The sequence below is a fragment of the Taudactylus pleione genome, unplaced genomic scaffold, assembly GCF_031769625.1.
Source record: "Taudactylus pleione unplaced genomic scaffold, aTauple2 ptg000305l, whole genome shotgun sequence".
NCBI lineage: Eukaryota > Metazoa > Chordata > Amphibia > Anura > Myobatrachidae > Taudactylus > Taudactylus pleione.
This window is the reverse complement of record NW_028284706.1, coordinates 10,838,133-11,120,719: the sequence shown is the minus strand read 5'-3', so window position 1 is coordinate 11,120,719 and position 282,587 is coordinate 10,838,133. Positions and strand designations below refer to the sequence as shown.

General features: G+C 43.9%; 1 protein-coding gene and 1 pseudogene across 1 annotated transcript; one reads left to right on the top strand and one right to left on the bottom strand.

Moving 5' to 3' along the window:
* Positions 1-46,559: 46,559 nt before the first annotated feature.
* Positions 46,560-172,451, bottom strand: GUCA1C (guanylate cyclase activator 1C). Its single transcript, XM_088442158.1, has 4 exons — positions 172,197-172,451; positions 101,034-101,183; positions 69,338-69,425; positions 46,560-46,693 (listed from the first exon to the last, which is right to left on the bottom strand). The coding sequence occupies exons 1-4, from the start codon at positions 172,449-172,451 to the stop codon at positions 46,560-46,562; spliced, it is 627 nt and encodes a 208-aa protein (XP_088298284.1).
* LOC148511579 (uncharacterized) lies at positions 108,461-122,772 on the top strand (annotated as a pseudogene).
* Positions 172,452-282,587: the final 110,136 nt, after the last annotated feature.

Genomic DNA, 282,587 nt, shown 5'->3' with positions numbered 1-282,587 from the left:
AGCACAGTTTGTCACTATAAAAACAAGAATTAAATGCAGTTTCATAGACTAGCATAAAACGTTACCCCAGTTTTTCTTCCTAGGCTGTTTGCAGGAAACATATTATACATCAATATTGGTCTTGGCCAAACAAAATATAGAAATTCCAGGGACATACCACCAGGGCCGTAACTCTGGTGGTGCGACATGTGCCACCACAGGGCAGGGGGCGCTGTTCGGGCATATCAATTTTCTCTTTATAATAATTCTCACTTGTAGCTTCCTCTTCTTTTATCCTTGGTGTCACCGCCTGTGACTTTTTCAAGTTGACTCGGCATGCATGGTTAAATACCTGCTACCTGCAAGCTGCCACCAGCAAAAGTAACTTTAATGCTTCAGCATAAGGTGAGCTTTAGCTCTCACCTGCATACACATTTAGAGAAATAGATAACGTGGGCCAAGTTTAGGCCTTGGGTCATAAAAACACAGTTCCAGAACTAGAATTAATGTTTTCATTCAAGAATACCTTCAAAGCTTAGTTACAAAAAGTTACAAGATTATAATAAATTAAATAAAAGGTTGCACACATGTTACTTACAATTTCAGAAATAAAAGGGAAGAAGCAAACCACACTTTTTGTCTTAGGTGAGTTGGTGGACTGGGCAGCCCTAGTGACGAACTCCGATTCAATCTGTACCACACGATAGCACCTCAGAAATGAACACTGACCCAGAAGTCTGTTACAGTTTTATGCCTGTTTCTCCAGGCAGCTCTGGGTCACTCCCCTCCCTTGGGGTAGTTTAACTTCAGTTGCTTAGGTGACTGAAACACAGGGTTTCTTGGTCATTTGAGCAGGGGTTAGTTCATTTAATTAATCATTGCTCACTCCATCCTGTTTTGAGCTCAGAGATTAGGCCTGTGTCCACAGAACTAGACACTTCTTACAGATGGCTAGGGGAAAGATTTTATACCTCGCTGGTTGGTCTGTCTCTCCTTGGCCTGTAAGCCTGACCCCCTGTGGGGTTATAACCAAACTTCACTAATTGATCCCTGCTTCAAGTGAGGAAACCACAGACATTAACAACTTATTTTATTAGAGCCTGGTCAAATGGATGGTAATTTCCAGAGTCATCTATCTTATGTGAAATGTACACGTTGACACAATTATCACTGAAGCAGGAATGCAGAACTTCATAACCTCTCTTCACTCTAGGTTCAAAGGCTTGTCACCCTTCACACATGAGTAACATTACGACCAAGTCAACAAAAGGGCAAGTTACATGCTTATACCAATTACGTATCCTGCGCAGTTATGCCCATGCGGATGCAAAAATCCATCTTTTCACGACACCCGGTGTCTCCTGGCCACCCATTTCTTCTCCCTGGCCAACTCCCCCTCCAAATGGCTATTTCTCCAAGCACCTTCAGTCACATCCTTTTTTATTTACCACACACATTTCAAAATCCTGTTAGAGCCGGGACATGAACTTATCACCTCTCACATGGCAGTCGGACACCTTGCACGTGGAGCTATCTGCCCCACAATTTCTAATGGCAGCCCTGAACACAGCCACCGATTCCTGACCTACAGTATGTGCTACCAGCACACCTCGAGTACCCTTGCCGGTGAGTTTAGCTGCTGGAGCAGGGTACATACAAGGAGCTCCCCGCCACTGGTATTTGTTGCATATACACTCCAAGCAGCACTCTTTCTATACCTTCAGTCTGTGATCTTCACTGCTGGCTCCAGGCTTGTGCACCGCTGTTCTGCTGGACAAATCCTGCTGCAGGTTCAGCCACACCAGTGCCCTCCTACAGATATATATAGAGCTGGTGGATTATACTGCTTAGTAATTGTGTATGATCAATGGATAACAGTTGTACAAAGGGATCGGTACCCCTTCATTATTGGATGAAACAATGAGATTTGTCATGACCCTTCCCATGAGGACTTGCCCCATTTTCGGGTGTGCTTCTTATGTGAAATATAGAGGGGAGGGGGGGGGCAATGCTCTTTCTGGCCCAGGGCACCAAATAGTCTAATTGCAGCTCTGTGTACCACAGCAACTTGTATTATCACTGTCATAGTTGTGTATCTTATAATATCTGTAATCTTCTCTTTAAAATGATAGACTTGATATTCATACATTTTACACAAGCTGTATAGTTTTATAAGGATACATTTTAAAGTCTAACATTTTGCAATTTTTCAGTTAGAATAATGTAATTCCTGTAAGCTTCCCCCTCACTCTCAAGGTATTGTCACTTTTCAGTATGCTGCAAACAGTGGGTAGCTGTATTATCACTAATTAACTCAGTGTTATTTATAGTCTAGGTAGTTTGAAAAATACTAATGCTGTGCAATTCTCTTATACAAACACAGAACCCACACACAAGAGGCAACTCAAAAATACTCAGAGAATAATACTAATAGTTTTCATTTTACTTGTGTATTAGGATATTGCTCTATATATAAATATTTTTCAAAGTATTTATATCTGAAGTCATATACCGAAATTATTGTATAAATAATTAGTGTGAAAATTAATTTGCTACTTTATGGATTGTTTTAGAGTAGTACTTACTAAACTTTATTGGTGCGTACACACTGGGCGATTAAAGTGGACGACTGAACGATAACGATATCGTTATCGTTCAGTCGTCCACTTTATCGTCCATTTTTAACACAAAAAAGATGAACGATGACGACGACGCGCGTTCCCGCGGGTCGTTCGTCATCATCGTTCATCGCGCTGACATGCAGGCCAACCTGACGACCTCGTCAGGTTGCTGCATGTCAGGGAATGGGTGAGAGAGCTCGGCGCTGAACGATATCGCTAATGATATCGTTCAGCGGCTGTGCTCAATGTCATGAACGACATTGAGCACAGCCTGCCAAGGACAACACTACACGATATCGCTCAGGGAGCATATCGTCTAGTGTGTATGCACCTTATGACAATGCCCCAAATTATTGTCCTAGATAGTAAACAGCAGGTGATTCTACAGAAATCCTACAGTACATGCCACTTAGCAGGCAACGCGTTTCAAGAAACAGCGATTAAATAAGTAGAAGTAATAGAAAAGTTCTAGATAAACTCTGTAATGATCACTTAAGGGCCCATTTACAAAGCAACCAGCCGGTGCTTCTGATTGTGTTTATGCCCAATATTTAAAAGGGCAATGCTTTTACTAGCAAGACACAGTTCCTAAAAGCATTGCCCTTAAATATCAGGCATAAATGTGATCAGAAGCTCCGTAAATAAACTCTGCAGATGGATTTCTGGACATAGAGGAATCTCAGGTAGGTAAACATCAAAAATCTAAAAAATTGCTTTTTTTAAAGTAAAATAACGCTCCTAAAATGTTAAATTGTTTCTCAAGCTAACAAATGTTTATAATTATCTGAATGTGTCCGTTTTTATTTTACATTTTTGTGAGATTGCCATATGAAAATGTTGTTAAAAATTAGATTTTAAAACAATGATTTTAAACACCATTTTAGAGCTCATTTTTAAACAATAGATTTTCTCAAATACCCACATACTGTAATCTTTATTTGTGCAGAGTTGTCAAGTTCATCATAGCGGTAAAGTATAAGAACAGTGGTTAATTTCTTGTGAAGAACAATTAACTTAGGTCTCACCTTAAGTACCAGGCATGACTGGATAAACTATTTATTTACAGTCCAATGGCATCTGTGAGGGTGGATGAACCCAAAAGATAATTAGTCTGTTTCCCATTTTCAGAACATTACTTTTTATTACTTGCGACCTTTTAAATCCTTTGACTCCTATTTTGTTAACGCTTGTATCCCCAAAAGCCCATGCAATAGGTCAACCACAAATTATACCTACACAGAAGGACAGATGAAGCACACAGCAAATGTTTATATAACTGGGTAATGCAAAGAATATTTTAAGGAGTCAATCCAGGGCCGGCACTACCACTAGGCAGCTTTAGGCAGCCTAGAGCGCTGGCTCCTGAAGGGCGCTACTGCTGAGTCAAAAGTATTAAAAGAAGAATGTCTCTTGGACATTCCTATTCTGCACAGTCATCAGCAACGGTCGCAGCCTCCACTATGTGCCCCACTCCCCACAGTCTGACCCTTCACTGGCAGTGTTGCCAACTCTGAAATGGAGAACAAGCAACATATAAGTAAAAAAACAAGCCCAAAACAAGCCTAAACCAATCCTAAAAAGCCCAATTTATGGGGGTATCTCTTTGGGCCTGATTCAGACCCGCTCGCAAGTGCACAGTGCTCGTAAGCGGGTTGATGGTCCACCACTGCGCATGTGCCACGTCCGGCGTGCACATGCGCGAGACCCGTCCAGCGATGGCTGCTCCATCGCTATGGGTCTCGCTACAAGACGGGGCGGCTGTCGATGTTGATTGACAGCTCGCCCCGTGTTGTAGGCGGGGAAGGGGGGTGGCTGCACAAACACAGGCGTTCCCTTAGGAACGCCTGGCGTTTGTGGGTGGCCTGACTGACATCACTAGTGATGTCAGTAGTGGACTTCCTGCTCTATTAGAGCAGGGAGTCCACTCAAACTTGTGAGAGCTGAGACCCTACCACAGGGTCTCCTCGCAAGCCCGATGGTCACGACAATCGCTACGGGCTCCAGGCCACTCGTAAAAGCTGTGGGTGGTCACCCACAGCTTAGCGAGCGGCCTGAAGAAATTTGTTTTTTAAAATGCCCTGATTCAGAGCGAGCGCTCGCCAGCAGCAAGCGGCTCTGAATCAGGCCCTTTGTCCTCACTCTCTACCTGCCTAACTTCCCTTATTCCCCCTCTTCTCTAACCTAAATAAATTAGTGTATGCACAGCCTTATTATCTGCCTGTATTGCTTTTCTCCCTCTACACCAGCCTCTGTATTTTTACCTCCTCCCTCTTTTCATACCTCATTCCCTTGCCAGTCTTCAGCTGGGTACACACTTGCCGATGTGTTTGTCCAGTGATGCGACACCGACCACGCAATATATATCAGGCGGTTAATACATATTGCACGATGTGGTGACCAAACACCCGATATGTCGGGCACCGCTTCCATCCACTATGCCGGCGTCTGCATCTGGGTCGGTCCATCGGCCCTACTTGCTGGCCGACGGAACGTCCCCTATGGACGACCCGCGGGAGTGTGCAGGGTCATACATAGCGGTTACACACTGGCCGATGTGGGCGGTATGTCGGCCCAATCCACAGGATCAGGCAAGAAATCGTCTAGTGTGTACCCACCTTTACTTTACCTGAACCTTTATCTGACTCTTCTTCTAATTTTTCTCACCCCTCTTCTTTACCTCCTTCATTCCTGTCACCTGTCTAATTCCATTATCCCCTCACTATAACAGCCTCAGTCATTTTAACTCACCCCCATGTACCTGCCTCATTTCAATAATCTAGTTTACCTCTCCCTCTTGCCTGCCCCCTCCAACTTCACTCTGTCCACTGGCTACTGCCCTCTATTCCCCAGACACAACCTTCCCCCCCCTCCCACACACGCACATTTACTTCTAGGGGTGCCTCAGCAATGCACACAACAAAAACAAGCTCAAAAACTAGCAATCTTAAAAAAAATAAGCCCAAAAACAAGCAACAAGCAACTTGCAAAAAAAACAAGCAACTTGCAAAAATAACAAGCCCAATTCCGTTTGTTATAAGCAGACTTGGCAACTATGCTCACTGGTGGTCTCTGCTGGAGCCGGTGACTCATCTGTCCGGGTTGGCACTGGCAGTCACATGACACATCATGTGGTGCTGTGTGGTGCGTGTGATGCGCCCCCCTTCCTTTGGAGACAGAGACAGTCACGGAGCTGGGAACTGCATTAGTGACTGTCCGCCCCCAGCGTGTCCCTTATATTATTATTAACGGACTTTTGCCAGGTAATTTTTAAGTTATTTAGAACAAATTCATGAGAACAAATGTGATAACAGGGATTTTTTTTTCTTAGTAGTGTGGCCACTGACTTATTGAGTGCTTGCAGATACAGGTCATGGTTGTTGGCTTGCCTACTGTATACTCTTGATTGGCAAAATGAGATCCAGTTGTACAGTATGGTATTCTGTTCCTTTTGGTTGTGTTAAGATCTAAGTGTATTGCTCAGCTGTGTGGTTTATTTTATGATGTATTGTCTCATAATCGTTCACATTTATTACAAATAATGGTGCATACACACGGTCAGATTTTTCCTTCAGATCTGAACGATAACGATTTAAAAATCGTTCAGTCGTTCATATCTGAAGGAAAATCTGACAGATCTGACATACCTGAATCATGGACGATGAACGATGCGGGTTCCCGTTTGTCAGATAACGATATCTGACATTTGATGTGTTTGCAGTCAGACTTGGACGATTCTATTCATTTTAATGCAGTCAAAAATCGTTCAAATCGTTCAAAATTTTGGTAAAATCGTTCATCTGACAAATCTAACCGTGTGTATGCTCCATAAGGTAAAATTATTATTGTTGTTAATTTATCTAAATATAAATCTAAAAATATTTTACAAAGTCAAGGGTGTGTGGGGCTGGGCGAAGGATATTGGGGGGAGCAGGGGTGGCATTATGTAGCTTTGCCCTCCAATTGATTGCAAAGGGTGTGAGTTGCCGTTGCCATGGCGTTAAAACGCTGGCAACAGCACGGCATCTCGAACCCCTTGCGGCCTGCTCCTACCCTGAATTTGCATCATTTTGCTCTGAGCCCTATGGGCGGTGTACATCCCCGCCAGTCACCGCATCCTTACTGATTCGCATATGCACTAACATATGCAATCCGTACCGCAAAGGACAGCTCTTCCGATGAGAGCTGTCCTTTGCGATCAGTGCTGCTCCCTGGACTTCTGGGTTTATGACCTGGGAGTCCATATGCGCATGCGCAGAGTGACGCGACAGCCACGGGGCATGCTGGGAGGGATCCAATCGGATAGGCATCTATATGGTAACGCCAGCAAAAGCTGGTGTTACCCTCTATGTCAGAGCCACAGCAGCCACCCAATAGTGTATATGGAAAATGCTGTAAAACCCCGGAAACAGGGTTTTTCTTGCATTTTACATTTAGTACATCTCGCCCAGTGACACTAAACACTAATACAAAAGTGAAAAGCATAAAAGAGAATATTTACATTCAGGTGCTGGACCCACAATTTCCTGTATACAAAATACTTGATCCATGTTCAAAGTCTTACAAAAGAGGAAAACATATAGAAACCAATAAAATACACCATTGTGTTCCAATGTAATAAAAAAGGTGCTTCTTCCACCATTTAAATTAAGTAGCAATAGAATTGCACTTCCACTGATCACTCTGATCATTCACTACATACTCTTACTGGTATAACAAGTTTGCAGGCATATCATGAAATTCTGTAGTTATTCAGTCTTCAAACTCCTTATCCCAGTGGTTCCCAAACTGGGTACCGCAGGGCACTTGCCTCGGGTTGGTGGTCCAGAACCAAATCAAATTTATGGTCATTATAGTGCTGTAAAGGCAAATGTAAAGATTGTTAAAGAGTCCTTTAGGAGAAAAGCGCTATGTAAATAACATAATTATTATTATTATTATTATTATTATGACAGGCATCCACCAGCTCTGGTTTTGCCTATCATAAAATATATGGACAAGCTAAAGCACAACCCCAGTCCACCACCACATAACTGTATAAGCTCAATTTACTTTGAATTTAAATTTTTCAATATGAAACTTTTCCAGATACTCGAGGGCATCGTGGTTTAAGAAAGTTTGGGCACCACTGCTTTATCCTTCTAAATTAATATTTTAAAAGCAGAAGTGAGTTACTTTATAGTTATCCATTCAAATTGGACATAAACTGTCCCGTAATCAAACAGCTGGTTTAAATCTTTCATTATATGTCCCTGGCAATAGCTGCACATTTCTTATACCAGTAAGAGCAGGGGTGGATTGGGAATTTAAAGTGGCCCTGGAAAAATTTTAGAAAGTAGCCCAATGTAGGCTAACTGAAAGCATAACTCACTGACTTTTGCGTGCCTGGAAAAAGGGGTGTGTACTTATGAGATGGGGTGTGTACTTATGAGATGGGGTGTGTACTTATGAGATGGGGTGCATCCTGTGAAATACCGTGGCCGTGAGCCACTCCCCTTGTTTTCGTCACACTTGGGGCATGCCCAGCACTCTAGGAGCTACTGGGCATGTCCCCAATCTCTCCAGTGAATAGACACCCTGCCCATGTACACAGTATCTTCTCAGTGGGTGAAAGGGGCTTCCCAACCTCCTCCCCCACCACCACAAGGGGAGCTCTGTCTCACAAGACAAGGACGGTCTCATATTAAGATATCCTCCGCAGGCTACTCTGCTTACTATGACAGATGTCAGTACGCTGCCTGTTATGCAAGTGTGTCACTACTTGCAGGGACGGGCCTAGATCAAGTAGAGCCGAGGGTGAAATGTCCCATTGGCACTCCACATAAAAAAAAAAAAAATCTGAACTCTTTTTTTTTTTTTTTGCGTGTGTGTACTAAATAAAAATACACCTTACCTATATTGTGGTTTCTCAGCAACGGGGAACCTCTGAAGAAATTGATCCTTCCTGGACAGGCAATGTCTTGAGTCGGTATTCACTATTCATGCAGGAAATCACATGGTCAGGAAGCCATCTGATTGCCTAGGAATAAAGCCAATGTCATCATCATGCAATAGGGATTAAACCAGATAATATATAGTGAGCTTTAAAATGTAGGTGGAGAAAGCGCTGCATACACAAAAGTCACTATAGAAATGGTTTCTGCCTCAACCGATGTTTGTAGGCAATTAACAATGTAACAGGTGTTAATCGTGCTGACGTAGGTTGCCGCCTGTGACCGACTCTGAATTAGGCCGTAGAAATAGGAGGTGTGCTTTCATTGTTGTGGCCGTTTCCGCGCTTACGATGTGCGTTGCGACTGAGCGCTCGTTTTGCATATTCTCGATCACTTTGGGTGCGACCTATCGCTCCCGTGCGACCGCCTCTGAATGAGGTCCATTGTTCCATTTAGTGGAACCGTTATAATTCTTGTTCACCTGCACAATATGTGGATGTTCAGTATGTACTTTTTATGAAATTGCCAATGCCCTATATATTGGGTAATATTTTATTACATACATTAAACTATATCTCATTACTATTTCTATAGTGACTTATGTGTATGCAGTGCTTTCTCTACCTACTTTTCTAGCTCACTTTAGCACTGTGTGTATTTTTTTGGGAGTGGTGGCATTAATCCCAGATGGTGGGTAGCAGCCTACACAATTGGATACTTGTTTATTGGAAAATACATCCTTCTGGCACTTGGTTTCTTTTCTCTTTTGTCCTAGATAGTACATAGTAACAGAAGTATTGGGGCAGGGCAAAATGCGAGTTTCTCTGATCTAACAACTTTATATTAATAACAAATATTTGATAATTTGGTACCAATTGTGTCAATAATATGATATCTAGAATTGGTGTTTTACTGAAAATTACCAGCCTTTTGTTCTAATCCTACCAGCGGTCTGGGATGAGGTCATAATACCAACACTGGGATTTCAGCAGTCAGAATGCTGGTGCTAGAATCCCGTCATTTGTCAGAATCCCACTGCTGGCATCCCAACAGACAGAATCCCGAAGGGAAGTAGTGGGGTTAGGGGGAGGGTTAGGTTTAGGCACTAGGGGGATGGTTAGGGTTAGGCACTAAGGGGGAGTGCTAGGTTTAGGGTGTGAGGAGGGGGAGGTTAGGTTTCCATTTCCTAACCCTGTCGGAAAGCTGGCATCTGAATTTTGACAGCCGGGATCCCGAGAACCAGTGTCCTGAACCCAACCTAGTGGTCCTACCTGTGTGTCTCTACAGCACTTCCCATTAGAAGGTAAGACCTAAGAAATGGTACAAGAGAAGGGGGTGGAGAGCAGAGAACTGATGAATATGGAGGATCCTGAGGTGTGTCAGAGGAGTGTGCTGCCCTAATGATGGGATAAAGTGGTGGCTGCATTCACAGGGAGGGAGGACACTGGGCTGGATGGGAGGGGAGCTGGGGGAGGGAGAAAGTGATATATGAGAGGGACACTGAACTAGATGAAGGGACAGTGAGATGGGGATGCACTGGACTGGATGGGAAGGGAGGGAAGTGAGATTGGGGGTGGGAAGGGGATAAACTGGGCTGAATGGGGTGGGCACTGTTACTGGGCTGGCTGGGTGGTTTTAAGAGGTGGGGCAGTGAGAAGGAGGCAATGGGCTGGTTGAGGAGGGAAGGGGGAAACACTGGGATGGGGGAGGGAGTCAGTGAGATGGTGGAGGTTTGGGGGACACTGGGCTGAAGAAGGGGAAGACACAAGGATGGGAGCACTTACCTGGGGTTGTTCATGTACCATGCCTGGCCCCCGCACACTCACTGCAGCAGCGTGCAAAGCCACAGCACCTCGGCTCTGGCTGCTGGGATCTTGGAGGCAGAATTTAAAGTCCAGGAGCTGAGTGGAGTTTGAGAGTGGCGTGGTGCGGTGGGTGGGAGGAGCAGAGACTGTTGTTCCCTGCTCAGTTGCCAGTCTCAGGCAGCCGCTACCACTGCACACGAGTGCAGTAGAACACTTCTCCCAGCGCATGGAGATGACAAGCGCCAAGAGACCCAAAAGTCCCCATGCTGTTTATGGGACAAAGGTCAGATGTCCCGGGTTACCCGTTTACACTGCAGGGTTTCACGAGCCGTACCCATGTTAAATCCTGCAAGTTACCTGGGTTGGATTGCCAGGTTACTCAACCCGTGACTCCAACCCTTGTCCCTTTTACACCTAGAAGCAACCCGGGTTAACCCTGCAATAACCCGGATTTTAGCTGTGGTGTAAAAGGTGTATAAAACGCTGGAGTTGGCTGTCACCTAAATCATTAGCATATTTCCACAGCAACTCTGTGTATGAATTCACAGTTGTGACAGGATTTGCATATACCTCTGAATCAAACCCTAAGTTTGAATAGTCACATTGTGGCTAAGTTGTCAACAAAATAGTTTATTAACGCTTTACAAGTACAGACATTGCTGCATTGGAGGTTAAGGGGGAGATTTAATAAAGTTTGGAGAGAGATAAAAAGGTGAGAGATAAAGGACCAATCAATCAGCTCGAAACTGCCACTGCTACAGACTGTGATTGAAAAATGACAGGAGCTGATTGGTTGTTGCTTTATCTCTCACAATTTTTTCTCCCTCCAAACTTTATTAAATCTCCCCCTAAATGTTAGTTGGTCTTAATCAAAGAGTTTTTTTATTGTTAGATATGTGTTTTAGTCAGTATGTGAGATGATATCCAGCATCAGATCCTCTGCTTCAGCTGTTCTAGTTCCTGCAAATCCAAGCTGTCTCATTCTCAATAAATCCATTACCTTGGTGTACATTATAGAGGAAGTAGTCTGTTATACACAGAGTACTGTATCTCTAATACAGCCATGTTTCTCTCTGTCTGGTGCCATCTCTTTGGAATAGGTTTTATGATACTCCTGACAGACAAGGACTCTCCTCTCCTCTTCCTTTGTTACCTTGAAAATCAATTTCTCAGTGCCAGATCAAAGGTAGACTCCATGTGTAGCTCAATGTATTATTTTTTATCTTAATGGTAAACGAAAGGATGAACTTGGTACTTTGTTACAAACCTTGCTGCTATGACAAAGGTCATGCATTGAATAAAATGTGGACACCCTCTCCAGGGCAGGATTTACATTCTAGTGAAGGTGTGATTTTAGATCTCTGTGAAAAGAAATGACTGGTGAACTTGTTTTATAGCAATTCGTATAGTCAAAGATTCATGCAGCTAAAACCTAACTGGTTTTTAATCTAAAAAAAAAAAGACTCTCACAATGTACAGTGTTATATATAGATATATCAATGGGGTAACTCAGTCTAAAATAAGGATTAAATAGTGTCTAGCCAAGGACACTGCAAAGGAAATCCTTTTAAGGTCCCTACACACTAGACCATAGGTTCTCAAACTCGGTCCTCAGGACCCCAAACAGTGCATGTTTTCCATGTCTCCACACTGACCTTTTAAAATGTATCAGTGAGTAATGATTACACCTGTGCACCTGCTGGGTGACCTGCAAAATGTGACCTGTGTGGGGTCCTGAGGACCAAGTTTGAGAACCCCTGCACTAGACGATCTCTTGAGCCATTTTGGCCAATTCCGATGCATCGGAGCAAAAATCGTTCATAGCGTCCAGTGTGTACGCCCGATGCCAAGTACAAATCAAAGTAAACAAAGTTTTAGCTGCATGAATCAGTCAACAAAGTGGCCAGTGTAAAGCATGTATCATAAATCCAAGGGCATCCTATATTATTTAAATAACTGGAATGCAGTAAATATCATCTGGTAATCCCAGTGTAGACAGTGACCAATAGTGTCATATCATCATACATTTTTGTAAGATGCCTCCACCTGCCTGCCGATGCAGCTGCCCAGTGGCTTCTCTTTGCCTCTATCTCCATCACAGCCTTCTGCACCAGGTTAAGTTTTAAATTAATTTCGTACAGATAGTGATCAATACAAATAAACCATCCTACTTACCTATAAGCTTGGTAGTCATATTGGTCTTGGCAGTTGCCACCAAATATATGAACCTAGCACTCTTGTTACTTCCCCTACTCTCGCCTGCTGTATTCTTGGTGCGGTAGCAGTCAGTGAGTAAGTTTGTGACAAAACTACTCAGTGACTTATGTGTGATATAGTGCCTGATTCAATGATAGACACTTTTGAAACAGCCGCTGCCTCTTTGTACGCAGCGGATGTGTGAAATTATGCTAATTCCACAGGAGGCATCTAGTGTAAAAGACGTTTCCTGCCAGCATCGCTAATCCGGGGCAGTGTCCGAAGACGTAACATCGGATCTAGATTGCAATCATCTGTCACAACATTGGCCATCAGAGTGAGCCTAAAGCTGGCCACACACGTAAAGATTATCTGTCCAACCAGCCAACTAGTTGATTGGTTGGAATGAAAATCTGGTAAGGTATGAAAGCAAATGACAATCAGCAATTTGCTCCCAAACACCAGAAAATGGACAAAAACTGATGTTTGAACAAATTGTTTAGACTAAACATTAACAAACTTGTCTGAACGACCATTTTCATCTGTTTTCTGGCATTTAGGAGCAAATTGCTGATCATCATTTACTCCCATATGTTACCAGATTTTCATCCCAACCAATCAACTAGATAGCTGGTTGGACAGAATCCTTAGGTTTGTGGCTAGTTTAAGGATACTCCGAATGGCCGCAGGAAGAGATCTGCACATGTGCACATCTCAGACCTTTGAAGAAGTACGTGGACATCATAGTTTCAAACATCTCTGAATTAGGTAGTTTGATCATTGTTTTAAGTTTAAACTGTGTTTGGTAGTAGACATCTAAAATTCCTGTGCTAAGAAGTAAAAAAGTAGTCTCTGGGCCTGATTCAGACCCACTCACGAGCACTGAGCGCGCGCAAGCGGGTCGATGTTGCCCAAGTGCGCATGTGCATGACGGAGGCCGCTCCGTCGTGCGCATGCGCGAGACCCGAATAACGACGGCCAAGCCGTCGTTATGGGTCTCGCACCAAAGGGGGCGTGCTGTCGGTGGTGATTGACAGCACGCCCCCTTTGGTGGGCATGCCGGGGGCGTGGCTGCCCAGACGGAGGCGTTGCCATGGCAATGCCTACCATCTGGGGCCGGCCCCACTGACATCACTAGTGATGTCAGTGGGAGTGCTTTTGGCTCTGATAGAGCCAAAAGCACTCCAGGGCTTGCGGCAGCGAGACCCTACCGCAAGGGTCTCGTCACAAGCCCGATGGTCTTGACCATCGCGACCATCATTTTGGCCGCTTGCTATAGCTGTGGGTGGTAACCCACAGCTATGCGAGCGGCCAGAAGGCCGCTCCAAAAAGTAGGAGGGACGGCCCTGATTCAGAGCGAGCGATCTGTCAGAGCGTCCATCTCTGAATCAGGGCCTCTGTGCCTTCCAAAACTTTTACATTGATGAATACACATTTATTTACCAAAAAGATCAAGCTGTTTTTGCGCTCGGTTGTAAAGCAATGTGTGTCATACAGTACATCAAGAGTCAAAAGACATTCACAAACAAAACACAAGACTACGTATACACAAATTTCTTTATGCAATAAAGAGCCAGCACATCCTATTGTATTTTAAATATGCAATGTTTATCAAAAGTTTAAAAAAAGCATTGTGTGGTGCAAAAATCCACTGCTAAACAGGAATGACGGCATAGATGTAAATATAGTAGCTCAAATACTTATCAATCACATAACTCAGGGTCACATAAAGGCTAATCATCCTAATAAAGAGCAGGAGAAACTACGTCCGTTTCGGTGCAAAAAGTGTTCCTTTGTCAGGGGCTAAAGATGCACTGAACAGAATGGTACCAAAATACACTCACCAATTAGAATAAGTAAGACAATCCTCATCATACAGTGCCCTCTTCTGTCTGCAGACTTCCTAGCTGAACAAATTTTATTTACTTATTTATTTTTTTATTAAAGTTCTGAATGTTTTTTTTAAATATATTTAACTATAAATAAATATAGAGTTTTTGCACCTACACGTGTCCACATATATATATATTTTCCAATGACAAAAAACCTTATGGTTTCACATGTCCCATTAAGGCTTCTTAGACATTATTTGAAATTTCACAAATCCTTCTGGCACCCCCCAAGAGACTTAGGTTTAGACAGCGGGGATGGGGGGGTTTGGTTTAGGCACTTAGAGGGGGGTTAGGGTTTGGCACTTGGGGGGGGGGAGGCACCCCTATGGGAGAGTTAGGGTTAGGGCAGGGATAGGTTAGTTTCTACTTACCTTTAGCGCAGTCGGGATCTTCACCTCTGCTGGGCTTCTGCTGTCGGGATTTGAACCGTGCCATGTGGCCAGTGGTAAATCATACCAATCCTGGATGTATGGAGTGAGGAGGATGTTGGAACCCAGTGAGATTGTTGTCGCGATCCAATGGGAAGATTGTGGGCACTGTGTGGGATATGGGAGCCACATAACTGCTCAGACCACAGTTGAATAGACTGCATGTGTGTATTCTAATGAGCACACAATTCTGTGAATTAGCAGCTTCACCATTTTGTAGCATATGGGTCCCCTGTATTTAACACAACCAGCACTAGCAGGGGTCCCCTGTATTCTGCACAACCAGCACTGGGCTCTGAGATGGTCCTGGTTCTGGAAATACAGAGGGAAAAATGCGTAGAGTCCCCATGTATTGTCCAGAACCAGCACTGGACTTTTTCTAGTGGGGGCTAATGCCACAGCCAGAAAAGCTCTTTCACTGTGCCCCCCAGCTGAAGCATTAACCCTGGCCACTAGTCAGCCCAGGCCGGGGATCCCTGGGGAGCTGGGGACCCCCCTAATAAAGTGGTCCTCATCTCCAGGGCACCCTAGGCCTGGGCCGATAGCCCTGGGCTATCCCCTGCACGCCTGGGCAGTGAGTGCCAGGTTAATTATGGAAAGTGACCCCCTCCCCCTAAAGCACAACCAGCCTCGCGCTCTTCGCTGCTGGTCCTGGTTGTGAAAATACAGGGGAATGAAAACATAGGTGTCCCTTGTATTTAACACAACCAGCATCGGGCTAATCAGATCCAGTCCTTTGTCAAAATACAGGGGACAAACAGCCGAAGCATTAACCCTGGCTGCTTGTCAGCCCAGGCTGGGGACCACCCACCCAATAAAGGGGTCCCCCTCTCCAGGGCACCCCAGGCCTGGGCTGATAGCCCAGTGCTATCCCTGGGCGGTGGGTGCCGGGTTGATTGTGTAATGTGGTGCATTTTAAACAATATTGTCTTTTGCAGATAAAGTATAGGTCCCAGCAAGCCTCCCCCGCATGCTGGTACTTGGAAAACCACAAGTACCAGCAAGCGGAGCATTTAGGGCCCACTAGTACCTGTAGTACACCTGTAAAATAAATATTAAAATTAACAGACTACACCAATTTATTAAATATAATTTATTTTGTCTGCACCTGCACCTGGGGGGTGGCAGCCTTTAAGCTCTTTTTCGCCTTGTGGGCACCAACCCGCCGGGGCTTTGGCCTTTTTGCCTGGTGGGCACCAACCTGCCAGGGCTTTGGCATCTTCACCTAGTGGGCGGCAGCCTGTGTCAGCTCTTTTGCATGACTGCTGCCCACTAGGACTTCCAGCATCTTCATTCTTCGGGAGATCTTCACATCTCCCTCTCCTCCATTGGACTGCCATGCCGCCACCTTGCGTTGGCTTATATAAGCCAGCCATGGGTGAGGCGATGATTTTGCGAGCCGTGATTTTTTAAATGGGCTCCACTCCCAAATTTGGTAGAATGGCTATCATGGACAACACCTGCACAGATGCTGGGTCCCTCTGCTGCCACTGCCGGGTCCCACAGCCCACACTGCCACCGCAACTGCTATAGTCCGCACCGATGCCGCCGCCACCCGCTCCAGACACTCGCTCGACCGCCACAGTGTCCCTGCTTCCGTCTGCTGCCATTGCTAGGTCGCTCCACTGCTAATGCCTACAAAAGGCAGCCATCTTGGTGCACCCAGGTGAAGCCTCAGTGAGTACACCTTCTGGAGGCTCCTACTGAGGCTGCCAATGAATTGAATCTTTCTATCTCTATAATGGTGCAATTGTGAGGTAATAGTTTAAAACCTGTAACTTTCTCAGTTACCTGAACCCCAAAATGCCCTACCCTGGAACAATAGCTACCTCATAAAACAAACCCCAAGTCTAAATTTACCCCCTACCCTGAGTTATGCCTTCCCAAAAATCCCCCAGAGAGAACAGCAGAAAAGTGGTCCTAACTGAAAGTGTGAGAAAAAACTGACTGTTGGTCCTTTAGATTACTCCCAATTCCTAATTGTTTATGGTTTTGCCCTGAAATTTTGCATGTAGAACCAAGAGACAGTTCTACCGATCCATGCCACATTTCAGCTCGGTACTGCCTATAGCTTTTGAGGTGTAGCCCCTTAAACACCATGCACCCTTCTCCGGAATTCTCTGGAGATTTCCATTTTTTTTTTCGATTCAGCCTTAATATAACGACTGTGCCCTTATATATATATATATATATATATATATATATATATTATATTACTTTTTGTGGGACAAAACCCTCCCCTCAGTACTAAAGGATACCGTCCGTTAACCCCCCTTCTCCTTCTCCTGTGCTTTAGCCCTGCTGCCCCACCTTGCAACGTGCAGTGTGGGGCAGGGTGGACTGATCATCAGTCCCCACTGCTGCTGCTGATCTCTGCACATGCAGAAATCAGCAAACTAGTGCTCGGAGGGACACTATGTTCCCCTCGTTGCAACTTAGTTTCTGGTGCATAAGCTCCAGCTCCAGAGAGCCATTTGCGTGGCATTCTGGGCGCAATTTCAGGAGTGATGACGGCACTCCCGGGGGACTGGAGCAGGAGAAGGAAACATGTTCTGAACATGTGCAGATCGGATTTCCTCCATTACAGATGGGAACACAGTGGACAGAAAGGAAGCATGGGATGTGGCCGCATCGCATGCATTAGTGCCAGGTTAGTAGTTAAATATAACACAAAACTTATGTGTGAGGCAAATATCAAAACACATGCCACATACCCCTAACAACTAGATACAGCGGAGGATGCTGACACAGTAATACACAAGTATAAGAAAACCAAAAGCAGAATTAAACAAAAAAGGGATAGGTTTAAGGTTTAGAGAACTGGAAACAAAAACTATTTATATAGGCAAATATTATACATTCATACTCAACAAGGCAATACACACACAAAATCATAATCATGAGTACCCTCGACACATACTGCTTTTAGGAATCTGTTCTGTTATATATGATACTGTCACCTGCCAGGCAGCACAGACTCCTGTTCTATCCAGGTGACAGTATCAAATATAAATCTTATGAGGCGCTTGAAGCAATCAATAAGCAATTTAACAAATAAGGGAAGTACTACACCTTTATTGTGTATATATTATATAAATATTTAAGAGTGGGATTGAATATCATTGATGTGGAGCGCCAGTATAGGAACCGCATTTTATATATATTATTCCATACTCGGTTTTTGAGTGTAACTGAGGTTGGTGGATTAGGCTGCTTACCATCAAACTATTGAGTGCCATATTGTGTTTCCATATACCACATATAAACTGTCAGGTTATTGCCTATTCATCACCAACATGAATTACACCTGACACCTGGCTATGTAAGTCTGCATGATCCCAGCACTTATCAATATTTCTGGACTTTGTTCTTGCTGTGAGCTTCTGTGTATTTGTGCCTGCCAGATACCTGAGGAACTCTGGAGCATTTACCATGTTATCATCCTTTGTTTTGGTACACATTCTGGACTTGTAGTGTGTCTGCATTACTGTGTGTATTACAAGATTTCTGTACAAACCTGAATTACCTGGAGCAGTCTGCCATTGTTATACGAATAAATACCATCTTATGAATATATTACCATACTCAGTGACTTCTTGTTCAACTGCACCCAAGGGGTTCAAAATAGTATGTCCCTACCTAACAAATCAGAGAACTCTAGAACAACTCTCCCAGACAGCCTTGCATTGCAGAACTTGAATCCTGGGGTGCTCGGTAATGTCACTTCTCCCTGTGAATCCATTACACTGCACTCCCTGCATATGGCCATTATGCTTCTGCGTGCTTAGACTGACTCTGCCTGTTTTTCCTGAACTCCTTCTGAAGATGTCTGCACTCCTCTGGGTTGGTTCCCGAACTGCCAACAGAAAACTGCACCTCTGCACTCCAGAAGGGGCTTTCTAGTGACATCCAGAGTTGCCACCTGTAAAAGGACTTGCATTTGACCCAATTTGCAGTTCCATTCCAGTGATGGGTCTGTCCTTCCAGCTAAGGTCACCTGGGGTTTTGTGCCTATTCACGCTTTTCTCCACTCCAGGAAGGAGTCCCAAGTTATCCACCCCAGGAGGTGTCTCAGAGTTATTTGCACCAGGAAGGGGCTCCAAGTTCTCTGCCCCAGGAGGGGGATCCCATATTTCAGCCCCAAGAGGGATATGTAGTGCCACATCCCCAGGAGGGGTTTAGTGTCACAGCCCAAGTAGGGGACTCCTGTTTGCCAGTCCCAGTGGGGGGGAGGGGATTCCTTTGAATGCTTTTTAAACTTTTGATAAACATAATGCACAATAGGATGTGCTGGCTCTTTGGTATGTATATGTAAGATCAGGGTAATAATGCAGTCTCTTAAATGGTTGCACTTGTCATGCAGCAGCCAAGTAGTACAATAGTCCAGAGCCTTGGTAAAAGTAACTGCAGATAGTTTTATAACCAGCACAGAATTAAACAAAACCTAAAAGCAAATCCCGGCCTGTCCGGCTCTAACTGAACAAAATGAGTATGGAGATCCAATGTCCCTTTCAAAAAACACTAGTCTTAAGCACAGCACTTACAGTAATCACAGTGTCTCTGAACAGGCCCCTGACATGTTCCCCAGGTAGTGAGAGACTAACTACAGAGACCGAAACACCCTTTATCAGCCTCTCACAGGTAGTCTGGCAATCAAGGCTGCTATTCATCTTCTGTCGACTAGACAGAAGCTAAAAACCTGTGGCATATATGCCTTCCCTTGACATCCTTTCCAATGTTTTTATGACATATAAATCCCAAACCCACATGTATAAATGCAGCATACCAAAGGTGGCATTCCACCGATTTTATGCAGCAAATGAAGGACCACAGTTGCAGTGTCTATTCTAATGTTTCAGTCATTTTAATGCCTTTTCGCAAATCTTTGCATTTTCATCAGGAAGTGTTGAAACGTTGATTGTCCAAAGCAACCTGTGTCCATTTATTATAGTCTGAGTGCTGCCGCCATGCACCTGTGATTAACTCCTGTATGCATTGGAGGGCAACGGGGAAGCTGTATGTGTCGCCTCCATGCAGTGAGTGGAAAAACAAAAGGTGATTATATATATATATATATATATATATATATATATATATATACACAGTCAGGTCCATAAATATTGGGACATTGACAGAATTTTCAGATTTTGGCCTCTATTCACCACCACAATGGCTTTGAAATGAAACAAACACGATGTGATTTAACTGCAGACTTTCAGATTTAATTTGAGGGTAATTACATCCAAATCAGGTGAACGGTGTAGGAATTACAATGGTTTCTATATGTGCCTCCCACTTTCTAAGGGGCCAAAAGTAATGGGACAAACTAAACAATCCTAAATCTCACATTCACTTTTGAATACTTTGTTGCAATCCTTTGCAGGCAATTACAGCCTGAAGTCTGGAACGCATAGACATCACCAGACGCTGGGTTTCATCCCTGGTGATGCTCTGCCAGGCCTCTACTGCAAATGTCTTCAGTTCCAGCTTGTTCTTGGGGCATTTTCCCTTCAGTTTTGTCTTCATCAAGTGAAATGCATGCTCAATCGGATTCAGGTCAGGGGATTGACTTGGCCATTGCATAACATTCCACTTAAAAAACTCTTTGGTTGCTTTTGCAGTATGCTTCGGGGCATTGTCCATCTGCACTGTGAAGTGCCGTCCAATGAGTTCTGAAGCATTTGACTGAATATGAGCTTATAATATTGCCCGAAACATTTCAGAATTCATTCTGCTGCTTTTGTCAGCAGTCACATCATCAATAAATACAAGGGAACCAGTTCCATTGGCAGCCATACATGCCCACGCCATGACACTACCACCAACATGCTTCACTGATGAGGTGGTATGTTTTGGATCATGAGCAGTTCCTTTCCTTCTCTTCCCATCACTCTGGTACAAGTTGATCTTTGTCTCATCTGTCCATAGGATGTTGTTCCAGAACTGTAATGGCTTTTTTAGATGTTGTTTGGCAAACTCTAATCTGGTCTTCCTGTTTTTGTGGCTCACCAATGGTTTGCATCTTGTGGTGAACCCTCTATATTCACTCTTGTGAACTCTTCTCTTCATTGTTGACTTTGACACATAGACATCTACCTCCTGGAGAGTGTTCTTGATTTGGCCAACTGTCGTGAAGGGGTTTTTCTTCACCAGTGAAATAATTCTTTTGTCATCCACCACAGTTGTTTTCCATGGTCTTCTGGGTCTTTTGGTGTTGCTGAGCTCTCCGGTGCGTTCTTTCTTTTTAAGAATGTTCCAAACAGTTGATTTGGCCACACCTAATGTTTTTGCTATCTCTCTGATGGGTTTGTTTTGATTTTTCAGCCTAATGATGGCTTGCTTCACTGATAGTGACAGCTCTTTGGATCTCATATTGTGAGTCGACAGCAACTGATTCCAAATGCAAATGTTACACCTAGAATTAACTCCAGACCTTTTACCTGCTTAATTGATAATGAAATAACGAGGAAATGGCCCACACCTGTCCATGAAATAGCTTTTGAGTTGATAGTCCCATTACTTTTGGCCCCTTAAAAAGTGGGAGGCACATATTGAAACTGTTGTAATTCCTACACCGTTCAACCGATTTGGATGTAATTACCCTCAAATTAAATCTGAAAGTCTGCAGTTAAAGCACATCTTGTTTGTTTCATTTCAAAACCATTGTGGTGGTGAATAGAGGCCAAAATCTGAAAATTCTGTCAATGTCCCAATATTTATGGACCTGACTGTGTGTATATATATATATATATATATAATTAGCTTGGATACCTGGCATTGCCCGAGATGAAGTCTGCACCCTGGAGTACACCTGCAGCCTTTATTTGTTTATATTGTCCTTGCATATAACACCATTCCATTAATCCTGAAATAGACCCCACTGTTTGCTAACATGCTTGCAAACAGTGGGTGCGGCTGCTTGAGCTGCTTCTGTGGCCCACCGCTCCCCGTGCACCCAGTTATGCACACAAGGCAGGCCGGTCCAGTCAGGGCTGTCGAGGTGGGTCCGGGTGTCAGCTATGTTGATTTGGTGCCAGCCTGCCAGCTGATTACAGCAAGTGCACAGGCAGGCAGTCATGGAGAGACAGCACCACCGGTTGCAAGGCAATCAGAGCTCGCGGATTTGCAGCCAATCAGCAGTGGCTGAGCTCCAATTGGCTCGCAACCGGCACCAGATTCAAATTGTGCCTGTGCTGCCTGTCCATATCTGCTTCAGCCTGCCTAATTACAGCTGGCGGTCTGGCTCCAAATCCACACCTGCTGGCTGCTGATGGCACAAATGGGGAGGCGAGAGGCAGCTGGAGGGACATAGGGAGGCGAGTTGCTTGGGGAGGCATAATGTGTAAGGGGCACTACTATTGTGAGGATTAATGTGTTATATGGGGTACTACTACTATGTGGCATAATCTGCGTGGTATAATGTTGAAGGGGCATTGCTGTGTGGTGTTATCTAAAAGGAGCACTACTACTGTGTGGCATAATGTGTTTAAGTGGTACTACTGTGTGGCATAACTTGAATTAGTTCTGCAAGGCTTAACATGAATTAGCTCTGTGTGGGGACAAATGTATGTGGTTTTTTTTTTACCTCTGGGAGGCCCTTTTAAGATCTTGCTAGGTGGCCTGCAAACACATAGATTCAATATGAACTTGCATCAAGTTTGCTCGGACTGAGGTTAAAATTATAGATTTGTAGCTTTCGCACAGGTTTTTGGCAGACTGACAGTTTCGACTGGAGCCAGCCCTGGAACCTGTGTAATTTAAGAGTGACCCAATTTTCAACGATTGTGTTATAGTGTGTAGCTCTGACGAAGTTCAAACCTAGACAAAAACCTAATCCTGGTCAAACTACAGCGCCCTACCAAATTTGGTGGAGCTAGATCCAAAACTCTGGCTGTGCATAAAGGACAAAAAGAACGACAGACAGACACGCTTTCTCGCTCTTTTCTGCCATTATTGTTACCCTTGTGAGTTCTAATTAGGGAGACTCACAGTCACATTTAGGCTTGCTCTGACCCTAGAAGCGCCCACACAAGCACACCGTAAAACCTTTTATCATTATGCTTTCTCTCTTATTATATAGATATACATACAGTCAGGTCCATAAATATTGGGAGATTGACAGAATTTTCATATTTTGGCCTCTATTCACCACCACAATGGCTTTGAAATGAAACAAACAAGATGTGCTTTAACTGCAGACTTTCAGATTTAATTTGAGGGTAATTACATCCAAATCAGGTGAATGGTGTAGGAATTACAACGGTTTCTATATGTGCCTCCCACTTTTTAAGGGGCCAAAAGTAATGGGACAAACTAAACAATCCTAAATCTAACTTTCACTTTTTAATACTTTGTTGCAAATCCTTTGCAGGCAATTACAGCCTGAAGTCTGGAACGCATAGACATCACCAGACGCTGGGTTTCATCCCTGGTGATGCTCTGCCAGGCCTCTACTGCAAATGTCTTCAGTTCCTGCTTGTTCTTGGGGCATTTTCCCTTCAGTTTTGCCTTCATCAAGTGAAATGCATGCTCAATCAGATTCAGGTCAGGGGATTGACTTGGCCATTGCATAACATTCCACTTTTTAGCCTTAAAAAACTCTTTGGTTGCTTTTGCAGTATGCTTCGGGTCATTGTCCATCTGCACTGTGAAGCGCCGTCCAATGAGTTCTGAAGCATTTGACTGAATATGAGCATATAATATTGCCCGAAACACTTCAGAATTCATTCTGCTGCTTTTGTCAGCAGTCACATCATCAATAAATACAAGGGAACCAGTTCCATTGACAGCCATACATGCCCACGCCATGACACTACCACCACCATGCTTCAATGATGAGGTGGTATGTTTTGGATCATGAGCAGTTCCTTTCCTTCTCCATACTCTTCTCTTCCCCTCACTCTGGTACAAGTTGATCTTTGTCTCATTTGTCCATAGGATGTTGTTCCAGAACTGTAATGGCTTTTTTAGATGTTGTTTGGCAAACTCTAATCTGGTCTTCCTGTTTTTGTGGCTCACCAATGGTTTGCATCTTGTGGTGAACCCTCTATATTCACTCTTGTGAAGTCTTCTCTTGATTGTTGACTTTGACACATATACATCTACCTCCTGGAGAGTGTTCTTGATTTGGCCAACTGTTGTGAATGGTTTTTCTTCACCAGGGAAATTATTCTTTTGTCATCCACCGTGGTCTTCCTGGTCTTTTGGTGTTGCTGAGCTCTCCGGTGCATTCTTTCTTTTTAAGAATGTTCCAAACAGTTCATTTGGCCACACCTAATGTTTTTGCTATCTCTCTGATGGGTTTGTTTTGATTTTTCAGCCTAATGATGGCTGGCTTCACTGATAGTGACAGCTCTTTGGATCTCATATTAAGAGTTGACAACAACTGATTCCAAATGCAAATGTCACACCTAGAATCAACTCCAGACCTTTTACCTGCTTAATTGATAATGAAATAACAAGGGAATAGCCCACACCTGTCCATGAAATAGCTTTTGAGTTGATAGTCCCATTACTTTTGGCCCCTTAAAATGTGGGAGGCACATATTGAAACTGTTGTAATTCCTACACCGTTCACCCGATTTGGATGGAATTACCCTCAAATTAAATCTGAAAGTCTGCAGTTAAAGCACATCTTGTTTGTTTCATTTCAAAACCATTGTGGTGGTGAATAGAGGCCAAAATCAGAAAATTCTGTCAATGTCCCAATATTTATGGACCTGACTGTATATAGAATAGAGAACACTCCAGTGAAATAGTATACCTTTGTCCCATGCCTCCACAGTAGATAACGCAGCATAAACAACAAGTGTGGCACTCAAGGACCATCAAATAACTACACAGAAGTCACCAATATTTCAGCGTTTCAATCTATTCAAGATTGTCATCAGGATACAAAAGACATTAAAATGGCTTACTTTACACCCTTACACCCATGCACGTGTCTGTCAGTTGGGCCAGAGTAAAAAACGCTGGGACCAGAGCATGGGCTTAGAAAAATGATGTCACCATGCATAAGCATGATGCACGCCCACCCAACTAGTGCACCATCACAGTTACCAGGTAAACAGCAAAGGATAGAGGGCCTGATTCATTACCGATCACAACTGCGATTACACACGCAATCGGCTGATTGTTGCATACTGCATGCATATGCATTGCAGTGTGCAACTGGGCTACTGAGATCGGGACTGCTATCGCAGTGACCCCGCAGACCCATCGCAGAGTGTTTGACAGGAAGTACTATTTGTGGGAGGTGACGGGGGGTGGTTGGCAAAACGCAGGAATGCCAGTGCATTTGATCGCCGTTGCATGGACGTGTATAAATTATCCACTGCGATGCCATAAACAGCTTGAGTACTCATAGCATGTGATGAAGTTAGCAATTCCTGAGAAAGGTCAGAGCTTGTGCAAGTGTGTGTGAGGCTGCGATGGTTCTCTATTGTACGGATAGTTTTGCAGTCTTGCTAAACATTACGGATGTGTGTAAGGTAAAATGGGCGTCCTGATGTTGTGCTGCGATGACATAGCGATTGCAGTGGATTAGCATACTATTGCAGTGAGACTGCATGCATAATCGCTATAGCAATCATAGTTGCAATCCATAATTAATCAGGCCCAGAGACAGCAATCGGTAAAGTGCATACAAAATGACAGCTAAAGCTGGCCATACACTAGACCAACTTTAATCCAATCATCCAACTAGTTCCTCCCAAACGCTGGAAAAAATGTCAGGAAGGAGAAAAACAAGACATGTTGATCAAGTCCTATATCACGCTGCACACTGTGTCATCTCCATTTCCCTGACAGGAACTCTGGGCCTAATTCAGACCCGCTCGCGAGAGCTGAGCGCTCGTAAGCGTGTCGATGTTAGGTCAGTGCGCATACACATGATGGAGGTGGCTCCGTCGTGCGCATGCGCGAAACCCGGATAGCGACGGGCAAGCCGTCGATATGGGTCTTGCTACAAAGGGGACATGCTGTCGATGGTGACAGCACGCCCCTTTGGTGGGCATGCCGGGGGCGTGGCTGGCCAGATGGAGGCGTTCCCATGGGAACGCCTACCGTCTGGGGCCGGCCCCACTGACATCACAAGTGATGTCAGTGGGAGTGCTTTCGGCTCTGATAGAGCCGAAAGCACTCCAGGGCTTGCGGCAACGAAACCCTACCACAAGGGTCTCGTCGCAAGCCCGATGGTCTTGACCATCGCGACCATCTTTTTGGCTGCTCACTAAAGCTGTGGGTGGTCACCCACAGCTACGCGGCCCATGTGCTATGAACTTCAGAATTAATTTCTGTGAGATAGAAAACCTGACAGAATGGGTGTATTGACCCAGGAAACTGGACAGCAAGTGTTCATTCTATTAAGGGAGCCCACACGGCTGGGAAACACCAACTTCTTACAGGACCTTACTCCAGGCATTGTTCAATTCCGAAGGGGATATCTGAAATTAAAATTTTCTTTTAAATTGTCTGTAATCTATGTACTTTTCATGATCATAATAACCTTTGTAATTCTTTTTTGTACCTATAAGCTTTGAAGTACTCTTGAAATTAAAACTTAATTTCTAGTTCTGATATTCTATGTTCTTAGACCTACGGTCTTGTGAGGCACATGCTAATGATTTTTAATGCGTATATACTGTGAGCAGTACCGAAGGACCGATGTGGGAGGAGTTTATCGCTACACAAATTCCTTGGTGGTGGCAGATGAGTTATATTTTGTTGTTAGGGTAATTTGCAAAAAAACTTCCTGACCACCTGACTAAAGTGCAGGCCTGATAGTGACAACTAGTGCGCAGCGTTGGGATAAATGATTGACTTTTTAAAAGTACTTAAGTGAATGTGGGAATAATTTCTTGAGAGGAACACCCAATTCACCAGAAATCAGAACTCAAAGATTTACAGTAATTTAGTAACTCTATGGAGTTTGGAATTCATTCTGTGTGCCTTCAGTACACTGTTAATACATATTTTGTCAACATAATGTTGTTTTCTACATCTGTGTATTTGTTTGTATCTATATGCATTCTAGCTACGTATGCATTTTATAGACTGCTGTCTCTATCCTTTATTGTTTATCTAGTAACTATGGTGATGGTGCAATAGTTGGGTGGGTGTGCTTCATGCTTATGCATGATGACATCATTTTTCTGTACCCATGCTCTGATCCCAGGGGCCCGCTCCCGGCGCAACAGACTGAAGTGTAAGGGTATAAGATAAGCCATTTTTACTTCTTTTGTATTCTGATGACAATCTTCACCAGATTGAAATATTGGTGACTTCGGTGTAGTTGTTTAATGGTCCTTGAGTGCTGCCCCTGTTGTTTAATATATATATATATATATATATATATATATATTAATCTATATCCCGATTTGTCATGATTGACTTTTGGCCACTGTTCCGCTGCTGAGATTCTTGGTGTCCATGCTTCTTCCAGTGTAGATAGATACTGCTCACTGTCTTCGAGGGCACACCAACAAACGCTGCCACCTCCTTCAGGCTATGGCCATGCTCTTGTCCAAAAACAATGGCTCCCTTTTGCCACTCAGTCTCGTGTATGACCTGTGGTTCCACCTGAAAAAGAAACTATCTCAACAAATTCGCATTGTATCAATACCTCAGATATTCACAATGATCATCCAATAGATTTAGTGTCACCATCCACACACATGTACATGTCCCGCTTCTTTGAACTTATACCACCTTGTCTTTCCGCATTTCATATATATATATAATATATATATATATATATATATATATATATATGTCATGTATACAAACTGGCACACTGCTCTTATCTGGACTTTAGCTTGCTCACTGATAGCAGGGTAGTAAAAAGTTGCCAACACATGGGATATGCTACTCGAGCAATTGGCTGGCCATAAATTGACACCCCATATATACAGTTGGAAAAATATTGCAAAATGAATATTCACGGATGGCATGAGAAGTGATCAGTGCCAATTCTGCCTTCATGTGGAAGATATCTGGTGCAGGCCAGCAGTTGGCCATGTCTATGGTACATTTGTATATACAAGTAGCCGCCATAAATGTATGGACCAACCTTCTCAGATAGACCTGTTTTTGTTGTAGAGCTATATAAAAATAAATGAATAATAAGTATAACTGGCAATAAAAAGGTGCCATTTGTACACTAAGGAGGCTTAATGACACATTAATGTAATAGTTTTCCGCTCCCAAAGATTAGAGATTTAAACATTTTTATAAAGATTTATATATGCAACAATATATGTACATTGTATGAAGATCCCAGAAATGGGTGCTACAAATAAACTTAATTCCTACAACAAATAGTTAGAAACTTATAAGGTCTATTTTAATTTATTTAACATTTTTATGGGCCCATTTCTTTTATTCTGCACTATATTTTTTAAAGAACAGTTCCCAAGTACAGTAAATTGAAATGCAGTAGCTATTTGCATGTTACTTCACATGTTCACTTCAGTACTGTTATTTAAGTTATCTGGTCATAATATCGACAATCTCTTCTTAAGGTATCGACATAGTGACAATTGACAATATGACTGTCTTAGTGATGCAAAATATGACAGTCATTAACAACTCCACTCCTCAAAGCAGGTCATGTTTTGAGGATTTCTGTTTGTGGAAGCAGTTGGGATAATTACTGACCCAGTAAAACAGATGATCTCATATGTGCATGATTAAAGAAATCCAGAAAACATGACCTATTGAGATACTTGAGGATTGGAGTTAAGAACCGCTGTTGTAGGACAGTTCACCCCATTATTATTTGCGATGCTGCAAGAAAACAAATTGTCTATCTAATAAGAAATTCTTCTAATGACTAAATATCAGTTTGTTCATTCATCACCTAAGCTAGGTACCAGGGTCTGACTGGCATCTTTTAGCCTGGGGGGCAAATTAATGCAAGTGGCCCTAACTTTTCTACCTGTGCACGGCAATAGAAAAAAAAAGTGGTCACTGCGATGTTCTCTGCGTTTTTTGTCAGTCACTGCGATAATTATTGTATTATATGGTGGTTACTGTAATGCTCTCTACATTATATGGTAATCACTACGACACTCAGTGTATTATATGGCACTACTGTTACAATGTGTGCTGTGAGGCCACGCTCCTTCAACATGAAATTTGGGCAGGCTGTGCTGCATCCCTGATGGATGAAAGTGTAATGTGTGTGTGCAGACTGGTCGTTGCACATGCCCATGATGCGATAGGCTGCCAGCAACAGAATGGAGGATGCCCCTGAGGAGGGGGACGTCACTGGACCTCACCAGAGGGTTAAGTAATGTCCTTTGTTAGTATCACTGTGATGCTAAACTAAATATGTTGCTGGTAATAAAGATCATTGTTAAATGGTCCCTTATAAAGAATTTGGCGTATTGAAGAGTGCGTGCTCTCTCTCTCTCTATATATATATCTATCTATATATATATATATATATATATATATATATTCATGAACAAAGAAATAAAAAAGACACTATTGGGATGCAAAGCTTGATGAGTTTATAATCCCATTTTCACTCTTCAACACACCAAATTCTATCTATGTTATAAATAATTTACTGTCAAACATTATTAATAAACATTTTATTGTCAACAAGTTATAGATAAAAGATAGGACCCCAAATTTTTTTTTAAAGATCCCACCCCTACCCCTTATGTATATTTAATGGCTGAGCTTCGCCTCCCTTGTTTTTCTTATCTGTTTTCCTGCTGCTTCTTCCTATCCTTTTCTTTTGCATCTGCTGAAATTCTGCTCTCTCTATGATTTATTTTCTCTAGGGCTGGTATCTGGCTGGCAGGGGAGAACCTCCTGTTTGAAACGCCTCATCTTCTCGGGTTGGGATGAGAGACGTCATACAGTGACTGACTACCCATGTCTGACACTTTGTACTGTAGCAGCGCCACAGCTGAACATAGGTAGAGGGTAGCAATTGACAGACAGAGCAGGGTGCACTGGTCATGGACACCCAGCCAGGGGCGTATCTATAATGGGTGCAGGGTGTGTGGGGAATACGGGCCCCTGGGTCCAGGGGGGCCCCGCACCAGACACACTCCATCCATAATATTACTTACCTCTCCGGAGTCTCACGTCAGCGTGGGGTCCGGCGCTGTAAAACGACTGGAAAATGGCCGCTGCGCCCATTTTCCCATCATTTACTATTTGCGCAGTACAGGGAAAATGGCCACCGTGGCCATTTACCCAGTGACCTGTGCATACACTATAGACTCTGGGCACACTCTAGTGCCCAGAGTCTATAACTCCGGCGCTGGCCATGCACAGCTCAGTGTGGAGAGGAGAGGGGGCCCATGTCAGTTACTGCACACGGGCCCCCTCCTCTCTAGAAATGCCCCGGCACCCAGCACAATATGATGGGCTGAGAGCTTCAGGATGAAAAACCTTTATGGACTGGGGATGAGCCTAGGAATCTTCTCGTGCTCTGCCGCCGCCCGCCAAACTGCTCATCTCTTTCCCAAGCCCTACAGCCAATGCTAGTGATTGAGCCTGTGCAGGTATTCCTATAGACACCCCGGCAATATCGGGCTGTATTGGTGGTAGTTGGAAGCAGTGTGTATATAAAGGTTAGTCCACACTGCAGATGATTTAACAAGGTGAAGGTTTATTAACCAGGTAGAAAGACAAACAGAATAACACAAGGTTAAGAGCAGGTACCAATTACAAGGATTGTCCAGTTGCAGCCAATAAGCAGGACTGACCCACTCAAATCGGAATGGTTGGGAGGTATGATTTGAATGCTGCAGTGGTGATGAAGTATCTGTGGGACCATTAAGGTGCTCCCACTTTGGGAGTTACTCAGGGTCACGTCCGGAGGAGATAGAAGACACAGTACTGACCAGGTGCCAAGTCTGCACAGGAGGCGCAGGTTGGAGCACATCCCCTCCTCCAAACCAATTCTTACCAAACTTTGATCCCTGTAATGTCCCTGTCATGGCTACCAGTGGCCACTGACCTGCAGTACAAATAATACAAATAATACATTTCCCCATATGATACACATCACAGTGCCGGTTAGGGTTGCTGGGTCACACTCAATGTCTCCCTTCATCCTGGAAGGTGATGTAAATGAGCATGCAGAGGTGCAGTGCAGCCGCCTAGTGCAGGTGCTCAGGTCTCGGTGTGGGCGGGTCAAGACAATAGTGGCTGGCTGCTGCTGTGCCAGACCCCCACCCGCATGTCACGCCTTCGGCAAGCCACTGGGTCCTAGTACCCAGCGGCTTCTATACAAGCCAGGTTGTGGATCGCTCTGATGATCCTATCGGCAACATGGGGTCCCATCACATGTGAACAAGAGAGGACTGGGGCACCTCCAAGCTGGCTGTCCCAGCGGGAACTGTCCAGAGTTCCTGGTGGGCCAATCCATGACCCTGTGTGAGCGCACCTGACTGCAGTTTTCTCTGATTGGTGGATGGCTGATGCTTTCCACCAATCAGTGTTTAGGAACTCCCCGGCAGTGGACAGTGGAGTATGGTCCAGACATCAGTAGAGACGGCCACTCCGATTGTGCCTGAGAAGCTTCCTCTGCCTGCCTCCTGGCTGTAGCAGCCCTAAATGCCTAAAAGTATACTGGCCCAGGGGGCAGATGGCACCCTGCCCCCCGGCTCAGCCCGCCCCTGCTAGGTACACACTATATGATCTATCATCCAATACATCATTCCAACACAGATCAGAACACTATATCGTGCAGTCGTATGATGGGCCTGATTCAGGGATGTACGCAATACCAATTTTTATGCAGATTTTGTGATTGATTGTCATTGCGCATGCATGTCAGTCGCACTACACATGCGCAGTGTTGTTTTGTGATTACGCCCGCACAGAGGATCCATTTGCAAAGTGCGTGACAGGAAGTCACCATTTGGGGGTGTTAACGGGGGGTGGCTAGTCAAACGCAGGTGTATCTGACCATTTAAATGCAGTCTCATGGGCGTGCATAAATTAGACATTGTGATCGCATCATGAGAGCTCTCTGCATTTCATGAGAGCTGAGTGTTTGCAGCTTGTGAGACTTCCCAGATATGCTGCATGGCTGCCCGATCTGCATCAATGTTACAGATGTTTACACTGTTGTAGGTCGTCAGACGGACATAAGAAGGCAGCAGTGAGCGTCCCTGTGCTAGGCTGTGCTTTGGAAGGCATTAGCATATTTTAGCAACTGCCATCCATGAGAGAATGAGGTTGCGATGGCATTAGCATAAATCTCTGAATCAGGCCCAGTGTGTACACTCGATCTGTCATTCCCAGGTGTCATTCATCGTATAGTCCCACATGCTGAGATGCACGTCAGATGCAATGAATGACACGGTGCTGTTACATGCAGCATGTAACAATACTTCTGTTGAAGTCAGAATTATTAAATACAAAAATAATGCCTTATATCCCAAATCTTATGCATTAACTGGCATAGTCTCACAGATTCCAATGTAATAGGTAATTATAGGTTAACCAGTAAATCACAGAAGGAGTTGTAAATCGTGTTTGCTGGCCCAGGTTGAAACAAACAACCATGGTGTCATAAAATGTGGAATTTCTATTCCCTGTGTTTGATGTACAAATAAGCATGTGATGTCTGAGGTCCTTGGCACCAATATATATATGACTTCTTATCTGCTGTTATTATGGCCCCTCTTCTGACCCATACTGGACAATGGATGAACTGGTTTATGAACACCCCAGGTCTGCTACACTATGACTTTGATCTTAATTATACATATCACCTTCACACACCTGTGATGTGAGTGCCCAGTCCATTGTTTTGTGACATAGACAGGAAAACCTGTTTCTTACATAAATTACTAACCATGGTCAAACAGTAAGACATATGCATCTACAAAAATTCTATCTAAACATTTAATATATATATCTAAACCTATTTGATGTATTTCTTTCTTTGAAATGTGTGTATATATATATATATATATATATATATATATATATATGTGTAGTGTTGCAGTGTTTCTAGGGTGATAATTAGTGATGTGTTGTTGCTGGCGATGTCTTTCATCCTCATATTACTAGAGATATGTTTAATTTTGCAAGTAATTACCAGCTGACTGAGGTGGCAGTGCCCCCCCTTGTCGCCGTGAGAGATTGGTTTAATTGGACACACATTAATCTAACGTAGGTATATCCCAATGCATTTTTAGGCATTTCTTCAAACTAAACTTTCCTTTATTTTACTCTTTTGTAATTTCAGTATATATATATATATATATATATATATATATATAGAATTAGACATTTATATTATATGTCCAATGTAATATATAAATCCCAGCTTTCGTGGCTCACACAATACATATAGTCCAGGGATGGAACCACATATTAACATCATGTTTAGGATCATACTGTGCAGAATTGTGTTAGCAGTAATCCGATGGTTGCGAATAGATTGTTGCACATTGCGGCAAGCAGATATTAGCAATGTCAGATTTATGTTTAATAATAGCATATAACAATGGTAGATTTGAGCTCGTTTTTTGGAGAAACCCCAGAGGAAAACTCCTGTAACAGCAACTTGAGCCTAGGCATCACCCACTGTTTGAACCAGCCAATGGCCCCCAGTGAACTGGGGCCATCCCGCCCCCTGGACCAATGGAAGGAGAAACAACTTGCCATTATACACACCCATAATTTTACTGTATAAGAATGGGCTCCCCTGATCCAGAGACCAGTAGCTGTATTCTACCAGTCATCTGGTAACGATTGTACTCTGGATCCAGGGAGCGCATGCGAACATATGTATACTGGTTTGTAAACTCTGATCTCTGTTCTTGAACTATATTGTACCACTGTGATAATAATGTTATATATATTTATATATACTTTCAATATAATATTTACTTTTGTGTGTTGGACCACAGAAACTGTGTGTGTGTTCACTTGCTTTCACAGTAAGGTTATTATACTAAGAAATATATATATTGCACTGTAATTCGCATTGTATTGTGATATGAAGATAGCGACTATTATGCATACTGTTGGTGTTACAATAAGGGAAGGTATTGCATATGCATCACACATTGCATACACTGTGCATTCACATTTGCGTATCGCCATACGCAAGGTGCGTCCACATGGCGTCAACAGCCATAGGGAGATTTAAACTGGATTTCACACCTCGCTTTGTCGTATGGTGGATCGTGCAGTGTGTATGAGCACGCGAAGTATAGTTACATTGCTAGCCGCATTGCTGGGTCACACCATCATATGGTGTGTACCCAGTTTAAAAGAAGCACCATAGCAGAAGCTTGCTCAAATTGAGCACATCTGAAGCTATAATCCATTAGTAAAGGCTCCATATCTATGTTCAATCACACAATTCTGGAACTACAAACACCAGAAAAAGACTTTCACAAACCAGCATGGAAATCAGATATAGGGATTTCACTTACATAGAATCAATGTTGTAGACAATGCGGCTATTTCTGCAGTTTAGTCCATATTTAGTGGAACTGAATAATTTTACTCATTGCCAATATTACTATAATAATAATATGACCTGCTCCTGTGCACCCCTTTCACATCTTAAAGTCACCTGACAAACTCATATGGCAGTACATGCTGTATATTCTGTTCTGCAAAATATAAAATTGCTCATACTTTAAAAAAAATTAACACCCCAACGCAGCAAGATGATCTCAATCATATCTTTAAAATGCAGCAAAAAGCAATGAAAGTGACAAGGTGAAACATTTTCACACATTGCATTTCTTTCTAAAATATCCCACTACCAGGTGCCTCATGAGATATAGGTTTCTTCTGCAGCCTTTACCCATCTATGCTCCCCCCTCATCTACCTCCATCATTTCTGTTATGTATTCAATGTATATATGTATATATGCAGAACAAAAAGTACTACAGTGACAAGGAATTGCTCACACACAAATGTGTTTATTGAACGTACATTACATTATTGTCACTACAGTTATCTCATTTAAGTACAGTATATTTCATATTGGGCATATAATTTTCATCTCATATTTAATGCTTTCCTTTGATCAATCTGCACTTTATCTTAATCAAATATTTGTAAAACAAACTAAACAAGAATATTAGAAAAAACACCTGTACAATATAAATTATTGAATGTTTTTAGAAGTTAGATTACTATTCCTACGGTAACATATACTGACAGATACGATGTTTGAAACAACTTCCCTACTGTAGAAAAAGTACTTTGATGAATAAGCCTTATCCTAATTTATCATTATAAACTTTATTATACTGCCAAATCCATAGGTACAGTATATCCTTCTTTCTTTTACTTTTCCATCTTCTTGCTTTTTTGTTGGTAATTCAAAGGTAAAAAAAGAAACAGCCCAGTTAGTTGACAAGAGTTTGCAGAGCCGTGCCCCATAGGACACATGTGCTCTATAACAGCTGTGGTTAGCTCATGAACAAAAGAGGTGAGTACGTGAATGAGTGGTGAGAAAATGGATGCCACACACACAGACTGGAAGCAGACTGTCATTCATTGACAGCAGGGCTAGCTCCAGGGGTTGGGCGCACCCTGTGCAGGTCCGGTGACTGTCGACCCTGTAGTCGGTGCGCGGGACCAAAAATGGGGGCATGGCATAATTACCATAGGCCATGCCCCCTAAATTATGATGTTGGCGGCGTGCCCTTATGGCACGCCTTCCATTAACATCAGGCTGGGGCCGAGCCCAGCACTACATTAGTAGCTGCCCCCAACTCTCTCCCTGCACTGAATGGATGCCGCATCCATTCTTCTTCTCCGGGGCTGGCACCACCGCACAGCTGTGGCAGTGGAGCTACCCAACATCCCGACCGCCCATAGGACACTTCGTCTCATGGGTGAAACAGTGGGGCAGTGCCCGAAAAACAGGACTGTCCCACTGAAATCGGGAATTGCTGGGAGGGGTGCGCCCTCTATGGGGTGGTGCCCCTGTTCGACCACACTGTTCGAACATGCCTCGAGCCGGCCTTGATTGACAGTCTGCTGCCGTTTGTGGGCAGGGAGGGGTGGCGACGGCCTTCGTTTCCCGAAACAGAGGCATGTCGCCGCCGTTAAGGGGGAGGGAAGAGGCCAGGCTCTCCATCGGCTTACTGAGATTTCCTGGCCTCTTCCTCTCATCTGCAGCAGCCGACTTGTGCGACCCCATGGCTCATCTTAGCTGGCCAATGTTGCCGCAGAGTATCCGAAGCTGCGTTGGACAATGCAACTCGGATAAGTAATTCAGCAGGAGGCGTGATGCCTCCTGCTGCAGTACCATATATGCAAGGATCGCAACTGCAAAGCTGCCTGTGTGCATACATGATATCTATAGCCTGCATGCAGCTTTGCAATTCCGATTCTTGCTGAATCAGACCCTATGTGCGTAGGGACCCAATGTTTCTACTCAATGAATTTAATCAGATTAATGAGGTTTTCTCATAAAATATGTCAATAAATCTTTTATTTGTTCATTATCAAGTTGATGATGATGACTTGCATCTAGTATGCAGCCACATGAAAGTATGCTCAAAGCGTATCTCATTGCACTTTACATGTATTTTGATGTGGCTACACTCAGTATGCACAAATCTTAAATTATTATGTGCGACATTTTGGTGACCTCTTTTACATGTACATTTTAGAACACATTGGGTCCAACTCTACATGAGGCCCTATGTGTAAACACTAAATGAACACAATAATAAATAATAAATAACAACTGCAGTATTTGGAACTTAAACCTCTACTGTATGTAAAAAAAATTTGTCTCTAGGGCTCAGCAAAGTCACCTTGATGATATGTGATATATATGATATAACTAGGGCCACAGGAATCATAACTAGGGCCACAGCTCACTCAGGGGGAGATTTAATAAAGCTTGGAGAGAGATAAAATTGGAGATAAATAGCACCAATCAATCAGCTCCTAACTGTCATTTTTCAAACACAGTCTGTAAAGTGACAGTTAGGAGCTGATTGGTTGGTGCTATGTATCTCCAATTTTATCTCTCTCCAAGCTTTATTAAATCTCCCCCTCAATCCTTCCTTCATTTTTTTGCTTTTAGAAACTGGAATCTAATATCTGGCACAGGTTTGCTGTAAATCAATGTGTTATAGCACTGTACCGAATTAACAACTCAGGTGACAACTACAATTTAGAAATACAGAAACTGAAGATGATTTCTATAGCAAATACTGTAACTTATGGAAAGGACATTATTACAGAAACCACAAGCCGGAAAACACTTCAGCTGGATTAGCAGATGCAGAGATACATGAAGTGGACAAATGCCAAAAGCTGATTCCTGGGACTGATCCACCTTTTATTACTAGTTAATGTCAACTAAGATATCATGTGTCTGACATAATGGGGACCTAGCCCTATTCTTAGTGCTCGAGCAAACCTTATTGAACAGAGGCTGCCCAGACTGAACACTTAGAAATAGCAACATGTGTAACCCAGGCTGTTGTGCCCACTAATTGGTGTGTCCTTCAGCATAGAGTCACTTAGTGCTGTTTGTGCAGTTGCTAATGAAATGGGGAGAAGATGCCAAACATCAGTGTTGTACAACTATTTTTTTATGAAATAATTTCACTTTCTATTTCCTGATGCCACAGCACCAAGCAGTTACTACAATAGGTGGTGCATTTTCTGGTAAATAATCTGTATTCTACACCTTTGTACCAGGGACAGAACTATGATAGACAATGGAGGCGCTTACCGCCAGGCGCCAGCACTGAAGGGGCACCTCCTCCATTGCCCACAATATATTCACCCCACTTAGGGCTGTAAATATGTTCCACCACAGTAGCAGTCTTACAGTATCTTGACTTAAACTAAGTCCTCAAAGCCCCCACATCAAGTGATTTTCCCCTCTATCTGGGGTATCAGGAGGGCTCCCCACCCTACATCAGGTGGTTTTCCCCTCTATCTGGGGTATCAGGAGGGCTCCCCACCCCACATCAGGTGGTTTTCCCCTCTATCTGGGGTATCAGGTGGGCTCCCCACCCCACATCAGGTGTTTTTCCTCTCTATCTGGGGTATCAGGAGGGCTCCCCACCCCACATCAGGTGTTTTTCCCCTCTATCTGGGGTATCAGGAGGGCTCCCCACCCCACATCAGGTGTTTTTCCCCTCTATCTGGGGTATCAGGAGGGCTCTCCACCCCACATCAGGTGTTTTTCCCCTCTATCTGGGGTATCAGGAGGGCTCCCCACGCCACATCAGGTGTTTTTCCCCTCTATCTGGGGTATCAGGAGGGCTCCCCACCCCACATCAGATGATTTTCCACTCTATCTGGGGTATCAGGAGGGCTCCCCACCCCACATCAGGTGGTTTTCCCCTCTATCTGGGGTATCAGGAGGGCTCCCCACCCCACATCAGGTGGTTTTCCCCTCTATCTGGAGGACTCTGAGCCTCATGCTAGTTGCATTATACAGGTCACTATCTTATCAGTGACTAGCGCTAGCTGTATATACCCGAAAAAGGGTGTTTTGGGGGCATATCCTGCAAATTTACTTTAGTAAATAGAACTAATAGAGACAAATTCACATATTCTATACTAGTGTTTTTTGTGCATAGATATGCACCATATTTAATTCGGGCATCTGGGAAGAACTTATGCCACTGCTTTGTACATTTTTCAAGCACCAATATGGTGACAGAATCGTCAGAAGAATCTTGGTAACAGTTTGGTCCCTTTGAGGACAGACCTACTCCAGGGGAAGCTGAGGTTGAAGATGAACTTGATAACAAAAGTTAATAAACACCGTATAATAAATAATTATGTCACCAACAGTGCTATGCACAGTGAGAATCCTACTGTAATTTAAAAATTTGTATGAAGCTTCTTTTACTGTTGAAAACACTTGTTCCCCATTATCTAACAACAAACATACCACAGATCCATTTATGCACCTTAACTACAATGCTAGCTAATGTGCCCAGCATTATTTTGGCTTTTTATTTTGTCCCCAAAAACCACCCTAATATTGTGTATTCTCTCTCTCTCTCCTTTAGTGTCACTCTCTCTTTGTCTCTCTTACTCACCGTTAAAGTACTTTCTCCTTTAGTATCTCTATTTTTTAGTCTCTCTTTTAGTTTCTCTTTCCTTTAGAGTCTCTTTTTCCCCCCGTAGTAACAGTCTCTTTTACCCCCCTATGTATCAAAGCTGAGTGATAAAAAGGTAAAAAATAAATTACCAACCAATCAGCTCCTAACTATCATTTTATAAACACAACTGCAAAATATAAATTGGAAGCTGATTGGTTAGTACTTTATCTCTCACAATTTTATCTCGCCCCCAGATTTGATACATAGGCCCCTTATACCCCTTTTACACCAGAGCAAAAACCTGGGTTGTTCCTGGGTCTAACCGGGTCGCAGCTCAGTGTAAAAGGGTCCCTGAAAAATAACCTGACTCAAGTAACCCAGCAATCCAACCCAGGTAGCTACCAGGGAGGGACCCAGGATGGACCTGGGTAATGGTGCAGTGTAAACGGCACAACCCGGGTTATCCGACCTGGGTCATGCCTAAAATGACCTGATTGTTGTTTGTGGAGCAGTCACCTCTAACTTTTTATGTCTTCACAAGTTTAACAGGGCAGACCCAGGTTTAGTGTGAACGGGGCTGACCTGCAGGGGCGCCGAGAGGGGGGAGCGGGTACAGATTACCTGGGCCAGGGCTTCGTGAGGGACCCGGCGTGAGGGACCCGGCGGCGTGTGCTGAGCTGCAGTGGGAGACTGCTCTTGGCAGCTGAGCAGCAGCCACAGCAGTCTCCAATGCCTGTGGGGGGAAGCGATCACACTGATCGCGCACCCTTGACTTTGAGCCGGGCTGAGGGGGCTCAGAGCCCCCCCCCCTCCCCACCGGAAGCGGCGCTGCAAAACCTTTTCCGGGAAGGGGGCATGGCCACGCCTCCCACGATTAGGCCACACCCCCTGTTACTCGGGCCTGCCACGGCTCTTGATGGGCCTGCTGACCTGAGAATAACTAGATCGATGGTGCTGTGTAAATGGTGTCTGACCTGGGTTGGAACCATGTCTGAAAACCTAGGTCGGACCTGGGTTTTTGGTGGAAAAGAGGTATTGGTCTTTTTATCTCTCTCCATCAGTATCTCTCAAAATGATTGTGTGAGGGAAAGAACAGATCAGGCAGAGATCTGGTAGACTATCAGACCCTCCAACATGACCCCTTCCATCCAGTAAAAAATGCTCTGCTCCTGAACTTCCTTCTTAATAATTACAGACACCTGTGGTGAAACACCTTTCTCATCTATTAACTAGTTCAACACACGTGTCTGCAATCATTAATTTGTGTCATGTTGGAGGGTAGGGACTATGGGGAAATTTGAAGTGAGTTGATGTGTTTGTATCAGTTGTAGCAATTACAATAACATAACACAAACTTTTGACACTTTGAAACTTCTGACAGTTGGCACACTATGTTCAGTTCACTATATCTCATTTACTATTAATCTGAGATATAGGAATATGGCTCAGGAAATAAAGTGCTACAATCCCAGATTATTAAACAACATACACATATTGTTTATTCTTGAGACTAGTTGCAATATTTGTTGCAATAATAGCAACTCACTGGTGACAGAAGGATACAGAGGCTTTTTGAGACCAATTTATTTGTAATAGGACTATTTATCCCAGTGTATATAATTCATTATCAGCGTATTGTTGTAATAATCCTGCCACACATTTTAAGAATATTTTCTCACCCTACTTGCTTGAACATTATGCAATATATGTAGGGTTATATTGGTGTTATGATTTTATAAACTATATTCATGTTTAAACAAGATAATAAAAGTTATATTTTAATTTGTTGTGACCTAGTGCACTATCAAACTATGGGCCTGATTCAGAGCCGCTCGCTACATGCAATTGCTCGCATCCAGCGTATGCAAATTTGTCAAAGTGACGACATGGGAAGCGATCGCTTGGCAGGCATAAGCACACCCACTTTGGCTGTGCGAGCGATCGCTCTGTGTATGAAGACACCCATTAGCGTATGTTGAGACGCCCACAAGCGCACGTCATCTCCAGGAAGTGTATTAAAACATTGGTACATCGAGCACCATGGGTAGTGATCGTAGCGCTTGTGGTTGCCTTACCCTGCCACAAGCACTGCGAGGACTTCAGTGTAAAAAACAGGCAGGTGACGTGTACTATGACGCTGCCTGTTAATTATGCATGCCTTAAAAACGGCGTTGAAACACTGAGGCACACCTGCGTTCGCACCTCCACTCCCCCGTTATTAGTGTCCTGCCCCTGTTACCACCCACAAACGGCTTCTCCTGTCACTCATTTTACTGGGCTGTCTTTGCTGTGCTAGCAAGCGGGCTGCAATCACACAGAGTAGTTCGCGCACGCGCAGAACGATGCGTGCATATGCACGTTCACAAACCATTGGGCCGCTTGCGAGCGCACAGCGCTAGCGAGTGGGTCTGAATGAGGTCCAATATCTTTTGTTGTTGCTAAAGTTTGTACACCATGATGGTAAATGACCACTGCCTCCCCACGGTTCTTTACATAGCATCAGAGTACTAGTTCTGTCCTATTTCAATTATCTTTAATAAATTGTACATAAAATATAACAGTACAAGAGTAGTGTTATTTTTTTCACGATTGTAAGCAATTGTAATAACAAAATGTTTGTCTTTAAGTTGGCCTTACTCATTGCAGTCTGTTTATCTGGTCCACTGGATGAATGATCAGATTTGGGATTAATATGGATGCTCACAAAACTTACCTAGCTCCTTATTGATCGCTTTAAGATAAACCATGATCTCCCATCAGACTTGGACACACCAAACATTATCAGGTCCAGAAATTGGGACACCCCATGAAAAGTTTAATGTTTTTGAGGTATCACAAGTCATAATTATATTTTGGACACATATCCAAACATATATTGGCATTTATGCAAAGTCATTAAATAACCAGCATTTCATTGGAAGAGGTTGGATTTTGATTGTATATAATAAATGAGGGCGCACACCTCTTGCTATGACCCTAAAATTTGGTGTAGATGCGCATCTACAAAGAGAAGGTCATACAAACATATTTAGGGTACAAGCCTGGTAAGACAATCAAATGTCTGCAATTACATATCTACCAGTCAAAAGTGCCACTGACAGCATGACAGACGGACATTACATACCCCAGCAAATATTCTGTTAATGCCTCATCTTAAAATGTGAAGAAACTGTAGCTAAATTCTTACAGTAAGCATGCGTGTGCATCATAGTGCAAATGTCTGGTCATCTGCTGCTCTCAGGCATGTACAGTAATGGGGGGCATCCACTAGACGATAAAGTTGAACGATAATGATAAAATCGTTCGATAATCGTTCAAACATCATTTGAACATCGTTTGCAAATCGTGCAGTAATTGATTCTAACGATGTACGATGCGCGCTCCCGCTGGTCGTTTGATCGTCTCCTCCATCGACTGAACATGCAGGTCAATTTCACTTGATTGCTTACAAATTGTTTACACATCGTTCACGCTGAACGATCAAACGATGAACCACTATCTGCCCACTATAGCTGAAAGCTCTCAATCACAGATTCAAACAACATAGTTTATCGCTAGATCTTTTGCAAATCGTTTGCAAATCTTTTGCAAATCCAGGGCTGCCATCAGAAAATATGGGGCCCGGGACGGACAAAATAGACAGGGCCCCTCCAGCTGTGGCCCCACCACAACACTCTGGTTGCTCCTCAGTCCTCCTCATACGCAGTGGCTCGGTGTGACATCATAGTGATATCAGTCAGAGGCATAACTAGGGTAAATGGCGCCCAGGGCAAATGGTACCCTAACAAAAATGGTGCCCCTTGAAAACTGCACCCAGTCGGCATGTAGTAGACCTACTACATACACACTGTGACCACTAACTGTCTGTAGTTAGTCCTGTGGGACCCAGACTTTTTACATGGCCTTGCTACCATTAGGGGGTAAAAATACATGTTATAGTATGTAAGTGCAACACTGACTGCCTTACTATACACAGAATAAGAGCTCTGCAGCTCACGCTATGCAATGAACGATGGTGTGGCAGCAAACCAAAATGCAGCTGTCTCATTTTGATTTGCTCCTATGTTGCCAGTTGAATGCCCACTGGCAGCAGGGATAAATGTAGAATTCCTTGCCAGGGAATTTTTAAATGTTAGCTTTCGCTATAATGGAGAAAAATAATAAAAAAAATTCAGACAATATCAGTATATGTAATTATATATATTTACAAAAATTGTATTATAATGCCCCCCTGTCCGTATTATTCTTCTTGTGTACCCTGTCTGTATTTTGATTATAATGCTCCCCTGTCTGCATTATTCTTCTAGTGCCCTCCTACTGTATTTTTCTTGTAGTGCACCCCTGCCTGTATTTTTATTATGCCCCTCCCCATTATTATTTTCTTTACATACAGTAGCTTCTCATCCCATGTTGTTTATTTCATTAATGTCCGCTCTTACCCTTTTCTCCACACACATTCACGCTCCCCCCCGCCTGTAACTTCCACAATATGTACTCTGCTCCCCCTCCACCTGAATGTTCCTGATAGGGGTCTCCTTCCACCACCCGCGATTCGTATCATGCTCCCCCAGGACTGTAGCCTGCCTACCTGCCAAAACGTCTTGTTCCCTCCGTTTTCTCCCGTGCGGCTCCTCTGAGGCATAGTCGTTGCTTCATGATTACATCATGAGCTGCTGCTGCCTGGTCTGCAGTGCTCTTCGGCGACGGCTGTTTTTTGGAAGGAGCACCAGGCTCCTTTGCAGCTTTCATCCCGCCCTTGCAATGCTACTGATAGTAGTAGCGGACGGCTAATACTAGGAGTGGACAGGGCCCCCCCTGAGTGTCCGGCGGCCGAGTGTCCAGCGGCGGCTTTGGTATGAGGCGGAGCGGGAGGGTGTCTCTTGTCCTCAGTCACTTACTGCGCAGCTATTGTGCGGCGGCTGCGTGGTAGGAGCGGGCGGGCCCCCAGAGTGTCCGGGCCCGGGACTGCAGTCCCAGCAGTCCCCCCCTGATGGCGGCCCTGTGCAAATCTTTTGTACATTGTTCAGAGTGGAAGATCAAATTTCAGGGGAAACTTCAAGGGAAAATCGTTAAGAGGTTGGACAGGGATAAAATCGTCTAGTGGATGCCCCCCATAACACTGACCTTTTCATGATGACATACTTGGCCTTATTCAGAGATGGATGAGGTGCACCCGCAGCTTCATCTTTTGGTGTCCGCCTGTCTGTGACTTTATGCAAATGCCGCTGCAAAGTCCATGCCTGGTGTATATCTGTGCATGCAAATGTGCAAGGACTGAGGTGGTCTATGTACTAAGCCAGCGGTTCCGACAGTGTGCACCGCGGCACACAGGGGTGCAGCAGTGCTTATGCAGGGGTGCTGCGGATGGATGGTTCGACTGCAATTTAGAATGTCGGGCCGGGCGCTGCCTATGTAAGTAGCCACGGCCATTTACACAGTACAGCCAGCCCCATGCTGTGCTGCTGACACTCAGTGATTGTGAGAGCCCTGGGGCCCCGCCCCCTCCTCCTCTTCTACACCTCTCGGTGTGACGGGACTCCTGTGATGTCTCCAGATAATATCAGTGACAGTCTGTGGCACAATGTCCGAAGCACTGAGGTAGTGTAACTGTTAATATCAATTAAAATTGAATATATGTCATTTTTTTTAATTATATTATTACATTTTACCCAGTGCTAAATATACAGCTTATTTGTTGCTGTATCTCCTCTTGATTCAGAGATGGGCGCTATAGCACAGCCAGATGCAGCGGCTGTTCTAAAATATGCAAAAGCTGCAGGAGGCGCCCTGTGTAAATAGATATAAAGTAATATGCCTAAGCATGTAATGTGCTTTTCTGTGCTTCATATAGCAGATTGTATACTGTACCTATAATCCCAGCCTTGGATAGGCACAGTGTAGTGAGACACGTAACTGGGTGGACTCAGGCAGGGAAATCAGCTTCTATTAGCTGTAAGGCATTAGTCTCCATAAATGTTGCTAATCCAGAGCTCAGGAATTACACAACAACAACAATGGTGTTTGAGAGAGACATATAATACTAGCTACATTTTTGGCATTACTGAACTCAACTTTAATATAAAATGTAGACTTTATTCTGAATTTATTCAGTATTACATTTCTGTTTTTCATATTTTTGTATATTTGTAGTAATGTACTTTATTTGTATTTGTGACATCAAAACAATACTAACAAGTTCTGTACAAACATTGTTACATTGTGAAGAATCTAAAAACTTTCTTCATGTAACAGGCATGCAAAATTTGATTCACTGAAATTGTCTGCAATTCTCTGGCTGATTCCAATGGTATTTGATGTGCTGATTTAAGAAATAACTATGATTTTTCTCTAAGACATAAGGATTTTTTATACAATAGATGTGAAGAAGTGTGAAAATAGCGTATTCACGTTTATTACAGTGAAATGTAAATTTTATTACCAAAAGTGCAAAAATAGTCTGAAGTACAAAAAATAACAAAGACCCTTTTTACAATGTTACTTATATGTACAATCCCTTATGCTGCCTTTTTCTTTCTCTTCAAGATTTTTTTTAATATTAGATTTGTCAAATGATACAAAATTCTGTAAACAAAAGGTCTAAAATCAAAACAACAGCTTTTTCCTTAAGAATAGACAAATCAAATTAAGATAAATTAAGATAGCAAATAAATTTTCACTTTGTGGTATAATGGTACAATATTGATTTTTTTTTGTATTTTTTCACTTTGTGGTATAATGGTACAATATTGATTTTTTTATTGTATTTTTTCACTTTGTGGTATAATGGTACAATATTGATTTTTTTTTTTGGTATTTTTCCAGCACCAAAAACTCTATGGAAAAGTGTAAAAAATTTCCATAGCAGACCTGTGTAATTGTTGAAACTATTTCTCCTCATTTATTCTAAAACTATAGTACAGCTAAGCAAATGTGTTGGCAACCATTTTCATTTTGTGTTAGTATGCCTTATGCTTCATATTTCATTTTTCAAATAGTCAATCCAACTATTTCTTGCAAATCTTGTCAGACATTTAAATAAGCACCAACAATTACTAGATAATGTACATAATGCTTCTATTAAAATATATATACAAGTAGCAGTTATATATACAAGTACAACAGTTATTCACATATGTGAATATTGAAGAACTATATTATGTTACGTGACATTAATTAACATTGAGAGCTTTGTTTATTACAAATAATGTTCAAATATGAATTAAATATTCACAATATTTTTATATACCACATTAAGGCTATGTTAGAATCATCCTGACCTTATCAAATAACATTGTTTGGGTCTGGTAGCTGAGCATTGCAGTGTTATTGCTAATTTAAGTAGTGATTAGTTACATTAAAAGGTCAGACAGTATCTTCTCTCTTCTTATGTAATCCAGATAGAAGTTAATCCTTTTTTAATTCATTAAACTGGATTTCAATCTGTTAATAGCTGAAAGATTACTTTTCCCTGGCCTGATGAAGTCTGTTATAGTCATGTCATATTACATAAAATAGAACATTCCTTCAAATCAATGCAAATTGCAAAAAGCTTGTCCTACTATTGCTGTACTCCTCCCTAACCATCATTTTTAAAATAATCACTGAACGATCAAGAGAAAATTCCTCATAAAGTAAAACATCTTTATAAACAGCAATAATACACCTTCTTTCATGGGATACTTCTCCGTCTTCCATTCTGTATTGTTTTCAGTACATTAGAAAGATCAAAACTTTTTGAAATTAATTCGAAAAGAGCAGGATCTTTTTGTATTCCATTGATAAATTCATCCAATGTCAATTCTCCTAAAAAAACAAAAAATAAAACCCATTCAGAATTCATATTTATATACATGTATTGCAATATAAAGAGCAACAAAACAGACTATTCGTCAGATGCAAGACAATTTCTTAATTTGAGTTGTCAAATAATCTTTGGGCAGTTGTATCTAATTCAAATGTACACGCCAGTATATATTAAACGCAGAATAAATGTAACATTCCCTGATTCAATTATAAATATTTGTGAGTATGCGTATGTGTATTATAAGGGCACAGTTGTGCCCTTATAGTAAGGGTGCATCTAAAAAAACGGATTTCTCCATAGAGAATTCTGAAGGGGGGGCAGGGTGTTCAAGGTGCTACACCTCAAATGCTATAGGAGGTACGGACCTGAAATTTGGCATGGCCGGGTAGAACTGTCACTGGGTGCTGCATGCCAAATTTCAGGGCAAAAACATAAAAAATGAGGATTTGGGAGTAATCTAAATGCTCCAACTGTGAGTTTTTCTGACATTGTGAATTAGGAACCCTTTTGTGCAGTAGTCAATGGGGGATTTTTGGGAAGGCAAAACTCAAGTTCGGGGTGGAATTTAGACTTGGGGTTTGTTTTATTAGGTAGCTATTGTGCCAGGGTACGTGCTTTTGGGGTTCAGGTAAATTAGAAAGTGACAATTTTTAAACTATTACCTCAAGAACGCGCCATTATAAAGATAGGACTTTTCAACTTGTTGCGCAGCCGCAGTAGGACCTTCCAGCAGGTGTAGTCATAGTGGCTTCACTTGGGTGCAGCAAGACGGCCGTCGTTTTTGGGGGAAGTAGCGGGCAAAGCAGCGGCGGGGACATGGATGCGGCAGTGGGGATCTCAGTGGCGGCGGGTCACAGTTGTTGGCGGGGGATGTGGGTGTCAGCGGGGGCGTGGGTGTTGTCGGCGGAGGGTCCAGCAGCAGCGCAGGGTCCAGCGGCGGTGAGGGCGTTGATGACGGGCCTGAACCGAAGAGGATTCAGACCCCTACAGCCATAATGCCGAATACGGCAGCGGCGCCCATTTCAAAAATGGCGCCTCAGCGCCATTTTTGAAATTCAAAGATGGCCGCCGCTAGCCAATCACGGCTCGTGGCGGCCATCTTTGAATTTTAAAATGCCGTACTCGGCAGAATGGCTGGTGGGGACAAGATCTTCTCATATCCAGGCCCGCCGACGACACCCGAACAGGCGCCGGTCCCGCAGCTGCCGCCGCCGATGACGTCGCGATCAGTGATTGGCTTGCTGTGGCCATATTTAATTTTCAAAGATGGCCACCACGAGCCAATCACGACTCGTGACGTCATTGGAGGCGGCGGCACCTGCAGAGGACCATAGAAGCCCTGGGGAGGTGGCAGCCACCCCCCCAAGTGAAGACTGCAGAAGTCCTAGTGGGTGGGCGGCCATGCAAAAGAGCTGACAGAGGCTGCCGCCCACTAGTTGAAGATGCCAGATGCCCTGGCAGGTGGACGCCCGCCAGGCGAAGATGCTAAAGCCCTGGCGGGTTGCCGCCCACCGGGCGAGGGCACCGGAAGTCTGACACAGGCTGCCGCCCACTAGGTGAAGAGGCCAAAGCCCTGACAGGTTAGCGCCCACCAGGCGAAAAAGCCAAAGCCTTGGCGGGTTGCCGCCCGCCGGGCGAAGACACCGGAAGTCCTAGTGGGCGGCGGCCATGCAAAAGAGCTGACACAGGCTGTCACCCACTAGGTGAAGACGTGGAAGCCCTGGCGGGTTGGTGCCTGCCAGGTGAAGACGCCGAAGCCCTGGAGGGTTTTTGCCCGCCAGGCAAAAACACCAGAAGTCCTAGTGGGAGGCAGCCATGAAAAAGAGCTATCACAGGCTGCCACCCACTAGACAAAGATGCCGGAAGTCCTAGTGGGTGGCAGCCACAAAAAAGAGCTATCACAGGCTGCCGCCCACTAGGTGAAGTCGTCGAAGCCCTGGCGGGTTGGCACCTGCCAGGCGAAAACACTGAAGCCCTGGCGGGTTGGCGCCCACCAGGCGAAGATGCCTAAGTCCTGGGGTGGCGGCGGCCATGCAAAGAGCTTAAAGGCCGCCGTCCCCCAGGTGAAGACCTGTAAAATAAAATATTACAATATTAAAGTGTGTTGTGTTATTTTAATATTTTTTTTTACGGGTGGACTACTGGTGGCAGTTAGCCCTGCTGCCCTTGTGGTTTTCCAAGTACCAGCATGTAGGGAGATGTGCTGGGACCTATAGTTTACCTGCAAAAGAAAATATTCTTTAAAATGCACCACACAACATAATCAACCCAGCACCCACCGCCCAGGGTTGCTAGGGATAGCCCTGGGCTATCTGCCTGGGCCTGGGGTGCCCTGAGAAGGGGGACTCCTTTATTGGGAGGGTCCCCAGCTCCTCGGGGATCCCTGGCCTGGACTGACTAGCGGTCAGGGTTGATGCTGCGGCTGGGGGGCCTGGTGAAAGAGCTCACCTGGCTGTGGCATCAGCCCCCCGTTAGAAATAGTCCGGTGCTGGTCCTGGAGAATACAGGGGGACCCTACTAATTTCCCCCCCCTGTATCAGAGGCCAGTGCTGGTTGCATAACCTACAGGGGACCCCTACGTCAATTGTCCCCCGTATTTTGGCAACCATGGCTGGTTCTGACTAGCCCGGTGCTGATTGTGCCTAAATATGAGGAAACTCTATGTCCTTTGTTCCCTGCATTTAAGCACAACCATGACTGGCTGCCTGTGTTTAAAAAAAAAAATGGTGTGGCCCCACCCCCCAGAAAACAACTAGCCCCGGGCTTTGGAGCCCCAGTATTGGTTGTGCTAAATACAGGGGACAAATGATGTAGGGGTCCCCTGTATTAAGCACAACCAGCACCAGGATTTTGAGAACCTGTCCTGGTTGCCAAAATACGGGGGACAAATGACGTAGTGGTCTCCCATGTCGAAGCTGGATAATTGGCTGAGACAAGATCAGTTTAAAATTGAATTGCGGCGACGCCATTTTGCGACTGGCTGCAAGACGCCATCTTGGAAATGAAATCGCAAGACACCATTTTGCGAATGGCAGCCCCAGCACCATTTTTAGATAAACCCCTTAATATTAGGGACGCCAGTATAGAGGAGCCTTGACGATTGGCCTGGCGCTTATTCATATATTTGCAAATATGTGTAACCATAACCTCTAAATCTCTATTATTATGTAGGATTTAAGTATTGTTTTTGCTGCAGTGTGCTGTAGGGCAAATCTCTTTTTCTCTGTGTTCAGTGTAAACCCCGCCCTTTACAAGCACCTGTGTTATGCAATTAAGCTGATCTGAGCAACTACCATTTTTCTGGTTGCATAACCTACAGGGGACCCCTACGTCAATTGTCCCCCATATTTTGGCAACCATGGCTGGTTCTGACTAGCCCGGAGCTGGTTGTGCCTAAATATGGGGAAACTCTATGTCATTTGTTCCCTGCATTTAAGCACAACCATGACTGGCTGCCTGTGTTTAAAAAAAAAATGGTGTGGCCCCACCCCCCAGAAAACAACCAGCCCCGGGCTTTGGAGCCCCAGTATTGGTTGTGCTAAATACAGGGGACAAATGATGTAGGGGTCCCCTGTATTAAGCACAACCAGCACCAGGCTTTTGAGAACCTGTCCTGGTTGCCAAAATACAGGGGACAAATGACGTAGTGGTCTCCCATGTCGAAGCTGGATAATTGGCTGAGACAAGATCAGTTTAAAATTGAATTGCGGCGACGCCATTTTGCGACTGGCCGCAAGACACCATCTTGGAAATGAAATCGCAAGACACCATTTTGCGAATGGCCGCCCCAGCGCCATTTTTAGATAAACTCACAATTAAGTACATATGGCGAGATTACTATTAGCACCATGCGATTGCATCTTTCATCATTTCTCATATACACAGTAATACGCACAATTGCGCTGTTAACTAGTCGCATATTAGCGAATGCATAAGATCCTATATGAAAACACCATTTAGTAGCTAAATGCGCAAGCATCTGTCCCCAGTTAACTAGCGTCTTTATATCAAACCCCACATACTCACACATTACATATTCACATACAAGGTTTCATAAGCTTTAAGGTATAAGATTTAAGTTTGTTCATTTAGTATAAATGCTGTGAAATAAAGATTGTTTGGTAACTAAGGTTTTATACGTGATAAGTAAGCCGTGTTTGGTTTTGTACTGATGCGAACTCTTTCCACAGTATTCTGGTATTATCGGTGGGGAGATCGCATCATGCATTCTCAACTTATGGACCGCAGAGACTTCAAGCAACAAACTGTATATGATATGAATAACTGTTAGGATGTTGCATGTGGCAGGAATCTAGGGACCCTCAGTTGTTGGAGGCTGGGTTGTGTCTATTTGAATCAGCCTGTTAAATGCTCTGTAACAGATGTATCCCCCTTGGGAACCAATAGCATCAGCAACAAACTTCCCTATTGTGTTGTCTATTCCTGGGGGGTATAAATATGTGTGCTCCAACACTGGGTTTTTAGTCTTCGTGTTTCTTGCTGATGCCTAACATCTGGTCCGGAAGCGCTGCGTATGTATACTGTACTTGGGTCTGTATAATTCCTTTGTGCCAAATTGTGTCTGGATCAATAGCATGTAACTGACTGTACTTTTACTGGAATAATACGTGTGCTTTGGAACCACAGATTCCAGGTCTTAAGTCTTTATTTACTGTATGACTGCGTACGCAAATTAGCGTCATCCTTAGAAGGTATAGGCAGGATATTAGAAGGTTTAGGAAGGAGTGTATAGAGGTTCTGATCCAGTATCGTTAGTTGGGGGCTCGTAGTGAAGTCACTTACCTGCTCACACGGTACATATGGTTATCGATATTTCAGCAAAGGGTGGAGTGGCCACATGCAGGGTTTACCTGCAACCGCTTTGTGCTGAAAGATTGCTATCCGTTTCCGTGTGAATCAAGGAAGCTGACTAGAATCCAGGGAGAAGAGAGGAAAAAGTTTGTTTTCCTCTGTTGATTGAACCTAACGTTTAAAGGGGTGCCGCAGTATTGAGCACGCGGCTGAGTCACAGGTTTGCGCACAGCAAAGATGCACTTTTGCGTAGTTGTCATACGGTTGTGTGGTAGACGCATTATTGTGTATGCGACTGGTCGCACAATAGCGTATACGTACTTCCGGTTGTGCTGCCACGTGTTTAAATAAAGCCGTTGAGGTTTAAATTTTTTCAATTGTTATCAATATCTGGGTTAACGTGTATTTTTCTGCGCAGGAAAAAGTGTGTAACAGTGAGTATTTGTTGGTAGGGGTAACTTGTTCCCTACAGTTAGAGGTACCGTATGACCTTTAAGGGCTAAGTGCTAGTTGCTCAGTAAGCAGCTTTACCGTTCTATACACAGTAGCAGGTGTACATGTTGTCTTTGTTGTAGAGAGGTGCATGGAAGTAGCCGACATACAAACTTCCATAGGTGTGGAAGTTGCCTTACTAAATCTTATCTGGGTGTGGAAGTTGCCTTTTTCAAATCTAATCCAGGTGTGTGGGCACCGCCGACTTAAATCGTCCACAGGTAAGTGAAAGTATCTTGATTGTCTTTCACCAGTTTAAATCTTTATTGAAAAGCGTAGGATTTTGTCTCAGAATGGGAGCCGCACAAACAGTAGAGATGTTAGACAATGATGTGCTGCTAATGGAGGCGCCGATCGGATCAGCTCGTCATATTATGCATTAGGGATGTGCAGGCTCGGATAGGTTCGAGTTTGCACGTGGAGTTCGGATTTTTCCCTCCAAAAAAACGGAACTCAGAAAGAGGCAAAACGTCATCTTACATGGACGAACATCATCATTCCTGGACAAAAGTCCAGGAATGATGATGTTCGTCCATGTAAGATGACGTTTTGCCTCTTTCTGAGTTCCGTTTTTTTGGAGGGAAAAATCCGAACTCCACGTGCAAACTCGAACCTATCCGAGCCTGCACATCCCTATTATGCATACTAAGTACGGTACTTATGCGATAAGGTATTGTGATGCATGGTATAAAATGACGATGAAGAGTGTTAGACCGTTTCCCAGAATTGGTAGTTTTGATAAAAATGTATTAGACAATGTCCGGGATCACATAGGTCTGATGCGCTCCCAAGAGAAAAAGGTTAAATATTATGAATGTTTAAAACTGTGGCAGTATGAAGGGGATGCGTGGCTTAAAAATGTGCAAGCGACGCAAACTAGCGTTGCGAGCACATTGCCAGAGAATACATCCGCGATGCTAAATTGCAATACGGGCGAGCCGCAAGATAGCGTTGTGGAGAGTATTGTCAGCAGTTCACGCTCACCTCCCCCACCTTATGTGGATGGAGGTGCAAGTACAGTTACCAAAAATAATCATAAAAATGTAACAAACAATTTGTACCCTCTATTAAGCAATCATAAAGACAATGTTTATGATGTGGATGATGAGCCTATTGTGATGTCTGCCATTTCATATGCTGTGCAAATGATAGATGCTGCATCACCACAATCACGAGTGGTGCCGCCATCTCCATCGGTAACAGCAAGGGAAGTGTTAACACCCTCTGCACCCGTAGAGGAAGTTGTTCGTACCATACGTAGCAGCAGCAGATTAAACCCTCAGCCAGGTAACCAGGTCAAAGATAGCAGCGCTACTGGTCTGCATCCCATTCGGACAATAACTATTCCAAATGGAAATGCAGATGCGAATGGTGTAGTGCCCACAAGGGAAGTAGTAATGCATTGTCCTTGGACAAGAGCAGAACTAAATTCCATCATAAATGATTTCCCCGATCCCAAAAAGGAACTAGCCAAATGTGAAAGATTTTTGAGAAATTTGGGTAGTTCACATGAGCCCACTAATAAAGATTGGCGTGTGGTGTTAAGGGCCTGTCTAACATGCAATACCGTGACAAAATTTTTCACGGATTGTGTATTGGATGGTGGTGTTCCCTTAACAGACCAAGTAAACCAAGGTAACATTTCCCGCATTGTGACTCAATTGGGTGTATATTTTCCAGCAGTAGTTAACTGGAACAAAATTTTCACCATTAAGCAAAAGGAGAGTGAAACTGCAGAAGATTATTGCGACTGGGCACTGCAGGCTATCACCCAGTACACTGGGATAGAGGATATTAAAGATAGCACTCACCACAGGAGAATGATAGTCACGGTACTCGTGGACGGTCTGAAAGAGAGTTTAAAAACCCGGGTTCGGACCTCACAGCCTGTCTGGCGGGGACTCACAATAGATACCCTCATAGAAACCGCCATCGAACATGATAAAAACATCTCAAAGAAGAGAGAAGCCCAGAGTGAAAAACTAATGGCTGTCAGTATCCAAGCTCTGGAGGGAATGACGGTAACATCACAGCCAACAGACACACTTGCACCTGCACACACACTTACATCTGAACAAGTATATGCCCTCACTAACCCTACGCAACAATCACAGCTCTATCCCACTAACCCGATACAACCACAGGTCCCATACTACTCACAAACTTCATATCCCCCACAATACCCTTACCCTCCCTATCCTTACCCATATCCACCACCTTTACCCTCTGCTCAAACCTCACAACAACACATGTCTTCACCCGATCCACGAACATGTTTTAACTGTAAACAAACAGGACACTTATGTAGAAACTGTACAGTAAAAAGAGTAGGAACCCCAAGTCAAGGAAGACCTGGATATCCCCATAAGGGATATGCACAGAGACTAGCAAATGTCCAGCAGGCACCAGCCCCAATTGTGGCCGTAAATGCTTTATTGGAGAATGGTAGCCAACACTAGGGGTCAGGACATACCTGTAGTCTACAGATAGTCAGGTTAACGGGAAGTACTAGGGAAGAACCGGTCATGATGGTTGATGTAGCTGGTACTAAATATCCTTTTCTTGTAGACACAGGGGCAACCAGGTCAGTGATAAAATCTCCCGTTAATTTACAGGTGACCACTGAGACAGTACCAACAATGGGTGTAACAGGTAAAGTGGAACATTATCCTTTAACAAAGTCTACAGAGGTTACTATTGGGCCATTGCATACCAGGCATTCTTTCCTTCTGGCTGCTACAGCTCCTACTAACCTGCTGGGTAGAGACTTGTTATGTAAGATGGGATGTGTTATATATTGCACGCCTGATGGTGTATTTTTAGATATCCCAGAGAGAGTTGCACACGAGGTGCGGGATATATTGAACACTCCCCAAAGGATAATTTATCACTCTACAAGTTTAAATGAAAATCCATCTCAGGTAGATGAAATGTTGTCCCAAATTCCAGATTCCCTTTGGACTAAGGATGGACAGGACACTGAATTAATGGCAAACGTAAGCCCTGTAATGGTAAATTTAAAAAGCGGTAGGCAAGCTCCAAAAATTCCCCAGTACCCACTAAAACAGGAGGTAGAATTAGGGGTTTTTCCAATAATTGAGCAATTATTGCAACAGGGAATTTTAGTTCGTACAGCTAGTATAGCCAACAGTCCCATTTTTCCAGTGAAAAAGATTTGTGGAAGGGGTTATAGGCTGGTACAAGACCTTAGAGATGTTAATAAGGTGGTAGAGAGCCAATTCCCTGTAGTGTCAAATCCAGCTGTCATTCTGATGCAGATCCCACCAAATGCAACCCATTTCACTGTCATTGACCTCTGTTCTGCTTTCTTCTCTGTGCCTCTCCACCCTGACTGTCAGTATCTATTCGCATTTACATACAGAGGTTTACAATACACATGGACACAGTTACCCCAAGGTTTCATAGACAGCCCCAGTATCTTCTCCTAGGCATTGCACAACTGTTTACAATCTTTTCAACCTGCCAACGGATCTGTTCTAATTCAATATGTGGACGATTTATTGCTATGTTCTGACTCATTTATGTCATGTTTAAATGATACTAAACTTTTGTTATTTCATCTCTCGCAAACAGGACACAAGGTGGCTAAGGACAAACTACAGCCGTGCCAATCCAGAGTAAAATATTTGGGACACTGCCTAACCCAGGGTTTACAACAACTTACAATGGATAGAATCCAGGCCATACAAAATATGACACTGCAGCAGATTCAACAGCAAATTCGTACCTTCTTGAGAATGTGTGGATACTGTAGAATGTGGATCCCAGGTTTTTCTATTTTGGCCTTGCCTTTACAGGAATTAGTCTCTTCCCTAAAGCCCGATCATGTCATACACACAGAGGAATCAGAGCAGGCTTTCCTTAATCTTAAGGATAGTCTGACAAAAGCTCCTGCATTGGGAATACCTGATTAGGAAAAACCTTTTGATTTGTATTGTATGGAAGCCGATGGTTGTGCTGCAGGTGTCCTTACACAAAAACATGGTGATGCCAATAGGCCTGTAGCATACTACAGTGCCCAATTGGACACTGTGGCGAGATCACTCCCCACCTGTTTGAGAAGTGTAGCAGCTACCGCTCTATTGGTGAGTAAAAGTAAGGACGTAGTATTGGGTCATGATATGATTGTCTACACTGCCCATGCTGTATCTGCTCTCTTGAACTCAGCTCAAACCAGACATGTCTCTTCAGCTAGGTTTACCAAATGGGAACTAGCACTAATCGCACCCGCAAACATTACTGTTAAACGTTGCAGCACGCTGAATCCAGCAACGTATTTACAATATGTACAACATGATGTACAAAGGGTGGAAGTTGCTGGCGGGAGGTGAGTTTAGCAGACATAATGATACGCACGATTGTATGACATATCTGAATCAGACCTTTACTGCTAGACCTGACATACATGACACACCTTTATAGAATATGGATATGACTTTTTATACGGATGGGAGTTGTCATAGACAAACAGACACAGGTGAATTATGTACAGGTTATGCTGTTGTAAATGACACAGACATCATAGAAGCTAAGCCTCTTGGTCCTCCTCACTCAGCCCAGGTGGCAGAGTTAGTAGCACTAACTAGAGCGTGTGAACTGGCGGCAGGCAAATCTGCTAACATTTACACTGACTCAAGGTATGCGTTCGGGGTGGTGCACGATTTTGGGGCTCTATGGCATCTGAGAAATTTTATGACAGCAGCAGGCACACCAGTTGCACATTCCCGACACATAAAACATCTTTTAGAAGCAATCCAACTGCCCAAAGCAGTGGCAGTAATTAAATGTAAACCCCATACATGTGAGGATGATCCGGTGTCACTGGGCAACAACAGAGCCGATGAAGCTGCAAAATGGGCAGCAGGGTTAAAAATGTTTTCTCCAACTGAAAAAATTATCTTTCCAAACAATTGATATGCTGAAATTAATTGAGATGCAAAATTTGTGTTCAATTCAGGAAAGATCCATTTGGAAGTCCAAGGGATGTGGGCAAGAGTCCTCCGGGCTCTGGAGGGACGGACAAGGTAAGCCGGTAGCCCCCAAGGCATATTACCCCAGCCTGGCTGAGGCAGCACACGGTCTGACTCATCTAGGCAAACAAGGTATGTGCAAGTTGGTGAGAGCATACTGGTGCGCACCAGGTTTTTCTTCACAAGCAGAAAAGATAGCAATGTCCTGTCTGACCTGCTTGAGGAAGAACATAGGGAAAGCGATCCCTATCGAACCGTCCCACATTCCACCGAATGATGGACCTTTCCAGGTGATACAAATTGATTTCATCCAATTACCACCCTGCAGGAACCTTAAGTATGTATTAGTGTGCACTGACGTATTTTCTAACTGGGTGGAGGCCTACCCAGCGGCCACTAATACTGCTGCGTTTACTGCAAAGAAAAGAGTTCAGGAATTTGTATGCAGGTACGGTATCCCTAAAATCATTGAGAGTGACAGGGGTACTCATTTCACAGGTGATGTTTTTCAAAATATGTGTAAGCTGATGGGTATTAAAAGCCGACTTCATACCCCTACCGACCGCAAGCCAGTGCCAAGGTAGAGAGGATGAATGGGACTATTAAAAATAAGTTAAGTAAAATCATGGCAGAGACTGGACTAGGATGGCCAGAAGCGTTGCCTTTGATCCTACATAGCATAAGGACCATTCCTAGACCCCCTCTAAATTTGTCCCCATTTGAAATACTGTTCGGTAGACAACCTCATTTGATTATAAGTCCACAGGAAGACCTGAAGGGTAACAACGAGGTAACTGTAAAGTATCTTATATCAATGAGTAAGCAGTTAAAGCAACAGCAGCAGAAACTGAAATTGTTGTCTAATGATATGCCTGAAACTAACTGTCATGATGTTGAACCAGGAGAATATGTAATGATCAGAAATTTCTTGCATTCAGGTTGTTTGACGGATCGGTGGGAAGGTCCGTACCAGGTGCTGCTGACAAGTACTACATTTTTGAAGGTGGCAGAGAGAGATACCTGGGTCCATTCTACTCATTGCAAAAAGGTCAATCAACCGGTGGTGAAACAAGTCGGAGACAAGGCTAATAGTGAGGACCTGTCGCTCGCAAGCTTGTTCCGGGAGGATTGAAAAGGTTGTAGTGAGATACCTGAACTAAAAGAAACTTGCAGGTCTTGTTGTGACAATGGACGGGCCTGCTGTGTTCATTTTCATATTCTCTTTTAGAGTGTTCACCATCTTGGTCGGTTCGGGAATATCCAGTTTCTGTGATGGGAGACCGATCGAGGAAATGGGAGCTGATGATAGTGCTGATGGAGTGGAGTCAGGAGGAGTGCAATGCCAATCAGGGGAGTGTCTGACCAATCTTAGTACTGTTATTGTTAAGAGAGTTGTCATTCCAGATACTCGGGGACGGTGTGGAGGTTTATCGTCTGAAGATTCCTGTATTTGTGAGCTATGTTGGTCCCTATTGATGAGAACTGTATCCAATGGTGTCAACCTAAATACAACCCATACTGGGGTGGGTATCCTTTAGAGGATTATCATAGCATGGTAGGCAAAGTGTTAAATCAAACTGATTGCTGGGTGTGTTCACATGTGCCACAGGGACAGCATAATGTAGGGTGCCATTTCCACTGAATATCACGGAAATTTTAGAATTACAGAAAGGGAAAACATTGGATGGAAAGTTCCTCTCATCCAAACCACCTCATTTCAAACTCTATCAATTCCAAGCAGATAGATCGCTTTTGTGTTTGAACATATCCAACCCCAATAAACCCGGGAGTTGGGAAGTGACGGGGAATAATCAGACGATGACCTTCTCACAAAGAGCTGATAATGAGCCCATAAACCATGATCTGTTGCGCTCAATTAAATCTGGTGGGAAATATTTTAGGTATCGGTATACATTGACTTCCACCAAAGAAATTATTGGTAAGGTGCCAAATGGTTATTGTGCTAAAATAATACAGCCAGAAACTTGCATGTACCAGATGGAAGATCCAGATATAGGATTGTTTGCAAGGGAAATGTGTTCTCCCTGATAATGTATATTTCACATGTGGAAGAAAAGCGTATAAATGGCTCTCCCCGAGTTCCGAAGGTTTGTGTTACCTGGGAAGAGTAGTCCCAGAAGTTATGACCCTGCTTGGTATACATAAAAACACGCCGTCACCATATCTTCACACACAATATGAACACAGAGGCAAAAGAAATATGATACCTAGTGATGTGCATAAAGCCACTCAGTTAATCAGTGAGACAACTGGCTTTCAAGTTTTAGTCGCACTGGATCCCACCAGGATTGCTCGGTGTACATTAAATTTTAGGTATATTCAGGAACTTGCTAAATTGATAGATAATATCACCGAGATGTACGATGACACATTCAGGTATACAGGGAAAGAATTGCAAGCGTTCAAGAAAGAACTGGTGCAACACAGGCTAGTGTTGAATTATTTAACTGCTGTTACTGGAGGGTATTGCGTAACATTAGCCACCCAGTTCGGAGTAAAATGTTGCACCTATGTCACCAATGATACCAGCGACCCCAAGGAGGTGATAGACCGAAAGATGGGTGAAATTCTGCAGCTAAAATGGGAGTTTTGCAAGAACCATAATGCTTCAGTGGCTGAAGTAGGGGAAAAGATAGAAGGATGGGTTTTATGGCTGAACCCAGTAAAATGGTCCTCAGGTCTAGGGGAATGGGTCCAGGAAGTGATTGTTAGCATAGGCAAATTCTTGATCCTTATACTAATTGTCGTCATAATAATTGGCATATGCGTCCATTGTGTTTCTATTGTGTTGAAGTGTGGAAAATGTAAAAATAGAGTAAAACGCAAGAATGAAACTATGATGGTGGTCAGTAATGACAATATGAATACCAAGGTAAATATAGAGCTGCATTATAACCCTGAACTAGGAAATACCATAATTTAATATTTAGACGTGCATAGAATGTATTATTGAAATATTATTTTTAGAACACCTCAGGTAATGTAAAGTCTCAATTCCCCTTCAAGACTGCTTTTATAAGACTGGTGCATTCCCACACCTTTCACATGATCTTCCAAGATCCGCGGTGTGCGTATAATAGTAGTTTTATGTCCCCACTCAGAGACACATTATTGATGGATTAAGAACCACCTTGTGCCACCCACAATAACACTAAATAATATGTAAATGTAAGCCTAAATTAAATTCAAATAGTAGATTGTGATAGCATGTTGTTTGCTATCAAAGGGTGGACTGTCGAAGCTGGATAATTGGCTGAGACAAGATCAGTTTAAAATTGAATTGAGGCGATGCCATCTTGCGACTGGCTGCAAGACGCCATCTTGGAAATGAAATCGCAAGATGCCATTTTGCGAATGGCCGCCCCAGCGCCATTTTTAGATAAACTCACAATTAAGTACATATGGCGAGATTACTATTAGCACCATGCGATTGCATCTTTCATCATTTCTCATATACACAGTAATACGCACAATTGCGCTGTTAACTAGTCGCATATTAGCGAATGCATAAGATCCTATATGAAAACACTGTTTAGTAGATAAATGCGCACGCATCTGTCCCCAGTTAACTAGCGTCTTTATATCAAACCCCACATACTCACACATTACATATTCACATACAAGGTTTCATAATCTTTAAGGTATAAGATTTAAGTTTGTTCATTTAGTATAAATGCTATGAAATAAAGATTGTTTGGTAACTAAGGTTTTATACGTGATAAGTAAGCCGTGTTTGGTTTTGTACTGATGCGAACTCTTTCCACAGTATTCCGGTATTATCAGTGGGGAGATCGCATCATGCATTCTCAACTTATGGACCGCAGATGCTTCAAGCAACAAAATGTATATGATATGAATAACTGTTAGGATGTTGCATGTGGCAGGAATCTAGGGACCCTCAGTTGTTGGAGGCTGGGTTGTGTCTATTTGAATCAGCCTGTTAAATGCTCTGTAACAGATGTATCCCCCTTGGGAACCAATAGCATCAGCAACAAACTTCCCTATTGTGTTGTCTATTCCTGGGGGGTATAAATATGTGTGCTTCAACACTGGGTTTTTAGTCTTCGTGCTGAATGCTGATAGATGAGGGGTTTCTTGCTGATGCCTAACATCTGGTCTGGAAGTGCTGCGTTTGTATACTGTACTTGGGTCTGTATAATTCCTTTGCGCCGAATTGTGTCTGGATCAATAGTGTGTAACTGACTGTACTTTTACTTGAATAATACTTGTGCTTTGGAACCACAGATTCCAGGTCTTAAGTCTTTATTCACTGTATGACTGCGTATGCAAATTAGCATCATCCTTAGAAGGTATAGGCAGGATATTAGAAGGTATAGGCAGGATATTAGAAGGTATAGGAAGGAGTGTATAGAGGTTCTGATCCAGTATCGTTACCCGTATTTAGCGCAACTAGCACAGGGCTCTGAGCCAGTCCTGGTTCTGGAAATACAGGGGGAAATATGCATAGGGCTCCCCCTGTATTTCCCAGAACCAGCACCGGACTCCGTCTAGCGGGGGGGTGATGCCACAGCCAGGGGAGCCCTTTCACCGGGTCCCCCAGCCACAACATCACCCCTGACCGCTAGTCAGCCCAGGCCGGGGATCCCTGGGGAATTGGGGACCCCCCACTAAAGGGGTCCCCCTCCTCAGGGCACCCCAGGCCCAGGCTGATAGCCCGGGGCTATCCCCGGCACCCCTGGGCGGTGGGTGTCGGATTGATTATGTATAGTGTGGTGCATAAGAAAATATAAATATTGTCTTTTGCAATAGTACTACAGGTCCCAGCAGGTATCCCCCGCATGCTGGTACTTGGAGAACCACAAGTACCAGCATGCAGGGTATTAAGGGCCTGCTGGCACCTATAGTACCCCTTCAAAAGAAATATTCAAATAAAACACACAGACACAGTCTTATAAATCTTTTATTTACCGGGACCTTCACCTGGAGCGCAGCAGCCAGGAAGCTCTTTTGCGCGGCCGCCGCACATCCAGGGCTTCTGCGGCGTCTTCACCCGGAGCGTGGCAGCCAGTAAGCTCTTTTGCGCGGCCGTCTGACATCCAGGGCTTCTGCGGCACCTTCACCTTGAGCGCGGCGGCCAGTAAGCTCTTTTGCGTGGCAGCCGCACATCCAGGGCTTCTGCGGCGTCTTCACCCGGAGCGTGGCAGCCAGTAAGCTCTTTTGTGCGGCCGCCTGACATCCAGGGCTTCTGCGGCATCTTCACCTGGAGCGCGGCGCACAGTAAGCTCTTTTGCATGGCCACCGCACATCCAGGGCTTCCCAACGTCTTCTTTCTTCAGCTGGTCTCTCCAGCTCCCCGGTAAAGTGTGGTGATTGGAAAATATAAATAATGGCTTTTGCTGTGGAACTACAGCTCCCAGCAAGCCTTCCCTGCATGCCGGTACTTGGAGAACCACAAGTATCAGCATGCGGGGCATGACGGGCTTGCTGGTACCTTCCACAGCAAAAGCAATATTGAAAAAAACACACACCATAGAAAAGTATAATTTTATTACACATGTACTCACACATGCATACACACTATCTCACATACTCACCTATGTATCCCAGAAGCCAATCTGTCCTCTTCTCCAGTAGACAAATCAATGGATTACCTGTGAAAAAAAAATCCATACTCACCTCCACCTATGCATGGACCAGGTCCTTTTCACACAATCCAGGTCTTGGCAAAAAAAAAGAATCGGCGATAACCGGAGCTGACCGATTGACAGCTCCACCCGGGATTTCAGTACAGAAATCCCGATGTTGAGCGCTCATTGGCTGAGAGAGGCTAGCCTTCCGCCTCAGCCAATGAACGGTTCTCACCATTGAATTCAATAGTGAGAGCTGAGCGTACTCTTTTCACAAATGGCGCCAATCACGGCTCGCGATGTCTTCGCCCCGCCCCCTCTGCTGGCTTAAATACAGCCAGCAGTGCGAGCCCCGTCCATTCAGTCGTCAGCCGGGGAGCTGGAGAGACCAGCTGAAGAATGAAGATGACGGGAAGCGCTGGATGTGCGGTGGCCGCACAAAAGAGCTCACTGGCCGCCGCGCTCCAGGTGAAGACGCCGTAGAAGACCTGGATGGGCGACGGCCATGTAAAAGAGCTTAAAGGCCGTCGCCCTCCAGGTGAAGGTGCGGCATAATAAAATACATTTAAAAACGGTGATTGTTTGTTTTATTTTAATATTTCTTTTGCAGGGATACTATAGGTGCCAGCAGGCCCTTAATACCCCGCCTACTGGTACTTATGGTTCTCCAAGTACCAGCATGCGGAAATGCCTGCTGGGGCCTGTAGTACTATTGCAAAAGACAATATTTATATTTTCTTATGCACCACACTATACATAATCAACCCGGCACCCACCGCCCAGGGGTGCCGGGGATAGCCCTGGGCTATCATCCTGGGCCTGGGGTGCCCTGAGGAGGGGGACCCCTTTAGTGGGGGGGTCCCCAACTCCCCAGGGATCCCCGGCCTGGGCTGACCAGCGATCAGGGGTGATGCTGCGGCTGGAGGACCCGGTGGAAGGGCTCCCCTGGCTGTGGTATCACCCCCCTGCTAGACGGAGTCCGGTGCTGGTTTTGGGAAATACAGGGGGAGCCCTATGCATTTTTCCCCCCTGTATTTCCAGAACCAGGACCGGCTCAGAGCCCTGTGCTGGTTGCACTAAATACGGGGGACCCCGTATGTCATTTGTCCCACGTATTTTGGCAACCAGGACAGGATCTCAAAAGCCTGGTGCTGGTTGTGCTTAATACAGGGGACCCCTACGTCGTTTGTCCCCTGTATTTAACACAACCAGTACTTGGGCTCCAAAGCCCGCGGCTGGTTGTTTTCTGTGGGGTGTAACTACGCTTTTTGTTTTTTTACATAAATGCGTAGATCTCACTGCTGCATTCGTGACTTATTGATTTGATTTTCTCAGGTGTATACTCACTACCAGTGAGCCCTCTGTCGCCCACTGATGCCCCCTTTGCACTGCACCACTGCCACTGCTCTGCACCACTGCTGCTGCCGCTACCCCACACGCCTACAGCCATCTCGCACTCTGCACCTCCCAAACCCGTATATCCCAACATTTAAAGATGTTGAGGAGGTACAGGTCACGCACCCGAACAGTGAGCGTGGCTTGCTGTAAAAGGGGCGGATCCTTGCGGCTTCCCCCATTTTCGTCACTTTGGGGGCTCTCCCTACACAAGAGCACAGATGCGCACGGCATGTACTCCTCCTGCACACCCGCTGCTCTGCTATGAGCACACAATTCTGTGAATTAGCAGCGCCACCATTTTGTGAGTGACAGCAATCTCATTCTGTGAGAGTGCTGAATCTGCCGTTAACCACAGGGTGTGATGGCATACCATATCTGTATTGCGCAAGGAACACGTCCATTAAGGCGTCACCCTTATTGATCGTAATTTCATTGCTTTTTGGAGTTTGAGTGGCAGAAAATCAATAGGTTTTGTGAATTTTCAGATCATGTCTAAGCAGCCTTAATGGGACATATGAAACCATAAGGTTTTTTGTCTATGGAATATTCATGTGTATATAAATATAAATGTGTATATGTATGTAAATATATGTATATGTACAGTATATGTATGTAAAAAAAAATATAATAATAATATATATTGATTGATTCCAGTGATTGATATGGAAATTATGAAGTAGGGGTATGAAAATTTAGAAGTGCCGATATGTCATACCATCCCACTTCAAGCACTGTAGTGGGATATATAGTGTACCCCATGTTCTGAACTTTATCTTGGTCTGTAATCGCCAATTTCTGCCCTTAACTAAGAGATTGCCAAACACTACATAAGACTACATTAATAAAACAGACACACTTATTTAATGCTAAATTAATAAAAAATACACACCTATCTATGTTGTGACTATATACACATGTAGAAGAAGGGCACATTGTGCTATTTTGTTCCTGCACTCCTGGGATAATGACCTCATACAGTGTTAGCCTTTATATCAGGAAGCAGATTTACAAGGTTACAGAGGAAACAAATTGACAATGGCTTGTTGTTGGGAGAACTCAGGATCCCTTGCAGGTCTGTCCAGCAGTAAGAGAGTTGCAGATTCCCATTATTCAGATTAAACCAATTATACAGGCAAGGTGAGGGCTGGCAGGGCAATTTCTAGACGCGCTCTTCTGAAAAAGGAGGCATGGCCTCACACCAAGGGGCGTGGCCTTAAAAAAAAACACACACACTGGCCCATACAATAAAAGAAAATAAAATACAATCGCCCCCACAGTAGAAAAAGAGATGCTCCGGGGTTCCTAGATTCAAGTTTACCGGAGGCTGCATCCACTCCTGGGGCTCCACTGCCGCATCCTCTCCTGGGGCCCCGCTGCTGCATCCTCTCGGTCTTAGGAGCCAGCAGGCGGCTGAGTGACCTATGATGTTACGCCACCACGTCACCATAGGTTATGGCCTGGGCAGCGTCCAAGTCGATTGGCAGAGCTCAGCCCTGCACCGACCTGTAGGTAGGACTGGCAGCGCTGCTGTTACTGCCAGTTGCACTGCGCCCCCGTTCCCCCATGCTGATGGCCAGTGTCGGCTGGTGTCGGAGCGCCCCGTGCGATTGCACGGCTTGCCCACCCCTAGAAAGGCCCTGAGGGCAGGTATCCCAAAAATACACTCAAAGCAAATGTGTCTTTGTTTACAGATCATTCATCACATTTCACAAGGCCAATGTGGTGTGCATCCCATGACAGAAGCAGGCTGATATCTGAGCTGTGGGTACTGACTGTGGCACTGTACTGACTATGAAGTAGGTTACTAATATACAGACTGACAAATGCTGAGATTCTACCCCCTATTAATGCAGGCAAAGTCTTCCCATAAGACAAACAGGTATAAAGTTGTCCCCAGTGTTGCTATAAGATGGTGCCAGGTAACTTCCCACAGAGACAGCACACACAGCCCCCCTGTGCATCATACAGGAGGGCTCCTGTCAGCCGGGGGCTTCATTACAGCCTGTCTGAAACTATTATCCACATAGTACTCGGTTGGGTCTAGAATGATGTGCTGTACAGGACCTCTGATGTTACAACCACATGACCTGCGACAAAAGGGGGAGGGGCAATGTACAGAACGGGGGGGCCAAAAGTGTCCCCTCGTGAGCTCTCTTCGCTCGCCAAGCTTTGGGCAGGTTTGTATTCCCCCTCTATGCCCACATGGATAGTAACACTGGTAGCTGACCGGTCCTGCTGTAGCGGTTACGTGGTTGTAATGTCAGAGGTCCTTTCTTCATCTTTGATCTAGCAACAACCCATGCTGCTCTGTGCTGGGCTGCATGGTCTCCGGGAAGTGTGGAGGGTCCACTGGCTCATGCACTGTAAGGTACAGGAGGGAGTCCACCTGCGAGAAGTAGACGGAAGACGTGCGCATGGGCAGAAAGGAAGGAGCATTTGCTGTCACTCACACAGCTGACTAAGCACATGCCCTGCACGGGCATACACAGGGGCATCAGCACAAGTGGATCACAGCGGGGCAGCGCCATCACATACACAGGCAGCAGGAAGAGGATGTGGATGATGGAAGTAGTAAGAGATGCATCCTCCTCTTCCAATCCTACTTGCCAGGCACCTTATTGTCCGCTCTCTGCTGTGTCTCAGCAGTGCAGACCCCCCCTCCTGGAGCCTAGGTGGTGCAGCCCAAGACTGGCGGTGGATGGGGAGGGTACAGAAGGGAGGTTGCTCATTTGTGATGGGCTTATCACAGCCCCTGTCCTTCACATTGGTGCTAGCTGCTAATGACTAGGTATATACTGCAGCACGTGTGCAGGGGAGGGACAATGCAAATTAAGAAGTGCTGGTATGTCATACCATCTCATAGTGGCACACTTCGAGCACTATATATATATATATATATATATATAGTGACAATTTGGGGTAGTTATCTTGGTAGACTGGTGTCAGTGGTGCAGTGATTAGGTGCAGAATCAGTATATACCTGACAAAAATCATAATAAGATTGAAACGTTGTAAGCAGCCTGCTGTGTTGTAGTTTCTTTATTCTTCTGTCTTCATTACTACCCCTGTCTGTGAGGGCACCGGGCGCAGCTAATGTTAAGCATGAGTGCCGGGCCATTGCGTTTCTATATATATAATATATATATATATATATATATATATATATAAATTCAATGGTTTGTTTGTTATACATTCGGATACTCCTGCACTAACTGGGATGAAACCAGGTGGTGTGAGGTGGTCCAGTTGGATCCTGGCTAGGATTTAGGGGGTTAGGGTCCCAGTTGGACCTCCCATTGGTGTACAATGGGCAGAACTTTGACCAAGGGAGCCTGTTCTGATCCTTCCACTAGATGCATTTGGATGAAAATTTCACAGAGGGGTAACATTGGATCCCAAAAAACACACTTGGGGGTTCAGGCCCCGGAAGGACCTCCCATTGGTGTTCACTGGGCAGAACATTGACCTAGTAAGACTGTTATGGGCCTTCCAATGGATGGATTTGGATAAAATCTTCACAGAGGGGTGGGAATTGTCTGGGATGCCTAAATGAGTGGTTGGGGTCCCAGTCGGACCTCACAGTTGAGTGCGCTGAGCAGAACTTTGACCCAGGGAGCCTGTTCTGAGCCTTCCACTCCGTGCGTGCCCCCTCCCGTCTGTGGTTCAGTAGACTCTCGCATGGTGCCAGAGTCTACTGCACATGTGCAGTTCCACAGTAACATTTCACCCGTGCCATGGTACCGGGGTCACCTCTACTGTGAATGTACAGATCTCCAGTAACATGGCACCCAGTCTGGGGACACTTCTACTGCGCCTGTGTAGATCTCCAGGAAAATGGGCGCTGCACCATTTTCCCAATGCTGATCTCCAGAGAAGTATGTATTAAACATGAGGGCAGGGTGTGCAGTGTGGGCTCCCCTGGACCCAGGGGCCCGTTTGTACCACACACCCAGCGTACCTTATAAATACGCCAATGTTTTCATACTGTTTCAATTCCTACTTTTCCACTGATTTTCTGTTGCTATCTCTGGCTCGTCCTCCCCTCCTCTCCCTCTACCCATTCTGGTCGCACAAAGGCCTGTCCTTGGCCCTCTACTCTTCTCATTGAAAGCGGTGTCTCTTCCTCCTTTGGTGATCTAACCAGCTCTTTCGGCCTCTATGGCGATGACATCCAAATTTACCTGTCATCCCCTCCTCTCATATCTTTCCTTCCATCCTCTCTCCCATATTCAGATGTCACTCTGCCATCTCTTCATGGATGTTTCAGTACTTTCTGAAACTCAACATATCCAAAACAGAACTCTCCATCATCCCTCCCTAGAAAGTCCCTACCTGGCCCCACCTCTCCCTCACAATTGATACCACTATGCTCTCCTCTCTCAAGTCCACTGTCTGTGAGTCATTCCTGACTCCTCTATTCCTTTCACTCCCTACATTCAGTCTTTTTTTCAAACATTCCACTTCTGCAATATGGCAGATTCTTCCTCAGCCTTGACACCATCAAAATGCTTATGCACTATCTTCTTATCTCTTGCTGAATGAATGCAATCTCCTTCTGTCTGTCCATGCTCCCTCCTACCTGTCAGTATTTTAAGCCATCCTCAGTGCTGCTGCTAGACTGTTTCACCTCTACTTCTGCCTCCTATTTCTGCCACATGCTACTCTTGCTCCCTATTCCATATAGAATCAAATTCAAACTAATCACACTCCCTACCCCCTACACCATCTCTCTCCACAACCCCTCCTGCCCTCTCTGCTTTGACAAAGGCAGCCAACTCACCTCCTAATAAGCAGTTCACACTTCCACCTCCAAGACTTCTCCCAAGGTGCCTCTTACCTATGGAACTCACTATCCACCAGCCCACCATTATTTAAACAGTCCTTTAAAAACAAATGTATTTGCAGTCTACTAGTCATCCTCTTAATCTATCTTCCACTTGCCCTCATGTCCTATACGTGGATACTCATTTCAGGTCCCCCTTTCTTGTGACTACTCCTCACATTTAGCTTGTTAGCTCTCTCAAGTATGGCGCTCCTCCCTCTTGTACGTTTGCCTGCCACATCTTGTCCACCTGTACGTCCTTTTTCCTCACCTCCTGCATGTTCTCTATGTCACTTATTATTACTTTTTATGCACTGTTTGTTGTATGTGTGCCCCGGCTTTTAGGTTATGTTATGCTACATCTGCTCTTCTCCCCGTTATGGCATTGTAGAATTATGAGCTGAATTTCCATCTGTTATATGGTGACAGTATTGCACATCTCTGCCATACAACCTGCTCCCCCACACAATTCAGTTAACATGAAATTCCACTGTAATTTTGCTCATTTCTTATATTTACCATCTCCATTCACGTCAATTTTTTGGAACAACAGTTGTGTGAATTCTTCTGGGCTCAATCCTTGGTGGCCATTTATAGCTTGGACTGCCTAAAAACAAAAAGCCAAATAAATAAATAAAAGCCATGGAATATAATTACTAAAAGTTCTAAAAGGGAAAAGTGGAGGTGTTGCCAAAAGTAGTTAATCACACTATTATTTATGGAGTCTTTGATAACGCTTCCATACAGACGTGAAACCAGTCAGACTGGGGTATACGTGACATTTCTGTCCATCTGCATCTCCGTGGTCGTCCTGGCAACAGATGATCCTATCCTTACAACAGCAATATGGGACTGGACAATCAGCTTTTGGGCATTGCTACAGCCGTATTAGTACAGTATCTGCTGTTTATCCTCTGGTCAGTTAGTTGTACAATAACCTAGACTCCAGAGGAACAGTAAACAGGGCTGCACACTTAGGAAATACATGATCTTCAGTATAGGAGCACCTGAGTGAGGAATGGGTATGAAATACCGCCAGCCGCATGGCCGGCGGTTCGATTCCCATCAGCGGCAGCCCGACATGAGCAGAGTTCGAAGCAGCGGAAGCCCGACAGTGCTGGAAATCCCGATCGTGGATAGGTGAGTATCTACTAACCTAACCCCCCTAACCCTAACCCTCCTTAGGGGTGCCTAACCCTAACTTCCCCCCCAAGTGCCTAACCCTAATCCCCTCTCTAAGTGCCTAACCCTAACCACGCCCTTCCCCACTGCCTAATCCTAAATCCCCCGGGGGGGTGCCTAACCCTAAGTCCCCCCCAGGGGTGCCTAACCCTAACCCTCCCTCCCCCTAGCCTAACCATAACCCTCACGGGGGGGTGCCTAACCCTAAGTCCCCCCCAGGAGCCCTAAACCTAACCCCCCCCCCGCGGCTGTCCGCTCGCGGCGCCCGGCATCACTACGATCGGGATGCCGGGCGCCGGTCTCCCGGCGTTGGGGAAATGCGGGCGTCTACATCTAGACGCCCGGCATTTCACCCTTGCCGGGATATGACAGTCGGGAACCTGGCTGCCGGTATTTAGGCTTCCCGATTGCATACCCTGAGTGATGCTGGAATTGACTGGTAATTAGTATCCTTATAATATGGGATTGCTGCTATTGATCAACATTATACCTATATGCTGCTTTAACACATCTCCATTCTCTACAGCCAGCATACCAGATTTAACAGTGGAAACATATATACATTTATATTTATTTGACAGAACTCAGGATTTTAATATGCACACTGAATAATATACACATACTATTGGGTTTTATATCATCATTGCTTTGTATGTCATTTTTTACTTCTTTTTATGATGTTAGACCATACACCTGCACGACCAGCATAAGATTAGATTCACATACGATTCCCTGGAGCTCCCTAGCAGTCCCGGCAGCATGTTTGTTGTTTTTCTTAGCACATGATCTATCATACAATCGATTGTGTCCTCCCTCACATACTCATCAAGAAAAAAAGTAATTGAAATGACATGAATGGACGCACGATGCATCACATGCACAAAATAAATGGTACGATCTGCACACGATAGGATGGACCATATGCGCTGCACATATGATCATAAGATCCGATTACAGGAGCTGCGGGAGCGTGCATCAGATCGTATCCTACTCTAAAAATACACGATTTCTACACGATTCATCGTAAGACTCGTCGAAAATCGGACATTCGGCCCGAAATCGTGCAGGTGTATGGCCAGCATTAGTCTTCAATTAAATACTCATTAATTTTTATAAGTGTCTTGATTGTTTGATTCTGCCACGTCAAGTTTTTTTTTTTATTATAAAGAGAGCAGTACCATCCTCAGCTATATTATTTATTGAGTCTAGTCTAGATCCTGATTGGTGGATATGAGAGGCACCTGTCATTATCCTTATTAGAACTTTTAGTAAATCTATCTCAAGACGTAAACCAGAAAACATTCAACTAGCTCTATTTTGATTTGATCCTTCAGTAATCTCAGGGACAATGCTAGGCCCTGGCAAATGTACAATAAGTGTGTTTCATTTGTAGAATCCTTTATATTTCTAACATTTAAATTGAATGAATTACTGTTGTGCATGGCCTCTCGCCCCTCAATTGTTGTGTATTATTGTATTTAATTACCTAAATGTTACCCACTGTGACTAATATTTATCAACAGTGTGGAAGACACCACTGACACTGAAATATTGGAAAATAAATTATTATATATTTTTACATAAAATCTAATGCTTATGCTGTTTGATTTTGGGAATCTTGCCTACTATAGCCAGGAGTATTACAGAATCATTTGAATAAGTATGCCCATAAGCTATCATCATATCTTCCTTATAGAAGCTCGTCAAGTATGTCTAAATAAAATCATGATTATCCAGACAGTCCGGTTTTTGGATACTGTACCAGTGTCTCACCTGCAGGCCGCAGTGTCCTGTGGTGGGGGGATACCCCAAAAAATGATGATAACGGGTGCGTGGCTTGCTGGGGATGGCTTTTCATTTGAAGCCACGCCCCTTGACATGAGGTCACGCCCACTTTTTGGTGCACGTCTGGGTCTCTATTATAATTTCTAAGAAGTTGGGAAGTATGACATACTTTCTTGTTTTGAGCATATCTTACTAGTCAAAAATAATTTTAAAAAGAGCAGTGTTGTCCCAGAAAGTGGAAAGTAGGAAATGTACAAGGAAAGTCTTCCCACTGCTTAAGTGGTATATTAAAGGAATGTGCAAATATTTGCACAGTATATGTACTATTTTATGTATGACTTATTTATTTTCCTCAGTGCAGTCAAAACAGACCTTGGTGCTCATTTCTCATCACGGCACGGCTACTCAACATGGTTATTATGTCATTTTTATATATTGTATGTAACATTAAGGAATTATTTGAGCAAAGTGAATAAGTAAAACTGTATCTTACATACAGGCTAAGAACAATTGTACTCTAGATAAGTTTTGACGTCCCACCTCACAACTTACAGGACTTAAAGGATCTGCTGCTAATGTTATGGTGCCAGATAACCACAGAACACCTTCAGAGGTTTTGTGGAGGCTATGCCTTGAGGAGTCAGAGCTGTTTTAGCAGCATCACATCAGCCCCTGTCCCAGTGGAGTTTACAATCTATATTCCCTACCATATACTCACATACACAGGGTTAATTTTTGTTGGGAGCTAATTAACCTACCAGTATATTTTTGGAGTACGGGAGGAAACCCATGCAGGCATGGGGAGAATATACAAACTCCACACAGTAGGGCCGTAGCGGGAATCTAACCCACAACCTTAGGGCCTGATTCAGAGCCGCTCGTAAGCGGCCGCTCGTTCGTTCCGAGTGATGTTTGCCCAACTGCGCATGCGTACGGATCGTAATAAGCATGCGCGAACCAGTTAGTGCGGCCGAAAATCGTTTGTTCGCTAAATAGCGAATGCCTGCTATTTTGAGTGACAGGAGGCGTATGTGGTTGGTAACAGGGGAAGGTGCTTGAAAATGGGGAGTGGAGATCCGAACGCAGGCGTGCTTAAAGGTCAAAACGGGCGTTTTATGGGTGTGCATAATTAATACAGCAGCGTCATTGACCACGTCCCTGGGTTATTTTATAGTCAGAACTGCTCGCATGATTGCGGTAGGAAAAACCAACCACAAGAATAGCGAGCAGTTCATACGCTGGTCGATGTACTCGATTAATCTAATAAATAGCGGACATGACGTAGGATGCGAGCGGCCAGGGGGCGTAGTTTCCAAAAAAACGACCGCAAGTTTTGTTCGCTCGTTCAGACCTAGAGGCATGACCAGACCGCAAAGAGCGAACGGTTCATTTGAATAGCCAACCCTTTTTTCAGAACGAACGACCGCAAATAGCGTCCGACTCTGAATCAGGCCCTTAGTGCTGTGAGGCAGTAATACTTACCATTACACCATCTGTGCTGCCCCTTCTCTTTTCTTGTGTAAATAAATCTAGCTCAGACAATCTTTCCACATAACTAACATTGCCATACACCTATTCATTTAGTTACCTTTGTCTACACTCTTTTCAGCTTGCGAGGCCACACCAGTGTTTTACAAAGGGGCTGTATTATACTTTTGTCACTCAATTATCTTTTTAATACAGGATAGTAAGCTACTAGCTCTGGATATATCAGATCCTACTATCTCTGGGTACATCAGATTTCACGCTATTGCTAATTTTATTATTTGCTTTTAAAACTGGATTCACAGTGCTCCACCTAAGGTATAATAATTTGCATGCAACTGTTGGACCTGCTCAGGTTCACCACATTTCCTCTGGGGCTACAGTTCCACCAACAAGTAGCATCTGCTCATGGAATCATTTTATTCAACTTGTCTGGTGTATATTACCTTCAAAAGGACACATTGTAATACACATTGCAATAAGTTTCCTTAATAAGTGTGAAAATTGAAGTGTAGCATATTTATTCCGAAATCTCCTTCTAGGAATCTTTTTTAGTAGAGGTGGCCAAACTGGCTTACCATTCAAGCTCATGCCTGTAGCGAAGATCTTTAACAGTGCTTATCAGTATACTGTAGATCTATGAAATCATATAACGTCCAAGAGGATTTTGTAGACTGAGGGCCTGATTCAGAGATGGACATTAATGTGATCACAGCTGAGATATCGTATGTAACACAGCTGCAAAAATATACTAATGGTTGCAAAGATTACCCGAGCATAGGGACGCCCACTGCTGTCTTCTCATCTGTGTATGACGTTGCATATGTGCGTACATATTGGTAATGTCTACGCACATCAAGCAGCCATCTTGCCCTTGCAGCAGGTCTGACCAGCCGCAAACGCTGCAGCTCTCCTCGTACGCAGAGAGCTATCATGCTGCGAATGCAATCGCAATGTCTAATTTATGCACGCCAATGAAATGGCGTTCAAAGGGTTAAACACGTCTGTGTGTTTCTGACCACCCCCAAACGCTGACTACCTGTCACTCAGTTTGCGAATGCATCCTCTGTGCGCATGTGATTGCAAAGCAATCGCTGCGTGTGTGCGCATTGCGGCTTATACGCATGTGCAATGGAGTTAGCGAGTGGAAGATTAATATGAAAGGAAGCGAATAAATAAAATTTCCTGTTTTTTCATATATTTTTGTGTACCCATTCAGTGCGATGCATGCGATACCTTTATTGGTCTAGCATTCAGTATAATCCGGGAGAAAGCAGGGGTTGTCGGATATGGGTGTAATAGGTAAGAAAGCAGTTAAGAGGTTGAATTTAGTCGCAAAAGTGTCCCACGCTTTCAGTACACCTCAGAGAAGGCAGGAGGGTGAGGTTATTATGTGTACCGCATATGGGATAAATGCCATATGGATGTGTGCCACCAGAGTCTGCTAATCTAATCAATCAAAGAAAAGACTTAAAAGACAAGTAAAACCCAGACAGTTCCTGTCTTTATATACACCGCTTTTTGTTTTATGAATCTGGAAAAAGTAAATCCATAAAAACTTTTGATACACCACTGTATTGGAATTTTAATACTGTAAGAATTCAATTTGTTTATTAAGGAAAATGTATTTTTAAGGCCAGAGCCGTGACTAGACTTTTTGGTGCCCTGTGCCAGAAAGAGCAATGGCGCCCCCCACCCTCCTATTTTTCAAATAGGGACATAAGATGTGCACCCAAAAAAGGGTCATGGCTTCATGTGGAAAGGCCAGGGAAGAGATAGGGGAGGCCAGGAGATGCTGGGGACATAAAAAAGGGGAAGCTACAAGTGAGAATGATAATAAACAGAAAACTGACAGGCCCAAACAGCGCCCCCTGCTCTGCGGTGCCCTGTGCCATGGTACAGGTCGTGCCACCCTAGTTACGGCCCTGTTTAAGGCTAAGGGCCTTATTTACTACAACACAAATTTAAAATGCAATTGTAGTTATATATTTTCGACTAAATTCACATTGCAAATTTAGGAAATATCATAGGAATTTATCAAAAATCCCTTGCAGTGACAGCGCGCGCGATAAATCTCTGTCCCTGCTAATCCCCTCTGCAGTCTTCTCCTTGTATTTATTGGAAAAAATACAAGGAGAATGTGTCTAGGCATGAGCCGCCGTCAGCAACCGCAACCCCCTGCGCACAATCCCCGCCCCCATGCCAGCTCCCTCACTCCCCCTCTATGTAGCAGCTGACCAGGGTCACAGTGCAGGATCCGGGAGACCAGCTGACCGGAGCCCCAGAATACATCACCGGCGCACCGATCACCGTTCCTGGATGCAGGTAAGTGTTTTCTTTTTTTAACAATTTTTTTTTTCGCAGTGATCAGCTATTTAGACCACAAAGCTGATCACTGGGGACTGCTCTGCCTGGTAGAGCAGGAATCGAGGAACTGGGGGAATCCCTTGATAACGCCATCTCCAGGTGGTGTTATTATCACAGGGCTTCCCCCCGGTATTTTTTCACATTTTATTTTTAGTAAATCTGGGCAGATCACATTTCCCATTACAATTATGGGAAATGCGATCTGCTTACTAAATATATGTGATAATTAGGGTTTGGTGTAGAATTTTAACAATTCTACTCCAATTTCCATTTAGTAAATTCATGTGATACTAAAATAATTTGAAAAGGGTGTGAAAACACCATTTTTCACTTTATTGTAGTAAAAATAATGTTAATAAATAGGCCCCTAAGACTCTACAGTATGCCCATATATTTATTTACCTCCTTATAACATCCATTGGAGGTGATGTATCATACTGTCAACAGAGATAAAGTGAAGATGTTGCATATAGCGTATGTTATTTTATAGACTGTGCTAGATAAATGATAGCTAGAAGCTGATTAGTTGCTATGGGAAACTTCCCCACTATTCTCTTTTGAAGGTCTGATACATCTGCTTTCTGAGAGGTCCTAAGAATGTGTTGATACAGAAGGAGGGGCCAAAGAGGTGCCTTATAAAAGCTGATTACCATGGGCAGTGCTTGTGGTGGTGGTGGAAGGAACTATCTGGGGGAATTAAACAAGTGTAGCAGAAATAAATAACTTTATTCTCACTGTTGCATAGTTTGTACTTTATTACTAAGAGGGACATTGTTGTAGACAATTTATACCATGAATGTTTTTCTTTCTTGTTTCTCATAATTTTACATTATAAGGAAATCAAATGTAAAATTGGTATTAATATACACTATCTGTATTGATATACACAATCTATTCTGATTCTGTGTGTGATGGACTGTGTAAAATGGTTGTATGATTTTTGTTTTACCCTTCAAAGGTTGTCAGTTCTACCACTTCAGATTAACATCATCTCCCTTTTGCATTGTCTGCACAATAACAGGACCTGCACTCTACCGATGGTCACTACTGGGACAGAGGAATATTTTCAGGGACACATTTAAACCTTAGTTGGAATATCAGGAACAGTTGGCAGCTCTGCTCCATACATTTTCTATGTGTTAATATATACATACTTCTATGAATTATTTATCAAGTGTTTTTAACTGTCTTTGCCATCTGTTACTATGAATCTGCATTAATTGTACAAGAGTAGGTGATGTTATGATCATTTGGCCTCATTTCCCTGTTTTATCTGAGAATACAGAATGAGGATTGAGAAAGTAGCTTCTTACAAGTTTATTGAGGCATTACAACCTCACAAAAGTACTTTTCCATCCTAACCTTGACAAAGGTTTTCATATGGCGTTAGCCCACAGAGCCATCCTCCTGATAGGAAGGAAATCTAAATAGTAAATGGAGATCTATTTGAAGCCTTCCACCTCCTCTGGCCCTCGTAGTGCTTACATAGTCATCAATTAATGTTATAACTACAGTGGCTATAAAAGGTACAGTATTCACTCCCTTTGGACATTTCCACATTTTGCTTGTTACAACATAGAAGCATGATGGATTTAATTGATATTTAGTCCAACTAATAGACACAAAGTTTCTTGATAATGTGCCAAAAAAGAGTTAATCCAACCATTTGTCAAAATTAATTAGGAACAAAAAACTGAAATAAGTGATTGCACTAGTATTATTCACACATCAGATTTAATATTTGATAGAAACATATTTGGCAGCATAGCTGAGTCTATTATGTACGTGTCAGATTTAAACATATAGGGGTATATGTTTACCCACTGCTCTGCTATACAGAGCAGTGGTGTGTGCTCCCCCCACCCCACCGTGGGACACTGCGGCCAGCGGGTGGGACAGCGGGAAAGTCCCAGAAAAATGGGATTGTCCCGCTGAATGTGGGAAGTTGGGAGGTATGCTTCTATATAATCAGGATCAAACACTTGCAGCCATCTTTCAACATGGAAGTGGGCAGGATGCGGAGAATCCGGATACTCTTCTGGGGGTGCGGAGGCTCCCGAAAATTCGGGAGCCTCGTGTAACTTCCCGGAGAGTAGGTAAGCATGACATGCATACAGACATAGAGGGCCATACACATATATAAAGAGCAACATACATAAAGGGACAATTGCTTCACGTGTGTGTGATCTTTATTGCTGTTGTTTTCATGTTTTCCTTGTTCTCACTTTTATCTAATTTTGTGTTCCCAGTGTGTGAATATATGAATACCAATAAAAGAACAGACTTTAAAGAACAGTTTTCAAGGGGTGCCAAGCTTACTTCTCAATGACCTTGTCGCACAACTGCTTGGAAAGCTTTGCTTAAAAATGCATTAACTACCTGTAGGAGCTGGCAGATATAGGTGCCTTTATTAATCTGATACTCCTTGTCTGCACACCGGTGAATTCCAATAAACTATTAATGTGGCTTGTGAAGAAAGTTGGTTACTTCAGAAGACATCTAGGGGTAAATTTACTAAAGTGAGAGTTTTTAGAAGCCCATAGCAACCAATCGATGTTCAGCGATCCGTCGCAGGATTGCTGAAATTTTACATGTTAAATTTCACCGATTTGACGATCACGATCATTTTTTGATCGCGATCATCATATCGGGGAAATCCAACATGTTGGATTTCTGCGATCCTGCGATGCCGGGTTGTAGTATCGCAGGATCTCGGCAATCTGTCGCAGATGTTTGGGGCCCTTTACTTTGGTTCTTAATTTTAGCCATTATTCTGTCGCTTTACTGATAATATAGCCACTAAGGCAATGGCATATCCATAATGTGTGTAGGGCAAAGAGTTCATTGGGTCAAGGGGCTGCCCACAAACCGCCTGTACCGATTGCATCTATTTACCTTCTGCCCATCCCGCTGGCCACCCAAGCCGTATTTCTGAATTAAACACTGGAGCTATGGTACTGATACCATGTTCTATGGTGCATACGTAAGAGTCTCTGGCATGTGCCATTTTCTTTTATGATGGTGTGGCCTACAGACATCTGCACACAATACCTTAAAAAGTCCCTGCATTAAGGAACACATATTTATTTAAAATGTAAGGCTATGTACTATATCAGTTTACCTTCTATTAAGTTAGCAGTATGGCATCTTCTATATACATTTATATCTATAAATAAACACTCCAGTAATTGGGTCTGATTATACAGATTGTCAGGGTGTACAATATAAACATGATTGTAGATTAATGTGAGGTCAATAACTTTACTAGTATAAATAACTTTACTAGGATTTGTACACTCTGTGGAAGCTGAGCGGTCATTTCTCAGGGAAACGCGTTGAGACCTATATTCACCTCCATTTGAATAACCTTGTTGGATATATTACATTCTTGATTTGAACTCTCCCTGTCCAAGTCTGTTTAAAAACCTGAAAGGATTCCTTGAGGATTGTGCTCCAACATACTCACTCTGCCTGCTGGATGCCAGAGGATATCTATCAGCAAGATACCATTACATGGTCCCTGGATGATTCCTTGTGACAATGCTTCAGCACCAACATCCATTGCCGGATGCCAGAGAACTCCTTGCCAGGCACGCACAGCCGCCTGGTAACGTTATACTGCTTATCATCAATTGCTATATTATTACATCATCATCTCTATAGTATTAGAGGATCCTGGAGGATTGTGCTTTGGCCCACTTGATTTGTTTGCTAAATGCCAGAGGATCATTTATCAGTTAGTAACCATTGTAGGCAATTTGGATATATCCTTGTCATCACACTCCAGCCCAATCATCTATTACTGGATGTTAGAGGATTCCCTGCCTGGCTTGCATAGCCCATTGGTAAACAATACATTGCCTATTACTCAAATTTCTTGGAATATAGAGGAGAGAGCCCTATTTCCAACATTTGTTTTGGTGGATTTCTAATGTTTTTATTTTTGTGTCAATTTTTTATGATGTTTTCTAATTAGAGATCTCTAATATTGTGCACGTGTATGTGTTTTAATCTGAATAAATGTATTTATTCAACTCAGAGTTACTTGTCCATCATCATATAGTTTAATTATGCAATTAGCAGCGCTGGTTCTATTTATATTTGTAGTAGGTTTAAGAAGGTGGACGTACACTTGGGTATACAAATGAGAAAAACAATGTATGGTATATAGAGTATAAAAGTGAATGCTGGGTAGTTCAACCCAGACTGAAACACAAAGCTCTGTAATGGACTGCATAGCAGATCAATGCATGCTGTTCTTACATCTAGTATTGGATAGTTTCAGACTTATGGCATATAGCAAGTTAAGTGCATACAGAGTGCAACGTCCTCTGCTACATACCATCTTACTGATGTGAATCCAGCTTGTCAGGCGTGTGAGCCATACCCTGGTGTCAGATACCCTGGTAAAGTGATGGAAGTAGTAGTTCACTTGCAGCAAAGCTACCCCAACTGGTTGCTATATTGACTCCACTGGCGCTTCTATGTCAGGTATGGGTTCTCAGATCTTGCGGGGTTTCAGGTCTCGCTATGTAATGGTCATGATCCTATTCTCTGGACAGAGAGGGATTTGAATGGACTCCTAGTCAGAGATGAGTAATGCTGTGTATGTCATCAATGTGTTTCAGCTTTATTAAGCCTTCCTCTGGGAGTGGATGCTGGTATTTACAGCATCTGGTAATCTCTTTATGTGATTATGCTGGTCCTAGGGTTGGCCATTGACCATTGATGGTTAGAAACCATCAATGGTCACCTGCTAATGGCTGATGGTTTTACAATTGATGGCGGAGATTCAGATGGTTTACCACCATCGAAGGTAGCCGTGGGCCTGATGTTTTTTTTGCCCATGCTTGCATGGCAAACAAAGTGCTCTGCTGCAGTTGCTATCAGCCAGCAGCCCTGGCCCAGCCAATCCCTCGGCTCCAAGTCAGTCAGTCACAGTGTGTGTGCTGGGATGGGGTATGGGCTGGACCACTTTGCTGCCTTGACAGGCAGAGCTTAACTGCCAGTCAGCACAGTCCACACTCGACTCCGGCTCTCAGGGTGCTAGGAAGGATGGCCCACCCTCTACTCTCTCTAACTGGCTGAATCGAGGAGCTCAACTGTCAGTTTGTAACCCCGGCCACTCTATCTTTATAGGCCTGGCCAGTCGTCACCGCACATGTGCAGAGGATACTTTGCCTCACTGATTCTGTTTCTGACGTCAGCACAGGCCAAGTCTCTTCTGCACATACGTGAATCTTCGATGGCAAGAACAAATCAATGGTTTGGCATTGCATAGTTCCATACCATCGATTATTCCTGCCATTTTTTCCATTGATGGCATCCATAGATGGAGGGCACACTGATGGCCATCCATAGATGAACCCGGCCACCTGATTGATTGGGTGTGTCAGGCTGGGTCTCAACTGGTGACAACCAGTCAATCACTCAGGGGGAGTGGTGAGGCTGCCACTGGGTGTATTAGTCTCTTTGTTTACATCAGGAGATTAGGCACACAGAACTACAGATATCTAGTAATTTATATCAGGACATTGGGGACAGATAGTAGTGCTGATACATTGTGCTAACCTGATGCCAATTTGTATTCATGTTTGTATCACATTGCTCAGATGTAATGCAAAAAGATACACAATTAGGGTGTGTGCATGCATAGATGTACAGAGTTTGGAATTACTTGATGTGATGCCCTAATGGTCCACAAGGATATGTACATATGTACCTGGGTAAGGAAACCTGGTGATGTGATTATGGGATAATCCTCTCCTCTTAGATGTCATATGCATAAAATGGACTTAATCTCATTGTCAATATTGAGACCCTATGTATGGGGTAAGTGTTTGTAGGAGGACCATCCATTTTGGTTCTTCTTTTCTTATTTGTTGCAGATAGTCTTACCCTCTCTAGTTTGGGTCAACATCTTTTTTTGCTGACAATTTGAGAAGTGTAGGTGCTGTGTGATGTGTTCTTTGAAATTAATTGATAGATTGTGTTCCTCCATGCCTTTCTTGATGATCCTCAAGTGTTCCTTAATCCTCACTTTCAGTGGTCTCACTATTCTCTCTACATACTGCATAGGACAGGGACATTCTAGAAGGTAAATTACCCCCTTATTGCTGATTGCAAGTCTCTGATTTTGTGTGTTCTACCCATAACATTAGAAACAATGCGATCCCCGTCAGAGCCCACAGCGTATCAGCCTAGTGCTAATGTGCTGTGTCTCACCTTCTGGCTGGCTCCACTGGGCATGCACGAGATCTCGCAAGCATCACAAGATCTCATGTGCAGCCGGAGCCCGGCAGCTGTGCAGTCAGGGACAGTGCTGTCGATAGCTGCAGCTGTCAGAATGGTCAGTGCCACACATCTTGTAGATAGAGCATAGTACCACTGTCATTTACCACCCAATCCTCATCAATACATGGAGGAGATGCGATATTAGTGCACATTAAGTGCGCTGATACTGCTAAACCCCCATATCACCGGGTGATACATCTCCCCCAATGTGCTCCTACTTCCTGTGATCTTGCAGACTGGGCAGAAGCCAGTGATAGAAACCCCCTTCTCTTGTGTTGGGTCCTAGGGTGCACTTGCTTTCTTGTTTGATGTGATTTTGAACTAATTTTGCTTTCAGGTCAGGGGCCTTAAGTAAACTATCATTGTTGTGGTAGGCAATCGGCTAAAATGTCATCTTGAAGCAAGTGTTTTTGATAAAACTGCAAACTTGGTTAACTTGTTGCGTATACTGGGCTTGATTCAGACCCAGTTGCAAGCGCTACTCCGTCGCTCCAGGTCTCACACCAAAGGGGGCAAGCTGTCGATGGTGATTGACAGCTCGCCCCATTTGGTAGGCGTGGCCGGGGGGTGGCTTCACAAATGGAGGCATTCCAAAGCGAATACCTGCCTTTTGTTGGCGGCCCCACTGACATCACCAGTGATGTCAGTGGGAGAGCTTCCGGTTCTATTAGAGCCAGAAGCTCTCTGGGGCTTGCGGCCATGAGACTCTACCACAAGGGTCTCATTGCAAGCCCGATGGTTGCGATGGTCTTGACCATCGCGACCATCAACCTGGCCGCTGGCTATAGCTGTGGGTGGTCACCCACAGCTATGCGAGTGGCCAGGAGGCCACTCCAAAAAAAAAAAACGCCCTGGTTCAGAGCGAGCGCTCTTTCAGAGAGTCCGTCTCTGAATCAGGCCCTCTGTGTGATGAAGTATATATCATCTGACATGTTGGTGGTGGGTTTGGTCTTGTACTCCAGTAAGGGAGATCTGTTTTAGTATCTTACTTGTTCAAAGGTTTACTGAACTAAAGGCCTGAATCAGAAATGTACATAAATCCGATGTTTTACATACACATGCCTGCACATGCTCAGGAGCCATTCTGCTTATGTGCAGAATCAGTCCTGCGTGATTGCACACAGTGCCTCCAAGCCACAGCATGACATGCTGCTGCCATTTGGGGACAGGTAGGGGGTAGAGATGGTCTGGATTCCAGGAAACAAGGTGTGTAGCCCCCATTTCCTGAGAGTGCTGAAACCAGGATCTGGTTGGGCCACACAAGCGGGCAGGAGAAAGCCAGTCTGAGTAAGCTTCAGCCTACTCAGATGGCGGAAACATCATGACTGATGGTTGCTATGTTGATCTGATGCTGTGTCTTCGGATGCAGAACTTGGATCTGTGATGCAGGCTGGAGTGTCTTTTTCCATCAGTACCTCCTGCAAGCATTAGCATATTAGTTGTGGGGTATCGCACAGCTGCTTCCTTGCTGATGTGCAATACCATACATATCTGAAGCAGGCCCTAAGTTAGTTATTCCTTGTCTAAATACAGTATTGTTGCTGTGTTTGTCATGCTCTTGGAAATTACTTAGTTTGAAGCTGTTATGTCTCAGGAGCTTGAACTGCCCTATCAGAATTTTACTGAGCCAGTTGGAATGATGTCCACTGGATGCTAGAAAGTAACTATTAACATAAACCTTTTTGTGGAAAGTGTCGGTATGAATCTTGTTACATGAACATGTTCAGATCTAGAAATTCTAAATTGATTTTACTGCAGTTAGTAGTGAATCTCAAGTTATTGCTGTTCCTGTTCATGTGGGTGATGAACATCTTATGTGAATTATCACTACCATTCCAAATTAAGAAAACATCTTTTAAGTATCTGATCCAGAGAACAAGGCTTGCCCCAAACTGATGCTGGGGCCAAACTCCTCATAAAGAGATCAGCATAGCTTGAGCCAGACCTTGTCCCCATTGCTGTGCCAATTTTCTGTGGATAGAAACTGTTTTGTAACTAGACTTAGTTGTGCGTATGAATGATTTTGATGCTGCAGAAGATGAAGTTGCAGTGTTCGTAGTATCATGTTGATGTTGCTACAATTGATGCTTGCTGAACCCTGTTCATGATTGATGACAATAAGGGCCATAGCTATTCAAATATATGCGATTCACGGGATTACCCACACAAGATAACTGTGGTGCACTGAGTGACAAGCATAGTGAGCGATTCCACCAAGACATTTCAGCAATGGAACAAAGATATCAGGGTAGGTGAATCACTACTTTTGGACAGTGACAAGAGATGCCCAAGAAGAGGAGTACAAGCCACAAGCAAAGAGAAAGCACCCCCATGAATAGGCCATTATATTAGATAATACTTTCGTATGCTGTATGTTTGTTTCATTTGCTGTATGTTTGTTTCGTTTTGTGTTCTTATTTGTGATTGATTGAATTAAAACAACTGTTATTTATTTTCTATCAAGAAAATATCAGATTATTTAAAAATAGCTTTTCACTATGACTATATTACTAATGTACATACAGTATAGTGCAAGTAGTGTAGCTCAAATAATAGAGCTAGTAAAAACATTCTGAAATCATTTTAGTTTTTCTTGACCTCAAATTAGTAATGTATGACTATTTTTACAAAGGAAACAAATTAAAAGTTTTAATTTGTTGTACAGTGTTATTGATGTCTCAAATCATCACAGGGAAGTCCCATTCACCGCTCTGCCCCGTTACCTGCCTGTTCTGCAGTTCCCATACTGCATACAAGTCAGCTTAACCATTGCACCCCAGCCTGCAATTTACATTTACCTGTGAACTGTTACCTGCCTATACTGAGTCAATGTGCACACCTGTGGTACTATTCCATCATGCCACTGGGATATTGCATGTTAGATTTTTATGATGTTCTACTCTGTGCTCAGCGGTTTTCCAGGTATATAGTTATACTAAGTGGTATTGGTTTCCCTGCACTGTGTGCTGTTATATTGGGCCGGTTCAAAGAAGGATCCTGGTTCCAGGGCTGGAGTTCAATGTGAGATATACAGTCTGTGCACTGAGGTGCTCAGTAGCTGTGTTACCTATTCTGGTTCCAGTTCCAGGTCCTGCGTTAGAGCTGTACCAGGGTTGCAACTTTCCTAAATTGTATTTTGTAAACTTTGATTCTTGGCCTGAGTTCTGAGTTCTTATCTACCAGTACTATGCTATTCTGAGTTCCGGGGTCACCCTTGTCACTGGAGCATATCCCTGGTCTGGTTGGCCTTCTGAGGTCACTAGGCAAGGGGTGCCCAGTGGCCTGGGTAATCGCCTCAGTTTATTTTCTAGATGGAGAGATTATGATAGCAGCGGATTATTATATACTGCTAATCTCCCAATTTTCTGTATCTCTCTCCTAGGGGTAAATTTACTAAAGGTTGATTTTGATTGAATCTTTTTTTGTTTTATCAATTTTCTGTCGATTTTGCAAGTTTGAAAATAGTCAAAACAACAAAAAATGTACCCCAAAAAAACAACTTTTGACAAAAAACGATCAGTCTAACATCAATACTTTTATACAGACAACTATAGAATCCCCAGATTTACTAATGGTCAGTTTTAAAATCAAACAAAAATCGACCACAATACGGACAGACTTTGCCATCCTGTTCTAGGTTATATTTGCCAACTGTTTTAAATTGAAAGATCTAAACCGACAGAATTTACACCTGCAAAATCCGATTGACAACAACATCTATTTTCAAATCGAATTCAAAACCGGCTGTTAGTAAATCTGCAAATTAGACACTGAAACATGATGCTGTCTGTTGATTTCAAGTGACTTTCCTATTTCATGCCTCCTGTCAGGTAACAAAAACTGTATCCTCCTGACTGGTACTACATAGGCCAGAAATGAGGTCACACAGATCCCCAAGTTCTGACATAGCGAGAGTGGGGCTTAAAATTCCTACAGTTAATATTTTATCACTCCTTTCTATAACCTAGTAATCTGCCACGGGTTGGGTACTATATCCCGGTGGTCAAAATCCTGACAAGGGCATCCTGACCTGTCTGTAGGTATCCTAACCCTTCCCCTACCCATCCTTCCCCGGTGCCTTAACCTAACCTCCCCCTCTAGTGCCTAAACCTAACCTTCCCCTAACTGCACCCTAAACCTAACCCCCTCCCCATAGTGCCTTAATACCACTACTTACCTTCAGGATCCGGCAGTCAGGGTTCCAGTGCCAAGATACTGACAGGTGTCGGGATTCCAGCACCGGTATGCTAAGCGTCGGCATCCCCTATGCAGGGATATTGACAAGATCCCATCTGCAACAACCAACTGTAAAAGGTCACTGGTCCCTATATCTCATAGTAACAATTGCACAATCTCTGCGACACAACTAGCTCTCATGTAATTACTCTCACAATACTTCTAGCAGGAAGGGGTACAATGCTTAGTGACAAAATGAGAATAATAAAAGTGTTACTATAGCAATAGACAATACATGTATAGCCATTCAAATTATAAAAAAGATAACTCACAGGAAATAGAACATGTTGGAAATATAGCAGCTCCCAAATTCAGGACCTCATTCAGAGTCGGTCGTTGCGGCCGCACGGTCGTAAGGGAAAAGGGGCCGGATATGCAAATGATGCACTCGCAAGTTGCGTCCTTAAGATCGGACCGTTAGCTGGCCAACCAAGGGGAGGATGCGGCCGTAAGACGAAAAATACGCCCCTTCTCGTACGCATTACACGTCATCTCCGGCCATATAAGGATTAATCGAGACCATCGGTAACCATCGGAACTGGTCGTAGAGCTTAAGGTTGACCATACCCTCTCTTAAGCACTACGATCAGGTCAGTGTACAAACCACCTTTGTTAATTATGCACTCCCATAAAACGCTGTTCGTATAATTAGGCACGCCTGCGTTCAGATCTTCACTCCCCCGTTTTCAAGCACCTTCGCCTGTTACCACCCACAAACGCCTCATTCTGTCACTCAAACTACCGACCTGGCTGTGTTCAAGGAGAGAGAAATTTCTGATCGCAGCCGCTAGTTTGCGCACGCGCACTGCGAACTTTACGCATGCGCAGTTTAGCGAACATCGGTGGCGTACGACCGTGCGGCCGCAATGACCGACTCTGAATGAGGTCCTCAATTTGATCCTAAAAACACTGACTCAGAGGGGTACATTTTTGAAGAATCGAGTCTGGGAGAGTTTGCTTTTTTTTCAATTCGATTGGCTTCGCCGAAACTTGGGTGATTTGAGGCTCCTGAAACTCTCAAATTTACCAAGAAGTGAGTTTAGCTGAGAATGAGATGTCCGATGGTGAAGCAGAATGAGATATCTCCCCCGAGTAGCAGGTTTTGCAGGAGATTACTCACCTGAGATTGTAGTGTCTTCTCTCTGCAAAACTCTCCCGAGCAAGCAGCCTGCACATATCAGTGAGATATGTGAAGGCTGCTTGTGTTGTACCTGTAAAAAAAAATGGGTTAAATGTTTGTTATAAAATTACAAAGGGTCCCCCCTCTAAAGCTTAACCAGCCTCGAACTTGCCAGGCAGTCCTGGTTTCTAAAATTACGGGGAACAAACTACGCAGAATACCCTACGCAATTTTTTTTCCCCTATACTTAAAACCAGGACTGACCCTGCAGCCTGGTGTTGGTTTCTAAATTACGGTGGAGCCCTACTAATTTTGTTCCCCATAATTTTAGAAACTAGGACTGGCTGGCAAGTCTGGGGCTGGTTAAGCTTTAGTAGGGGGGAGGGGGGCTATGTCGATTTTTTTTTTACACTTTTAACTTTTTTTTTCTATTTACAGGCAGAAACATACATGGATCACAGTGATCTGTGAATTTTTTTCATGAGTTTTTACAGGAGAGTTCTCCCTTCTCATCAGAGTTTAGAAACTCTCTGCTTGGTAAAGTCCCGAATCTTATCTTCACTAGTGAAAAAGTTCTCGAGTTTTGCCGATGGTGAATTGAAGAGAGTTTGCTAACTCTCCAGTATTTTCTTGTAGCAAAGGAGAGCTCACTCCTGAGTTTTACATTAGTAAATTTGCGAGTGGGAAAAAATGCCCACACTCTCCAGAGTTTGCAAACTCTCCCAGACTCAATTCTTAGTAAATTTACCTCAGAGTACCATAACCTTTTAAACCCTACACCACACCTCTATATCCCCTACCCCTGTGTGACTGGCAAGCTGGTTTGTGCCTTAAAGCTAGAAAAGGGCTTAATTACCCTTGTGTATGAGGTACTTGGAAAATTGTCTGCTCGCATTATTTTTCATAATTGAATCTGTAAAATATTAGCAAAGATTACTGTAGAAGTAAGTAATATGTAATCATTCCCCACCCAGTGCGATGGGCTCTCAATTTACATCATTTGATTTATCACACAAAACCGACGGGTATAGACGGTGTGTATACGTCTATATAATGTGTATGAACTATCCGTCAGTTTTCAGTATCATTTGAAAACCGATGGTGATGTTGGTCAGTTTTATTGTCGTTGGTTCTGTAGTTATTTTTTTTACATTTCCAATGAAAACGGATGACAAAACTGATAACAAATCAGACCAAAAATAGACCATAAATAGTCCACAAATAGACTAATACATCATGGTGGTTTCCTGTGGGGTAAAATATACCACATGATTTCTACATCACATACCATCTATAATCCCGCTCCCACCAGAGCAAGTATTTCCACATGGCAGTGGCGTAACCAGGGCGGTCCAGGTCCGGTATAGTAGGTCTAGTGAGTATGGTCCGCAGTATACAGTAACACACACAAAGCCGCCGGCGCTGGTTAGTGCACTCGTACTACCCGGCGGTGGTGTGTGTTTCAGCAGCCAATTAGAGTCAGACAGACTCTCATTGGCTGCTGCATCCACTGCCGGAGTTGGGCTGGAATTCACTCATAAGCTCTGCCTTCTGGCTCCTGGAGTGTGTGATGGGAGAGACGTCATGACGTGTCTCCTGCAGTACCAAGCGGGAGGACGGAGGAGCGGACAGAGGTGGGCGCGGCAGGTTTCAGGTAAGTGTTTTGTGTGTGGTATATATGTAAGGGGCACTACTGGCCAGGGGCACTGTATAGCGGCACTGTATAACTACTGAGGGCACTGCATAGGGGGGACCACTACTGGGGAGACTGTATAAAGGGCACTACTGGAGTCTGCATAAGAGGGACCACTACTTAGGGCAATACATACTGGGGGTACTATATAAGGGGAACTACTGGGGGTCTGCATAAGAGGGACCACTACTGGGGGCACTGCATAGGGGGGACCACTACTGAGGGTACTATATAAGGGGCACTACTGGGGGCACTGCATAAGAGGGGCCACTACTGGGGCACTGCATAAGAGGGACCACTACTGGGGGCACTGCATAAGGGGGACCACTACTGGGGGTACTGTATCAGGGACACTGTATAAGGGGCACTACTGGGGACACTGTATAAGGGGCACTACATAGGGGGACCACTACGGGGGGCAATGCATAGGGGGGCATGGTATAAGGGGCAGTGCATAAGGACCACCACCACTGGGGGTACTGCATAGGAGGGACCACTACTGGGGGCACTGTAGAGGGGGAAAACTACTGGGGGCCTGCATAACAGGGACCACCACTACTGGGGGCACTGCATAGGGGGGCACTGTATAAGGGGCACTACTGGGGGCACTGCATAGGAAGGACCACTACTGGGGGCACTGTATAAGGGGGACTGTATAAGGGGCACTTCTACATGGGGCACTGCTACTGGGGACATTGCATAAGGGGCACTACTACAGTGGACATTGCAAGAGGGGCACTACTAATGGGGACATTAAAGTGCATATGAAATTGAAAGGAATGTTCCCAGAGTGACGAGAAACGTGGGGGGAGTCATGCTGACATGCCCCATTTATCAGTGGCCATGCCCATTGCTGCACGTGGCCACACCCACTTTTCAGCATGCGCAGATAAGGGAGGGGGGCTCCATTTTTCATCTTGCCCTGGCCTCCAAATACCCTAGTTACGCCACTGCCACTTGTGAGGGTTTGGTGGTTCGAGGTAGTAGGTGAGAGGTTATTTGTTAGAGAACTTTGGTGAGTGTTACTGCAATTTCTGAAAGTAGTCTTGTCATTTTCTGTGTAATCTTGTCTGAGTTTAAAGTTTGTGTCAGGATCCGGACTGGGATCAGCCTTTACTCACCGCTGGACTGGCGTCTTTAGGCTCCGAGGCGTTCTGACGCCAGTGGCAGTGGTGGGTTGTGGCTGAGGATTCTCCCTGGGGTCCAGTTGGACTTCCATGCGTGTGTCTGGACTCCTGTGTTTGCAGGCATGGGCACAGCCTTGTTGGTACATCTCACCTGACCAGTCTCCTCCAATGGCAGTCTTGCTAGTCTCCCAGCTGATCTCGTGATCCAATGACCAGCTGCCTGGGGGTATTTAGGACCGTCTCCTGCAACAGGAAGTTGCTGTTCAACACACCGTATGACTCCACGTCGTCATTCCTTGTGACAACCGTCTTATGCTCCAGAGGCTGTATTCCTTCCCTCAGTGTTTTCCTGGTTTCCTGTTTGTTTTCTATGACCTCCGTGTATCCAGTCCATGTCTAGTACAAATCATCCTATGTGTCTCCAGTCACACTTCCATGTATCCAGATCCTGTGATCAGAACAATTCATCCTGTGTGTCTCAACTGTGACCTCCGTGCATCCAGTCCGTGCCTTGTACAAATCATCCTGTGTGTATCCAGTTACACTTCCATGTATCCAGTTCCTGTGATCAGTACAATTCATCCTGTGTGTCTCAACTTGGATCTCCGTGTATCCAGTCCCTGTGTCCAGTATAATTCATCCTATGTGTCTCAACTCGGATATCCATTTATCCAGTCCCTGTGTCCAGTATAATCATCCTGAGTGTCCCAAGGTGTACCAAGGTGCACCTCTGTGTATTCAAATCTCCGTGTTCAATTCAAGTGCATCCTGCATGTACAGATACACACCACAGTACATCCTTTCAAGTCCTCTGTCGTTGCGTCCTGAGTCGCACTTTAGTGTACAAAATACAAACCATTGAGTACACTTTTAAAGTCATCTGCCGTTGCGTCCGGAGCCGCAACTTTGTGTACTAAATAGTAAATACACACTACTGTGTACAAAGTGCGCACGATTGTGTATATTGTCCCTGTGCATCAGTACAAGTTGTCTATGTCTCCAGTGCGCCCTGAGTGGTACCTTCGTGTACTCTGTTCTGGAATTTTAGTATAACTCCATCTCTGCACTTCCAGTACCTTTCCAGAGCATCCCTGAGTATTCAGTCCTTGTGTTTCAGTTCAAGCCATTCCTCCGTGTTATTCCCAGTGTTCCCTGTGTTAGTCATGTTCAGTATATTGTTCTAGTCTTCCATCACTCCCAGGTACCTGTCCAGAGAGCCACTCTCTGGGGCTTGCGCGTGGCACGTGCGCAGTGCCCCACCATCGACCCGCTAGCGAGCGCATAGCACTTGCAAGCGACTCTGAATGAGGTCCTTGGTGCGGTGAAAACCATAGCCGAATTGGAGGGGTCACTGGAGAAACCACCAAGTGGGTTAGACTGCGTGCCTCTGGGCAGGTCTCGCCAAACCTGGGTTTGCCTGCAATTGGGAGACTTAGTCTGTCACCCCGTCATTCCCCTACAAGTATCCGAAACCCCTCGGTTCTTGACCTCATCAGAGGTAGTCCCAGTGCTCGGTTGTGACAGTTTATTTGTGTGGTCTTGTCTGTCTTTTTTGTGTTAATTGTTATTCGTTTAGATGGAGGGGGAGAGGAAAAGAAGCAGAGAGGACCCACATGAACAAACACTATGGGCCGTACTCAATAAGCGTCAAAAAGCAGTTTTCGGTGATAACGTTTTGGCGATCACGTCATTTCTCCATTGGAAACTTATCCCTGTATTCAAATGTGGCGACTTTTCGCCAATGCGAAAACACAATGCAATGTACCTGGCGGAAAAGTTTCGCCTATGAATAGCTGTCGGAAAAAAGTGCAGAATTGCGGTTTTGGGGTGCAAAGGTTGGGAAACCACCCTGCACCCTTAGGACAGGTCCCCAAAAGAATCTTAAAAAAAAAAAATAATGAACACCCCAAAAATGACTTTGAAAAAGGGTCCGAAAAAGTACCAAGTTGGGGTACAAACTTAAAAACTAGCGAAATAGACTTTGGAGGGGTCTGCAAGTATGAGGGAGTTTTCTTTTTTATTGCAGGTGCTTGCTGAAGGTGCGTTTTTAACGCTTTTGAAGACCTCACTTTTGCGAATTTTAACCATGCTTGCACTAATTTTCATGTGCCCCAAATTTGCTGGGACTAGTTATTTCCACCAAAAAAAACTGATAAATGCTATTCTTCACCACTTGTGCAAAGACGCTAATAAGCAGATAATGAGAGCATTAAGTACCCCAAATAGCTTTAGCAGGGCTATTTGGGGGCATCTACCATGATCCCCAATGTTAGTGCATCTCTTGGGGGGTGTCAGGCTAATTTTCCCAAATCTGACAGCACTTTACGCCTGTTTGCGTTTCGCCGGGCCCCTTTTTCGCATCCTTTGGAAATGAATACGGGGCTAAGCAGGGATGAGCGCGATACTTTATCGCATGAAAAACCAGCGATGATGGGGAAAAGTCCGTCATGCGAAAAGTACGGGGCTTTTCGCATCTAATTGAATATGCCCCCCGAGGGGTAACTTTACTAAGAATCGAGTTAGGGTGAGATTGCAATCTCACGCGAGTTTAGGCATGTTTTTCAACTCGCAAATTTCCTAAAGACAAACTGGAGTGAGTTTGGAAGTATGGGGGTCATTCAGACCCGCTCGCGAGCGCAGGACGCTCGCAAGCGGGTCGATGTTGCCCCACTGCGCATGCGCACAACGGAGGGAGCTCCGTAGAGCGCATGCGCAAGACCCGGATAGCGACGGGCTTTCCGTCGCTCCGGGTCTCGCACCAAAGGGGGCGTGCTGTCGATGTTGATTGACAGCACGCCCCCTTTGGTGGGCGTGACTGCCAGAGGGAGGCGTTCCCATGGGAACGCCTACCGTCTGAAGCCGGCCCCACTGACATCACTAGTGATGTCAGTGGGAGTGATTTTGGCTCTGATAGAGCCAAAATCACACCAGGGCTTGCGGCAGCGAGACCCTACCGCAGGGTCTCCGTCGCAAGCCCGATGGTCGCGATGGTCTTGACCATCACGACCATCATCATGGACACTCGCATAAGCTGTGGGTGGTCACCCACAGCTATGCGAGCGTCCAGGAGGACGCTACATTTTCATGGAGGAGGGCCCTGATTCAGAGCGAGTGCTCTGGTCAGAGCGTTTGGCTCTGAATCAGGCCCTGAGTTCTCTCTTTTCACTGTTAAAACTCTTGTGAGATAGCAAACTTGAAAAAACTCACCATCGGCCAAACTAGGAAGTACTTGAAAAAGAAAAAGATGCAAATCATGAATTTACTAAAATTTGAGTTTACAATCTTATATGAGATTGTAGAAAACTCACTGGTAAATAACTTTCAAATAGACCACCTCCTAAGCTGCGAGTTTGCCAGTAATATACATAGATCAGTGTGATTTGCATATGTTTCTGCCTGTATGCCTAATGTAAAGGTTTATTTTATTTTTTTAAATGATGTAGGGTCCCTCCCCAAAAGCCATAACCAGCCCCGGACTCGTCAGCCTCTCCTGGTACCTAAAACTACGGGGAACAAATTGAGTAGGGTTCAACCATAATTTAGGTACCAGCAGCCTGCAGGGCCAGTCATTTTTTAATTATAGGGGGAAAAATGCGTAGGGGTCCCCCTATAATTAAAACCAGCACCGGACTCAAAACGACTGGGGTGTAATGCCATAGCCCGGAGACCCTATTACTGGGTCTCCAGGGCCAAAGCATTATCACCCCAAGTCACTCAGGCCAAGCCGGGGATCTCAGGGGAGGTGGGGACCCCCAAAAAGGGGTCCCTGCTCTCCCAAAACCCCAGACTTGATCTGACACCCGGGGCTCTTCCCCGCACCCCTGGGCTGTGTGTATGGGGTAATAAAGTGGAAAATAGTAGTAAACTATTGTATTTTACAGTGGAACTACAGGTGCCCCTGTACCCACAGCCGAGTCCCCGATCCATATACTTACCATTAGCAGTAAGCCCAGGGGTGCGGGGAAGAGTTCTGGGCTTCAGACCAAGCCTGGGGTTTTGGGAGAGGGGGGACCCCTTTTTTGGGGGGTCCCCACCTCCCCTGAGATCCCCGGCTTAGTCTGACTGGCTATGGTTGAGAATGCCTTGGCCCTGGAGACCCGGTAATAGGGTCTCCTGGCTGTAGCATTACACCCCGGTCAGTTTGGGTCTGGTGCTGGTTTAAAATATAGGGGTACCCCTACACAATTTTTCCCCCCTATATTTAAAACCAGATATGGCCCTGCAGCCTGGTGCAGGTTCCTAAATTATGGTGGAACCCTACTCGGTTTGTTCCCCGTAATTTTAGGAACCAGGACTGGCTGGGAGGGACTCTATGTAATAGTTTTTATTACATTTTAACCCATTTTTTACAGGTACAAGACAAGCAGCCTTCACAAATCTCACTGATATGTGCAGGCTGCTTGCTCGGGCGAGTTTGGCAGAGAGAGTGCAATCTCGGGTGAGTAATCTCATCTAAACTCGCAACTAGGGGAAGAAATCTTGATCTACTTCACCATCGGAAAACTCACTTTCAGCGAAACTCAATTCTTAGTAAATTTGTGAGTTGAAAAACGGAAAACTCACCCGAGTTTCGGTGAAGTAAAGAGTATTTAAAAAAAAAAATTAGACCAAACTCAATTCTTAGTAAATTTACCATTGAGGCTCCCCAGCCTCACTTCCTAAAAGGAAACGATAAGGTCCAATTATTTGTTGACATTAACATTACATTTCAGCAAACTTACCTGGGAAAACGACAAACAATATATTTTGTGGTATACTAGTTTTGTGCAACGCTTCACACAATATATATTTTAACTGTCCATTTGGACAAACGTTTCAATTGTATTTTTGTTTTAGAAAAAAATGTCTGTGTGGATATCCATCAAGCACCTATCTTATATGAGGTAACATTACTGTATTTTAGCTTTTGCAATAACAGAACACAAAGGAAACTTATACTTACATGTGAAAAAGTTGTTAATAAGGGCCTGATTCAGCAAGGAGCGCAGTTGCTTATACGCACGCAAATGGTCAATTGTTGCGTACTGCGCATGCGTATGCATCACAGTGTGCGTGCGCGAACTAGCAATTGCGTTCGGACCTGCGATTGCAGAAGATACGCAGACCCATGGCAGAGTGATTGACAGGAAGTGCCATTTGTGGGTGGTGATGGAGGGGTAGGCGTGCCAGTGCGTTGCAACGCTGTTGCAGGGGCATGCATAAATTATCCACTGCGTGTCCATAAGCAGCCATAGCACTGATAGCGTGCGTGGCTGTTAGCAATTTCTGAGTAAGGTCAGGGCTTTTGCAAGTGTGCATATGGGTCACTCAATGTTACCTCTATATTGGCCAACTATATGGATGGGAGTATGGGGAAGAGGGTGTCCTTATGTATGCCTGCGATCACAATGTGAATGCAAACATTTACATAGCACCTCTGATAATGGCAACTGCGGTGCGTGTGTATAAGCAGAATTGCAATCCGTAGTGAATCAGGCCCTAAGTGCTTTGTCCAAAGGAATGTGTTTTAGAACTTAAACACGTCTGATAGTCAGTAGTCTTTTATTTGGAGGGGTCGGCTGCCGGCTTGTGGTCAGTTTGCAAACCAATGCTTAGTAAATCTGTGGTTTGTACTCAGGGGCATTTTAAGAGAGGAGGGGGCCCATGTGCATTTCCTGTGCAGGGCCCCCTCCTCTCTCCCCGGTGGCCGGCAACCGACTGACATGGCTGGCTGGCCACCGCAGAAGCAGTAGACTCTGGGAACTAGAGTGTGCCCAGAGTCTACTGCGCATTCGCAGAACGCTGGAAAAATGGCTGCGGCGGCCAATTTCCGGTATTATGCGCAACGCTTACACCCGACTCGGGACCATATACAGGTGAGTTTTAAATAATATGGGTGCAGGGTGTGCGGTGTGGGGGCCCCCTGGACCCGGGGGCCTGTGTACCCCGCACACCCTGCACCCATTATAGATACGCCCCTGTTTGTACTGTATACTTGCCCTTAGCAAATGGGCGAATTTCAAAACTGACAGAAAATCACCCAAAACCGACAGTTAGTAAATTTACCAAAGTCATCTATATGCAATACTACCAGTCACTTGTATTGGAAGTGCAGCCAGCCCAGATTTAACAAACCTCATACTGTACCTGCCAACTTTCTGGCTGCTCCTTCCGGGAAGGAGCAGCCAGATCGGCAGGATTGGGGGCATGGCCGGGACAAGGGGGAGTGGCCGGGCGGGTGAGAGGAACTTGTGGGCGTGGTGGTGCCTGGGCCACACGATCGCGTCTGTTTGGCCCTGCCCACTACACAATGCTGATAATATAGGCATTGTGAATCAGGGGACGGGGCCAAAGTGACGCGAATCGCGTCATCGCTCCCCACCCCTGCTGCGTGGGTTGCAGGGGTTATTGCGGGAGATAAGAGGGGCGGGTGGCAGCCGGGGGGATTGCCTGCCTTCCCAGGAGGTCGGGAGCGGCACCCGATTTTCGGGAGGCTCCCGACCAAATCAGGTGGGTAGGTAAAGGTGCGTACACATTGGGCGATTAAAGTGGACGACTGAACAATAACGATATCGTTATCGTTCAGTCGTCCACTTAATTGGCCATTTTTAACATCAAAAAGATGAACGATAACGACGATGCGCGTTCCCGCGGGTTATTTGTCATTATCGTTCATCAAGTAAACATGCAGGCCAACCTGACGATGTCGTCAGGTTGCTGCATGTTGGGGAATGGGGGAGAGAGCCCGGCGCTGAACGATATCGTTAATGATATCGTTCAGCGGGTGTGCTCAATGTCATAAACGACATTGAGCACAGCCTGCCAGGGACACACTAGACGATATCGCTCCGGGAGCATATTGTCTAGTGTGTATGCTCCTTAAGTATGACGAACCTTGGATGTGAAATCTTTTCGGACCAAGCACTTCTAAACTAACCATTTTTTAATAGACCCGTAGTCCTGCTCTGCCTTTTCTGACATCTTACAGGCAGAGCAGAGCACAGAGATGGTGTCTGTGATCAGCCACACAGGCTGCAGGCATAAAGAAAATAAATGTTTATAATAGAAATACATTTAAAACAATGCTCACCTGCACACAGGGATCTCTGATCAGTGATTGAGCTTCTTCTGTAACCCAGTCAGCTGAGTGGTGTGGGCAACTGAGCTGCTGGCCTACATTCACTTCAGCTCAGCCGACCGGGTTACAGAAGCAGCTCACCGATCAGAGATACCTGTGTGCTCGTAAGCTTTTTTTTAAAATATATTTTCTAATATAAACTGCCATTTTCTTTATGCCTGAAGCCTGTGTTGGGTGCAAGCTCTGCCTGCACACTTTGCATACGCAGGATCTGTACTGCACACTTGTGCATACGCAGGATCTGTACTGCACACTTTGCATACGCAGGATCTGTACTGTACACTTGTGCATACGCAGGATCTGTACTGTACACTTGTGCATACGCAGGATCTGTACTGTACACTTGTGCATATGCAGGATCTGTATACTGCACACTTGTGCATACGCAGGATCTGTACTGTACACTTGTGCATACGCAGGATCTGTACTGCACACTTTGCATACGCAGGATCTGTACTGTACACTTGTGCATACGCAGGATCTGTACTGTACACTTGTGCATACGCAGGATCTGTACTGTACACTTGTGCATATGCAGGATCTGTACTGTACACTTGTGCAAACGCAGGATCTGTACAGCACACTTGTGCATACGCAGGATCTGTACTGCACACTTGTGCATACTCAGGATCTGTACTGCACACTTTGCATACGCAGGATCTGTACTGCACACTTTGCATACGCAGGATCTGTACTGCACACGTGTGCATACGCAGGATCTGTACAGCACACTTGTGCATACGCAGGATCTGTACTGCACACTTGTGCATACTCAGGATCTGTACTGCACACTTTGCATACGCAGGATCTGTACTGCACACTTTGCATACGCAGGATCTGTACTGCACACGTGTGCATACGCAGGATCTGTACTGCACACTTGTGCATACACAGGATCTGTACTGTACACGTGTGCATACGCAGGATCTGTACTGCACACTTGTGTACACGCAGGATCTGTACTGCACACTTGTGCATACGCAGGATCTGTACTGCACACTTGTGCATACGCAGGATCTGTACTGCACACTTGTGCATACGCAGGATCTGTAATGCACACTTTGCATACGCAGGATCTGTACTGCACACTTTGCATACGCAGGATCTGTACTGTACACGTGTGCATATGCAGGATCTGTACTGTACACGTGTGCATACGCAGGATCTGTACTGCACACTTGTGTACACGCAGGATCTGTACTGCACATTTGTGCATACGCAGGATCTGTACTGCACACTTGTGCATACGCAGGATCTGTACTGTACACGTGTGCATACGCAGGATCTGTACTGTACACGTGTGCATACGCAGGATCTGTACTGCACACGTGTGCATACGCAGGATCTGTACTGTACACGTGTGCATACGCAGGATCTGTACTGCACACTTGTGTACACGCAGGATCTGTACTGCACACTTGTGCATACGCAGGATCTGTACTGCACACTTGTGCATACGCAGGATCTGTACTGCACACTTGTGCATATGCAGGATCTGTACTGTACACTTGTGCATACGCAGGATCTGTACTGTACACTTGTGCATACGCAGGATCTGTACTGTACACTTGTGCAAACGCAGGATCTGTACTGCACACTTGTGCATACGCAGGATCTGTACTGCACACTTGTGCATACTCAGGATCTGTACTGCACACTTGTGCATACGCAGGATCTGTACTGCACACTTGTGCATACGCAGGATCTGTACTGCACACTTTGCATACGCAGGATCTGTACTGCACACGTGTGCATATGCTTGATCTGTACTGTACACGTGTGCATATGCAGGATCTGTACTGTACACGTGTGCATACGCAGGATCTGTACTGCACACTTGTGTACACGCAGGATCTGTACTGCACACTTGTGCATACGCAGGATCTGTACTGCACACTTGTGCATACGCAGGATCTGTACTGTACACGTGTGCATACGCAGGATCTGTACTGTACACGTGTGCATACGTAGGATCTGTACTGCACACGTGTGCATACGCAGGATCTGTACTGTACACTTGTGCATACGCAGGATCTGTACTGTACACGTGTGCATACGCAGGATCTGTACTGCACACTTGTGCATACGCAGGATCTGTACTGTACACGTGTGCATACGCAGGATCTGTACTGCACACTTGTGTACACGCAGGATCTGTACTGCACACTTGTGCATACGCAGGATCTGTACTGTACACATGTGCATACGCAGGATCTGTACTGCACACTTGTGCATACGCAGGATCTGTACTGTACACTTGTGCATATGCAGGATCTGTACTGCACACTTGTGTACACGCAGGATCTGTACTGCACACTTGCAGATCTCCTTCTGCAGCTCACTCACAGTGCCTGGACATCGCAGCCTGATTGACAGGCTGCGGCCATTTTGGGGTGGAGCAGGGGCAGCATCCCAGAAAATGAGGCTGTATCCTTGTATTTTGCAAGCCACATTACTCTATATACTCAAAGGAAAAATGAAAGGGCCACAATGTTGTAAATTTGTAACAGGACCATTTAACAAGAAATACTCAAACAAAAGTGTCATGGGCAATAGCAAGGCGGTAGGAGTCTGTAAATGCAATCCAGATGGCTTATCAATTTGCAAATAAACATATATAATGACATGCTATAAATTATATCATGTAAGCATTAAAAGTGTTCCATATATAATTCTATTATAAGTTACCGTATTTACTTCCCAACACTCTGTGTTACTGTTGTAGTGAATTAGCACTCATGAATAACGCACTTTTTGTAGCTGGGATAACTGAACTCTCAGGGACTGATGTGTGAGTATCTCAGTGACCAACAGACAGTTCTTCTCTTTACAACTTCATTAAAAGTTACAAGTAAAGAATTTTGATATGAAGAATAATACCCATTTTCCACTGCCGCAATAACCCTCGTTATTGCTGAGTCTACCTGGGTTGCAGCTCAGTGAAAAAAGGGTTGCAGTAAAATAGCGAGGGTCCAGTGACTCAGGAATCCAACCCGGGTAGTGACAAGGGTTGGACTCGGGAAGGACCCAGGTTAAGGGGCAGTGTAAAGGGGTAACCCGGGTCAGATGACCTGGTCCTGTTTTCTGCATGGGAAGATCCGGATTCCCCGGTGCTTGGAGATGATGTAATCACCAAGTGCAGCAGAAAAGTTCCACAGCACACAGGTGCAGTGTGAACAGCGGTGTGAAAGGGGTATGTCCCGGATCTGACCCGATTTGGAAGCGTGTTCCAAATCTTGGGTCGAACCTGGGATTTTGGTGGAAAACTATAAATTTATATAACAAAGTAATATGAGTGTTGTCTTGGGGAATTGACTATTGCAACTAAAGTATCATTTAGTTATAGAAAAATACTTGTCTATTGATGTTTCAAACCATGGTTAATTTTTCTGATACATTTATCTAATACATAAACACATCTGTTTAAGCAATTGCTATGCAACTATCACAGGTTCAATTATAGTATATTATTGGAGCATAACTATACCTGACAAGAAAATATTACATTCATGCCAGATATGGTCAGATTCTCATAAAAAAATACACTGAAACCCAAACTTACAAAGTATGCTTTATTTGATATAACCTGAACTTTCTTTGGCCTCATTATTCCCTTGTCGAACACTACAAAATACTTGGATCATGCCACAAAAATTTATATGGCATCAGGGTCATATAAAACATTGGGTAAAAACAGAAGAATTAAAGATGAGCGATAACTCAGAAATGATGTATAACTGCTTCAATAAATAGTCTTTCTTCTTGAGAGAGTACAGTATGTTGTCTGTTCTCTCAACTTGTTTCCTTACCGTTATAATACTTAGCAATTCTTTTCGGTCAATCGATCCATTACCATCTGCATCATATAGTTTAAAATACCACTTTAATTTCTGATCAATTTTTCCTCGTAAAACCAAGTTAATTGCAGCAATAAATTCCAAAAAGTCAATAAATCCATCCTGAGAATGAACAGAAAAATACAGAGTAAGTAAAAGGGAAAAGTTTTTTTCCATTCATTTTTTGTTCTTTTAACAATTATTGTGAAAAATAAAAAAATAATATTGAAAATATAATAGTATGTTATATATAATATGTATGTATATATATATATATATATATATATATATATATATATATATGTTTATTTTTTTGGGGGGGGACAGTAAAGTTTACAAAGTAAAAACTTATTCCCTATCTATATAATAAAAAAAAAAAAAAAAATACAGTACGAACATATTACACAAATTTCGACATATGTTGCATGTACTGATTATGCCAGGGTAAGTGCATGTTATTCATATGGTAGGTTATTAATAAAAACTGCCTATTACATTTGTCATCTACCCACAGTGTACAATGGTGTAACCCTTGTGCAAAGAAGGTTTGTGTGGATATTGAGGCTGATGAGCCAGGTTTGTTGTCTCTCTCTTCCCTCTTGTGGCTTCCAAGGACTCACTGTGCCCGGAATATTGTATCCCTCCCCATAGTCTTCCATTCGCTTTCATAGTAAACAAGTGTCAGCTGGCCCACGGCCCATCTCCTCTCATTCCGTTATTCCACAATCCTGAATTCCCTCCAGGTACGAGCGGGTTGTCTTTTGGTTTGTGGACAGAGAGGAACATCAACTATATTACCAGTGACACTAATTTCTCCCAGTTTTCTCAGATTCATCACTCCCATCTAAGGACTTCCTCCATTTCTTACAGCTAAGGCACTTCCATTTTAAGATCAAATCTATCCTTGTTAGTAGGCCTCTCACATTTGAGGATATATGTTGGAGATGCACCTCGACAAAAGGTTTAATCTGTGAATTATATGTGCTGCTTGTCGAGGAGACGCCTTCAACACGAGACTCCCATGGGAAACCTATCTAGGCATTCATTTGGATACTAAGGAATGGTCAGAGATGTGGGACAATGCTGCCTCCAGTTCCATCTGCATTAAAATTAAAGAGAATGTATATAAACTGTTATATCAATGGTACTATGTACCTTCTCATCTGAGGGTAATGTTCCTTGACACTATAGACAGATGTTGGAGGGGATGCTCTGATAAGGACACCTTCATCCCCTTCTGGTGGTCTTGCCTAAAGTTAACTGCTCTTTGGCAGTTAACCTCTTCTCGCATTTATTTAATGTCCCCGTCCCTTTTGACCCTAAATACTTTATTCTTTCTCTGGGTCTCCCAACATTATCCAGGCACCAAAAAAAGTTAATGCACCACATTGTTTCTGCTACGACTTGCCAAGTCACTGCTGACTGTAAGTTGCCCACACCGTCACCTATGCATTCAGGACCTCATTCAGAGTCGGTCGTTGCGGCCGGACGGTCGTAAGGTAAAAGGGGCCGGATATGCAAATGAAGCGCTCGCAAGTTGCGTCATTAAGATGGGATCGTTAGCTGGACGAGCGAAGGGAGGATGCGGCCGTAAGACTAAAAACACGCCCCCTTTTCATTCGCAATACACGTCATCTCCGGGCATATAAGGATTAATCGAGACCATCGGGAACCATCGGAGCTGGTCGTAGAGCTTAAGGTTGACCATACCCTCTCTTAAGCACTACGATCAAGTCAGTGTCAAAACCTCCCATGTCACATGTGCCATGACACTACTTAGTTAATTATGCACTCCCATAAAACGCCATTTGCATAGTCAGGCACGTCTGCGTTCGGATCTCCACTCCCCCGTTCACAAGCACCTTCCCCTGTTACAACCCACAAACGGCTCAATCTGTCACTCAAACTAACGACCTGGCTGTGTTCAAGGAGAGAGCATTTTCTGATCGTAATAGCTAGTTTGCGCACGCGCATTGTGGATTTTATGCATGCGCAGTTTAGCGAACATCGGTGGCGTACGACCGAGCGGCCGCAACGACCGACTCTGAATGAGGTCCTCAGTCCTTTAACACATTTGGTACACCATAAGATGGAGTACATGTCTAGCATAATTAATAATTTGGCCAAATCATTTGACAAAGTTTGGAGTCCTTGGTCTCCATTACTATTACTAGAGGTCGATTTTAATACATTTTTAATCAATTAAATATTGTCTAAATTGATAAACATTAAAATATCGACTGTAAATTTACCTGACTGTAAAACTGTTTGGCAATGCAATGAGGTATTTCCATGTGTTTCCTAAGATTCTAGGAGTGGTATCCAATTAGCCCAATATTATTTCAGGGGCGAAAAACAGAGATTTTTTGCTGATATTCCCCGTTTTTTTGATGATTTTTTTTTCCATATCCTATTTTTGTGGATGAAAAATTAGGCTATTTTGGGCGAAAATACATAGGATCCGTGATAAGCTCAGGGACCTATTTGTTCTCACCATTGTGGAAAAACTGCACTTTTATGGATGATTTTTCAAGACTATTCAGGTCCCGAAAAACCCACTATAAGTGCCAGCATCGGGCGGCACTTTGGGGCTGGATAGCCCTGCAACGATCCTTTAACAGAGCTACTTTAGCACTGCTAATTGGATACCAGCCTAAGTCTATTTAAAAAATAAATTGAGTTTTTTTGAAGATGGCAGATTTGGCAGAAAATAATGTAGATGTCCTTTCCTGGCCAGGTAACAGTCCAGATGCAAATCCAATAAGAATCTTTGGACAGTTGTAAAGAAAAAATCTCAAGAAGAAGACGATCATCACCAAGACTGGTCTCATAGAAGAACTTATCCGAATATAGGGATGAAGACAACAAGAAAACTATCATCATTAATAGCATGACAAACCATATCAAAGTGATTATAAATAACAAAGGATATAGGATATCATACACATTAGTAATAGCTATAACAGTGTGTCAGTAAAAGAGTTTTATAGAAAAAATGTGACTGTGTTTTATATTCCTTGTTTGAGTCTAAAAATGTGACCCCCTCTGAGTGTATAATCACACAGCAAATATAGGGCCTGATTCAGGGATGTACGCTAATGCCACCGCGGCTGTAACTTTGTATGTAAATATGTAAATGTCGCAGCCACTGGAATTTGTATTGATACACTCACAGGCAGCATTGCACATCCAAGCGATTGCGTACAAAGACGCAACACATAATCAGCCTTCTGACACTATGGTTGTGCAGAATAGCCATGGGGACTGAGGGCTTGATTCAGAGATGTAGACAAACCCGATGGTTTGCTTACTCTCTGATTGTTGGAGGTCTTCCCAGGACCCATTCTGCGCATGTGCAGAACTGGTTCTGCGTTCTTGCATGCTATGCCCCCAAGCCACAGCATGAATGACAAGCTGCAGCCGTTTGAGGGCAGAGTGGGGACATGATTGGCCTATCTTTCCGGAAACTAGGGTGTACCGGTGCCAGCTTACCCAGATGGGCAATAACTGCAGCCATCATGACAGATAGTCATGCTGATGACGCGAGGTTGCGTCTTTAAACGCAGCACTCAGATAGCAGATGCTAGCAAGAGGCGTTTTCTTCCTACAGACACCTCCTGCTGCATTAGAATATTAGATGGATGGTATCGCACAGCCGCTTCCATGTGGCTGTGCAATACCGTCCATCTCTGAATCAGGCCCTGAGATGCCAGAGCAATTTTTACTGCATACGGGATCACAGTCACAGGTAGTGGTGGCTCCAGAGGTGGGGCTGCAGCACAGTCCAAAATTCAAATAGGGGAGCCACACCAACTGCCAGTGAGTCCCGGCCGACAATGTTTGACAGCATCTGGAATGGCAGTTGGTGTGGCTCCCCTATTTGATGTATGGACTGCGCTGCAGCCCCACCTCTGGAGCCACCACTGGTCGCATGCTAAAACAATCCCTGAAAACGTCCATGACATGCCTGCATTTCAATCGCCACCCTATGTTGCCGCCCACAAACGGTCCCTGCCTGTCAATCACTTTGCAAATAAATGCTCACTGCGAGCAACATCGATAACGAAACTTGATGCATGCAAAGTGCGACTCAAACACATATACGCAGATTACCGATAATCACTGAGCTGCATGAACATCGTCATTGCGTCCGTCTCTGCATCAGGCCTATAATTAATTAATTTGTCTTAAAAACAGCATTTCTCAGATAATATGTTGAAAACCATACACCATATTTTATTGTCTTACTTGTTTGATATTTTATCAAAATGTCAACATTAAAAACATAAGCACGTCTATATATTTCATGTTGAAATTTTTATTGCCTATATTTTGTTAGGGTCAAAATGTCAACATTCAAAATGTTGAAAGTCATAATACAATAACACAGCCATTGTTAAAAAGCTAGCAGTTACGACCAGTGACTCAGACGCCGCTAAAAACCAGGGGCTCAGACGCCAGGCTTAGAGCAGCTAAAAAGTAAAATTTTAGGGGAAAAAAAGGATGGTGTCTCCCTTCCCCCAAAGATTCGGACCTCTCAGCCTGTGTTGTTATTAGAAAAGTGAGAAAAAAACAGCATGGGGTTCCCCCTTTTTTCCAGTAAGCAACACTGGGCTGAGCCAGCCAGGGGGATAACACTAAGGCAGGAAATAGACCTGTGGTTTCAGCCCATTACTGGTTGACCTTCTGGAGAGGGGAATCACAATTGTTGGGGGGTCCTGACTTTCAGAGGGATTCCATCCCTGGGCTGACCAGTTTGGGGCTGGTTAATGGTAATGGGACCCCACCCTGCGTGTCTCCTGTAGTATCTATATAGATAATTTATGTGCATTGTCAATTAACAGTAAGATGAGTTAGGGATGGCCATCAGCCATCGATGATTCATAATCATCGATGTTTATGGCCGATGTCTAATGTTTTTCCTATCGATGGGGAGGACCAGATGGTTTCCCTTCATCGATGGAAGAACATAACTGAATAGTTTTTATTTTTTTTTATTTTTTTCAAGGTGCTGGGACACTGAGCATAGCTCCACCCCCAAAACCTGCAAAACCACGCCCCCCAGTTCTGGTAGAGCCATCGATGGTCATCCATTGCACAGATGGTTACCATCAATGGCCACTTTCTACTTTGCCATCGATGGTAATCATACCGATGGCCATCTCTAAGTTGAGGTAGTGTATCTTTAAGAATCCTGCAGCACAGGAGGACATGTGATCAGGAAGTGGAGATAGTGGGAGGAAGGAGAAGAAGAACAGCAATGATGAGATTATTGGCCATATTAAATTTGAGGCGAAATGTCGGAATCAGCGATAATTTATCGCCGATGACGTCATTTTCGCCTCTTTGAATTATCCCCGTATTCAATTACATTGACTTTTTGGCCGGCGCGATAAAAATACGGGGATAAGTTTTCACCAGCTTTTTGTTGGCGAAAAAAAGTGCAGAATTGGGGTTTAGGAGTGCAGGCTTACAAAAAATAGCCTGCACCCCTGGGAGTGTCATTTTAAAAAAAACTGCATCAAAAAAAGTTTAAAAATAATCGGGACACCCCAAAAAAATTAAGTTTAATTTTGGGGGTTAAAAAAAAAAAAAATAGGGGAACAAAGTGCCAAACTATCTAAATTAATTCAGGTCGGTCACCATGTATGCAGCAGGTGGTTTCTTCATTGTGGGGACAAGCGGCAGGTGCATTTTTGCAGAATTTGAAAAATAACTTTAGGGACTTAAAAAAATGCTTACCCCCATTTTCATGTACCCCAAATTTTATAGGAATAGCTATTTCCCCCCCCAAAAAAATCTAAGTGCTATTCTTCACCACTTCTTCATAGTCGCAAAAATGCACCTGCCGCGGCTATTACAATTAGATGGAGCGAAAAGTCATTTTAAAAAACAGGGATAATTTTTCAATTACCTTTAGCAGGTGAAAAAACTGCAGATTTGGGGTTTAGGGGTGCAGGCTTTAAAAAACTGCCCCCTTAAAACGAAATGTGCAAAAAAAAAGTAAAAAAAAAAATATCGGGACACCCAAAAAGAAAAAAAACATTTTTTTTGTGGGGTGAAAAGAGAAAAAAACTAAAAACCACTTCTAAAATAGACAAATTAAATCCACAGGAGTTCCCTTATATGCGACAGGTGTTTTCTTCATTGCACAGAGTAGCGGCAGGTGCATTTTTGCAGAATTTAAAAAAAATGAGTTTAGGGACTTAAAAATATGCTAGTACCCATTTTCAAGTACCCCAAATTTGATGGGACCACTTTTAAAAACAAACAAAAAAAGCTAAGTGCTCTTCTGCATCACTTCTTCAATGTCGGAAAAAAAGCACCTGCCGCTGCAATTTAAAAACAATAACTTTCTTCTGCAGGCAAAAACGGGGGTACCCATAGTGATCACCCAGGTCTGGACATCTTTAAGGGGCTCCTACAATTAGTTCCCAAAAATTCCCGTATTTTTTCGCTGATCCAAGTTTCGCCTGTTCCTGTTTTTGCCTACTTTGGTATTGCGTACGGGGAATAGCAGGCACGCGCTCGATACTTTTCTGTCTGGAAAACAGGTGAAGGAGGCAAAAAGTCCAGAAGATGAAAAGTCTGGACTTTTCGCCTCAAATTGAATATGGGCATATGGGCCTATGGGCCTGATTCAGAGCTGAACGCTCTGACCAGAGCGCTCGCTCTGAATCAGGGCCCTCCTCCATGAAAATGGAGCGGCCTCCTGGACGCTCGTATAGCTGTGGGTGACCACCCACAGCTATAGCGAGCGTCCATGATGATGGTCGCGATGGTCTTGACCATCGCACCCATCGGACTTGCGACGGAGACCCTGCGGTAGGGTCTCCCTGTCACAAGCCCTGGAGTGATTTTGGCTCTATCAGAGCCAAAATCACTCCCACTGACATCACTAGTGATGTCTGTGGGGCCGGCTTCAGACGGTAGGCGTTCCCATGGGAACGCCTCCGTCTGGCAGGCACGCCCCCGGCACGCCCACCAAAGGGGGCGTGCTGTCAATCAACATCGACAGCACGCCCCCTTTGGTGCGAGACCCGGAGCGATGGAAAGCCCGTCGCTCCCCGGGTCTCGCGCATGCGCACTACGGAGCTCCCTCCGTCGTGCACATGTGCAGTGAGGAACATCGACCCGCTTGCGAGCATACTGCCACTCGCGAGCGGGTCTGAATGACCCCCTATGTCTTTATATACCTGTAATAATGTAAGTATTACTAATAAGAAATAAACTACATAAACCGCATACTTGATGATTCATTGCAATAAGGAAAGGTACGTCAGAATATAACAACTGGTGATGAGGATAAATTTGTCATTACACTCAGCTACCTTACTCACAGTCACCATGGCTGACATGCTAGCATTAATTCCTCAGATTCTGCATGGTGATGCCCATTAATGCTGCAGAATTATGGAGACAATGGCTTGCAAGGTTTGTTCATTTTATTGAAGCTATGGGGGTAGCTTCTGACAGCAAAAAGAAAAGCATGCTTGTTATCAGTGCTGGCCCCGAGATTGATTCACTTTATGATAGTATGACAGAGGCAGAAACCAAGGACTACACCAAATGCAGGGAATCTTTGACTGCCTATTTTCCTCCAAAATACAGCCAATCACATTCCAAATACCTGTTCAGGACAGCTATGCAACTGCACAATGAATCTGTTGATGAATATATTACTAGATTAAGGATTCTTGCCAGAACATGTCAGTTCCATGTTGTTGAAGATGAAACTAAACAGCAGCTAATTGCATTTGGCACATGTGGAAAGTTGCGTAGACGTGCTCTTAAATTTGACACTGACAGCTGCAGCAATATGCTAGAGGTCTTTGTCGAAGCTGGATAATTGGCTGAGACAAGATCAGCTTAAAATTAGATCGTAAAGACGCCATCTTGCGACTGGCCGCAAGACGCCATTTTAGAAAATGAGATCGCAAGACGCCATTTTGCGAATGGCCGCCCAAGCGCCATTTTAGGTAAACTCACACTTAAGTACATATGGCGATATTACTATTAGCATCATGCGATTGCATCTTTCACCATTTCTCATACACACATTAATACGCACAATTGAGCTGTTAACTAGTCGCACATTAGAGAATGTATAAGATCCTGTATGAAAACGCTGTTTATTAGCCTCATGCGCACGCATCTGCCCCAAGTTAACTAGCGTCTTTCTATCAAACACCACATACTTACACAGTACATATTTACATACAAGGTTCCATAAGCTTTAAAGTATAAGATTCAAGTTTGTTCATTTATTATAATTGCTGTGAAATAAAGCTTATTTAGTAGCTCAGGTTTAATACATGATAAGTAATCCGTGCTTGGTATTATACTGATCTGCACTCTTTCAACAGCATTTTGATATAGTCAGTGTGAAGATCACAACATGCATTCTCAACTTATGGACCGCAGAGACTTAAAGCACCGAAATGTACATTATATGACCAACTGTTAGGATGTGCATGAACAGGAAACCAGAGACAACCAGTTGTTAGAGGCTGGACTGTGTCTATTTGAATCAACCTGTTAAATGCTCTGCAACAGATGCATCCTCCTGGGAACCAATGGCATCAGCGACTAGCCTCTCTATTGTGTTGTCTGTTTCTGTGAGAGTATAAACGTGTGTGTTGTGACCCCAGTCTGAGTCTTCTTGCTGAATGCTGATAGACGGGGTATCTTGCTGAAGCCTACATCTGGCCCAGAGCGCTGCGTATGTATAACTACTGAGGTCTGTATAATTCTTTGCGCTAAGTTGTATTTAGATCATAGCGTGTTTACTTGAAATATCACTTTGTGCTTTGGAACCACAGGTAAAAGGTCTGGAGTCTTTATTTACTATATGACTGCATACGCAAAATAGCGTCATCCTTAGAGGTTTACAGGCAGGATATTAGAAGGTATAGACAGGAGTGTATAGAGGTTCTAATTCAATATCCTTAGTTGGGGACTCATAGTGAAGTCACTTACCTACTCACACGATACATACGGTTATCGATATCTCACCAAAGGGTGGAGTGGCCACATGCAGGGTTTACCTGCAACCGCTCGGTGCTGAGAAATCGCTACCTGTTTTCTTTGTGAGCCAGGGATGCTGACTAGAATCCAGGGACAAGAGAGGAAAAAGTTTGTTTTCCTTTATTGATAGAACCTTATTGTTTAAACAAAGCCGTTGAGGTTTACATTTTTCAATTGTTATCAATATCTGGGTTAACGTGTATTTTTCTGCGCAGGAAAAAAGTGTGTAACAGTGAGTATTTGTTGGTAGGGGTAACTTGTTCCCTAAAGTTAGAGGTACCGTATGACCTTTAAGGGCTAAGTGCTAGTCGCTCGGTAAGCAGCTTACCATTCTATACACAGTAGCAGGTGTACATGTTGTCTTTGTTGTAGAGAGGTGCGTGGAAGTAGCCGACTTAAACTTCCATAGGTGTGGAAGTTGCCTTCTTCAAATCTTCACAGGTATGTGGGTGCTGCCGTTTAAATCGTCCACAGGTAAGTGAAAGTATCTTGACTGTCTTTCACCAGTTTAAATCTTTATTGAAAAATGTAGGAGTTGTCTCAGAATGGGAGCCATGCAAACAATAGAGATGTTAGACAATGATGTGCTGCTAATGGAAGCGCCGCTTGGATCGGCCCATTGTATTATGCATGCTAAGTACGGTACTTATGCAATAAGGTATTGTGATGTATGGTTTAAAATGACGATGAAGAGTGTTAGACCGTTTCCCAGAATTGGTAGTTTTGATAAAGATGTATTAGATAATGTCCGGGATCACATCAGTCTGATGCGCTCCCGAGAGAAAAAGGTCAAATATTATGAATGTTTAAAGTTGTGGCAGCATGAAGGGGATGCGTGGCTTAAAAATGCACAAGCGACGCAAACTAGCATTGTGAGCGCATTGCCAGAGAATACATCCGTGACGCTCAATTGCAATGCGGGCGACCTGCAAATGGCATGCACGTGCAGCAAGGCAGCATTGTGGAAAGTATCGCCAGCAGTTCACGTGCACCACCTCCACCTTATGTGGATGGAGGTGCAAGTACAGTTATCAAAAATACCCATAAAAATGTAACAAGCAATTTGTACCCTCTCTTAAGCAACCATAAAGAAAATGTTCATGATGTGGATGATGAGCCTATTGTAATGTCTGCTATTTCCCATGCTGTACAGATGATAGATGCTGCACCACGACAATCACGAGTGGTGCCGCCATCTCCATCGGTAACAGCAAGGGAAGTTCTAACACCCTCTGCACCCGTAGAGGAAGTTATTAATACCATACGTAGCAGCAACAGATTAAACCCCCAGCCAGGTAACAAAGTCAAAGGTAGCAGCGCTGCCGGTCTGCATCCCATTCGGACAATAACTGTTCCGAATGGAAATGCAGATGTGAATGGTGTAGTGCCCACGAGGGAAGTGGTAATGCATTGTCCTTGGACAAGAGCAGAACTAAATTCCATCATAAATGATTTCCCCGATCCCAAAAAGGAACTAACCAAATGTCAAAGATTTTTGAGGAATTTGGGTAGTTCTCATGAGCCAACTAATAAAGATTGGCGTGTGGTGTTAAGGGCCTGTCTACCACGCAATACCGACGTGACAAAATTTATCACGGATTGTGTATTGGATGGTGATGTTCCCTTAACAGACCAAATAAACCAAGGTTTCATTTCCCGCATTGTAACTCAATTGGGTATATATTTTCCGGTAGTAGTTAACTGGAACAAAATTTTCACTATAAAGTAAAAAGAGAGTGAATCTGCAGAAGATCACTGCGACCGGGCTTTGCAGGCTATCACCCAGTACACTGGGATAGAAGATATTAAAGATAGCACTCACCACAGGGGAATGATAGCCACGGTACTCATGGATGGTCTTAAAGAATACTTAAAGACTCGGGTTCAGACCTCACAACCTGGCTGGAGGGGAGTCACAATAGATACCCTCATAGAATCTGCCATAGAACATGATAAGAACATCTCAAATAAGAGAGAGACCCAGAGCAAAGAACTAATGGCTGTCAGTATCCAAGCTCTGGAAGGATTGACGGTAACATCACAGCCAACAGGTACACTTGCATCTACACACACACACTTACACCTGAACAGTTATATGCCCTCACTAATCCCATGCAACAGCAAACACAGCTCTATTCCACTAACCCTACACAACCACAGGTCCCATACTACTCACAAACTTCATACCCCCCACAATACCCTTATCCTCTATATCCCTACCCATATCCATCACCTTTTCCCCCTGCTCAAACCTCACAACAACCTGTGTCTTCATCCGATCCACGAACATGTTTTAATTGTAACCAGCCAGGACATGTAAGTAGAAACTGCAGAGCAAAAAGGGTAGGACCCCCAAATCAGGGAAAACCTGCATATCCCCATAAGGGATATGCACAGAGACCAGCAAATGTCCAACAGGCACCAGCTCCAATAGTAGCCGTTAATGCTTTATTGGAGAATGGAAGCCAACGCTAGGGGTCAGGTCATACCTGTAGTCTACAGATAGTCAGGTTAACGGGAAGTACTAGGGAAGAACCGGTCATGATGGTTGATGTAGCTGGTACTAAATATCCTTTTCTTGTAGACACAGGGATGACCAGGTCAGTGATAAAATCTCCCATTAATTTACAGGTGACCAACGAGAGTGTACCAACAATGGGTGTAACAGGTAAAGTGAAACATTATCCTTTAACAAAATCCACAGGGGTTACTATCGGGCCACTGCATACCAGGCATTCTTTCCTTCTGGCTGCTGCGGCTCCTACTAACCTGCTGGGTAGAGATTTGTTATGTAAGATGGGATGTGTCATAATTTGCACCCCTGATGGTGTATTTCTAGATATCCCAGAAAGAGTTGCGCACAAGGTGCGGGATATGTTAGACACTCCCCAAAGGATAATGTATCACTCTACCAGTTTATATGAAAATCCATCTCAGGTAGATGAAATGTTGTCCCAAATTCCAGATTCCCTTTGGACTAAGGTTGGAAAGGACACTGGATTAATGGCAAACGTAAGCCCCGTAATGGTAAATTTAAAAGGCGGTAGGCAAGCTCCAAAAATTCCCCAGTACCCACTAAAACAGGAGGTAGAATTAGGGTTTTTTCCAATAATTGAGCGATTATTACAACAGGGAATTTTAATTCGTACAGCTAGTGTAGCCAACAGTCCCATCTTTCCGGTGAAGAAGAGTGGTGGGAGGGGTTATAGGCTGGTACAAGACCTTAGAGGTGTTAATAAGGTAGTAGAGAGCCAATTCCTCGCAGTGCCAAATCCAGCTGTCATTCTTATACAGATCCCTCCAAACGCAACCCATTTCACTGTCATTGACCTCTGTTCTGCTTTCTTCTCTGTGCCTCTCCACCCTGACTGTCAGTATTTATTCGCATTTACATACAGCGGTGTACAATATACATGGACTCGGTTGCCTCAAGGTTTCATAGACAGCCCCAGTATCTTCTCCCAGGCCTTGCACGACTATTTACAATCTTTTCAACCTGCCAATGGATCTATTCTAATTCAATATGTGGATGATTTATTGCTATGTTCTGATTTATTTATGTCATGTTTGAATGATACTAAACTTTTGTTGCTTCATCTCTCGCATACAGGACACAAGGTTGCTAAGGACAAACTACAGCCGTGCCAATCCAGAGTAAAATATTTGGGACACTGCCTAACCCAGGGGTTACAACATCTCACAAATGATAGAATCCAGGCCATACAGAACATGACACTGCCGCAGAATCAACAGCAAATTCGTATCTTCTTGGGAATGTGTGGATACTGTAGAATGTGGATCCCAGGTTTTTCTATTTTGGCCTTGCCTTTGCAGGACTTAGGGCCTGATTCAGACCCACTCGCGAGCGGCTGTCCGCTCGCAAGTGGGTCGATGTTATGCACTGAGCATGCGCACGACGGAGGGAGCTCCGTCGTGCGCATGCGCCAGACGCGACGAGCGAAGGAAAGTCCTTCGCTCGTTGTGTCCGATCAAAGGGGGCGTGCTGTCAATGTTGATTGACAGCACGCCCCCTTTGGTGGGCGTGCCGGGGGCGTGCCTCCCTGATGGGGGCGTTCCCACGGGAACGCCTCCCGTCAGAAGCCGGCCCACTGACATCACTAGTGATGTCAGTGGGAGTGATTTTGGCTCTGATAGAGCCAAAATCACTCCGGAGCTTGCGGTTGAAAACCTCAACCGCAGGCTCCGGCTCGCAAATTCGATGGTCGCGATGGTCTCGACCATCGCGGCCATCACAAAGCACGCTCGTATAGCCTGTGGGTGGTGACCCACAGCTATACGAGTGTCCAGGAGGACGCTCCATGAAAATGGAGCCCGGCCCTCATTCAGAGCGTGCGCTCTGCTCAGAGCGTACGGCTCTGAATGAGGGCCTTAGTCTCTTCTTCAAAGCCCGATCGTGTCATACACACAGAGGAATCAGAGCAGGCTTTCCTTAATCTTAAGGATAGTCTGACAAAAGCACCTGCATTGGGAATACCTGATTATGAAAAACCTTTTGATTTGTATTGTACGGAAGCAAATGGTTGTGCTGCAGGTGTCCTCACACAAAAACATGGTGATGCCAGTAGGCCCGTAGTATACTACAGTGCCCAATTGGACACTGTGGCAAGATCAATCCCCACCTGTTTGAGAAGTGTAGCAGCTACTGCTCTATTGGTGAGTAAAAGTGTGGACGTAGTATTGGGTCATGATATGATTGTCTATATTCCCCACGCTGTATCTGCTCTGCTGAACTCTGCTCAAACCAGACATGTCTCTTCAGCTAGGTTTACCAAATGGGAACTAGCTCTAATCGCACCTGCAAACATCACTGTTAAACATTGCAGCATGCTGAACCCAGCAACGTATTTACATATGTACATCATGATGTATAAAAGGTGGAAGGAGACGAGTTGCTGGCGGGAGGTGAGTTCAGCGGACATAATGATGCACACGATTGCATGGAATATCTGAATCAGACCTTTAGTGCTAGACGTGACATACATGACACACCTTTATAGAATGTAGATGTAACTTTTTACACGGATGGGAGTTGTCATAGACAAACAGACACAGGTGAATTATGTACAGGTTAAGCTGTTGTAAATGACACAGACATCATAGAAGCTAAACCTCTTGGTCCTCCTCACTCAGCCCAGGTGGCAGAGTTAGTAGCACTAACTAGAGCGTGTGAACAGGCAGCAGGCAAGTCTGCTAACATTTACACTGACTCGAGGTACGCGTTCGGGGTGGTGCACGATTTCGGGGCTCTATGGCGTCTGAGAAATTTTATGACAGCAGCAGGCACACCAGTTGCACATTCCCGACACATAAAACATCTTTTAGAAGTAATCCAACTGCCCAAAGCGGTGGCAGTAATTAAGTGTAAAGCCCATACATGTGAGGATGATCCGGTGTCACAGGGCAACAACAGAGCCCATGAAGCTGCAAAATGGGCAGCAGGGTTAAAAATGTTTTCTCCAACTGAACAAATTATGTCTTTTCAAACAATTGACATGCTGAAATTAATTGAGATGCAAAATTTGTGTTCAACACAGGAAAAGTCCATCTGGAAATCCAAGGGATGTGGGCAAGAGTCCTCTGGGCTCTGGAGGGACGGACAAGGTAAGCCAGTAGCCCCCAAAGCATATTACCCCAGCCTGGCTGAGGCAGCCCATGGTCTGACTCATCTTGGAAAGCAAGGTATGTGTAAATTGGTGAGGGCATACTGGTGCACACCAGGTTTTTCTTCCCAAGCAGAAAAGAGAGCAATGTCCTGTCTGACCTGCTTGAGGAAGAACATAGAGAAAGCGATCCCAACCGAACCGTCCCACATTCGACCGACTAATGGACCTTTCCAGGTGATACAAATTGATTTCATCCAATTACCACCCTGCAGGAATCTCAAGTATGTATTGGTGTGCACTGATGTATTTTCTAATTGGGTTGAGGCCTACCCAGCGGCCACTAATACTGCTGCGTTTACTGCCAAGAAAATAGTTCAGGAATTTGTATGCAGATACGGTATCCCTAAAATCATCGAGAGTGACAGGAGTACTCATTTCACAGGTGATGTTTTTCAAAATATGTGTAAGCTGATGGGTATTAATAGCCGACTTCACAGCCCCTACCGACCGCGAGCCAGCGCCAAGGTAGAGAGGATGAACGGGACTATTAAAAATAAGTTAAGTAAAATCATGGGAGAGACTGGACTGGCCAGAAGCATTACCGTTGGTCCTGCATAGCATAAGGACCACTCCTAGACCCCCTCTAAATCTGTCCTCATTTGAAATACTGTTCAGTAGACAACCTTATTTGCTTATAAGTCCACATGAAGACTTGAAATTTAACAACGAGGTAACTGTAAGGTATCTTATATCAATGAGTAAGCAATTAAAACAGCAACAGCAGAAACTGAAATTGTTGTCCCATGATATGCCTGAAACTAACTATCATGATGTTGAACCAGGAGAAAATGTTATGATCAGAAATTTCTTGCGTTCAGGTTGTCGGTCGGAAGGTCCATAACAGGTGCTGCTGACAAGTACTACATCTTTGAAGGTGGCTGAGAGAGATACCTGGGTCCATTCTGCAAAAAGGTCAATCAACCGGTGGAGAAACAAGTTGGAGACAAGGCTGATAACGTGGACCTGTCTATCGCGAGCTTGTTCCGGGAGGATTGAAAAGGTTGTAGTGAGATACCTGAACTAAAAGAAATTTGCAGGTCTTTGTTGTGACAATGGACTGGCCTTCTGTGTTCATTTTCATATTCTTTTCCAGAGTTTTCACCATTTTGATTGGCTCGGGGATATCTGGTTTCTGTGATGGGGGACCAATTGAGGAGATGGGAGCTGATGGCAGTGCTGATGGAATGGAGTCAGGAGGAGTGCAATGCCAATCAGGAGAGTGTCTGACCAATCTTAGTACTGTTATTTGTTAAGAGAGCTATAATTCCGGATACTTGGGGACGGTGTGCAGGTTTATCGTCTGAAGATTCCTGTATTTGTGAGCTTTGTGGGTCCCTAGTTGATGAGAACTATATGCAATGGTGGCAGCCTAAATATAACCCGTATTGGGGTGGGTATCCTTTAGAGGATTATCATAGCACGGTAAGCAAAATATTAAATCAAACTGATTGCTGGGTGTGTTCACATGTGCCACAGGGACAGCATAATGTAGGGTTGGTGCCATTTCCACTGAATATCACGGAAATTTGAGAATTGCAAAAAGGGAAAACATTGGATGGAAAATTCCTCTCATCCAAACCACCTCATTTTAAACTCTATCAATTCCAAGTAGATAGATCACTTTGTGTTTAAACATAACCAACCCCAATAAACCTGGGAGTTGGGAAGTGATGGGGAATAATCAGACGATGACCTTCTCACAGAGAGCTGATAATGAGTCCATAAACCATGATCTGTTACGCTCAATTAAATCTAGTGGGAAACATTTTAGGTACCGGTATACATTGAGTTCCACCAAAGAAATTATTGGTAAGATGGTTATTGTGCTAAAATAATACAACCAGAGACTTGCATGTACCAGATGGAAGACCCTGAGATAGGATTGTTTGCAAGGGAAATGTGTTTGATGATAATGATGCATACCATCCCTTATGTTCTCCCCGATAATGTGTATTTTATATGTGGAAGAAAGGCGTATAAGTGGCTCTCCCCGAGTTCCGAAGGTTTGTGTTACCTGGGAAGAGTAGTCCCAGAAGTTATGACCCTCACACATGTTGAAATGCTCAGTATCCATAAAAACACACCATCACTATATCTTCACATGCAGTATGAACACAGAGGCAAACGAAATATGATACCTGGTGATGTGCATAAAGCCACTCAGTTAATCAGTGAGACAACTGGCTTCCAAGTTTTAGTCACACTGAATCCCACTAGGATCGCTCGGGGTACATTAAATTTTAGATATATTCAGGAACTTGCTAAATTGATAGATAATATCACCGAGATGTATGATGACACATTCAGGTATACAGGGAGAGAATTGCAAGCGTACAAGAAAGAACTGGTGCAACACAGGCTAGTGTTAAATTATTTAACTGCCATTACTGGAGGGTACTGCGTAACTTTGGCCACCCAATTTGGAGTAAAATGTTGCACCTATGTCACCAATGATACCAGCGACCCCAAGGAGGTGATAGACCAGAAGATGGATGAAATTCTGCAGCTAAAATGGGAGTTTTGTAAGAACCATAATGCTTCAGTGGCTGAAGTAGGAGAGAAGATAGAAGGATGGGTTTCATGGCTGAACCCAGTGAAATGGTTCTCAGGTCGAGGGGAATGGGTCCAGGAAGTAATTGCCAGCATAGGCAAATTCTTGATCCTTATACTGATTATCATCATAAAAATTGGCATATGTGTCCGGTGTGTTCCTATTGTGTTGAAGTGTGGAAAATGTAAAAATAGAGTAAAACGAAAGAACGAAATTATGACGGTGGTCAGTAATGGCAATATGAATACTGAGGTAAATATAGAACTGCATTACAACCCTGAACTAGGATATACCATCATTTAATGTATTATATTTAGACATGCATAGAATGTATTATTGAAATGTTATTTTTGAAATACCTCAGATAATGTAAAGTCTCAAATTCCCCTTCAAGACTGCCTTTATAGGACTGGTGTATCCCCACACCTTTCACATGATCTTCCAAGATCCGCGGTGTGCGTATAATAGTAGTTTTATGTCCCCACTCAGAGACACGTTATTGATGGATACCACCTTGTGCCATCCCATAATAACACTAAATAATATATAAATGTAAGCCTAAATTAATTTTTAAAATCAGATTGTGATAGCATGTTGTTCGCTATCAAAGGGTAGACTGTCGAAGCTGGATAATTGGCTGAGACAAGATCAGCTTAAAATTAGATCATAAAGACGCCATCTTGCGACTAGCCGCAAGATGCCATTTTAGAAAATGAGATCGCAAGACGCCATTTTGTGAATGGCCGCCCAAGCGCCATTTTAGGTAAACTCACACTTAAGTACATATGGCGATATTACTGTTAGCATCATGCGATTGCATCTTTCACCATTTCTCATACACACATTAACACACACAATTGCGCTGTTAACTAGTCGCATATCAGCGAATGTATAAGATCCTGTATGAAAATGCTGTTTATTAGCCTCATGCACATGCATCTGCCCCAAGTTAACTAGCGTCTTTCTATCCAACCCCACATACTTACACATTACATATTTACATACAAGGTTCCATAAGCTTTAAAGTATAAGATTCAAGTTTGTTCATTTATTATAATTGCTGTGAAATAAAGCTTATTTAGTAGCTCAGGTTTAATACATGATAAGTATGCCATGCTTCATATTATACTAATCTGCACTCTTTCAACAGCATTTTGATATAGTCAGTGTGAAGATCGCAACATGCATTCTCAACTAAATGTACCGCAGAGACTTAAAGCACCGAAATGTACATTATATGACCAACTGTTAGGATGTGCATGAACAGGAAACCAGAGACAACCAGTTGTTAGAGGCTGGACTGTGTCTATTTGAATCAAGAGGTTTATAGGCAGGATATTAGAAGGTATAGGCAGGATATAAGAAGGTATAGGCAGGAGTGTATAGAGGTTCTAATTCAATATCCTTATCTTGAACTATAAGAAACACATGCTATGGACATTTGAGAGGGGCATGAACCAGCTGGAAGTGTGCAATAAATTACATACTGACACAATTGACAATCTGGAGTCGAGTAAATCTAGATCATGTTACAGGTGTGGACACTCCTATCCAGATTCAGAGACTATCCTGCCACTGGTAAAATCTGCACTGCATGTGGCAAACTGAATCACTTTTCCTCTGTCTGCAAATCCAAGGAAACCAAATCTACACCCAAACAATCTTCACAGCAGTTTAAATCCAGGAGAAAGACAGTGCATTGTGTGGATTCTACATCGTCTCCAGCTGCAGAATCATCTGACAGTGATAATATGCCAAAAGGTTTTATCTACAAGATTCATCAAGTCGGAAAAAACAAGGTCAGTCCAAAACTGACATCACCCTAGACAACACTTCTGTTGAATTTCTAATTGATTCTGGTGCTTCTGTAAATCTAAAGGATGCTATCTGTTTCAAGACGCTGCATGGCAAAGTGGTTTTAAATCCAACATCTGTAAAAATATTCACTTATGGTAATAAACGACCACTTCCCTTACAGGGTTCTTTTGATGTTATTGCACGCAAAAATGATAAAATGACAAAAGCATTATTTTTTGTCACTAAATATGCAAGAGGCAATCTCTTGGATTTGATACCAATTGCTCGAGAACATTCTATCAACATAAGGAAGCATGTGGAAGAGGAAATACAGACTCTTGAAGTCTTAGATATCATTGAAAAGGTCTCTGGCCCAACACTATGGTTATCACCAAACCAGGTCAACCAATTGCAGTGAGAATATGTGTTGATATGCGTCATCCTAAAGTTGCCATTAATGGAGAGCACCGTTTTACTCCTACTATGGATGATATTATACATAGACTCACAGGTGCATGTTTCTTTTTGAAATTGGATTTAAATAAAGGTTATCATCAACTGGGACTTGATGAAGAGTCGCAACAAATAACAACATTCACAACTCCTGTTGGGCTACGAAGATACAAATGACTGTCATTTGGAATCATATCTGCAGCAGAGGTGTTTCAAAATGCTATCCATCAAGTTATACAGTCAGTTCAAAATGCCATCAATTACAGTGATGATATTCATGATGTGGCTCTGCGTCAAGTGTTTCAGTGTTTTGAAGACAGGAATTTAACACTGAATAAAGATAAATTCGTCTTTCTTCAACAGCAACTCACATTTTTTGGTCACATTTTCTCTCAAGATGGGGTGAGTCCTGATCCACAAAAAGTTCAAGCTATCATGAATATGTCAAAACCTACTAATGCTGGTGAGTCAAGTCATTTTTTGGGATGACCAACTATTGTTCCCAATTCATTCTAAATTATGCCACTCTGACAGCCCCACTTAGGGCAAAGAAAAATGCTAAATTCTTATGGACTTCCTCTCAGTCACAAGCATTCGATGACCTAAAACGATGTCTGCAGGATAGTGTCACAATGTCATATTACGACATTGCCTGGAAAACAGAACTTATTGTGGATGCTAGTCCTGTGGGGCTAGGAGCTATCTTGACTCAGATGAATACCCATAGGGTTCATCACATTGTAGCATGTGCGAGTCACAATTTGACAGAGTTGGAAAACTGTTACTCCCAACCAGAAAGGGAAGCTCTTGCAGTAGTCTGTGGTTGTGATGCTTTCATCTCTATTTATACGGCACTGACTTTACCATCCAGACTGATCATCAAGCACTGGTGACTTTTTGGAAATCTGAAATCCAAACAACCAGCTAGGATACAGCAATGGGGTTTACGCTTACAGGCATACAATTTCTCCTTCATTCATAGTGCTGGCGCTGATAATCCTTCAGATTACATGTCTAGACATCCTCTGCCTTCTGACATCTCACAGTCTACTTCAGTGGAGGAGTATGTGAACTTTATTATCAACAATTCAATTCCTGATTCACTTACTAGTGACAGCATCAAAGAGGCCTCTTCCTCAGATAAAGTTTTATCAGCAGTAAAACACTGTATTATTTCCAATGATTGGCTGCTGGGAAAGTTTCTATTTTCAACTGATGAGGAACAAGACTTTAGAGCACTTCATAAACATTGTCATGAACTAACTGTGTATGATGATTCAATCATTCACAGAGGTGACAAAATTGTCATTCCAGCTGTTTTGAGAAAGCAGGTAATTGACATTGCGCATTTAGGAATTGTAAAGACCAAACCACTTTTATGTGAAAAGGTATGGTTTCCCTCCGTGGATCAACTTGTTATCCGAAAATGTATGACATGCACCCTTCTTTCTATGCAAACACAGTGAACCATTACGTATGACTGACCTACCTGACAATGTCTGGGGAAATGTCGACATTGACTTCTATGGCATTATACAATGGTAAATACATACTTGTGGCTATGGATGAATATTCACTATGTTCTGTTTTTGAACTACAATCTTCAACATTTGCCACATCTGTCTTACCAGCATTGGATACAATCTTCACTACTTATGGAATTCCAGGAACAATAAAGACAGATAATGGTCTGCCATTTCAAGGTGGTGATTTCAGCAAATTCATGAAATAGTTTGGAATTCAACATCAAAAAATGACTCCCTTGTGGCCACAAGCTAATGGTCTTGTTGAACGTTTTATGCGTAATCCTGGAAAGTAAATAAAGATTTGTAAAGTATCCGGAATTCCAATTCAACAATCCTTAAATCAATTTCTCAGACAATATCGATCAGTGCCTCACTCCACAACACATGTCCCTCCTCAGACATTAATGTTTCAAAGAAAAGTGATCAGATCCCCTCTTCTAGAAATTTATTTGACTCCTTTGTCTAAAGATCATCAAGTTAGAAAGACGGACTCTGCCAATAAAGAAAAGTCTAAACAATATGCAGACCGGAAAAGGAGAACTATTGTTTCTGATTTACAAGAAGGAGATCGTGTTCTGGTGAAACAAAAAGTAGTACGCAAGGACATGACTGCTTTTCGCCATTCCATTGACTATAATGAAAAGGAAAGGAACAATGATTGTTGCAGGAAATGACAATCAAACAGTGACAAGGAATGTGTCCCATTTAAAGAAGATATTTCCATCTTTATCTTCTAATGGACCAAGTTATGAGGATGTCATCACAGTACCTTTAGCATCCTCAGCATCAAGTGATCCTATCATGGAGTCTGTTTCTTTGAGTGAAGGATCACATATTTAGGGCCATATTCAATTACCGGTGATACTATCGCCCGATTTCTCGCCAATATTATTGCACATAATTTATTGCCGATTTTTGGAGAAAAAATGCTTAGACATGGAGAAAAAAATAGCAAAATCCTTATTTTTGGCTAAAAATGGGGGAATTTCTTTCAGAACCCTTTGAACAGCCCTCCCAGGGGCGCCGAGAGGGGGGGGAGAGGGTACAATTTACCCGGGCCCGGGCTTCCAGAGGGGCCCGGCGGGGGCCCGGGTCCGGCGCCGCCCCCCCTCCCTCCTCACTATCTCCCAGCACACAGCATGTGCTGAGATGCAATGGGAGATTGCTGTGGCTGCTGCTTAGCAGCCGCGAGCAATCTCCTATGCCTGAGGGGCGGAGCGATCACACTGATTGCGCCCCCCCTGGCTTTGCGCCGGGCTGAGGGGCTCGCAGCGCCCCTCTCCCCGGCGTGCGGCGCTGCAAATGTATACTTTTTAAAACTTTTTTATTCGAGGGGGCGTGGCCACGTCTCCCGCGATTAGGCCACGACCCCTCTTTACCGGGGCCCGGCAGCGCTCTCAACGGCCCTGAGCCCTCCTAATGATATGGCAATTTTTTTCGTAAGTTGCGTACTTTGGCGAAAAATGACCGCCGAATTTTAGTTGAAAAAAATAACATTTGTGAATAATGCATTTAAAGTTTTGGGTCTGGTATTTCATTTCGGGGGGCCGTAAGGATGCAACAAGTGTTTTAAACATCGCACGTGGCTGGTGCAGGCATTTTTTAAATGTTTTTTAAAAAGACTACGCCAGCCACGTGCGATGTTTAAAACACTTGTCGCATCTTTATGGCTCCCCGAAAATACCAGACCCAATCGTTAAATGCATTTTTCACAATTTGTTTTTTTTCGACCAGAATTTCAGCTGTCCTTTTTCGCCAAAGTACGGCACTTATGAAATGTTTTTTGCCATAAAGTATCGTTAAGGTTTATGTCCAAAGGATTCTGAAAGAAATCCCTCCATTTTTAGCCAAAAATATCGATTTTGCTATTTTTTTCGCCTGCCCTAGGCTGGAGAAAACTTTTCTCCAGTTTGTAGGCGAAAATCGTCTGTTTTTCCACCATCGGCTGTCAGATCGGCTACAAAATTGGCCGATTTGACGGCTGATTTCGCCTGTAATTGAATCCGGTCCTTAGACGAATAGAGGCAGAGTCATTAAACCTCCTGCTAGGCGTATTGAGCAGATACGACTCTTAATTTATGGCTTGTAACTTGTTGTTCTAGAAGGTTTTCCAGTTTCATTGGTATTGGGTTAAGGTTCATGCTCAAATGTCGTTAACATATTGTTATATGTTTAATTTCATAAATGCACTACTTGGTTCAACGTAAATTAAATAAATATATGTCTAAAAAAGAAATTGTAAAAATTATTTAAAAAAACAATTGAAAGGAAAGGGGAGATGTAGTATCTATATAGATAGTTTATGTGGATTGTCATGTAATAGTACGATGAGGTAGTATATCTTTAAGAATCCTGCAGCACAGGATGACAAGTGATCAGGAAGTGGATATAGTTGGAAGGAAGGAGAAGAAGAGCAGCAATGAGGAGATGATGTCTTTATCTACCTGTACAATGTAAGTATTACTAATAAGAAATAAACTACATAAACCACATACTTGATGAGTCATTGCTATAAGGAAAGGTACATCACAATATAACATCCCCCTGCTATAGAATTACCCCCTCCCTTCCCAGGTTGGTTCAGCACCGGTACTGGTTATTGAAAAATAGGGGTAACCCACACCACCACCACACACTTTTAAAAAAAAATGTATTTACTATTTAGCTGCTTCTAGCCTGGTGGGTCTCACAGGCATCTGAACCACCAGCTTCTAGAAGCGTCTGAGCCGCATGCTGGCTTTTAGCAGCTGCCCGCTTTTTAGCAGCGGCTGTATTATTTTATTATGATTGTCGACATTTTGACTGTCCACAGTTTTGGTTGTCGACCTTATGACTGTCTACATTTTTTTTACAATTGTCGACATTTTGACTGTTTACATTTTGAACCTGTTCACATTTTTGTGTCGACCTTTTGTCTATATTTTAACTGTCGACATTTTAAACTGTCTATATATTAAGGGGCTCATGTATCAACAAGTTTTATCATACGCAATGAGTTTTAAAACTTGTTGCATATGATAATGATGCTCCAGCTTGAGCACCATTTATCATACTCAACGAGTTTTAAAACTTATTGCGTATGATAAAACTCATTGATAAATGGGCCTCTCAATGTCTAAATTATGTGCATGCATTAATTGTTATGAACCGGTCAACATTTCTACATAATGATTATCAACATATAGTCCATGTCAACATTTCTACATATTGATTATCAACATATAGTCCATGTCAACATTTTGGCTGTCAAAATATTGTACCTGTTGACATTATGGTGTCAATATTTTGAATGTATAAATTGTAACTTTCTAAGTAGTATACCCAACACATACAGACTGCATGGAGAAACTGCTGCTATTTTATTAAAAGAACAGAGCTGTGGCTCACATAAACAAGTTAGGACTAACTTGTCTGTCAGAACCTGAAAATAGCAAAACAATAATAATTAATTCCATTTTCCACAAGCTCATTGCTTCTCACATTCAGGACTTTGTCTCGCAGTATCAGTACTCATCACAAAGAATCAATCAGGCCGAATAGCCACAAAGTACTGGCTCAATGCTCAGTAACACTGGACTCCTCCTTGTACACCTGGCTGGTAGATTCCAGAAAAAAAAAAAAATAGGGTATTGGTTGAGCTTGCTCCTAATTGGCTGCCCGAGCTATACTTAGTCAGGCTTTAGCGACTGAATCATTTTGTAATAGAGCTTTTTTCCTCTCCCATATTAACTACCATATTCCCATATGAATTACATCAGACCATGTCAATTAAGTAGCTTTTTACTCTTTATTTTTTTAATGGTGGCCACAAAACTTTATAATATTTTTATGAATGGGGCATTAATAGCTATTTATGAAAGAATTGCTATTTTACAATTGGGTAATTTTATAGTTATTATTATATAGTTATTTTATTTAGGTCAAGGGGTCTTAATATTTTTTTAGGGTCAGTATTTATCTAGGATCATGAGCAACATTTGTACTGCAGACTTGTGGTACTACGTGCGATAGAATGCACTGCTGCACATATGCATGCTTGCACTTGTAGTTCTACAGTACTCTTTAGACTGTGGAGCTCAATCATTTGTTCGGATTCCTCATTAGGATGCGGTCATAATACCGACCGCGGGGATTCTGGTGTTCAGAATGCCGATGCTGGAATCCCGACACTTGTCAGAATGTTGGCGCCGGTATCCCGCTCGCTGGGATCCCGAATGTAAGTTCTGGGGTTAGAGGGAGGGATAGGGTTAGGCACTAGGGGGAGGGTTAGGGTTAGGCTGCAGGGGGGAGGATTAGGGTTAGGCTGCGGGGGAGAGAGGTTAGGTTTAGGATGTGGGGAGGGAAGGTTAGGTTTAGGCACTATGTGGGGAGGTTAGGTTTAGGAACCAGGAGGGAGGGTTAGTGGTAGGGAGACAGGGAGGATAAGAATACTGTCCGATAGGTGTCGGTTTCCTAACCCTGTCGGGATGCCAGCATCGGGATTCTGACCGCCGGGATCCTGAAGGTAAGTTCTGGGGTTAGAGGGAGGGAGAGGGTTAGGCACTAGGAGGAGGGTTAGGGTTAGGCTGCAGGGGGAGGATTAGGGTTAGGCTGTGGGGGGGAGAGGTTAGGTTTAGGCTGCAGGGAGGGAGGGTTAGGTTTAGGCACTATGTGGGGAGGTTAGGTTTAGGCACCAGGAGGGAGGGTTAGTGGTAGGGAGAGAGGGAGGATAAGGATACCGTCCGGCAGGTGTCGGTATCCTAACCCTGTCGGGATGCCAGCATCGGGATTCTGACTGACGGAATCCTGACCGCCGTACCCAGCCCATTATGATGCAGAGTAGCCTGAGTTTGCATAAAATGTAAGTGGTAAAGCTGGATGTTTCTCATCTTATTATACCATGTTGATTGGCCTGAAAGACATTTGATTTAGGGGTTTGCAAACTGCCACACATTGGGTGCAATTTCAGTTTCCTGCTTCCAAACTGGAGTATAGTAAGTCCAGCATCTGATATGTTGCAGTTTGCAGACTCTACTAAACAATGCCCCCTTGGTAAATATTTTCTTTAGATTAAACTGCCTACTAACTGTAGAGGCCATGAAACCACTAGTTCCTTTCCTGTTTTCAACTATAATGACTTTATATGCAGTTAATTTGAAGGTGGGCATGACATGATCCCAGGCCACCATTCCTTGAGAGATAAAGTTAAAAAATGTTATACCTCAAATTAATGTAATTAAGTTAAGATCAATTTATTTAATATTTATTTGATTTTAAGTGCACACTCCCATGTACATAAGCATTAATTTATTGTACTTCTCAAATGATTCTTTATGGGTACATATATACTCATATATCTGACTATTTGACTGTCACCACTAACAAGTATTTTGCAAATATTTCCAATGTAACAATTGTTACATGTGTTTTTTATAATTGTATATTATCACCCTTCAATGAATCAGTGGAATGTTCAATGTTATAGTTGTAAGCTAATTTAAAGAAATAATTACCAGAATATTCTAGTGTAAACTGTATTATTTATTTCTGCCATTTAGGATTAGCTGTTCATAAAGTGTTTACAGCTTATTTGTCTTCAATATGGACTTAAACCGGACCCTAACACTAACGATATAAGTAGGGTTGATAATATATTAAAAAACAATAGCAATATATTGTAAACCACAGAGTCTGGCATTTAAATCAAGCTCTGTGTCGGTAGAATGCTAAATCAATAGTCTTGCTGGCTATTGTCCTAACTTGTATAGCATTAACAGGAAGACAGGATAGAAGGGATAAAATACAAATTACAAAATATCAAGCAAAATAAAATAATTTAATTATAAACAATTACATACATTGATGGCTGCCATAAATATATAATATTTTACCTGCACAGTTTAGTGTGGGCAGTGTTATACAAAGTTTTTAAGGCACAGTCCAATAGATCTCACAACATGGTTTTTGGTGACTGGCACACAGGGTCAGAGCCGTGACTAGACTTTTTGGTGCCCTGTGCCAGAAAGAGCATTGGTGTCCCCCTCATTTTTCAAAGGGACATAATGCACCCAAAAAAGGGGCATGCCCTCATGGGGAAGGGCCACAGAAGAGATAGGAGAGGCCAGGAGATGCTGGGGATGAAATATGAGGAAGCTACAAGCAAGAATGATAATAAACATAAATTTGACAGGCCCCAAACAGCCCCCCTGCCCTGCGTGCCCTGTGCGATGGCATCGGCAGCACTACCCTATCTATGGCCCTGCACAGGGTAACATTGTGACCTATCCAAAACAAACTAATACTATTGTTGCCAACATTATAAAACTAATCCAAGTGACACTTCCTGCAGCTACATCTAAGCCCGTCATTTGTGATCCCGTCTCAACGGACCTTATAGCACTACAATCCCCATCATGCTTAAGGAAGTGAATACTGTAAAAAATACTTTTAGTGCATTGTATATATTTCTCAACAATAAATACCAATTTAAAAAGCCAGCCCATAAGAATAGATGGTTAGTGTTTTATCCAGCATGAAGAAAATATGATTAGATTGTGTAATAAATCAATTCTCAAAAAGAGGCGCATGCCCAAAATTAAATTATTGATACTTTATAGTACTGTAACTAAACATTAGGGATGTTTGAAATCTACTGTATGTCACACCTCCCAGGGGCCTAATTATCAACACTTCAATGGCCTGTTAACCACGCGGAAACACTAGTTTCGGAATACTTAAGTTAACAGGCCATTCATTATTAGGGATCCAATAGGACCACCTGATATTCAGCAAACTTCAGATGATGCTTGTTCTCGTAGCCCTGCTCCTTCCTATGGGAAGGAATACCGGGGATGTGAAGAGGCATCTGAGCGGATCCCTCCGTCACCTCCTCACTGACTCCCCGGTGGCTCAGGTCACACATGCGTAGAAAACGGTGATGGGAACAGGTTAGTAAACATGCTGCTTCTGTAGCTGGCCTACTAATCGTGGGGACAGCTGCTTTTCGGAGCAGCTGTTCCCGCACCAGAGCAATGATGAGTTGCTACAGTGATAATTATCCCCTGCTGCGAGGTGGATACTTAATCATCGGGCTGCCCTATGGCCCACCGATGATGAATAGGCCCCTGGGAACTGCAGTCTTCAACCAAACTATAAAGTTCAGTAACATTTCATATACAGTAGTCTGCACACTAAACCAGTGAGCTTCGCCTTTAGTAGCAGAAAAGTTACTAGAATTTGTCTGTTATTACGGCGATTACAATCAATTGAGATACAGCATATGCCACCTGTTTTTTTATTTTTTACTTTTATTTTATGTAGGTATTCATACAATGGGTACATTTGTAATCAATATTACTAAATATTATTTTCACAAACATTGACCAGCTGCAATCAAAGCTTTGTATTGTTGATACATAGCACCAGTGCCACTTAAAAGTAAGAAAGTGTCCAACAGACAACCCCATATGCAAATTATAGCTTTAAGATGAGAATATAATGTTTTTAATATATTAATGGTAAATTTAAAGGGGAAATGTCGATTAATTGTTAATTGGAGTTTAAAAATAATTGTATGACTTGAACAACATTTTTTTTGGCTATATATAAATGGTGGCCACATCATAAAATACCAAAGCTGCATCACTGGCCTCCAAGCCACTGCATTACTCTTCTAATTGTACTATCAGCTTTAGCCGAACCATCGGCCTCTTAGTCATATTACGGACTCTACTCCCTGTTTCCTGTATTTTCTGCTACTCTCTGGTTTCCGAAGATAGCCAATGTTAACCTCTACTACTCCGAGTATTAAGTCCAGGCGGCCACTTAAGCACCGGTGAACGTCTGCCAGTTCTAAGGGAACAGCGGGTGGCTGTTAGTGGTGGAAGACCTCGCTAGCCTGGGTTCTAGAGGTTAACATGGTACAACCTAGGAATCCGTAACTTTATAAATCGGTCACAAAATATTAAAACAAAAAAATGGAACCGGCATTGAATCCTGCCCAGGTGCTTGCTGCACAAATTCAAGTACTCACACAGAAGGTCCAAGAGCTAACCCTGCTTGTTGAGAAGGTCCGGTCTCCTGTGGTTCCAGTCACTCTAAAAGAGCCTAAAATAAATCTGCCTGACCGTTTCTCTGGAGATCTCAGACAATTACTTAACTTCCGGGAAAGTTGTAAGCTCTACTTCAGGCTTCATCCCATTTCCTCGGGATCAGAATCACGAGTGGGGCTGGTTATTTCCCTTCTCCAGGGGGATCTGCAGATTTGGGCCTTCTGGTTGGCCTCAACCCATGTAGCTTTACAATCAGTCAATGCCTTATTTACAGCTATGGGGTTACTGTACAGCCCTGGCTGAGTACAGCCCTGGCTGAGTCAAAATTGCACTCCCTCAGACAGGGACAGAAGGCAGCAGAAGACTATTCTTCTGAATTCCACAGATGGGCAACAGATTCTGGTTGGAATGAGCCGGCCTTACACAGCCAATTCCATCTTGGACTCCCTGAGGCCATCAAGAATATCCTCGTCCATCAATCCTCTCCTGAATCTTTGGCCGACCTCATGCATAAGGCTATCAGAATTGATCAACGCCTTCGAGAACGTAGGTGGGAGTAGAATCTTCCTACAAGATCGCCTCGGTCTCCAGTCTGGGTCCCATCATCAGAGCCAGAGGAGCCTATGTAGATTGGAGCCTTTCGATTACCACCTGAAGAAAGACTCCGGAGATGTTCTCAGGGCTTTTGTATGTATTGTGGAGACAAGGGGCACTCTGTGAGTAATTGTCCACTCAGGCCAGTAAAAGGCAAGGCCTAAATGTTGGGGAGGAGTTGCATTTAGGCCTGGCTTCCATTTCCTTCAAAAATTATGTTTTAGTTCCTGCAGCCATCCAACTCGTTAATTCCTCCATGACCACTTCGGCATTCCTGGATAGCAGTGCAGCTGGCAATTTCATGGATTACTTTTTTTTCAGTGTCTGAGTATACCCGCTATTCCTCTGGATCAGGAAATCCCTATCTGCGGACTGAATGGATGACTAGTTTCCAATGGTTACATTAGATTTAAAACACCTCCTCTCCGTTTGTCAGCTGGAGTTCTGTATTCAGAGATTATTTAATATTTTCTTCTCTAGTGTCCCTTAGCACCCATTGTTCTTGGTCTTCCTTGGCTCAGGGATCATAATCTCAACATTTACTGGTCCTCTGGGGAATTCGTGAAATGGAGTCGTGCCTGCCAAACTCATTGTCTTGTTGTACCTGTACGAACAGTTCAGCCTGTTGTTGCTGAAATTTCTCCACGGATTCCAGTTCAGTACCGAGATTATACCAATGTCTTCTCTAAACATTTGGCAGATGTCCTCCCTCTGCACCGGCCATATGATTGTGTCATTAATTTACTTCCTGGTGCCAAGATACCTAAAGGCTGGTTGTATTCTTTATCAGTTCCTGAAGATATGGCGATGAAGGAATACATCGAGGAGGCACTGGCAAAAGTCTTATCCACCCCTCTAAGTCTCCAGTAGGGGCTGGTTTTTTCTTTGTTAAGAAAAAGGACGGTTCCCTCCAGCCTTGAATCGATTATAGGGGTCTGAACAACATCACTATTTAAAACTCTTACCCGTTGCCTCTCATCTCAATCCTTTTCAATAAGCTGCATCAAGCCAACATCTTTTCCAAAATTGACCTTAGGGGAGCATATAACCTGATCCGTATTAGGAGTGGTGACAGACGGCCTTCAGCACTCACTCAGGACATTTTGAGTACCTGGTCATGCCATTCAGCCTTGCCAATGCCCCAGCAGTCTTTCAGGATCTCATCAACAATGTCCTTCAAGAATTCCTGTAGTCGTGTACCTTGATGACATTCTTATTTTTTCTCACTCAGTGGATCAACATCATCAGCATGTTTGCCTTGTGCTGCAGAAGTTGCGAGATAACCATCTTTATGCCAAGCTGGAGAAATGTGATTTTGATGTCACTCAGGTTTCTTTCCTAGGCTACATTATTTCCTCTCAGGGATTTTCCATGGATCCCAGTAAAATCGAGGCCATACTGAAGTGGGTCCAACCAATTACCCTTAAAGCGGTTCAGCGCTTCCTCGGCTTTGCTAGTTATTACTGAAGGGTTTTCAGGTCTTTTTCTACCATCATGGCACCCATTGTAGATCTAACCAAGAAAGGAGCTGACACCTCCAATTGGTCACCCAAAGCTGTTCAAGCCTTAAAAGCTATTAAGACTGCATTCACACAAGCCCCAGTACTTCGACATTCCAATCCGGAACTCCCATTTATCCTGGAAGTTGATGCCTCTGAAGTAGGAGCTGGAGCCATCCTGTCCCAGATGGATTATATTGATAACAAATTGCACCCTTGTGCTTTTTTCTCCCGCAAGTTCACCTCTGTGGAACGCAATTATGATGTGGGAAATCGGGAGTTGCTTGCGATTAAGTGGACCTTAGAAGGATTGGAGGCACTGTCTAGAGAGGGCCAAACATCAAATCACAGTTCTTACCAATCACAAGAACTTGTCATATATTCAGTCTGCTAAGAGGTTGAACTTCCGACAGGCACACTGGGTATTGTATTTTACTCTGTTTAACTTCCTCATCTCTTTTCATCCTGAATCATAAAACATCAATGTGGACGCTCTCTCCGGGGGTTTTGTACCAGTACAGTCTACCATTATTCTGATGAACCTATTATTCCAGATTCTTGCATCCACTGTGTTATTGCCCAGAATTTGGCTGTGCTCATCCTGGTCTCTGTCGGCATCACCTCCTGATAAACCTTCCGGTCTTCTATTTGTTCCAGAAAGATTCAGAAGATCAGTCTTACTGGATTTTCACTCTCATCGAGCTTTTGGTCATCCTGGCATCAGTAAGACCTTAGAGTTACTCTCCAACTTGGTCTGGTGGCCTTACCTGGACAAGGATGTTCATGAATTTGTTCTGGCATGTGAGGTCTGTGCTTGTAATAAAACACCATGAATGGCTCCTTCAGGTTTGTTGTTTCCGCTCTCCATACCTAAGAGACCCTGGACTCACATCGCCATGGAATTTATTGTTGATATCCCAGTTTGTGCTCGATGCTCCGTTATCTGGATGGTGGTGGACCGATTTAGCAAGATGGTGCACTTCATTCCGTTTCCTAATTTACCCTCTGCCAATAAACACTCTGGCTTGTTCTTCCAGCATATTTTCCACCTGCATGGTTTACCAATGGACATTGTGTCAGATCACGAACACAATTTGTGGCACAATTCTGGAGAGCTTTCTGTGCTTCCCTGGGTATTTCCCCCAGTCTTTCCTCTGGCTACCATTCACAGTCCAATAGACAAACTGAGCGTGCAAACCATACTCTGGAACAGTATTTACGCTGTTAATTCTTCAAATGTCCAAACGACTGGGTTGCTCAACTGCCACTTGCTGAATTTACTTTTAACAATTTAACAATTCATGTTTCTAGGTTCAGGAGACTTTTCTTCCCGGGATTTTCCTGATAAGCTGGGTTCTGTGGGTTCTTTTAGGGGGGTACTGTTACAAGTTGCTGTTACAACTTGTCTCCTTCTAGCAATGTTGTTCCTGTTCCGTTGGTTGCTAGGCGATCTGGACACCCCCGGACATCACATGTTCTCCGCAGCACGACTTGATTGGTTTCTTCCCCTATTTCTGCATGCTGGCCCCTTGCTGCCTCGCCAACTATAGCGTTCCCTGTGGATCTCTCGGCTCTGCTGCATGGTCAGCATTCCTGTTGTTTTTCCTTCGCATTGTATCCAGCAATATCGGCTTCCCAGCTGCATCATCACTCCCAAGCTGCTACCGGCTCTCAAAGCCGCATCTCACCACCGACTCACAAGCCACATTACTGGCTCTCAAAGCCGCCTCTCACCACCGGCTCACAAGCCACACTACCAGCTCTCAAAGCCACATCTCACCATAGCTCAGAAGCCACACTACTGGCTCTCAAAGCTGCATCTCATCACCAGCTCACAAGCCACATTACCGGCTCTCAAAGCCGCATCTCATCACCGGCTCAAATCCACATTACCGTCTCTCAAAACCGCATCTCACGACCAGCTCACAAGTCGTACCACCGGCTCTAAGCTGCATCTTACCACCGGCTCACAAGCTGCACTATTGTCTCTAAGCCGCATCTCACCACCGGCTCAAAAGCTGCACTACCGGCTCTAAGCCACATCTCACCATCGGCTCGCCAGCCACACTACTGGCTCTCAAAGCTGTATCTCACCACCAGCTCCACAACCACTCTACCGGTTCAAAGCCACATCTCACCACCGGTTCTCCAGCCACACTACCAGCTCCCAAAGCTGGATCAATGGCCTCCAAGCCAGTGCATTACCTTCTAATTGTACTACCGGCTTTAGCCGCACCATCGGCCTCTTAGTCATATTACGGACTCTTCTCCCTGTTTCCAGTATTTTCTGCTACTCTCAGGTTTCCAAAGATAACCAGTGTTAACCTCTAATACTCCGAGTATTAAGTCCAGGCGGCCAATTAAGTACCGGTGAATGTTTGCCAGTTCTAAGGGAACAGCGGGTGGCTGCTATTGGTGGAAGACCTCACTAGTCTGAGTTCTAGAGGTTAACACAGAACAACCTAGGAAACCATAACACAGGCTATAATGTCACATCACACACCATTACAAACCAAACATTCCCATAACAAAATGATTCAGTACATAGTAGCAGGACACGCATTCTTCCTAATTGGTCCCTTAATATACACTGAATGGCCAAACTATTATGGCCACCAGGCGATTTTATGCAAAGTAGCTATTCCGCATATAAGCTGATCTAGGATAATGGAAAGGGGGAAGGTATGCACAGACTAATTAAGTGTATCATGGGGTATATGACACAATCTGACTGGCTTTGAATGTGGAATGATTGTTGGCGTGCGCATGTAGCTGTGCGAGCTTTAGCAAAACGGCTGCGCTGGTGTTTTGTTTGAGGTTAGCAGTAGTTAAAATGTACACAGAAAAGACCAGCAGACAAAATATGGGTCTGAGCTCAATGCCTGTGATCGTTACCAGCTACTAGATGGTCGAGCGGAACGGATAGTGGGCAGACTTGTTCAGTCCCACAGATGGGCAATAGTGCATCAAATTACAAATAATCTGCATCAGGGACCAATTCAGATGGTCTCTTAATGAACATTACGCTACACATTACACTGTATGGGCATAAGACCTGTCTGTATGCCATTGCTATCTGCTTTAAACAGGGTGAAATGCCTCCAGTTTGCTCAGGAACACAGGACCTGGAAGTAAATGATTAGAAATGGGTCATGTGGTTCTGATGAATTAAGTTTTTGAATTAAACCATGACTATAGTAGGGTGAGGATATGGATACAACAGCATAAAAGCATGGATCCTTCCTGCATCGTCACGGCTCTTCAGGATGGCGAAGGCAACACATTTCATCACATTTGGGCTAGTGTTCCCCACCATATTAAGGGCAAAAGGTGGCTATACAAAGTACTAACCCAGAGTTCATAATAATGTGGCCACTTAGTGTATATATATTTAGGCTCTTTGGTAATGAAATGCTTGTGAGTAAATAAAATATTTCTCTGTGGAATATCGCCTATCTGAAAAAGTTTCAGTTCAGAAATGTGTTACATAGATGCTTTATGGGTCTGACAAATAGCTCTTTCATATAAAGAAAATTGTATATTAGTATATTAAGTTATATTTTGTCATTTAGAGATGATTATTTTCCTTTCCGTGTCTGGAAATAATGCCGGTGGTCATGAAAAGCACAACCATGAGTTTTTATTTTCAAAGTTACTTTTGCACAAACAGGCATTGAAGTATAACAACTTTTTGTCTCATGATGATCACATTATGACTAGTTCCACTTGTTGGTCGTTATCTGTGACAAACAGCATTTCAAGGTAAACAAAAACATCCAGTAAATAAAGAAGCAGTGACTTTATATTTTGATTGCATCATTTTTGACAGGGTTATATTTGTGAAAAAAACTAATATATCATTCTGTGGATAAGCAGATTTTATGGTAGTTTAAATTGTATAATGCACCACTTTCATCTCCTTAACAGGCATAGAAAAGTACTGAAAGAAGTTTATTATTTTCGTAAGAATGTAATTTAAAGAGAAACTACTTCCTAGAAAAAAATATTATTTTTGCTTGAGTAACAACTTCCAGGCACAGCAATACTGCAATGAATACAATGAATACATTAGCTCAGGTCCGGCCAGTGGCGGCAGTAGGCACAGGCTAGCAGGGTGGTCGCCCAGAGTGCCATAGCCTAAAGGGCGCAACCCTGCGCCCTGCCTGAACTCACCATCGCCCGGCCAGTGGAAAATACCGCCCCCCACCCTCCTGCTGGCATTATTGGGTAAACGCTCAGGGGGAGGGAAGATGCGCGGTAGTGCAGCACAGGATGGCATTGGGTGTAGAGAAGCTTAGCGCCAGCCCTGGGTCCGGCCACAGGTCTACTAGTAAAACAACACACATATTGGCCCCCACAGAGAAAAAAAAACACACACATTTTCATAACAGGGAAAAAAACACACACACACACACATTGTCCTGACACAGGAGTGTATCTTCCTATTGGCCTATTGGCCAGGATGGCACTTGCCAGTGGCGCCGTAGTAGGAGCTCCACTCCAGCTTCCAGACCAGTGAATGCCTCCAGAGAGTCCAGCACCAGTGGGATGGAACTTGGGACCTGATTCAGCAAGCAACACAGTTGCTAATATGCACGCAATTGGCCAATTGTTGTGTACTATGCATGCATATGTATCGCAGTGTGCAAACTGTCCATAGCCATCTGGACTGTGATCACAGTGACTACGAACACCCATCGGTGGGGTGATTGACAGGAAGTGCGTTTGTGGGGGGTAACGGAGGGTGGTTGGCTGAACGCAGCCATGCCAGTGTGTTTCAATGCCGTTGCATGGGTGTGCATAAATGTTCCACTGCGATGCCCTACGCAGCCTGAGGCCTGATAGCGTACATGGAAGTTAGCAATTTCTGAGTAAGGTCACAGCTTGTGCAAGTGTGTGTGAGACTGCGATGGTACTCGATTGTACTAATGTTTTCGCAGTTTTGCTAAATATTATGGATGTGTGTAAGGTAAAGTGGGTGTTCTTATGTAGTGCAGCGGCGGCATTGCGATCGTAATGAATTAGCATAGTATCGCAGTTGAACTGCGTGCGTAATCACTGTTTCATTTATAGTTGCGTTCCATAGTGAATCAGGCCCTTGGTCCCTTCTGCACCCCTAAGATGTGGTAGCTTGCCGTCACGCAGCAGCCTGAATCAGTGATGCACTGAGTCACTGCAGTGCTGCAGACGGATATGCGTGGAGCTATGTGCTCTATTATATCACGCCACCGTCTTTAGGGTTATGCCTGGACAGCACATGAGCTGCCTGAAAGAGCCCAGCACTGCCCAGGCTAGACTCTGAGGACACGGTGGGCATGGCAGTCCGGCCTGTTAGACTGGTTCTGGTGGCCGCATTGTGCCCGCTATGGGGTGGCTCCTCTGAGTGGTCACTTCACAAGAACGGGCCTCAAACTGGCCCTGCTTTTAATGAAGACAATTATTTAGTTTTTCTGTGCTCAAATTACAGATGTGTTGTCAAACAACTAGAATTTATATGCCGCCGACGCAACTGAGACGCTCAGAGAGCAGTAGCATACTACATTTTTCTTTACATTTTGCAAACATAATGAAATACCGCTCACATTGTATTGTAGACGCTAGGATGCAACTTTAACCTCACAGGAATTAGTTTTAAACATGTACAAAGTCGCAGAAGAAGAACAACGGAACTTGGTGTGAGAAAAAGCCACAACCGCTGCATCAGCACTTACACAGATTCAGACTCAGGGGCCTATTCATCAACACTAAAATAACAGTTTTAAGGGCATTTTTCCTTAATTACAGTTTTTTAGTATTCATTAACACACTTAACACAGGAGATATCACTGATATCTCCTGGTTAAATCCCCCTGCGTTAAACACTGTAGAAATTAGGCTATTCATCAAATTCTGAAAAAAAAATATTTTCGGAATTTGATGGTGTTACTATACACAACTCTCAGGAGGCGTACAGCTTGATATACTTATCTGCTTTCAGCTGGGCAGGTCTTCCTCTGGCTCGTTCCATCGCTCCCTGGTCCCTTCTCAGGTTCCGGATGTGTGTTCCCCCTGCCTCAGTGCTCCTGCTGCCGGGCAGTGTCTCCCCTCTGTTCCCCGATGGCACTTGTAAGTGCTTCTTCAATTAACTATTTATTTACTATAAAAAGTAAAATAAAGAAGCACTTACAAGTGCCATCGGGGAACAGTGGGAAGGGGAGACGCTACCTTGCAGCGGCAGCATTGCAGCGTGGAGAACATAGTAAAGGTATTTAAAAAAAAAAAATCTACAGCCCCCTCTGCCTGGCCGTCCTGTCCCCTTGTAGCCGCTGGATGTCGGGGTCTGCGACTGCAGGCCGACAGCCGGCCGGGTAGGTGGTGGTGGGGGGTGCGGGAACATAGAATTTTATATTCAATTACCGCAGTTGTAATCAGTCCTCCGGTAATTAGGTAGAACTCCATGCAAGTTCTAAACCTAATTAGCTCCATGGATAGTTAAGCATTAATGAACAGACCCCTCAGTCACAGACAAATATACAAGTGTCGTACATTAGCGTAATCTAGCAATGTCGTCTTGTCGCTCCCAGTTGTTTTATTTATGTGAATAAGATGCACATTTTGAGAAAGAAAAATGCTTGGCGTGGTCGAGTCACCCAGGACCTGGCACGCTGAGAGGGGCTATTTGCCGCAACATAAGCAACAGCGTATGAGGACACATCTGTAACAATTGCCAAGCAGGGTCCTGGGATTGAGTGTCCTCTTACAGTTACATAGTATGCAGAACAACCTAAACTGCAACTGTAACTGAAATGTGATAGTTTAATGGATGACAGGAGCAACATTTTGGTTATACAGTATGTCGCCTCCTAGGAAAAGAGTTCAGAAATGACCTCACTGTCCCATTCCAACATGAGTAGGACACACTGCTCTGCTCAATGCATAATGACAGCATTTCTCTTACCTCACTATGCCCCTTTTATATCGCTATAGCTGCAAATACAATGTTCATTTTAGTAGAACTCAGTGGCAAATGTAGACTATGTGGCCTGGCCTCCAATGGTAACATAATAAAATGACTTATCTAGCACTGCCATCACTGGTGTGTCTGACTGCAGCACCATAAATACAAAGCACAAAACTCAGACAATAAAGTCTATCTCAGGCCCAACAGGAGCTACAGGACAGTGGGCCTGATTCAGAGATGGATGCAGTGCCAATAACTATGTAGATTGCGCGATTGTTTGACATTTCGCATGCATGTAAATGCACTGCGCACACACAGCATTGAAAACTGTGATTACTCTTGCACAGAGGATTCACTCTCAAAATAAGTGACAGATAGTCAGTGTTTAGGAGAGGAAACGGGGGGGGGGGGAGGTTAGAAAAACACAGGTGTGCCGGACCTTTTTAAACGCTGTTTTCAGGGCGTGCATAAACTAGCCATTGTGTTCTTGCTCGCGGCAGGAGAGCCCGCGGCAGCTTAGACTTACTCAGAAGGCTGATGACTGCCTTATCTGCATTCGATGCTTCCAGTTTTGTGCATGAGGTGCGGATGTGAGATGCTGTCAGTGGGCGTGTCTAAGCACTGGACGGCAAGTGAGTCATTAGCATATTTTTGCAATTGCGATATGTGAGAGATCGCAGTTGCAATTGCATTAGCAACTACATCTCTGAATCAAGCCCAGTATAGCTATTACTGCAATTGTCCTGGGATTTGTAGTCCTATACATGTAGCATTATTTTGTTGCTTCAACACTAAACTGCTACAAATTACAGTAACTAGCTGCTTGATATGTGTTTCTAAAGCTGGGTACACAGTAGAGGATATGTCGTCTGATCCAGCGAATCAGAAGACATATTGTCCACATCGGACAGTGTGTACCGGCTATATTGCTGATGATACATGCTGCTGCACGTCGTCAGCGACATCATCCATCGGATCTGCATGCAGGTCCGACGGGCGATATCATCAGCATGGCCCCCATCATCACTCCTGGCATTGGCAAGTGTGTATGCAGGTCCGACGGGCGATATCGTCAGCATGGCCCCCACCATCACTCCTGGCATATGACATGATGACATAGTGAAAATGTTGAAATAAGAAATGTTAGGGTTACAGTATGGTTACAGTTAGGACTTAAATTGCTTTTTGACCATGTTGACATTTTGTAGGTACTTTACTGACATTCTGCATGTCAACAAGCTGAATATGGCGACATGTCATATGTCAACATGTTGACAGTGTCGACATTAGGGCCTGATTCGGATATTTACACTAATTCAATCACAACTGCAATCTTTTACGGATAGCAGTTGCTAAAACATGCGAATGCCTTCCAAAGCTTAGCCGAGCGTAGGGACGCCCACTGCTGCCTTCTCATATCCGTCCAATGACATGCAACAGCGTAACATCAACGTACATCGGCCAGTCACACAGCTTGTAAGTCAAGCCTGACCTGTCTCAAACACAGCATCTATCCTGAAACACAGAGAGCTCTCATGGAGGAGATGTACTAAGCCTTGGAGAGTGATAAGGTAGAGAGAGATAAAGTACCAACCAATCGGCTCCATGTCGCAGACTGTGTTTGAAAAATGGCAGTTAGGAGCCTGATTGGTTGGTACTTTATATCTGTCCACTTTATCTCTCTCCGCATCTTAGTACATCTGCCCCATGCTGTGAAGGAGATTGCAATGGCTAATTTATGCACTTCCATGAAACATAGTTTAAATGGTCAGACAGGCCTGTGTTTGCCTAGCCACCCCCAGTTACCACCACCAAACACTGACTACCTTTCACTCACTTTGTGAGTGGTTCCTCTGTGTGAGTGTGATCGCAATACAATCGTGCCCATGTGCAGAGCAGCATTCGCGTATGCTCAAAGGCAAACAATTGCTTGATCAGTGTAAATATCGGCTTTGCGTAAATCTCGATATCAGCGCCATTATGCCGTCATTATGAATGTCGACATGGTGAATGTCAGCATAATATTCCGAAGCAGATGCTTGGGCTAAACTATGCCGCTATCTTTCTTTATATATATATATATATATATATGACATACAATAATTTTGCCTCTTTCTCATCACATGGTAGTTAGATACAATCTTTTTCTGAATATCGACCTAATCTTTTGCCTATTTGCCACCTTAAAATAACATAGAGTGTCAGGACTGGTGTGGGCTACAGGCCCCCAAGGCAGAGCCGTAACTAGACTTTTTGGTACCCTGTGACTGAGAGAGCATTGGCGCCCCATCCCCCCATCCACCCCCCTCCTGCCCCCCCCCCCCGATTTTTTAAATAGGGACATAAGATAGTGTACCTGAAAAAGCCATGGCTTCATGGGGAAGGGCCAGGGAAGAGATAGGGGAGGCCAGGAGATGCTGGGGATAAAAGAAGAGGGAGCTACAAGTGAGCATGATAATAAACAGGAAAGTTGACAGGCCCAAACAGTGCCCCCTGCCCTACGGTGCCCTGTGTGTGCCATGGTACTGGTCGCACCACCCTAGTCAGGGCCGGATTAACGGTGGGGCGACAGGGGCGATCGTCCCTGGGCCCCCACACATTAAGGGCCCCCACACCCATCGGGGTTAAAGTGGACCGGAGGAGACGGAACCAGTTCCGCCTCCTCTGGGCCAACCTAACCCCAGCGCCGCAGGGAGGCTCCATTTACCAGGCGCCTGCTGTAACCAGCGGGCGCCCGGCTCCCTCCCCGCAGCGGCAGCCGGAATCGGAGGCTTGAGCTCACGTCAGCTCCAGCTTCTGGCTCACACAGTGCACTATGGGAGAGAAATCATGACGTCTCTGCCATAGTGCAGAGGAGCAGCCGAGCGGACTGCAGTGAACGCGGGGCTTAGCTTAAGGTAAGTATGAGCTTTATTTTTTTTTTTTTTAGTGCAAGCGGCCTACTGGGGGCATTACTGGCGGGGGGCATTACTACAGGGGACATTACTCGGGGGGAGCATTACTACTGGGGCATTACTTGGGGAGGGGGGAGACATTACTACTGGGGGCATTACTGGCAGGGGGCATTACTGGCGGGGGGCATTACTACTGGGGGCATTATTCCGGGGGGAGCATTACTACAAGGGGAATTACTCGGGGAGGGGGGAGGCATTACTACTGCGAGCATTACTGGGGGGGCATTACTACTGGGGGCATTACTGGGGGGATTACTACAGGAGGCATTACTCGGGGGAAGGCATTACTCGGAGGGGGAGGCATTACTACTGGGGGCATTAATCAGGGGGCATTACTATTTGGGGCTCTACTAGAGAGGGAGCATTAGTATTGGGGCACTAATAGAAGGGCATTACTACTGGGGGCATTTATACAGAGGGCTCTACTAAAGGGGGAATGACTACTGGGGGCATTACTATTGGGGGAACAACTACATGGGTTTTACTACTGGGGGATTTATGCAGGGGGCATTATTACTAGGGCATTACTATTGGGCACATGCCCAATTACTACTGGGGGGTATTACAATTTGGGGCACAACTATAGGGGTATTACTACTGGGGGCATTTATATAGAGGGCATTACTACAAGGGGTACTACTAATGGGAGTATTGCGTAGAGGGCACTGCATTAGGGGCACTACAACTGGGTGCACTGCATACGGGGCACTACCACTGTGGGCACTGACACTACTGGGGGCTCTGCATAAGGTCCCCATTGCGCATACCCCAGTTTGTCACATTTAATAGGGGCCCCCACATGTTTGTTGCCCAGGGGCCCCCATAGACCTTAATCCGGCCGTGACCCTAGTTACGGCCCTGCCCAATGGACTGACTGAAGACTAGAGTGCAACTCCAGGACCAGGACTGCAAGGACAGCAAGAATGCTCACAATTCGTCTCTGTGGGGTTTGTGGATCTGCATGTCTGCTGAAAGCAAGGTGACAGTAAAGCAGGGCTGCTGCCAGTGTGGGGACAGCCTCCATCACAGCTTAAATAGCATGAAAAGGATACCCAAGAGTGGCCAGTGATGAGCTGGTGCAATGTTATACATGTAAGGCTGATATTTGCTTCTATGATCACTGTTGTAGTATATTAAGTTAACACTTTCTTCATTTGCCCTGTTTTCCCTTTAGTACCCTTTATACTGTTATCATTCTTTAACGCTTTTCATCAATAAACTTGCTTATGGACATTTGCCTGGGTGTGAAGTGCGTTCTCATGTCCCCTATAGTAAAACCTGTGCCATGTTCCTTAAGTGATGCCTACTTTAATGTTATCTAATATTGTAATGTTCTGTGCCTGGTTATATTGGCATGTGATATCACATATTGCCATGCTATAATGTCTTTTGTCTTACAATAGAATCAGGTGATGTAATATTGCCTTACTGTGGTATTATACTATACAATAAAATGCCATTGTGACAATCAATTATGTGATATGCAAAAGAAATGGAGATAGGGAATACAAATGCAACAATGTGGTGTATGACCTACTGTTCAATGTTATATCAATCTCTTCAGCCCAGCTCTACCTGTGTGTTATTAACTGGTGCTACATTGTAACATTGTAAACATCTAACATGCCAACACTTCTGCCCTGCTCACTAGCGCTGGTCACAGCTGTATATTGCATTAGCAGCACAGCTGAACATCAGACAGAGCATCATCGGCAGTAGTCTCCCTCACAAGCCGAGCACATGCTGCGGTGTGCTGGGCTGGGGAATGCCTGGGGAAGCTGCTGCCACTGAGTAGCAGCACTCTCTGCTCTCTCCCTGCCTGACCCCTGCTGACCTCAGAGGCGGTCTGGGCCCCTTAGCATAGCATCCCCTTTACCCGCTTACTCTGGAAATTCATTTATGTGCACAATTTCTGCCTTACCAGCAACCAGCCAGGGAGAATAGGTGGCCAGGGGACTGTACAGCAGCAGGATGTACCTGGTCTGGGAGACTGTCTTTAACATGGATATAACAGTTACATGATCCACTCACACACAGCTCCTCAGGTGACCACTTCTAAGCACTTCCCTTGGCTGCTCACTTCCTCTGTGGCTTCCTACAATTTGAAAAGTATATTTGGTGCCGAACATATCCTCACTCTGTACTGACAAGATGATCAAGTACAGTACATAGATGCACAAATGCACTGAATCCTAAGTGTAATCAGGATTTACCAATGTGTTTTGTGTTCATGATAAGTTATAAAAAAGCAAATTATCAGAGATATTAATAGATGTAATTGTAAACAATGCAAAGATGTCAACCCGTGTGCAAGGAAGAGAAGAGAAAGAAGGTAGTTTCTAGAAGATGTCGTTTTATATGTTTCTTAGTTATAAACAGTAACCTTTATTATGCTATTTCATTAAGAGAACTTCACAATTAAAATTTCTTATTGTCGCTATTCGCAGCAATAAGAAATTATGATTCGCCAGAATGTATTATAAATCCCATGAATGGACCGGGCTCTATCCCTGCCATGTGTTAGTAGTGAAATGATCACTTCTCTATCGGGACAGCGCAAATCTACTGTGCATGCAAGTCTGCTGCCCACGCCTCTTTTTGGTATAAAATCCAGATCTTGCTACTACTCATGTGCACAAATATTTTTATGCTTCCATCCGCATTATGATTCGGTCACACATCTTGCCCTAATAGTGGCTGATCAGGCATTGAGAGGCCAAGTATAAGTGTAGGTCAAGTACAGTAAGAACATATTCACACAACAGTGGTTCATACGCAGGGGAACCCAGGCATGTTGGAGAGGCCTGGCAGGACCCCGAGCTAGATGCTGAGTTCCTTTGCAGTAAGCGCGCCCCTTCCCGATGCCACAAATATTATTTTCCATTTTTTTCTGTAGTAGCCACGGCCACATTTCACTGATTTGGTCATACCCTGTACAGTACCCAGGCCCTGCGGCTGTCTCAATGGTCCTATTCATATACACCCTCACACATAAGCATGCAGTATCTTGTGGTTGCTGGCAAAATACATACTGATGATGCTGATAATTGTCAACCACCTATCTTGATCCCTCGCTCTGAAAATATATAAATTAATAGTGTGGCTGCTGAGATCAATTTGCATGATTACTTGACTTTGCATTTGGCATACATCAGTAAAGAATATTCCCATTTGATTCCTATAGAGGAAGACAATGGATGGTTTTATTTAACAATCCTATGTGGATTTGCTGGGGTGTCTACAAATGTATGCATGCGAGTATTTGGGTGCTTGTGCACAAATTAGCTAGCTAAATTCTATGGACTGCATTGCGGTATAGAGCTGCCTTAATAATAGCAGGGGAATGGCTTCCCATTGGAAGCTCTTTCTGCTATTGTAGTCTGGACTGGCAGTCCCTGGGGGGAGACAACACCTCCCAATGGGACTGCTTGTCTGGCCTGTGATGGGCAGAAAGAGCTTCCAATGGAGAGCCAATGTCATTGCCAGGGGTATGCAGTCGGGAAGCCGGCGGACCTAATCCCGACAGCCGGCTTCCTGACTGCTTAATCCCGGCGAGGGAAGGGGGGGTTAGGTTTAGGCACTTAGAGGGGGGATTAGGGTTAAGCACTGGGGGGGAAGGTTAGGGTTAGGTACCCCTAAGGGAGGGTTAGGTACCCCTAAGGGAGGGTTAGGGTTAGGGGGTAGAATTAGGTTAGTGAATACTTATCTAGGCACAATCAGGATTTTCATCCTTGTCGGGCTGCCGCTGTCGGTATTTGAACCACCGACCAGGGGTCCAGCGGTAAATTATACCAAATCCTTGCCAGGCAGTATCTAGGGTTGTAGATTTTGCTGGAGTGGCTGCAGCCCCTAAGTAAAATCTTCCACTGTATTTAACTGAATTATTACTACTTTTATTTATCATTTTCTTATGCATTTAATTGTTTTTTTTAAAAGGTAATTGTGACTTTATTATTTAATAATAAAACTATACAGACACATACATTGTTGTGTATCTAGATGACATTGTGTGCTGTAACTGTAACACTTACTACTACTACTTACTGTCTAACTACATTTACTGGAATAAACCATGCGTATATGGTGCATACAGTATTTTCCTAGTATCAACTTCGTGCATATGCAGTATGTTATGACTTACACTAATAACATTGTGATAAGCCTTTACAACTACAGTATATGTTTCAACTATAATAGTCACCTTTCCCATAATGTTAAGTATTCGTATGGGTTCTTACATGCTTTTAGGACTTCAGTATGGCTAGTAATGGCTGATCAATGGTAAGTGTAATTATAAAGGATAAACGGGACACAAATCTGGTCTAACAAGTAAACAATACAAATAGGACCACAAGCAAGGTTCAATGTTAATGTTGCAAATGGTTGAAATGATATAAGTACTTTTGGCAAAAGGTTCTGCAGCAGCACAACACACACTAATATCAAAGATAACAATACTACTGCCGCAGTGTGGTAACCAGAATCTGGCAAGTGGTAGCAAACACAGTAATAAAGATAATACCAGATGTGACGTAATGAAAATAATAAATATAAAACAAAACCACAAAATTATCTAATATCAAGTCCCTGCCTGAGGAAGCAGATGAGATCTGCGAAACATGTTGCAGCAAATCTTTTTATACTTATTTTATACTTTTATCAATAATTTAAATATTTTTTTACTTTCTAACATTTTTTTAATCTTTCTATTGTAACATCTGCTCACCTGATGCTGTGGTGTGGGTGATGGTATTACTTATACCTCTTTTCCACCAAAAGCCCGTGTCCGACCTGGGTTTTATTCAGACATGGTTCCAACCCAGGTCAGACACCATTTACACAGCACCATCGATCTGGGTAATTCTCAGGTCAGCCCCGTTCACACTGAACCCAGGTCTGCCCTGCTAAACTTGTGAGGTCATAAAAAGTGGGAGGTGACTGCTCCACAACCACCAAACAGCTAATTTTAGGCATGATCCAAGTCAGATAACCTGGGTTGCGCCATTTACACTGCATCCTGTGTCAGACCCTGGTAGCTACCTGGGTTGGATTGCTGGGTCACTTGACCCGGGTTATTTTTCAGGGACCCTTTTACACTGCTTTGGTGGAAAAGGGGTATAATAGTCCTGGTAACTTCTTAAGGATAACTTCTCTCTATTGACAGTGCCACCACCTGAGCCCTCTGGTCTGTGTTGATTGTAGATGACCACCAGGGGTGAGCTTGGAAAACCTCTTATCCAATACACATGGAACTATTACGACGGGACAGCTTAGAGAACTTAGAGCTACACTCATATTCAGTGTAAAGCATTCTGGGCTTTATGCTGAATGTGAGTGCCGTTTTATATTTTCAGTTCCAACCCAATGAGAAGTGGCAGTAATTATAGTCCATGGGGCATATTACGACTACCCTCCTGTCCCAGTAAAGTAACACTACAAACAGTTTTTACAGGATGTAGATCCTCATCATTAATATAGGGGTAATTTACTTTATTACTAAACAATGCAATATATTTGCAAGTAATACCACTTTCACACAGCAAATAGCCAAAAATGTTTACCTGACATTTGAAGCACAGATTTTTTGGGCAGTCCCACTCTATACCCCATTTTCACACTCAAAAAGAAAATTCCCAGTTTCAGCATTTGGACCTGGTATTTGTGGATCAACCTGGGTATTTCTTCTGTGTGTGACCCGGGTTGTCCCTCTCATACCCCTTTTACACCAGAGTTAAAACCCGGGTTATTGCAGGGTTAATCCGGGTAGCTCCTTGGTATAAAAGGGGACACGGTTGGATTCCCGGGTCGAGTGACCCGGCAATCCAACCCAGGTAACTTGCAGGGTTTAACACGGGAATGACTCATGAAACCCTGCAGTGTAAACGGCGCGATCCGGGTCAGGATGGCCGGCTTCAGTGGCACTTGGAGATGACATCATCTCCAAGCGTCCACTTCCACACTGGAAGAGCCAGGTCACTGCAGACCTGGCTCCGGTGTGAACGGCGCCCACTCAGGAATATCCTGGGTCGGCGCCAGCTAAATTCCGGGTCTGATCCAGTTTGGAACCCTGTTCCAACCTCCGGATCAGACCCGGAATTTAGGTAAAAAAGCGGTATCACACAGAAAAAGGACCCGTGTTGCTTGACCCAGGAATTTGCTTTTCTGTGTGAAATGGGTGTAAATTTTAGCATGGAATTCTACTAAAGCCTTTACTCAACCTACTTTTTATATACAGTTCAAATATATCAGATGTGAAAACTAGGTTACAATAAATACCCTTTTAATATATATACTCACTGCATCAGTATAACGGGATGTAGTTATGTGAAAATCCCGACGGCAGAATGCCGGCTAGGAATTTATGACAGGCGTCGAGATATCGATGCCTGTCATAATCCCAATGCCAGAATCCAGGACGACGCAGGCCCGAATGAGATGAGTACGGGGCGCCCATCCTGTTAGCCATGGGAGGGGGAGGTTAGGTTTAGGGCACCCCGGGGGGGGGACTTAGGGGTAGGTACCCCCCAGGATGGTTAGGGTTAGGCTAGGGGAAGAGGGGGTTAGGGTTAGGCACCCCCGGGGGGAGGTTAGGGTTAGGCACCCCCCGGGAGGGTTAGGTTTACAGTGCAGGGAGGGGGGGGGGTTAGGTTTAGGCACCCCTGGGGGGGAGGTTAGAGATAGGCACTAGGGGGGAGGATAGGGTTAGGCACCCCTAAAGGAGGGTTAGGGGGAGCAGGATACTTACTTCACACTGTCGGGAATTCCATCTGTCGGGCTCACAGTGTCGGGATTTGAACCGGCAGCTACACAGCCACCGGCATTACAATTCCATTTCCAGTATAACATGCTACACTCTTCTTTTTCTATATTCCTGAGCACTGCCTCACCTATCACATGTGATAATAAATACAATTGTTGTTTAAGGACCCCCAAATCACTCCACCACTCACTACACATGCACACGCACACACTCACATACCGACAATAAGATATACGTATACTAACAAATCTACACAAAAGTGCATATATATTATAATAAATATATGTCAAAGCCTAAAACATTAAATTTGAGCTCAGAAATCTATATGAATTTAAAGATAGGTTTTTATTTTGCAGTCACTAAGAGCAGATGATAGATGATAACTTTGTCCTTGTTAGGTGGCATCTGCTGTTGGCATAATTACTATTTTACCTAATTTGATGGGGTCAAATCAGGTAAATCATCCTATTGTTAATAGGATTTGTTTTAGAAAAAATATCCAATACGTATCTTTACCATCAATCAAATTACTTGGGTTTCTAGTAGTTTCAGTCAGTTGGATGTTTTTTTAGTCTTTTCTCACTATCTAGCTGCATAGCAAATTAGTTAGCCTGACTAGGCTCCTTCATATTATCAATCTGTTAGTGAATCAGGGTGTTTTATGTTCCAGTCAGTCGGTCTCACAGGGATGCTGAGAGATGAGCTGACAGACATAATATGGATTTCTAATAAACCTATTTTGTATTAGCAGTGAGCTCTGGTGTCTGTCTCTTTGTCCCTGAGGTGTAATCTGAGTAAAATATGTAGTCTCCTTATATGCAAACTAGCCAGACAAAGCTTCACTTTACCATTTATAGGAATTTGTGCTATCAGGTCACATAGCCTGTCAGTTTCCTCAGCACCCAGTGCCAATAGATCTGTCTCTTGGTCCTCATTTGACACAATGGGATGTGCTCTTTTCTCCCTCCGCAATGACACCTCAATGACACTAACAGTGCACCTTTACTCTCTGGCAGCTGCCTCAGGATCTCTCTCCCACAACTGATGGTGGTGGTGGTTGGGAGGCAGGGTTCTCTTAACAGCAGTGTGGACCCTAGGCAAAGCAATACACAGGGGCTCCTACCCATCCATTCACAGCAAAAAAATGAAAATGGTCAATAAAATGAAACCTTTCTGCATGCCTATCAGACCTCCCACACATGCAGAGATACTCTGGCTGACTGGTCTGAAGCCGGCGGATGAAGTGAAACTGGGACTGAGGTGAGTACTCGTCACCGGGGTGGAGGAGATTAGATCAGAATACAGTGCACAGGCGGACAGCTTATAAAAATATCACAAATTTACCAACTAGCCACAGCTGCAGAGGGGCGGGTTGGTGGGCCCCTACAAGCTTTGGGCCCTTGGGCAACTGCCCAACAAGCCCAATAGAAGAGATGGCCCTGTGGGGAGGGAAGGTCTTACAGGCAGGTGCATAGGGAGGGCGGTTCCAGTGGAGCACAAGCTCCAGGCGCCGAAAAGGTGAGAGGGTGCTTACCTAACTTAAATCTGATGCCGGCAGACATCAGACTTGAGTTTCTAAATCTGTGGACGGGACGTGATTGCCGCAGAGTCAAGCCCCCTTGCAGTGACGGGACTAGCAGCATCACTGCCTCCTCGCATATCTAACAATCTCCCTGCCTTCCCGGAGACTGATGACTGACGTCACCGGGAGGCGGGGCTTAAGTCCGGCGGCAACGGGAGGTGGGGCTTAAGTACAGGGGCGGAGCTTAGGCCCAGAGCCGCCGGGTACTGCACACAGGAGCCATGGAATCAGGATGTTCCTGTGCCCACAATAAAAAAAAAAAAGAAGAGGTGCGTGCTGGCTATTTCTGCTACTGCTATGTATATTTGCTGTGTGTGTTTTATATATATATATATATATATATATATACATATATATATATATACACACATATATGTCAATCTATATGTGTGTGTGTATATATATATACTGTATATGTGTGTATATTGTATAGAAATTTATGTGTGTGTATATTGTATATATACTTGTGTGTGTATGTGTATATATACAAAGCAAATTAATTCATTTTAGTCCAAGTTCATCTACCTATGTGCCTTTGTCATAAAGTGTACAGTCCCATGTAAAATACCCCTGATATTAGGTGAGGAAATCAAGGCACTGCACTTCAGGAAGTTTGAAGATTATTCAAAGATTTATTTTCAACGTTTCAAGGTGAAACATCCCCCATCCTCAGGAAACAGCAATTTGAGGACGATGTTTCACCCTGAAACTTTGAAAATAAATTCCTGAAGTACCATGCCTTGATTTTACTCACCTATTATTAGGGGTATTTCACATGCGATGTAGACGACATCCCGAAGGTAAGTATCTAGGTTTTAGTTGGAGGGTAGCGTTAGCTAGCAGGGTTCTGGTCTGGCACTAGGGAGAGGGTTAGGGTTAGTTGCCGAGGGGAGGGTTAGGATTAGGGTGCAGGGAGGGGGAGGTTTGGTTTAGGCACTAGGGGGGTGGTTAGGTTTAGGCAACGGGGAGGGGGTGTTAGGTTTAGGGTGTGTGGAGGGAGAGGTTAGGTTTAGGCATTAGGGGGGGCGGTTAGGGTTAGGCACTGGGGAGGATGGATTAGGGTAGGGGTTAGAAAAGTACTCACCGTTACGTCCTATGGGTGTCGAAATTCTGGCTGTCTTGATGCCACTGTTGGGACTCTGACCAGTGGCAACCTGACAGCCGGGATATCATACCCGACCCTTTCACATGTGACAATGTATTATATATATATATATATATTACAGTAGAAATGAACTGGCACTCTAGTATAGGAAATGGTGGAAGTGCCTGGGTGTCTTCCGTAACTAGTGGTTTGCCGTGGTAGAGATCAGTGTCACTCCAGGCCTTGTAAAGTAAGCAAATAATACTGCTGGCAAATAGCAGTCTTAGTCCAACATTTCTGTTTTATTAACCTTTTTCAAGGACATATAAATCACAATAGCTGGTTTTTATTGTGATTTATATGTCCTTAAAAAAGGTTAATAAAACCAAAATGTTGGGCTAAAACTGCTATTTGTCAGCAGTATTATTTGCTTGCTTTATAAGGCCTGGAGTGACGCCGATCTCTACCACCGTGTGTGTATGTATATGTGTATGTATGTATGTATATATATATATATATATATATAAAAAATATCTATATATTTTTTTCATTTAGACTACAACACCCAACTATCTTTATGTGTTGCATTTATGAATAGATATGGGGCTCTGTCGGAAATGTAGCTTATTTTTTTCCATTCAAATGCTCACATGCACCACATGTTAGCCGCGCCCCCAATTCAGTATAGGTGTGTGTGTGTGGGGGGGTCGTTGCAACATTCCCTTGCTCCGGGCATCAAGGCTCCTAGCTACACCTCTGCTTACAGGGTATTCCACTGCTGCACACATCTCACACTGAAGCTCCTTATGCTGGGCATACCTTGTCAGATAAAATCAGTGTGGTTCTTAGGTGTGCATGGGTCTGGGCCACACTGGTGACTGTGGGCAGCTCACAGTGCAGCTCTGCTATTTTGGTGTCACCTTCTCGGATGGTGTCACCGGGCAGCGCTGCAGCAGTGGTGATGGAAGATGTGCGCATATGCACATCATCCACACCCCCCTGTGTCCAGAGAGGCTTGGGGCTGCCCAGCAACTCCCAGAGTGCTGGGCAATCCCACATGGGGCATGGCCTCATGGGCACATGGTCATGTCGCCTCATTGCTGAATCGGTTGTCATCACCTGTAGTGACGCCACTAGATAAAAGACCAACAGACATTTTATGTGACAGCCTGAAACCCATGAGATATCGTGGCCATACACTCTGAGATATTTCACAGTGTATGGCAACACAATAACTGTATTCTTAACCTTGGAAACATTTAAACATTTCACCTCCCATTTGAAGTAACAAGGGAAATGTCAGTTGGTCGGCCATAGTAGTGCATACACCAGGGCCGTAACTAGGGTGGTGCAACCGGTGCCACCGCACAGAGCGCAGGATGCCCTGGGGCAGAACCGCCCACCACCCCAATCTCTATTAACTGGGTGTCCGCATACCACTTGCGGTGCACTGGCTTCTTCCATGCAGTCCAGAGCTCCACCTATCAGTCAGATCCCTGGGCCAATGGCAGCAGCGTGGTAGAGGGGCAGAGGCCAATAGTGGTGGGGGTGGGCAGTGCAATGGCTGTCAGATGACAGGCTTGGACTGGAGGAGCGGGACAGAAGAGGAGGAGGACATTAATGACTTTAGCAGTGCAGGTAACTATTTTTCCACGCCCGCATGCCCTCCTCCTCGAACAGCAGCGCCATCAGTATCCCCATACCCCCTGTGATCACCCCCGAACAGCATCACCTTTAGCATCTTTATGCCTGTACCTCTCGTGATCACAGCCTCCCCCCAGCCCAAGAATTGGGCATCCCCGCTTCACAGCAGCACCTTCAGTCTCACTATGGCCCCTCGGAGGTCACACCCTGGACAGCAGCACTTTCAGTATCTCCATGCCACCCCCCTTCGGGCCCGCATAAGCCCTTAAGTATTTCCTGCCCACACCTCCCATAACTGTGGAGATCATTTACAAACTAAAAGAAATGGGCCAGCATGGTGCATATTTTTCACAAATTCACCTATTCTCCACCAGACACACAACACACCCATCCCCTTTCTGCACTATAGACTTCATCTACACAGACACTTACCTGACCAGAAGAGACATGCTTAAAAAAAAATGTTATGTCACTTAAAAGTCCTTCCTATTTATTTTCTGCACTCACTGGAGTCCCAGTAATGTCTTAAATATGGAATAAGCTATATTTGCGGTGCTATTCTCATTAAGTGGCCTATTCATCATCTGATAAATGGCCCAGTAACCATGCAGAAATGCTAGTTTCCGAATATTTAAGTTACTGGGCCATTCATCAACAGGGGTCTGAATAGGACCAACTTATATTCAGCAAACTCCGAAAAATTTTCCGGAATTTGCCTGCAAGAACAAGCGCCATCCTCAGATGGCGCTTGTTCTTGTAGCCCCGCTTCTTCCTCTGGATCCTCAGTCCTCTGTGGCTTTGCACATGCGTGACCTTAGGTTACACATGCGCAATAGCCGGCCACGGGGACAGGTAATTAATGCAGCTACTTTTCTAGCTGCGTTACTAATCACGGGGACAGCTACTTTTTGGAGCAGCTGTCCCCGCAATGGAGCAATGATGAATTGTCCCGGTGTTAAGTTTACTCCTTGGCGAAGTAAATACTTCATCATCGTAGGCCATTCGGCCCCCCAATGATGAATAGGCCCCTTAAACATTTTTCAATATAACAGTATACACTGTCCTCGCTGCACTATAACCCTATAATTACTGTCCCGGTTGCACTAAAGCCCAGTGTTTAATCTTTTATTTATAGGACACCAGTGTGTAGCATAATGTGTATAAGGGGTACTGCTGTGCGGAGTAATGTGAATAAGGTTGCACTACTGTGTAGAGTAATTTGAATAGGTACTATTGTGTGATCACGCCCCCATGCGCTGTACCTGTTTATAGTGTGGGGGGGAAGCGCCAATGCTTTTTTTGGCACAAGGCACCAAAATATCAGTGACGTGAGGTGAGGTAAATGGCTGGGGAGGCACTGGCTCGTATCAGAGCCAGATTTACAGATACATATATGAACTCGAAGGTTCATGTGGACATTATACAAAGATATTTATAATATTTTCTTTACAGTTTTCTTATAATTTTTATAGTCAAAGCTCTGGCGTATACCTTAGTATGACAGGAAAAGCTCTGCCTCACCTGACCACACATCACTGCAAAATATCTAGTTACGGCCCTGGCATACACTGCCAGATGCAGCTAATGATTGGATCAGTTGGGCATGTTGGAAGATTTCTAATTCCCGACTGTCAAATTATCGCTGATTGATCACAGTCATACATTATGCGATTATTGGCCCGATCATCCAATACTCTGCAGATGAGGCACATAAATGCATAATGTATGCCCAGCATTAGATGCTAGATATGACCAACTGTTACTGTCTCTCCCGGCTCCAGAAACCACCGTGGCCTGTGCTCCTTCTGGGTTGTCAGAGCAACCTCCCTTCATATCAACTTAGGTGCACCTGTATTAACTGCTGACATTAACACAAATGTCTGTGATTGGTTACACTGAAAATGCCGGGCGTAGTGGATTGTGTCTGTGCAGAGTCGCAGTTATTATTTCAGGAGCACACAGGGAGAAATGTGTTCAAAATGTAGTAGTGCAGTAGGCATTCCTGGGCATTCCTGGAAGGTGACAGGGAGGTGTCACATGGAGATGGTCTGTCCTATGGGCGTGTTATGGCAGTATCAGTGAAAGTGTTTGCATACACAGACGCTCAACAGCTCACAAAGGAGGCCATACATGGACAGAGAAACTGCATTGTCATAGGCTGGTGTAAGTTTTGATAGTGCGACTGATGGTGGTGTCTAAACAGGGCCGGATTGGGACTAAACATAGGCCCTGGAATTTAAAGCACACAGGCCCACCTCGCGTCAGCATCTGGCTCCTGGCATAGACTCCTCCCCTTACTATTCCTGACTCCTCCCACTTCTTAGTCTATGCTCTTACAAATATAATTAAAATTAGAATAACATACAAGTACACATAATTCTCTGTATTAAAATACACACACTACAGAACTCATCCTGCAGGGGATTCATGCATGTGCCATAGTCAGACATTTGGCATTGTGTTGGTCCTGTTAGGTAAAGCTGGCACTACATTGGTGTAGGTCACACACAAAGTGAAGGGAAGGCATTTTCCCAATTAACCAAGCCCTAGCTTAGCAGTTGTATAGGATTAGATAGTGATCACTGTAGGATTTTTTTAGGGCAGGGGTGCTGAACACAGAGGAGGACACATCTGTGCACATCAAAGCAGAGCCATAACTACACATTTTGAGAAAAGAGAATTTGTGCCACCATCCACAAATGAAGCAGGGAAAGTAAAACAAATCTGTGTGTGCTCTCACTGTGAAGCGGCGAGACCACATAATAATATCCCCATTTCAAATTATGCCACACAGTAGTGCCCCTTAGTAACATTACACAGCACAGCAGAGACTCTTTGTCACATTACACAGCACAGTAGTGCCCCTTTGCCACATTACATCGCATGGTAGTGTCCCTTATTCACATTACATCACACAGTAGTGCCCTTTATTCATGTTACATCACACAGTAGTATCCCTTATTCACATTACGCCACACAGTAGAGCCCATTCATGTTATGCCACCCAGAGCCCACACAGTAGTAGTGCCCCTTATACATTATGTCATACAGTAGTAGTACCCCTTATACATTATGCCACACAGCAATGCTCTTTATACATTATGCCACACACAATTATGCCCCTTATAACACATTGTCACACACAGTAACACCCCTTACACATTATGCCACACAGTAATGCCCCTTATCACATTAGGCAACACATTAATGCCAGTAACGGCCTATGAACCTTTATTGCTATAAGCATATTTCTTTTTCTATATTTAACTATAATGTCATTGCCAAATAACATCAAGCAATCATATGTCTGCTGTCTGCAGTCAATTTTTGCAATACAATTAAAGCATTTGATTAAAAAAAGGGTAAAATGGGTTACAGCATAACAGTACTCAACAACATTTTAGCTATGAATTCTCTCTCCAAGTTCGTCACTGCATGGCAAATCTCTATTTTGGTTTTTATTTATAAAATATAGAAAAAAAAATCAAATATATATATATATATATATATATATTATTTTTTTTTCGTAAATAAAACTCAGTGCTATTGAAATTACCATTTGTTTGTGACTATCAAACAATATACTGTACATGAATTCTGCTTCACTTCAAAAAGAAAAGGATAAGAATCACAGGTTCAAAATGTCTCCTCTTGTATTTTCTGAATTTTTTTTGCAAAATATAACCTTTATTAGTCACTCTAAAACGTGGTGTACAGGTATTAGGGCAAAATATTAAAATAGTCTGTAAAGAACAGATGTGATAGAAAAATATAGAATATGTGGTTAAAACACTTCCTGTTGCTGCCGGTCAATACAATTGATGATATATAATCAGTTGATCCAGTTGTCAATATTTTAGTCAAAAAATTGGTTAATTATTTGCTGTCGCTAGTATCTAGGAGTTAAGATCTCTTTAGATAAATGTTTCCTATATAAAGCAGAGAGTGTGATTCAGACCCGCTCGCGAGCGCTGAGCGCTCGCAAGCGGGTCGATGTTGCCCAAGTGCGCATGCGCACGACAGATGCGGCTCTGTCGTGCATATGCGCGAGACCCGAGTAACGACGGCCAAGCCGTCATTATGGGTCTCGCACCAAAGGGGGCGTGCTGTCGATGGTGATTGACAGCACGCCCCCTTTGGTGGGCGTGCCGGGGGCGTGGCTGGCCAGACGGAGGCGTTCCCATGGGAATGCCTACCGTCTGGGGTCGGCCCCACTGACATCACTAGTGATTCAGTGGGAGTGCTTTTGGCTCTGATAGAGCCAAAAGCACTCCAGGGCTTGGGGTAGATGAGACCCTACCTTAGGGTCTTTTCGCAAGCCCGATGGTCTTGACCATCGCGACCATCATTTTGGCCGCTCGCTATAGCTGTGGGTGGTCACCCACAGCTATGCGAGCGGCCAGGAGGCTGCTCCAAAAAGTAAGAGGGACGGCCCTGAGTCAGAGCGAGCGTTCTGTCAGAGCGTCCGGCTCTGAATCAGGGCCAGAGGGCCTGATTCAGAGCCGCTCGTAAGCGGCTGCTCGTTCGTTCTGAGCGATGTTTGCCCAACTGCGCATGCGTACGGATCGTAATACGCATGCGTGAACCAGTCAGTGCGGCCGAAAATCGTTTGTTCACTAAATAGCGAATGCCTGCTAATATGAGTGACAGGAGGAGGCATATGTGGGTGGTAACAGGGGAAGGTGCTTGAAAACCGGGAGTAGAGATCAGAACGCAGGCGTGCTTAAAGGTCAAAACGGGCGTTTTATGGGTGTGCATAATTATTACAGCAGTGTCATTGACCACGTCACTGGGTTATTTTATAGTCAGAACTGCTCGCAAATTTGTGGTAGGAAAAACCAACCACAAGAATAGCGAGCAGTTCATACGCTGGTCGATGTACTCGATTAATCTAATAAATAGCGGACATGATGTAGGATGCGAGCGGCCAGGGGGCGTATTTTTCAAATAAACGTCCGCAAGTTTTGTTCGCTCATTCAGACATGGAGGCGTGAACAGACCGCAAAGAGCGAACGGTTCATTTGAATAGCCACCCCCTTTTTCTGAACGAGCGAGCGCTAATTGCGTCCGGCTCTGAATCAGGCCCAGAGTCTCTGAAATAAATGATTTACTGTTTTAATGAAATGCTACAATGTCAGTATTTGTTTGTAGCTATTGTATGTATCGTATGTAAGTAGCAAATACATTGTCTGCAGGACATGGGCCCTGATTCAGAGCCGGACGCAAGTGGCTGCTCGTTCGCTCCGAGCGATGTTTGCCCAACTGCGCATGCGTACGGATCGTAATACGCATGCGCGAACCACTCAGTGCGGCCGAAATTCATGTGCTCGCAAAATAGCGAATGCCTGATAATTTGAGTGATAGAAAGAGGCGTATGTGGGTGGTAACAGGGGAAGGTGCTTGAAAACGGGGAGTGGAGATCCGATCGCAGGCGTGCTTAAAGGTCAAAACGGGCGTTTTATGGGTGTGCATATTTAAAACAGCAGCGTCATTGACCACGTCACTGGGTTATTTTATAGCCATATCTGCTCGCAAAATTGTGGTAGCAAAAACCAACCACAAGAATAGCGAGCAGTTCATACCCTGGTCGATGTACTCGATTAATCTAATAAATAGCGGACATGATGTAGGATGCGAGCGGCCAGGGGGCGTATTTTTCCAAAAAACTAACGCAAGTTTTGTTCGCTCGTTCAGACCTAGAGGCGTGACCAGACCGCAAACAGCGAACGGTACATTTGAATAGCCACCCCTTGTTTTAGAACGAACGACCGCAAATAGCGAGTGGCTCTGAATCAGGGCCATAGTTTTGTTAATGGACTGTAGTTATTTTAACCAGTATGCACTTGTCAGAATAACACGGTGATACTCTCATATATAAGGATTTAAACAAATCAAATTAGGTGCTACGCTGGTTTCCACAAACCAGTTTGGTTTATGTGTCTTCTTTTTGAAGTGATACAGTATTAAATTCTTAAAAAGGTCTAGTGGCACCTCCGCTTATATACATATACTGTACATATTTATTACCCATTGGTGATTATATGAAGAGGGGTTTCACAGTGAATCAATAAGAAATAATTTTCTCTGATGAAGATATAACAAATATTATAAAAAATATATGTATATAAAAATTACCGTCAGTGCGGCATCATCACAATCCCCCCTTGACTAATTAATTCTGCTTCGCAGGTTTACCAAAGCAAAATTCTTGAAACATTTCCAGTAGTACAGTAGTGTTTATATATTAATAATAATTATTATTACTAACTTTCAAACGGGATGCCATCTACAGTCAGGTCCATAAATATTGGGACATTGACAGAATTTTCAGATTTTGGCATCTATTCACCACCACAATGGTTTTGAATTGAAACAAACAAGATGTGCTTTAACTGCAGACGTTCAGATTTAATTTGAGGGTAATTACATCCAAATCGGGTGAACGGTGTAGGAATTACAATAGTTTCAATATGTGCCTCCCAATTTTTAAGGGGCCAAAAGTAATGGGACTATCAACTCAAAAGCTATTTCATGGACAGGTGTGGGCTATTCCCTTGTTATTTCATTATCAATTAATCAGGTAAAAGGTCTGGAGTTGATTCTAGGTGTGACATTTGCATTTGGAATCAGTTGCTGTCAACTCTCAATATGAGATCCAAAGAGCTGTCACTATCAGTGAAGCAAGCCATCATTAGGCTGAAAAATCAAAACAAACCCATAAGAGAGCTAGCAAAATCATTAGGTGTGGCCAAATCAACTGTTTGGAACATTCTTAAAAAGAAAGAACGCATCGGAGAGCTCAGCAACACCAAAAGACCCGGAAGACCACGGAAAACAACTGTGGTGGATGACAAAAGAATTATTTCCCTGGTGAAGAAAAACCCCTTCACAACAGTTGGCCAAATCAAGAACACTCTCCAGGAGGTAGATGTATATGTGTCAAAGTCAACAATCAAGAGAAGACTTCACAAGAGTGAATATAGAGGGTTCACCACAAGATGCAAACCATTGGTGAGCCACAAAAACAGGAAGACCAGATTGCCAAACAACATCTAAAAAAGTCATTACAGTTCTGGAACAACATCCTATTGACAGATGAGACAAAGATCAACTTGTACCAGAGTGATGGGAAGAGAAGAGAAGGAAAGGAACTGCTCATGATCCAAAACATACCACCTCATCAGTGAAGCATGGTGGTGGTAGTGTCATGGCATGGTCATGTATGGCTGCCAATGGAACTGGTTCCCTCGTATTTATTGATGATGTGACTGCTGACAAAAGCAGCAGAATGAATTCTGAAGTGTTTCGGGCAATATTATATGCTCATATTCAGTCAAATGCTTCAGAACTCATTGGACAGCGCTTCACAGTACAGATGGACAATGACCCGAAGCATACTGCAAAAGCAGCCAAAGAGTTTTTTAAGGCTAAAAAGTGGAATGTTATGCAATGGCCAAGTCAATCCCCTGACCTGAATCCGATTGAGCATGCATTTCACTTGATGAAGACAAAACTGAAGGGAAAATGCCCCAAGAACAAGCAGGAACTGAAGACATTTGCAGTAGAGGCCTGGCAGAGTATCACCAGGGATGAAACCCAGCGTCTGGTGATGTCTATGCATTCCAGACTTCAGGCTGTAATTGCCTGCAAAGGATTTGCAACAAAGTATTAAAAAGTGAAAGTTAGATTTAGGATTGTTTAGTTTGTCCCATTACTTTTGGCCCCTTAAAAAGTGGAAGGCACATATAGAAACCGTTGTAATTCCTACACCGTTCACCTGATTTGGATATAATTACCCTCAAATTAAATCTGAAAGTCTGCAGTTAAAGCACATCTTGTTTGTTTCATTTCAAAGCCATTGTGGTGGTGAATAGAGGACAAAATATGAAAATTCTGTCAATATCCCAATATTTATGGACCTGACTGTATTTAAATCCCGGCGTCAGAATCCCAACCCGGGACTAAAAATAAGCGGCTAAATCCCGACACCAGCCTAAATACTGACACCAGAATTCTGGCAGGCGGCAGGCTATTAGCTGCGGCAGGGAGGGTTCGGTTTAGGCACCACGTGAGGGGGGGGGGGCGGGGGAGAGGGTTTGGGGTTAGGCTTTGGGGGGTGGGGGTTAGGGTTAGGCACTAAGAGGGGACGGTTAGGTTTAGGCACCATGGCGGGAGGTTCAGGCACTAACGGGGAGGGTTAGGGTGTGGAGGGTTAGTTTAACCAAGAAGGGAGGGTTAGGGGGAGAAGGGGGGAGGGTCATCATACTTGTCCGCACCCTTTTTGGGATAACGTACATCAGGATGTCACTGTCTGCATTTTGGCAGAAGACATCCGGACTGCCTTTATTTCATACCCAACTTTTAAACTAGTAGTCCACACAGAGCACAGTGACAGGGCAGGCAGCCGCAGCCACAGACTATCCACTACACTGTCCCAACTGGCAGCTGATGGCTGAGGGGCAGAGCACTACAGAGCCCAGACTTCTAAAACACCACACTCACCAAGCCAAACCCAAAGTGTGCAGCTCTGCTCTCCCTATAAGCATTCAGCAGCGCTCCTCACAGAATGCTGGGCAGCATGACATCGCGTCCTATATTCTGGAGGAAGGGGTTAGGGTGTGCGCCCTGTATGAGACTCGCAGGGCAGTGGGGGACATTGCGACTTCTATGATACTAATGGTGGGGGCGAACTGGCAGAGGCGGCGACGCGGCCCTCCCGGGAAGGTGCAGCGGAAAAAAGTCGGTAAGTATGCCCTAGCGTCTCCCCCTATACTGATTCCTATTTGTCACTTAATGGCCTGCACTATCTCTAACTGTGATGTCTGCTGATTCATGGTTGGACTGAGAAACTCTAAAGCATTGGAGGGAGATGTATCAAACCTTCTAGAATGGAGAAGTGGACAAAATAGAGAAGTTGACTATAGCAACCAATCAGTTGCTACCTATCATTTTATAGAATGTACTTAATAAATGCAATCCAGAGGCTGATTGGTTGCTATGAACAACTTCTCCCCTCATTCATTTCTTTAGAATGTTTATTACATTTCCCCCTTGTTAAGAGTTAAGAGTTAGGAGTCTATTTACTAAGCAGTGTTAGGAGACAAAGTGAAAGGAGATAAGGTGCCAGTGTCACGGCCAGGGTATTTCAGCATGGCGCTAGGCGGGTGTTACCTGTGAGGTCGTTGTGGCGCGGGCTTTCTGGTGGCGGAGCTGGTGTCTGGCGGGGGGCTTTGGCTGCGCGCGTTGTTGTGCGGGCCTGTTGTCACTCTGCGCTGGTAAGGCCTGGCGGCGTCTCCATTCCATTTGGCATGGGCGCCGCCATCTTGCCTTCTGGCCATGTGATGCAGCTGGCCAATCCTGGTGAGTCACATGTTTTCTCCGGCCAGTAACAGCACGGCATGGGGTATTTAGGAAGGGTCAGTGCCTTCCTTCTTTGCCAGTGCAACGTGTATCTCAGCCTAGCTGAGAGGGAGTTCTCTGTGCTTTCCTGTTCCTGTGAATTCGCTGTCTGCCAGTCTGCCTGTCAGCTCCTAGCTTCCGCTGGACTACCCTGCTTCCTCCATCACCCTTGCCCATACCTGAGTGCCTGAGCCTGCTGACATCCTGCTCATTTGCCTTAGTTCACTACCTGCATACCTGGTTATTATTTTCCTTCATCACTACCTGCATACCTGGTTGATTATTTTCCTGCATGACTACCTGCATACCTGGTTGATTATTTTCAGTCTCACTACCTGCACACCTGGACAGCTCTAATTGTTTCTACTTGGACATTAACCCATTACTCCCACCACAGAACTCTTGTGCACATTTATATATTCCTGGACTTTTATTTACTGCCATATTTTATGTCTACTCAAGCACTTATTAAAAAACCTAGGCCCTCATTCAGAGCCGTACGCTCTGAGCAGAGCGCACGCTCTGCATGAGGGCCAGGCTCCATGAAAATGGAGCGTCCTCCTGGACGCTCGTATAGTTGTGGGTCACCACCCACAGGCTATACGAGCGTGCATTTTGATGGCCGCGATGGTCGTGACCATCGCGACCATCGAAATTGCGAGCCGGAGCCTGCGGTTGAGGTTTTCAACCGCAAGCTCCGGAGTGATTTTGGCTCTATCAGAGCCAAAATCACTCCCACTGACATCACTAGTGATGTCAGTGGGCCGGCTTCTGACGGGAGGCGTTCCCGTGGGAACGCCCCCGTCAGGGAGGCACGCCCCCGGCACGCCCACCAAAGGGGGCGTGCTGTCAATCAACATTGACAGCACGCCCCCTTTGATCGGACACAACGAGCGAAGGAAAGTCCTTCGCTCGTCGTGTCTGGCGCATGCGCACGACGGAGCTCCCTCCGTCGTGCGCATGCTCAGTGCAGACCATCGACCCACTTGCGAGCGGACAGCCGCTTGCGAGTGGGTCTGAATCAGGCCCCTAGTTTTTTATTCAAATCCGCTTCTGTGATCGCTCCTGCTACCACCCCGGGTCCACAAACAACCCAGTACATAACAGCCAGCCAATCAGCTCCTAACTGTCATTTTTCAAACACAACCTGTGACATGGCATTTAGGAGCTGATTGGCTGGCACCTAATCTCATTTCACTTTGTCTCCTAACACTGCTTAATAAAAAGACCCCTTAAACTCTTAACAGAGTTTAAGATCAGAGTTAAGGTTTATACTGGACCTGTAGAAGAGCCTGAAAACTAAAGTTGTTACTCTAGTTGAAGTTTAGTTCTAGCTGACCAGAGATCCATGCTCCACTCTCATCATTACAGTACAGGCATGTGCCACATGCTGAACCATTCATTCCACACCGCCATTATAGACACATCTATAAATAGAGGGTGGTACATCTACATCCTTAACTTATACATTTTGTGGGAGCTTAATCAGTGCAATCTGTGATTCCTCACTTTGGGCTCTATTTATTAACATTATTTTTACAACAATAAAGTGAAAAAAGGTGTTTTCAAACCCTTTTCACATTATTTCAGTTTCACATAAATTTACTACTAAAGGGCAATTGGAGTAGAATTCGTAAAATTCTACCCCAAACCCTAATTATCACATATTGTTAGATTTTTCTTACATAATTGTAATGGAAAATGTGATCTTCCCATATGTACTAAAAATAAAAAATACCAGATAAAGCCCTGTGATAATAACGCCACCTGGAGATGGCGTTATCCGGGGTTTCCCCCCGGTTCCCCGACTCCTGCTCTGCTCTAACAGGCATAGCAGAGCTGGGAGCTGGCCCCAGTGATCAGCTGTGTGGTCTAAATAGATCACGAACTCATCACTACAAAAAAGAAAAAAAAATAGTAAAAAAAACCCCCAAAACACCTGATCCAAGGACCGATAATTTTCCGAAAAATACAGGGAGAAGTGTGCGGATGGAATTTGCAGGGACAGAACTGTATCGCAAGCTCTGTCCCTGCGAGGGATTTTTGATAAATACCTGTGATATTTCCTAAATCGCAATGCAATAGTATGCTAATTCATTGTGATCACTATGCCGCAGCAGCACTACATAAGGACGCCCACTTTACCTTACACACATCCGTAATGATTAGCAGGACTGCGAAACCATCGGTACAATCGAGTACCATCGCAGCATCACGCACACTTGCACAAGGTCAGACCTTACTCTGAAATTGCTAACTTCATTGCACACTATGAGACCTCAAGCTGCGTAAGGAATTGCAGTGGCTAATTTGTGCACACCCAAGCAACAGCATACGCATGTGCAGAATGCAACAATCAGCCAATTGCGTGCGTAATCGCAGTTGCGATCGGTAATGAATCAGGCCCATAGTCGAAATATCACACTACAACCGCATTTTAAATTTGACATTTATTTTAAATGCGGATTGTAGCAAATAGAGCCCTTTATGTTGTTTGTGTTAGAACATAGGAATTGTTGAAGATATTTATTACAAACAAATATTGTTTTTTATACTTTTTTGGCAATAGCAATTAATCAGGGTCGCCACAACGTTTTTAGGTTGGGGGGGAGATATAATTTAATTATGGTGCCCCTAAATTGCTGAATGTTGCCCCCTCAAGGGCAGTAGGAGTGACCTGCACACCACTACGCGATCATAAAGCCTGAGGGGTCTTTGTTTTTGCTGATTGGCCTCAGTATGTGGTCAGCACTGCCCTCTGCCTGACTCTTTACTCACAGACACAACACTACTGCGCAGTACTAGGAACACATGCATCCAAAAACACGTCCCTGTACATACAATTTATCCAACCAGCACCAGGAGAGGAGGAGGATGGTTACCCGCATGCTGCCAGGAGTGGAAGTTTGGCGTAGGCTTAGGAGTTAGCAGTGAGGACGGCTCGCAGGAGCACATAATAGGATTGAGCCCAGTGTATGCACCCTGCTATTCCCTGTACTATACACTCACACCTCTGCAAATATTCTGTAGGTATAAAACAAGAAAAAAATTCAAGGATGAAAAACAAATATATGTACATATCAAATGCTACAAACTTTGCTCCATCTGGGCGATTTAATTCAGCGCAATTTTTATAGCACCGGAAAGGAGTTCCCGTAGCGATTCAATTGACTGTGCTGTAAACTCCCGACTAGAGAATTTTTGCACGCACACTCTTGAGGTGCGAGCAGAAATCTGACTACACTAGTGCTGTGATGCTGTTTTCAGGTTTAGCACGTGCGCTAACAGCATCATGTCCGGCACTTAAGTCGGAGAATGCGGGTTACCATGACTTAACACTCGGCTTATGTAGCGGTAACCGGCATCTCCCAACTAAGTGCGGGGTACAGCGTGGTCAATAGAATAGCTCTGGGAACTCCTTCCCAGTGCTATTCAAATCGCATGAATTGAATTGTCCCATAGTGACTATAACGTAAGGCTCCACCCAAATACAGATATAGATCTGATGAATATTTCCCATGAGGCTGCGCTGATCTCCACGGGTCAGAGAAGCATGTGATGAGCTCCACCAATCAGAACTCAGCACATGTTTCTCTGACCTTTTGTGGTATGTCAAGGGACTTACTCAGCCCACAGTAATGCACTGCACTTGTGCAGTGCACTCAGTGTTAGGGATGGACATCAGAAGCCCAACATTGAATAGTGGGTTGGGCGTCCGTCATCAAATGTTCTGGTGCGATGGTAACTAACCATTGCATTAACAGCATTCAATGCAAATGCCATCGCAATGTTTGCTCATGCGCATTAATCCAGAGTTGTGCATGCACAGTGCGGCTGGAGGGGGCGGAGTCAAACAGTCTCTCTGTCACTAAGTGGGAGGAGAGGAGGCAGAGCAGGACTTGACATCATGAGTGACGATGGGTTAGGACTCAGGACAGCAGCAGCATGAGCGAAGCTTAGCAAACAGGAGGACAACACACACGTTACAAAACAAACACAGTGTAACACACAGGTGGTGAGTCTCTCTGCCTCCTACTCCTGAATTTCAAGTGGCTGTGTCTCTCTGTGAGTGACTGCATGGCTAGCTGACTGCAGCTGCAGGGATGTGGGCTACACTCTGATTGGCCAATCAATGCTAGCAATGTGCTCTGTTGCCCAGCAACAGCCTCCTAGAGAGGGGAGGGACTGTGCAGGGTCACTTCTGAGGCTGACAGAGTGAGACAGCCTCCAACAAACCCAAAAAGATGCCCTGCAGCAGCCAGGTAGGAGCCAGGAATAGCACAGTTATCAGGAAATAAAGAAAGAAGCAACCATCGGAATACCATCTAATGATAACCATTCAGTGGTGGCAAACAGCAACAAGCAAATGGTGAACCCACTAAGAACAAAAGAAAAACATTGATGGATTGTAATTATCACATTCTGATGTCCATCCCTACTCAGTGTGCCCCTGGTGCCTCTCTGAACTAGCACCTATGCAATTGAAGACCACAAAATATCAGTAATCTAGCTGGAATTCTAAACCGCTTTAAAGGTTGAACCCTGTTGGTGTCAAAAATCCCGCACCTGTAAAGTTTTTCCCGCAAGTGCAGGAATTTTGCTATACAATTAGGTTCAGGGTTTTTAAATTTTTGAGTGGTGGGAGTTTTTTTTCGCACCTCCAGAGCACAACCTATTTTTCCTAAAATCCATATTTTTAGGAAAAATGGTTGGGAATTGCTGATTGGCCTCAGTATGTGGCACCCCTCCCCCCCAATCACTAACTGAGCCATTGGAAGTTTCTTTTCCTAAATTAGTCAGTAATTACTAACCTTCCAAAGTATTGTCTTCTTCCTCCAGGCTGTTGGGACACAGACTTTGCAGCAGCGTGTGTTGTAAGTATGTGTGACTGTGTGTTAAGTGTGTGTGAGTGTGTGTACGTATGTCTGAAGGTCTGTGTGACCCCTGTGTGTGTGTGTGAACCCCCCCCGGAGGCAGCAGCAGGGAGAACTACATCTCCCAACAGCCGCCTCCCATCCCAGCAGCCCCATTGCCTCCCAGCAGCTTCCTCCCCAGTGTAAGGATGGAGGGGAGATGACCAGGAGCCATGGAGACCACCAGAGACCATCAGACCAGTAAGTAGTTTTTTCTTGCAGTGCATGCATTTTATTTTAATTGAATACGCGGGAGTCGGGAGCACGTATACCCGTACTAATCCAAAATTGGGCGCAAAGTCTGCTTGATTTTTTTGTGGTGAAAACCTAGCTCCCAATTGAATATGCCCCTATGAATGAAAACTGTGCATGTGAGCAGTCATACTTGTGGAAAGCCAGCCATTTACTATTGAATATGGTTTTACTTGGCCTATTTTTGCATTTATTCGGAGCAAAATACTGGAACAATTCTTTAACTTATGACCTAATATTTTTTGACAGCTTGAAATGTCACATGAGATTCCCATTAAAAAAGGTGTGTTTTTAGGAATTGGCCACTTTTGAACTGCCGTAACTCCATGCCTTAAGACAAGACACCCGGACATTATATAATGCAGTCTATCGCACTAAAATTGTGCTGTACTGTAATGAACTAGACAAGACAGTTTGCACTACTTAGATGTGAACTGCAGTGGTGTGGCAGCAAAAATTAAGTGATCGCAAATGTTATCTTGAGATATTTTACCAAGGGGGAGATTTATTAACAGCTGTTTCTTAAACATGTTCAATTTTGGCGTGTTTTTAGTGAATTGCTAACTGATTACTGCTGTAAATTATACCTCTTTTACACCAAAGTTTCAGGTATGACCCAAGGGTTGGAACAGAGGGCCCGATTCAGACCCGCTCGCTAGGATGCGTTCGCACACAGCCAGCCGATGTTTGCATTCAGTGCATGCGTACACATCGCAGTGCGCGTGCACGAACCAGTCCATGCAATCGTGAAGCGCTTGCTCACTGAGCATTGCCACCTCACTAGAAACCGCTTGTGGGTGGTGACAGGAGCTGGTCACTGGAAACGGGGGACTGGTGATGCGAACGCAGGCGTGCCTGAGCATCTTAACGCCATTTCAGAAGCGTGCATAATTTAAACGCAGCACGTCACTTGGCTGAATTTTACACTGAAGTGCTCGAAGGGCTTGTGGTAGTGTATGGTCAACCACAAGTGCTGCGTATGCATCCGATAGTAATCGATGTTACCGATGGTTGCATACACTTCCTGGGGATAACGTGCTTTAGTGGGTGTCTTAAGAGAGACAAGTGGGCGTCTAGTAACACACCACGATCGCACGCTAAGACACAGTGCGATCAATGCGGATTTGCATACGCTGGCTGCGTGCGAACGCATCTAGTGAGCGGGTCTGAATCGAGCCCAGGGTTCCAATCTGGATCAGACCTGGAATTTACCCCTTTCATACCCAGGATATTCCCGAGTTGACACCGTTCACACCGGAGCCAAGTCTGCAGTGACCTGGCTCTTTCGGTGTTGCATTGGATGCTTGGAGATGATGTCATCCGTGATCGCACAGCCAGGGGTTAAGGACGCCCTCTATGTCTTAGTGATTGCACGTCGATGTAATAACACCCACTTTTCATTATAAGCACATGTCATCTCCAGGAAGTGTATGTTTAATCAGTAACATCGAGAGCCATCGGAGCTGCTCGCAGCCCTTGACCCTACCCCGCCGCCAGCACTGCAATCACTGCAGGCTGAAAAACAACCAGGTGACGTGTACAATGACGCTTACATGCTAATTATGCATGCCCAAAGAACTCCGTTTTGATGCTCAGACACGCCTGCGTTCGTTTACCCACTCCCCCGTTTTCCTGGACCTTCCCCTGTTACCACCCTCAAACGGCACTGCCACTCAAAGTAGCACTCAGTCTTTGTGCTACAAGTACGCGATTCCCGATCACAGTGACTGGTTCGCGCACGCGCACTGTGACTTATACACATGCGCAGTTTGCAACAATCGCCCGGCTGCGAGAGAGTGCATTGCGCAAGGGTCTGAATGAGCTCCACAGTTCCTAAACGGGTCAGACCCTTGGGTTATTCCCGGATCGGAGCGTATGTGGGTGGTAACAGGGGAAGGTGCTTGAAAACGGGGAGTGGAGATCCGAACGCAGGCGTGCTTAAAGGTCAAAACGGGCATTTTATGGGTGTGCATAATTAATACAGCAGCGTCATTGACCACGTCACTGGGTTATTTTATAGTCAGAACCGCTCGCAAGATTGCGGTAGGAAAAACCAACCACAAGAATAGCGAGCAGTTCATACGCTGGCCGATGTACTCGATTAATCTAATAAATAGCGGACATGACGTAGGATGCGAGCGGCCAGGGGGCATAGTTTTCCAAAAAACTACCGCAAGTTTTGTTCGCTCGTTCTGACCTAGAGGCGTGAACAGACCGCAAAGAGCGAACGGTTCATTTGAATAGCCACCCCTTTTTTCTGAACGAGCGAGCGCAAATAGCGTCCGGCTCTGAATGAGGTCCTTAGTCCTCAGGACCCCACACAGTTCACGTATTCCAGGTCACCCAGCAGGTGCACAAATGTAATCATTACTCACTGACACATTTTATAAGATCCACAGGTGGAGCTAATTATTTCACTTGTGATTCTGTGAGGAGACCTGGAGAACATGCACTGTTTGGGGTCCTGAGGACTGAGGGCCTCATTCAGACCCGCTCGCAAGCGCTGAGCGCTTGCAAGCGGGCTGATCTTGAGGCCCTGCTCATGCGCAGCGGCCACACACCATTTTGTAGGCGGGGTGGGTGGGTGGCTGGCCAAACGGAGGCATTCCCAAAGGAACGCCTGCCGTTTGGGGGCCGTTTGGGGGCGGCCCCACTGACATCACTCGTGACATCTATTAGAGCCAAAAGCTCACTGGGGCTTGCAGCAGATGAGACCCTACCACAAGGGTCTCGTCGCAAGCGCCGATGGTCGCAATGGTCTTGACCATCGCGACCATCAACTTGGCCCCTCGCTAAAGCTGTGGGTGGTCAGCCACAGCTTAGCAAGCAGCCAGGAGGTCGGCTCTTTACAGAGAAGCGGCTGTCCTCATTCAGAGCAAGCGCTGGCATTTTGCGAGCGGCTCTGAATCAGGTCCTGAGTTTGAAAACCTTTGCCCTAACTCAGTGGTTCCCAAACTGTGCGCCGTGGCACCATGGGGTGCCTTGGGACACTTGCAGGGGTGCCTCAGGTTGGTGGTCCAGCACCAAATCAAATTATTTATGGTCAATGTAATGTAAATATTTGGACAAACAGGTGCGCAAACCTGTCCACCACATAACTGAACCTGAGGATGACAGGTAGCACAATTTACGTAATAATTTTTTTCTCAATAAAACAAACTTTTGGCTTAGGGGTGTTGTGAAAACAATGCTGATACTCTAGGGCGCTTCGATTCAAAAAAGTTTGAGAACCACTGCCCTAATTGATACTTGAAACCATAGTATTGTACAAATGCATTACAATGTTTCCATTTTCATTAAAAATAAAAAAAAATATAACAAGTATTAATATATCATACATACTACAACACTACTAAATACACCTCACAAAAGGATATTTGACTAATTAAAATTTAGACATGTCACATTGTAAACACGTAGTAGTAGTAGTAGTAGTAGTAGTAGTAGTAGTAGTAGTAGTAGTAGTAGTAGTAGTAGTTGTTGTTTATTTATATTATATTTATTATTATTGTTGTTGGCAAACTATATAAAAAATAGCAAAATTTTATTATGCGTTTTATAGTTAAATGTGAATTGCTTACTTTACTCTTATGTAAACATGCACAGTACAATTAATCGAGGCGTTCCCCCTGATATCGGCGGATCGCCCCGATAATTGTAGCGTGTGGGGGGCCGACTGAGGGTTAAATATTGTTCGGTCGGGCATGCCGGATTGTCCAGCATGCCCGTCCTATGCGATATTTCCCGGTAAACTGTTGGCCGCATCGAGCAGTGTATGCCCAGCCGCGGCCGACAGACAGACATTTCCTGCATTCCTTCCTACGGAAGGAACAGGGAAATGTCTCCTCCCCCGGGGGCGGAGTGCAGATGTCTGTCGAATACACTGTGTATGTCTGACAGGCATTTTATCTGGCCGTGCATGCCCAACATTAGTTGCAATTTCACAGTATAGAAGAAATATAATTTTTTTAGATGTTTTATGTTTTTTCTTAAGATTTTCTTTGCATTCCACAAACATTCATGCTCAATAAAAAATACTAAAAATACCAATGATTTTATGTAATATTCATATTCTCTGGAATTCTCTAATTTCAGAATATATGTTAACAGCTAGTAAATCATATCTATGCAAACGTTCAATGTTAATATACATGCAATGTAAAATGTAAATATGCGTGCAAGTAGTAATGCAAATAAGGTTTCGGAATGTGCAAAATTAGTTAAAAATCCTGCGCGTTAGAAAGTGACCTTTTCTGTTAATTTTATCCTGCGCAGCAGATGATGTCATTAGTTACCACTATAAAAATATCTGCTTTAGCTTAAATATTTAAATAAAAAATAGAGCTGTATTATCATAAGGAACTTTAGCCCTTTGTGCACTTTTAATTACACATACATCTTTGAAGTGCCAGTTCACAGCAAAATGGTTAGTAACTGAGTGACTTACCTTATTCATATCAAAGGTGCCAAACACTTGCTCAATGTATTGGTTGGCCTCCAAATTCATTCCTTGCAGGCCAAGTAATCCTTTAAACTCATGCAAGCTGAGCTGTCCAGATGGACACTCTTTCATGAATTTTCCGTACCAGTGATGTATCTCCAGAGCATTAATATCATCTGCGGTTGAGCTACTTGAACCCATATTGTTTATTTCAGGAGTGTCTTTGTTTTGATTTCCATTGAGAGTGCACCACAGATTCATCCACTTGTCCCAGTGTTTCCCAAAACACTGCTCACATTGCAGTAAAGAGCTTTTTTAAACCCCTGAAAGCTTGTTACAGGAAAAGACTACATGTGTAAAAATAGAAACATGGTCAGATTAAGTGCATTGTCAAATGGTTGCCTTTGGAGGAGGATCAACATTTCTAGTAATGTTTATTTTTGTAAATGAATAAAAAATACAGTCACACAAGATTGTATATTTTGGGACTTGTTGATGATAAATTATATACAGTCCCTGGCATAGCATCCTAAACAGTCTAACTGGTTAGAATGTAAGCTATATGCTATGTCACTATTTTAAACAGCATGTGTGGCTCCCGATTAGGCTACATTAATGGCTTAACTGGTCTGCAGGTTGTATAATAATGGTAATACGTAATACACTTTTACTGCTGTTCTATAATGGATTCAATGTATTATTATTATTATTATTATTATTATTATTATTATTATTATTATTTTGTATCAAGATTGAAAATAAATGTAGTTATAATATTAGTAAATTTAGCTCAATAATGTGCTTCAATGAAAAATACTTTTTTTTCTGTGTCTATAACTGTTCTATAATGGATCCAGAGTGTATTCTAAAGAAGCAAATCAGAGAGTAGGTAATGTCTCCATTTACATAATTATTACTGCTAGGAAAATTTCTGTCTGACATAGAACCCATCCAGTAGGGGCGTAGCAAGACCTATGGTGGCCCCATAGCATATATTCACTGTGCAAAATATTTTGCAGCTTATCCATTTTGATTGTAAATGATCTAATATTTGCGTACTTAGCTGACATTCAGGATTAAATGAATGGTAATTAGCAAATAAGTAATATAAACAAATTAAATATATTTTCTAAAAAATGAAATTGAGGTACATGTACTAAACCTTGGAGAGATAAAGTTCCAACCAACCAGCTCCTAACTGTCATTTTTCAAACACAGCCTGTACAGTTAGAATTAGGAGCTGGGTACTGTATCTCTCTCCGCTTTATCTCTCTCCAAGTCTTACATCTCCACCTGGGGGTAAATTTACTAAGATTTGAGTCTGATCAAGTTTGTTTTCTTTAAACTCGATTTGCATCACCAAAACTCTGGTGATTTAGGGCTCCTGAAACTCACAATTTTACTAAGAAGTGAGTTTAGCTGAGAGTGTGTTTTCCGATAGTGAAGCAGATCGAGATATCTCCCACGAGTAGCAAGTGTTTTCTCTCTGCCAAACTCTCCCGAATAAGCAGCCGTCACATATCAGTGAGATATGTGACGGCTGCTTGTGTTGTACCTGTAGAAACATGGTTAAATGTTTTTTTAAAAATTACGTAGCGTCCCCTCCAAAAGCATTACCAGCCCCAGGCTACTCAGCCAGTCCTGGGTCCTAAAAATACAGCGAAAAAAATTAATAGGGTCCCCTTGTATTTTAGGAACCAGCACCTGGCTGCTGAGCCTGTCCTGGTTTTAAAAATAGGGGAAAAAAAATTATGTAGGGTTCCCCCTATATTTAAAACCAGCAACAGGCTCAAGTCCGGCTGGGGTGTAATGCCACAGCAAGGGGACCCTATCATTGGGTCACCCCAGCCAAAGCATTAGCACCCCAAGCCGGACAGCCCAAGCCAGGGATCTCACAGGAGGCGGGGGACCCCACAATAAAGGCATGCTTTCAGGCAGCAGCTACAGATGGCTGTAGCTGAGATTAGCTTTACGTCCAGATGCCATGCAGCAGCACTCTGGTGAGAATAGAAAAGCCTGGGCTCAGAAGACTGCAGTGTAAATCAGTGTATTGAGAGGTCCGAGTCCCAGAGGTCACCTGGCCCTGTAGAAGCCCTATTCTCTGCACCTACCATGGCTATGCCCTTGCCTTTGAAAGGCAGCTGGTCTGCCAAAGATTGGAAGACTGTGTACGGTGACACAATACTTTCAGTAGATTGTTTTAGCAAATGCAGATCTGAGATCTGCTGCACTGGTGGGTACTGGTGTGGAGGCATATATTGGGTGTTCACAGTGATATGTGAAAAACTGGTAAGCACTCTCAAAGTTATATTAGAGGGGAATGCTTTTGACGTGTTTGTACATACATATAATATACAAATAATATGTATGTGTATATATATATAAATGTACACGTATATTTTGACCATTAGCTGCTGACCTCTATCCTCTATGGTACAGGGATGTGGTCTATTGTTCTATACTAGACATATGATTGATCATTTGTTCATGATCTAACGATGTGGAATAGCAGTCTATGTATTATTTGTTTAATATAGTGAGTATAAAAGGGATTCAGTGTGTCAGCAATCAAAATCTGTTGAATCTGCTCAGCAAAATCTGTAGGCAGGGTGTTCAAAATATGTGCAGGATTTCAGAGTATAGCGAGTCTGCTCATCAATAACTGTGGGCAGGATGTTCAAATTATATATAGTCTTAAAGTTCCCAAATTGGCGTTCTTAACGTTCAGATAGGTGAAGCTGTTTAGCAGTGGTTTCGAACAGTTATAGATCGGATAAAAGTCCTTTGAACATCCTGCCCACCAGTAATTATATGACCCAGAGTGGGTGCTACTATTAGGTAGCAATAATTATTTTGGGGTGAGCGTTTGGGAGTGGGGCCCCTGGAGTTGCTCTGGCTGGGCCTTCTTCAGGGCATCACCACTTAATTCACATAGATACTTTTTCATCACCTTTCTATTTGTTTGTTTATTATTTACGTCATTTTAATTCTTCCTCATTTTATTAACACTAATTGATTATCTTTATACATCTATACTTTACACTTCACTATCACGTTTTTCCCCTTTCCGTTTGATGCCCTGGGGATGGTCCTTGGCTGGAATTTTTTTGGGTACCCTGCTCCTTGGATGTGAACCCCTTAATGTTAGGGACGCCAGTATAGAGGAGCCTTGACGTTAGCCTGGTGCTTATTCATATATTTGCAAATGTATGTAACTATTACCTCTGAATTTCTATTACCATGTAGGATTCAAGTATTTTTGTTGACATTGCTGCAGTGTGCTGGAGGGAATCTCCCCTTTTTTCTGTGATGTTTAAACATAACAGGGATCTATCCAGTTGGTACTGATGGAGCTTAAAATTTGGAGGCTTGGACTTAACGAATTTCCCGTCCAGCATTTTCCCCTTAAGTAATCCAAGAACCTCGGAGACATTTAATGGGAGTGGTGCTAAACCTATATTATGTTGTCCCTGAGGCACATGAGTGCAAACCCAACACTCAGTCTGGTTTAAAACCTTACCCACTAAGGAATGGTAATCCTCTAAAGGATGCTCGCCCAGATACAGGTTATTCTTGGACTGGCATCGCTGGATGCACTTTTCATCAATTAGAGATCCACAGTTTGCACACATACAGTATTCCTCAGACAATAGACCTTCACACTGACTCTGAGTTTCTAGAATGATAGATCTCTTAATTACTGTACTGAGTTTGGTCAGATACCACCCTTGTGACTGTATTGCTCCTTCTCCCAACTCCACTCCATCCATATCACCATCGACCTCTCCCTCCATCATCTGTCCACCGTTACAGAAACAGGACATCCCGAACCAATCAAGGACGATGAGAACTCTGGAAGAAAATAGGAACGCAACCCCAGCCCACCACTCAATTGCTGGAATAATGGGCTATAAATTTCCCTAGCTCAGGTATCTCACTGCAGTCTTCAACTCTCCCAGAACAAGCTCGCAATTGACAGGTCTGCGTTATCTGCCTTGACTCCACCTTGTATCTCCACCGGATAGTTGACCTTCCTGCAGTGAGTGGAATGGACCCAGGTATCTCTCTCTGCCACTTTCAAGGATGTCGTACTTGTCAGCAACACTTGATATGGACCTTCCCACCGATCTGTCAGACAACCTGAACATAAGAAATTTCTGATCATAACAAATTCTCCAGGTTCAACATCATGACAGTTTGTTTCTGGCATATCAGGTGACAACAATTTCAATTTCTGCTGCTGCTGTTTCAACTGTTTACTCATTGTTATAAGATACTTTACAGTAACCTCGTTGTTACTCTTCAAGTCTTTCTGTGGACTTACAATCAGATGAGGTTATCTCCCAAACAGTATCTCAAACGGGGACAAATTAAGAGGGGTCTAGGAGTTGTCATGATGCTATGAAGGACTAGCGGTAATGATTCTGGCCAACCTAATCCAGCTTCAGCCATGATCTTACGTGTTTTAATAGTACCATTCATCCTCTCCACCTTGGTGCTGGCTTGAGGTCGGTAAGGGGTATGAAACCTACTATTAATACCCATTAACTTACACATGTTCTGGAAGACGTCACCAGTGAAATGAGTACCCCTATCACTTTCTATAATTCTAGGGACACCGTACCTGCATACAAATTCCTGAATGATCTTTTTAGCAGTAAACGTAGCAGTATTAGCTGTACAAACTAATACATACTTGAGATTCCTGCAGGGTGGTAATTGGATTAAATCAATTTGTATTACCTGAAAAGGTCCGTCTGTCGGAGGGTTGTGAGATGGCTCAGTCGGTATTGTCTTCCCGACATTCTTCCTCAAGCAGGTCAGGCAGGACATTGCCCTTTTCTCAGTTTGAGAAGAAAAGCCTGGTGCACACCAATATGCTCTGACCAACTTGCACATACCTTGTTTACCTAGGTGAGTCAGACCATGCTCTGCCTCAGCCAAGCTTGGGTAGTATGCCTTGGGAGCCACCGGCATACCTTGTCCATCTCTCCAGAGTCCAGAGGACTCTTGCCCACATCCCTTGGATCTCCAGACTGCCTTTTCCTGAATGGAACACAAATTTTGCATCTCAAATAATTTCTGCATATCTATAGTTTGAAACATCACCATTTTATCAACTGGTATGTTAACTCTTAACCCTGCTGCCCATTTGGCAGCTTCGTTTGCTCTATTATTGCCCAGTGACACCGGATTGTCCTCACATGTATGGGCTTTACACTTAATGATGGCCACTGCCTTTGGTTTTTGAATTGCTGTCAATAGTCCTTTTATGTGGTGTGAGTGTGCGACTGGTGTGCCTGCTGCTGTCATAAAATTTCAGTGTCACGGCCAGGGTATTTCAGCATGGCGCTAGGCGGGTGTTACCTGTGAGGTCGTTGTGGCGCGGGCTGTCTGGTGGCGAGCTGGTGTCTGGCGGGGGGCTTTGGCTGCGCGCGTTGTTGTGCGGCCCTGTTGTCACACTGCACTGGTGAGGCCTGGCGGCGTCTCCGTTCCATTTGGCATGGGCGCCGCCATCTTGCCTTCTGGCCATGTGATGCGGCTGGCCAATCCTGGTGAGTCACATGTTCCCTCCAGCCAGTAACAGCAAGGCATGGGTTATTTAGGAAGGGTCAGTGCCTTCCTTCTTTGCCAGTGCAACGTGTATCTCAGCCTAGCTGAGAGGGAGTTCTCTGTGCTTTCCTGTTCCTGTGAATTCGCTGTCTGCCAGTCTGCCTGTCAGCTCCTAGCTCCCACTGGACTACCCCGCTTCCTCCATCACCCTTACCCATACCTGAGTGCCTGAGCCTGCTGACATCCTGCGCTTCAGTTCACTACCTGTATACCTGGCTTGTTTATTTTCAGTTCACTACCTGCAAACCTGGCTTGATTATTTTCAGTTTCACTACCTGTACACCTGGACAGCTCTAATTGTTTCTACTTGGACATTAACCCTTTTACTCCCACCACAGAACTCTTGTGCACATTATATATTCCTGGACTTTTATTTACTGCCATTATATGTCTACTCAAGCACTTATTAAAAATTCTAGTTTTATTTTTAAATCTGCTTCTGTGATCGCTCCTGCTACCACCCCGGGTCCACAAACAACCCAGAACATCACACTCAGACACCAAAGAGCTCCAAAATCGTGGACTACCCCGAAGGCATACCTGGAGTCAGTGTAGATGTTAGCTGAATTACCTTCTGCCAGTTCGCACGCTCTCCTTAATGCCACAAGTTCAGCCACCTGTGCTGAATGAGGTGGACCAAGTGGTTCGGCTTCTACAACATCCTCATCATTTACAACAGCATAACCTGTACATAACTCTCCAGTGTCAGTTTGTCTATGACAACTCCCATCCATTTAAAATGTCACATCTACATTTTCTAAAGGTGTATCACGTATGTCAGGTCTAGCAGTAAAGGTCTGATTCAAATATTCCATACAATCATGTGCATCAATATACCTGCAAAACTCACCTTCCATCAGCGACTCACCTCTCTCCACCCTTTGTGCATCTTGAGGTACATATGGTAAATACATTGCTGGGTTTAATGTACTGCACCATTTAATTGGGATATTTGCAGGTGCTACCTAGCTGAGGAAACATGTCTGGTTTGGGCAGAATTCAGCAAAGCAGATACAGCATGGGGTGTATAAACAATCATATCATGGCCTAATACTACATCCTCACTCTTACTGACCAAAAGAGCAGTTGCTGCTACACTTCTTAAACACGTTGGGAGTGATCTTGCCACAGTGTCCAATTGTGCACTGTAGTGTCGAAGCCGGATGATTGGCAGACAGGATTTGCGCAACGCCATCTTGCGAATGGCGACAAGACTGCATCTTAGAAATAGTGCACACAGCTCCATTTTGTCAAAACCACATAGTACACAAAACACAACGTGCACACTTACATAAAAGGTTCCATAGCTCCAAAGTGTAATATTCAAAGTTTACTAATTTATTACTATTGCTGTGAAATAGATACTATTTAGTATCTAAGGTCTAATACATGATAAGTAAATAGTGTTTGGTATTGTACTGATCTAGCCTTTCTCAACAGCTTTCCGGTATCATCGGGGTGAAGATCGCAACATGCATTCTCAACTTATGGACCGTAGACAGTTAAAACACCAAAATGTACCTTGTAAAATGTTAGCAGCTTAGTTATGCATGCAGTGGGGGAATAAGGAGACAACAAGCTTTTGGAGACTGATCTGTGTCCATTTGAAGTGACTTGTTTAGCATTTGTATCGCACTGTTGGGATAGGAGTTTCAAGGTGGGGTTTTGGGAGGCCCTTTTCACAGGTGAGGGGAGGAGTATGGCATTCTGAGAACACACAGGCCAGCAGACACACTTGGAGCAGGGAATTGGAGGAGAGAGGTTCTCTCTCTCACAAGACAACCAAAAGAATGGGATTCTGTACCCCGGGAACATGGCTAAGTATATTGTTGTTAAACTGTACAGTAGTTAGTCTATTTGGATATCTGAAGCGAGTTTTGTGTTAACCTGTTATTAGCTTATCTAGATTGTATGTACTAAGTTTGTAGTTTGGTAATGGAATTCATAAGTCTGTGTTAGCATACAGTGGATGATGTAATATGATCTAGTCTGTAATGTTATCATCTACACTGTAGTGTACAATAGTCTGTTCATACTGGTTGTTTTAGCAGCATGCAGGAAAGGGATTGATTATGAAGTTATTGTAATATTTGTAATGATTGATGCTGGTTGATGTAATTGTTTGAGATCCTCTGGTGAGCTGTGTTAGGGCCTTCCCATGTGCTTGAACAGTAGCACTGCTTGAGAGAGATAGGCTTAGTATGTGTTGTATACTCATGAATGTAATCATAGGCTGGTATCAGTGTTATATTATGGAAGTTTAATTAATAACAGCTTTGAATGGTACAAGTAATTACCGTGTGGAAGATTAATCTGCAGTTTGTTAAAGATGGCTACCTCCATGTGGCGTGAACAAAGGAAATTCCATGTGCTCCACGTTTCCCCATTGAATCATGTGTTTGATTCAATGGAAGTTGTGAATTGCTAGTCTTGTGGTTATAGTTATAATTCTACCCAGTTGTGGTGTTGTATAGGTCAGATAGGTATATTGTAATTATTATAATTGTGATCATTAATGGATATATGATTTACAGAGTTACAACTTAATGTGGGTTTTCTTACTTTCAAAATGGAATTTGTCTAGAGACCATGCGGTTTGGACAATAGGGCATGTATCATTCCCAAACCCCCACACACACACCATCACCAGCCATCTTGGACATGTGCTCTCAGCAGACATTGATATCTCTCTCATTGTATTTTGATCTGTCTGTCTCTCTGTGTGTCTCTCACTCTCTCTGTGTGTCTCTCTCTCTCTGTGTCTCTCTCTCTCTGTGTGTCTCTCTCTCTGTGTCTCTCTCTCTCTCTGCATCTCTCTCTGTGTCTCTCTGTGTCTCTCTCTCTCTGTGTCTCTCTCTCTCTGATTGTGCCTCTCTTTCTCTCTGTGTGCCTCTCTCTCTCTGTGTGTCTCTCTCTCTCTGTGTCTCTCTCTCTCTGTGTGTGTCTCTCTCTCTCTGTGTCTCTCTCTCTGTCTGTGTATCTCTCTCTGTCTGTGTCTCTCTCTCTCTCTCTCTGTGTCTCTCTCTCTGTGTGTGTCTCTCTCTGTCTGTGTCTCTCTCTCTCTCTCTCTGTGTCTCTCTTTCTCTGTGTCTCTCTGTCTCTCTCTCTCTGTCTCTCTCTGTCTCTCTCTCTCTCTCTGTGTCTCTCATTGTATTTTGAAGTTTAATCATGCATATGTATATCAACTGTACCTTGTGACTGTATGATTTATTTGCGCTTATTATATTAGATCATAGCTTGAGAGAGATAGGCTATCTGTACTTTTACCTTGATTAATAACTTTTGTGTTTTGGACCACAGTTCCTAAGCCTGAGAGCATTTATTATGGTGTGCGATTGATCACAGCGCTAATTAGCACCACCTAGTGGTTTAGAGGTTTTAAGCAGGATTGTCTTAGAGGTTTTAGGCAGGATTGTCTTAAAGGTTATATAGAAGGTCGTAATTACGATATCACAGTAGTATGCTACAGGTCTACTAGCATCACCATGTTTTTGTGTGAGGACACCTGCTGCACAGCCATTAGCCTCCGTACAATATATATCAAAAGGTTTTTCGTAATCTGGTATTCCCAATGCAGGTGCTCTTGTCAGACTATCCTAAATGTTAAGGAAAGCCTGCTCTATTTCCTCATTGTGTGTGACATGGTTGGGTTTTGAGGATGACACCAATTCCTGTAAAGGTAAGGCCAAAATAGAAAAAACCTGGGATCCACCTCCAGCAGTATCCACACATGTACAAGAAGGTACTGATTTGCTGTTGATTTTGCGGCAGTGTCATGGTCTGTATGGCCTGTATTTGGTCAGTTGTCAAATGTTGTAGGCCCTGGGTTAGACAGTGTCCCAAGTATTTAACCTCAGTCTGGCATGGCTGTAATTTGTCCTTAGCAATCTTGTGTCCTGTCTGTGAGAGATGAAGCAACAGTAGTTTAGTATCATTTAAACATGACATAAACGAATCAGAGCACAACAACTAATCTGCTACATATTGTATTAGAACAGATCCATTGGCAGGTTGAAAGGATTGTAAACAGTCGTGTAAGGCCTGGTAGAAGATACTGGGGCTGTCTATGAAGCCCTGGGGCAACCGTGTCCATGTGTATTGTACCCCCTTATATGTGAAGGTGAATAAATACTGACAGTCAGGATGAAGAGGGACAGAGATGAAGGCAGAACAGAGGTCAATAAAAGTAAAATGGGTTGCATTTGGTGGGATCTGCATGAGAAAGACAGCTGGATTTGGCACTACAGGGAATTGGCTCTCAACTACCTTATTAACCCCTCTAAGGTCGTGTACTAGCCTATAACCCCTCCCACCACTCTTCTTCACAGGAAAGATGGGATTGTTGGCTACTCTAGCAGTACGGACTAAAATCCCCTGCTGGAGCAATCTCTCAATTATGGGATACACCCCTACCTCCACCTCTGGTTTTAAAGGTACTGAGGGATTTTTGGAGCCTGTCTTCCCACCTTTAAGTTGATCATTACAGGAGCTACATTTGCCATTAATCCAGTGTCCTGTCCATCTTTGGTCCAAAGGGAACCCGGTATTTGAGATAACATCTCCTTTACCTGTAATGGACTTTGCTCTAGGATGGTAGAGTGAAGCATTAACCTTTGTGGAGTGTCCAATATATCCCTTACCTCATGCGCAACTCTCTCTGGGATATCTAAAAATATACCATCAGGGGTACAATATATGACACATCCCATATTACACAACAAATCCCTTCCCAGTAGGTTAGTAGGAGCCACCACTGCCAGGAGAAAGGAATGCCTGGTATGCAATGGCCCGATAGTAACCTCTGCAGATTTGGTTAAAGGGTAATGCTGCACTTTACCCATTACACCCTTTGCTGGTACTGTCTTGGAGGTCACCTGTAAATTGGATGGAGATTTTAACACTGATCTGGTCACCCCTGTAACTACAAGAAAAGTATGTTTAGTACCAGATACATCAACCGTCATTATAGGTTCTTCCCCAGTACTCCCAGTTAACCTGACTGGCTGTAGACTACAGGTGTTACCTGACCCCTAGAGCTGACTGTCCTGCTCCAATATAGCATTTACTGCCACTATGCGAGCAGGCGATTCCTGGAAGTTTCCTACATTCTGGGGATGTTTTGGAGTTCCCTAGTTAGGTCGTCCCTGTTTCCTTGCTTTACAGTCCCTAATTAGGTGTCCCTTCTGGTTGCAGTTATAATACCTTCATGGTGGGTATGGTTTGAAAGGTCATTGTTGTGTGGGTGGCGGAGTATGGAAAGATAATGGCTGAGGATGTGGATATGGGGGTTGTGGCTGTGTGTGGAATGTGTTCTGAGGCAAGGTAAGTTGATATGTGTTTTGTTGCCGAGTGTGATATGTGTGGTATGGCTGTGTAATTTGTGACTGCGCAGGATGATATGTATTGAGAACTTGTAGCTGCGCAGGTGAGTAGGTGTCTGGTGGCTGTGGATGCATTGTTTCAAGAGCTTGAATGCTAACAGCCATTAGCTTCTCACTCTGTGGACCTTATTCAGAGTCGGTCGTGAGCACTGAGCGCACGCAACCGACTCGATGTTGGTCCACAGGGCATGCGCACGACGGAGACGGATCTGTCGTGCGCATGCGCAAGTCCCCGCTAACGATGGATCACCCGTCGTTAGCGGGCTCGAAGCAGATGGAGCGAGCTGTCAATGTTGATTGACAGCTCGCTCCGTTTGCTGGGCGGGCAGGGGGCGTGCCCGGCCAAACAGAGGCATTCCTTTCGGAATGCTTGCCGTTTTGTAGGCGTCCCCACTGACATCATCAGTGATGTCAGTGGGGAGCTTCCTGCTCAAACAGAGCAGGAAGCTCCCTGGGGCTTAAGGTTGATGAGACCCTACCCTAGGGTCTCGTCGTAAGCCCCGATGGTCACGATGGTCTTGACCATCACGACCATCTCCCTTAGCGGTCATTAGAGCTCTGGGTGTTAACCCACAGCCTAATGATCGACATGGAGGCGGCCATTCAGGATGCAAGCGGCCGCCCTGTTTCTGAGCGACCGCTTGTATCCTACGACCGCCTCTGAATGAGGCCCTGTGTTTCACGCTTCCTGAGGATGTTTTCGTCATGTTCAATAGCAGTTTCCCTGAGGGTGTCTACTGTAATTCCCCTCCACCCAGGATGTGAGGTCTGAACCCTGGTCTTTAGATTGTCTTTAAGACCATCCATAAGTACCGTGATGACCATTTCCCTGTGGTGCGTGCTATCTTTTATGTCGTCTATCCCAGTGTACTGGGTAATAGTCACTCTGGTGACTTAGGGCCTGATTCAGACCCACTCGCGAGCGGCTGTCCACTCGCAAGTGGGTCGATGTTATGGACTGAGCATGCACACGACGGAGGGAGCTCCGTCGTGCGCATGCGCCAGACGCGACGAGCGAAGGAAAGTCCTTCGCTCGTTGTGTCCGATCAAAGGGGGCGTGCTGTCAATGTTGATTGACAGCACGCCCCCTTTGGTGGGCGTGCCGGGGGCGTGCCTCCCTGACGGGGGCGTTCCCACGGGAACGCCTCCCGTCAGAAGCCGGCCCACTGACATCACTAGTGATGTCAGTGGGAGTGATTTGGGCTCTGATAGAGCCAAAATCACTCCGGAGCTTGCGGTTGAAAACCTCAACCGCAGGCTCCGGCTCGCAAATTCGATTGTCGCGATGGTCTCGACCATCGCGACCATCACAATGCACACTCGTATAGCCTGTGGGTGGTGACCCACAGCTATACGAGTGTCCAGGAGGACGCTCCATGAAAATAGAGCCCGGCCCTCATTCAGAGCGTGCGCTCTGCTCAGAGCGTACGGCTCTGAATGAGGGCCTTAATCTTCTGCAGACTAACTCTCCTTCTGCTTAATTGTAAAAATTTTACTCCAATGAACTACCACTGGAAGATATACAGCCAATTCGGTGATTATGCGGGTTATGTTATCCTGATTACTTTCGTCAGTTAAGGGACTATCTCCATCCAATACACAAGCCGTGATAAACTTTTTCACGTTGGTATTGTGTGGAAGACATGCCCATAATACCACTCGCCAATCTTTGTTGGTTGGCTCATGAGCATAACCTAAATCCTTTATAAATCTCTGACACTTTGCTAACTCTTTTCTAGGGTCAGGGAAATCTGTCACTATGGAATGTAGCTCCGCTCTCATCCATAGACAATGCATTGCTACCTCCCTTGTAGGCACCACACCACCTGTGTCCGGATTCCCATTGGGAACTGTTATTGTCTGGACTGGATGCAGACCTACCACACCATTACTTTTGGCCTTGGTACTTGGGGGGTTCAGTCTATTACTGCAATGTATAATAGTATTTACACCAGCTTCTGCTATGGCTTCTGCGGGTGGTAGCACTTCTGCTACTACTATTGGTGAGGCCACTTCCTGTACCTGCTGTGGAGGAACATTTAACATTTGAACTGCATTGGAAATGGCTGACATTACAACAGGTTCATCATCTGCTTATGAACATTTTCCTTATAATTACTCAGGAGAGGGTACAATTTATTTGTTACATTTTTATCATTTTTGGTATGGGCTGTATCTTCACCTTCCTGCGCTACTGACCATACTTTCGGCAGTGCTACCTTGCCATGCATACGCACTCCCTTGTGGCGCACACACAATGCTATTTTGCACTGCGTGTGCGCTCCCTTGCATCGTGCGCGCAATGCTATTTTGCTCCGCGTGCACACTGCTAAGCCACATGTTTCCCTCATGCTGCCACGGGAAGCAATCGGGAAGCCGGCTGCCTAAATACCGGCAGCCGGCTTCCCGACTGTCATATCCCGGCAAGGGTGAAATGCCGGGCGTCTAGATGTAGACGCCTGCATTTCCCCGACGCCGGGAGACCAGCGCCCGGCATCACGATCGTAGTGATGCTGGGCGCCACCAGCGGACAGCCGCGGGGGGGAGGGTTAGGTTTAGGGCTCCCGGGGGAACTTAGGGTTAGGCACCCCCCTGGGAGGGTTAGGGTTAGGCTAGGGGGAGGGAGGGTTAGGGTTAGGCACCCCCGGGGGGGACTTAGGGTTAGGCACCCCCCCGGGGGACTTAGGTTTAGGCAGCGGGGAAGGGGGTGGTTAGGGTTAGGCACTTAGAGGGGGGATTAGGGTTAGGCACTTGGGGGGAAGTTAGGGTTAGGCACCCCTAAGGAGGGTTAGGGTTAGGGGGGTTAGGTTAGTAGATACTCACCTATCCACGATCGGGATTTCCAGCGCTGTCGGGCTTCCGCTGCTCGGAACTCTGCTGGCCGGCGGTATTTCATACCCATTCCTGCTGCCACAGCTGCAAGCAATCGTTATATTTTACTCTTTTCTTCAGAGATTTCACCACACAGATGCTATCTCTTACATTGTTCAATATTTCCACATCAAAACTGCCAATCTTCAGAAAAGGTTTTACACACTTCCTTGTCATCTTATTCCATACATCACAGTGTGTAGTTGCGTACGCTCTGTACTTTGTATGCATTATATGCCGTGCCGAACCTGTCGGTCCTTCCAAAAGCAGCGCATCGTCTAACATTTCCTCTGTTTGTTTAGCACCCATCTTGGGCCAAAATTATAAACTTTTCAATAGAGATTTAGACCGGTAGATGAATTCACAGGTTGCATCCACTCACCTTCACCCAATGTGTACAACCAACTCACTAATTGTTACAGTCAACCTACACAACAAGCAACAGAATGCCGCCTATACAATACCCTGCCTTCCGGATAGGGAACACACAGTACCCCTAACCAATGGGAACACACAGTACCCCAAACCAATGGGAACACACAGTACCCCAAACCAAATCCCTTTTCGAGTAACCCTTACCCTTTTCAGTGATTTCCTCCACCACAACTCAGTTCACAATCACGGTCTGCCCCAACCGTGTGGTTCAATCGCAATGCCCAAAGAACCTAACTGATCAATGGATTTTGCGATCACACTGAGAGCCGATTTTACCTCTAGGGAACACACAGGACCCCTAGTAATAGGGAACACACAGTACCCCTATTCTCATCACAAATATATGTCTATTATGCACCTTTTCTGCGCAGAAAAGAAATTAAACTTTTTCTCAGATATGGCAGTATGATTAAGAGACTCAAAACAATGTAATCACGCTATCAATACAACAATGCAATCTTAAACAATTTGGCCCTCATTCAGAGCCGTACGCTCTGAGCAGAGCGCACGCTCTGAATGAGGGCCGCCCTCCATAATTTTGGAGCATCCTCCTGGACGCTCGTATAGCTGTGGGTCACCACCCACAGCCTATACGAGCATGCAGTTTGATGGCCGCGATGGTCGTGACCATCGCGACCATCGCCACTGCGAGCTGGAGCCTGCGGTTGAGGTTTTCAACCGCAAGGCCCGGAGTGATTTTGGCTCTATCAGAGCCAAAATCACTCCCACTGACATCACTAGTGATGTCAGTGGGCCGGCTTCTGACGGTAGGCGTTCCCTTGGGAACGCCCTCGTCAGGGAGACACGCCCACCAAAGGGGGCGTGCTGTCAATCACCATCGACAGCACGCCCCCTTTGGTCAGACACAACGAGCGAAGGAAAGTCCTTCGCTCGTCGCGTCTGGCGCATGCGCACGACGGAGCTCCCTCCATCGTGCGCATGCTCAGTGCAGACCATCGACCCACTTGCGAGCGGACAGCCGCTCGCGAGTGGGTCTGAATCAGGCCCTTTGTTTGAACACGTGGCAGCAATACCAGAAACACGTATATGCTATTGTGCGCCTAGTCACATACACAATAATGCGACTGATACACAAAAGCGCGGAAATAAAAATTACGCTATTGTGCGACTAGTCGCATACACAATAATGCGACCAACACACAAAGCACGGACAGACAATAAAAGAAACAAACCTTTCTCTCTAGTCCCCAAGTTCCTAATCAGCGCTCCTTAAGATCACACAATAAAGGACATCGATTCCACAACACTGAATGGTAGCAGGGTTTCAAACACAGTGCGTTCTTGCCTGCTTATGGCTACTTCCACCTTTTGTCCGTTAGCTATCGTGCGAATCACGGTGGCGTGTTATCAACTGCAAGCCCCCAGCTATGAATACCCTTAAATTGCTGGAGTAAAATAATCGCTGTCCAGACAATAATTGTGGTTCCAACGCACAAATATTTCATATTGCAATAAAAGAAAGTTACACGCTTTCATCTAGCACAATTAGCGCAAAGACAATTAAATACAGAATATACGATACAGCCCAATACTTACGCGTGCGCACTGGTCCCAGCATAGTCATCAGTCCAGAAGCCTGTGGTCATCCAAGAAGAATGGCTGTTTACTAGAACCAGTACGCAAGCTATATACCCTCCCAGAACAAGGAAACTAGTTAACGGGTTTCCATTGGGTCTTGCTCGTGGACATTCTGGTACGATGCAGGTCATTGGACAGTTCATATAGCATCACTAGGGGTATGTCCCAGTTCCTCAGATGTTGCTTTCTTTGGTTTTCCTGCCGAAGAACTGGTTTAAACTAGTAAAAAACACTTCATACAGCTTCACATTCTAACCACTATTTTCATATAGTTCATATCTTGCGAATACATGATGCGATTCCTTGCGGGTCAAGCCGGAAATCTGCAAATAAACAGTGATTTAAAACATGATATGTCTACTAGCTTATGTACTATAAATATCGTATACATTACATTTCACAACATAAGTATTCACTAAAAAACCTCTAATATTAAGCTTTTAATGTGGAGGAATATTTTTATAAGTTTTTGTATATGTAAGTGTGGCAATATTGTGTAAAGTCACTAATATGCATGGTGCGTTTATGTGTAGTGCTTTGATAAACAGACTTTCAACAATATGCGGTAGCAATGCAGACGCACGACGCTAATAATTGCATATAGCATCGCACACAATGGTTTCATGCTGATGACACAAGATGGCGACAACACAAAATGGGACAACACAAAATGGCGTCGCCTGATATTAACTCAAGATCTGGTCTCAGCCAATCATCGGGCTTCGACAGATCCCATACACAAACTGGCTTTACATTACAAGTTGTCCTCATCCTCCCCATCAGTGTGTATATCCTCTCCTTTATACAATATTAATTTGTCCCCGCTGGAATCCACCATAGGTACCTCAGTAATTTTTTTATGTCATTGTTAGTAGAGGTCTTCCACGTGGAATTTGTAATTCATTTTAATGAACATCATCTTTTCCACATTTTGAGGAAGTATCCTCCTACACCGATCACTGGCAAGGTTGCCAGCTGCACTGAAAACTCCTTCGGAGTACACACTGGAGGGTGGGCAACTTAAGTAATGCAAAGCCAGTTTGTGTATGGGACTCCAAATTGCCTCTTTTTCCTGCCAGTACTGAAAGGGACTGTCTGACATGTCTATTAGGATGTTATCTCAGAAATGGTCCTCCACCATTCTGTGAATGGAAACCGTATCACACATAGTCACGGTAGAAGACATGTCACTAGAAGGCAGTTCTCTCAGGCCCGACCAGATGTAATTTTTTGGTGAACGATCTGCATGACCAGCAGGCATTCTATAAGGAAAATTGAGTTTTTTCCTGGCAGCTGTTGAAACTAAAGGAGATGATGGTGTTTCACATGCGGCTGCAGCTGACAATATTTTGACCAACAGCTCTTTGCATAGTTTTAGATTTTGGTCTGTTGGAAAAAAACTCAAAAGGTAGGACTTAAACCTAGGATCCAGGATGGTGGCCAAAATATATTTTTCAGATTTCAATAGATTGATGACTCTTGGATCCTAGTGGAGTGAATCAAGTGCTTGATCCACCAGTCTGACATACTTTGCGCAATCGCTCCATTTCAGCTCCTCAACAGCTGGCAGTGTCTGAACTAACTTCACGTGTGGCAAGTTCAAAGGGTTTGAGAACCTTGCACAACACGGAAATTAATCTTCACTGCACTTGTGTAAGGTGCATTCCCCCTCCACGACCTATGTCATAGTCCATTGTATAGGCATGGATGGCCTTTTGCTGTTCCTCCATCTGCTGAAGCATACAGAAGGTAGAATTCCACTGAGTTACTACCTCTTGCTTCAGCTGATGGAAGGGCAAATTTAACAGTACCTGCTGGTCATGCAATCTTCGACAAGCGGTCGCCAAATGTCTAAAATGTCCGGATATTTTGCAGGCCACCGAGAGCATCTCCTGCACGACCGTGTAACTTTTTAAAAAACGTTGCACCACCAAATTAATTGTGTGAGCAAAACATGGGACATGTTGGAATTCGCCCACATGTAATGCTCTAACAATATTGGTGGCATTGTCCGAAATCACAAATCCTGAGGAGAGTCCAAGTGGGGTAAGCCATTTAGCAATGAATTCCCTGAGTTTTTCTAAGAGGTTCTCAGCAGTATGCCTCTTAGTGAAACCAGTTATACGAAGAGTAGCCTGCCTCTGTATCAGCTGTCTTTTGGTAGATGTTGCTGCTGCTGTTGCTATTGTAGGCAATACACCTACCCAGTGGGCTGTCACAGTCATGGAATCCTTAGTTTGCCCTGTCCCACTTGTCCACATATCAGTGGTCAAGTGGACAGTGGGTACAACGGCATTTCTGAGGACATGAATAAGGTTTTTTTTAATGTCCTTGTACAGACTTGGAATTGCTGTCCTAGCGAAGTGGAATCTAGAAGGGATCTGGTAGCGAGGACACAGGACCTTAATTAACTGTTGAAAACCCACTGCAGTAATGGTGGATACTGGACGCACATCTAATACCAGCATAGCTGCTATGGCGTCACTAATCTGCTGTGCAAATGGGTGATTGCTGTCATACTTGTTTGCCCTTGCAAACGATTGTTAGACAGTTAATTGTTTTTTGGAGGATACACCACTAGTAGTCTTCTTCCTGGTCCCCTTCTTGGATGAAGATCCACTCACAGCAACAGCAGCAGCAACAGGCGTAGTCATCAAGGATCCTTCTGAGGAATCACGGATAGGAGAGGCGTCAATCATGCTTCGAATACCAACATTGGATGCAGTAGGACTACTTCCGATGACGAATGAGGATGTTGATGATGCAGGTGTTGGTGTTGGAGATCGAAGGCGCTTGGATCTCACAGAGAGGGAGCAGGTAGGTGACACTGGACTTGTTACGTTTTGAGTTTTGGAACTTGGCGATGTACACTTTGATATTTGATGAATGTGCTCCAAGTGACATAACAAGGAGGAGGTTCCTAGGTGGTTTAGGTCCCTCCCTCTACTCAATCTTGCATGGCAATGGGCACATATGGCTTGACAACTGTTGTCCGGATCGGGATGGAAATAATTCCACATGTGAGAAGTAGATTTTTTCTGTCTTTCGTCCCGGCATGACAACAATGGGCTTTGGTTTTTTCAAACCATGGGCAACAGCTGTTGCCTTACTTACACAAAGGACATCCTCGGCATCAACATCCGTATCACCAACATCTTCATCATCAACATCCTCATCATCCTTAGCGCTTTCAACTACCACAATATCCTCCTCCATGTGCATTTCCAGAGAAGCATCCTCAATGACTACGTGTGCAAGATGTTGACTGCCCTTCCCCACATTTACAGAGGGCACACAAATATTGGAACTTGGAGGATCCTCCAGTACACTAATATTTAGGTCGGGCTCACACATGGCAATCGCGGACAAACTTGCACTCTCCTCGGGTATTTGTGATTTCGATTTCTCAGGGCACACAGTTAGTTTTTCTGGAGCTGTCTTAACAACTTTCACATTTTTTATTGGACCACCACCACTACTACTACAAGCAGAAGGGCTATCAGAATCAGCGTTCTTCATAAAGAAAGGCCAAGGTCTTATCCTTTCCTTGCAACTTCGTGTAGTGAATGGCATATTGCCAATTTTTTGTTTATATAAAGGCAAATATCCTTTCAATTATTTTTTCTTAACTTCAGTAAAACTTGCTTTACCATATCGATGGCGTGACTTAAGCCCTGGGGCATGGGCCTTCATAGAGGATGAGGAAGTTGATGGCCTTGCACTGCTGGCGGCAGCTACAACATGTGGTTCTTGGCCTTGCTCTTCTGTCATGTGAGAGCCCTCCATATTTTCTACAGTCTTGAAGCAGTGTCACAATCACCAATAGTGTAGCCAAGGTGCGGTTACAAAATTCACACATGTGCAGTCGTGCGCACACACAAAAATATTAGAAAAAAAGACAAATGATGATTTTTATTTTTTGTCAGCTCCAGAAGAACTTGGCCCCAGAGCAACGATTGATCACGACTGGAGTCAGGCAGCACTAGGTTGCAACTTGCATTGCTGACTGGATCTTGTGTGCTACTGCAGTTAAGCCTAACACACACACACACACACACAGAAAAATATAAAAGACATTTTGATTTTTTTTTATTTCAGTACGACTGGAGTTGGGTTGGATCTTGTGCGGTTCTGCGGTTAAGCCTAACATGCGCACACACACACAGAAATATATAAATTACACTTTAATTTTTTTCGTTTTTAGTACGACTGGAGTTGGGCTGGATCTTGTGCGGTTCTGCGGTTAAGCCTAACATGCACACGCGCACACACAAACAGAAAAATATAAAAGACACTTTGATTTTTTTTTTTTTTTAGCATGACTGGAGTTGGGCTGGATCTTGTGCGTTACTGCGGCTAAGCCTAACCACGAGTTTTCGTCTCGATTTGAGAGATCTGAGTAAAGCGGGAACATCTGAGCCTGCTTCGATCCGACTCGGTTATGCTAAATTCGGGTGGGTTCGGATCTCTGTAAACCGAACCTGCTCATCTCTAAACCTAACCCCCCTAACCCTAACCCTCCTTTAGGGGTGCCTAACCCTAACATCCCTCCCTAGTGCCTAACCTTAACCCCCCTCTAAGTGCCTAAACCTAACCCCCCCTACCCCGCTGCCTAAACCTAACCCTCCCGGGGGGGGTGCCTAACCCTAACCCACCCCCGCCGGGGGTGCCTAACCCTAACCCTCCCGCTTACCTTCGATCGGTTGCCAGGCATCGGGCTCCCGGAGTAGGTAAAATGACAGGCGTTGGGATCTCGATGCCTGTCATAAGACCCCTTCCGGGATTAGACCGTTGGGAAGCCGGCGGTCGGCATTTCGACAGTCATCTTCCTGACTGCATCTCCACTAGACAAGGAGTTGCCCAGTGCACCTGGTCTGTTCACTCCGGTTCTAGTCCAGTATCCATGCATATCACAAGTCTGTGGTTCCTGCATTGTCACAAGTGTGCCTACTGCTGTAAGAACTCATAAGTCAAAGTATTATCAAGCCTCCATGTTTCCTATGCACATCCATCATACCTAAGTGTCACAAGCAGGGTCTACAGAATACTACAACCATGACACCACAGTTTCTAAATTAAAAAGATGTAAATAAAATGGAGGGAGGTGTCTAAAGGGATAAGAATGACAGGTCAAAATTAGTTATATAGTCCTTACCTGAAGATGTTACTCAGATTCTTTTTCTGAAGCTGTTGCAGTTCAGGACTTTATTGGAAGATGTAATCCAAAGTCCATCTCAGTAGTCGTTATCCAAAGTCACTTAAATAAGGCAGGAACTACTCAGTAAGCATCAGGGTAGGACAAAATTTCACAACAAAATGGCTGCCAGTAGCTGGGCATCATTTGTATAGGACTGTGAGCTGCATTGTGACATCACACTGCATGCAGGCAGCAGAGATGGTTTATAGCTTAGATCAGCTCTAGGCCCAGATGCCCTGCAGCAGAACTCTGGTTAGAATATAAAAGCCAGGGCTCAGGAGATGGCAGTGTAAATCAGTGTAGAGAGAGTTCGGGGCCACAGAGATGGCCTGGGTCCTGTAGCAGCCACATTCTCTACAGCTATTGTAGCTAAGCCCTTGCTTATAAGTGGCAGCTGGTCTGCCAAAGATTGGAAGAGTGTGTCTGGTGACCATGGGCGTACCTACCATAGGTGCAAAGGGTGCAGCTGCTATGGGGCCTAGAGCTGAGGGGGGCCATCTTCTTTGTCAAAGCTACATGTGCTATATAAATTTTTCAACATTGTGTGGTACATAAGGGCTCTTACAAACTTTTGCTATGGGGAATTCAAATACCTAGTTATGCCCCTGACAGTGACACAATCCTTGTCTCAACAGGTGCAGATCTGCAATCTGTTGCAAATTTGGACACGTGTGGAGGTATATATTGGGTGTTGAATCTGCATCAGATCTCCAGTAGGACTGTGTCAACAGTCTGGTCTGGAGTTGGATCCCGGAAAGATTAGACAAGTGTGTACAAATCTTATGTAATGCAGCGTCATATCAGATTAATAATTTGCTTTATCTATTGTTTCTAAATTAAAATCTGCAGCTAAAATTGAGGGAGGTGTCTGAAGGGGTAAGAATGACAGGCCAAAAATTTGGCCTGTCTAGTGTATGGGGACAGAGGGCCATTTTGGGAGAGAAACGGAAAGGTAAGCAGGAGATATCTGTGATAAGGAAGAAAATCACACGTGTGCAAAACAAGGTCTGGTGCAGGAAAAACAGCACACATGTGTCCAATACAAGATCTGGTGCAGGAAGAATACGTGTGCAGTAGAAGGTCTGCTGCAGGAAGAACAGCACATGTGCAGTACAAGGTCTGGTGGAGGAAGAACAGCACACATGTGCTATACAAGGTCTGGTGCAGGAAGAACAGCACACGTGTGCAATACAAGGTCTAGTGCAGGAAGAACAGCACACGTGTACAATACAAGGTTTGGAGCAGGAGGAACAGCACACATGTGCAATACAAGGTCTGGTGCAGGAGGAACAGCACACGTGTGCAATACAAGGTCTGGTGCAGGAAGAACAGCACATATGTGTGCAATACAAGGTATGGTGCAGGAAGAACAGCACACATGTGCAATACAAGCTCTGGCCCAGGAAGAAAAGCACATGTGTGCAATACAAGGTCTGGTGCAGGAAGAACAGCACACATGTGCAAAACAAGGTCTGATGCAGGAAAAACAGCACACATGTGTCCAATACAAGGTCTGGTGCAGGAAGAATACATGTGTGCAGTAGAAGGTCTGGTGGAGGAAGAACAGCACACATGTGCTATACAAGGTCTGGTGCAGGAAGAACAGCACATGTGCAGTACAAGGTCTGGTGGAGGAAGAACAGCACACATGTGCTATACAAGGTCTGGTGCAGGAAGAACAGCACACGTGCTATAGAAGGTCTGGTGCAGGAAGAACAGCGCACACATGCTATACAAGTTCTGGTGAAGGAAGAACAGCACACGTCTGCAATACAAGGTTTGGTGCAGGAGGAACAGCACACATGTGCAATACAAGGTCTGGGCAGGAAGAACAGCACACATGTGTGAAATACAAGGTCTGGTGCAGAAAGAACAACACACGTGTGCAATACAAGGTCTGGTGCTGGAAGAACAGCACACATGTGTGCAATACAAGGTCTGGTGCTGGAAGAACAGCACACGTGTGCAATACAAGGTCTGGTGCAGGAAGAACAGCACACATGTGTGAAATACAAGGTCTGGTGCAGAAAGAACAACACACGTGTGCAATACAAGGTCTGGTGCTGGAAGAACAGCACACGTGTGCAATACAAGGTCTGGTGCAGATAGAACAGCACACATGTGTGCAATACAAGGTCTGGTGCGGGAAGAACAGCACACATGTATGCAATACAAGGTCTGGTGCAGGAAGAACAGCACACATGTGTGCAACACAAGGTCTGGTGCAGTAAGAACAGCACACATGTGTGCAATACAAGGTCTGGTGCAGGAAGAACAACACACGTGTGCAATACAAGGTCTGGTGCAGGAAGAACAGCACACATGTGTGCAATACAAGGTCTAGTGCAGGAAGAACAGCACACATGTGTGCAATACAAGGTCTGGTGCAGGAAGAACAGCACACGTGTGCAATACAATGTCTGGTGCAGGAAGAACAGCACACATGTGTGCAATACAAGGTCTGGTGCAGGAAGAACAGCACACATGTATGCAATACAAGGTCTGCTGCAGGAAGAACAGCACAGATGTGTGCAACACAAGGTCTGGTGCAGGAAGAACAGTACACATGTGTGCAATACAAGGTCTGGTGCAGGAAGAACAGCACACATGTGCAAAACAAAAATGATCCCCGCTATTCTTATCTGGCAACTTTTAACTTTTATAGCTGAAATTGTTTCTCACCATTTTGATTCCCAAGAAGCTGAGTAAAGTGGTTACATCAAAGAGATTCTGAGTACACGGAATGCATTTTAAACAGTTTTGCAGAAAAACAGAATGTAGGCTATTCTCTCATGAATATAATGTGGAAAAAGGTTACGTTTTGAATGTCTAAGTACATTAAATGCATTAAAGTACAAAATCTTGACATCAGTAATATTTTTCTTTTATCTGTATTGTGCTGGTTGTATATATTTTTCATAAGTATTTATGGAAGATTTGTTTCCTTCTCATATATGGAATGTTATATAAATTTTATGAAAACACTGCTGAGTTCTCAGTGCCGAACATAACAGATTCTGAAGAGAGCAGTGTGCACATTTATGTTTACTCTGCAAAAACACAGACTGAGATCATGACTTAGGGTCATTATTGATGATCTGCGCATGCGCCTCAGTCGCACTGCACATGCGGCAAGTTTCACTGCCAATGTCGCTCTCACTGAGAATTTATTTGCAAAGTGATTGACAGGCATGTACCTTTTGTGGGCGGCAATGGGTAGGTGGCGACTGAAATGCATTAGTGTCGCCACCATTTTCTGGGCGTGCCTCTGCCTGCGACTGCTATCCAGGGGCATATCTATAATGGGTGCAGGATGTGCGGGGCACACGGGCCCCATAGTATTACATACCTCTCCGGAGTCCCATGGCCATTTTCCCGTCGTTTTGCGCACCTGCGCATACTCTATAGACTCTGGGTGCACTCTAGTGTCCAGAGTCTATAACTCCGCCGCTGTCTGCGCACAGCTCAGTGTGCTGCCGGCCGCCAGACAGAGAGGAGGGGGCCCGTGTCGGAGACTGAGACACGTGTCCCCTCCTCTCTAGAAACGCTCCTACTGCTATCCCGTATGTAGTCAAAATGGTTTAGGCTTTTCAGTTCTATCTGTTATTCTACACAACTGTATTATTAAACAGAAGGCCAATATGCGACCAAGCTGCGTCTTTGTATGCAGTCACTTGGATTTGCGAAGCCATCAGTGAGTGTCTCATTACAAATCCAGGCAACTGCGACATTTGCATATTTTTGCACAGCCCTTCGCAGGCATGGCGGCATTTTTGTCCTTCTCTGAATCAGGTGCTTAGTATGCTGTGTTTAGCACTTCATGTTGCAATTTTGTGGAAATGCTCATGTCAAGATGTTCTTAGTGCAATCTAATAAATTACTAAACCCCTCTCAGTGGATGTCTGTATCCAAAGCATGCAACTTAGATGTTGTGTACAATAATATATTATATATAACTTGAACACCACATAACTGAAATAAATACACAAAGGCATATATGTGTTAAAAAGAGTACATTTTATTTAAAGATGAACTAGTGGGCGAGAAAGCACAGGTAAGCAGCAAAGCATTATGTGCTACCCAAATGACAGGAGAGGGGTTGTAATCACTTTGTGCAACAAGGACGACACCCAGCGGCATACCAAGCATTTGGCATAAGGGGTAGTGAACATGGAAAAATAGACTTTCCAGGTGTTTCCCACATGACTGTTGACATGTAGTTTAATGGTTAAACACTTCTCTTAACTAAGTGTTATTGTGCATGACTCATCAGCAACAATAACATCACATGATTGTGTTATTGTGCATGACTCATCAGCCTCAATAAACATCATATGCTATTCACCAAACTTACAGGTCAGGCTGTCTAGACTACAGGTGCAACACTTGTTTACTTGGCTCTATTAAAGGGTCTGCATGTGCTCAAGCCTGTCACTGTGTTATTGGAGTGTCACAGTGCTGTACGGCTGTACAACTACTCTGGTTTGGAATCAACTTGTGGTCTAACCTCCTTTCTCACATCCACTATGCACCTACCAACTTGTAGGCATCTGCCAATAGGTTATAGGCCAAAAGCTGTGGTTGTGAAGGACAAGTTCAATGGGATTAAAAGGTTGTACTGAAGGTGAAAATTCACACTGCAGGTATGAGCTTTATAAAATTGATAGGCTCAGAGAACTACTCTACATAGAAACTCACTATAGAAATGCAGTTGAAGCATGAGAGGCTATGGAAGGTCACAATTGGTCCAGGAGACAACCCAAATTCAAAGAGGTGGATAGAGCAATTTGAACCATTGGCTTAGCTGTAGAGCACTGGAAATATATTATTATATTTTTCATATATATATATATATATATATATATATATATATATATATATATATATATATATATATATATATATATATATATATATGAATGACACAGGCATAACATTTTGTTATTAAATAAAGTATTTTTAATGAACCAATCAAATATTAGCCTTGCACATGTTCTGGGAACTAATCAGAAGCGATCCTAAAGTATAGACAGGAAGTGCTAGGCAAAAATGTGTTTCCTTGACAAAGTCCACTGGGGTAAAACGCATTGAAGCCTACTAAAAGCCATTACCCACATGTCTGTCACCTTACAAAGCATAGTGAAGCCAGACTGATGGAGAACAATTGCCGCCTAATAGATCATGCCTGAGTGAATTTATGTGGTTTTAACCATAATTTCTTAGTTTTAATAGCATTTTCAAACAGCAGTTTTTAATAGTATCTTGATTATTGTATTGCTGCTTATTTACACCCACCAGCCAAGGGTGCAGGGAACAGCCACGGGCTTCAGCGTAAGCCTGGGTTGCTCAGTAGAGGGGAGGTCCCCACCTCCCCTGAGACCCCGGCTTGGGCTGACTAGCTTGGGGTGTTAATGCTTTGGCCGGGGTGACCCGGTGAAAGGGTCCCCAGGCTGTGGCATTATACTCCGGCTAGAATTGAGTCCAGTGCTGGTTTTAAAAATAAAGGGTACACTTTTTCCCCCTATTTTTAAAACCAGGACTGGCTCAGGGAGCCCAATGCTGGTTCATAAAATATGGGGGAACCCTACTCGTTTTTTTCCCAGAAACAGGACTGGCTCAGGAGCCCGGGGCTGGCTATGCTTTTTGAAGGGGGACCCTATATCATTTTTTTTTACATAAACCATTTAGATCCTTAATACAGTCAGAATCATGCACAGGTCACACTGATCTGTGTATGTTTCTGCCAAACTCGCAGCTCAGGGGGTGGTCTATTTGAAACTTCTATTTAGGTCTGAGTTTGCTACAATTACACCCATGATTCTAATCACGGTACTTGGTAAATTCCCAAGTTGTATTCCTTGATAAGTACTTGCGAGTTTGGCCGATGGTGTATTGATTCTGTTTGCATGCTTACCCAAGATTTGCCGTTTCAATAGAGAAATCTCTCCCGAGTAAATTTCCGAGTTGTAAAAAATGGCAAAACACACCCAAGATTGCAGTCTCGAGAAAACATGATTCTTAGTAAATTTACCCCATTGAGTGTAAACCCATTGCATCTAAGTCGGAACAATTATAGTGAACCTAAAAATCAAAGGCAAAGCTATAGTGACAGATATTGAAGAAGTTTTATTTGTACCAAACCTTGGAACTGACAATAACTCCATGTTTAAGATACTGTAGCATAAGCAATTGGCACATTTAGTGTATGAGAAAGTACAAAAACTTCAAGAAAGGATGGTGACAGAAATTATTATAAGCAATCCTGATCATCCAGAGTGTGGCAGCTAAGGCACCACTATCATTGGTGCACACAGATGTATGTGGTCCTATGAACATGAATTGGTTAGTGGATTCAGGTATTTTATGACAATAATAGATGATTAGACACGGATGACCCATGCTTACTTCCTAAGAGCAAAAAGTGAAGTGATACATAAAATTGCGGACTATAAGAATTTAGTAGAAACTCAAACAAGTTACAAACTGAAAACTTGAATATCCGACAATGGAGGAGAGTACCAAATCAAAAGTTTTTCGGACTTCATGAGAATTATGGAATGAAGCATCAGCTAATCATGGCATATGCGCCAGAATTAAATGGTGTAGGTGAGAGTCCAAATCGTACTATAGTGGAAAGAACCCATGCAATGTTGAACAATGCTGGCCTTGAAAATAAATTTTGTACTGAGGCGGTTTATCTAAAAAACAATGCACGCACTGTTGCAGTGAAAGGGAAAACACAAATTGAAGCGTGGACTGGTTAAGAAACCTGACATAAGTCACTTACGAGTGTTTGGTTGCAAAGCTTAGCTGCACCGATGTTGAAGGAGCACATACCAAAGTCAGTCGGTGATGCAGCACTTGAAAATAGAATTAAATTGGCACTTGAAAAGGGGGGAAGAGACACTTTGCAGGAGCAAAGGTCCCCTAATTTAGGAATGGCAATTCAGAAAAAGGGCAGTAAGGCACACGCAGAGTGGCCCAACACCTCTTGGCCAAGTGATCTGTCTTGGATAGTGATCACTAAAGAATACCTGTGAATGTCAAACACCACCTATCTTTTTATGAGACTGTATACCTATTTGTATAGCATCTAAAGCCTGAGAGGAATGAAGAACAAACAGGAGTGTGAAGGGGCAAAATTCAGTAAGCGTGTATTCACAGAAATTCGGCCCTTGCATTTCAGCACATAATTGCATATACACCTGCTATGAAGTGTATCTTTTGCACCTACTATAGGGCAGGCGAAAGTACCCACTGGTGATGACTGGTAGTGAATAAGATGCATATGCTGCCAATACAGAGGTGGTCACATCTGGAAGCCCATCCCTTGTGGTATTTCTAGGATTTAAAAGTGCCGTGAATAGCTCAGAACCATCTCTGGAGCAGTGTTTAGCAGAGCCAGACCATTTGACTGTGAGTATCAGAAGCTGCTGGTCCAGTAATGTCCCATTGTTTTGTGAAGGTTTAAAAAACTGGTGACCATTAACTGTATGGCGCTGTCTTTGAGGATCTGCTACGGTATGCCCACACGCCATATGGCATCCTGAGGAATACATACCTACCCACAGGTGTCATGAATTAACATGGATGACTCCTTACCAAGGGTTATTTGCCAGAAGCCAACCTGCTTCACTGTGCTGTGCTGTGCGTGGCTGCATATTGTTTTTCTTATTTTTGGACCTGCGCCATCTTGCAAAGTGGTTACGTTTGCCACAAGCACTACAGTGTTCAGTAAATGCGGAACACTATTATTGCTTATATGAATGGCGACTCCCCCAGACCACCCAGGGTACTGTATATGAATGCCGTATAATCGCTAATGAAAAATGATTGCTTTCCAATCTAGTCGTGTGGTTCCAAAGCACAAAATGTAATTTTATGTAAAAAGTGTAACACGGTAGAAGTTTAACGATTAGAGTAAAAAGCAATAATTATACAATAAGTACAGCCGATACATACGCACGCGCACTGGTCCCAGTATACAGTCATTCAATCCTGAAGTCTGCGGTTGCAAAGAAGATGTCTACATACTGTAGCCAGTGCACAAGCCTATATATACGGTACAGGTTACAGAGATAACAAAGGAGACAAGTTGGCAGGTTTTCATTGGTTCTTGCTTCTGGTCAATCTGGTCAGTGGTCAGTTCATACGGTGTCATCAGGGGTATTTATCAGTCTTCCAACGGTCACATTGTGTATCTTCCCGCCGAAGAACTGGTTAAAACTGGCTACAACACTGCATACAAGAAATAGCATTCTACCCAATAACTCCCTATCATCCATAACTAGCGGACGCATGATGCGACTTGTTTGCCAATAGAAACGGATTTCTGCAAATAAAGAGCGATTAAGTATGATACCAAACATGACATGTCTATTGTATTCTGAACCTTAGATCTCTTTTACATACATCTTACATCATATTTATTAACACATAATACCTTTAATAACTCTAGTTATTATCTAGATTGTGTGGGAACCATTTTATATGTATGCATTCGCATTTGTGCATCTGTGTGTTAAATTCGCATAGGTGCGTCTGTGTATGTGTGTGTGTGCAATTCGCCCCGGCACGCAGTAGCATGCCAGTCACATTGCTATCAGACAAAGGATGATAGCATCGATAGATATTAATTGTCATACTGATCTCAACCAATCATCTGACTTCGACAGTCCACCCTTTGATAGTAAACATAACACTATCATATTCTATTCTTAGCCTATTTAGTCAGGCATAATAAATTATTATCTAATGTTCTATACGGTATGACACAATTCGGTCATTGAACCATCAATAGTGCGCCTCAGGAAAGGGTAAAACAAGCCTTATATAACTCAGCGGATCTATAGGGGACCATTGGTAGGATGTGGGACCTCATCTAATTTATAAAGGAAGTTTGGGGGAATTGAGACTACATTATCTATGATGTTTAATGTAACATTTACGATACATTTTATTATACATGACTAAGCCTATTCACATTTTATTATCTGATGGTACATTCAATTTCAGGATCATAATGCAGTTCTTTATCGACCTTATAACCTATACTACCACTACTCACCACCATCATGATTTCATTTTCACTGTTTACCTTGGTAGTACATTTTCCACACTTCAACACAGTGGGAACACATCTCACACATAAACCAATTACTAAAATGACAACAAGTATAAGAATAAGGAGCTTACCTACACTAACAATCATTTCCTGGGTCCACTGTCCTAGACCGAAGAACCATTTTATAGGGTTCAACCCTGAGAACCATTCCTCTACCTCTCCCTTCATTTCAGACAGAATTATGATTCTTCCGAAATTCCCATTTCAGTTGTAGGATTTCATCCATTCTCCCGTCAATCACTTCTCTGGGGTCATTAGTATTATTGGTGACGTATGTGCAACATTTGACACCAAATTGGGTGGCCAAAGTCACACAATATCCACCAGTAATAGATGTCAGGTAGTTTAACACTACTTTTTATAAGCCTGCAGCTCCTTACCCGTATACCTGAAAGTGTCATCATACATCTCGGTGATATTGTCTATTAATTTAGCCAGGTCTTGGATATATCTAAAATTTAAAGTTCCCCAAGTGATCCTGGTGGGATCTAATGCTACCAAAATTTGGAAGCCAGTCATTTCACTAATCAACTGTGTGGCTACATGTTCTTCAACAGGGATCATAGTTCTTTTGTCACGATGTTCATATTGCGTGTGTATGTATGGAGGTGGTGTGGTTTTATGGATACCAATCATTTTGTCATTTTGTCATTACCTTTGGAACCAATTTGCCTATAAAACATAAACCCTTGGAACTCGGAGATAACCAAGAATAAGCCCTTCTTCCACAAACATAGTATACATTATCTGGGAGGAAATAAGGTATATTATGATCCTGCACAATATCACATAAAGTTTTAACAAAACTACCTATGCCTATTGTCCCCATCTGCTCCAGACATGTTTCAGCCTGAATAACATTTTGACAATAACCCATAGGAAGTTTTCCAATAGATACCACATTCGGTCTGTTCCTATGACCTCGTCTTTGGGGCTCATCACTAGTGGTGTGGCGAGCCATTGTCTGATCCAATAAGTCTGCTTCCTAATTCTCCAGTCTTTCTATGTATGATATGTTTAAACACAGCAAAGACCGATCTATGGAGTATTGGTGGAGCTTTAAACTAGGGGACCTGGTGATGTTATACTTCCCATCTATGGACCTCCCTCCCCATAATTCAAGGACCTCAGAGAAATTTTATGGGAATGGTACTAATCCTACATTATGTTGTCCCTGAGGCACATGAGTGCACACCCAACTTTCAGCCTGGTTTAAGCCCTTACCCACTAAGGAATGGTAATCCTCTAAAGGATGCCCACCCAAATACAGATTACTCCTGGACTGGCATTGTTGAATGCATTTCTCATCAACTAGGGATCCACAGTACTCACAGATACAATATTCCTCAGACAATAGCCCCTCACACTGTCTCCGAGTTCCATGGCTAACAGATCTCTTAATAATCCCTGAACTGAGTTTGACAATGTGCTGCCCTGACCATTCTATTGCTCTCTTCTCCGACTTCTCTCTATTGACATTACTATCGGCCTCCCCATCTGTCATCTGTGCTCCTTCACAGAAATAGGAAATCCTGAAACAAATAAAAATGAGAAGAACCCTGGAACAAAAACAAAAAAAACAAATCGCCACTCCGTTGCTGGGATAGTAGTCTGTACACATCTCTGGCTCAGGTGTTTTCACTGCAGTCTCTAGTTCTCAATCGACCGGTCCACGTTGTCTGTCTTGACTTCACCTTGTACCTCCTTCGGGTGGTTGACTTTTCGGCAGTGAGTGGAATGGACCCAGGTATATCTTTCTGCTACTTTCAAAGATGTGGTACTTGTCATCAACACCTGGTAAGGATCTTCCCACCAGTCTGTTAAACAACCTGAGCGTAAGAAATTTGGGATCATAACATATTCTCCAGGTTCAAAATCATGACAGTTTGTTTCTGGCATACCAGTTAACAACATTTTCAGTTTCTTTTGCTGTTGTTTTAGCTGTCTGCTCATTTTCATAAGATATTGTACAATAACCTCATTATTACACTTCAAATCATCCTGTTGACCTATGATCAAATGATGTTGCCTTCCAAACAGTATCTCAAAGGGGGACAGATTAAGAGGAGGTCTGGGAGTGGTTCTGATGCTATGGAGGACGAGTGGTAAGGCTTCTGGCCATCCTAATCCAGTTTTAGCCATTATCTTACTCAGTTTATTCTTAATGGTACCATTCACTCTCTCCACTTTTGCACTGGCTTGTGGTCGGTAGGGGGTGTGAAGTCTACTATTGATTCCCATAAGTTTACACATGTTCTGGAAAACATCACCAGTGAAATGAGTACCCCTATCACTTTCTATGATTCTAGGGATACCGTATCTGCATACAAACTCCTGAACAATCTTCTTAGCAGTAAAAACAGCAGTTTTAGTGGCAGCTGGATATGCCTCTACCCAATTAGAAAATATATCAGTACAAACTAATACATACTTGAGATACCTGCACGGTGGTAATTGGATGAAGTCAATTTGTATTACCTGAAAAGGTCCAATCATCGGCGGAATATGGGATGGCTCGATTGGTATTGTCTTTCCGACATTTTTCCTCAAACAAATCAGACAGGACATTGCCCTTTTTCCAGCTTGAGAGGAAAAGCCTGGTGCACACCAATATGCTTGGACCAACTTGCACATACCTTCTTTTCCCAGGTAAGTCAGACCATGTGCTGCCTCAGCCAGGCTTGGGTAGTATGCCCTGGGAGCCACAGGCCTACCCTTGTACATCTCTCCAGAGTCCAGAGGACTCTTGACTACATCCCTATGATCTCCAGACCACCTTTTCCTGTAGGGAACACAAATCTTGCATTTCAATTAATTTCTGTGTGTCTATTGTCTGGAAGACCATCACTTTGTTAGTTGGTATGTTTACACGTAACCCTGCTGCCCATTTGGCAGCTTCATCTACTCTGTTATTGCCCATTGACACTGGGTCTTCTTTGCATGTGTGGGCTCTGCATATGATGACGGATACTGCCTTTGGTAACTGAATTGCTGTTAGAAGTCCTTTTATGTGTTGTGAATGTGCTACTGGTGTGCCTGCTGCTGTCATAAAGTTCCTAAGATGCCAAAGAGCCACAAAATCATGTACTACCCCAAAGGCATACCTAGAGTCAGTGTATATATTAGCTGATTTACCTTTTGCCAACTCACACGCTCTCCTTAATGCCACTAGTTCAGCCACCTGGGCTGAGTGAGGTGGACCAAGAGGTTCAGCTTCTATAACATCCTCGTCATCTACAACAGCATAACAGGTGCATAGTTCTCCTGTGTCTGTCTGTCTATGACAACTCCAATCCATGTAAAACATCAAATCTACATCTTCTAATGGTGGGTCACGTATGTCTGGTCTTGCAGTAAAGGTCTGGTTCAAATATTCCATACAATCAATTGTATCAGCATACCTGCAAAACTCAAGGCACATATGGTAAGTATGTTGCTGGATTTAACATATTGCACCTTTTAATGGTGATGTTTGCAGGTGCCATTAGAGCTAGTTCCCATTTTGTGAACCTTGCTGAAGAGACATGTCTGGTTTGGGCTGAATTCAACAAAGCAGATACTGCGTGTGGTGTATAGACAATTGTATCATGCCCTAATACTACGTCCTCGCTCTTATTTACCAGAAGGGCATTTGCAGCTACACTTCTTAAACATGTCAGGACTGATCTTGCCACAGTGTCTAATTGTACACTGTAGTATGCTACCGGTCTGCTAGTGTTTCTGTGTAAGGACACCTGCTGCGCAGCCATCAGCTTCTGTACAATATAATTCAAAGGGCTTTTCATAATCTGGTATTCCCAAGGCAGGTGCTCTCATCAGACTATCCTTGAGGTTAAGGAAAGCCTGCTCTGTCTCCTCAGTGTGTGTGACACGGTCGGGTTTTGAGGATGAGACTAAGTCCTGCAATGGTAATGCCAAAATAGAAAAACCTGGGATCCGTGTCCTGCAATATCCACACATCCCCAAAAAGGTAAGAATCTGCTGCTGGTTTTTGCGGCAGTGTCATGGTCTGTATGGCCTGAATTCTGTCCATTGTCAAGTGTCTTAGCCCCTGGGTTAGACAGTATCCCAAGTATTTGACCTTAGTCTGGCATGGCTGCAATTTGTCCTTTGCAACCTTGTGTCCTGTTTGTAAAAGATGAAGCAACAACAATTTAGTATCATTCAAACATGAGATAAACAAATCAGAGCACAACAACAAATCGTCTATGTATTGAATTAGGACAGACCCATTGCTTGATTGAAAAGATTGCAAACAGTCGTGTAAGGCCTGGAAGAAAATAGTGGGGCTATCTATGAAGCCCTGGGGAAATCATGTCCATGAGAGACAGAGAAAAAAGCAGAACATAAACATTGTCAGTGAAATGAGTAGCAGACGGTGGAATCTGCATAAGGATGACAGCTGGATTGGGCACTATGGGGAATTGGCTTTCAACAACTTTGTTAATTCCTCTAAGGTCCTGTACTAATCTATAGCCCCTCCCCCCACTCTTCTTCACTGGAAAAATGGGACTATTGGCTGACCTTGCTGTACGAATTAAAATCCCTTGTTGCAATAACCTCTCAATTACGGGATACACCCCTAACTCCATCTCTGGCTTTAATGGATACTGAGGGATTTTTGGAGCCTGTCTACCACTCTTCAAGTTATCCATCACGGGAGCTACATTTGCCATCAATCCAGTGTCCTGTCCATCTTTGGTCCAGAGGGAACCCGGAATTTGCAATAACATCTCTTTTACCTGAGATGGACTTTGTTCAAGAACAGCAGAGTGCAGCATTAACCTTTGTGGTGTGTCCAATATATCCTGTATCTCATGCACAACCTTCTCTGGTATATCTAGGAATATACCATCAGGGGTACAGTATATGACACATCCCATTTTACACAGCAAATCCCTTCCCAGCAGGTTAGTAGGAGCCACCGATGCCAGGAGAAAGGTATGCTTGGCATGCAGGGTTAAAGGGTAATGCTGCACTCTCCCCGCTACTCCCATTGATTATACGGTCTTGTTGGTAATCTGTAAATTAAAGGGAGAATTTATTACGAATTTATTACAGATCTAGTCACCCCTGTATCTACAAGAAAATTGTGTTTAGTACCAGATATATCAACTGTCATTGTAGGTTCTTCCCTAGTATTCTCAGTTAACCTGACTGGTTGTAGACTACAAGTATGACCTGACCCCTAGCACTGACTATCACTCTCCAGCAGAGTGTTTGCTGTCACTATGTGAGTGGGTAACTGTTGGAACTTTCCTGAATCTTGTGAGTACCCTCTCTGTGTGTAGCTATGTATTCCCTTCTTAGGTGGCCCACAGTTTCCTGCTTTACAGTGCTTTCTTATGTGTCCTTCTTTGTTGCAATTAAAACACCTTACTGTATACCTTCGTTGTTGGTATGTGCTGTAAGTTTGTGACTGTGTAGGTAATCCCTCTAGAGCCTGAATATTCACTGTCATTAACCTCTCACTCTGTGCCTCTTTCTTCCTGGATATATTTTTATCGTGTTCTAAGTGCATCTACAGTGATTGCTCTCCAATTATTTAGAGAGGTTTGTACCCTGGTCTTTAGGTTTTCTTTAAGACCATACATTAGTACCGTAACAGCTACTCCCTTGTGGTGCACATCATCCTTTATGTCTGGTATCCCTGTGTACTGAGTTATTGTTAGCAGTGCTCTGGCAAAATACTCTGCTGCAGGTTCACTATCTTTTTGTTTGATGGTAAAGATTTTACTCCAGTTCACTACCACTGGAAAGTATATGGCCAGCGGTGTGATTATTCGCTTTATATTTACTTGATTATCCTCATCCGTTAAGGATCCATCCTCTTCCAATATACAATCCACAATAAACTTTTGTACATTGGAAGGAAGACAGGCCCTTAACACCACTCGCCAATCTTTATTAGTTAGCTCATGAGCATTACCTAAATCTTTAATGAATTGCTGACATTTTGCCAACTCTTTCCTAGGATCTGGGAAATCTGACATAATTGAATGCAGTTCTGCTCTTGTCCATGGACAATGCATTGCTACATTTCTTATAGGAACTATACCATCTTTGTCCAGGTTTCCCATTGGGAACTGCTATTGTACGGACAGGATGTATACCTACCACATCACTATGTTCAGGATTAATTTCTGGATTTATTGTTTCGGTACCAGGGATGTTCCCTCTTCTACTATGTTCTCCACTACTCTCAACAATTTCAGCCGCTGCCCCTGCTGGTTGGATCGCTCCTTTTCCTTGTCTCTGTGGAACATCTAGCATATGAACAGCTTGGGCAATGGCTGAAATAACAATGGGTTCATTATCTTCTACAACAACATTTTCCTTAAGGTGACTTAATACAGGATATAAGTTACATGTTACAATTTTTTTGTTTTTGGTATCAGCTGTACTTTCACCTTGAGCCGCGTACGGCGGCGGAGGTGCACTTGCGCTCTCTCCTTTATGCATGGTAACGCTACCTTGAGTGTGGGTACACTACCTTGTGGTGCACTACCTTGCAGCATGAGTACACTACTATGTGGCGTGCTACTTTGCTACATGTTCCCCTCATGCTGCCACAGCTTTAAACAGTCATTGTATTTTACCTTTTCTTCAATGATTTGATAAAACATATGTTATCTCTAACATTACTTAATACCTCCAATCGAAACTGACAACCTTGGGAAATGGTCTCATACATCCTGTGGTCAACTTGACCCATATGTCGCAGTACTCCATAGCGTACGCACCATACTTTGCATACATTATATATCTTGCCGAACCAGTCGGCCCTTCCTTTAGCACCCATCTGGGCCAATGCTTAACTTTTCACTAGAGACTTCGACTGTGGACGAATTCACAAGCTGCTTCCACTCACTTCCTCCCGCTGTGCACAACTGACCGCTAAGCATGATTGTCAGCATACACAATGAGGAATAGAATAGCACCTATGCAATTATTCTGCTTTCCGGACAAATTCACAAGCTTCGTCCGCTAGCTTTCTACTTTGAGTATATTCTAACTGGTAGCATTTAAGTATTCCATTAACACTTAACCTTGTCAGCGATTTCCTCCCACACAACCCCAAGTCACAATCACAGTTATATACGCAACCATGCGGTGTGTATGCAACAGTGCGGTCCAATCGCCTTGCCTATAGATACTAACTACCAATAAGCTTTGCGATTACTATTGGGTGTGTCTGCTGAAAACTCCTTGTTTTTGTCGAAAACAAAGATCCTTGTTTTCACTGCCAGTATACCTGCTGTGTATACCTGCTCAGTAGCAGTTTGCCTCATCATTCACCTACCGAGTTTCCTTGTATCATTTCAACAGTAACATTTTTCACATCACAAGCACTAGTTCACATTCATATCCACCTTTGTTTTCTGCGCAGAAAAATTGCTTTCCCAAGTGACAATAACTATACAATAAAATCCGTACGCTATGCTCAATCTCCGGTAGCGTGATATCAGTCGCGAGCCCCCATCTATGAATGCCATATAGTCGCTAATGAAAAATTATTGCTTTCCAATCTAGTCGTGTGGTTCCAAAGCACAAAAAGTTATTTTATGTAAAAAGTGTAACACGGTAGAAGTTTAACAATTAGAGTAAAAAGCAATAAGTATACAATAAGTACAGCTGATATAAACGCATGCTCACTGGTCCCAGTATACAGTCATTCAGTCCTGAAGTCTGCGGTCACAAAGAAGATGTCTATATACTGCAGCCAGTGCACAAGCCTATATACGGTACAGATAACAGAGATAACAAAGGAGACAAGTTGGCAGGTTTTCATTGGTTCTTGCTTCTGGTCTATCTGGTCATTGGTCAGTTCATACGGTGTCATCAGGGGTATGGATCAGTCTTCCAACGGTCACATTGTGTATCTTCCCGCCGAAGAACTGGTTAAAACTGGCTACAACACTGCATGCAAGGAATAGCATTCTACTCAATAACTCCCTATCGTCCATAACTAGCGGACGCATGATGCAACTTGTTTGCCAATAGAAATGGATTTCTGCAAATAAAAAGCGATTAAGTATGATACCAAACATGACATGTCTATTGTATTCTGAACCTTAGATCTCTTTTACATACATCTTACATCATATTTATTAACACATAATACCTTTAATAACTCGAGTTATTATCTAGATTGTGTGGGAACCATTTTATATGTATGTGTTCGCATTTGTGCATCTGTGTGTTGAATTTGCATAGATGCGTCTGTGTATGTGTGTGTAATTTGCCCCGGCACGCCGTAGCATGCCAGTCACATTGCTATCAGACAAAGGATGATAGCATCGATAGATATTAATTGTCATACTGATCTCATCCAATCATCTGACTTCAACAGTCCACCCTTTGATAGCAAACATAACACTATCATATTCTATTCTTAGCCTATTTAGTCAGGCATAATAAATTATTATCTAATGTTCTATATGGTATGACACAATTTGGTAATTGAACCATCAATAGTGTGCCTCAGGAAAGGGTAAAACAACCCTTATATGCACTCAGCGGATCTATAGGGGACCATTGGTAGGATGTGGGACCTCATCTAACTTATAAAGGAAGTTTGGGGGAATTGAGACTACATTATCTATGATGTTTAATGTAACATTTACGATACATTTTATTATACATGACTAAGCCTATTCACATTTTATTATCTGATGGTACATTCAATTTCAAGATCATAATGCAGTAATTGCTAGGAATGATGTTGTAGATTGCAGATATTTCCTTCCCGATTAACTCCAGAAAGTTATTATTAGATGTTCATGTTGCATATGTGTACACAGTTTCCAATATTAATACTTTCTTGTGGAGTAAATGAGAGTGTGTTAATAATAATGAAACTAATAATATAAATAATGTTATATATATAACACTTTACTCCAGAAGGACTCAAGGCATACTTGCCTTCTCTCCCAGAAGTTGCAGAAGGTTTCTGGATTTTCAGTTAGCCCCTGGTACCCCCGAAAAAGTAACTGGATCTCCCGCATCCCACCTGCTTCCTAGTTTAGTGGGCAGAATGAGGGAGATAAAAACGATAATTGCCAGCCTGTATGGAGGGGGCGGGATGAAAATTATTCAACCCCCCCCCACATTTTGCACCTTTTGCCGTGTTGCGGGTGGGGTCTAATGAAGTTAGAGCCCGTCCCCCTGAAGTACAGTAGCATGCTGCATCTCCTCTCCAGGCTTCCCCCAGCCGGGATAAAATAAGTAGGTAAGTAGGACTCAAGGTACTTTACAGAAATCATGATACAATACAGAGGTTCAGATTTGCAGGAAATACAGAGACTATAAACATTAAACAGAGGATTAGATTTGCAGAAAATTCAGAAAACAATGACATAGTTAGGGTTGATGCAGCCATTTTGGATGATAAATTCCAAAGATTATATTTCCTACCCACCAAAGGTACAAGGCGAGGCAGCCATCTTTGGTGCGCTACATAAGTTACCTGGGTAGAATTGGCAATACCTAAAAGAGATGACAGATAGGACCTGATTCAGATGTGCGCACAGTGCTGATGCAGGCAGCCAATGGTTTCAGTCTGAGATGTCCTGCACGGAATGGGTATGAAATACCGCCTGCCGCATGGCCGGCGGTTCGATTCCCGTCAGCGGCAGCCTGACAAAAGCGAGAGTTAGAAGCAGCGGAAGCCCGACATCGCTGGAAACCCGATCGTGGATAGGTGAGTATATACTAACCTAACCTAACCCCCCTAACCCTCCTTAGGGGTGCCTAACCCTAACTTCCCCCCCAAGTGCCTAACCCTAATCCCCCCTCTAAGTGCCTAACCCTAACCACCCCCTTCCCCGCTGCCTAAACCTAAGTCCCCCGGTGGGTGCCTAACCCTAAGTTCCCCCCAGGGGTGCCTAACCCTAACCCACCCTCCCCCTAGCCTAACCCTAACCCTCCCGGGGGGGTGCCTAACCCTAAGTCCCCCCCGGGAGCCCTAAACCTAACCCTCCCCCCCACGGCTGTCCGCTCGCGGCGCCCGGCATCACTACGATCGAGATGCCGGGCGCCGGTCTCCCGGCATCTGGGAAATGTGGGCGTCTACATCTAGACGCCTGGCATTTCACCCTTGCCGGGAAATGACAGTCGGGAAGCCGGCTGCCGGTATTTAGGCAGTCGGCTTCCCGATTGCTTCCCGTCCTGATGGCTACCGCTCTAAAATCTAAAAAATCTAAATTGCAGGCAGAGATATAGATTTTCAGTGGGCGTTCCTGGGAGGTACCAGAGGGTTGGCTAACCAGACGCAGCTGTGGCAATGACTTAGAAGTCCATGTTCAGACGTATCTGCCATAGGGCTGGTGTAATCTTTGATGTTGCAGCTGTTGGTGTAACTATACACTGTCTTAGGGGCTGATTCAGAGCCGCTCGCAAGCGTACAGCGCTTGCAAGCAGCTCAATGTTACCCCACTGCACATGCGCCGCCTCCGGCATGCGCGAGACCCATCCAGAGACTGCAGCTCAGTCGCTACGGGTATCGCTACAAGACAGGGCGGCTGTCGATGGTGAGTGACAGCTCGCCCCGTTTTGTAGGCGGAGAGGAGGAGTGGCTGCACAAATGCAGGCGTTCCCTTAGTCAGTCAGTAGTGGACTTCCTGCTCTATTAGAGCATGCACTTCTATTAGAGCAGGAAGTCCACTCAGGCTTGCGGGGTCTCGCACAAGCTCGATGGTCACGATAATCGCGACAGAATCCAGGCCACTCGCACAAGCTGTGGGTGGTAGGAGAGGCAGGAGAAAAACAAAACAAAAACAAAACACGCTCTGATTCAGAGCGAGCACTCGCCAGCAGCGAGCGGCTCTGACTCAGTCCCTTAGTACGCGCCACGATGGAATAGTATTGCAGCCAGTGGGTGTCTCAGTAGGCTCAGAATTGGTTGCAGCATTAGCATAAATACACACACGTGGTTACAGAAAATGACATTGCCGCCATTCCTGCGTGCACCTCTCAATCAGCCCCAAAATGGGGAAGCTGAATAATACTAAAACAAGATGCAGGATCCTTATAAACTCAGCAGATCCATGCACTGTGCATCCTAGCCACTAGAGTACCATCTTGGGCACACCACATAGGTTACAATGTGTGAGATAAGCAATACATAGAAGTAAGACAAACATGGGTCACACCACATAGGTGACAGGATGAGCAATTAGTAGAAGTATAACATACAGAGGGGAATTATAGCAGAAAAAAATAATAATAGTGTAGATATCAACACAGGCAATGGTTGTGTCATTGTTATAACAGACAATTCTATCACTGAAGAGGTAGTGTGTGAGTGTGCCATAATCACATTTCATGGCCAGTAATTTGAGTTTGATTGTATATGACTGCATACACTCAGCTGGGCTTTATACTGCAGTATTGAAAGTAATATTTATAAGTGTATCTGCATCCTCATCACTCTCCCCTTCCGAATATACAAACTTATCTGCCTTGTCCACCACCTCAGAACCAGCAAGATATAAAAGAGTGTATGCCTGTACCCTTTTAGACTTGTCTGACAACCTGGCTTAGCAGTACATGTGTAATTCTTTCTTGGATTTCAGTCTTGTGTCCGTGATAGCCAGAGCTATCACAACCAGACTTCTGACACCATGTAGATTTGTCTGTTGTAGAAAGATACGATAGGACACTGGAACTCAGCAGAAGTGTGACTTTACTGGGAGCATGCACAAACTAACATGGCCGCCAAGAGAGTGATTGTCAGAGAGAACTGTTTCCCCACCAACAGCTATCATTTTTATAACACTGCCATATGTAGCCAGTGGTCGCTATGGCTTTTAGACTGTAAACTTGTATACATGTTGTTTTGTTTTAGCAGGTCCATCTTTACCATATGTTTCATGTCATTGCATGTAATTTGTGCCATGGCCCCCTCACTGTATAGGTTTTGTATAGAAGTATATTGTGTTACTAGTCCATTAAAGGTGTCCTCCATTTGTCACAAAAATATCTAATATGTATTCTCACATCACTGTCAATATTAATAGTAGTAGTAATAATAATAATAATAATAATAATAATAACAATAATAATAATAATGTAGATTTGGGAATGCCCTATAATGGTTAACATGTACAGATTTGTTTATACTGTGGAAAAATTGAAAGGCTCGGATTTACCAATCTGTCACCCTGCATCACATGGAGATTGCATGATGTTAGAAGCTTAATTTGGCCAATGCACTATTAGTCATGCCAGCTTCACGCTGGTATTGTGGTCTGTTGCAAAGAATATTTCTTCCAGGAAACTATAATAAAAACAATTTCAGGCATTTTCCCAATGTACCACTAGATGGCAAAATGACTTATTGCATGGGAAAGGTGTGGCTTTCTACATACTACAGATACAAACATTCACTTCGTCCATGTGGTAATGTCACATTTTCTAATCAGCTAAAATGTACATGACATTTAGTTCCATCTATTACTTACTTATATTTAAATTATGAATGTGTGCAATAAACCCATGCATATCTTGTTTTGTGTTATATAGAAGTACAGTTGTATACAATCTAACTCTGTACTGTTCAATATGGGATTCTGTTATTAGTTTGCTGTTTTAGTTACTGTCCAATGGTGACTGAGAGTAAACATCTGTCAGCATGTACAGTGTATATTTTGCACAATATACTATAGTGACAATTAGTTTTGTTAAATGATGTATAATCTTAGTAAGTCATTCTAGCTTCAATGAAAACTAACAGTCTGTCTTAGGGGATAGGGATAACTGTTAACATAGGGCCTGATTCAGCAGTGCATGCAAAATTATCGGGAATCTGGGCGTGTACAGGCCCCATTGTGCGCATGTTCAGAACGGGTCCTACGTGATCACATGCAGGTCCCTGTGTGCCTCTGTCTGATTGACTGACAGAGTTGTTTACGGGGCGTTAAGGGGCGGGCTGCGTTCCCAGAAACAAGTTTGTTGCCCCTGCTTTCCGGGAATGGCAATGCCAGGATCTGTGTCCATGTACGCAGATTCCTGGTCTCGCCTGTTGGCCATTCTGGTAAACTGAGGCTTACTCAGCTGGCCCACGCCATCCAGAATCATGACTGATGGTCACAATGGTGATCCCAGACTGTGTCCTCAGTCGCAGCGCTGGGATCACAGATGAATTTTAGCAAGGATGGAATTGCTTGTGTGCGGCTTTGCAATTATGTCCTCTGCTGAATCAGGCCCATAGATTATTTTCAAAATTGATAAACATAAATGAATAATACACCGGGGGTCATTTAAGCCAGGTATCATATACATGCACAGCATAGTATATATTTTCCAGATTAATGATTCTATGACATTTCTCAAGATTATAAATGTTTGCAACCAATTATTTAAATAAGATCTGTTATACATAGAAGCATGGCAATGTTTGTAAATGTTCATAGAACGTGGATCCATAAAGGGTTGTTTGGAGCAGTTGATTTTTGTTACAACTACAAAATACAATCATGATTACATAATTAATTATTAACTAAATATCACAGACATTTTAACATAGTAAATGCATTTCAAAATATATTGTACAGTAATTTTTTCATTAATTTAAATCCTTTACATACATTTTTTTTAACCTCCATAATAAACTCATGTCATGACTTTATAAATAATAATATGATTGGGAGTACAAATATAATAATATAAAAAATGTATCCAAATAACCCAGCTGCAAGTTTCATATGTGTTAACAAAAAAAAGAAAACAGTTGCAAGTTACTATATTGTTAAATAATAAAAGTTCTAAAACATTTATAAACACCAATTAACAATTAATATTGTCCATTTAATATAATGAATAAATAATATTGGTGTTTTAATAAAATTAAACAATAATATTCCCCCTATTGTATTAGTAAGACAGTATTTCCCCAATAATAGAATTGTCAATGTTACAGTAACTGCCTCCTTATTTAGTACAAAATGATTGTAATCATCATAAATATATTGTAAGTCCTCTCCTTCCTATTGACTAGATGCTTTTTGAGCTATCTCGCCTGTCACAACCACCTAATTTGTTTGGGTTGGTTTATGGCGTGTATTAAACTCATCACTTAGTAAATCTGGGGGGGTTTCTTCTAACAGGAAAAACATTGATGCTCAATTGTATTCTAAAATGTGGTGTCTCTGCAGTTTTGTTGTGAATTTGAGCTTAGTGAATCTGCGGGATACTATTTGCAGATATACTGCAGCAAGCCCGCCAGGATTTCAAACCCGACACTTAGTAAATAGACCCCTAAATCTCAAATTGTAGGCCCTTAGAAATAACCCCTTCCTCCCACTCTTCTAGCTAATATTTCTAGACTATGGGAGGAGATGTATGAAATTTTCTAAGATTGGATAAGTGCCCAAGTAAAGAAGTTACACATAGCAACCAATCAGCTTCTACCTATCATTTTATATAATGTACTTGATAAATGCTAACTATTAGCAGATTGGTTGTTATGGGAAACTTCTCCAATCTTTAGAAGATTTGATACACTTATGGTACACTTATCAAATGGAATTCTCAACAATTATTATCCAAAACATCTCTAATTCCTTTAGGAAGATTTGGGAGCAGTGGTCTTACCTTTACTCTCTATCTTTCCTTAAATCCTCCCCTCCCCATGTCCTCTCTGATTGCAGTCTGCCACACCGATATACCTATCCCTTCCTTTCCACCACTTTTGTAAAATTGATTCAGTATCTTATGCATAGTTGCCTACCTTTTGGCTTCTCCTCCCTGGGAGAAGCCTTGGTAGGAGAAGCAGGTGGGCTGTGATGGGAACGGGGCCTGACAGGCTGCGTCATTAAGCCACGCCCCATTCACAACAAATTACCGTGATTTTCTTAAATTTAAATAGGAGGCAGGGCTAAATGACGTGATTCACTGAGAATCGTCTAATTAAGCCCCACCCCCTACACGGGCACCCGCAATCACAGCGGAAATTCTCCCCATTCTGCCCACTTCACTAGGGAGTGGGCAGAATGCGGGAGAAGTGCATACCCTTCCGGGGGTGCGGGGGGGTTACCCGAAAAATCGGGAGCCTCCCGCAAAAACCAGGAGGATAGGCACTGACGCTGCACCCGGTGCCAGTGACCTCCATTCCTGGGGGTAATGGACGGACATGTGTGACATTTATAATCTTATGTATCATATGCTAATGTTGGATATTTTCTGCACCATTCATTAATAAGTCTGCTTGTTTATATTGACTATACCCATTATTTCTGTTACATTACATTCTGGACCATAAATAAAAAAAAATATTTTTATTTTTACATTTATCCAAATATATAATATTAGACTAGATACTAGATATGGGTCTGCATATAAAACTGGACACCAGATTTGGACCTGTACAATAGACTAGGTACCAAATTTTTGTCTGCATTTTAGTCTAGAAAGCAGATATAGTTCTTCATATTAAGCTGGGAACCAGATATGGGTCTGCATGTTATACATTGATGTCAGATATTATTTAGCATATTACACTTGGCACAGGATATGGATCAACTTTGTTTTGCTTGACAGCAGATATGCCTCAACTTTTTGTATTTGGCACAAGGTGTGACTCAGAAATTATACTTGGTGCCACATATAATTTAGCTTTATGTACTTGGCACCAAATAGTGTCCATTATCTTATATCTGGTTGCAAATATGGTTCAGCATAAAGGCAAAAATGACTTAATCCCATAGTTGGCACATGCCATTTTAGTTTACGCTAATGAAAGGAATGTACTGCAATGCTGCTAACATAATATAGATACACAGACATTATTCATATAGAATAGCAGATATAGACATTTTAAAATATCTGCTATTATTATAAATGGCCACCCATACCCTTGAATATATGGAATTTTGAAGGTACCAGTGGTAATATCAATGGTACATCAATAATACGTTAGTGGTGATATCAGTGATACCTCAGTGTTAACATAATGGTACATAGTAAAAATGGGTTAGTATATTTAATAAAAAAAATTCTCAGTAATGATAATGTAAACAATTTATCTTCGATGATGGTAGAATTAGTTCCAAACCTAGAAATCTGTGGGTATGGCTTTTTGCAACCATTTAAAGCCCAGACCATTAGCAAGTACAGAAGACAATAGATGACTCCAATAGCACTGAAAATACCATTAGGTGTTACTACTTCTATCTTGAACAGAAATATTAGGGTGTAAGGGCATTGTGTTTCAGCAAAATGATTTTCCAAAATCAAGCTATGCTTAATTGTCAATCATGCTTAATTAATAACCTCAACACAGGTTTAATAGTTACAGAAATAAAGAAATAAAAACAATCTAACCAACACTTTATTTTTGAACTCGTAAACCCAGGGTGGCCAACCCGGTCCTTTAGATACCCTAACAGTTCACATTTTTCAGACCGCCTAGCTGGTACACAGGTATAGTCATTACTAACTGTCACATTTTAAAACATGTGGTGCATTCATTCCTATTAGACACATACTACAGATCCACAGGTGGCCTGGAAAACATGAACTTACTAGGGGTCTTTGAGGACCGGTTTGGCCACCCCTGTCGTAAACCATCTAGAAAATTGTATATACATATTTAGTTCATGGTCCACAGAATGTCAGTCATGCTGTGGCTTGGGGGGGGTCTGCAAACAAGATTGCAGGACCCATTCTGTACATGCGTAGAACGGGTCCTGCATGTGCGTAGGACAGGTCCTGCACGTGCATAGAACGGGGTCCTGCACATATGTAGAAGGGGGTCCTGCACATGCGTAGAACAGGTCGTGCACATGCGTAGAACGGGATCCTACACATGCGTAGAACGGGTCAGATTAACAGTAAAGTTACAAAAGTCTACTTTGAATGATCTACTAAATATTTATATATTTGTTTCTGTACTTATTGCATGCCTGTGTTTGCCGTTATCATCCTGTAATACTTTCTAACCATAACATTTCAGTAGATTTGACTTTGGTTGGTTTTTCAGATCCAGCAACATGTAACTGTTCTTTTCCATTACCATCAAAGTGAGTTAATTGGCAAAAATGCCATTATGCGTCTGTCATAAGAATTGGAATAAGATGCCCCCTTTATAAGCCTTCCATTTAGTGAATCTTTAGTTTTAAGCATAAAAAGCAAGGATTTAATATTTTGACAATTGTCTACAGTGAAAGCAAGTAAGGTGTGATCTCTAAATTAGGTAAAATTGGTCATAGCTGCAAGCATTGCTGCAATGTTGTGTATAGCTACATCAGTAATTATGTTTCTAAAATAAGAATTATTCATTAGAATAAAATTGGATCTCAGTGCATTTAGTATATAGCAGGGGTCAGGGAACTTTTTTACGTTTTACCCCAAAACATATTTAGATACGCCGACATTACCCCCTTGATTTGAAGGGAAGAAAGTCATATAGTAGTGCCCCCATATAATGCCCCTGTAGTATTGCCCCCATAGTTATGCCCCTGTAGTAGTGCCCCCGTAGTAGTGCCCCCATAGTTATGCCCCTGTAGTAGTGCCCCCATATAAGGCCCCTGTAGTAGTGCCACCATATAGTGCCCCTGTAGTAGTGCCCCCATATAGGGCCCCTGAAGTAGTGCCCTCATGTAGGGCCCCTGTAGTAGTGCCCTCATATAGGGCCCCTGTAGTAGAGCCCCCATATAATGCCCCTGTAGCAGTGCCCCCGTATAATGCCCCTGTAGTAGTGCCCCCATATAGTGCCCCTGTAGTAGAGCCCCCATATAATGCCCCTGTAGCAGTGCTCCCATATAGTGCCCCTGTAGTAGTGCCCCTGTAGTAGAGCCCCCATATAATGCCCCTGTAGCAGTCCCCCCATAGTTATGCCCCTGTAGCAGTGCCCCCATATAATACCCCTTTAGTAGTGCCCCCATATAGTGCCCATGTAGTGCCGTTTGTACAAAACACTTACCTTAAGTGCAACTGCATTCGCCGCCATTCTGTCAGCCCTGCTGCTCCTCTGAACTATGGGAGAAACGTCATGATGTCTCTCTATAAGTGCACATGGGGAGAGCCGGAAGCTGGAGTTCAGAAGTGAACTCCAGTCTCCGGCTAATGCTGCGCTGCATGGAAGGCGCCGGGTGCCCCCTGGTAATAACATCTCAGCGGGCGACCGACTTAGAGCTTCCCTGCAGCGCCGAGCTGGAGGACACTGACGCTGCACCCGGTGCCAGTGACCTCCATTCCTGGGGTAATGGACGGACATGTGTGACATTTATAATCTTATGTATCATATGCTAATGTTGGATATTTTCTGCACCATTCATTAGTAAGTCTGCTTGTTTATATTGACTATACCCATTATTTCTGTTACATTACATCCTGGACCATAATGCGGCGCTGCATGGAAGGCGCCGGCCGCCCGCTGGTAATAACATTTCAGCGGGCGTCCAGCTTAGAGCCTCCCTGCGGCGCCGGGCTGGAGGACACTGGCGCCGCACCCGGTGCCAGTGACCTCCATTCCTGGGGGTAATGGACGGACATGTATAACATGTATGATCTTATGTATCATGTGCTAATGTTGGATATTTTCTGCACCATTCATTAGTAAGTCTGCTTGTTTATATTGACCTTACCCATTATTTCTGTTACATTACATTCTGGACCATAAATAAAAAAAAATAATTTTATTTGTTACATTTATCCAGCGGACAGCTGGGCATGCAATGATTAATATGCATGCCCGGCTGTCCGTCCATTACCCCCAGGAATTTCATTTTTACCCCTTTTGTAGTAATTTACCCGTGTTCCCCGAGTGGTATATAGGGTTACTGACACATAGAGCTTAGATAAAGTCCAAATGTATAACATATGAGGTAACTATATCAGTGTTCTGGTGCACTGAAAGGAAAGGCAACACTACAGGTTTTCAGACTCAATTCTCAAGGAGCACTAACAGTTCATAATTTCCCTGTCTCCTCAAACTCTGGGTCTCACTTATCAATTAGTTTTATCACTCCAGCCAATCAGCTCCAAACTGTCATTTTTTCAAACAGTTGACAGTTGGGAGTTGATTGGCTGGAGCTCCATTTATAATATGAAACGAGTTTTATCTCTCATTGTGAATGATAAAACTCCTTGATAAATGCGGCCTAGAATCACAAGTAAAATAATTAGCTCCACCTTTGGATCTTTTAAAATATGTTAGGGGGAGATTCAATAGATCTTGGAGAGATAAAATTGTGATAGATGAAGTACCAACGGATTATGGTGCAGTTGTCACTATTCTATAGAGAGTATGGTTTAGATGTATGAAACATTAATGTATGACAAAAGGGAGCCGAGCAGTGACTATTTTAGTGAAGCGAGTCAATGAGAAAACGGACGTCTGATCTAAGATATATCACAACGATGGACTTAATTTTATATCATGTAGAGATTGTTATGTATTGTCCAGTTTCTCCAAAAAAATTTATGTAAGCCCTGTGTACTAATACAAACTTTCAGTTTTCCCTTTTTTTACCATTCCTATTTAATTTATCTGAAAAACGATTCTTTAATTTCACGCAAGTCCAATTCCCGGTAAGAGTCTGCTTTGGCATGACAATAAATAAAGCACAGGAACAGACACTTAACGTGGCTGGAGGTGACCTAACTGGAGACTGTTTTTCTTATGGACAACTATATGTGGCCATTTCGCGTGTCACTTCAAAACTAAATCTTTACGTGTTGACTTCATGAGAAAGGTCTGTTACTTTTCTGAAACGTTGATGCTATACTGCAACCTAATATTGTCCTTTTGGAAAAAAAATGATAATGCATTAATTAACAAGTCTGCGGAGTGCCCTTGGAAATCACAGCCAGTGATTCACCTTGCGAGTATATATACAGTCAGGTGCATAAATATTGGGACATTGACAGAATTTTCATATTTTGGCCTCTATTCACCACCACAATGGTTTTGAAATGAAACAAACAAGATGTGCTTTAACTGCAGACTTTCAGATTTAATTTGAGGGTAATTACATCCAAATCAGGTGAACAGTGTAGGAATTACAACAGTTTCAATATGTGCCTCCCACTTTTTAAGGGGCCAAAAGTGATGGGACTATCAACTGAAAAGCTATTTCATGGACAGGTGTGGGCTAATCCCTCGTTATTTCATTATCAATTAAGCAGGTAAAAGGTCTGGAGTTGATTCCAGGTATGACATTTGCATTTGGAATCAGTTGCTCTCGACTCTCAATATGAGATCCAAAGAGCTGTCACTATCAGTGAAGCAAGCCATCATTAGGCTGAAAAATCAAAACAAACCCATCAGAGAGATAGCAAAAACATTAGGGGTGGCCAAATCAACTGTTTGGAACATTCTTAAAAAGAAAGAACGCATTGGAGAGCTGAGCAACACCAAAAGACCCGGAAGAACACGGAAAACAACTGTGGTGAATGACAGAAGAATTATTTCCCTGGTGAAGAAAAGCCCCTTCACAACAGTTGGTCAAATCAAGAACACTCTCCAGGAGGTAGGTGTATATGTGTCAAAGTCAACAATCAAGAGAAGACTTCACAAGAGTGAATATAGAGGGTTCACCACAAGATGTAAACCATTGGTGAGCCACAAAAGCAGGAAGACCAGAATACAGTTTGCCAAACAACATCTAAAAAAGCCATTACAGTTCTGGAACAACATCCTATTGACAGATGAGACAAAGATCAACTTGTACCAGAGTGATGGGAAGAGAAGAGTATGGAGAAGGAAAGGAACTGCTCATGATCCAAAACATACCACCTCATCAGTGAAGCATGGTGGTGGTAGTGTCATGGCGTGGGCATGTATGGCTGCCAATGGAACTGGTTCTCTTGTATTTATTGATGATGTGACTGCTGACAAAAGCAGCAGAATGAATTCTGAAGTGTTTTGGGCAATATTATATGCTCATATTCAGTCAAATGCTTCAGAACACATTGTACAGTGCTTCACAGTGCAGATGGACAATTACCCGAAGCATACTGCAAAAGCAACCAAAGAGTTTTTTAAGGCTAAAAAGTGGAATGTTATGCAATGGCCAAGTCAATCCCCTGACCTGAATCCGATTGAGCATGCATTTCACTTGATGAAGACAAAACTGAAGGGAAAATGCCCCAAGAACAAGCAGGAACTGAATACATTTGCAGTAGAGGCCTGGCAGAGCATCACCAGGGATGAAACCCAGTGTCTGGTGATGTCTATGCGTTCCAGACTTCAGGCTGTAATGCCTGCAAAGGATTTGCAACAAAGTATTAAAAAGTGAAAGTTAGATTTAGGATTGTTTAGTTTGTCCCATTAATTTTGGCTCCTTAAAAAGTGGGAGGCACATATAGAAACCGTTGTAATTCCTACACCGTTCACCTGATTTGGATGTAATTACCCCCAAATTAAATCTGAAAGTCTGCAGTTAAAGCAGATATTGTTTGTTTCATTTCAAAGCCATTGTGGTGGTGAATAGAGGCCAAAATCTGAAAATTCTGTCAATGTCCAAATATTTATGCACCTGACAGTATATATATATATATATATATATATATATATATACATTTACAGTAAATATATATATATATATATATATATTATGCATATATTAGATCCAGGCACATTATCCACAGCTCTGCCTACCTTTTCCCCATCCCCCTTTTGTATGTACCGGGCCCCATAATTTTCACAATTTCTGATAGCAGCCTTGCCCCTTCCTGTGGCTTTCCAATACAGCTGAATCAGAAGTTCTTGTGAGAGAGGCACCAAAAGCTGCTTGCCTTATTTCAAACTGGCTGACTAAAAGGAGCAAAGTGGATGTGATACCATTGGACTGTGTTAAAGGTCCAACATTTCATATAATTTCCCATCCATCTTCCAGTGATTTGGATTCAATAACAATAAGACACACAACGAGATGCCTGAAAATGGCCAAACCAGTCCATTTGCACATGAATATATTTAGTTCTCCAGCTCACAAGACACACACCTAAGCAGGGATGATTTATTAATTTAGTAGGCCTAGTGGCAGATCTAGATTTTACTTTTAAGAGGGGCAGTTTAAGAATTAATACTGACTCCTCCCCTTTCTACTCATTGCTCCTCCCACTTACAGTCCTGCCCCCAAAATGAGTTTCTGTGGTGCCTGAAATTCTAATACACAAAGGGGATACTTCAAATGTTTGTTGGTCGCCCATATTTGCATATCGCCCATCACTTTAGACAGGGAAATATGCAAATGTTTGTTCCGGCGCCATACTCTCATTACTTTTTGTGCTTATCAGGAGGGGGTGAACAGAAATAAAGGGTGTCCATGGCATGCATGTCTGATTAGAGCAACAAGTGAATTGCTGTGCAGGGCACTCAAAAAACATTTGAATCGTTCCAGAATCATTTACAGACTTTAGACTGTTATGTCATCAGTTTTGGTCTACCATTGGGAACTCTGGCAACCCGAGTAAGCTTGACCTGAGAAGTACTGCAACATTAATTGACACAGAAAACATGATTGTGCACTATTGCTCTGTTTCTTCATTTCTTCTACTCAGAAACCAGTACTGCCAGCCTAAGAATAACATCTCTGTAATACACATTACAAACTGCATATACAACCTAATCTGTCACAGGAGCCCCATACAACACACAGCTCTCTGATCCCAGAAATACAGTGACAGCCCATAAATTTATCCATGTAGTATATTGTGCCAAGTAAAGTATAGACATTGCGCTCATTTCCAGCAAACGCCACACTGAAGGATCCCCCCTTCCCCACACACACACACATACATACACACACACATACACACACACATACGTTCAAAAAAAACGAACTGATAGCATATTTTAAAACAGGAGCCTTTTATTTTAGCATCACCAATGGTATCTGACATACACATATGCATAGTCACACCAATGCTGATAACACTAAGCAAGTGATATATGCATTTCTGACCATAAGTCCTAGAGCAGCAGAGGGGTTAATTAGACTGGTAACTAAAAAAAAAACACTTTAACATCACATTTCAGACACCAAACCCTCTCACTGTTTTCGTGTACAGTCAGTGTGTGTATAATGCACTCATTCACTGAATCCAGAGTCTGTATGCAGACTCCCCTCACCCCCTGGATCAGCCACTGGGTGGTCCTACCTGGTGGCGGTGGGTCCTCCCTCTTCAAGTTGTAAGCGGTCTGCAATGTGTACCACCCAGTCCCAGTCCCAGCCCGGTCAGCATGTCACTCAGTATCATTTTATTCTCCCTAATCACATGCTGGTTCGCTCCAGCGGAGGCCAACTTTGTAAAGTATGCAATGACTTACGGGATTTGTAGTTTATCTTTTACTGCTCAGAGTCTGAGCAGTAAAAGAAAAACTACAAATCCCATGTCACTCCACTTCCTTCTCTGGCCGGCCGGGTGCCTGGACTGACAGCTGACTCGTGTCAGCAGCCCAAAATGGTCAGGTCCCAGCTGGGGCTCGCAGCTAGCCCAAGCCTCTGCTAGCTACAGGATCAGTAGGTGGGCAATGCTTGGGCTATGTGTGGTACGGAGGGCGATCGCCTTTATCGTCCCCCCTGGATCCGCCACTGAGTAGGCCTGTGTGCAAGAGATTGCTTGGGGACATTTGTAACATGCTCCCTCATCATTCTGCCTTTGTCAAGTGTTTCACAAAGGGCCTTGAAATTGCTTACCAATGCAATGCCTACAGGAAGATGGCTATAACCAGTTTGCACCACCACCACTGCCCCATGTGGGAGGGACATCAGAATGTGTGCAGAGTGCTGGTTACTCCCACTGATGTCACTGATGCTCTGCACAAACTGCTCACAGCATGGAGCAGTAGAGTGAGCTGTGTAGTACAGAACAGCCTTCTGAACCCTCCTATAAGAACAGCTGACAGGTGCAGATTGGGAGAGACATATGAATCGGAACATAACTCCAGGCTATCAATGCAGTTAGAAAGGTATTCCTGATTGTTAGAATTTAAAAACAAAAATCAATACTTTCTCACCAGAATCAGCACAGGAATCAGACAGAACTGCTGTCCCCATACACTAGAATGGGGACAGAATTCATCAAGCTCCAAAAATACAATATTTTCGGAGCTTGAGTGCGGGAGCATTTGCCATCTGCAGATGGCGAGTGTTCCCGCTCCGGGCTTGCAACCTGCTCTTTCCCTATGGGAAGGAGTCCAGGGTTGCAAAGAGGGATCCGCCGGCAAATACTGCTCCACATATATTGAAAATTCCGCTCTGAAGGGTACCCACAGAGATAAATTACCAATACCGAGGTAAGCCGCAGAGGGCTACTTATGCGGAGGATTTCTAATAAGTACGGAGGTGGCTATCTCGACACTATACAGGTGTAAAAGCACGACCAGCGAAGGCGTGTAGCCGCAGCAAGCTGAATGCTGGAAAGACCTCCAGTCTATCCCGGTAAAGAGGAGTTTATATAATTTTTATTGTTTTTTATATATATAACCCTCTTTATACATTACATGGCCATGTGGGATATGAAATTGAGAGTATAACTCACCATAATTAAGAGGAACTCCCTGACTGTGTTTATTTCCTAAAGGCCTATGAAGGAGATTGTGATTTAAATACACTGGTCAACAGCAGAGCAAAATCCTGCTGAAGGGATTAAACAAATTGTCTTAAAAGGACTATATATTAATTAAGACCGTTGAGGGTCTAAAACAGCTTTCATATTTCCTCTACAATTAAGGATATGTTTGAAATCAAGACTGAGGACAGTCTGAAATAATATACTGCCTAGTACCTACATTGGCAGAAAAAAAGGTTTATTATTGTGTATTAGTTTTTAGGTGTTTTTGCTGCAATTGTATTTAAATTGAGACTGCTGATAGTCTGAAACAACATACTGCCTAGAGAAATCTAGGAAGCAACAGATTTATTCACTATGTATCAATTTGATTTCTAGTTTATTATTGATCCAATTGTATCTATTTATTGAACAGTGGATGTTATGCTGCTGTAGGAATACTTACTACTTTCAGCATACTGAAAGGTTATGTGTATATCAAAAAATCTTTTATGCTAAAGTATAGAGAGATTGTGTGTCGTGGCCCCATTATTGTATGTTATATGTGGATTATTGATTTTATTGTAGGCTGGTGTATATTTTATACGGTTGCAAATATTTATTTTTTGTTTTTTTTAAAAAGAGAAAGGATTTTTTTTTTGGAACCAATAGAGGTATATTAAATATATTATTATTACTTAGCTGAATCAGTGCTTTCTTTTTTCTAATTTGCATCCTTTAGGATCCCTCTGCCCCTGTCCGGCTCCTTCCACCGGATGTCAGGGCTCTTGTGCGCATGTGTGACCTGTAGGTCATGCATGCGCACTTGTCTCACTGCTCCGAAAGGGGCAATGAAAAGATTCACTGCTCCGAAAGGAGCAGTGCAGCCGCTCGCAGGGACAGCTGATTTTTGGATCAGCTGTCTCCGCGCCACAGCAATGATAAATTGCTCCGGCGTCTGTGGCTAATTAGAATGTTAATTATTGGGGTTCGTTTGGACCCCGATACTTAACATCATGAATAGACCCCTTATTGAGATAACTATGTAGATAAAATATCTTCTAGGAATGTGGGGAAAATATAATTGTGTTTGTCAGTATGTAGTTAGATGCAGATAGTTCAAAGCATGCTACATTATACCCAAGCATTAAAGTGCATGTGCTCAGGATGAGGGAAGTCTTTTCCATCATGCATAGAAAGCAGCCATGATGAACAATGGGCATCGGGCTTTATATGTACAGTGTCGGTGTAAACCTTTTCATTTTATTCCAAACTGTACTGATATTGTACTAGTGAATGAATGGTACAATACCATTATGTGTATCAGGTTTTATATTGTTTCCATTTGTAAGTATTATTGGTAGTTTGTATATATTGGGTATGAGTCAGGGTTGCACACAATGCCAACGTTCACATAGCTGAGTGATTTTTTGCTACAGCGCATGGGGAAAAATCCCTAAAACTACTACAACATATGTGTTACACAGTATGTATGTACAAAGGCGTTCTTGTGATTGAGACGCATGGTATCAGAAATGGTCTTAAACCATCTTCATTTTACCTAATGACTCCTAATATTACACACAACACACACACTTAACATTAATATGACAAAATATAAATATCCTACACTAACCTGATCTACAGACATTAGTGCAGAAGACATTTAAGTCTACAGCGACCAAATGCGCTGAGGATTAGAAGGGCAGAGGGATGCACATGTAGTGGAGAGTGAAGAGAAACTGCAGTTGCATGACAAGGAATGTAAGAAATGGGGAAGAGAGGACCGAAGGGGGACCAGGACAGTTGGAGAGCCAGCCGGATTGAAGAGGAGGAGGAGCAGTCATACTTACACCATGGATCAAACACCTCCCCTAATTAGCTAGACTGACAGAAAGGCAGCTGTCCCATTCAGGACAAGGAGCTTATCCCAGCTGCAATTAGAAATGTATTCAATATAGTGGCTTGTCCCTGGGGACAGGGTTGTCTTAACAGCAGTGTGAGCCCTGTGCAAAGCAATGCACTGGAGCCCCTACCCACCCATTCACGGGGGGAAAAAATGATCAATAAAATTAAACCCTCCTGCATGCCCATCAGACCTCCCACACATGCAGAGACTGTCTGTCTGACTGGTCTGAAGCCAGCAGATGAAGTGAAACTGGGACTGAGGTGAGTACTTGTCACCAGTGGGGGAATGGGATGGGGGAGGGTAGATCAGAATACAGTGCACCGGCGGCCGGCTTATAAAAATATCACAAATTTACTAACTGGCTGCGGCTGAAGGGGGGCTGGTTGGCGGTCCCCTACAAGCTTCGGGCCCTTGGGCAACTGCCCAACAAGCCCTATGGAAGAGATGGTCCTGCCTGGGGAGGGGCCAGGCACCAGGTACCAAAATACAGTATCACTGCAAGCCAGACCAGATTGTCAGGAGATTTTATAGAGTTTGTTTTAATTCAATTAATAGATTGTCTTTCCTTTGATATACAATAGTACAGTAGTTTGTACATGGAGCTGTGGCTATATGTATAGTGTGTTGCAATAATGTGTTATGTTTGTTATTTGTGTTAATCATACTTGCCAACTTATAAGTCTTCCCCACCCAGGAGAGTTTCTGGAGGGGGGTAGATGCAGTTGATCAGTGTGCGGGGCAGGGATGGGTGTGCTTGTCATTAGGCCACACCTCCTCACAGCATAAATTCAGGAACCCCCAGATGTCCCAGGAGCGTGCAGCAATGGTGTTTATGTACTTTATCTGTTCCTATTTTTATATTGTGCTATATTTAATGGATGCATAGACATATGTATGGTGAACCGGTGTTTATAGATATGGTAGAAATATAATATGGTGTATAATACATCTGGATTGTATTAGCTTAGAAATAGTGGAGTAGGTTTACTGACTAAATATTGTTTAGCTAAGGGTTAACTGTACAAAGGTACAGCATACTGTAAAAGATGGTGTATTCCCTGCATTACATTACATTATGGATGTTGACTGCATGTGTCTGTAAGAAACAAGACAATGTCGCGACATTGTATCATTGATGTAACCACAAGATTAACCTCAATTAATCTTGTGGCTACGATGTAGCGGTTCTCACCATAGACGTCTATGGGGATTTCTCACCATAGACATCTATGGGACACACAGGCTGGCCGCATTCAGCTAATCAGGGAGCTGCTCCGACGGAGATGCTCTCTGATTGGCTGGCGGCCCCTTCACTGACGGGGCACACGTGTGCCCCGGTCATTTACGCGGAGCAAAGGTATGTGTACACACATACCTTTGCTCAGTCTGTATGGATCAGGTTTTTTTGCGTTTTTTTTTTTAACCCCTGGATTACCAGTGGACATGATCGACGCATAGGAGAGGTGAGTATGGATTTTTTTTTTCAAGCACACCCCTATGGATTACTTCGGATACTAGGTGAGTATGTGTGAGTGTGAGTGTGAGTGTGCATGTATGTTTTATTAAAATTATACTTTCACGGTATATGTTTGTTTATTTAAATATTTCTTTAGTTGTGGAACTACAAGTGCCAGCGGGCCCGTAATGCCCCGCATGCTGGTATTTGTGGTTCTCCAAATACCAGCATGCAGGGAAGGCTTGCTGGTACTTGTGGTTCTACAACTAAAGACAATATGGAAAATGTATTCTTACACTTTACACTATCAACCCGGCACCCACCGCCCTAGGGTGCCGGGGATAGCCCCGAGCTATCAGTCTAGGCCTGGGGTGCCCTGGAGAGGGGGACCCCTTTATTGGGGGGGTCCCCAACTCCCCAGGGATCCCCGGCCTGGACTGACTAGCAGTCAGGGATAATGCTTTGGCCGGGGAAACCGGTGAAAGGTTTTTCCTGGCTGTGGCATTATCCCCCTGCTAGAAAGAGTTCGGTGCTGGTTCTGGAATTTTCAGGGGACCCCTACTCGTTTTGTCCCCTGATTTTCCAGAACCAGGACCAGCTCAACAAAGCCCTGTGCTGGTTCTTAATATACAGGGGCCCCCTACGCATTTTGGCCCCTGTATTTTTAGAACCAGAACAGGCTTTATAAAGCCCGGGGCTGGTTATGCTTTTGGGGAGGGGGAGCACGTCATTTTTTTTTTCTTTTAAAACATTTAACATAAGTACACACAGAAACATGTACATATCTCATGGATATGTGCATGTTTCTGTGTTAATCTGACCTGCTCAGGATGTACTCGCTAGCCTGAAGCAGGTCTATTATTTGGGGACTTTTGGTAATCTTTTTTTTGCGAGTCTGAAACAGACACTCTATTACATCGGGCGAGTTGATTGTTTTCAATGTGAAAACATCTGGATGCGAGTTTGAGAATGGAGAGTTTTAGTAACTCTGAAAAATGCGGGTTTTAGTGAACAGACACCCTATTACATTGGAGAGTTGTGAAAAATTGCGAGTTTAGCACCAAACTCGCAATTTACCAAAACAGACTACCTATTACATTTGGCCCTATGTTCTGATACTATGCTGCAAAGAACTGATAGAAATACACTGAGCACAGATAAATTTCTCTCAACTGTTCTAACTAGGGTTATTCAATATGCCCAGCTTCTAAGAGTTTGGCACATCATTAACAGCCCTTGTTGCGTGTGCATGTGTTCCTGGATCCTTTTTGTACAGCTGTGCATGTGGGCAAGGTATGCAGTTGGGAAGCCAGCGGACCTAATCACGGCAGCCGGCTTCCCGACTGTCATATCCCAGCAAGGGTCTAAAGACAGGCGTGGATAAGCCGATGCCTGTCATTAGACATACGCCGGGAGCCCTACGCCCGGCATTCCAATCAAAGGGACGCCGGGCGCGGATAGCCGCGCGCGCGGGGGGGTAGGTTTAGGGTTCCCGGGGGGGATTTAAGGTTAGGTTTAGGTTAGGGGAATGGGGGTTAGGGTTAGGCACCCCCGGGGGGAGGTGAGGGTTAGGCAACCCCCCGGGGACTTAGGTTTAGGCAGCGGGAAGGGGGTTTAGGTTTAGGCACTTAGAGGGGGGATTAGGGTTAGGTACTGAGGGGGGAGGTTAGGGTTAGGCACCCCTAAGGGAGGGTTAGGGTTAGGGGGTAGAATTAGATTAGCTAATACTTACCTGAGGACGATCGGATTTCCACTGCTGCCGGGATGCTGGTGTCGGAATTCCAACTGCCGGACATGCGTCCGGACGTAAATCATGCTGATTCCATGGGCAAGAATTACTATTAAATAAAGAGTAAACTGTAGCATAAACTATATGATTAAAATCCATCCTTGCTTTTGTCTCGTATGGATTTTTAGAAGTGGAGATGTTGCCCATAGCAACTAATCAGATTTTAGCTATTATTTTCTAGAAGGTGCTAAATAAATGTTAAGTAGAATCTGATTGGTTGCTATGGGCAACATCTCCACTTCTATAAATCCGTACTTTAGTAAATAAATATGCCCCTAAATGTATTACGAAGGAAAGTAAGAAAGAACAGGTGATTTGTTTTTCTCCTTACAAACTCATTATATTAGGTAACTTCTGTCTAGAAAAACAACACTTTCTTTGTGTTTCAACTTGGTTTCTGAACATATTTAAATATTTATATATTTAATTTAGTACAATAGTTTAGTCATTGAATTGAAAAATCAATGAATATAAACCAGTCGCTGGAACAATTATAGACTCCTGAGCAATGCATGCGTTTTCTTAATTGGTTTCTTACTTGAGCTGGGCACCACAATTCTATAGAAGGACATTCAATAAGTCACTCCAATTTACTGATGGTCTGCTTAACATCTAGAAAATCAAAACAAGGCAATTAAAATGGACTTGTCCTTCTGAATTATGCTTTACTGATTGAATACAGCATCACAATTTGCCTATACATCGTTGTGATGAGACTCTTAGAAGTGGGTGGGAGCCCAGTATAATAAAATCTTAAAGCCTTGGATTGTACTGTCCTTTTCTTTAATATTTAGCAAAAGCTTTAAAACACCAAAGGGCATATGTATCAACGTGTGATAAACTACCATTATCATGTTTTTTATAGATTTTTATCGCATTTTTGGATGTATTATTTGTCTGCATTGCAATAATTTTCCAAAAGGTCTTGTTAACTTATCCCCATCTTCTAAATCATATTACTTCTATAATATAATATAAAGTATAATGCATGTTTGCATGTTTGCTAAGTGTGTATTGTCAAAGCTGGTTTAGTGGCTGAGACAGAATCAGTGTAAAATTAGCTTGGAACGACACCATCTTGCGAATGGCGACAAGACTCCATCTTAAAAATGAGATTTGCACAACGCCATTTTAAGTTACAACTCACGAGCTCAGTACATATGGCAATGTTTTAACAATCCTTTCAGAAACCATACCCTGATGTATCTTAGGACAACCTTGCATAAAAAAATACCATAACAAACACAGTATTTGCAGCAGAGTTTAGTAAAAACAGATTCCTGAGAAAAGTAATTAGAAAAACAATACACCAGGATACTATGGGTGTTTTTGCATGTAAATGGAGAGACCCCACATGTGGAACTTTTGAATTCACTGTCAGACGGGATGGCACCACAATTCAGTTGGGGGTCTCCACCCTGTTTGAGGGTGAAGCTCACTGCTCATAACCCTTGCATACTAGTTTTAAAATAAACATGTGTTGAAAGGGTATGGTATGTGTATATGTGTGTATATATATATATATATATATATGTGTTATCAATAATAGATAGACTTACACACTGCACACTCACATAAAAGGTTCCATAGCTTCAAAGTGTAATATTCTAAGTTTATTAATTTATTACTAATGTTGTGAAATAAAGACTATTTAATATCTAAGGTTTAGTACATAATAAGCAAACCGTGTTTGGTGTTGTACTGATCTACTCTGTCTCAACAGCTTTCCGGTATCATCAGTGAGAAGATCGCAACAAGCATTCTCAACTTATGGACTGTAGAGAGTTAAAATACTAAAATGTACTTTGTAATTAGAGCAGGTTAGATTTGCATGCAGGGGGAAAAATGAGACAAAAGGCCGTCGGAGGCTGAGCTGTGTCCATTTGAATTGACCTGTTAAATGTCATGTAACAGATACACCGTGATGGAGAACAAATGGGATCACAACAAACCTCGCTATTGTATTGCCTATTTCTGTAAGGGTAAGGGTATAAATATGTGTTCTGACCCCAATCTGGAGTCTTCTTGCTGATGCTGTTGATGGAGGTTTCTTGTTGATGCCGGTAACTGGTCCCAGTGCGCATGCGTATGTATAACTGTTCCTTGGGTCTGTATAATTTCTTTGTGCTAAATTGTCTTTAGATCACAGCATGTAACCTACTGTTTTTATGTTGAATAATATACTTTGTGCGTTGGAAACACATTTCAATGTCTGAAGGCTTTTATTTTACTGTATGACTGTGTACGCAAATAGCGTCAACTTAGAAGGTATAGGCAGGAGCGTATAAAGGTTTAGAAGGTATAGGCAGGATTGTACAAGGTTTAATTACGTTATAACAGTATACTGCCCTCTATTATTATTATTATTATTATTATTGGCAATAACACTCCTGCCAGTGTTAACTATTGCTACCTATTGAAGAATCTGCATACCCGAGACCCTGGGAGGGTTTTATAGAGAAATGGGGCTAAATTATCGGATCCTAGAAAGGGGATGGTCAATGGAAACATCAACAAAGGGTGAGTGGAACTTTGGGCTGGGTACACACTGGCAGATATATTGACCGATCAATTGATCAGCCAATATATTGTGTGTACGGCGGCCAGTGTGTACCAGCGATATGTCTGTGACCGATGTCTTTCACAGACATATCGCGACAGCTGTGCTGCACAGACAATGGCAGATATATCTGCAGATATATTGGGTCATCGTGCTGTGTGTAAGGGCAGTCAGCAAACTGCCCGTACACTTGCAGTAGAGGCTGCAGGGAGGGGGGCACGACAGCCAGTTGAGAGATGATGGTTGTTCAGTGTGTGTGAATAACCATCATCATCTACAGATATATATATATATATATATATATATAGTCGAAACTAGATTATTGGCTGAGACAAGATCAGTTTAAAATTGAATCGCAGCAACACCATCTTGCGACTGGCCGCAAGACGCCATTTTGCGAGATGGCCGCCTAAGTGCCATCTTAGATAAACTCACACTTTAGTACATGTGGCGATAATACTATTAGCAAGTTACGGCGATTCACCAGAAGCCTATTTCATGACTTTACGTATTATAAAGGATATATTTCAGAAATGACTTTACAGTATGCCAAAATTGATTGCATTAGCTGAATAAAGCAAATGACTACGTGACAACTAGGTTGTGTATATAAGCTTCCTTCCTGGACAGTGTTTGCCCTCACAACAGGTGGTCTGACTCGAATACACACCTACATTAGCAAGCTTCCTGCAATGACATGATTTCAAAGATTAGAGTGTCATCTTATGTCTGTCTCTTGTAGCTGGGTTATTTGCATTTCACACAAGAGACTGGAAGAATAAAAGAGTTTTTCTTTTGAAGTCTGGGACAGGTGGGGGGGACTGCTCACAGAGTTGGCATGTGGAACTACCTGGCTCAGCATGTCACACTGCTAAGATGTTCACTTAGTGAGAGTTAACTGCACCCTTCCTCATACACACATTAATACGTCTTTATACCAAACCCCAAATACTCACACATTACATATTCACATATAAGGTTTAATAAGCTTTAAAGTATATGATTTAAGTTGGTTCAGTTCGTTTAAATGCTGTGAAATAAAGATATTTGATAACTAAGGTTCTATACATGTTAAGACAGCAGTGTTTGGGTTCGTACTGATGCATACTCTTTCAACAGAATTCCGGTACTATCAGTGTGGAGATCGCATCATGCATTCTCAACTTATGGATCGCAGAGCCTACAAGCAACAAAATGTATATTTTAGGAACAACTGTTAGGATGCAGCATGGGGAGGCGGGAGGGAAAAGAACCTCAGTTGTTAGAGGCTGGGCGAGTCTATTTGAACCAGCCTGTTAAATGCACTGTAACATATGCTTCTCCCCTGGGAACCAATGGCATAAGCAAGAAACTTCTCTATTGTCCTGTCTATTCTGGGGGGTATAAACATGTGTGCTCAAGCACTGAGTCTTTAGTCTTCTTGCTGAATGCTGAATGACGACGGGGTCTCTTGCTGATGCCTATCACCGGGTCCGGAAGCGCAGTGTATGTATACTGTACTTGGGGGTCTGTATAATTCCTTTGCATCTAATTGTGTCTGGATCAATAGCGTGTAACTGACTGTACTTTTTACTTGAATAATACTTTGTGCTTTGGAACCACATGTTCTAAGTCTGGAGTCTCTATTTACTGTATGACTGCATACGCAAATTAAGCATCATCCTTAGAGGTTTATAGGTAGGATTTTAGAAGGTACAGGCAGGGGTATATAGAGGTTCAATTTTAATATCAACAGATGGGGGCTCGTCGAGTGAAGTCACTTACCTACTCACACGGCACATACGTCTAGCGATATCTCAGCAAAGGGTGGAGTGGCCACATACAGGGTTTTCCTGTAACCGCTTTGTGCTGAAATATCGCTATCTGTTTTTGTGTGAGCCAAGGAAGCTGACTAGAATCTAGGGACAAGAAAGGAAAAAGTTTGTTTTCCTTTGTTGATAGAACCTAACGCTTAGAGGGGTGCCACAGTATTGAGTATGCGGCTGAGATGCATTTTTGCGTACGCAGTTAAAAAAGTCATTATACGGTTGTGTGGTAGTCGCATTATTGTGTATGCGGCTGGTCGCTCAAAAGCGTATACGCACTTCTGGTTCTGCTGCCACGTGTTTTAACAAAGCAGTTGAGGTTTACCTTTTTCAATTATTACCAATATCTGGGTTAACTTTTATTTTTCTGCGCAGGAAAAAGTGTGTAACAGTGAGTGTATTGTTGGTAGGGGTAATTTGGTTCCCTACAGTTAAAGGTACCGTATGACCTTTAAGGGCTAAGTGCTAGCCGCTCGGTAAGCAGCTTACCGTTCAGTACACAGAGCAGGTGTATGGTTTGTTATTTTTGTTAGGGACCGGCTCTCAGTGTGACTGCAGTGTTCAATAATATTTGAGCATTTTAGTTGAGCCGCACTAGGTGTGATTGTGAGCTGAGAGATAAAAGGTGAGCGGGGCATCTAGAATTTCTTCCGTAGGTGAGCGGGGGCATCTAGAAATTTCTTCCATAGGTAAGTGAGAGTATCTTGATTGTCTTTCACCAGGCTAAATCTTTATTGAAAAGCATAGGATTTTGTCCCAGAATGGGAGCCATGCAAATGGAGGCGCCGATCGTATCGGCCCGTTATATTATGCATACTAAGTACGGTACTTATGCAATAAGGTATTGTGATTTATGGTTTAATATGACGAGGAAGAGTGTTAGACCGTTTCCCAGAATTGGTAGTTTTCATAAAAATGTGTTAGACAATGTCCTGGATCACATCAGTTTGATGCGCTCCCGAGAGAAAAAGGTTAAATATTTTGAATGTTTAAATCTGTGGCAGCATGAGGGGGATGCGTGGCTTAAAAATGTGCAAGCGACACAAACTAGCGTTGTGAGCACATTGCCAGAAAATACATCCACGACGCTAAATTGCAATACGGGCGAGCCGCAAAATGGCGCACACGTGCAGCAAGGTAGCGTCATGGAGAGTATTGCCAGCAGTTCACGCTCACCTCCCCCACCTTATGTGGATGGAGGTGCAAGTACAGTTACCAAAAATACCCATAAAAATTTAACAAGCAACTTGTACTCTTAAGCAACTATAAAGAACATGTTCATGATATGGATGATGAGCCTATTGTAATGTCTGCCATTTCCCATGCTGTGCAAATGATAGATGCTGCATCACCACAATCACGGGTGGTGCCGAAATCTCCAACGGTAACAGCAAGGGAAGTGTTAACACACTCTGCACCAGTAGAGGAAGTTGTTAATACCATACGTAGTAGCAGCAGATTAAACCCCCAGCCAGGTAACCAGGTCAGAGGTAGCAACGCTGCCGGTCTGCATCCTATTCGGACGATAACTGTTCCGAATGGAAATGCAGATGCGAACGGTGTAGTGCCCACGAGGGAAGTAGTAATGCATTGTCCATGGACAAGAGCAGAGCTAAATTCCATCATAAATGATTTCCCTGATCCCAAAAAGGAACTAGCCAAATGTCAAAGATTTTTGAGAAATTTGGGTAGTTCACATGAGCTCACTAATAAAGATTGGCGTGTGGTGTTAATGGCCTGTCTGCCACGCAATACCGATATGACAAAATTTATCACGGATTGTGTATTGGATGCTGACGTTCCCTTAACAGACCAAGTAAACCAAAGTAACATTTCCCGCATTGTAACTCAATTGGGTATATATTTTTCAGTAGTAGTTAACTGGAACAAAATTTTCACAATTAAGCAAAAGTAGAGTGAATCTGCAGATGATTACTGCGATCGGGCTCTGCAGGCTATCACCCAGTACACTGGGATAGAAGATATTAAAGATAGCACTCACCACAGGGGAATGATAGACACGGTACTCATGGACGGTCTAAGAGACGACTTAAAGACTCTGGCTCAGACCTCACAGCCTGGCTGGAGGGGACTTATAATAGATAACCTCATAGAGTCTGCTATAGAACATGCTAAAAATATCACAAAGAAGAGAGAGACCCAGGGCGAAAAACTAATGGCTGTCAGTATACAAGCTCTGGAAGGAATGACAATAACATCACAGCCAACCGACACACCTGCACCTGAACAATTACACGTCCTCACCAATCCCACACCACAGCAAACACATCCTTACCCCACATATCATACACAACCACAGGTCCCATACTCATATCCCCCACAATATCCTTACCCTCCCTATCCTTACCCATACCCACCACCTTTCCCTCTTGCTCAAATCCCAAAACAATCTTTTCATCCACCCCGTTCAAAATTATGTTTTAACTGTCACCAAGTGGGACACATAAGTAAGTACTGCAAAGTGAAGAACATCACACAGGAATGTTTCCCATGGGTTCATAGGTAACCCCAGTATCTTCTCCCAGGCCTTATATGACTGTTTACAATCTTTTCAACCTGCCAATGTATCTGTTCTAATGTAAAATGTGGACGATTTATTGTTGTATTTTAGGTCATGTTTAAATGATATTAAACTGTTGTGCTTTATCTCCCACTCATATGACGCAAGGTTGCTAAGGATAAATGGCAGCCATGCCAGGCTGAGGTCGACTACTCGGAATACTATCCAACCCAGTGGCACAGGCATTATTTAGAGCAGTAGCTATTAATAACAAGATTTAATTGCAGGAACCTGTATGCAGATACGATATCCCTAGAATTATTAAAAGTGATAGGGGGACATATTTTACAGGTGACGTTTCCAAGAACATGTGTAAGATGATGGGTAACAACACTAAGATTATCCCAGACTGTCTTTTCCTTTATTTGCCCCCCCTTTGAGATACTGTTCAAACAGGCAGCCTCATGTGAAAATATGATAATGAGGTTACTGTGCAGGGTCTCACGAAGATGAATGAGAATAACCGAAATTGAAAGTGTTATTAACTAACATGTCTAATGCAACCTGTCATGATGTCAAATGTGGAAGAATTTGTTATGATCCAAATTTTTTTTTAGCTCAGGTTGTTTGACTGATCGGTGGAAAGGTCCGTATCTGACGATACAACATCCTCAAAGGGTGGCCGGGGAAGATACGTGGGTCCATTCCACTCACTATAGGGAGGTTAACCAACCAGTGGAGATACAAGGCAGAGACAAGGCCGATAACGTGGACCTGTTGATTGCGAGCATGTGCCAGAAGGATTAAAAAGGTGACGGTGAGATATCTGAGCTAAAGAAATGTGTAGATCAGTGCTTCCAGCAATGGAGTGGTCTGCTGTGGTCATCCTAGTTCTTTTTCTTTCCAGAGTTTTGTCGTGATGATCTGTTTGGGGATACTCAGTGTCTGTGATGGAGGACCGATTGAGGAAATGGGAGCTGATGGCAGTGCTGATGGAGTGGAGTCAGGAGGAGTGCAATGCCAATCAGGGGAGTGTCTGACCAATTTTAGTATTGTAATTGTTATGTTATTTGGGAAAAATACTTCCAGAAGTTATGACCCTCACACATGTTGAAATGCTGGGTATACATAAAAACACACCGTCACCCTATCTTCACACACAATATGAACACAGAGGCAAAAGAAATATGATGCATCCAGTGTGTTCCTATTGTGTTGAAGTGTGGAAAATTTTAAAATAGAGTAAAACAAAAGAATGAAATTATGATAGTGGTCAGTATGAATACTGAGGTAAATACAGAACTGCATTACAACCCTGAGCTAGGAAATACCATCATTTAATGTATTATATTTAGATATGCATAGAATGTATTATTGAAATGTTATTTTTAAAACACCTCAGATAATGTAAAGTCTAAATTCCCCTTCAAGACTGCTTTTATAAGACTGGTGCATCCCCACACCTTTCACATGATCTTCCAAGATCCGCGGTGTGCGTATAATAGTAGTTTTATGTCCCCACTCAGAGACACATTATTGATGGATTAAGAACCACCTTGTGCCATCCCATAATGACACTAAATAATATGTAAATGTAAGCCTAAATTAAATTCTAATAGCAGATTGTGATAGCATGTTGTTCGCTATCAAAGGGTGGACTGTCGAAACTAGATTATTGGCTGAGACAAGATCAGTTTAAAATTGAATCGCAGCGACACCATCTTGCGACTGGCCGCAAGACGCCATTTTGCGAGATGGCCGCCTAAGCGCCATTTTAGATAAACTCACACTTTAGTACATGTGGCGATAATACTATTAGCAAGTTACGGCAATTCACCAGAAGCCTATTTCATGACTTTACGTATTATAAAGGATATATTTCAGAAATTACTTTACAGTATGCCAAAATTGATTGCATTAGCTGAATAAAGCAAATGACTACATGACAACTAGGTTGTGTAGATAAGCTTCCTTCCTGGACAGTGTTTGCCCTCACAACAGGTGGTCTGGCTCGAATACACACCTACATTAGCAAGCTTCCTGCAATGACATGATTTCAAAGACTAGAGTGTCATCTTATGTCTGTCTCTTGTAGCTGGGTTATTTGCATTTCACACAAGAGACTGGAAGAATAAAAGAGTTTTTCTTTTGAAGTCTGGGACAGGTGGGGGGACTGCTCACAGAGTGGGCATGTGGAACTACCAGGCTCAGCATGTCACACTGCTAAATTGTTCACTCAGTGAGAGTTAACTGCACCCCTTCCTCATACACACATTAATACGTCTTTATACCAAACCCCGAATACTCACACATTACATATTCACACATAAGGTTTGATAAGCTTTAAAGTATATGATTTAAGTTGGTTCAGTTCGTTTAAATGCTGTGAAATAAAGATATTTGATAACTAAGGTTCTATACATGTTAAGACAGCAGTGTTTGGGTTTGTACTGATGCATACTCTTTCAACAGAATTCCGGTACTATCAGTGTGGAGATCGCATCATGCATTCTCAACTTATGGATCGCAGAGCCTACAAGCAGCAAAATGTATATTTTAGGAACAACTGTTAGGATGCAGCATGGGGAGGCGGGAGGGAAAAGAACCTCAGTTGTTAGAGGCTGGGCGAGTCTATTTGAACCAGCCTGTTAAATGCACTGTAACATATGCTTCTCCCCTGGGAACCAATGGCATAAGCAAGAAACTTCTCTATTGTCCTGTCTATTCTGGGGGGGTATAAACATGTGTGCTCAAGCACTGAGTCTTTAGTCTTCTTGCTGAATGCTGAATGACGACGGGGTCTCTTGCTGATGCCTATCACCGGGTCCGGAAGCGCGGCGTATGTATACTGTACTTGGGGGTCTGTATAATTCTTTTGCGTCTAATTGTGTCTGGATCAATAGCGTGTAACTGACTGTACTTTTTACTTGAATAATACTTTGTGCTTTGGAACCACATGTTCTAAGTCTGGAGTCTCTATTTACTGTATGACTGCGTACGCAAATTAAGCGTCATCCTTAGAGGTTTATAGGTAGGATTTTAGAAGGTACAGGCAATGGTATATAGAGGTTCAATTTTAATATCAACAATATATATATATGTATATATATATATATATATATATATATACATACAGCTTTAGCCTATACAGGGAACAAGTTGTCTCATCTTGGAAGAAACATCTTAAGGCTCATACACACTTAACAATATTCTCCATGAGTGATATCATTAAGTGTTATCACCTGAACTGCTGGGCTCAATGTCAGGAATGACATTGAGCATACACACTGAATGATATCGTTAACGATATCGTTCAGTGACATCACCCTGCCACATCCCCGAACATGCAGAATCTGACGATATCGTCAGATTGGCCTGCAAGTTCAGGCGATGGAAAACTGTTAATGATCTGTGGGAGCACGCATTATTAACAATATCGTGCATACACACTGGGTGATACTGAACACTATGGATAGATAATGATATCGTGCATACACACTGGATAGAACACTATGGATAGATAATGATATCGTGCATACACACTGGATGATACTGAACACTATGGATAGATAATGATATCGTGCATACACACTGGATGATACTGAACACTGGGCAAATAATGATATCGTTATCGTCCATATCGTTCACTTTATCGTCTACTGTGTATGAGCCTTTAGAGTTGTGGAGCAAGGAGGAAGCTCCTGCACTTCTCTGGCTGCCATGATGCCCATCTAACTCCTGAGGAAATAGTGATCACAGAGATAAAGCTTGTGAGAAACAGAGAGAAAGACCTTTGTGAAACCACAAGGTGCGATTAAAGCATGAAGGCACTTGTAGTCCAGCGCCCCTTTCTGTGTACCCTGAACTGTCATTGTCTTTATGTCTTTCAGTTTATGGTTATTTGTTCTCTCAATTTGTTCATGTTATTTTATGCCATGCGTATTTATGTTAATTGTTCTATAAATTAGACAAATTATTCTTAAATTTGGTGTGTTTTATTCAGAGATAAGTTAAAGCAAAGTCATTGTGTGCTGGTGCCCAGGATTGGACTCCTAGGCACCTGCACAACAGGGAACCAACAGTCACAAACTGCCAGGGGGGGGAGGACACACACAGAGTTAAGACATCATTTTTCCCACCTGTCACAATCTGGCTACTGCCCTTAATCCCTCCACCACTAGCTCCAACATGGGGGGAATATTTAACAGGATATAATTATAGATGTGCACCGACCCTGTGTTTTGGTTTTGGATCTGGATCACCCCTGGTTTTGGATCTGAATCTGGTTTGGGATTATTTTCCTTGGTGTTTTGTTTTTTATTTTTGGTTTTGGATCTGTATTTTTTTCCAAAAAATTATATAAACAGCTAAAACCACATAATTTGGGCCTATTTTTGTACCTACAGTATTATTAACCTTGATAACAATAATTTTCAGGCATTCCCATGCATTTGTAACCACCTCACAACTCACAATATTGATTTCACTATTTTTCACCAATACAGGTCAAAGGCTGCAGCGAGCTGGCTGGCTAAAGTAAGTGACAGAGCAGCGGCACAAATGCACGGCAGTTAAATCAAATATAGAACATCTATGAAACATTGCCACACAGCAGTGGCAGACAGGATGGCAGTTTAATAAATTATAATAATGTCAGTCGGCATTGCCCCAAATTGTGCCAATGTAAAGGAAAGAGGTGCAAGATGGAATTATCCCTCCCACACACTTTTATGTGGCATATTAAAAAGGACATGCACAGTTTAACAAACCAAGCACTTTAGCCACTAGGACTGACACTTTCGTGGCTGGAGTTCTTGGTTTGTTTGGGCCCCCACAAAACATTTTTTGGATGGACTACCTTCAATTATTAAGGAGGAGGTTGATGATGAGGGTGTTGGTGGTGGAGATTGCATGTGCTTGTCCAAACTGCTGGTAGCTGATACTGGACTGCTTGTTATTAATTTACACATTATTATAATTTTGTTAAACAAATTGCATGAACTTGCTGCAAATGACGTAACAGGGAGGAGGTGCCTAGATGGTTAACGTCCCTTCCTCTGCTAACTTTGGCTTTACAAATGGAACAGATGCCTTAACAACTGTTGTCAGAATTTAAATTAAAATAATTCCACACCCAAGACATGGCTTTTCTGGCTTTCTTTTTATCATGAGCAAGAACTACTGCCACTGATGGCTGATTTACGCAAACATCCTCATCATCAACATCCCCATTAGCGTCAGATAGGACACAAATTTCCCCCTCATCCTCCTTTTGTACTTCCTTCACACTATCATCCTCATTTTCTATTATTTATCAATCTAATACTAGTACAGCCATCATGGCATCAGTGATCCGCTCTGAAACTGGGTGGCAGCTGTTATACTTACTTCCTCTTTCAAAAGACTGTTTAATAGTCAATTGTTTTTTTTAACTTACTACTAGTAGTAGACTTCTTGGTCCCTTTCTGGGATGAAGATCCACCCCAGCAGCAGCAACAGACATAGCACTCAAGGATCCTTCTGTGCAATCACAGATAGGAGAGGAGTCTGTCATGTTTTTGAAATTGGATGCAGGACTACTTCTGATCATGATTGAGGATGTTAATGATGATGCAGGTGTTGGTGGTGGAGATTGCAGGCACTTGGATCCATATAGAAAGGAGCAACTGGACTGATTGTTGGTAGTTTTTTTGTCCCAGAAGTTTCTGAATTTGAAACACCCTTTTCAATTTGATGAATGTGCTGCAAGTGACGTAACAGGGAGGAGGTTCCTAGATGGTTTCGGTCCTTACCTCTACTCACTGTTACTTGGCAATGGTTACAAATGGCTTGGAAAAGGTTGTCCGGATTTGGGTGGAAATGATTCCACACATGAGATGTGGATTTTTTTGGTCCTTTGCCCAGGCATGGCAACAATGGTATTTTTCCCACCATGGGTAACAACTATTGCCTGATTTACAGTTTTTACACAAACATCCTCGCCATCAACATCCTCATCCTCATCATCACCATCCTCATCATCCTTGTTGTTATCACCAACTAAATAAATATCCTCCTCATGCAATTACACAGAAGCATCCTCCATTTCTACGTCAGAAGGCACACAAATGGTGGAAGGAGGATCCTCTTCAAGTACAGTATTAGAAAGGTCAGGCTCACAAATGGCAACCGCGGACACACTTGAACTCTCCTCCGGGATTACTGATTTTTCCGAGCACACAGTTGGTACAGGTGTCTTACTCGTCTTAACAATTGTCATTTTTTTTGTACCTCTCCTACAAGCAGAGGGGCTTAAATTATCACTAGAACCATCAGTCATAAATACAGGCCAATGCCTTATCCTTTCCTTGCCAATTCGTGTAGTGAATGGCATATTGCCAATTTTTTGTTTCTCTAAAGCTAACTTAGTTTTACATTTTTTTGGCTTTAACAGGGTAAAAGTAGATTTTTTTAGCCTGACTTTTTGGCCTGACTTTAGCTCTGGTACATCGGCCTTTATAGATGACGTTGACTGCCTTGCATCATCATCATGACTGCTGCTGGCAGCTACAAGACTGGTATGTGGATCCTGCTCTCCGGTCATGTGACTGTCCTCCATACTCACTATGCACACAACCACACACAAAAAAATTGTTGGTTTTATTTTTATTTTTTGGGCAGCAGTCCTTGGCAGACTGGAGCACAGCACCAATGCAAACCTATGCCGATGACAGGTGTGGCTAACATGCACACAAATTTTTTAATTATTTTGGGCAGCAGCCCCTCGAGAGACAGCAGCACAGCACCCCTGCGCAGCTACACCGATGACAGGTGTGGCTAACATGCACACAAAAAAATTGTTGGTTTTATTTTTATTTTTTGGGAACACTGAGGGTGAACCCCTGAAAGAGGCAGCAGCCCCTTGACAGACAGCAGCACAGCACCCCTGCGCACCTACGCTGATGACAACCTCAAGTGTGGCTAACACGCACACAGAAAAAAATATATATATTTTGTTTTCCCACTGGGGGTGGGTGAAGACTCAGAGCACCCCTGAAGGACAGAGCACCACCTGTACACAGCACTACAGCCAGCCAGCTCCTATGGACAGGACAACAGCGAGTCCCTATGGACAGGACAACAGCCAGCCCAGCCCCTATATTGAGTTTATTGACAAGACAACAGTAGCCAGCCAGCCCCTATGGTCAGCCTCAGTCAGCAACAGATCCCAGCTCCCTCCCTGTGCACACTCCACAGCCAGAATGAAAAATGGCAGCGATCGCGGGACCTTTTATAGAATCAAAAACCCATGAGAATCCGACAGTGGGATGATGATGTTTTGCCTCATTTTCAGATATGAGCCAGGTGGGAAAACCCGAGCCAACTCGGATCTGACTCGGATCGGGTGGGTTCGGATCTCTGAGATCCGAACCCGCTGATCTCTAAATATAATCTATGTTTCTAACTGCATTGGTGTGTTCATAGATTGGTGATTAAGAACTGCAATTCCATCACTTGTGTATATTGTACCTGCAAAGAAGCACATCTGTCTGGTGATTATACTGTATATCCACATGTCTATATTGCCATCTATAAAATAAACAGTTTTTTGAAAACAACAATCTGCCTAGGTGATTTAAAAGAACTCACTAGAACGTGTGGTCCTCACAAGCTAGAAGTGTTCAGTGTGAGCAGCCCAGTGAGGTCTCTATCCTACAGTACCCCTGAGGGGGGTAAAAGCTGCAAGCATATATGTTGATGGATAGGGAGTCCCCAATGCATGAAAGCCCCCAGCAGCCATTAGAGAGGTTTAATGTTAGAGCAGTGTGGCTATGGAAGCTATCTCTGTAGGAGAGGGGTGGACTGAAGCTGAGAGTACACCCCTGATAGTGTTATAGCTGCATTGGATGAGTCTGTATATTGCTGGCCATTAGGGAGCAGAGAAAAATGTGAAAGTTAAATGACTGATAATGTGATAGTTGGTTGACTTTGAAGTAGGGGTGAGCGGGTTCGGATTTCTGAAATCCGAACCCCCCCGAGCCCCCCCGATCCGAGTCCGATCCGAGTCAGGCTCGACTTTTCCCGCCTGACTCGGATCTGAAATCGAGGCAAAACGTCATCATCCCGCCTTCCGAGTCTCGCGGGTTTTGGATCCTATATAAGGTACCCGCGTCGGCGTCATTTTCTCACTCGGCTGTGGACAGTGAAGAGGGAGGGTGGGAGTTAGGGCTGTGTAGTGTAGTGTAGTGTAGTGTAGTGCTGCTGTTGTCCACTACTTCAAAGTCCATAGGGGCTGGCTGTGTTGTGCTGTGCTGCTGTTGTTAATAGGGGCTGTGTCCACTACTTCAAAGTCCATAGGGGCTGGCTGGACTGTGTTGTGCAGTCAGTTCTCCATAGGGGCTGTGTCCACTCCAAAGTCCTGTGCAGTGTCCCAGTCCTAAAGGAGTGCTGTAGTGTTGTCCAGGGGGTGCTCTGTCCATCAGGGGTGCTCCCCCCAAGTGCTAAAAAAATAATATATTTTCTGTGTTTGTGAATTGTGTGCGCAGTAGCCGCACGTGCATCAACAAAGTAGTGCCAAGCGTGCGCCTGTGTCATAAGTAAAGGGCCGGCTGGCTTGACCGTTAAAGGGTGCTGTAACCCCCGAAAGTACACTCCAGTCCAAACCAAAAAAAAATTATTTTCTGTGTTTGTGAATTGTGTGCGCAGTAGCCGCACGTGCATCAACAAAGTAGTGCCAAGCGTGCGCCTGTGTCATAAGTAAAGGGCCGGCTGGCTTGACCGTTAAGGGTGCTGTAACCCCCGAAAGTACACTCCAGTCCAAACCAAAAAAAAAATTATTTTCTGTGTTTGTGAATTGTGTGCGCAGTAGCCGCACGTGCATCAACAAAGTAGTGCCAAGCGTGCGCCTGTGTCATAAGTAAAGGGCCGGCTGGCTTGACCGTTAAGGGTGCTGTAACCCCCGAAAGTACACTCCAGTCCAAACCAAAAAAAAAATTATTTTCTGTGTTTGTGAATTGTGTGCGCAGTAGCCGCACGTGCATCAACAAAGTAGTGCCAAGCGTGCACCTGTGTCATAAGTAAAGGGCCGGCTGGCTTGACCGTTAAGGGTGCTGTAACCCCCGAAAGTACACTCCAGTCCAAACCAAAAAAAAAATTATTTTCTGTGTTTGTGAATTGTGTGCGCAGTAGCCGCACGTGCATCAACAAAGTAGTGCCAAGCGTGCGCCTGTGTCATAAGTAAAGGGCCGGCTGGCTTGACCGTTAAAGGGTGCTGTAACCCCCAAAGTACACTCCAGTCCAAACCAAAAAAAAAATTATTTTCTGTGTTTGTGAATTGTGTGCGCAGTAGCCGCACGTGCATCAACAAAGTAGTGCCAAGCGTGCGCCTGTGTCATAAGTAAAGGGCCGGCTGGCTTGACCGTTAAAGGGTGCTGTAACCCCCGAAAGTACACTCCAGTCCAAACCAAAAAAAAATTATTTTCTGTGTTTGTGAATTGTGTGCGCAGTAGCCGCACGTGCATCAACAAAGTAGTGCCAAGCGTGCGCCTGTGTCATAAGTAAAGGGCCGGCTGGCTTGACCGTTAAAGGGTGCTGTAACCCCCAAAGTACACTCCAGTCCAAACCAAAAAAAAAATTATTTTCTGTGTTTGTGAATTGTGTGCGCAGTAGCCGCACGTGCATCAACAAAGTAGTGCCAAGCGTGCGCCTGTGTCATAAGTAAAGGGCCGGCTGGCTTGACCGTTAAAGGGTGCTGTAACCCCCGAAAGTACACTCCAGTCCAAACCAAAAAAAAATTATTTTCTGTGTTTGTGAATTGTGTGCGCAGTAGCCGCACGTGCATCAACAAAGTAGTGCCAAGCGTGCGCCTGTGTCATAAGTAAAGGGCCGGCTGGCTTGACTGTTAAAGGGTGCTGTAACCCCCAAAGTACACTCCAGTCCAAACCAAAAAAAAAATTATTTTCTGTGTTTGTGAATTGTGTGCGCAGTAGCCGCACGTGCATCAACAAAGTAGTGCCAAGCGTGCGCCTGTGTCATAAGTAAAGGGCCGGCTGGCTTGACCGTTAAAGGGTGCTGTAACCCCCGAAAGTACACTCCAGTCCAAACCAAAAAAAAATTATTTTCTGTGTTTGTGAATTGTGTGCGCAGTAGCCGCACGTGCATCAACAAAGTAGTGCCAAGCGTGCGCCTGTGTCATAAGTAAAGGGCCGGCTGGCTTGACCGTTAAGGGTGCTGTAACCCCCGAAAGTACACTCCAGTCCAAACCAAAAAAAAATTATTTTCTGTGTTTGTGAATTGTGTGCGCAGTAGCCGCACGTGCATCAACAAAGTAGTGCCAAGAGTGCGCCTGTGTCATAAGTAAAGGGCCGGCTGGCTTGACCGTTAAAGGGTGCTGTAACCCACAAAGTACACTCCAGTCCAAACCAAAAAAAAAATTATTTTCTGTGTTTAGCCGCACGTATATATCAAATCGATATAACATAAATGGAGGACCAAACTTTCTCCGATAAAAATAAAATAGAGAAAGATCAAGAACCACTTCCTCCTAGTGCTGAAGCTGCTGCCACTAGTCATGACATAGACGATAACATGCCATCAACGTCGTCTGCCAAGGCCGATGCCCAATGTCATAGTAGAGGGCACATACAATCCCAAATGGCAAAGTTCAGGAAAATGACCTTGAAAAAGACATTTAAATCAGCTGAAGAGAAACGTAAACTTGCCAATATGCCATTTACGACACGGAGTGGCAAGGAACGGCTAAGGTCGATCCCTAGTATGTTCATGACTAGTGGTTCAGCTTCACATGACGATGGAAGCCCTCCTCCCACTAAAAAAATCAAAAGAGTTAAGCTGGCAAAAGCACAGCGAAGAACTGTGCTTTCTAAGAAGATATCACAAATCCCCAAGGAGAGTCCAAGTGTGGTGGTGGTTGCGATGCCTGACCTTCCCAGCACTGGACGGGAAGAGGTGGCTCTTTCCACCATTTGCACGCCCCCTGCAAGTGCTGAAAGGAGCACCCACAGTCCACTTGCTGATATGCAAATTGAAGATGTCACTGTTGAAGTACAACAGGATGAGGATACTGGTGTAGCTGGCGCTGAGGAGGAAGTTGGCGAGGAGGATTCTGATGGTGATGTGGTTTGTTTAAATCAGGCTCCGGGGGAGACAGTTGTTGTCCGTGGGATGAAAAAGCCCATCACGGTCATGCCTGGGCAGAAGACCAAACATTCCACCTCTTTGGTCTGGCAATATTTCTATCCAAATCCGGACAACAACTGTCTTGCCATATGTACCATATGTAAAGGTGAAATAAGTAGGGGTAGGGACGTCAACCACCTAGGAACATCCTCCCTTATACGGCACCTGCAGCGCGTTCATAAAAAGTTACTGTCAAGTTCAGAAACTTTGGCTAAGACCGTAAGCAGTCCAGGGACACCTAAATCCCGTTGTCCTGTTGTATCCAAGCGCCTGCAAACCACACCGTCAACTCCCTCCTCGTCAATTTCCTCCTTAGTCAGGATCGGAAGTAGTCCTGCAGGCCATGTCACTGGCATGACTGACTCTCCTATCCGGGATTCCTCTGGAGGATCCTGCATTGCTACGCCTACTGCTGCCGCTGCTGCTGTTGCTGCTGCTGGGAGTCGTTCATCATCCCAGAGAGGAAGTAGGAACACCACTACTTTTACTAAACAATTGACCCTCCAACAGTCCTTAGCGAGGAGGATGAAGTACGACAGCAGTCATCCTGAAGCAAAACGTATAACTGAGGCCTTGACTGCTATGTTGGGGTTAGACGTGCGTCTGGTATCCGCCATTAGTGCAGTGGGATTTAGACAATTGATGGAGGTAGTGTGTCCCCGGTTCCAAATCCCGTCTAGATTCCACTTCACTAGGCAGGCGATACCGAGACTGTACAGAAACGTCAGAAAAAGTGTCCTCAGTGTCCTGAAAAATGCCGTTGTACACAATGTCCACTTAACCACGGACATGTGGACAAGTGGAACAGGGCAGACTAAGGACTATATGACTGTGACAGCCCACTGGGTAGATGTATCACCTTACGCAGCAACAGCAGCAGCATCACCAGTAGCAGCATCTCAGAAACGCCAGCTCGTTACAAGGCAGGCTACGCTGTGTATCACCGGTTTCAGTAAGAGGCACACCGCCGACAACCTCTTAGAGAAACTGAGGGAAATCATCGCCCAGTGGCTTACCCCACTTAGACTCTCCTGGGGATTTGTGATATCTGACAACACCACCAATATTGTGCGGGCATTACATCTGGGCAAATTCCAGCACGTCCCATGTTTTGCTCACACAATAAACTTGGTGGTGCAGAATTTTCTGAAAAGCGACAGGGGCGTGCAGGAGACGCTTTGGGTGGCCCGAAAAATTTCTGGCCACTTTCGCCATTCAGTGACTGCGTGCCGAAGACTGGAGCACCAGCAAACACTCTTGAACCTGCCCCGCCATCACCTGAAGCAAGAGGTTGTGACGCGGTGGAACTCAACCCTCTATATGCTTCAGAGGATGGAGGAGCAGCAAAAGGCCATACAAGCCTATACATCCACCTATGACATAGGCAAAGGAGGGGGTATGCACCTGACTCAAGCGCAGTGGAGAATGATTTCCGTGTTGTGCAAGGTTCTCCAGCCCTTCGAACTTGCCACACGTGAAGTCAGTTCAGACACAGCCAGCTTGAGTCAGGTCATTCCCCTCATCAGGCTTTTGCAGAAGCAGCTGGAGAAAGTGAAGGAGGAGCTAAGACGGAGCGATTCCGCTCGGCATGTGGGACTTGAGGATGAAGCCCTTCATTCGCTTTGCCAGGATTCCAGGGTGGTCAATCTGTTGAAATCAGACCACTACATTTTGGCCACCGTGCTTGATCCTAGGTTTAAAGCCTATGTGGTGTCTCTCTTTCCGGCCGACACAAGCCTGCAGAGGTGCAAAGACCTGCTGGTGAACACACTGTCAGCTGAAGCGGAACGTGACACGTCAACGGCTCCTTCTTCATTTTCTCCCGCAACTGGGGCTGCCAGGAAAAAACTTAGGTATCCTAAGCAACCCGCTGGCGGTGATGCAGGGCAGGCAGGACCAAGTTTGGACATCTGGTCCGGACTGAAGGACCTGGCAACAATTTCTGACATGTCTACTGTCACTGCATATGATACTGTCACCATTGACAGAATGGTGGAGGATTACATCGGTGACAGCATCCAAGTAGGCATGTCAGACAGTCCATACCTGTACTGGCAGGAAAAAGAGGCAATTTGGAGGCCCCTGTACAAGCTGGCTCTATTTTACCTGAGTTGCCCCCCCTCCAGTGTGTACTCCGAAAGCGTGTTTAGTGCAGCCGGGAACCTTGTCAGCGAAAGGCGTAGGAGGTTGCTTCCACAGAATGTGGAGAAGATGATGTTCATCAAAATGAATTATCAGCTCTTCCAGGGAGACCAGCCTCCAGAAGGTACAGAGGGACCTGTGGTGGTGGATTCAAGTGGGGACGAGTTAATACTTTGTGAGGATGAGGATGTACACACTGAAGAGGGTGAGGAATCGGTGGATGAGGAGGATGAGGATGACATCTTGCCTCCGTAGAGCCAGTTTGTGCAGGGACACATTAATTGCCAGCTTGTTTTGTGGGGGCCCAAACGAACCAATCATTTCAGCCACAGTTGTGTGGCAGACCCTGGCGCTGAAATGATTGATTTGTTAAAGTGTGCATGTCCTGTTTATACAACATAAGGGTGGGTGGGAGGGCCCAAGGACAATTCCATCTTGCACTTCTTTTTTTTCTTTGCATTATGTACAGTTTGGGGCCTAGTTTTTCTAACTGCCATCCTGTCTGCCACTGCAGTGTCACTCCTAGATGGGTCACGTGTTTGTGCCGCCCACTCGTGTCGCTTAGCATAGTCATCCAGCTACCTCGGTGCAACCTTTTGGACATGAAAACACTATTGTGAGGTGTGAGGTGTTCAGAATAGACTGGAAATGAGTGGAAATTAAGGTTATTGAGGTTAATAATAGCATAGGAGCAGAGAAACCAACAAATTCTGTGATTTTAGCTGTTTTTATGCTTTTTAAAAAAAAAATACAGATCCAAAACACAAAACCCAGAACCCAAAACACGGAAGGGTGGTTTTGGCAAAACCAATCCAGATCCAAAACACGAAGAAAGATCCAGATCCAAAACCAAAACACGAAACACGAAAAGTGGCCGGTGCACACCCCTACTTTGAAGTGAAGTTTTCACTCATTTCATTATCAGGTGGATCTGCAAGACAAACGGAATTAGATGTAAATCGATTTTGGCCAGCGAAAGCCTGTCGACAGCACATGGAGCTCTGCCATTGGGAGAGACCACAGTGGGGAGAGACTCAGATGGGAGGAGGAAGGAGGAGCACCTGTCGCCAAGCTCCTGCACTCTTTGGACAGGCATACGGCTGGCTACCACAGGCTCTGTTCCTCCCACCATACAGTCACATAGCCACCAGCAGGGAATCCATTTCTGAGTCCCCAAGGAAAGATTTTGCTGCAGCCCTGCCCGAACGAGCACTGGAGGAACCCAGCAGCTCCTTACCCCCCAGCGCTATGGTTGCTGGTGCAAATGGAGGGCCAGGGCCGCTTATAAGGGCAGGTTGGTATATGAGCTGCACTGAAGTCTCAACCTCATCGAGCATGGTAAGAGCACTGGGGAGTTGTAGTCATGACATACTAGGAGAGGGATGTGTGACAGGTTTATAGTGTTATATGTATGGTGGGAGCAGGTGTATAGTGCTATGCAGGGGCATTTTAAGCACTTAATGCCAGAATCTATAGCGCGTGCACTGGTCTCTGGAAAAATGGCACCCACAACTTTTTCTCGCCAATTTCCCTGTGAGAGAAGCACAGTTTGCGAAAGGTAACTATAACTAAATATGGGTGTAGGGTATGTGGTGTGGGCCACACCCTGCACCCATTATAAATATGCCCCTGGTGCTATGTGTACAAGGCATGGACAGGTGTATAGTGTTATATGTATAGTGGGGGCAGGTACAGTATATAGTTTTATATGATTATGGGGGACAGGGCATAGTGTGATACATATAAGGGGGCAGGTGTATAGTGCTATGTGTATAGGGGATTGGACAGGTGTATAGTGCTATGTGTATAGGGGATTGGACAGGTGTATAGTGTTATATGTATAGGGGATTGGAGAGGTGTATAGTGTTATATGTATAGGGGATTGGAGAGGTGTATAGTGTTATATGTATAGGGGATTGGAGAGGTGTATAGTGTTATATGTATGGGGAGCAGGTGTATAGTAATATGTGTACAGGGGATTGACAGGTATTTAATGTTATATATGTAGGGAGCAGCTGTATAGTGCTATGTGTATGGGGAAGCAGGTGTATAGTGCTATGTGTACAGGGGATTGGACAGGTATATAGTGTTATATGTATAGGAGATTGGACAGGTTTATAGTGTTATATGTATAGCAGGAGCAGGTATATAATGTTATATGATTAGGGGGGACAGGTGTATAGTGTTATACATATAGAGGGGCAGGTGTATAGTGCTATGTGTAAAGGGGATTGGACAAGTGTATAGTGTTATATGTATGGGGGAGCAGGTGTATGTATAGTGCTATCTGTACAGGGGTATTGGACAGGTGTATAGTGATATATGTATAGGGGATCGGACAGGTTTATAGTGTTATATGTATAGTGGGAGCAGGTATATAGTGTTATATGATTAGGGGGACAGGCAAGGCCGCCATCAGGGAGGACTGCCGGGCCCAGACACTTGGGGTGCCCATCCGCTCCTACCTCCTGCCACTGCTGGACACTCCGGGGCCCTGTCTGCTCCTAACCCCTGTCACTGCCGATGCACAAGCCCAGGGATGCCCTCCTGCTCCACCTTCCATATAGCAGTACAGCATACTGTTAAATACTTGGCAACCGGTACGCCATACCATCCGTCGCCATTATGCAGGAACTGCCACTGCGATAGTTCCTTCATCCTACTTGCAGGACTGCTGGGAGTGTGACACATTCGTGACATTTCGTCACGCTCCCTGCCAAAGAGAGGAGCCACCGGCCTCGTGGAAGAGCCAGACCAGCTAACAGAGTTCCATGCAAATGGTAAGAGAGGGGAACAAAGGCTGGAAAGACAAGGGGGCAGCAGGTTGGAAAGACAAGGGGGCAGAAAGTGGGCAGGTGGTGAGGCTGAAAAGACAAGGGGACAGAAGGCTGGTGGTGAGGCAGAAAGGGGACAAAAGGCTGGAAAGATAAGGGAACAGGGGGTTTGAATGATGGGGACTGGAGGCTGGAAAGACAAGGGTAAGAAGGCTGGAAAGACAAGGGGGCAGGAGACTGGAAAAACAAGGGGGCGGAAGGCTGGAAAGACAAGGGGGCAGAAGGCTGGAAAGACAAGGGGGCAGGTGGCTTGAAAGATGGGGACAGGAGGCTGGAAAGACAAGGGGGCAGAAAGTGGGCAGGTGGCGAGGCTGGAATGACAAGGGGCAGAAAGAGGACAGAAGGCTGGAAAGATAAGGGAACAGGTGGTTTGAAAGATGGAGACCGGAGTCTTGAAAGACAAGGGGCAAAATGCTGGAAAGACAAGGGGTGGAAGGCTGAAAAGAAAAGAGGACAGGTGGCTTAAAAGACAGGGGTGGAAAGGGGGCAGGAGGCTGGAATGACAAGGGAGCAAAAGGCTGGAAAGACAAGGGGACAGGTGGCTTGGAAGATGGGGGCAGGAGGCTTGAAAGACAAGGAGGCAAAAGGCTGGAAAGACAAGGGGGCAGGAGGCTGGAAAGACAAGGGGGCAGGTGGCTTGAAAGATGGGGGCAGGAGGCTGGAAAGACAAGGGGGCAGAAGGCTGAAAGAAAAGGGGGCAAGTTGCTTGAAAGACAGGGGTGGAAAGGGGGCAGGAGGCTTGGAAGATGGGGGCAGGTGGCTTGAAAGACAAGGAGGTAGGAGGCTGGAAGACAAGGGGGCAGGAGACTGGAAAGACAAGGGGCAGGAGACTGGAAAGACAAGGGGCAGGAGGCTGGAAAGACAAGGGGGCAGGTGGCTCGAAAGACAGGCTCAGGAGGCTGGAAAGACAAGGGGGCAGGTGGCTTGAAAGACGGGGCAGGAGGCTGGAAAGACAAGGGGGCAGGAGGCTGGAAAGACAAGGGGGCAGGAGGCTGGAAAGACAAGGGGGCAGAAGGCTGGAAAGACAAGGGGGCAGAAGGCTCGAAAGACAGGCACAGGAGGCTGGAAAGACAAGGGGCAGAAGGCTATAAAGACAATTGGGCAGGAGGCTGGAAAAACAAGGGGGCAGGTGGCTTGAAAGATGGGGCAGGAGGCTGGAAAGACAAGGGGCAGGAGGCTGGAAAGATAAGGGGCGGAAAACTGGAAAGATAAGGGGACAGGAGGCTGGAAAGAAAAGGGCAGGAGGCTGGAAAGACAAGGGGCAGAGGGCTGGAAAGACAAGAGAGCAGAAGGCTGGAGTGCCATAAAGCAGAAAGCTCAGGTGACATGGGGCAGGAAGTGACACAGGGAGCAGGAGACTAGAATAACACAGAGTATTAGGCTTGAATGACACAGCGAGCCGGAAGTGAAACAGAGCTGGAAGTGACACAGGGCAGGGGGCAGGAGAGATACAGGAGGCTAGAGGGGATGTGGGACAGGAGACTGGAGATGACACAGGAAGCAGGAGGTGACACAGGGAGCAGGAGGCTGAAAGATACACAAGGCAGGAAGCTGGAATGTTGCAGGGATCTGGAGGTGACACAGGGAGTAGGAGGTTGCAGGAAACATGGTGAAGGAAGCTGGAATGGTGCAGGGATCTGGAGGTGACAGGGCAGGAGGCTGGAATGATGCAGGGACCTGGAGGAGAGATGGCGCAGAAGGAAGTTGGAATGTTGCAGGGATCTGGAGGTGACACAGGGAGCAGGAGGCTAGAGATGACATGGGCAGGAGGCTGGAGGGGACACAGGTGGAAAGTTTGGTTGAACCTTTGTTGTATGATAATGACATTAGTTATATTTCTACACAAACAGGCATCTTCCAGACAATGGGATTTCCTACATGAATAGTGAATACTGACTGAAAGTCTGCCAAGGGAGGATCAATTTCTTCAGAGGTTCACCATCATTAGAATTGCACATTGTACATGTGCCAGGATTTTGGAATTGCAGAGAGAGAGTCCAATGAGATGCAAAACAAAAGCTGTGGAAAAGCAATTCCACAGATGACTTCTTTTGTGTTGCAGATCATTGCTCTGTTCTCTCTCTACAATTCCAAAACCCCAGCACATGTACCATGTGCAAATAGATTTAGCACAGGAACTATGCAAACAGTCCAGTCACAGTGATCCCCCTTCTCATCCTGTCCAGTGCCCCCCATCCAGCCCAGTGTCCCCCACCATCTCACTGACTCCCCCATCCCAGTGTCTACCCCCTTCCCTCCCCAACCAGCCCACTGCCACCATCTAACTGCCCCTCAGCAAGAACCCCCCCAGCCTGTCCAGTCACAGTGTCCCTCCATCATTCAGCCCAGTGTACCCCTTCTCTAGCCTAGTGTTCCCTTCTTCCACCACCCTCTCACTGCCCTCTTTCCATCCAGCCTATTGCCCCTATATTTATTTATTTTATTTATTAACAGTTTCTTACATAGCGCAGCAAATTCCGTTGCGCTTTACAATTGGAAACAATTATAGAACAAATCAGGATAATAACAGACAGACATAGAGATAAGAGGGCCCTGCTTCACCCAGTCACCTTCTGCCTTCCCCCTGCTTAACTATCTCCCCATCACCCTCTCTCTCCTGTCACTCACTACCTCTCAATCTCCCACTATTTCTAACAGTCACCTATCTCTCCTGCCAGCCACTGCCTCTCCCTGTCATCCACCACATCACCCACTGCCATCCCCTGGCGTCACCTTCTGACTACCCCAACGCCCATTCCCTGGCATCACCCACTACCCCTCTCCGTCACCCTCTGCCCATCACCCTCTGCTTCCCCCCTGTGTCACTATCTCCCCATCACCCTCTCTCTCCTGTCACCCTTTGTCTTCTACAAGGCATCCCCCTCTACTTGTAACCTTCTGCTTCTCCCTATCACCCACTGCCTCTTCCCGTCACCCACTCCCTCTTCCCGTCACCCTCTCCCTGTCACTTACTGCTTCTCCCCATCACTCTTTTCTGTCACCCACTGCCTCTCTGTCTCCCACTATCTCTACCTGTCACCCAGCTCTTCTGTCACCCACTGCCTCTCTGTCTCCCACTACCTCTACCTGTCACTCATCTCTTCTGTCACCCACTGCCTCTCTGTCTCCCACTATCTCCATCTCTCCTGTCACCCACTGCCTCTCCCTATCATCCTCTATGTTACCCACTGCCACACCCTGGTGTCACCATCTGACTCCCCCTGTCACTCATTCCCTGGCATCACCCACTGCCTCTCCCTGGAGTCACCCATTGCCTCTCCAACAAAGGCGTGGCTTGTGGATACAGCATTCCCTTTGAGGCCATGCCCCTTGTTGTGAGGCCACATCCACTTTCACAGGGGCACACGCAAAAAAGCCCTCTCCCCTTCCATCATGGAGCCTCCCATCATTTTGTGCTGGATCCGCCCCTGCTTACGGGTTACTGCTCACCCTAGCCACCCAGGGCCGCCCTTCTGCTCCACCGCCTACCTATGTCACACCTGTCCTGTACAATAAAGCGTTTCTTGTTAGCCGGTGTGACGGGACTTCATAACGTCACGCCACGCCACTGAATAAGAGAGGAGTCGCGGCATGTGAGGACTGGGGAGCAACTAGTACAGAATAAGAAGAGTGAGGTAACTAAGGTAAGTGTCTAAGGTTGTGGGGGGTCCTGCCTATTTTGGCAGTCCTGGGCCCCATTATTTCTGATGGCAGCCCTGGGGACAGGTGTAAAGTGTTATACATATAAGGGGACAGGTGTATAATGCTATCTGTAAAGGGGATTGGACAGGTGTATAGTGTTATATGTATAGCGGGGGCAGGTACTGTATATAATGTTATATGATAGGGGGACAGGTGTATAGTGTTATACATATAGGGGGCAGGTGTATAGTGCTATGTGTACAGAGAATTGGACAGGTGCATAGTGTGTTATGTATAGGGGATTAGACAGGTGTATAGTGTTATATGTATGGCGGAGCAGGTCACTATACATATAGGGGGCAGGTGTATAGTGCTATGTGTACAGGAGATTGGACAGGTGTATTGTGTTATGTGTAATGGGGAAGTTACAGATCTGTCAATCACTCACTGTACGTACTGGTTGGATGAGCGATGTGGTGCGGCAAAGTTAGACGACAAGTAGTGGCTCCATATTGAGAGTGGCACAAGCTTGAGCTGTCACCTTGACTCATCTGTCAGTCTACTCTACACTGGGTGACAGTGTGTACCTCAGATGGCCTGCAGCTGCCCAGCACACTTCCATATGCCAGAAGCAGCATGCCTGCTACACTGTAGGTGTTACCTCCTTCTCAGTTGTAGGGTGTGTGCAATAGCCCACATACTACCCCTCGGGCCCCAAACATACAGCCAAGGGAAATACACTATTCACCTTGCCCCCCAGCCCCAGGGACACACACTGCCCGGCCTTCCCTCCCAACCCCAAGGACATACATTGCCCACCCTACCACCCAGACCCCAGGGACGTACACTGCCTGCCCTACTACCCCAGCTCACCCTACTCCCCTGCCTCGAGAACATATTCTACCCACCCTTTTATTTTTTCTTGTGGGGGCTAATGTGTTTGTTTTTTCTCTGTGTCGGGGACCAAAGTGGTTTTGTCAATGTCGGGGGTGTGTTTTATTTTTTTTCTGTTGAGGCCAATGTGTTTGTACTGTATTTATTTATTATGGGGGACATTGTGTTTGTTTTTTCCTGAGGTGGCCAAGGTGTACGTTTGTTTTTCCTTTGTTTTTTTTTCTTGTGCAAAAGTTTTTTCGTCTGAGTTGCATTGCACATTATCCCGATTAGTACAGAGGGCCTGATTCAGAGTTGGGAATAGAGAGAGAGATAGCACTTAACTGTGTACCTGGGCACAGGGCCGTAGCTAGGGTAGTGTGGCCAGTGCCATCGCACAGGGCACCACAGGTCAGGGGGCGCTGTTTGGGCCTGTCAAATTTCTGTTTATTATCATTCTTGCTCTTATTTCATACCCAGCATCTCCTGGCCTCCCCTATCTCTTCCCTGGCCCTTCCCCATGAAGCCGTGGCCCTTTTTTTGTGCATTATGTCCCTTTGAAAGATGAGGGGGGCGCCAATGCTCTTTCTGGCACAGGGCACCAAAAAGTCTAGTTATGGCTCTGCCTGGGCAAACCATGTTGTAATGCAAGGGGTGTAAATACATAATTTTTTTTGCATGTAGTGTAAATACTGGCTGCTTTGGCATGTAGCCCACAAATACTGCACAGCTTTATTATTACACTGCACTTTAGATGTCAGTTTGGACACCTCCCTCCCAAATCTAAATCTCTCTGCACATTTTAAATCTGCCCCACCTGCAGTGCAGAATGGTTTCACCAAGATGTTCAGTTGAGAGATCTCTCTCTATTCCCAACTCTGAATCAGGCCCAGAGTTGCAGTACAGATTCAGACACATGCACCAAGAAGCGTATTAGAAATGTGTTGGGCGTTCCTGGTCGGTTACAGGGAGTTGGCTAAACAGACGCAGATATAACATGTAACATTGTATGGATGTGTTATTGGAGTGACATGAGCATGGTGATGAAAGTGGCTGTGTATAGAGACGCTGAATTGCTCACATTGGAAACCATACTCAGATGGATTATCTGCACCTAGCACTGGGATGATAAAAGTTTCCATGGTGCGACCAATGGTGGTGTCTAAAGATGCACAAAGTATGATTGCAGCGTCTGTAGACACTGAAATTGGGTGCCCACCATGTCTGCGGCAGTGGAGGTAGGGAGGGAGAGTGGGCACCGGGGGAGAGGATGTTGGGGGGGGAGAGCACACACCAGGGAAGAAGATGCAGGGAGGGAGCAGACTCCGGGGGAGAGAATGCGGGGAGGGAGAGCAGACACCGGGGGAGAGGAAGTAGGGAGGGACAGTAGACACCGGGGGGAGAGGATGCAGGGAGGGAGAGCACACATTGGGGCAGAGGATGCAGGGAGGGAAGGCAGACACAGAGGGAAATGATGCAGGGAGGGAGAGCAGACACCAGGGGAGAGGGTGCAGGAAGGGAGACCAGACACCTGGGGAGACGACGCATGGAGGGAGCAGACACCAAGTGAAGGGTTGCAGGGAAGGAGAGCAGACATTGGGGAAAGGATGCAGAGAGGGAGTTGACACTGGGGGAGAGGATCCAGTGAGGGAGAGTAGGCACTGGGTGAGAGGATGCAGGTAGGGAGTTGGAAGATTGGGAAGTGCTGTGACTGGAGTCACCGCCAGGGTGATCAATGTCATCTGGAGCCAGGAGAGAAGCAGCATCAGGGAGAACTTTCCCTGCAGACAGGGAACACATCGCCGCAACTCAGTGTCGGCTCATTGTAATGGAGCTCCGAAGAAGCAGGGAAAGTATCTCACACTTCCAAAAAACTGCCTCTGCAAAAAGAGCAGCTTTTCGGAAGTGATTATTAAGTAAAGGAGACATGATGAATGGGTTAGGCTGCAAAAGGGGACAGTTAAGGTTAGGCTTCCCGACTGTCATATCCCGGTGAGGGTGAAATGCCGGGCGTCTAGATGTAGACACCTGACATTTTCCCGACACCGGGAGACAGGCACCCGGCATACCAATCGAAGGGATGCCGGGCACCGCGAGCAGACAGCCACAGGGGGGGGTTAGGTTTAGGGCACCCAGGGGGGACTTAGGGTTAAGCACCCCCCCGGGAGGGTTAGGGTTGGGCTAGGGGGAGGGGGGGCTAGGGTTAGGCACCCCCGGGGGGGGCTTAGGGTTAGGCCCCCTTCCGGGGGACTTACGTTTAGGCAGCGGGGAAGAGGGGGTTAGGGTTAGGCACTTAGAGGGGGTTTAGGGATAGGCACTTGGGGGGAGAGGTTAGGGTTAGGCACCCCTAAGGAGGGTTAGGGTTAGGGGGTTAGGTTAGGTTAGTTTATAGTTACCTTAGGGACGATCGGGATTTCCAGCGCTGCTGGGCTTCTGCTGCCTGGAACTCTGCTTCTGTCGGCCTGCCGATGTCGGGAATCGAACCGCCGGCCATGCTGGCAGCGGTATTTCATACCGATTCCTGCCAAAGGGTACGGTTGGGGTTAGGCTGCCAAAGGGTATGGTTAGGGTTAGGCTGCAGAAGGGGTGGGTTAGGGTAAGGGTTAGAATGCATACCAACATTCATCAGGATTTTGACCGGCAGGATTCCGCTGCCAGTATTGTGACCATTGGTATGGTCAAAGGCGGAACTCAATACCCAACCCACCAAAGAGTGTATTTACTTTCTTTATTCATTCAAAGCATAAGAAAATAATGTGGTAACAGATAAACAGGAGCAAAATATTTTTCATTTTTTAAGCTAAGTTTCTTGTTAACATTTGTGAGTTTTTGTCCTCTTTCAACAAAACCTTACTGTATTCATCCTCATTTCATGTCTTTCGAAAATATAAACTAATGTGAAACAAATTGAAGCTATGACTTGTGTGATGGATATGTTATGTCAAAATTAGTTATTTTTATATTACACTCGATTTATCCTAAGTCTAATAATGCCGCCCATCACAAACGTAAAAAAGGGGAATCTAGTGAAGGTCAATTTTGAGAAAAAGACACAAAACCCTTTTTTTCTTTAGTGATTTTTGGATAATTTCCAAATACCATCACAAAATAGCCTTTCCATTTGGTGTTTGAGTTGCATCTGACCAAACATGGCTGTTATGATCAAGGAAAGCCAAGCCCACCAGGTTGCTATCTAAAATCAAGGTTGAAAAATGGCATAAGAGTATTTTGCAAGTATACTTATTTGTGACTTTAGATAAAATAAATACAGTTTGAAACACAAAAGCACGGCAGTTTAAAATAATATAGGACATCAATGAAACATTTGCCACACAGAAGTGGCAGACAGGATGGCAGTTTAACCACTTAACTGACAAATTTATTTTCCAAAAACCGCTCTGAAATTGTCGTGTTTTTTTATGATTAAATTAGGTCAAGAACAGCTTTTTAAAACTTATCCAACACGATTTTGTAAAAAAAATAATTTATTTTTAAACACTGTATACCATAAAAATAGCAATTTTTAAGGTATATAGTGGTAATGGCCATCGATAGAAACATTGATTGAGACCACAGTTGACGATGGTTCCTTAACATTGGTTGAGGGGTTGCAATCTACAGTATATATGCGTGTGTCTTATATATATATATGTGTGTGTGTATATAATATATATATATATATATATATATATATAGACAATAGTCCGGCACTCACATATATCCACAGTCCAAAAAAGTGCTCAGGTGCCTCCTAATAAACAAAAATATACTGTATTAAGAAGTGGCACTCTGAGACTTGAAGTGATGAATGATGTTTATTCCATAGACTGGAAAAGAGACCAACGTTTCGGGGCCACACCGCCCCTTTGTCAAGGTGAGTAATAAAGAATAACTAAAGAACGTACCTTAAATATCCAAGAAAGCCCGCTGAGAGAAGAAGCATGCCAGGAAGTTGTGTAGGTGCGCGGCTGCCGTGTCCCGGAATGATGACGTCATCCCGTCGATGACGCCCGGTAACCCGGGTAACCAAAGACGCGGACCAGCCTGTGTGGTGAATGGACGAAAGAAAGTGCTCAGTGACAGCTGCGGGGTCCATAATACACCCTGTGACACAATAGAACCAAAACAGAACTAGCACCAAGAGTTAAAAATGCATATACCTGAAAGGAAAAAGAGGGATAATAAAGACACTGAATTAAAGCCAACAGTTAAATGCCCCGTAGTGAAATAATCATAATAAGGGAAAAAGCTAAGTTTGCATACATGTGTGTACCTAGGCTGTAAATACAGCCTCAAAGTAAACACAATAAGCAAGGATACAAAATGCATTAATAGGGGCAGTGTATACTGAGAGCTATAAAGCCACAAACATATCTATGCATAACACAGTCGCTGAAACTGGTGGCCATAGAATAACGGAAAAATGGGGGAGTCCATAAGTAGAACAAATGGACCAATTCGGCTGAGGGTCCAGTATACGAGGTCCAGACAATCAGAACACACTCCACGTGATCCTTTCGTTCAACCCATGAGGCCTGATGGTGTTCAGATTGTACATCCATCTGGCTTCCATTTGGAGAAGCTTGTTAGCCCGGTCGCCACCTCTCAAGGACGGTGGCACATGATCAATAATCATATGTCTAAGTTGAAGCAAATCATGCTTGTTCTCCGCAAAGTGACGGGCTACTGGCTGATCTGTACTCTTCCCACTCAAGGCCGCTTTGATGGCCGAGCGGTGTAGTGCCATCCTCTCACGAAGGGAACTGATGGTCTTCCCTACATAGTGCTGACCGCAGGGACAAATGATGATGTATACAATATACGAAGAGGTACAGGTTAGCACATGCTTGATAGTGAACTGTTGTTCAGTATGAGGATGCTTAAAGGTGGAGCCAGAGATCATACTGCGACATGTAGTGCACCGTAGACACTTGTAGCAACCGTTCTCCTTAGAGAGGAAATTAAGAGATCCCGGAGCCTTTGCAAAGTTGGTAATGTTTGTATGGAAAATCATGTCCTTGATGTTCCTTCCGCGAGTAAAGCATGCCATAGGTCGTTTATTCTTAAAGCATTTTAAATCATTGTCTGTGGAGACTATAGGCCACAAAGCCCTCGTTGCCCTTGGTAAGACAGGACTGGAGGTGTTATATTTGCTGACCCACGGAATAATATCCTCTTTGGACCTCACTTGGGATAATAACTGTTGTGACCTGGGCATCGCCATAACTGATTCTTTTTGTTCAAGAAGGGTGTTTAATTTGTAGCCCCTGCATAAGAATCTGGTGATCACACTATCTAATTCATTTCCAAGTGACTCATGATCACTTGTAATACGTGCCACCCGGATCATTTGTGACTTAGGGAGTCCCTTAATCAAAGCACGTGGATGGTGACTATCAGCCCTTAGAAGTGTATTCTTGTCAGTCGCTTTGATAAACACTTTGGTGCCAATGGAACCGTTATTAATACTCACTTGAACGTCAAGATAGTTAATACTGAATCTCTGTGGTTGATGTATTCCATTAATTCGATAAATCGATCCCTACCTCCGGTCCACAGCATAAAGAGATCGTCGATGTAACGTGCAAAGGTAAGTATACACTTTGAGATCTCAGGCTGATCAAAAAACATGGATCTCTCCTCATTGAACATATAGATGTTCACGTAGGAAGGGGCCACATTACTCCCCATCGCGCATCCGTTAAGCTGGAGTAAAAAATCCCCATCAAAAAGAAAATAATTTCTTTTAAGGGTGAGATCCAACAGGCACAGGAATAATTCCAGATTAACTGATTCCATATTTTCTTTAATTAAGAATTCCCTCATAGCTGTAAGCCCCCCAGCATGGGGTATGCTGCTGTACAAGCTGCTGACATCCATTACACACAGCAGGGTTCCTCTGGGTACCTTGCCCACTTTGTTAAGGAGATTAAGGAAACATGTAGTGTCTTTAATAAAGGTTTTCTGTTTCATTACCAGAGGTTGTAAAATACTGTCTAGAAACTCAGATATTGGTTGGAAAAGGGAATACCTTGCCGAGATGATCGGGCGCCCGGGGGGATTCCTTATGTCCTTGTGAATTTTGGGGACCGTGAATAGAATTGGGACTACAGGATGTTCCTGCTGAAGTGCTATACCCAGCTCCTTAGTTAATTTACCTTGAGAAACTGCTTCCATTAGAATGGAATCCAGTTCTTTCTTGTATTTTGCCGTCGGGTCCGTGGATAGACGTTTGTACGTGTCTGATACCGCTAATTGACCACAGATCTCAGATCTATATGCACTCAAGTCCATAATCACGATCCCACCCCCCTTGTCTGCGGGGCGGATAATAATGTCCCTGTATGAACCCAAATCCCTTAATGCTTCTCTCTCTTTTTTAGACAAATTGTGATGTTTGATGGCTGCGGCGGCATTGTATCTAGCTACAGAGCTGTCAAGAAGACGTGTAAATGACTTAATTGATGCGTTGGTCGATTGAGGGTCAAATTTCGACTTGGATTTGGAATTAATGAAGCCTTGATGAATGGTAACAGGCATTGGAGGAGTAGTCTGGAAATGCTCCTGTAAACGCAACTTGCGTGAAAATTTATGTAGATCAATTTTCCAAGACAATTCGTTGTAATGATTGGTTGAAATGAAGGACAGTCCTTTATCCAGGACACCGAGTTCAGTAGAGCTCAGTTCTCTGGAAGACAAGTTATAAACTAAGTTCTCTTTGGTTCTAGGTCTTTGGAGCCTCGAGTTCTGGCCCCCCTGCGGTGGTCTGCCTCTGCCTTTTGGACCTTTTGTATTAACGGCTGGTGTCCCTAAAGGGACGTGTTATCTCCTGCGACCCATCTGAGTCCCGGGTGGCGAATTCACTGTCACTATTAGATGACATTGGATCCCTCGAGTGGGCCTCACGACGTTGTCTCCAGCTATGTTTGGATCTATAGTTGTAAGGCTTGTGGGCTCCCGGTTCACCCCCCATGAGCCACTTATAAACCCTGTTGGTATCGTAATCCTCTTTGACAATATTATGTTTGTTTCTTTTAAACTTAATGAGGTCTCGGCGATATTGATCACATTGTGATTGTAGTTTGCGGACCCAGTCCTGGGATTGATCTTGTTGCAAAAATTGAAGATACTCTGATTCAAATACTACAATTTTGTCTTTGGTTGATCTCAACTCCCGGCCTACCTCTTCCACTACCAGCAGCATTAGGTCCATGCTGCACTTGTTTAATATTCCGACCCATTTCCTACAAAACTCCGGATTAAATCGGCCGATGGTTGGAACATTTCTCACTCTGAAGCCTCTCGGAATCATTTTTTCCCTGTGGTAGTCAGAGAGGGAAATCCCGTGTAAAAGAAAGTCAATTTCTCTGCGCTTAAGTTTAAATAGCTGATGGTAGATATCCAATGGACCTTGCTGAATATCATGGACGGATAATTGCTCTTTAAATAATAGCCTTTCTGCATCATCATCCGTATAACTATGTGTGTCCCCAATGGTGATGTTATGGCTCCGACACCCTTGTATTTCCTCCAACGTCGAATGTGTATCCATGATAGTATTATGGTAAACAGATCCCTCCGAGTGCAATAAATCCAGGTGATGCACAACGTGAAAAAAATAAAGCACTCACAGCTTGTTCCCCAAAGGAGACTTGAAACGAAAATGGACAGGTGCCCTGACTCAGGAGGGAACAAAAAATCCCAAATTCATATATAGACAATAGTCCGGCACTCACATATATCCACAGTCCAAAAAAGTGCTCAGGAGCCTCCTAATAAAGAAAAATATACTGTACGAAGAAGTGGCACTCTGAGACTTGAAGTGACGAATGATGTTTATTCCATAGACTGGAAAAGAGACCAACGTTTCGGGGCCACACCTCCCCTTTGTCAAGGTGAGTAATAAAGAATAACTAAAGAACGTACCTTAAATATCCAAGAAAGCCCGCTGAGAGAAGAAGCATGCCAGGAAGTTGTGTAGGTGCGCGGCTGCCGTGTCCCGGAATGATGACATCATCCCGTCGATGACGCCCGGTAACCCGGGTAACCAAAGACGCGGACCAGCCTGTGTGGTGAATGGACGAAAGAAAGTGCTCAGTGACAGCTGCGGGGTCCATAATACACCACGTGACACAATAGAACCAAAACAGAACTAGCACCAAGAGTTAAAAATGCATATACCTGAAAGGAAAAAGAGGGATAATAAAGACACTGAATTAAAGCCAACAGTTAAATGCCCCATAGTGAAATAATCATAATAAGGGAAAAAGCTAAGTTTGCATACATGTGTGTACCTAGGCTGTAAATACAGCCTCGAAGTAAACACAATAAGCACGGATACAAAATGCATTAATAGGGGAGGTGTATACTGAGAGCTATAAAGCCACAAACATATCAATGCATAACACAGTCGCTGAAACTGGTGGCCATAGAATAACGGAAAAATGGGGGAGTCCATAAGTAGAACAAATGGACCAATTCAGCTGAGGGTCCCGTATATGAGGTCCGGACAATCAGAACACACTCCACGTGATCCTTTCGTTCAACCCATGAGGCCTGATGGTGTTCAGATTGTACATCCATCTGGCTTCCATTTTCAGAAGCTTGTTAGCCCGGTCGCCACCTCTCAAGGACGGTGGCACATGATCAATAATCATATGTCTAAGTTGAAGCAAATCATGCTTGTTCTCCGCAAAGTGACGGGCTACTGGCTGATCTGTACTCTTCCCACTCAAGGCCGCTTTGATGGCCGAGCGGTGTAGTGTATATACTGTATATATGTGTGTGTATATATATTTATATATATATACACAGACATATAAACAAACATATACTGTACACACATGCATATATTTATATATACACATATATACATACATACACACATATATATATATGCATACACACACATATATATATATATATATATATATGCATACACACAACATTGTGTTGACTCATCTGCATCACCAGTGGGTCTTTTTTTGGGAAAGTTTAGTTTTTTCCTGGCAGCCGAACTTGCTGGAGAAACTGAAGAAGGAGCCATCGCAGCATCATGTGCCAGAGCGTCCATCTCTGAATCAGGGCCTGAGTCCACTGGGAAGAAAGACATGACGTATGACTTAAACCTAGGATCCAGCACGGTCACCAAAATGTATTGATCCGATTGTAAAATCCTGACAACCCTTGGATCCTGGTGAAGCGAATAAAGGACTTGATCTACAAGTCCGACATGCTTAACGGAATCGCTTTGTTTTAGCTCCTCCTTCAGTATCTCAAGCTGCTTTTCCAACAATATAATTAGGGGAATTACGTGACTCAAGCTGGCAGTTTGTTTGGTTTAGAGCATTGAGTCTGGCATAGTAATATGCACACCATTCAGAGGCACAATATAGGTATTGGTTCATTTTTGGGGCGTGGGTCCCCCTGGATTGCTTTGGTTGATCTGTTTTAGGGTACCGCATTATAACACATTTTTCTTTTATAACACATTTTAACCCTTCACTGTTTGTTTATTATACATGTACTTCACTTTTTTATTTTCATTCTTTATATGCAGCTGTTGCTGCTCTTAACTATCTCTTTTATACTGCACTTTTCTTACTAAGGCGGTGCCCTGGGGCGGCTTAGCTGGGCCAGTTTAGAGGTGTCCTGCACTCTGGATTTGAACCTTAGTATGTTAGGGACCTACCCGACTGAGGTTACCCGGATATGGTGGGTAGGCCCATAACCTTGGCCAAGATTATGCCAAAAACCTCTATTCACTGCAAATAAGTATTTATTTATATATAATCAGTTAATTTGGAGTTGAGCACCTGTATTTCTTCTTCTCAAGCTTGCAGTGTCTGAACTCACTTCACAGGTGACTACTTGAGTAAGGTACATCCCCCTTCCTCTTCCTATGTATGCATATAAAGGGTCGAGTTCCACCTTTGTAACTACCTCTTGCTTCAGCTGGTGACAGGGCAAAATCAACATTTCTTGCAGGTGCTGCAATCTTCTACATGCACCTGCTGAATGGTGAAAATGACCAGAAATTTTGCGGGCCACAGAGAGCATTTCCTGCACAGCCCTGTCATTTTTTTTTTTAAATATTGCACCACCAAGTTGATTGTGTGAGCAAAACATGGGATGTGTTGTAATTCACCCCCCTGTAATGCTCTCACAATATTGGTGACATCAGAAAGCACAAATCCTGCGCAGAGCCCAAGCGGGGTCAAGCATTTTGCAATGACTTCCCTGAGTTTTTCTAAGAGGTTGTCAGTGGTATGCCTCTTAGTGAAACCGGTGATAGACAGAGTAGCCTGCCTTAGATGATGCTGCTGTTGTTGTTGGTTGCGCTGAAGGCAATACACCCACCCATTGGGTTGTTACAGTCTTGTAATGTTGCATTTGTCTTGTTCCACATATCTGTGGTTAAGTGGACAGTGGGTACAATGGCATTTTGGAGGACACTAATTAAGTTATTTTTAATGTCCCTGTACAGGCTGGGAATTGCTTTTCTTGTGAAGTGGAACCTAGATGGGATTTGGTAGTGGGGACACAGGAACACAATTAACTGTCTAAAACCCACTGCACTAATGGTGGATATCGAATGCGCATCTAATACCAGCATAGATGGTATAGCGTCAGTGATACGCTGTGCAACTGGGTGACTGCAGTCATACTTGCTCCCCCTTGCAAAGGATTGTGAAACAGTCAATTGTTTTTTAGAACTACTACTAGTAGTTTTCCTAGTCCCCTTCGGGGATGACGATCCACTCCCAGCAGCAGCAGGCATAGTGCTCAAGGATTCTTCTGAGGAATCCAGGATAGGGGAGGACTGAGTTAGCCTTATTAAATTGGATGCAGGACTACTTCCAATCATGATTGAGGATATTGTTGATGAAGGAGTTGGTGGTGAAGATGCTATATGCTTGGATCTAGCAGAAAGAAGGGAGCTAGCTGACGCTTGACTGCTTGTTGTTACTTTTTTAGCCAACACTTTTGATGGATGTGCTGTGGATGACGTAACAGGGAGGAGGTTCCTAGATGGTTAAGATCCCTACCTCTACTTACTCTGGCATGACAACAGGTACAGATTGCTTACCAAATGTTGTCCCGATTTGGATAGAAATGATTCCACACATAATAAGTGGATTTTTTTGTTTTATGCTCAGGCTTGACAATGGGCTTTTCCCTGTCATGGGCAACAACTGTTTCCACTGGAACCTGATTTACACAAGTAACATCCTCATCAACAACATCATCATCAGCATTCTCAAGTTGTGGAAGGAGGTTCCTCTTTGAGTACAGTTTTGGAAAGGTCAGGCTCACATGGCACCAGCCAATACACTTAGGGGTAAATTTACTAAAGTGAAAATTTTTAGAAGTGAGTTTTAGAAGTGATGTTGCCCATAGCAACCAATCAGATTCTACTTAACATTTAACTAGCACCTTCTAGAAGATAATAGCTAGAATCTGATTGGTTGCTATGGGCAACATCACTTTTAAAACTCACTTCTAAAAACTCACTTTAGTAAATTTACCCCTTATACCCCTTAGACTCTCCTCAGGGATTTGTGACATTTCTGAGTGCACAGTTGGTTCCTGTGCCGATTTTCATTTTTTTTTAAACGTCTACATGGAGAAGGGCTAAAATCATCATAAAAGGCAGAACCACCAGTAATAAATAAAGGCCAATGCCTTATTTTATGTCTTTCTTCAGCTAACTTTCCCTTTGATGCCCTGACTTAAACCCTGTATACCCTTGGGCATCGGCTTTAGTAGATGACGTAGATGGACTAGTATTGTCATAACTGGTGGCACTGGAATGAAGTGGGTTACACACACATCAAGTTGTACCAGTTCTATATATTACACTGCGGTATCAATGACCTACAGCATCACAAAATGTTTATGAAAAAGAAAAGAATAATACACTGTGCTACCACTTACAGTGTCACAAGATTTTTTATGAGTAAAACACTGCGCTACTACTTAGTGTCTCAAGATGTTTTATGAAAAAGAAAAGAATAACACACTGTGCTACCTCTTACAGTGTCACAATATTGTTTATGTATAAGAAAAGAATAACACACTGCGCTACAACTTACAGTGTCACAAGATTTTTTAAGAGTACTGTAAAACACTGCGCTACCACTTACAGTGTCACAGTATTTTTTATGAATAAAAAAAGAATAACACACTGCGCTATCACTTACAGTGTCACCAGTATTTTTTATGAGTAAAACACTGCGCTACCACTTACGGTGTCACAGTATTTGTTTTGAATAAGAATAACACACTGCGCTATGACTTATAGTGTCACAATACGCGGATCATAAACTGCGGTCTGGCCGGCAGTGTCACCGAACAATAACAGCACAGCTAAGTTGCACAATACACACAAAAAGAAAAAAAGATCTTTTTTTTATTTTTTGAGGAATGATAATTTTATAAATCACTTTTATTTTTTTTACACTGGGGAAAAGTACTATGGATGAGGCAACAGCCCCTTGATGATCAAAACAGCACTCCTTTATGGACAACAAAGCACCCCTGTGGAGCAGCGGAGTGCGGACAGACCACCTGCAGAGTCACAAATATGTGGATGATAAACTGTGGTCTGGCAGGTAGTGTCACCGAACAATAATAGCGTAACTAGTTACTAACTAGTAACTACCTGGCTAGCACACACACACAAAAAAAAAAAATTAAATGAGATTTCAATTTTAACTTTTATTTTTTATACACTGGGGAAGAGCACCCCTGGATTTACAGGGTACCCAGCTGGATGACACAGCACCCCTTTATGAACTGCAGCCCTAGCCCCTTGATGGACAACAGCAGCAGCCCTTCCCCTGCCCCTTGATTGACAGGCCAACAGTGAGCGATACAGCAGCACCCCCCACTTTATGTACTGCAGCCGCAGCCTGACAACACTGCACCCTTGAACAAATAGTGACAAATCACTGACAACAACACACAATGCACCCTAGAAGAACAGGGCAAGTCTGCTCTGTACACTCACCACAGCTGGAATGCAAATGGTGCCGATCACCAGTACCTTTATACAACCCAAAACCCGCAAGAACCATACAGCGGGATGATGACCTTTTGCCTCATTTTGGATTCTAAGTTAGGCGGAAAAAACCCAGAGCCGGACTCAGATCCTTCTCGGATCCCCTATGTTCAGTGGGGTTCAGTTCTTGGAAAACCGGACCCACTCATCTCATATAAATACATAAAACATACTTCTGTATTATGAGATTTCCCCTATTCCTACCTAATGAAATGCTGAACTGACCAGTCCTCTATATCTCAGATATCCCTCTAGCCATGAGTTTCAGATGCCCAGGGGTTTAACAAATATTGATGAAGCTTGTGGTTGGCCATCTCTGATGTGGCAGTGGCAGGTTATCTAGAGCACTGGCATCTTCACTTCAAAACCGGCTTACCAAGCAGACTGATCCCCAGTGTATAGAGATGTAAAGGGTTGCCGTTCTTCAATTGAAAGGACCTCTGGAAGCATTGTCGGCTCCAATTGGGAGGATGGAGTCAGACCCACCCTGTGGATCAGCCTGTCTACTCTGAATTCCACCTTCCAGGGTTGCAGAACCTAGAGCACACTGCACAGAGCGCCCAGAATGCACATCACCGGTGTTAATTGAAATGTGGGAGGCAAAGCCAGCAAGGCAGTATTCCTTGTCAGCAGACAGACCCTATCACTCACACTCACAAGTAGGCAGTAAATCATCACAGGAGCTCCTAAAGTCCAGACAGACTAGAGGGCTGAGGCACTAGATGGAAGTAATGGGTAGTGCTATTCTGAATGGCCAAGTTACAGAGCAATCACAGCCACAAGAATTGGTTCTGGGTTTCAGCAGCAGGAAAGCTGCAGGTAAAGATTTGGTCCATTATTTTCTGTAATATATTCCAGAATCACATTCCTCAGAAAATCTTCAATAATAGCACTGGTACAGTATGTACCTAGAAAATGGCAAATGACAGCTTCCCCAGTAAGGGCTGTCCTTTGTGATAGAGAGACTTCCGGGTTTATAACCCAGAAGTCTCTCTGGAATCCTTCTGCACATGTGCAGAAGGACGCACGCACTGCAGGGAGAGCTGGGATCCCTCTCTGGGGGCGTCCCAAAAAGCCCATAGGCTTCTATTGGATAACGCGTTACCTACTGGCACGAAGCACATATGAGAAGTGCAATAAAACCCTTGAAAACTACATTTTTGTGGGTTTTACAGCATTAGTGCCCTTAGTACACCCCCCCAAAAAAACATACCAACCAGTCAGCTACTAACTGTCATTTTTCAAACACAGCCTGTAAAGTGACAGGAGCTTATTAGTATACAGTTAGGAGCTGATTAGTTGGTACTTTATCTCTGTCTACTTTATCTCTCTCCAAGGCTTAGTACATAGACCCCTTATTCCCCTTTTCAAGATTGTTTGCGAATTATTGCACCTACTCATTTTGTTAGACAAATAATATGATCTTTTGCTAAACAACTTATTTCCCGTAATTTTCTTATTTTCTGTTTAAAGCCAAAAAACATATATAAAACATCACCTTTCTTTTTTTATCTTTCCAGGAATATTTTTTTACTGGTCAAATATTGTAATATATTATGTAGAAAACTGTGTTTCATTTTTCTGGGTGTCCATGTACTTGAACTGACTGTTTATGGCAATTAATTTTTTAGCTTTAATCTTTATTAATCTGAGTTTATTTTTACATATTTTATTTAATGTATTTATTTATTGACATTCTTGTAGTTCTAACACATGAAAATCTGCCTTGTTTTCTTTATCACCTCCAATATGTCCTAGTTAACCATATTGGTTGCCTTTTGGTTGCCATATGGTATGTTCTTGGAATGGTATTTATTGAAATAGTTCTAAACATTTCCTATTTAGGCCCGTATTCAATTTGAATCACACCCGTGATACTTTATCGCCTCCCGAACTTTCTGCCTACTTCGCCTGTTTTGCAGGCGGAAAAGTATCGGACGCGAAAACAGGACCCGGCGAAACTGAAACAAGTCCTGTCATATTTGGGGAAATCAGCCTAACACCCCCCAAAAGATGGTCTGACATGGGGGTTCACTATGGTTTCCCCCGATTTGGCTTGCTGAAGGTATTTGGTGTTTTTAAACGGGCTCAATAGGTGTTAAATAGCGTTTTTGTATAAGTGGTGAAGAATAGTATTTTGTAGAAAATAACTTAACCCAGCAAATTTGGGGTACTTGAAAATGGGGGCAGCATATTTTAAAGTTGCTGAAGTGAAGTTTTAAATAAAAGTAAAATATCCACCTGTCACAAGCACCTGCAAAGAAAAAAACACCTGAGGCATATTTGGGGACTCCCTGGAGTCTAGTTCGCTAGTTTTTAACTTTGTCCCACAACTTTTTTTTTTTATGCCCCCAAAATGAGTGATTGGACAACAAAGTGATTTTTTTTGGGTGTTCTTAAGTCTTTTTAAAAAAAATTTTGATGCAGTTTACCCTTGAGGGACTGTCTGAAGACTGCACAAGGGTTCCCGCAACGTTGCACCCCAAAACTACAATTCTGCACTTTTTTCCGCCTGCTATTCATAGGGGAAACTTTTTGCCTATTAAATTGCATTGACTTTCTGCCTAGGCGGAAAGTCTTTGAAATTGAATACGGCGATACTTTTCCACCTGGCGAAATGATGTCATCTGCGAAACTTTTTCGCCGATCTTGACTTTTCGCTCCAAATTGAATACTGGCCTTAGGGCCTAATTCAGACCCGGACGCTATGCTGCGCTCGCTTGCGTTTAGCGATTTTTCACAATCTGCGCATGCCTATGATTCGCAATGCACGTGCGCGAAACAGTCAATGCGATGGGAAAGTGCTCGCCAGTAGCCCGCAGTCGGGCCACTATTTTGAGTGACAGATAGTGCCGTTTGTGGGTGGTAACAGGGGAAGGTGCTTGTAACCGGGGTGTGAATGTGCGAACGCAGGCGTACCCGACCGCCAGAATGGAGTTTAATGGGTGTGCATAATTAGCAAAGTAGCATCATTACACACAAGACTGGGTTGTATTTTAGCCTGAACTGCTTGCAATGTTGTGGTGGGAAAAGGCTACCACAAGCACTGCGAGCAGCTGCGATGGCTCTCGATGTTCCCGATTAATCTTACAACTGCCAGAGATGATGTGTGTTGCGAGGGGCAAAGGGGCGTCTTTATACAGGTACGAGCGCATAGTGCGGCCGCTTGCTACTACTTAGTGGGCGGCTTTACCAGACGCTGTGCGAGCGCATGATTTAAATATCCGGCCCCTTTTAGCCAGCGAGCGGCCACAAATAGCGTCCGGGTCTGAATCAGGCCCTTAGTCTCCACGTTTTTATTTAACACTACACCTTCCCAATCTACAAGCTTTAATGCACCTCTGAGCTAAGTACATTTTGCCTTCTAAAGCTGATAGATTTTGTAGCTCCCATACACTGGGCCTGATTCAGAGGTCCACGCTGCTGCGTCCACTGGTGCGTCTGTTTCCGGAGTCACGTCTTTGATAATATGCTAGTATCAGCCCTTCCCTGGTGCACTAGCCTGCATTTAAATATGCAAGCACTACAACACCTACTTTCTGTGTCTCTGCACACTGTAACACCGACAGTGATTCTTGACATGCCACCACTGCGTGCACCATTGACACATGTACCAGCCTAACGGCAGGTGTCATTTCTCCCTCTGAGCATGGCCTCTGTGACTGCAGCTGCCACACTGATACGCCCCCGACACTCCCATAACACGCACATGAGACACACTTATTTTGCGATCACTTCAGGCCACCTCCCAGTCACCACCCAACTTATTACTTTGCCGACCCATTTCTGATTCCAGGTCTCCTGATTGCAACAGAAACTATGTGAGTACACTCTGTGTAACTCATGCACCGTAACCGTTTGCAAAACATATTGCGTGCACACTGAATCAGGTCCATAATGTTTTATTAAAACTCAAGTAAATAATGAAAGTGTTGTGATCCCTATATGCTAAATACCCCTCCCCTCGCCTGTATATTAGATGTTATATACCCTACCCCATTCTGTGTCACTTCTGTCTGTCTACCCATCCCTTAAAGAATGTACTTTCGAGGAGGGCCCTCTACCCTTTTGTGCTTCTCCCTACTGTAATTTAATTTATCTCTTACTCCCCACTAGGGCAACTAACACTTGGCTGCTTATGTGGGTGTAAAGGTCGCTAATATAGCAATGTTTATTATCCATGTCCTGTATTGTATTGTATTGTAATGTAAGTCACTGGTTACTTATTTGTCTATGTACTTTGTAAGGCGCTGCGGAACACTTGTGGCGCCATATAAATAAATTATAATAATAATATCTGTTTCATCACACAATACCAAGCTACCCCTTTAGTTTGATCTTCTACCACTTGTGTAAAGTTGTCTTTTAAAATACATTAAAATAGCTTTTCTTTGTCAGAACCAAAAATTTCACGTTCCAGAAAAAAATCTGACCACATTTCTGCTTTTGCTGCCCTTCCAATGTGCGCAAGTAAATGTCACCACAGTGCTGACGTTGGTGATGTCACTGACAAAGATATATAGCGTGCAATAGTTTGCTTTGATCACAAAAATAATACATCTTTGCAACTGCAAGAGAGCACTAAAACAACATATTCTATTGTAGCAGAGTTTCCATCAAATATTTTAAAAGCCAAAGTAATTAGAATTTGTTAAAACAACAACAGCAAAGAGTGACTGACTAGTTTATGCATTCACATGTAAACTACAGCACGGCTACAAACATTATACAAACAGATAAATAAAGCATTCTGGACTATTTGTCAATGAACAGATTGATTATGTGTCTATAAAGTGGAAGATATGCTTCAGGCGCCCATCAGCGAGCAGCCAAATCTTCCGAAATCTAGAAAGAAGACTCTTCCTAAGAAAAGGTTAAAGCAAGCGATAAAAGCAGACTGACTTCCAGTAAGTGTTTCTATGTTTCCTGCACATATGTTTCCTGCACACTCAGACTAATGTGGCACATTTTACATGGTGCAATAATAAATGCATCCATCATGACCAAGAACTACAGCAGCTACAGATGTACACATAAGCCTGCAGTGCTCAATTAATCTACTCTTGAAAATTAAGTACTGATGCTTAAAAAAAAAAAATAGAAAAATCTTTCAGCTCTTGTAAATTTCAGCTTTCCATGTTAAACCCAGACTAGATAGATAGATAGATAGATAGATAGATAGATAGATAGATAGATAGATAGATAGATATGAGATAGATAGATAGATAGATAGATAGATATGAGAAAGATAGATAGATATGAGATAGATAGATAGATATGAGATAGATAGATAGATAGATAGATAGATAGATAGATAGATAGATAGATAGATAGATAGATAGATATGAGATTGATATGAGATAGATATGAGATAGATAGATATATATGATAGATAGATAGATAGATAGATAGATAGATAGATAGATATGAGATAGATAGTTAGATAGATCGATAGAGAGACAGATAGGTAGATAGATAGATAGATAGATAGATAGATATGAGAAAGATAGATAGATATGAGATAGATAGATAGATAGATAGATAGATAGATAGATAGATAGATAGATAGATAGATAGATAGATAGATATGAGATAGATAGTTAGATAGATCGATAGAGAGACAGATAGGTAGATAGATAGATAGATAGATAGATAGATAGATAGATAGATAGATAGATAGATAGATAAGTGAGATATGTGCTTTTACATGTGCAAAGAAAAAGAAAGCTTCTTTCTCCTATGTTCCAAGATGTAGTCACGAGAGACCACTAAACCTCACCATACTTGTGATTACCAATTGATATTGGAAAGGACTGGTGTACGGTACCTTCTTATAAATAGGTGACATTTTGCCACTTCATACATAAATTGAAGTTCAGGGAGTGAAAACTTTTAATCTAAAATTATTGAAGTAATATGATTGGCTTCACTCGTATATCTTAGAAAGGGAAAACAGATATAAAAATAACATGGTGAAGCACGTTCTATAGTAGCCAAATCACCCTTAATGAAAACATTTTGTGTTTATCAGTTTGTGTCCTTTGTTTATCAATGTTTTTAATTTCATCAGTATTTATATATACTATGTTTAAGATGATATTTATGTTTAAGTAAATTGGATCCATTGCACTCTCTCTGTGCGCAATGTTCTATTACAGATATTGCGGTCAAACCTCTGAAAAAGAGCTGTCCTTTATTATTTGTATTCATGCATACCAGCGTTATTTGTATGCATACGATGAGTGGCAAGATGCATCCCGCCCTACCTGAGGTAATCTATTACTATCAGTATAACACAGCAATAATGTGCTCCAGCGCTTCCTCAATAAGCATGTGGAACAGTTAATAATCACTTCAATAGAGATTGTTCAGTTTTCTTTCTTTTTACATTTTTTAATTGGTGGATTCTTGTTGTGATTTTAAAGATTTATTTGGTGAAATTAAAAGAAATTGTTTTACACTCTGAGGAGCCCTATTATCTGTGCTTTACTTGGGAAATATTGAATACCAAAGGAAGTGGAGGATTTATGCTTGTAGGATAATTTTGTTAAATGCATTGATTCAAGAAATACATTTGTGAGTAGTTCCAGTAATTTTCTGCATATGTAATCAATAGAAGTCTACACATTGGATGTCCTCTGTTATGTATTTATAAGGTATCTGTGAAAGAAAACTGAGCAATCTCTATTGAAGTGATTATGACTGTTCCATATCCTGATTGTGGAAGCACTGGACCATATTATTGTTGTTTTATATGTGTTTTTAAGAGGACAGTGATGACCTTAGCGGTTTCCAGCAGCACCGAGAATAATGGCGCCGCATTCACATCCTGTTATATAGTTCATTCTGTTACTAGCAGTGTCAGACAATGGATTCATATATGTCAGAATTAAGACTCAATTCAATTAACCACGAAGGTGGCAAGTTGCCTTTGCAATGGCGTAGAAATGCTGGCAGCGGCACCGCAACCCACCCCTTTGTTGCCCATTCTCACCCCGGCCCCCTATGGGGCTGCGAACAAAGATCTGCGAATTCAGCTGTACCGTGAGTGAAGCATATAGCCACACTTGCTCGTGCCGCGAGGGGACTCGCTCCTAATTGGATTGAGCCCTTAAAGTCACAGAGGTCACAGAACATTTGGTACACTTTTTTGGAGTAAACTGTCTTACAAATATGGGCAATGTCATATGTTCCACTGGGGTTTTACACTCATTGGCTTTCTCCATGCATCCTGATATATTTGTATGCAGTGTTTATTCTTTTTGACTTCTTTTAACTCCCTTTTTTAACTATTTGAATATTGAAGTTGATCAACACTCTTTTAATTGGACCCACTGTGTATATTGCAATTTGTTTTACTTGTTTATATCATGAGTGTTCTTTAAGAAAGATATGGAAGAATACATTACCTTTATCTTTGTCTCTTGATGAACCATATATACAGGGACTTTTAACTATTGCTGAAGGAATCACACCATCTAACATGTAAGTACAGTATCTTATTAATCTCAATATATGGACAATCACTTTAGACACCTTTTTTGCATGAACAGAAGTGACTATATAAGTCCCCCTTATTACAACCAGGGGCGTATCTACCAATTTGCCAGGATGGCACTCGCCAGGGGCGCCGACCAAAGGGGGGGCCCGGTAGTGCCACCAGTAGCCAAGGGGTGGACAAGTCCCCTGGCCCCACCAGTGTAGGGCAGACCGCAGTGATAGCGATTTGCCCTACACAGTTTACAAACACACATCTGCCAGCGGCGTCTGTGTGTTTGTAATAGCAGCCAGCTAATGAGAGTCATACAGACTCTCATTTGCTACTGCGTCATTCGCGGAGGGAGCCGGCTGGAGCTCACAAATTAGCTCTGTGTGCCGGCTCCCCCCGCAGCATTTGATGGGAGAGACGTCATATGTCATGACGTCTCTCCCATCCAGGAAAAGAGCGGCCAGGACTCAGAGCGGACAGCGGCGGTCGCGTCAGGAGCAGGGATCAGGTAAGTTTAATTTTTTTTGGTTCATTGTGTGTGTGTGTAAGCCTGGCACTACAGGGGGGGGCATTGAAATAGGGGGTGGCCGCTACTGGGGGCACTTTATGGGGGGGTGCCCGCTACTGGGGGGCACTGTATAAGAGTGGCCACTACTGGGGGCAATTTATGGGGGTGGCCACTACTGGGAGCACTGTATAGGGATTGCCACTACTGTGGGCAATTTAGGGGGTGGGTGGATTGCTACTACTGGGGGCACTGTATTGGCGGGAACTACTACTGGGGTCTACTACTTGGGGGCACTGTATGTGGGGACTACTACTGGGGGCACTGTATAGGGGGGACTACTACTGGGGGCACTGTATTGGGGGGGACTACTACTGGGGTCTACTACTGGGGGGCACTGTATGGGGGGACTACTACTGGGGGCACTGTATAGGGGGGGGCTACTACTGAGGGCAATGCAGCATAGGGGGGATTACTACTGGGGGATTACTATTGGGGGCACTGCACGGGGGGGCGCCAGTCCATTACATTGCCAGGGGCGCTTGGATCACTAGATACACCCCTGCTTACAACTAATATTTAACAATGCCATTTTGGAACTTTATTTATTGTAAATAAAACCCAACAAGGAACTTTTGTCAAGTGTACATTATTATCCATGCTGCCCCTTCCCCCAGCAGTTAAGGATTGCAGCGACTGCACATCATTTTGTTTTCTTAGGCCACTGACCCAATATTATTTCAACACTTCCTGCAATAAATGTTTTCAGTATTTCTGTTGATGGCTAGTTAGTTACTTCCAGATTCCGGCTGCTCTAGTTAATCAATTAATACTCACCCCTGCTCTGAGCGTTGAGGCTTCCTGTTGAGTCTTCCAGTGACGTGCGGTGAGGTAAATGGCTGGGGAGCAGAGGCGGATTTAGACCTCCTGGAGCCCTAGCAAGAGACCGGTTTGGGGCCCCCTCCCTCAAATGGGATGCAGTCAGGACACCGGTGGACGATATCCCGACACTGCAAGCCCTACATGGGACTAAAGATAGGCGTTGAAATCCCGATGCCTATCATTGCCCCACTACAAAATCCCAACACCCTGCATACCGAACAAAGCAAAGCTGGGTGTTTTAGGGTCTAGCCGTGGGGGGGAGGGTTAGGGACATCAGGGGAACTTAGGGCTAGGCACCCCCCCGGGAGGGTTAGGGTTGGGAAAGGGGGAGTTAGGGTTAGGCACCACTAGGGGGGTTAAGGTTAGGCACCCCCCCCGGGAGAGCTAGGTTTAGAGTGCGGGGAGGGGGGGTTAGGTTTAGGCACTAAGGGGGGAGGTTAGGGTTAGGTACCACTAAGGGAGGGTTAGGGTTAGGCTAGGGAGAGAAGAGGGTTAGGGTACTTACCTGCTCCAGTCAGGATTTCGATCCGTCTGGCTGCTACTGTCAGTATTTGATTCGTCAGCTAAACAGCCGCCGGCATTACATACCGGTTCCCCCTCAGACAATCCATAGCATTATATACAATATTTTAAAGCTTAAACATTACAAACATTGCAAATATTAAAAAGGCACGTAAAAACACAGTGCAAATACAATACAAAATAATTTTTTAAAACTTTCAACACCTGATCATAGAAAGTGCAATCAATGTATGTAAAAATAGCCACCTTTAAAGAGCCGTGGCCCATAGCTATCTTATTCATTCTGCTGTTTCCAATATAGTAGAGCTAAAACACCAAGGATTCACATTTGTATTTATCATAGAAATGGACCAGGCTACACTATAAAGCCGGCCATACACGGTGCAAGTGCACCATGTGAGGCAACCAGGAGATCCGACGTCCGACATATCGGGCGGCCCGCACAAACGTGCGATCGGGTGGCCAGCCTCCCTCACCCACATAGCAATGCATAGGATCACACATCG

Excerpts from the sequence above, each read along its gene's own strand:
- GUCA1C (XM_088442158.1), bottom strand. The coding sequence starts at position 172,451 with ATGAATCTGTGGTGCACTCTCAATGGAAATCAAAACAAAGACACTCCT. Across the intron at positions 69,426-101,033 it reads AATTGCTAAGTATTATAACG|GCAGTCCAAGCTATAAATGG; the intron begins GTAAGGAAACAA and ends TTTTGTTTTTAG. Across the intron at positions 46,694-69,337 it reads AATTGACGTGAATGGAGATG|GAGAATTGACATTGGATGAA; the intron begins GTAAATATAAGA and ends TTGTTTTTTTAG.